This window comes from Schistocerca piceifrons, chromosome 2 (assembly GCF_021461385.2).
Source record: "Schistocerca piceifrons isolate TAMUIC-IGC-003096 chromosome 2, iqSchPice1.1, whole genome shotgun sequence".
Classification (NCBI taxonomy): domain Eukaryota; kingdom Metazoa; phylum Arthropoda; class Insecta; order Orthoptera; family Acrididae; genus Schistocerca; species Schistocerca piceifrons.
The window spans coordinates 1,015,751,868-1,016,040,225 of NC_060139.1; the positions used below are offsets into that span (position 1 = coordinate 1,015,751,868).

General features: G+C 44.0%; 1 protein-coding gene across 1 annotated transcript; it reads right to left on the bottom strand.

Moving 5' to 3' along the window:
- Positions 1–12,759: 12,759 nt before the first annotated feature.
- Positions 12,760–210,354, bottom strand: LOC124776081 (Down syndrome cell adhesion molecule-like protein Dscam2). The gene is made up of 16 exons (XM_047250924.1): positions 210,145–210,354; positions 200,575–200,680; positions 198,373–198,530; positions 195,319–195,469; positions 167,360–167,551; positions 159,888–160,046; positions 137,743–138,027; positions 133,854–134,025; positions 116,755–116,879; positions 91,223–91,651; positions 90,872–91,110; positions 80,110–80,347; positions 57,252–57,395; positions 40,249–40,404; positions 24,884–25,023; positions 12,760–13,110 (listed from the first exon to the last, which is right to left on the bottom strand). The coding sequence occupies exons 1-16, from the start codon at positions 210,352–210,354 to the stop codon at positions 12,760–12,762; spliced, it is 3,255 nt and encodes a 1,084-aa protein (XP_047106880.1).
- Positions 210,355–288,358: the final 78,004 nt, after the last annotated feature.

Here is a 288,358-nt window from a genome sequence, read left to right on the forward strand (position 1 = left end):
GGAGGAGGAAAAGACCTACAGTTACTTCCCATAAGATGGAGCAACTGCCCACACAGCCGACCGAACCTTGGAGCACATTTATACGATCTTCAAGCCTGACAGAACTGTTAGCAGAGGTCAGTCTGGTCGCGGCACTACCTGGCCACCCATGTTAGCTGATCTGTCAGTGTGCCATTACTCTGTGTGGGGAACCCTCAGGTCTAAGGCGTATTGCAACAACACTCGTAGTCTTCAAGAACTGCAGCAGAAAATTTCGGATGAGATTGCAGCAGTTCCAGCAGTCCACCTTAGATCCATCTCAAGCAGCTTGCTGGCCAGGGCCCAAAAGTGCTAGGAGATGAATAGTGGCCACTTTCACCATCTGCTATAGTGAGGTTACTACTGTATTTCCTTCTCTCTGCTGTGTTTCTTTATACCCTGGAACTCAGTTCTGGACCATTTTTCTTTGCACCCCCCGCCATCCTCCTCGTATGAGCTTCCAATGTACCTGGTGTTATACTGGAGCCAAGGTAGCCCCTGAGGGTCGGCAACACATATTACACCACAGAGGACAAGGTTGTCCATGCCCAAGGCATACCAAAGCACCAAGGTAAACCAGCTCCGAAATTCAGTTCATGCCAGATGCGAACCTCGTGTACTGCGACCGTGAAGATTACGTCTTCGTCTCTGAATTGGACTGTTACTAGTGTGTGTGTGTGTGTGTGTGTGTGTGTGTGTGTTACCATGAACTTTTGTGGAAAATTAGAAGTGAACTTTTGTTTTTCTAAATTAGGAGACTATTACTGGGATCGTTGTTGTTACTTTTCGTTTGTTGTTCAGCCATCAGCCTTGTGAACTTACATCAAAAAATTTGTGTTTGTGAAATATTGCGAATTGGCAGTCACAACACCTGGTCCATTAGCTGGGAGAGTATCTTCCAATACACACTCCTGGAAATGGAAAAAAGAACACATTGACACCGGTGTGTCAGACCCACCATACTTGCTCCGGACACTGCGAGAGGGCTGTACAAGCAATGATCACACGCACGGCACAGCGGACACACCAGGAACCGCGGTATTGGCCGTCGAATGGCGCTAGCTGCGCAGCATTTGTGCACCGCCGCCTTCAGTGTCAGCCAGTTTGCCGTGGCATACGGAGCTCCATCGCAGTCTTTAACACTGGTAGCATGCCGCGACAGCGTGGACGTGAACCGTATGTGCAGTTGACGGACTTTGAGCGAGGGCGTATAGTGGGCATGCGGGAGGCCGGGTGGACGTACCGCCGAATTGCTCAACACGTGGGGCGTGAGGTCTCCACAGTACATCGATGTTGTCGCCAGTGGTCGGCGGAAGGTGCACGTGCCCGTCGACCTGGGACCGGACCGCAGCGACGCACGGATGCACGCCAAGACCGTAGGATCCTACGCAGTGCCTTAGGGGACCGCACCGCCACTTCCCAGCAAATTAGGGACACTGTTGCTCCTGGGGTATCGGCGAGGACCATTCGCAACCGTCTCCATGAAGCTGGGCTACGGTCCCGCACACCGTTAGGCCGTCTTCCGCTCACGCCCCAACATCGTGCAGCCCGCCTCCAGTGGTGTCGCGACAGGCGTGAATGGAGGGACGAATGGAGACGTGTCGTCTTCAGCCTTGGTGCCAATGATGGTCGTATGCGTGTTTGGCGCCGTGCAGGTGAGCGCCACAATCAGGACTGCATACGACCGAGGCACACAGGGCCAACACCCGGCATCATGGTGTGGGGAGCGATCTCCTACACTCGCCGTATACCACTGGTGATCGTCGAGGGGACACTGAATAGTGCACGGTACATCCAAACCGTCATCGAACCCATCGTTCTACCATTCCTAGACCGGCAAGGGAACTTGCTGTTCCAACAGGACAATGCACGTCCGCATGTATCCCGTGCCACCCAACGTGCTCTAGAAGGTGTAAGGCAACTACCCTGGCCAGCAAGATCTCCGGATCTGTCCCCCATTGAGCATGTTTGGGACTGGATGAAGCGTCGTCTCACGTGGTCTGCACGTCCAGTACGAACGCTGGTCCAACTGAGGCGCCAGGTGGAAATGGCATGGCAAGCCGTTCCACAGGACTACATCCAGCATCTCTACGATCGTCTCCATGGGAGAATAGCAGCCTGCATTGCTGCGAAAGGTGGATATACACTGTACTAGTGCCGACATTGTGCATGCTCTGTTGCCTGTGTCTATGTGCCTGTGGTTCTGTCAGTGTGATCATGTGATGTATCTGACCCCAGGAATGTGTCAATAAAGTTTCCCCTTCCTGGGACAATGAATTCACGGTGTTCTTATTTCAATTTCCAGGAGTGTATTTTAATCAGTCAGACCTCACATCTACACGATCTAGAGGGTGCTCGATAATGTCCATGATCACTTCATATTCATGATCAGAAGAAGAAATAAAATTGTGATTATTTACAATATATTCACTTTTCTTTATAGAAAGTGCTTTATACTGAGTCGTTGTGCCTGGGGATTAAAGTAAAACGAAATGTTGTTTTGGGTAGAACCTGCCATGAGCCCCAAATGTGGATCAACGTTCAGAGAGCCCAAACGGGAAAATAAAATAAGCCCTGGCAATAAACAATCTATGGACATCTCCTAAAACCATTACAGAACATGCCACTACACAGGCGCTGACAGTTATTTACATAATAACATAACTTACACTGTTTCGAATATGTTCAACACTGGAAACGCTGAAAAAGTTTACTTCTTCACACAAATAATCCTCTACAGTTCACTCCCTTAACAACATCTAACAATCAATCAATGCACAAGCTTGAAGAGGTCTAAACAAAAATACAAAATAGTAATAACTGCTGCCAACATAATTAGAAATAAAAAATGTCCGCTACTAAGACAAATCCCCACATCAGGAACGTGGCAGTTAATGGGTTAAACATAAAAATATGACATTATCGTATCACTAATTTCAATACAAAACATTTTAACACAAGGAAACACAATGTATGTTCGTTTTTGGCCTTTTCTATGTCGACTTTTCTGCAGTTTTTGTATGTCCATCTTTTTGAATTGAGGTCTTAAGGACCAAGGCCGTTTATTACTGTAGGAAAATGAAACGCCACAGCCGTCCTTATGATCTTATTTACTGTCTAACTACCTGTTTCGGCGCTTCAATGCGGAATCTTCAGGCAGTAGTTGATGCTGAAGGGGTTATCATGATCCATACACACACTGCATCAGTGGCCAACATAACTTGTTTCTGCACTTTTCCGGTAAAGTCTGTATTCCTGCTTTATCTTCATTATAGACTCGATGGGGGGAAAGTTATGTTTATGCGTGTGAAATCTTATGGGACTTTACTGCTAAGGTGATCAGTCCCTGAGCTTACATACTACATAACCTAAATTATCCTAAGGACAAACACACGCACACCCATGCCCGATGGAGGACTCGAACCTCCGCCGGGATTAGCCGCACAGTCCATGACTGCAGCGCCCGAGACCGCTCGGCTAATCCCGCGCGGCAAAGTTATGTTCAGACTGCAATGTATCCAAGTTGCTGGAAAAAAAATCCATTTGTGCTTTATTTAACCCAATTATTCTTCCGGCCTGAGCCAACCTAGTCTTCCCCTGCCACTTGGGTTCCTTTATTAAACGGGTTATTTATGCAGTTATTTTCGGCAAACTGATACGCTAAACGTTGGAAGTGTTTAAACCTAAGGCCTTAGAACATGGGATCCAGACAGACAAAGTGCTCCGCCAATTCAGTTTCCTCTGTCTCAGAAATTACTCTCTTGAAACACCTCAATGATGTTACCTCTTAGCCTGCTGTAAGTCTTTTACGCAAAGTGGATTCATTACACTCAAGCCTTTTAGCTGCATTTATAGTGGAAGATCAATTTTCTATCAGCTCTTAGCCTTCTATAATGTTTTAGAAGTCAGCGGCGTGGAGGATTCTTTTCTCTTGTAGTTTCTGTAACATCTAGTAGAACTAGTCTGATTAATACTCAATCAGTCTAAGCGAAATAGTGAACTTTAAACTGAGGTCCATTAAATATGTTAAACAGACCTCGCATTCAATATAAAAATCGAAAAAAGAAAAGAGAAACGTCTTGGATCAAAGGTACGCATACGGACATTTGCCGCAGCTAGTTCGTAGGTTCGTGACGCTGATTCCTGAACTTCTGGTTTCAGTTGCATTATAAGGCAACTTGTTAGATATATATCTACATACGAGGTATTGGTAATTCTTTGGGATTTTGTTATAGCAGGCAGATCGCCATCACTTAAACTGTAAATACTTAGATCGAAAGCTCCAAAAAGTAACTCACCTCTTTTCTCAAAAGCTTCAAAGTGTAAACTACTACCACAACACACCTGACTCTTCCACCATAAAAGCTGCCAACTGAAGATACAGGGCTGCCACACTACACTTACAAGTAGGAAAAACACTGGGTTCGGATCTTTGTCCCATGCACACCTTTGGTCCCGCTACCCTAACCATTTAACACGGAAACATCGTGACGTGAAAGACAAGAAAAGCACCAGGGAAGGCGTCTGATGTCCAAGGAGAGATCCGACGGGAAGAAACGTGCATGACCTGGCGAACTGGAGACCACACCAGCAAAACTTTCGTCTGCGACACTTTTGTGCAGAGTGTAATTATCTCATATTCTGTTCAACATCATCAGGTAAAATTCAACGTGAGCAGTTGATAGAACAATTCGACGTAGACCGATTCATTTTCACTGTAGAAAGCGAATGTAAAGTGTAGGGAGTCTCCGCTCTATGGCCATAGAATGCTTACATCACTCTTTCGTTCCTTAGAGTATCTACAATGTTGCCTTATACACTCCTGGAAATTGAAATAAGAACACCGTGAATTCATTGTACCAGGAAGGGGAAACTTTATTGACACATTCCTGGGGTCAGATACATCACATGATCACACTAACAGAACCACAGGCACATAGACACAGGCAACAGAGCATGCACAATGTCGGCACTAGTACAGTGTATATCCACCTTTCGCAGCAATGCAGGCTGCTATTCTCCCATGGAGACGATCGTAGAGATGCTGGATGTAGTCCTGTGGAACGGCTTGCCATGCCATTTCCACCTGGCGCCTCAGTTGGACCAGCGTTCGTGCTGGACGTGCAGACCGCGTGAGACGACGCTTCATCCAGTCCCAAACATGCTCAATGGGGGACAGATCCGAAGATCTTGCTGGCCAGGGTAGTTGCCTTACACCTTCTAGAGCACGTTGGGTGGCACGGGATACATGCGGACGTGCATTGTCCTGTTGGAACAGCAAGTTCCCTTGCCGGTCTAGGAATGGTAGAACGATGGGTTCGATGACGGTTTGGATGTACCATGCACTATTCAGTGTCCCCTCGAAGATCACCAGTGGTGTACGGCGAGTGTAGGAGATCGCTCCCCACGCCATGATGCCGGGTGTTGGCCCTGTGTGCCTCGGTCGTATGCAGTCCTGATTGTGGCGCTCACCTGCACGGCGCCAAACACGCATACGACCATCATTGGCACCAAGGCAGAAGCGACTCTCATCGCTGAAGACGACACGTCTCCATTCGTCCCTCCATTCACGCCTGTCGCGACACCACTGGAGGCGGGCTGCACGATGTTGGGGCGTGAGCGGAAGACGGCCTAACGGTGTGCGGGACCGTAGCCCAGCTACATGGAGACGGTTGCGAATGGTCCTCGCCCATACCCCAGGAGCAACAGTGTCCCTAATTTGCTGGGAAGTGGCGGTGCGGTCCCCTACGGCACTGCGTAGGATCCTACGGTCTTGGCGTGCATCCGTGCGTCGCTGCGGTCCGGTCCCAGGTCGACGGGCACGTGCGCCTTCCGCCGAACACTGGCGACAACGTCGATGTACTGTGGAGACCTCACGCCCCACGTGTTGAGCAATTCGGCGGTACGTCCACCCGGCCTCCCGCATGCCCACTATACGCCCTCGCTCAAAGTCCGTCAACTGCACATACGGTTCACGTCCACGCTGTCGCGGCATGCTACCAGTGTTAAAGACTGCGATGGAGCTCCGTATGCCACGGCAAACTGGCTGACACTGACGGCGGCGGTGCACAAATGCTGCGCAGCTAGCGCCATTCGACGGCCAACACCGCGGTTCCTGGTGTGTCCGCTGTGCCGTGCGTGTGATCATTGCTTGTACAGCCCTCTCGCAGTGTCCGGAGCAAGTATGGTGGGTCTGACACACCGGTGTCAATGTGTTCTTTTTTCCATTTCCAGGAGTGTAGCATAGTTGAGATTGGGCCATGACTGAAATGACAACAGCATGGTTGCCACTGTTGTAGCCACACACATCAACTTCAATGAGAATGATGTCGGTACTTGCGCATCCCTTCACCCTTTTCTCAAATTAACAAACAAAAATGTTGTAACAGGTAATATTCACATGCATTCACTCGATGAAACTGCAAAGTGCTGAAGCTGTCCCTTATTTCTGTCATTCCATTCGCTGTACGGACTGTACAGTAGGGGCGAGAAACTACATAGCTGTATGATACCGACAGGCTTTTGTAAGAGGGGAGAGAGGGTAGGGACTGGCTGTGGTGATGGTTGTGGTGGTGGTGGTGGTGGTGGTGGTGGTGGTGGGGAGGCAAGGGATCACTCCCCCCCCCCCCCCCCCCTGTAGTTACAGGATTTTCATACACTTCAATGCTAGGAGCTAGGAGATGTAATTATCTTTCTGCAGGAAGGCAATGTGTCTACGCAGTAGACACAAAAACTGAATAAAATCGGTTTAATGCAATTTATCTGCTAACTAGTATAACTAGAGTTCTTCTTGTAGGTATACTTGCCTATTATATATACAGGGTGGTCCATCTGATGTTTCGGATGAGATTATCTCGAAAACAATACATCGGGTAAAAATAGTGGGTAAGACAAGCTCGTAAGCTCAAAGGGGGACATCAAATGATACTCTACGTGACCCCCAGCCCCCGCCCCATTGGGTGGGGCGGGGCCAAATTTTAAATCTTAAATCTAAGCCCCCATTTTTTATTGCAGATTCCGATTCTCCATAAAAAAAGCAATCAAATTTTGTTTCAAACTTTTTTTAAACCATTGAAAAATGGCGCTGAAATCGAGAAAAATTAAAATTGGGGAAGAACTCCGATTTATTTAGAATGATCCAAGAAGGACGCATCAAATCGATACAAAATGTGCACCAGTTCTTTCATTACGCCAAATTAAGCTATTTTTTTACACAATGTATCCTACCCATCACAGTTTTTGATGGAGGGAGGTGGTGGAATGGTATTAAAATCTCGCTAGGGAACTCTTCACAGTTGCATTACTCACCCGACTGTGGCCAAACTGCGAACTATGGCTCAGTATAAAGGTCAGAGCAATGCGACCAGACGTCACTTCACTTTCAGATTGTGAGCCGTAAAAATCAACCGGCGAAAGTAAATTATTCTTTAGCGAAACATGGCTCACTACCCTCCTACAGAGATTGTTGATATGATGTTAATTTTATGTGAATGCCATAACAATTACGCTGCAGCTGCACAATTGAATGCGGATCGTTTCCCAAACAGACGACATCCAAGCGAAAACATTATTCGGAATTGCACTCAACGAGCTCGAAATAGATACATGCACCGTCCACCTCGTCATCGCGAATACAATGAAAACGACGCTCTTGCCCTTACAGTTCTCGCCTGTGTTCAACTGGATCCCGAAATTAGTGGTCGTGCGATTCAGAGACAAACTGGAATACCGAACTCAACTGTTCTGTGGATTTTGAAGGCACATAAATATCATACGTACCATATCACATTGACACAGGCATTAACGCCGAAAGATACGCAGATACGCGTGCATTTCTGCCAGTGATAAGAGGTGACAATGATTTTTTTTAGATTCATCATGTTCACTGATGAAGCCACATTGAAAAACAATGGCGAATTAAGTCGTCATGCTTGTCATTATTGGTCCCCTGTCAATCCACACTGGCACAGACCCGTTGACACTCAACACAAATGGTCGTTAATGGCCTGGTGTGGAATTTTAGATGGTTACTTGATAGGACCGTATTTTTTTGACCGAAATGTTACTGGTGAATCTTATTCACAACTTCTCCGCGATGATTTGTTGGAGCTAATGGAAGATGTTGATATAGAAACTAGGCAACGAATGTGGTTCCAACAGGACGAAGCAGCTCCCCATTATGCTAAAAACGTGCGGAACGTTTTGAATTTAGGGTACCCTGGTCGGTGGATAGGACGCGATGGACCAATTCAGTGGCCTCCACGTTCACGAGACCTAACATCTCCTGATTTATTCTTGTCGGGTTATTTAAAAAATATTGTTTATGAAAGACAGCCCAAAATCAGAAACGATATGGAGCAACACATTCGAAGAGGGTGTGCAGCCCTACCACGAGATGTGCTGCTCAAAACTGTGGACAACTTTCGCAGACGATTGATTTTATGCATTGAAGCGAAAGAGGGAAAATTATGAACAATTTCTTCGTGGCTAATTCCATTAATTAAGCACCCCAAATTGTGAGAGGCAAGAGGACTCACACTAATGAAGCACCCCCAACATGTGAGCGGCTAGGGGACTGACACTAATGAAGCACCCAATGGGAACATCATTTTACTACGTCCATGTCGTTGTTCCTGGGTAACGCTAATAGCAGGATACAGTACATTTTGTACAAAAATAGCTTAATTTGGCGAAACGAGGAAATTGTTTCACATTTTTTAGGATTTGATACGTCCTTCTCGGATCATTCTAAATAAATCGGAGTTCTTCCCCATTTTAAATTTTTCGATTTCAGCGCCATCTGTCAATGTTTTAAAAATGTTTCAGACAAAATTTGATTACTTTTTTTATGCAGAATCCGAATCTGCAATAAAAACGGGTGTTTCCATCTAGGATTTAAAGGTTAACCCCCGCCCCACCCAAGGGGGCGGGGGCTGGGTGTCACGTGTAGTATCGTTTGATGTCCTCCTTTGAGCTTACGAACTTGTCTTACACACTATTTTTACCCGATGTATAGTTTTCGAGATAATCTCATCCGAAACTTCAGATTGACCACCCTGTATATGTAAAAGTCAAGTATGGCATAAGGGTAAAGAGGGGGACAATTTTCTTGGTGTTGGATATGTTCCCTGCATGCAGTACACTGGGTTTTTATATTAGTTTCACGATTAAGTTAGTTGTTCTAAAATAGAACTGTACATATAAACGTCTTTCATTGTAATAAAATTTGGCTGTTTTATATTACTGTATAACATTTGACGTTTTGCATGGTTGTCTGTCTAGGAGCAATTTTACCATACGAATCGTCCCTCAGGCAGAATCATTTACAGAAAAGTTTAGTTCTTATGGCATCAGACGTATCGACAAAAATAAACGCATTTATATAAAAAACCGGACGAGTAAGAGTGGGCACCGCGCACTGAGGGTTCCATACGAACTTAATTATGTGTATAGGTAGCTCATCTGTAGGTTTTGATGAAAGAGTTTGCGAGTATCAAAATATGAGACATAAATGGCCGTATGTTTTGATTGCATTGACTTAGAAACTTAAATTGTTTTTAAGTTGTAAAGAGGCCGTAGACCTTAGTATGTTACATAAATTTAAAATTGACACGTCTCTCCGTTCCTCAGGTCACAAAAGAAGATAGCCAGAGGGATAAAAAAACGACGCTGTAAAGCACGGAACCGTACAAATGGCAACTTTAGAGTGCTGCCCCTTCCTCGAAAATTTTCTGCTTACGGCTATGCTTACACCCATTTTATCAGAGCACTTCGTCCGGGGTCTTCGATTTTTAATTTCAGATGTGGTTCATGTACATACCAATATTGCCCCTCTTTTCCTAGAACTTGGACCTATTTTCCTGAGAATTTTGAGCCTATCACTCTATCTTATATCGTCGAAGATGTTTTATAGATGAGGGCTCTTCCAGAAAATACAGACATTCTTGTATGTAGGGGAATAGTCCTGAAGTCTGGGTGGCTTCTATGTCGGAATACAAACTCCTAGTGGCAATTTTTACATTACAATGAATAGCTGACGGTTCGGTGGCATGACGTCTCGGAAAACTTGAAAGCTGTGGCAATGTTTTCTTTTGAGAAGCTGTCAATATCGTTTGATTTTTTTCAACATAACACTGGAAAACAGTGGCAAAACAGTGAAATATGACAAAAATGGTGAACATACTTGGAAAATAGCCGTCAGAACATAACATGGAAATTGGCAAGAGACAATATCGAATTGAGAAAAAAAAAAGAAATTCGCCGCAAAATAAAAACAATTTGTCTTTTTGCTACCTATAGCTTACACCTAATGCCCCAAAAGTTTTCAACATCTTGCAGCATCTTACCCTGCCGAATGTTGACAAATCGTATGGCGGGATAAACACTTGGAAAGAGATGTTCAGCCTGGTCTATTTATCTTCACCATCCCAAATAACTTTTTGTCCAAAAGCAAAATACAAAATGTACGAAGTAAAAGTCGTTCAGCTACCCAGGGGAACATTAACCAGCATGACAGCTTTCATTGTAACTTTATTCGTTACGTATACAGGGTGATCCATTGATCGTGACCGGGCCAAATATCTCACGAAATAAGCGTCAAACAAAAAAGCTACAAAGAACGAAACTTGTCTAGCTTGAAGGGGAAAACCAGATGGTTCTATGGTTGTCCCACTATATGGCGCTGCCATAGGTCAAACGGATGTCAACAGTTTTTTTTTAAACAGGAACCCCCATTTTTTATTACATATTCGTGTAGTACGTAAAGAAATATGAATGTTTTAGCTGGACCAGTTTTATCGCTTTGTGATAGATAGCGCTGTAATAGTTACAAACGTGTAAGTACGTGGTATCACGTAACATTCCGCCGGTGCGGACGGTATTTGCTTCGTGATACATTACCCTTGTTAAAATGGACCGTTTGCCAATTGCGGAAAAGGTCGATATCGTGTTGATGTATGGCTATAGTGATTAAAATCCCCAACAGGCGGGTGCTATGTATGCTGCTCGGTATCCTGGACGACATGATCCAAGTGTCCGGACCGTTTTCCGGATAGTTACGTCATTTAAGGAAACAGGGAGTGTTCAGCCACATGTGGAACGTCAACCACGACCTGCAACAAATTATGATGCCCAAGTAGATGTTTTAGCTGCTGTCGCGGATAATCCGCACATAAGCAGGAGACAAATTGCGCGAGAATCGGGAATCTCAAAAACGTCGGTGTTGAGAACGCTACATCAACATCGATTGCAACCGTACCATATTTCTGTGCACCAGGAATTGCATGGCGACGACTTTGAACGTCATGTACAGTTGTGCCGCTGGGCACAAGAGAAATTACGGGACGATGACAGATTTTTATGAACGCGTTATATTGAGCGACGAAGCGTCATTCACCAAGAGTGGAAACGTAAACCGGCATAATACGCACTATTGGGCAAAGGAAAATCCACGATGGCTGCGACAAGTGGAACATCGGAGACCTTGGCGGGTTAATATATGGTAATTGGCCCCCATTTTATCGATGGCAATCTAAATGGTGCAATGTATGCTGATTTCATACGTAATGTTCTACCGATGTTCCTACAAGATGTTTCACTGCATGACAGAATGGCAATGTACTTCCAACATGATGGATGTTCGGCACATAGCTCGCGTGCGTTTGAAGCGGTTCTGAATAGCGAATTTCATGACAGGTGGATTGGTCGTCGAAGCACCATACCATGCCTCGCACGTTCACCAGATATAACGTCCCCGGCTTTCTTTCTGTGGGGAAAGTTGAACGATATTTGCTATCGTGATCCACCGACAACGCCTGACAACATGCGTCAGCACATTGTCAATGCATGTGCGAACTTTATGGAAGGCGAACTACTCGCTGTTGAGAGCAATGTCGTTACACGTATTGCCAAATGCATTGAGGTTGACGGACATCATTTTGAGCATTTATTGCATTAATGTGGTATTCACAGGTAATCACGCTGTAACAGCATGCGTTCTCAGAAATGATAAGTTCACAAAGGTACGTGTATTACATTGGAACAACCGAAATAAAATGTGCAAACGTACCTACGTTCTGTATTTTAATTGGAAAAAACCTACCTGTTACCTGTTACCAACTGTTCGTCTAAAATTGTGAGCCAGATGTCTGTGACTATTACAGCGCCATCTATCACAATGCGAAAAAAGTGGTCCAACTAAAACATTCATATTTCTTTACGTACTGCACGAATATGTAATAAAAATGGCGGTTCCTATAAAAAAAAACGCAGTTGATATCCGTTTGACCTATGGTAGCGCCATTTAGCGGGCCAACCATAGCGCCATCTGGTTTCCCCCTTCAAGCTAGACAAGTTTCGTTCTTGGTGGTTTTTTCGTTTGGCGCTTATTTCGTTAGATATTTGGCCCAGTCACGATCAATGGACCTCCCTGTATATGAACAGCAGTAAGTTTTTTTTTAATAGTACCCTGTCTTTATTTCTTGTCAAGAGCTGTTCGAGAACGTGTCACAGCGTACTATTAACGATTTCGAACAACTCTTGAGGGGAGGAAGTGGTTTACCGTACAAAAAAGGTAAGGTACCATTTAAAAAAAGACGTACTGCTGTTAGTATCTTCGTAATGAACAACGTTACAAGAAAATCTATCAAGCTGGTTAATGTTCCGCTGGCAGCTACACAACATTCACTTGACACATTTTATGCTTTTCGAAGGACATCATTTTCGACCTTGACTGTATGTTTGTTAGAAATTATTATTTAAATTTTGCTCCTGGACACCCAGAAGAACATGGAGAGTTGAGACAGTGTGGTTATGCGAGACGTACTCCTTGGTCCAGCGCCGCACGGGCGGCGGCTGCCCCACGGCGAGGCAGGGCAGTGAGAGCTGGGCGCGCGGCGGTGCTGCCATCTGTCGGCTGAAGGAGGCGATCCTGGCGGGCGCGCGACCAGACGGCGCCTGCTGCACGCGGCGCGAGGGGGCGCCCTCGCCGGCCGCCGTGGCCGCCGACACCCACAGCTCGTAGCGGCGTTGCTCCGCCAGGTGCGACACGCGGTACCACGTCTGGCCCGCCGGGATGTCGAACCGGTCCCGCGTCTGCAACACGCACCCCTCCCTCACTCTCGCGCAGGAGCGAGCAGTGGTTTCCGAGCTGGGGAAGGCGGCGACATTTATCGATCGGTAATATTGTACCAGGGCTGTCAAAAGCGTTTAAAATCTGTACCTCTTTTCAGTTTTACAGGCAGATACTAAAGGTGAATCAAAGACGTGACCTATAGGTAGCATGTTGAACCACCGACATCAGACCTCCCGACTCTTTGGGTACTTCCGTAATACTTGGGAGCGCGAGTCGCATCGCCTGCAATGTAGACTTCCCTCGAGGATTAGTGCCTGCACAGGACAGCCTAATCCCCAAGCGGAGCGATACCTGCATATTCTAGTGCCCTATTACAGACGTTAGAGCTCCAGTTCACCTCATAATGGGACTGCACCTACTTTTCATCACAGATTCAATCCACATTTATGGTATATGCAGGAATTCGTCTCACAAGGGGACCGTCCATAATGTAAATCACGGATTTCGATGCGCTTCAAATGTGTTGTAGAGGCACTTACCCTGAGTACGTGGCTATCCGGTTTTTTTAGCGATGGGTTTTTGAGAATATCGATTTTGAAGTTCATTGCGCACTTTGTATATCGGTAACATTACATACCGGGTGATCAAAAAGTCAGTATAAATTTGAAAACTGAATAAATCACGGAATAATGAAGATAGAGAGGTACAAATTGACACACATGCTTGGAATGACATGGGGTTTCATTAGAACAAAAAAAAAAAAGTGATACAAAAGTTCAAAAAATGTCCGACAGATGGCGCTTCATCTGATCAGAATAGCAATAATTAGCATAACAAAGTAAGGAAATTCTCAATATGTGCACCATCATTCCTCAACAATAGCTGTAGCCGAGGAATAATGTTGTGAACAGCACTGTAAAGCTTGTCCGGAGTTATGGTGTGGCATTGGCGTCGGATGTTGTCTTTCAGCATCTCTAGAGATGTCGGTCGATCACGATACACTTGCGACTTCAGGTAACCGCAAAGCCAATAATCGCCCGGACTGAGGTCTGGGAACCTGGGAGGCCAAGCATGACGAAAGTGGCGGCTGAGCACACGATCATCACCAAACGATGCGCGCAAGAAATATTTCACGTCTCTAGCAATATAGGGTGGAGCGCCATCCTGCATAAACATCGTACGTTCCAGCAGGTGTTTATCAGCCAGGCTGCACATAATGCGATTCTGTAACATATCGGCGTACCTCTCACCTGTCACGGTAGCTGTCCAGCGCCATCTGTCGGACATCCTGTGAACGTGGTTTGTTTTGGTTCTAATAAAACACCATGTCATTCCAAGCATGTGTGTCAATTTTTACCTTTCTATCCACGTTATTCCGTGGTTTATTAAGTTTTCTAATTTATCCTGACCTTTTGATCACACGGTGTATTCCGAGCACGTCAGCGTAGCGCAGCGGTAAACTTTCAAGGCTACCGTGCTGGAGGTACCGTGCTCGAATCCAGCTTGCGGAGTAGATTTTCGGCGTATTTAATGGCACTTGTGATTTCACCTTTTGATTCTTCGTTCAACTCCTCTACTTGTGGATCTTCTTCTGCCTGCACTACTGCAGAAACACTTGGTTCTTCCATTTCACAGAATTTTTCTAGCACACGGCACTAGAGACGCTTTGCGAGCAACTGACGCCATAATTAGATGCGAACGTAAAGGAATGCAACTCACATCCTCATTGGCCGCAACTAGGAGCTGGGTTTCCCGTTACGGCTAACGGTATTTACGGGAGAGGGGACGATAATGGGCGGAGATCGATTTCAGGTAACATAAGAAGCGGCTGTTTTACGAACATTTGGAACTCCAACTGCGAACAATAAACGGAATGAATGTCTGAAAAAATTAATAACTGAATATATCTTTATAATTTGGCACACCTTGTTGATATTCTTTGAAATAAAACTGAAAAATTCGGTCGACTTTGAAAAGAAAAAAAAAAAACTACACGAGCAGGATGCGAACATTGTATCTCCAGTGCGGTAGCCGTGAACCTATATCGCTGCGCTACGCTGACTTATTCAGAATACACGTAATGTTACAGGTGTACAAAGAAAGCAATGAACTTCAAAATAGATTTTCTCAAAAACCAAGGCCCGTCGCTAAAAAAACGGATATCCTGGTACTCAGGGTGAGTGCCTCTACAACATATTTGAAGCGCATCAAAATCCGTGATTTACCGTATGGAGGGCCCCCTTGTCAGAAGTGAGAACTCCAGAAGGCTTGGCGTTTAGGGAAAAAAAAAGAAAAAAGAAAATGCATCTTTGGCGTGGGTCGGTGAGCCATGAGCTATGTATATTAGCGTAGTTTCCAGGCAGTGAATGGTGCAGTGAAACGAGTACAAAACTGTAATCAGAAGGTCATGAGGTCGAGTCCCTTAGCGGTAACATTTCTCTCATTTTCAATTTTTACTATACTTATACTGCAAATTAACCGAACTAGTGCTCTCTGCATTTATGAATATCTTCGCAAAAGGAGCGATCACGAGGACTACGCAAGTAATGGTCCAAGAAGGGATCGTTATTGAAACATACGGGAATTCGTTAGTTTCATTTTGACGTTCGATCACCGTTAAGTGCGGTCGGTTGCCACACTGTGTGGCGAGAATCTTTTATGAATGTAATCAAAGATTGTGCCTCTACAGAAACGTTAAAACAAGAATGTAAGTATAAAAATCCTCCAACGGGCTTGCCATAGTGGTAACTGCGGTTACAATCAGAAGACCAAAATTACGCGCTGTCGGGCTGGGCTAGCACTTGGATGGGTGACCGTCAGGTCTTCCGAGCGCTGTTGACAAACGGGGTGCACTCAGTCCGTGTGAGACTAATTGAGGAGCTACTTGATGGGGAAGTAGCGGCTCCGGTCAAGAAAACTGACAACGGCCGCGAGAGCGGTGTGCTGACCACATGCGCTTCCATATCCGCATGAAGTGACGCTCTAGGGCCGAGGATGATATGGCGGTCGGTAGGTAGTGCTGGGCCTTCAACTCCTGTTTGAACGGAAAAGAGTGAAAAATTAAAACGTATGCAAGATGCTGAGAGAATTACTGCTTCCCTTACTTTTAAGATGAGTGTAACCCCAGGAAGTGTAAATCATCAAATATAATAAAACGATTTAATTTTGCATACGAAATTTTCGTGTATGCCTTACAATCCCTTTCTGGGAATTTTTTTACTGTGTCCTCGTGGATTCTGTAAGTACAACAATTTCTTGAAAATTTATTTGCTGTGCGACATTTCGTTTGCCTTTCCTTACACTCCTTACACGCACAGGTTCCGCCGTGCCAACCGCTTACTAAAACCTACGCTAGCATAAATGGCTCAAGGTACTCTTCTCGGGTATGCAGCCGGCCATTGTGGCCGAGCGGTTGTAGGAGCTTCAGTCTGGAACCGCGCAACCGCTACGGTCGCAGGTTCGAGTCCTGCCTTGGGCATGGGCGTGTGTGATGTCCTTAGGTTAGTTAGGTTTAAGTAGCTCTAAGTTCTAGGGGACTGACGAACTCAGATGTTAAGTCCCACAGCGCTCAGAGCCATTTGATCGGGTATGCAGCTGGGTAATGTAGTCATCTTGACTATAGTGTAGGTAGGCTGCACAAGGGAACCTGCTAATAATGCACTTTATTTCGCAAACCTCATCAGTTAGCAAGAATATTCTCAGCAACGGAAGGTCGCGGCCCATGTTCTGTACCCGAGAAGACTATCATCAGTCATTACGGCGACGAAGTCTACATAAGCACATAAATGGCTCATGCTTTGCCCTACCAGCGCCAAAGAGGCTACTTTTCTAAACGATTGACCATCTGGAGCTCCGACTTCTGTCACTTTCATTTCTGGCCAAGCCCTGCGTATACCATAAATTTGGACGAAATCGTCGATGACGAATAGGTGCGGCCGCTTGTCAGTTCGCCTGTCCGAAGAAGGATCTGTCGCTCTTCGACAACGCACGACACGCCCATGGCAGCATCTACGGCGGTAAGAAGACAGTACTGTCTTTACTGATTGGATTTAGTCTCAGAGAAGCACTGCTACAGGCTGTTGTAGAGCTATTACCTGAAGCTCATGTATTGCTGAACAAATGTTTTTTGAATGATATTTGTAGTTATTTCAGTAGTGCGATTTGTATGCATGTGTATCTGATATTGTTGGTTGGGAGTAGCACCACTGTTCGCAATGATTTATCAACGGCACCTCGTAATATGTCGCAACTTACAAGTGAGCTGCGTCGGGTAGCCGTGTGGTCTGTGGCGCCTTGCCACGGTTCGTGCGGCTGCCCCTGTTGGAGGTTCGAGTCCTCCCTCGGGCTTGGGTGTGTGTGTGTGTGTTGTCCTTCGTGTAAGTTAGTTTGAGTTAGATTAAGTAGTGTGTAAGCCTAGGGACCGATTATATCAGCAGTTTGGTCCCATAGGAACATACCAAAAATTTTTCCTTACAAGTGGAGTTACAACAACAGGGTGGAGCAGAGGAAACGCATGTTTTTCACTATTTAATGACTCGGACACGGTTTGATAAAAATAATAAAAACAAGCCTTAAGTTATAGATTTTTTAATCCAGTTTTGAAATACACATACTTTAATTAGGTTCCAAAAATAATGCTTTGGAGGTGACGCCCTTCTTGCTGGATACAAATTTGGATCCTCTCCCAAAAATTATGCATGGCTCTCTCCAACATTTCATTCGGCACGGGTTCAATTTTCAGACGAACGGAATTCTTCGGGTCATCGATTGTGCGAGGCTTGTTCATCTACATCTACATTTATACTCCGCAAGCCATCCAACCGTGTGTGGCGGAGGGCACTTTATGTGCCACGGCATTACTTCCCTTTCCTGTTCCAGTCGCGTATGGTTCGCGGGAAGAACGACTGCCGGAAAGCCTCCGTGCGCGCTCGAATCTCTCTAGTTTTACGTGATCTCCGCTAGAGGTATAAGTAGGGGGAAGCAATATATTCGATACCTCATCCAGAAACGCACCCTCTCGAAACCTGGACAGCAAGCTACACCGCGATGCAGAGCGTCCCTCTTCCAGAGTGTGCCACTTCAGTTTGCTAAACATCTCCGTAACGCTATCACGCTTACCAGATAAATCTACGACGAAACGCACCGCTCTTCCTTGGATCTTGCAGACTTCTGGTTTTAAATATCCCCACAAAACGAAATCGCATATCGACAAATCGGGTGAGTGAGGAGGCCAGTAAACATCATCATATCTCGAAATAACGTGACCTGGGATCATTTGTCGAACCACTTCCATGGATACTCTCGCTGTGTGAGCTATAGCACCGTCCTGCTGAAACCATATTTTTCTCATGTTTACTTGACGTCTTTCAAGTTCTGGACGAAGAAAGTTGTTTAACATTTTAACGTAGCGCGCCGGTGTCACAGTAACTACAGTTCCTTCCTCTTCAAAAAAATAGGGTCCAACAATCGCCATCTTTGAAATGCAGCACCACACTGTTACTTTTAAACTGTGGAGAGGTAATTCATGTGGATTCTCCAGCGCCCAGTACCGGCAATTTTGAACAATGACGTAACCGTCTACATGAAAATGTGCTTCATCACTCATGAAGACTGTAGCATTTGCATCTTCTGTAAAAATTTCGTCAATTGCGCGACAAAACTCTCTGCGCTGCACAAAATCCCCTTCACTAAGCTGCTTGACGATCATCATCTTGTGCGGGTGAAACTTCAGATCACCATGTAAGAAGCGGTGAAGCGAATGACGTGACATACCTAGCGCTACAGCCTGTCGTCCAGCCGATCGTTTCGGACTAGCAACAACTGCCGTTCTCACTCGGTCTACGTTTTCTGGAGTACGAACTGAACGGGGATGACCAGATGGTTTCTATTTCATCACAGATCCAGTACTTCTAAACGCTGAAAACCATCGAAGTCAGTATTTCGATCAGGCACTGCACCTCGACCCCAACTCAAATATTTTGACAGAAAAGACGTTGCACTGTGACTACGGAATCATTGTTTCTAAAGTACTGCACGATAACGAACACACGATACTCTACGCTCCAACGCTCCGTAGCGACTGAAACTGCATTGTATGGGCAGTCTGCCAACATTTATTTATTTATTTATCGTATCCAAGACATCACCATTTTACAAAAAAAAATTATATTACAATGCAAGAGAAGCAGTTATAATACAATAATACATGGTTATAAGGTAAATTAACTACAATAATATAGAAAAGTATGTAACATATAATGATAAGCGCTAAGGATGCGAAACAGAGCGATTTTCATATCCCACGTGAAGCCCAATACACTGCAGCTTGAATAGCCTTGTCATTTGCTTCAAAAAGGTCTTGAGTCGAACACGGGTTGTTTAGTTTCCTGCAGACCAGTAGGTGTTGTGGGTCTTGCTGTTCTCCACACTCGCAGGGCTCGTCTGCACTGATGTAGCCCCATTTTTCCAAGTTTGCTCTGCATCTTGATACGCCTGTTCGTAGTCTATTCAGGGCTTTCCAGGTCGTATATGGGAGTTCAGAGGCAGCTGTGGGTTCTTCCCTGGGGCTATTCCCTGGTCTTCCTGGGTCCACATTGTACCACAGCTCTTCTCGTCGTGCTCTAGGCGATAAAAGAGTTGCTTCAGTTGTTCGTAGGAAACTCTTCCTTGATTTAAGTCGGCGAGGTTGAAGATTGTATCCGAACATGTCTGGGATCTGTCTCCTGTTTATGTTTCTCGATTTCTGCGGCAGTCCTTCTTCTGATGTCTGGCGGGGCTATGCCCATGAGGTGGTACAGCTGCTTTGTGGGAGTTGGGCGGAGGCATCCTGTCACGATGCGTCCAGTCTCATTCAATGCTATATTTACTTGTTCAGCGTGGGTGGAATTTTTCCAAACGGGTGCCGAGTGCGGAGAACTGTAGGTTGCGCTCCCCATCTGCGATTTGCTAGCTTGCGGATGATGTTGTTCCTGGCACTCACTTTCATCTTTGTGGCCAAACAGTGTTCCTTGTAGGGGAGAGCACGGTCAAGTTTAATCCCAAGACATTTTGGTGTGTCGCAGTCAGATAGATGTTGTCTCTTCCAGCTTATGTTGAGTTTCCTCCTTGCTTCCTTATTACGTAGGTGAAAAGCACAGACCTGGGTTTTTGCTGGGTTTGGCTTGAGATGGTTATTATCATAATAGTCACCCAGCTTTTCAATCGCTAAAGTTAATTTACTTTCTACCTCTTCAAAGGTTTTTCCCTGGGTGGCAACGACTGTATCGTCTGCATAGATGAAGGAGCGAGCGTCCATGCTGATCGGTTGGTCATTGGTATAAATATTATACAGCAATGGGGCGAGGACGCTACCTTGAGGTAGGCCGTTTTTATGGGTCCGCCATAGGCTCTTCTTCGACTGCAGCGTGACAAAATACCGTCTATTCTGCAGCAGGCACTGGATGAATTGCGCCAGTCGGTAGTCTTTTGTAGTGTTATATATTTTTGATATTAACTTACTGTGGTTTATGGTGTCGTAAGCTGCTGTAAGGTCGATAAAGGCTGCACCTGTAATTTGTTTCCGCTCGTATCCATTTTCTATGTACTGTGTAAGGTTGAGGATTTGTCCGCAGCATGACCTTCCTGGGCGGAATCCTGCTTGCTCTTTAATTATATTCTTGTCTACATGTTCTGAGATGCGGTTAAGGATCATTCTTTCTAAGACTTTATAGAGCTGACAAAGCAGGGAGATAGGCCGAAAATTTTTAGGGTCTGTGGTTTTTTTTCCAGGTTTTGGTATAGCTACTATATTTGCCTTCGGCCAAGTCTTGGGGATTTTCATTTCAAGAACAAACACGAAAGGAGCCTCCCCGAAGATCATGACAACGATCGGTCGTACCCTGGGCAACGTTAGGCCTGTGCCTAACGGCCAATCCTTTCAACACCAAGACACCACAAAAAGTCTGCCAACATTCATTCAAGGCCAATACCCTCTCTCGTCCCCGCGTACTAGCGATTTAAAAAACATGCGTTTCCTCTGCTCCACCCTGTATATTTCTACATAGTCACCATCACGTTCTATAGCCTTACGCCAGCGTTGTGTACGAGTGTGTCTTCCCCGTTGGTAAAAGCTGTTGTCCTATACTCTTAGCCAGATCTTCACTATTTGAATGGCGGTTTCACATCAAAGTTGCCCGTACAGACGAAAGCCCAAGGGCGCCAGTTCTGTGCTATAGGGTGGATGAGGCAACAATGTCCAACCCAGTTTAGCGAAGCGTTTATAGGTGGACGTGTATTGGCGTGCATTGTCATGTTGGAGGAATATTTATTTTGAATTCTTGTCAGACCGAAGAAGTCGGTAATCGTTCCTGCGTTTGCTCAGAGTCTTCAGGTAAGAGTGCGCCACTGAATTAACATCAACACATCCGTGAGAATGGCACCATGATTATCCCAAATGACTCTAATCATGACCGTCAGCAGAGGAAGCTACCTTCAATTTCTTGCTTTTATTTTTTTCGTGGTTATAGATGGCGCCACTCAAGTGACTGCCTTTTGGTTCCTGGCTCAACGTGCCGCACCCAATTGTGATGTGTAGCTCTGCGTGACAGAAAATCTTCTCCACTGGCCTAAAACAGCCCCAACAGTTAAGACGGAATGGCTTTTCTTTGAATCTTATGGCATATTGTGAGCAGCCATAGAACCCACATGGATCACACCTTTGAATATCCAAGAGTCTGTCATAGCACACATAGTTCCGACGCTCACCAATAGCAGCAGAGCCAACCATCGAGTTGTGATGCGCCGGTCTGCACGAAGGACGGCGTCCGCGCGTTTCATAATGTCGGCAGCTGTGATTGTGACAGGACATCCTGGATGTGACCGATTATGGAGCTTAGTTTCTGCACTTCCTGAACCCTTAATTCTCTTTGCTCATCGCAAAACAGTAGTCCTATCAACTGAATTATTACCATACACTGCACGCAAACGTTTATGGATATTAACAGAGCGTCTTTTTCCGCCGGCCGCGGTGGTCTCGCGGTTCTAGGCGCGCAATCCGGAACCGCGCGACTGCTACGGTCGCAGGTTCGAATCCTGCCTCGGGCATGGATGTGAGTGATGTCCTTAGGTTAGTTAGGTTTAAGTAGTTCTAAGTTCTAGGGGACTGATGACCACAGCTGTTAAGTCCCATAGTGCTCAGAGCCATTTGAATTTTTCGTCTTTTTCCGCAGCCGTGAATTCAATTACAGCACACTGCTTTTAACGACTGTCTTGTGAACTCTCCAATTTGATTGTTCACAACGGCTCTACCATCTGATGAAACTGTTCGAAACATCGTACACGTGCAGAAGGAACATAAAATCTGAAGCACCTACTGTATCAGTAATAATAATAATAATAATAATAATAATAATAAGTAAAAGAATAAAAAGCTCGTGGTTCTAATTTACTAAACAACCAATATAATTACGAAAATGATCAAATACGGCACATCAGCTTCGCTGCATGCTTAATGTTTCTTGTGTTTGCCAGTCTGAACTTGACACGTTTAACGTTTTCGTCTGTGTCCAGTCTGTGGCGTTTATGAGCTCGCGCTGAAGAAACAGTGATGTTCCCACGACCTCACAGGTCCTATCCTACGACTGCCTGACAGAAGCAAACCGAGCGGCTGCCATGTTGCTTTAAGTGTTTAGAAGGAAAGATGCCGTATTTGGTGGTTTTCGTATTTATACCTGGGTATTACCCAAAGATACTGTTTGAATGATACACCACATTATAGATGTCTCCAAAATGAGCATTTTAATAGGCTTTGTTGCGCTAAAGTGTCAGGAAATGACATGGCTAGACATATTACCAGTTCAAATTGTGCTGTTTCAGAAATAACACAGAAGCAATACTCTCCACAATGGAACCTGCTATAATGCACTTTATTCTGCGAACCTCATCAGTTAGCAAGAATGTCCTTAGCAACTGAAGGTCGCGGTCCATGTTCTGTACCGTCATTTTCGTATAAACATTCGTGAAACTCTTGCCAGGTGGGGACACTTACATTTTAAATTTATCTCACATGAAGTTCAGAACTCAAATATCAGTTCGCCAAGGCAGTTCAATGCAATTATTATCAAAAATTCTCGAGAAAATCTACTTTGAAGTTATCCGAGAGTCTTTAGTATACGAAAATAAGGTCGTTCTTTGATAGTCACCGTGGTTCTCCTGTAGCCTGCTCGCTTGCTAACCTGGGGGCGTCGGTTCCATTCCCACTGGATCCAAATTTTTAAACATAGGTGCATCTTCTACGAGAATACCAGTGAAGCGTTAGATACATTAAGATTGAAAAAATCGATAGCGTTCGAGTCTGGTAATCGCTGAATCGCTGGTTTAAGCCTAATTTTGGTTCGCACGTCTTCGTGTTTTTAATTACATATCGCACAAAAAAATCCAGTTTTGAATGCAAATAATAATTCTTAATTACTCATCTTTTATAAAAGGTAGTTAATAAAGATTGCTTAATTATAAAGAAAGATTACAAATTAATTTCCTTTTCATCTTTACGTATTTTACGCTTCACAGAAATCCTTCTAAAACATGCGCTTTTGTTTAAAATTTCGCCAGAGCCGGCAGCTGAAACCTGGCCCTGCACAATACGTGAAAGCATTCTGCCACATCGCCGCGCAGACTGTTTAGAAAAACTACTTTGCTTTAGGGGATTAAAGATGCTAGGAAAACTTCAAAGTCGATTTTCTCGAGGATTTTTGGTTCAAATGGCTCTGAGCACTATGGGACTTAACATCTGAGGTCATCAGTCCCCTAGAACTTAGAACTACTTAAACCTAACTAACATAAGGACATCACACACATCCATGCCCGAGGCAGGATTCGAACCAGCGACCGTAGCAGACGCGCGGTTCCGGACTGAGCGCCTAGAACCGCTAGACCACCGCGGCTGGCGAGGATTTTTGAGACTTGCAAAAAAATACGATTGCCCTCTGGGCAACCATCCGTTCAAGCAGTTTGCAAAGCACGTTGGTGGGGTCAAGCAGTCGGTAACTGTCGACACACGTTGGGTTCTTACCTGACTTAAGGATTGTGAAGGGAATACTATCTCGCCATCTTCGAACCAAATATGATTGAAGGCCATGAGTAGATGTAGTCACTGAGTAACATTCAGGTGCTGGATCATCTGATTGTGAATTTCATCACGGCCTGGAGACCAATCGTGAGATGAGGCAATAACCTGAAGCAATTCCCAGTCAGTGAAAGATTCATTATATGATATGGCTTGGCGTAGGGTAAAACATTGGGTGACACCTCCAGCGTGTCTTTTCTGTAATAGAACAGTAGCTGGATAAGAAGAGGACGCTGATGCAGTCGTAAAATGCATCACTAGGTGTCCAACATGTTGATGACGGAATATTTCCTTACATCTAATATGGTATCAGAAAATTACATCCATCGTTTTTAGCTACAGGTATGTCTCCCTCTTGCCTGCCTCCAACGCCCCACCCCCACGCTCCACCGCGCCTCCCTCCCAACTCTCTCTCTCTCTCTCTCTCTCTCTCTCTCTCTCTCTCCCTCCCTCCCTCTCTCTCTCTCCCCCTCCCCCCCCCCTCTCTCTCTCTGTGTGTGTGTGTGTGTGTGTGTGTGTGTGTGTGTGTGTGTGTGTGTGTGAGAGCGAGAGAGAGAGAGAGAGAGAGAGAGGGAAAGAGAAAGAGAGAGAGAGAGAGAGAGAGAGAGAGAGAGAGAGAGAGAGAGTTCACGTAATTACTATTACTTATATAATTACTATAGCCAAGAACAAATATTTTTAACATGACATACCAAACCAAATCCATCGAGCGATCTAATGTAGACTTTGTACTTTGTCAGTCTTCCATTGGGATATTTTGGTGGCCTCCATGAAATCAGGATCGTTTGTGAATCCATAACAAGCGCTTTGATGTCAGCTGGTTCTCCTGGAACTGCAAAAAAGGATTTTGAGTCAGGTTTTATCATGAAGCTGAACGTGAAGACAAGACGAAAATTTATGTGTACCTTGGTACACAAAATAATTGAAAAAAGTATTACAAATTTTTCAATGTACGTTTTTCCGAAGAGTAAAAAATAAACATTGGTAACGAATGGAATGTTATCACAAATATCTGTCAGTGCAATATACAGGGTGGTTATTATTAAAGTGTAGGTGCTCAGAGAGGTCCAGTGTGGGCTTTAATTATCATATGTCAGCGAAAATTGTTAGACATGCTAATGCGTTAGTGTGGAACCGATTCACGCTGGGGAAAAAGGCTCCAATTTTGAACACCAGACTTGAGACTGGCGCTGTGAATGTATTAAAGACGTATAGAGACGTTTCCATATGTAATGAATTAGGACCGGAAAGGTCAAACACAAGAGAAAGGCATAATGTAGCTTTTATTATTAATCGACGCTTACACAATTTGTCAGTATGTCGACGAGCTGCTGCATCTGTAAAACGACAAACTCAGCAGCTGCTTGCAGAAACTCTGATGGAATCTCAGCAACGTATTCCTGTATATTGGTCTTCAGTTTAGGCGGGAACCGAACGTTTCCCTGGTGAACGCGTTCAATTAGATATCCCCAGAGGCAAAAGTCAGATGGTTACACATCAGGAGATCATGTAGGATATGCACCTACACTACCTCTGGAGATAACACGTTCGTGTAACATTACAGTAAGCAGATCTTTCACTGGGCGAGTGACCCCATCTTGCATGCAAAAAGTGGTTATCACACACTGCGCTCTTCCAAAGCAGGAGTCACATGCTGTACAAAGAAGTCTCGATAGTGTACAGACGTCACGGTACACGTGACAGGCCGTCCGTATGTATTCTCTTCAAAGAAGAACAGATCGAGAATAAAATTGCTGATGAATTCACACCACATAGTGACATACTGCGAGTACAACAGTACTTCGTGCACAACACGCGGCTTAACAGTACCCATACGTGCCAGTTCTGTGTGTTCACTGCACCCTGTAGTATGAAACGTGCCTCGTCACTCCGTAGAATATAGCCTGGCCACTTCGCGCCTTGCCAGAAACCGAATAGCAGTCCGCCTCCTTAGCTGAGTGCGTCTGACTGCCATGCAGCAGGCCCGGGTTCGATTCCCAGCTGGGTCGGACAGTTTCTTCACTAGGGAACTGGGTACTGTGTTGTTATCATCATTTCATCATTATCGGCCGGCCGGAGTGGTCGAGCGGTTCTAGTTGCTTCAGTCTGGAACCGCGCGACCGCTAAGGTCGCAGGTTCGAATCCTGGCTCGGGCATGGATGTGTGTGATGCCCTTACATTAGTTAGGTTTAAGTAGTTCTAAGTTCTAGGGGACTGATGACCTCAGATGTTAAGTCCCATAGTGCTCAGAGCCATTTGAACCATTTTGAACCTTCATTATCGACATGCAAGTCACCCAACGTGTTGTCAACTGATAAAACTTGCAACTCTACGGTCGATCATCTGTAAGTGGGAACCCCAAGCCATCAGAGGCATACAATCATTTCATTTCGCCGAATAGAAAATTCAGAACGTTGCTGCGGATCGTGTGGTATCAGTTGCTGCACCGTCTGGTTCTTGTGCGGGTAGGAGTGTAAACTTGACCGCAAAACTTTCCGTACTGTCGACCACTGGATGGACAATTCTCATGACACTTCACGAGCATTTGCGCTACCCAGGGCGCAGCATGGCTTCTTCTAGGATAGGACGCCATCCCCTTCCGGATGCCACACCAAGATCGTCCGAGTTTTCTAATCTCTTTGTCGTCTTATTTAAATCATTTAATGAGATCTGGCCTCTCCCAAGACCTTTAAGTCAGCGGTACTCTCTCAATGCAACACTGCAATTCCTGCCGTTCACATAAAACAGTTTCAAGATAGCCACACCGTTCAGTCATGTTATGGCTTGTCAGAATGACAGTGTAGATGTCATACAATGACAGAAACAGTGTACAGCGCCAGATTTGCGCCTCGTTGCAAAAACTGGAAGTAAACCTTTTCCAGCGTAAATCGGTTCTGCATTAGCGAATTAGCTTATCTACCAAGTTTCACTGTCATACAATAATTATTGCCCACGCTTGATCTCCGTGAGTAGTTGCATTTTATTTATAACCATTCAATAATTGTTTCGCTCTGTTTAGGAGATTTCACATACGTGTGTCGCTCTATCAATTGAACTCAATTTTTCGATAAAACAGATGTTGAACCAATGGTTACTTTTCCATATTTCTATTCAAATAGTCGTTAACTAAATGAACTACATTATTTTGAAATCTTAAGTTTTTAATTAGAGCATTTGGAATTACTGCACAAAACTTCGGAATGGCTATCTGACCAAAAAGTGAAGCACCCAAAGGAATTGGTCGTATGCCAAGGTGACTCTGTAGACGTGCACACCATCGGCGGTTATGTAAGTGATTAGAGTTAGTAATTCCCTATGACAGGTAGAGCAGATGCTAGAGTGCATTAGTGTCGTGCCTATATAGTCCTGCTAGGGTATATAAGGGGCATGAACTCCATCAGCTGTTGAGTGATTACTGTGAAGGTAACAGAGAAGCCGTATACTAGTATGAGAAAGCGTTATCAGCAACAGGCAGAGTTTGAATGAGACCTGTTTGTGTGTCTCCATTTCGCTGGAAGGATGAACCTTGCAACATCCAGATTTGTGGGACATTCAGATGTGGCAGTGGTCTGGTGTAGTCTGCATCGTATCTTGAGGGTAGACATACTTGTCGTCAAGGTTCCGGTTGACCACAGCTGACCACCACAACGGAGGATCGCCGTATTCTCTCCCAAGCACCTTGATATCTCTGTCTGCCATCAGAGAACAAGTAATTGAGCCCCTGCAAAATTTTGCGTCATCCCACACCATAGCTGGGTGACTAACAGCAACCCGACTATTCAGTTACCGTCCCATGAATAGACTGCTGTTAACACCACAGCACAAGTGGTTTCGTATTGTGGTGCCGTAATCGGAAAGCATGGACTATGATTCATGGCGTCGCATTGTGTTCAGCGCTACATCGCTGTTCTGCACTACACTAGAAGGCTGGATGACGTGAGGAGAAAAACCGTTCTTCCTATGTTTTGGAGAGGCACCACGGCTTTACTCCTGTTTTGTTTTGTTTTAGGGCGCAAAAACAATTAGGGGCTTTACTCCTGACGTTACGGTGTGGAAGCCATCGGGCATGACATCGGTTAATGGATGGTGGTGATTGAGGGACGACGCAGCGATACGTCACCGATGTCCTGCGTCCTTACGTGTCAACTCTGAAGCGAAAGTATCGTGGTGACATTTTTCAACAGGACAATGCTTGTCCACACACGATGCGTCTCACTAGGAACTGTGTGCATGATGCTGAGGTACTCCCGTGACAAGTGAAATCACCACATCTGTCCCAGACAGAACATTCGTGGGATCTGATAGGACGTCAACTCCACCCTAGTGACAGTATGATGGGTATCAAGGGCTAAGGATTGGGGTCATCTTGCCTTAGGAGAAGATACGACAGCTTTGTGACATCCTTCCCAACCGAATCAGAGCATGCTTCCAGGCCACAGGGGGTGCAACATACTGATAAGCTGAGTCATACAGCCAAGTTCTTTGTAAATTTAACTCGATTTTGTAATCAATAAAATAGCATCAAGTGGCTTCTCAACCCCTAAAGTTTCCTTTAGTTTCTTCCTGCCATTATGGGTGCTTCTTGGTTTTTTCATACAGAAAAACTACAAACATACCTTTTAGAGAGAAGCAATAAATATTGAAAATTACTTTAATAATTCAATCAATGTATTTTGTAAATCAGTTTTTCTCTTAAATATTCATTTACATTTATTATCTTTATCGTATTGACAAATTAGACAGATATGCTTTATAGAACAGTTTTGCCTGAGAGCCCATGGCGCGAAGGAGTTGCATGTGAGAGCTCATGGGAAGCATATATTAGGTAGGTGTATAAGTTCGTAGCGTCTTTCCAGAAGTTTCATCAACACAACAGATAACGTAACAGAGACTTTAATAATCAGTAATATATTTTCCTACACTATTTACTAGTCTTCCAACGCTGGGGTAACTTTTCGATCCCGCAACTGCAGAAATCACGTGGTTTTCAGGCGAAGAACTCGTCGATCCTTGGTCGGAATCCATATTCAGCCGGAAAGGAAGTTCTTAAAGGTCGTTTGACGGAGAGGGAGAAAGGTGGAAATCTGAGGGCGCAAGATCAAGTGAATGAGGTGGGTGCATAATTTCCCAATGCAGACAGTGTTTTTTATCTGTCTAGCAGAATGCAGGAGAGCGTTATTGCGGAGTAGCATCACTTCACGCAACCTTTCTAGTCGTTGTTCTCGGGTTGCATCTGCAAGACGTCTCTGTTGTTGTCAGTTAATGTCAGCAGTGATGGATTCACCTCGGGGAATCAATTCACAGCACACCACACCGCCACTGTTCCACCAGATACGTGACATTATCTTTTGTGGATGCGCAAAGGTCTTTGTGCGGGGAGTTTCTGCTTTGTTTGGATTCGAACATTCCCTCCTTTTGATTTTCATTGTGTTAGCATAAACACATTATTTATCATCACCAGTAACGACACAGGATAGAAATGGTCGGTGCTGTTCAGGAACCAACTGATAATGAGCAAGCAGAGATGAATAAATGGCCACCCACTGATTTCTGTGATTTTGCCTTAGCGCATTCAGTACCCATACACCAATTTTTTGAACCTTTGCCATTGCATGCGAATGTCGCACGATGGTGTAACAGCCACAGTTCATCACATTTAACAGTTCTCGAGTAAATCGTCGTGGAGCATTGTGGATTAATTCGTTTGAACGATCTTCATCAAACCTTGAAGGTCTTCACCAATGTGGACTCCGTGTGCATACCGGGGGGAGTCATTCCAGATGTGGAAAGGGTCCTTCCGGATGCCATGAAGCGTACAGGGTGCACCCATCTGCAGGTGGTCGCTCATGTCGGCACCAATGATGTGTGTCGCTATGGATCGGAGGAAATCCTCTCTGGCTTCCGGCGGCTATCTGATTTGGTGAAGACTGCCAGTCTCGCTAGCGGGATGAAAGCAGAGCTCACCATCCGCAGCATCGTCAACAGGACTGACTGCGGACCTTTGGTACAGAGCCGAGTGGAGGGTCTGAATCAGAGGCTGAGACGGTTCTGCGACCGTGTGGGCTGCAGATTCCTCGACTTGCGCCATAGGGTGGTGGGATTTCGGGTTCCGCTGGATAGGTCAGGAGTCCACTACACGCAACAAGCGGCTACACAGGTAGCAGGGGTTGTGTGGCGTGGACTGGGCGGTTTTTTAGGTTAGATGGCCTCGGGCAAGTACAGAAAGGGCAACAGCCTCAAAGGGTGCGGGACAAAGTCAGGACATGCGGGGGCCAAGCAGCAATCGGTATTGTAATTGTAAACTGTCGAAGCTGCATTGGTAAAGTACCGGAACTTCAAGCGCTGATAGAAAGCACCGAAGCTGAAATCGTTATAGGTACAGAAAGCTGGTTGAAGCCAGGGATAAATTCTGCCGAAATTTTTACAAAGGCACAGACGGTGTTTAGAAAGGATAGATTGCATGCAACCGGTGGTGGCGTGTTTGTCGCTGTTAGTAGTAGTTTATCCTGTGGTGAAGTAGAAGTGGGTAGTTCCTGTGAATTATTATGGGTGGAGGTTACACTCAACACCCGAGCTGGGTTAATAGTTGGCTCCTTTTACCGACCTCCCGACTCAGCAGCATCAGTGGCAGAACAACTGAGAGCAAATTTGGAATACATTTCACATAAATTTTCTCAGCATGTTATAGTCTTAGGTGGAGATTTCAATTTACCAGATATAGACTGGGACACTCGGATGTTTAGGACGGGTGGTAGGGACAGAGCATCGAGTGACATTATACTGAGTGCACTATCCGAAAATTACCTCGAGCAATTAAACAGAGAACCGACGCGTGGAGATAACATCTTGGACGTACTGATAACAAACAGATCCGAACTTTTCGACTCTGTAAGTGCAGAACAGGGAATCAGTGATCATAAAGCCGTTGCAGCATCCCTGAATATGGAAGTTAATAGGAATATAAAAAAAAGGGAGGAAGATTTATCTGTTTTGCAAGAGTAATAGAAGGCAGATATCAGACTACCTAACAGATCAAAACGAAAATTTCTGTTCCAACACTGACAATGTTGAGTGTTTATGGAAAAAGTTCAAGGCAATCGTAAAATGCGTTTTAGACAGGTACGTGCCGAGTAAAACTGTGAGGGACGGGAAAAACCCACCGTGGTTCAACAACAAAGTTAGGAAACTACTGCGAAAGCAAAGAGAGCTTCACTCCAAGTGTAAACGCAGCCAAAACCTCTCAGACAAACAGAAGCTAATTGATGTCAAAGTTGGCGTAAGGAGGGCTATGCGTGAAGCGTTCAGTGAATTCGAAAGTAAAATTCTATGTACCGACTTGACAGAAAATCCTAGGAGGTTCTGGTCTTACGTTAAATCAGTAAGTGGCTCGAAACAGCATATCCAGACACTCCGGGATGATGATGGCATTGAAACAGAAGATGACACGCGTAAAGCTGAAATACTAAACACCTTTTTCCAAAGCTGTTTCACAGAGGAAGACCGTACTGCAGTTCCTTCTCTAAATCCTCACACAAACGAAAAAATGGCTGACATCGAAATAAGTGTCCAAGGAATAGAAAAGCAACTGGAATCACTCAACAGAGGAAAGTCCACTGGACCTGACGGGATACCAATTCGATTCTACATAAAGTACGCGAAAGAACTTGCCCCCCTTCTAACAGCCGTGTACCGCAAGTCTCTAGAGGAGCGGAAGGTTCCAAATGATTGGAAATGAGCACAGGTAGTCCCACTCTTCAAGAAGGGTCGTCGAGCAGATGCGCAAAACTATAGACCTATATCTCTGACTTCGATCTGTTGTAGAATTTTAGAACATGTTTTTTGCTCGCGTATCATGTCGTTTTTGGAAACCCAGAATCTACTCTGTAGGAATCACCATGGATTCCGGAAACAGCGATCGTGTGAGACCCAACTCGCTTTATTTGTTCATGAGACCCAGAAAACATTAGATACAGGCTCCCAGGTAGATGCTATTTTCCTTGACTTCCGGAAGGCGTTCCATACAGTTCCGCACTGTCGCCTGATAAACAAAGTAAGAGCCTACGGAATATCAGACAAGCTGTGTGACTGGATTGAAGAGTTTTTAGCAGACAGAACACAGCATGTTGTTATCAATGGAGAGACGTCTACAGACGTTAAAGTAACCTCTGGCATGCCACAAGGGAGTGTTATGGGACCATTGCTTTTCACAATATATATAAATGACCTAGTAGATAGTGTCGGAAGTTCCATGCAGCTTTTCGCGGATGATGCTGTGGTATACAGAGAAGTTGCACCATTAGAAAATTGTAGCGAAATGCAGGAAGATCTGCAGCGGATAGGCACTTGGTGCAGGGAGTGGCAACTGACCCTTAACATAGACAAATGTAATGTATTGCGAATACATAGAAAGAAGGATCCTTTATTGTATGATTATGTGATAGCGGAACAAACACTGGTAGCAGTTACTTCTGTAAAATATCTGGGAGTATGCGTGCGGAAAGATTTGAAGTGGAATGATCATATAAAATTAATTGTTGGTAAGGCGGGTACGAGGTTGAGATTCATTGGTAGAGTCCTTAGAAAATGTAGTCCATCAACAAAGGAGGTGGCTTACAAAACATTCGTTCGACCTATACTTGAGTATTGCTCATCAGTGTGGGATCCGTACCAGATCGGGTTGACGGAGGAGATAGAGCAGATCCAAAAAAGAGCGGCGCGTTTCGTCACAGGGTTATTTGTTAACCGTGATAGCGTTACAGAGATGTTTAGCAAACTCAAGTGGCAGACTCTGCAAGAGAGGCGCTCTGCATCGCGGTGTAGCTTGCTGTCCGGGTTTCGAGAGGGTGCGTTTCTGGATGAGGTATCGAATATATTGCTTCCCCCTACTTATACCTTCCGAGGAGATCACGAATGTAAAATTAGAGAGGTTCGAGTGCACACGGAGGCATTCAGACAGTCGTTCTTCCCGCGAACCATACGCGACTGTAACAGAAAAGGGAGGTAATGACAGTAGCACGTAAAGTGCCCTCTGCCACGCACCGTTGGGTGGCTTGTGGAGTATAAATTTAGACGTAGATGTAGAACGTGAAGGGTCACTAGTGTCAAAATGACCCTCCTTAAAACGAGCAAATCATTTTATTGCCTTGCTCTATCCAATGACATTATTCCTATTAGCGGCGCACATGTCTCTGGCTGCCTGCGCTGCTGTTGACCCTCCGTTGAACTCAAACAGAAGAATATGTCGGAAATGTTCAGATTTCTCCACTTGGCACTCCATTTTCTAGCGTGTACAAAAAAAAAAAAAAAAATGGTTCAAATGGCTCTGAGCACTATGGGACTTAACTGCTGTAGTCATCAGTCCCCTAGAACTTAGAACTACTTAAACCTAACCTAACCTAACCTAAGGACATCACACACATCCATGCCCGGGGCAAGATTCGAACCTGCGACCGCAGCGGTCGCGCGGTTCCAGACTGTAGCGCCACGTCGGCCGGCTCTAGCGTGTACAGCACCACTCACAATCACCAAATGACAGTATGACAACATTCAACTCAAGTAGCAACAGTGAACTACAAATAAAAAATGACAATCGATAAATAAACCCGTAGCAACTGGACATTTTAAACAAAAACGCTACGAACTTATGCACCAACCTAACATAATGTCGAGAATGGTGCATATGATGTTTAACTTTGATATACAGATAGAAGTTTGCAGTGATCAGTTTCAAAATACGACCAGTGAATTATATAGAATATTTACTGACATGACTCCGGAAAAGGCATTAAATAATGAATGTAGTTCTGGATGACAACAAAAGATAAGAAGTTACACTATCAATCGGTCATTCATGTACTGTCCTTATCGTCAGTTTATTTCTTTTACATACCGGTTACAGTTTTCGGTGAGAGAAAGGAAGGAAGACTATTTAACTTCTCGTCGACGATGAGGTCATTAGAGACAGAGCAGTAGCTCGGATTGTCGAAGGATGCGGAAGAAAGATCGCAATGGCCTTTCGAAGGAAGCAGCCCTTTATTAGCCTTAAGAGATTTAGCCACGCCACGATAAACGTAAATCTGGCTGATCAGACGGGGATTTGGACCGCTGACATCCCGAGTAAGAAGGCTACTGCGCCACCTCGTCCGTTTTCAACAAAGCGTTAATTTCGTCTATTGATCTGTTAGTTTCAAAATTGGAACGGTACTCGGATATACAAAAGAGCTTCGGTGCGCATATAAAATTACGTTCTGCTCTGTTTTTCCTTCATAGCAGGGGTGTCCATCCCGCGGCTAGCGGGCCGCATGCAGTTCAAAGCAAGAATCAAAGGCGCGCGAGAAGTGGCCTCTATCACAAATCCATAAAAAAGAAAAATAATAATAAATTTACATAAAATTCCGAATGTTGAAGATTTTCAGTTTTAAACTCGCCCGTGCTATGCTTGAAGCACCGGAGGCTCTCTCGTATAACAGGCCAATCCGCGATAATTTGTTACCTCACGGCTGCTTCAGCTGCAACTGCGAAACTAGAGACAGAGACGTATAAAGAAATTCGTTTTTACTACATGGGAATTCCGTGTCATTTCTGTTCATATGTGATAAAGAACCTTTTTTCGCGGTAGTTCTTATCACTACAAATTGGTAGAAGTTAGAGATCCGGCTATGCCTCGGCTCTGGTACCTATGACAGAACGGCTTATAGGAATAATAGAATTTGGAAACTCTCATTTGATGCAACACCATTCTATAATACACTAAGAAAATTAGTGCGGAAAAGCTTTAAAATGGGTAACGTTGTGGAAATCGTTGTGAAGACTGTTGATTTTGTAGGAACCAGGGGACTGAATCATCGCAGCAGAAGTCTGAATATTGTGTATGGCGACATCGTACAGATTACAGAAGTAAGGTGGCACTGTCGAGGCCAGATATTAAATAGATTTTATTGCATAATTAATGCAATCAAATCGTTCATGATATCAAAAGCAAAAACTGTGCTGGAAGTTGACGATACCAATAGGATGGCACACTTAGCATTTGTGGTAGATTTGACTGGTTAGATGACAAACAGGCTTTGGGGGGGAGGGGGGGGGGAATTTTCAGCCATATGAGAGTAAAAATTTTAAAACATATTACAAAATTGGACACGGCGGTTGGTAAAATCAATGTTTACATAAGAAAAAGACATTTATTCAGTTGAATAATTTAAAATATAGAAGGTGATTTAGATGATTAATTGAACGAGTGACACAGATGGAGTGGTAAGTAAATGTTTCACAAAAGTTAAAAGACAGAGGGACAGCTGCAAAAGTTAAAAAAGTAACAAGCTTGTGTTTTGACTGATTAAGATAGAGACATAGATGAATGAAGTGAGGAAAGGGCCTGGACTGCCAGAAGAGGGAGTATCCGGGAACATAACAGTTGGGGTAGTGCGTAAAAGGGAGTTTGTGTTGGCGGATGTTGGGAGGAGGAATTCGGGAGAGGGAAAGGGCTGCTGTTCCGGACCAGTCCTTAGGATGTGGGTGTAGAGGAGTGAAGAGGAAGGGAGCCCTGATTGAGAGGAGGTGGGGAGGATTCTTTTGGATCTGGTATACATTTCATGGTCGGGTAAGGGAAAGCGATTAGAGTTTCGTTGGAAGAGGATGTGGAGAGTGTGGAGCTGTTGTGTTGGAGGAATGTGGTGGTAGAGTATCGGCAGGTTACCAGGAGCAGCGAGAAAACTAGGGGGTGGGTAGTGTCGAGTTTACGGGTAACGTAGGATAGTCGGAGGTGTTCAGGATAGAATAGGAAGAGGGGGGGGGGGATTTTATAAGTTAGTGGAGGTTGCGGGTGGGGGACGGTAAGAGGATTCGAAAAGCTAGGCAGAGTGCATGGTGTTCAAGGATCTGTAGGGTGAGATAAAAAGAGGGAAGAGAGAAGTCCATGCAACATTTGCAGAACAGTTCAGTTCCCATGTTCGGTCGGTTAGTAGTTTCAATAACTAGTCTATCGTGGGTTTTCTGTTCAATGGTTAGTGGACGTGGCTTCCATGTTAATCGGCGATAAAGTGTCATAGGTACTTTAATGTGTTGGTTAACCGGATAGGACGATCGAAAAAGGTAATTTAAAAGTTGTAGGGATTGGTTTTAGTGCGATAATTTACAATTATATGCTATTTAGAGAGTATTTCTTCATGAAGACATTTCAGCTTACGTCATTTCGTCCAGAAGTTTTGGCTCTGTTTACATTTATTTTACGATTATTCAGATCTCTTGATTTTTACTAATGCTTACGATTCAAAAACAGAATAATTATTTCGTAAATTAAGTAGAAAAGAAATTTTAAAAAACAATAACCTTATGGCACACAGAAGACGAATGGCTTTTTCGACGTTGGGAGCGCTAGCGTCGCTACAAATGTCAAGACGATGACAACTTTCACAGCAACGAGTGTCGTGACAGCACATGTAGACTTTGCTAGCACTGACACCGAAAGATTGTTATTATTGTTTAATTACGACAGCTCTTAAATGTATCAGTTACCAGTTTTTGGCAGTTAGTTAACCGTTGTTCATTTTTAAGGGCGTGTAAAGCACGCGATAAGTCCCACCTCTTGCTTTAATTCTTGTAGCCCAGATGAGTTTCATGACTATTTTATAAAATAGTGGAAAACACAGTAGATGAAATTCCTAACTTTGGAATAGATCCTGCAGCTGTTGTGAAATTTGAGAATAAATGCAGCATGGTAATGTGGAAAAGAGTGCATCAAAAAGAAATAATAAAAATTGTAAGAAGCTACATATCTACAGGGAGGACTGATGTTTATGGCATGTCCTGCACTATGTTAAAAACTATAATCAGTGAAATTGCACAGCCATTAACAGTAGTAATAAATAAAAGCCTCCATGCAGGGGAATTTCCAGACTTCCTGAAAGTAGCACGCACAGTGCCTGTTCACAAAAAAGGCAGTCCACATGAAGTCTCAAGCTACAGGCCCATATCTATAATACCAGGACTAGCGAAGGTGATGGAGTCGATAATGGAAGAACAACTATTAAGTTACTTTTATGATGCGCCACATGGCTTTCGGAAGGGCAGGTCAACAACAAGAGCTGTACTTAGTTACAAACATAAGTCAGGGTTTTGAAGACAAAGAGTCTATAGTACTAGTACTCTGTGACCTTAGTAAGGCATTTGACTGCATCCCACATAAGGCCCTGCTCAGAAAGCTAAAAACATATGGTATAGGGGGATCTGTCCTGCAAACTCTTGAATCCTACCTGAGAAACAGACGACCGATTGTCTCCGTGCAAGGAGCTGAATCAGATGAGAAGAAGCTACAGCATGGTGTGCCACAGGGATCGGTAATAGGGCCCCTCCTGTTCCTTATCTTCGTAAACGTCATAGGCTCCAATGGGCACATCTTGCAGTTTGTGGATGATACAGCCTTGTTCTCATAAGGAGAGAATGTTGTACAGGCAGTCCAACAAGCAGAAGTCTTGTTCAATGAGGCTAAGGCCTGGTTTATCACGAACGAAATGAAAATTAATGAAGATAAAAGTCAGAGGATGATACGCAGCCTCAGAAATACTGGAGCACTGGGTAACGCAGCAGATGTTAAACTTCTGGGCTTCCTCATTGATAACAGATTAACCTGGCAACAGCGCACCAAACATGTATGTCCCAGACTTTCACGGGTCCTGTACCTCTTGAGGAAACTGAAAAGTATAGTACCAGAACAGTACCTGCCAACTGTGCACTTTGCAATGTTCCACAGCCACATTAGTTATGGGCTGTTGCTTTGGGGCCATTCTGCAGGCTGCAAGAATGTGCTTTTACTGCAAAAGAAAGCAATGAGGATCATTACTTCAGGCAAAAAAACACACCACTGTAAACCAATTTTCACCAGGTTAGGAGTTCTGACTGTTTGCAGCCAGTATATATCGAACTGCCTCTTCCACATAAAGAGAAACTATGATATTTACAGAGAGAGAAATGAAGTTCACAAATACAGCACTCGCAACAAAGACAGTATCGAAATGCCAAGGTGTCGATTAGCTAAGACACAAAACCGCTTCCCAATGGTGGCCCTAAAGCTGTTTAATGCTCTACCTGATGACGTTCAGACTTGACCATGGGAGCAGTTTAAAAGTAATATTTTGTGTAAGCTAAAAGAGCAACCCTTCTACAATATTGAAGAATTCTTCTCCAGTAATAGCATAGTGTTTACTTGAGCTGCAGCTCAGTTCCATGACTCCAACAGCAACCGTTACATTTAATTTCATTATATACTTGTATCTATTTATTGTTGTGATATTATTGTAATCTAATATATAACTTAAATACGTGTTGCGGTATTAAATTACTATCACAGTAGAGTTGTATTCATGTACCGGGTGATCAAAAAGTCAGTACAAATCTGAAAACTGAATAAATCACGGAAAAATTGACACACATGCTTGGAATGACATGGGGTTTTATTAGAACAAAAAAAAAACAAAGTTCACAAAATGTCGGACAGATGGCGCTGGACAGCAAAACGTCAGTGACTCCGCATGACAATCGTGTATAAAAGGAGCTGTAATGAGAGAGAGAATCAGATGCGCCAGCAGTCGTAGCATGTTGACGTTACCTGAAAAGGCGATTTTAGTGAAGCTGTATTATCAAAATGGGGAATGTGCTAGTTCAGCGTTACGATCCTATCGCCATAGGAAGGGGATTCGAACGAGTAAAGGTCCGTTGACAAATGCAGCTGTGGCGAGAATGATTTCGAAGTTCGAAGCCACGGGTTGTTTAGACGATAGACCCCGTAGTGGCCGACCGAGTACAAGGCGTAATGCTGCTGAGACAATCGGCATTCCATACACTACTGTTTGGTTGGCACTGAGGCGTACCCTCTGATGCTATACGTACAAAATCCATTGGTATCATGAACTGTTACCTGGCGATTTAGTGAAGCGGAGGGAATTTGCGGTGTGGGCATTTCAAAAGATGGCGGAAGATGACGATTGGTTGAGTAACGTGTTGTGGACCGACGATGCTCATTTTACGCTCCGAGGGTCTGTCAACGCCCACAACTGCAGAATTTGGGCTACCAAAATCCTAGAACTGTCGTGGAAACTCCACTGCACGACTAGAAATTCACGGTATGGGTTGGATTTACCATATGTATCATTATCGAGCCTTTTTTTCTTCGAGAAAATGCGTGATTCTGGTTTTGTAACCGCTACCGTGACGGGTGAGAGGTATGCCGATATGTTACAGAATCGCACCATCCCCAGCCTGGCTGTAAACACCTGCTGGAACGTACGATGTTTATGCAGGATGGCGCTGCACCCCATATTGCTAGACGCGTGAAAGATCTCTTGCGGGCGTCGTTTGGTGATGATCGTGTGCTCAGCCGCCACTTTCGTCATGCTTGGCCTCCCAGGTCCCCAGAGCTCAGCCCGTACGATTATTGGCTTTGGGGTTACCTGAAGTCGCAAGTGTATCGTGATTGACCGACATCTCTAGGGACGCTGAAAGACAACATCCGACGCCAATGCCTCACCATAACTCCTGACATGCTTTACAGTGCTATTCACAACATAATTTCTCGATTACAGCTATTGTTGAGGAATGATGGTGGGCGTATTGTGCATTTCCTGTAAAGAACATCATCTTTGCTTTGTCTTACTTTGTTATGCTAATTATTGCTATTCTGATCAGATGAAGCGCCATTTGTCGGACATTTTTTGAACTTTTGTATTTTTTTTGGGTCTAATAAAATCCCATGTTATTCCAAGCATATGTGTCAATTTTTACCTCTCTATCTATATTATTCCGTGATTTATTCAGTTTTCAAATTTATACTGACTTTTTGATCACCTGGTATTTTGATAACGTTGTATCTTGACGCTGTCTGTCCAGCTGTGGCTGGTGAATGACACAGAATTGGTAATAAAGGTAATGATAATGAAGGTACTAAGCAGTCTGATCCTCAGGGAAAGCGGAGGCTCTGCTTTATTGTAAGGAAGACTTATTTTATTGGGTTATTGTGGGGAACACAACGATTGCATCTGCGGAATGTAAGGCTAGAGACGCCTACCGTCCTCCAGAGTGGTGCAGAAGACGGGCTGGCTGGGGACGCCGTCGCCCTTCCTGGTGAAGGCCCGCACCTCCAGGCTGTAGTTGCGGAAGCTCTGCAGCTCGCTCAGCTCCAGCCGCTCCTCTTGCGTCACGCGCTCTGCGGGGGCCGAAGGCTCTGGAACGACTGCCACCGTCCACCAGTTACATCAACTGTGAGGACGCTGCCATCCTCCACATACAGACTTTATGAGTATACGGTAAAGGCACCAACAATTGGTGGAAGGCGCAGGAGAAGACTTGTAATATACACACTTCAACAAACGTTTGGTATATCACAGAATTTAATTCAATGAATTCTTACAGTACACCCACTGAAGTTTGTACAATACTTTATTAACAAAATAATCATAATTTCGTCTGAGAATAAGATCAATTTTGGTTACTTACAAAAAAGCATTACAAAACAAAGCAGTCTCTTTTGTAAGTGTACATCCCGAAAACTAAAACAGTGACAATCTCTATCTCATGATGATGATTATCAGTCTTTAGCAGTGACTACGTCCTCTCTGCAGTCGCATGAGTTCTTCCACTCTGCGAGGATGAAACCAACAAGTTTATCTTGGGATATGATGTCCCACTCTTCAGTGGCAGCTTCATGGAGGTCCTGAAAATTGTCAGGTGGATTTGGACGCTGTACAATGGCCATCTTTAACAGGTTCCATGCTTGCTCAATTGCATTCGTGTCTAGGGACTGTGCTGGCCAATGCATTCGGTTGATGTTGCATCTATGGGGAGAGTATGGTGAGGTCTTGCATTGTCATCGATTAGCATGAATTTCTCATCGACTTCACGTCTCTAGGGGCATGCAATAGTTTGTAGGACCTCTTGGAAGTATTGGGGACCAGTCACATTGCTGCAGATGGGAATTAGAGGGGTCCGACATCATATCATTATTGCCGACCAGAACAGAACACTTCCACCTGCAAATGGATGAACTTCCTGAAAGTATCGACGTTCCTGGTGTCGTCTAGCTTTTCTTCAAATCCAAAATCGTCTAGTGGCCAGTCGCAAACCAACCCTGGTTTCGTCAGCAAACATGATATTACTCCATACTGCAACGGTCCAATGTCGATGTGCTAGAGCCCAGGTCCTTCGATTGCATCGGCTCCTTTGGTTCAGTTCAAAACTTCTCATTGGTCTTCTGGAATGAAGACGACACTGATGCACTCTTCTACGCACTTTTTGGTCTGAGATACGAATCCCTTTTTCCTAGGAGAAGTCGTTTCCAATATTTGTGGCTGTTGTTGTTGGACGCCTGCGAGCCGACAGTTGATGGGAAGGATGCTTCATTGGTGTTGTCATACGAAGACGACCACAGCGAGGTCTATCGTTCACATTTCCCATCTCTCTGTACTTTCTCCACGTCTTAGACATACCACTTTGAGTGACATGTAACCAATTGTCAACATCCTGCTGTGTATGATCTGCTGAAAGCAAAATCACTATCCTCGTCTGTCAAAGTGTCGTATGCCTCTATATGGCCTGTTATTGCGGCGCTTAGCACTAACTGAATGAAGCTGTTTTTGATACTGACCTGCTGGCAGTGTATCTATGTGTGTGTGTGTGTGTGCGCGCGCGCGCGCGCGCGCGCGTGTGTGTGTGTGTGTGTGTGTGTGTGTGTGTGTGTGTTTGTTTTGTTGGATCTTATAGGCGCGCAGTGGCGATGTCATCAGCGTCCTTACATTCATTAAAACAAGCTAATGTGGAGATAAACTCTAAATCTGTTGCCCACTCATGCACTCGAAATGACCACACACTCACTCTATCTCACAGGCCATAAAACAACTTAGAAAGAGGGGAAGTAGCTACAAATGAAATTAAAACACAGAGAAAACACAACACAGGAGAGCTAAAAGAAAAGCACAGGGAAATGTGACTGGCTGACCACTTACAAAAAACTTGGGTCAGCCAGTCACCCTGTTTACTCGTTAAACCATCTCCTTAAAATCTTTCGAGGAATGTTGGACATTTCACATAACTTGCTTAAAACAGGGGGCAGATCTGTCGGCAAATTCACCGCGGTCCGCTGGTCGGAAAATAAAACATAGTCCAACAAAATGTGGTGCACAGTGATCTGCACGATACAGGCACCACACATTGGAGGACCCTCTAGACAGAGTAAGAAGCCATGTGTCATAGGGCTGTGGCCTATGCGAAGACGAGTAAGAAGGACCTCTCGTCCCGTCGACGTGGCTGGAAGGAGGTGCGCAACAGTCGAATTGTTGATTTACTGCAGAGAGCTTAATGTCTATCTCTTCTAGTCACTCGTCTTCCTTTTAGCACATGGCTTTGTACCTTAACAGGGAGGTGGTAGCATGCAGGGGGACGTCACACTGAAGTAACTGAAGATCACGTCACGCCTCCTTGGCTACTAGATCCACCCTCTCCTTTCCCGCAATGCCATGTGCCCTGGTACCCAGCAGAAAGACGCCTCCTTCCCCAGTCGTTGTAATTGGAGGAGGGCATCCTGGATATTACGGACTGCTTTATCCGCTGGGTACAAACGTTTCTGAGAGTGAAGGGCACTCAGCGAATCGGAACAGACGAGAAACTTAGCACTGGAAGAACGTCTCATCTCCTCCAGTGCCTTCAAGATCGCATATAATTCTGCGTCGAAGAAAATAAATTCTGGAGGCAGTCAGGTCTTGAGGACACGATCTGGGAGAACGACAGAGCAACCAACAGAGTCCCCATGCTTGGACCCATCCGTAAAGAAGGCTACATAGTTGTGGCGTTCATATAAAATGTCAGAAAATATCGCACTGAAGACAGAAGCAGGAGTGCAATCTCTCTTGCACTGTCCTAAATCTAAAATGACGCTGAGCGTTTGCAGTAACCAGGGCAGCAGACGGTTAAAATCCTGGATTTGGGGTTGTACCTGCTCCACACCAAGTGACTCCAGCACACAGTGCAAGTGAATCCCAGATGGCATTATCGCTAGTGGACAGTTGGTTAAAAGGCGTTCCAGAGGCGGAAGAGCAACGTTATGGCATACAGGTGAAGTTGGAGCTATGAGGAACTTAGCATGCCTGCTGCACCATGACGAGCTGTTGCCGGATGGTGAATGGCTGTTTCTTGGCCTCAGCTGAGAGACTGGGTTTGGGACTGGTCCTATAAGCACCCACGGCCAGAAAAATCCTCTCATGTTGGACAACATCAATGATCATCAAAAAGGAAGGCCTCGCTAATCTATATGCCATGCACCCGTAGTTCAGCCGCGAACGCATGAAAGTCTGACAAAACTGGAGGAGACGAGCCCTGTCCGCTCCCAAAGACCCCTAGCTATCATGTCTCTCAGGTGTGACAATCACAACAACTTGGAGTCAACTCTCTGAGTCTCCAAAATGTAATACGGTGTCCCTCATATGCAAGTCAAGTAAATTGAAAATATGACGAGGACGATTAAAATGAACACACACACTTACCTAGAGGAAACTGAAACCCTGTCTTTGCATCACACTTCTCTAACCTATGGACAGGGAGATACGAGAAGAGTTCACTTAGACTACATTATATTATAGGTGGAAAGAGTACATTGTACGTCTCTATGAGGGGAAGACTTACCTGTTGACGTGACATAAGACTAAACAAGAGTCCATAAGGAGGAGACGGGGGATCCAGTATTAGAATCAGAATTGGAATCATCTTTGAATGACTTAAAATCACATAAGGGGAGGTGGCAACAAAACGTCCATTCATGTTGGTTTGTACAAGGGTTGAGACCGGCGATATATTATCAGTCTTTCGGAAAAGCATCATCCACACAATTTCGAAGACTGCAAGAGCTGGGAAGTGGGAGCATTATCGCACAATCAGCTTAACAGATCATGCATCTAAGTTATTGACTAGAATAATATACAGAAGAATGGAAAAGAAAATTGAGGATCTGTTAGATGACGATCAGTTTGGCTTTAAAAAAGGTTGAGGCGTGAGAGAGGTAATTCTGACGTCGCTGTTGATAACGGAAGCAAGAGTGAAGAAAATGGAGGCATGTTCATAGCATTTGTCGACATGGGAATAGCGTTCGACATTGTGAAATGGTGCAAGATTTTCGAAGTCCTGATAAAAATCGGGGCTAGCTGTAACAAATGACGGGTGATAAATGATGATCAGCCAGAGTCTTAAGGCCACCGATCTACTAACGACATGAATCCGTCCAGGCGATAGCAGCTTCATCTTGCGAGGAATGACAGGTAGTCAGACACACGCAAGGTCCATGTAGTACCTGTAAGCGTACTGTTCGTTGACCGAGGACGGATTGTGATGGCCCAGAGGCTCGGCACTAGCATTTCGGAAACCTCACGACTTGTCGAGTGATCGAGGAATGCTGTGCCGAAACGAATGTGAAATCACGTCCAGTGGTCGCGGGGTTGGGCGACCTCCCCACATTAGAGCTTTCGTACGTCGTAGGCTGGGCAGACTGCTAAAACAGGATGGGCGGCGATCTGTGGCGGAACAGACATTACACTTTAATGCTGGGCAGTGTACAGACCACTCGTAAGGATAGGCTTCCGCAGCTGATGACCCATGAATGTGCCAATGTTAACACCACGACATCGGCAACTACGACGGAATTGGGCACGTGACCATAGGCACTAGACGTTGGCTCAGTGAGCTCTGTATGGTCTGATGAATCCCAATACCTTCCTCAAGATGCAGGTGGGAGGACGCGAATAAGTCGTCTTCCAGGGGAACAGCTCTCTGACATCTGTACTGCAGGACACAGACAAGTCGATGGTGGCTCCATTATGGGAGACATTCATGTGGGCATCCACGAATCCAATGGAGCTCGTGCAAGGCACCCTGCTGGCCAAGAAGCGCCTAAACCTGCTTTCAGACCACGTACACCCTCTTGTTGGCGATCATGTTTGCCGGCAACAGTGGCACTTTTCAGCAACATAATGTGCCGTGACACAAGGCAGGTGGAGTGGTTCGAGAAACAAAGTGGCGAGTTCCAGTTGGTGTGCTGGCCCCCCCCCCCCCCACCCAACTCCCCAGATTTGAACCCGATCTAACAAAAAAATGGTTCAAATGGCTCTGAGCACTATGGGACTCAAGTGCTAAGGTCATCAGTCCCCTAGAACTTAGAACTAGTTAAACCTAACTAACCGAAGGACATCACAAACATCCATGCCCGAGGCGGGATTCGAACCTGCGACCGTAGCGGTCTCGCGGTCCCAGACTGCAGCGCCTTTAACCGCACGGCCACTTCGGCCGGCCCGATCTAACACATCTGGGATGTAACTAAACGTGGCACGAGAGCTCATCGCCCCCTCCACCTCCCAGGAATTTACGCGTGGGAATAAGAAGACCTGTGTGTTTGCAGATGTCGTGCCAATACCCTCCAGCGATCTTCCAAGGCCTTATCGCGTCCATTCCAAAGGTGGATGTACCGGTTATCTATTCGGTAGGTCGTCGTAATGTTCTGGCTGATCAGTACACAGTACGTACAAAAACCAAGAGGGAACAATAAGTGTGGAAGACCAAAAACCAAGTGCTGGTGTGAAAAAGGGTGTAAGATAAAGGTGCAGTCTCTCGCCACTACTGTTGAATCTATACGTCGAAAAAGCAATGACGAAAATAAAAGAAAGGCTCAAGTGTGGGATTAAAATTCAAGGTGAAAGAATGTCAGGGTTAACATTCACTTATGACATTGCTGTACTCAGTGAAAATGAAGATGAATTACAGCAACTGTTGAATGGAATGAACTCTCTAATGAGTATAGAGAATGGATTGAGTCCGCAGCTCGTGGTCGTGCGGTAGCGTTCTCGCTTCCCGCGCCCGGGTTCCCGGATTCGATTCCCGGCGGGGTCAGGGATTTTCTCTGCCGCGTGATGACTGGGTGTTGTGTGATGTCCTTAGGTTAGTTAGGTTTAAGTAGTTCTACGTTCTAGGGGACTGATGACCATAGATGTTAAGTCCCATAGTGCTCAGAGCCATTTGAACCATTTTTGAATGGATTGACAGTAAATCGAAGAAAGTCGAAAGTAACGAGCAGTAGCAGAAATGAGAACAGAGAGAACCTTAACATCAGAACTGGTGACCAAAAAGTAGATGAAGTTCCTCTGCTACGTAGGCAGCAAGTAACCATGATGGCTGGAGCAAGGAAGACATAAAAAGCAGACTGTCAGTGGCAAAAGGGCATTTCTGCACAAGAGAAGTCTACTAGTATCAAACATAAGTCTTAATTTGAGGAAGTAATACCTGAGAATGTACGTTTTTAGCACTGTACTGTAGGGCAGTAAGACATGTCCTGTGGGAAAACTGGAGTAGATGAAAACAGATTGAGATGTGGTGGTACAGAAGAATGTTGAAAATTAGGTGGAACGATAAGGTAAGGATTGAGGAGATTCTCTGCAGAATCGGCAAGGAAAGGAATTTGTGGGAAACAATGGTAAGAAGAAGGGACGGATCATAGTGCATCTGTTAAGACATCACGGAATAACTTCCATGGAAATAGAGGACGCTGCAGAGGGTAAAAACTGTAGAGGAAGACAGAGATTGGGATACATCCAGCAAATAATTGAGGGTGTAGGTTTCACATTTCGTACTTTCAGAGGAATAATTTGGCACAGGAGAGGAATTCGTGGTGCGCCACATCAAACTAATCAGAAAACTGATCACTAAAAAACAATGGCGCAATTTTACGACTTGGTCAAAGGAGCAGGAATCCCATGACCACATAACTAAATTTCGCTAAGCTCTCCTCGGCTATTGTGGACTCCAGTACCAGTTTACTGTGTCTACCGGAGAGGAGAAGCAGGAGGTTGGCTTCTTCCAGCTTGAAGATAATGGGTCAGGCGTTTTCCGTAATCCTAAATGAATTGTCGTCGGAGCCTACTTAGCCGGCTTAAGGACTAGCCAGTTGCGATATAACACTCTGCAGGGGTCGCATACAATCATCGCCACATCCGAATTAGCGTTTAAAAGGTCTTTGAAGCTAACAATGATATTAAATATAGGTATGTTGAATAGAGGTGCTTTGGCTGGTCTTAATTGCAACTGATTCAGAGACTGACAGTTTTTTCCAACGAGACGTATTTAGCTGTAACGGAGTTCTTTGTGTCAGGTCAAAACAGTCCTTCGCGCATGAACACACCAGAGAGATAGAGATATTCGAGAGTGAGGTTCTGTAAAGAACTACATATGAGGCACCATACACAACTGAGCAACCTGACCAAAACTGTAAACTGTACACACACACACACACACATATATATATATATATATATATATATATATATATATATATATATATATATATATATATATATGCCATGTCTTCGCAATAGTCATGGACATATTAGGAACAGGAGGGGATAGGACAGCTTTACTTACATACTTACATAAGGGGCAGCTACAGACCTAGTCAAATACACACACTCACACACACACACACACACACACATATATATATATATATATATATATATATATATATATATATATATATATATATATATGTATATATATATTGTTGTTGTTGTTGCTGTCTTCAGTCCTGAGACTGGTTTGATGCAGCTCTCCATGCTACTCTATCCTGTGCAAGCTTCTTCATCTCCCAGTACCAACTGCAACCTACATCCTTCTGAATCTGCTTAGTGTATTCATCTCTTGGTCTCCCCCTACGATTTTTACCCTCCACGCTGCCCTTCAATACTAAATTGGTGATCCCTTGATGCCTCAGAACACGTCCTACCAACCGATCTCTTCTTCTGGTCAAGTTGTGCCACAAACTTCTTTTCTCCCCAATCCTATTCAATACTTCCTCATTAGTTATGTGATCTACCCATCTAATCTTCAGCATTCTTCTGTAGCACCACATTTCGAAAGCTTCTATTCTCTTCTTGTCCAAACTATTTACCGTCCATGTTTCACTTCCATACATGGCTACGCTCCATACAAATACTTTCAGAAATGACTTCCTGACACTTAAATCTATACTCGATGCTAACAAATTTCTCTTCTCCAGAAACGCTTTCCTTGCCATTGCCAGTCTACATTTTATATCCTCTCTACTTCGACCATCATCAGTTATTTTGCTCCCCAAAGAGCAAAACTCCTTTACTACTTTAAGTGTCTCATTTCCTAATCTAATACCCTCAACATCACCCGACTTAAATCGACTACATTCCATTATCCTCGTTTTGCTTTTGTTGATGTTCATCTTATATCCTCCCTTCAAGACACCATCCATTCCGTTCAACTGCTCTTCCAAGTCCTTTGCTGTCTCTGACAGAATTACAATGTCTTCGGCGAACCTCAAAGTTTTTATTTCTTCTCCATGGATTTTAATACCTACTCCGAATTTTTCTTTTGTTTCCTTTACTGCTTGCTCAATATACAGATTGAATAACATCGGGGAGAGGCTACAACCCTGTCTTACTCCCTTCCCAACCACTGCTTCCCTTTCATGTCCCTCGACTCTTATAACTGCCATCTGGTTTCTGTACAAATTGTAAATAGCCTTTCGCTACCTGTATTTTACCCCTGCCACCTTTAGAATTTCAAAGAGAGTATTCCAGTCAACATTGTCAAAAGCTTTCTCTAAGTCTACAAACGCTAGAAACGTAGGTTTGCCTTTCCTTAATCTTTCTTCTAAGATAAGTCGTAAGGTCAGTATTGTCTCACGTGTTCCAGTATTTCTACGGAATCCAAACTGATATTCCCCGAGGTCGGCTTCTACTAATTTTTCCATTCGTCTGTAAGGAATTCGTGTTAGTATTTTGCAGCTGTGGCTTATTAAACATTGTTCGGTAATTTTCACATCTGTCAACACCTGCTTTCTTTGGGATTGGAATTATTATATTCTTCTTGAAGTCTGACAGTATTTCGCCTGTTTCATACATCATGCGAAAAACCTGTACAACAGTGTGGTTTAGGATATATTTCCATTAAGTATTCTCTCATCAGGTAAAGAAAAACACCTGTTCTTATCAGCTTATTATGTCTTATGTCCTGCATCACAGGACGAGCATATTCATTTTTGCCTCATGATCCGAGCATGCTCCACGTATGTCACAGGATGCCTTCTCACTTTCGAACCCTCTTTAAGTAGCCAGATGCCTCGTCAACTACGGCTTTTCTTAAGGTAGCAGCACGGAGGAGATTTAAATGTCAGGTTTACACTATGTATCACTTTATAAATTCGGTAATATAGCTCGTTTTATTACGATGAACATCTCACTGTGTGTATGTGGGAGATTTAAATTTCGTGAAAAGATTTCGCCGCAACGAGAAAAACGCCCGATTACCACTACAACTCGCGTATCATATCCGTCGTACTCTGGCTTTCGCATCCACCTGCCCGGCGGCTTCTCGTTGATTTCGTATGAAGAGTCCCATTGCGTGATGAGTAATTTCTTTCCTCCAGCCGGATTACACTCGCCAGGTGGTGTTCAAACAGGAATCTCTGTAAGGACGGCGATGCTCTTTTCGAGGAACGCCATCGGGAAAATTTGGAGAACCAACATTTTAAGCAGATTGTAGAAGGTTTATACTGCCGCCTACACACATTTCGGTTAAGGACCACGAAAATAAGACTCGAGAAATTACCGCTCAGAGAGTCTTATTCCCTCGTTCTATTTGCGAGTGGAGTAGAAAAGTAAATGGCTTGTAACGGTACAGGATACCCTCCGCTGCACGCCGCGTTCATCGAGAAAACAAAAGACGAAACTTTTGCTGCTGACTATCTCACGTTTTGTTGACATGAGAAGTCGTCGACAGCAGTGGTTTTGAACTCATATAATTTTGTGAAATGCGTTGAAATTCTGGAAAAATTTGGTAATATTCTGAAATTTATGGAAAATACGTAAAATTGAGGAAAAATACGACAGAAACGATAAAAATGATTTTATAGAGCTCAAAATGTTTCAAATGGCTCTTAGCCCTTCGGGACTTAACATCTGAGGTCATCAGTTCCCTAGACTGAGAACTATTTAAACCTAACTAACCAAGGACGTCACACAAATCCATACCCGAGGTATGATTCGAACCTGCGACCATAGCAGCAGCGCGGTTCCGGACTGAAGCGCCTAGAACCACTCGGTCACAGCGGCCGGCTATAGAGCTCCGACCTTGACAGTTTGCTCATTCGTTATCGATAACAGTAACGTAGACTAGTTCATAGTTTTACTCAGTTGTATGTTGCGAAATAACATAGAGGGGTAGATGTGAATTGTAGTTTGCTGTTGGTGGTTTTTTCACCACATGTGAGTAGATAGCGTGAAACCCGCTGTTCGGTATTGATATTTATGCACCTGAAACGTACCTAATATCCATGCGCATTGCAGTTTATTTGCATGACCTCCACAGACGCTAATTTTGTATGCTCGGGCTACGGAAGGCTAGTGCTTGAAGCAGAGGGATAGTCGGTGCCCCAGCGTATTGAACACCGACCGCCCCGTCACATCGCCCACTCCTCCGGCTGCTGCTGCCTTTTCCTACTATGAGGTGTAGCCAAGGGCCATAGCATGGTGTTGAACGTTCCGTGACGAGGACTCAAGTATTTCGCTATTGTTCCAGTGGTCGGTATTTCCTAGAAATACTGCTGATTTCTGCAGAACTGAAACGGCATATCATTTTCTGCCCAACAAAGCCCAAAACGGAGCATCTACAGTGGATGGATGTTTTTTTGTGTACCTCAGTGACAATATAGAACAGGTCTGGAGAACCAGTGTCCTTACCTACAGGTGGGTAAGGAAGGAGGAGCGGAGGTGGGAGGGGAGGTAAGACCGGCTTTGAGCTGCATTCATGGGGTAACAAAGTTGTTGCTATTGTGATTTTTTTTAGTTGCTTGTTTATTTGAGGATTTTGTCTTTCTTCTCCTAAGACGCTATGGTACTATTCGTAAGAAAAACAGCCTCTCCAACGCCGAATATTTGCTCAAAATTGATTGTAGTGTTGTTGTTTGGTTCTAATAGCATTACGTTATTGGTCAAGTCTTCTACTCACCATAGTGTGTGGAACTTGCTAGCCAATGTATGTTTAAGGACTGTTGGATACTGTTACGTGCTTATTGTGTATCATATTCAAGGCAAGATACAAAGTTCTCGGTTCAGTAACCATTCTAAAAAAAAAGCACTCCGTCTTCAGACGAAGAGTGGCCTACCGGGACCATCCGACCGCCGTGTCATCCTCGGTGGAGGATGCGGGTAGGAGGGGCGTGGGGTCAGCACACCGCTCTCCCGGTCGTTATGATGGTTTTCTTGACCGAAGCCGCTACTATTCGGTCGAATAGCTCCTCAATTGGGATCACGAGGCTGAGAGCACCCCGAAAAATGGCAACAGCGCATGGTGGCCTGGATGGTCACCCATCCAACAATAATCATTGTAGGAAGCATAAGTTCATACCACGATCGTCAGATTACACTTACTTAGCTGCAGATTTAAATAATTTTAGTACTATATCCGCTATTCGGACTGCCGTAGTATTCATTTTAAAAGCGTATGGCCACACCATTTACACGGTGTGAGGTCAGGTCCGTCGGTACGATATTTTGCTGTAGCAAGCACAAGAATCACACTATTTGCAGCGTCACAGTACTCGTTTCAAAAGTGTATGACTACACCCTTTACACTATATGAGAAGAAGTCTGTCGTTACAATACAAGAATCATAATCACACCAAGAAAATACATGATGGTAACACTTCTTACAGCAAATAGGCGTTCGTGTTTATTCAGCTATTTCTTTAAAATAAATGCGCTGACATTACAGCAGTTGAGCTGCTAAGAACGACAACACTTTACGCAGACTGAAATAATTAGGGGCTCATACGAAGATTTGTAATGAGAGACAGTCAGCAGCAGAAGTTCCATCTTTTGTTTTCTACATAAATAAAATAAATATTCTTCCGTGAGTTTCTCGTGCCTACAAATGGATGCAAATACATCGTAAGAGTAGACTAAATTTACATTTACTTCTATTTGCTTACTTTGCAAGCCATCGTTTGGTGTGTGGCGGAGGGTGTGTCCTGTATCATTAGTAGTTTACCAGGACAGTAGAAACATTTAACTATCAGCTTCAAATGTCGATTCTCTAAATTTCCTCAACAGTGTTATTTGAAAAGAACATCATCTTCGCTCCAGGGATTCCTGTTGGAGCTATCTGGTGGATATAATCCGATTACGGAAAAAATTATTCATCATGCAAACGGACACCCACGATCAGTTTTTACATGCCGCCAGCCGGGTGTGGAGGCGAGGGCGAGACTACATCAGATATGATTCGCGAGTTGGAGCGATAATCAGGCGTTTTTTCGTTGCGGCGAAATTTTTTTTCACGAAATTCAAATCTCCCCCTACACACAGCTTGATAATCATTGCAATAAAGTCAGCTTTATTACCGAATTTATGAAGTGATGCCAAGTATGAAACTGAAATATAAGTCTCCTCTGTGCTGCTAGCAAGAGAGACTTGGTAGGTTGACGAGGCATCTGGCTAGTTGAAGAGGGTTCGAAAGTGAGGAGGCAACATGTGACATACATGGAGCATGGTCATTTCATGAGGCAAAAATGAGATAAATATTCTTGATCTATGATGCAGGACGTAAGACATAATAGAACAAATCTTTTTTTGTACCTGTTGAGAGAATATTTCGAGGAAATATAGTCTATACCACACTATTGTACAGGATTTTCGCAACAAGTAACGATTATTTAGCAATGTGAAAACATGTGTGGGCCCCAGTTTGTTCTGTTTTCAAAAATAGCTCGTATAAAAGGAAGGAATCTACATTTCATGTGAGAGGGTTGGGTTGATTTGGGGGAAGAGACCAAACTGCGAGGTCATCGGTCTTGTCGGTTTAGGGAAGGATGGGGAAGGAAGTCGGCAATGCCCTTTCGTAGGAACTATCCCGATATTTGCCTGAAGCGATTTAGGGAAATCACGGAAAACCTAAGTCAGCATGGTCGGACGCGGGATTGAACTGTCGTCCTCCCTAATGCGAGTCCAGTGTGCTAACCACTGCGCCACCTCGCTCGGTTATGCGGGAAATTGATGTGTATGGACAGTCTCATTGCCGTTTCTGATTGGATAAAGTGGATTTTTTAAACTGGGAAGTCTACATCAGGCTGGAACTGCAGTTAGAACTATACGTCCAACCTACACTTGCTTGACTTCCAGTGTCCACGGCCAACGGCTGAATAGCAAAGTAATCAGTATGCTGGTTGAGTGGCGACAGGAGCGGATGTGCGTGTTCCGTGAGAAGATCTAATATGGCGACTCTCTGCACTGGACGATTACCTCCTCTGAGTATTCTGATCGGTTGACTGTTTGGCAATCACATTGACAGTCTCTCTGGCCTCTGGCCAGAGACGAGCTCGCAATTGCTGGTGTGGCCAGAGCGGGTGTGGGTCTCTAGATCTCCCCCAATCGGCGTCAGGGTGGCTCTCCAGGAGCTGGCGGATGGTGCAAGGTTCACGATGGTGAGTGTGTGTGATTGGGAGATATTTTTCGTCAGTATGTTTAGTGCAGGTGGTTTAGGAAGGTGTTTGTGTGTTCTCAAATGTCGGTGCATGCAAGATCTCGGATGTACGCTGATCAACCATAATATTATGACTACCGATATAAATTTGTGCAGGTGATAGTGTCATCTGTCGAGGAATGACGGATAGTCGGACACAGGCAAAGTGCATGTAGTATCTGGGAGCACGCTTTCCACGAGTAGTATAGGGAGGGTGCATGATTTGTCTGACTTTGACTGAATGCGGATTGTGATGGCCTAGGGGCCTGGCATGAGCATTTTGGAAACTGCATTACTTGTCGGGTGTTTAAGGGGTGCTGTGATAAGCATCTTCAACACTTCTAAAAACCAAGGTGAAACCACACCCAGACGATAGCGATTGTGCAGCCACCCCTCATTACAGATGTCGGACATGTAGGTTGGGCCGACTGATAAAACAGGACAGGCAGCGAAATGTGGTGGAAATACCGTCAGTCTTTCACGCTGGGCAGAGTGCAAGTACATCTGAACTCTCAGAGCACGAAAGATTCCTAACGATGGGCTCTGCAGCCAATGAGTCGCGAAAGTCCCAGTGTTAACATGACAGCATCAGCAACTTTGACTGGAATGTGTACATGACCATCAGCACTGGGAGTTGGCACAGTGGTAGGCCATTGCATGGTCTGATGAATCATGATACTTTGTTCATTATGCAGATGGGAGGGTAGAATCTGTCAACTTCCAGCTCAAACATTCACACATGCCTCCATGGGTCCATTGGCGCTCGTGTAAAGCACCGTGATGGCCAAGGAGTATCATACAGTAATTTCAGACCACGTTCACCCCTTCATGACCATGTTTCCCAATGGCAGTAGCATTTTTCAACAAGATAATGCGCCAAGTCAGAAGACCAGGACTGTGAAGGAGTGGTTCGAGAAAAACAGTGACTTGGCACAGATTGACTCTTTTTCCCGCCAGTTTTCAGATGGGAAATGGAGAGGGGTCGTGCAGGAAGGGAGGGGGAAGCGGGGGAGGTGAGGGGGGACTAGGGGATTATCCAGAAAGGGGTAAAGTAGGACTGAACTGAATTGGGGAGGGATGACAGAAAAATCTGTCCCTCTTTCCAGAGGGTTAGGAAGGAAGAGGAGAGGGAAGGGGAGAGATGGTGGGTTTCTGAGAAGGAGGGATTATCCCCAGCAGGTCATATATCAACACTTTTCTTAAATAAATTAGCATAACAATAGGTTAAGGTCATAAAGCAATCAGCTGTCACAATTTAATTTATTAGTATATAAATTGGATATTAAAAGAGGTTCATTCTCTTTTTGCTCCATTACTCACCCATCGAAAACCAACTTCCAATACGTCCTATCATTAAGTACGACTTATCTGCTTAATAACATGAGAGTGACTGATTTAAAACAACCATGAAAATGAACTGTTGTGATTTGTATGCATAGCGTGGTAGAAAACTGTTTATACAGGATGGTGGGGTATGGACACAGAGATTCTGATAGTTGCTACCTCAATATGTACACTTCAATGTGTCAATTGTTTTTCTCTGCATCTGTCTTCCTGCAAACGCATCACATAATTTACCACCCGATGTTTTCTGCACTACGAAGTGGAAGACACCTGTCAATATAGACTATCTGTGTTGCAACCACTTGTCGACTCTTCAGTACCTGGCCTGCCATCCAAGAGAAAATAAACATTAGTTACTTGGTTGTGTCACGCACACTAATCAACTTATACACATACTACTCATCATAGCAATAATTATTAGACAGCGAATGAAGTAAATAATAATGTAATGTCGTTAGGCACGCTGTCCTTGGTCTCAACAGAAATATCTGCACTTATATCCCTAACAACCTGCATAATTCTGTATGTTACATTTTTGGTACTTTTCTACTTTGAACATTGCAAATTTTTTGACAATTGTCAAATAATCTCAAAGCCAGTCGCCACTCAGATTTAAACGCGACTAAGAGAGAAAACTAAAGTAATAATAACTAAAGTGATTTAAGAAAAAAGAAAAAAATTATATATCTTTCACACAACTTGATTAAACGTAAAAAAAATACCGTTCCAGTTAGTTGGCAGGGTCATGGACCATTAATAAGAATTAATAAATGAGACAAAAATGTGGGCAATATTTGCTACAGACCATTTAGGTACTGGCACCGTTTGCCCTGGTTGAGGTTATATGTCAAGCAGCTACACTAGTTCATATAATTATCGGAAATACACCTCCTGGTACTTGCTTGTGCCATGCAGCATGAGAATCATATATCCGTAAGGTGTGTATCCAGCTCCTGCTACTGACGCATATTTCTTAATTTTATCTATCGAAAGACAACTAACTGCACTATATTTGGGTAAGGTCGAATTGTCTTTTCGAACATAATTGTTTCCACCGTCTTAGATTTCCCTCTGCCCGTTTTTGTCAGCTGCGTTATCAATGCAGACTACCAGTGCGTTTTTTACTGGCATACTGGGATACATTTCCCTTTTCTGTCGAGCACAACGTTGTCTTTGTTGCAGTATGTTACGAAAAAAAAAAGCATTTCGTAACGATGCAGTCACGCTAAATGTAAGATATAGTATAGCTATGACCATAAATTTAATACTAATTCTCTGATCGCCTCGTTTTACACTCGGCAAAGCCTAACGTCATTCACTCAGATGGAACTGAGCCTCCAGCATCAACTTCATGCCACCGCATAGGCTGTTTGCAAGTACAGATTATTGCTGCTCTAAGTGGGTAACATCCAGAACGATGCATCTCCTAAGAAGTACGAAAAGTGACGCTGATTATGTCAGACCTGATAGGTCTCATCATATAACCATCATCACTCATCCTAGGAATACGTGAACTTTCTGTTATACAGTATGCTGCGTACCCTTCTTTTTTATATAAAAAAAGGAAAATACTGACTCTCAAAGCTTGTCCTTGTCCACGAAATGTTTGAAGATAATCCATAAGGGCTGTAGTTACGAAAATTTATTGTAAGGATGAGTGTAAGATATAAGCTTTGTCTAACTATAACGAATGAATAATCGATTGTTCTAGTAAGCAAGAGAACATTCTTTAATTAATGAGAAATGCTGATCTGAACCAGTTTTGGTAGTACAAATATTTGAAAGACTACCAGCAACATCTTTGTTAGCTTGCGGTACTGGTGCTGGAAGGTGCAAAACACAAATGTAATTTACCTGAAACACAAATGTAATTTACCTGAAAATTGCAGCAAGGAACATTCTGAACCATGGCTTGCTAAACGGATGGTTGGGAAATAAGAAGATGATTGTAGTTGAATACTGATGTGTTCTATTTTATTTTTATTGTTAGAGATTCGAACGTTAAACAAAATGCTGTGTTTTGTCATATTGATGAGCTTGCATATGCGTTCATGTTAGTGACGATTATACATTAATGGTTGAGAAATTTGTCAGAGAAGTAGATTTTTGCGTAGCTACATAAGCTACCTACAGCATACAAAAGAAGAATTTTACCTTCCCAGTCGGACAGAGCTCGGTACGAGACCCTGTAACCCTGCAGCACTCCATTGATCTCAGCAGTGGGAGAGGACCACTGAACAAACAGGGCGCGAGAAGACAAAGGCTTACACTTAACGTCTTCTGGAGGCGCTCCAGGAACTGAAACAAGCAGACAAAAAGAAAGAGCAATAAAAAATCACTTTTAGTGTTAAATGAGACGCGAAAAACCACTGTCCTTTTTAGCGAGGGATTATTAACGTTTGAACTGTACATAAACGTTGTTTTCGTTAGTCTTTAGATTAAAAGTGAAATGTAAACAAGAGAAAACACAGAATGCTCTCCGCTGCGTCGTTTCAAAGCAGCGTGATGGCTGGTTTGAAACAAAAGCTTTCTTTAGTAAATGAATTTATCTTCGTTCTGCAACAGTTATTTGTACAATTCTGTAGAATTGTTAATAGCTACATATTCTCGAGCATGTAGCCACAATCTGCAAAATATTGTTTGGTGAGCCTGATGTAGCTTCAAAGAGACCACTGTTTTTATTAATTTATTTATACATCCTGGCCAGGATAGGGAAATCAGACCCTCTCTTACATCTAACAAGGCAGTCTCCATGTTTTGCAGGGTGTTCTAAAAGTAGGCGCAACCTTAAGACATAACATATTTTTAAACTTTTTGTTTGACGTAGTTATGCTCCTCGTTTAATTTATGAGACAGAGACTACATATCGTCATCCAGTTTGGCTTCTGTCTTCTTAGTACCCTTACAGCAGGAACGGTCAAGAATTCAGCACATGAGAAGTGCTGTTGCTCGTATGCCATACCTCCCTCAGCTGGCTGCGTACTTCCCCCACCACCACACCATTGTGTCTGACTGTGAGAAGGGCGAAGCAGTGGAAACTGGCAAAACGCTGCATTCAAATGGCAGTGCAGTTGCATTGCTTATGTCTTGATTTCATATTTCTCAACAACATAGACCACAAACAAAACAAATCTTCAGTATTATTTAATTATTTTTGTCACACTAAAGACATAATTTTACCTGATACAAACTGTTAGATGTAGACAATATCACACATGTTTCACACCCAGGTTGTCACGTAATCGTGACTTATTTAGTTTCAAAATCGGAAAAAGCGTTTCGCATACATACGTTGGTCCAAACGTTTTATCACGTTTGTTACCTCTTTATGGAGACGTGGAAACTCTTCCCAACGGAAGCAATGTAGACGTCCTACACAGTTCTAACTTAAAAGAATTTGTCTTTTAAACGGAAATCGCACAGCAGATCGATGAGTTCCATCTGTGTATGCAGAATGGCATTTTCAACTGAAATAAAAACATCTCGAAAACAGATATAAGACTGGCAGTGTCCTCAGAAGTTCAGAAAACTATCCTTGTATTCTTTCAATGTCACAGTGAATTACGAAATCTCGTTTTTTCCATAACGTCAATGAGCTTAGGGAAATGGCCTGCTTTTTTATCAGAATTTGTCCCTTCCACAACGCGATTTTCCGGTTAAATCCATCCCTATTAAATCGGAAATAAGTTGTTTCTTGCAATGTCTTACTGTGGGAATTGTGCTGTCAACTCCACTTAAAATGCGAAGTATGCAATTCATTCCAGATGTTTTAGTTTTCGTTCCCGCTCGCCATTTCTCTTCACACGTTGAAAATTCGCCGATTTCAAATAGAAACATTTTTCCAGTCATGCCCCTTGACTTAGCCAACGTGCATTTCGTAATACGTATAGTCTTCATACTCTTCGTTCAGTTACATCGAAAAATGATGCAACAAACCGTGGAGTAATTCACGCGACTTCAGAAAATTTAAAAGCATACCACCGGTTTCATCGCGTGCTATATGCATGCAAATTTTAGCACTAAGTGCTTCTTGATGTACAAAACGGTGAGTCCCATCCGTCGATCGTTATAATATTTTGCTCCTTCAACGTCGACTGAATTTTTAAATTCTTTCTTTGCAGCGTCGTTCCATAGCACACTTGCGGTACTTGTTGTTTGTGGGGCTGTGTACCGCGAACAGAGATTGAGAATTCTTATACTTCTCCTCTGTTATTCGCATTCATTTTTGTGACGGTAGACCTCTGCAATTGGTGTTGTATGGAGACACGCACTGGACCTATAAACGTCCTTCATACGACGAACGAATAGCGAAGGGTAAACCGCCCTGACACTACGCTTCTGACGAACTGAAAGAAGACTTGCCGACCGCAATGCTAAATGGAACGACGTGCTGTACCGAGTACTTACGAGAGAACTATCGAACAAAGCCAAGACAGGCCGAGTCCCAGCTCGCACGCGGTTCACACATCGTGCTCGCGTGTGGTTTCGCACTCCTTGGCCGACCATACTTTACAGCAATGCACGTGTTTTTAATGACGCGTGTGAGTAGAAGTCGAGTTGTGCTTCAGCAGTTACCAGAAGACGTATAACTGTTTATCAGCGGTTAATGTCATCTGGAACGCCAGACAGCGGACACTCGATAGTTGGTTTCCGTCTGACTGGTCGTATTGTTTACACCTTCACGGATGTGCGAGCGAACAGAATTGACGCATTTGGGATACGGGAAATCCACTCAAAAAAGGGGATAGCGAAGAAGGGTAAACCTCGCTGACTCTACGCTCCTGCCGAACAGGAGAAAGTCATGCCGACCGAAAAATGCCACGCCGCAGTGTTTAATGCAATGTCGTGCTGTACCGGCTACTTCCGAGAAGTACACGTCGAGACTTATCGACAGTGTTAGTGTAGGGACAGGGATTAGATATCAATGTCAACATAACGACGATGGTTACTAAAGTCACACATTTTCATCACAGTTTGTAAACACTGTACGTGAAGAACAGCTACAGTATGGAGGTTTGAGCAGGACATTGCTATGGGTCATACAGACAACACCGCCATGGTTTTTTGGGATATTGTTTTCATGGACAAGTGATTTCAAATGTGTTGTTTCCCCTTCCGTCTCCTGAATCATCCCCACCTGACATTTTATTGTGGGTGTAGCTTAAGGACGCTGCTTACATATTTCGCCTTGACACTATTCTCGAACTGCAGGAAAAGTTTAATGACGTGTTACTGCGCAATTCATATTCAGTCACGTGAATTCGAATAATGGAGGCAGCTTTCTACAATTTTTAGGAACTGTGTCATTTTTCTAACATGCCTCTGCTATCTTTCGAATATCCTCTACAGCACATTCAACATGACACACATATGGTAGCTTTTACAATACAGACTGCAATCCTCCGAAATTTGTCTCTACTGAGGTCGAATTTTCGTGTTACAGTGAAGTCGTCTGGGCACTTATAATACGCGTAGGTGAAATAATGTTAGTTACTGGATGTTTTTATTGGCCACCCGATTCCGCTGGGACAGTTTTATAACCATTCAAGGAAAGTGTACGCTAAGTAGCGCAGAAATATCCAGATCACGCCATGATAGTCGGAGGCGACTTTAAGCTTCCGGGTATAGACTGGGACGACTTGGCTTCACTGTAGGTCGTACGGACAGACAGTCTTGTGTAGTACTTCTGACCCGGATTTCCGAGAACTACCTTGAAGAACTAGTTAGACAATTCACACGCAATGAAGGTTTTATAAACCTTATAGCTATAGATCGAATCTCATCCACAGTGTCAGTATAGAGACATGAACTAGTGATCAGTGTCATCATAGCGACGATGGTTACTAAAGTTAATAAATCCGTCAAGAGTGTGAGCCTTGATGCGCCTTTTCTGGCATACCAGCTCCTTGGCGCGACACTATCGATTACCCGGCTGTACTAAGATCTTTGACCCTGTTGTGATCTCGCGGGGTTTCAGCATTCGGGGCAGTTGGCGGTGGACTCGCTACGAGGCGCAAGGACGTGCAGCGGCGAGACAGGGCTACCTCGTAAGGCCGTCGCGAGTTTGTGGTGGACCTGCCTGATGTCAACTCCGGGCGCTGTTTGTTGCATTGCTTTGGTGCCCGTTTTCTCGGAGAGACTCATCCCTGGAGACCATCTCGAACAACGCTCTCCATCGAAGGTGTAAGTGATTTCGGTGCCTTCGTTTCGTTGAGCGACCAGCAGTTAATATTTCTTTTTAAAAATCCGCTGGTCGGATTAATATTAGGAAGCTGATTAGCTTGTAGGTGTGTGTGTGTTATATTTCGTTTTCTTTGGGACAGTATCCAGAAGTTTATATATTGTGTGTATGAGATTTTCATTGTATTTTGACTGCCATCAAATCGACGTCCCTTGTATATTGCTGTAAAATTTGGGCCACTCTTATTGAAAGCACCTACTCAGTTAATTAGTAAAGACTCGTATTCTGTGAGGCTAGTCATTTGTACGTAGTTCCTTTATATAAGTGCAATTATTTGAAAGCACTCACTAGTTATTAGTAAAGCCTCGTATTCTGTAAAAAGCAATCATTTGTACGTAGAATTTTATATGCGTGCACTTATTTGAATGCACTCAGTCAGTATTAGTACTGTTTATTAGTATTTAGTTCTTGTTTATTGATCTCTTAACTTATATTAATTGATTGGTGTTTGATTGGTGTTTGCCGTGTCTTCTGCAATCTGTTTGTGTTCCAGTTTTCTGCGAGATGGGTTGTGTGGGAGCGGCGCCACGTCCCGCTTCGGTGCACAGAAGCTGTGACGTGACGTCTAATGGGAAGTGACTCCCGGCTGGTCCCCGGGGTTTAGATGTTGTTTTGGGTGCCTGATCTGCTGCTTCCGGCATTTTAAGTTAAGTCAGCTTTTGCCCAGGGCAGTCTGGCGTCACTGCCCGTTTGGTAAATACTTAACGTGTTTTGTGTATATTTTTTTTAAAAAGTATTGGCTTTTTATTTTCTTGGGAATAAATTGCATTAAATTGTAATTTCTTGTACTGCTTGTGTTATTTGGGTTCTTAACCAACTGGTGTGCGTTTCATAAATCACTTTCATATTGCCAATTATTGCGCCTTTAAATAAATTATCTGTGACACATTGCTTTAAAACGCTTTTGGATATTAATTTATTGTTCCTTTAAGTATTGAAATCTCTGTTGCTCATCTCTTTAAGTGAGAGTTCTTAATTGTAATTTGCTCCCTTGCTTTAGGAGCAGGTTATCTGTGATATTTTGGTATTGTCTTAAGATGGCCACGTGTTGATTGTCTCTTAGCTGTTTTATAAATATTGTCTTTGTGTAAATTGTTAATTTATTGATTTGCTAGTTGTGTTTAAGGAGTGACATTATAGGGGCCTTGACCTTCCATGCTAAGTGTACCCCCTCCTCCCGACTTCCTCAGTCACAGAGTGTTTATGCTAGAAAAAGTAGGCAAGTAATTATTAGCGTCCCACATAGATAACGCATGGACACCATTCAGCTCCAGTATGTAGGAGGATTATGGGCGAAGTTTAAACTGTTATTTAATCGCCCTCTCGAGAATAATGTGCCAAGTAAGTGTATTAAGAATTGAAACGAGCATTTGTGGTTCAGTAATCAAATTCGGAAAATGATGGAGAAACATTGTTGGACTCTCGGTTAAAAAAAAAAGCAAAAGTTAGTAGTGCGTTCGAAGAAGATCAATGCTTGAAGCATACAACATCCACCGTCACACCTTAGCGAAAGATCGTGACGAGAACCCAACAAAATTGTGGGCACACGTAAAATAACTAAGTGGTTGTAGGGCTTCTATTCAGTCACTCGTCGACCGGTCTGGGCATGACAGTAGTAGACAGCAAAAGAATTGCTGAAGTCTTAAATTTCACGTTTAAGAGATCATTCACGCAGGAGAATCGTACAAACATGCCGTCGTCTGACTGTTGTACAGACTCCCGCATGGAGCACATATAAATTGGCGTCCGTGGAGTAGAGAAGCAACTAAAAGAGTTGAAAACAAGTAAGTCGCCAAGTCCAGATGGAACCCCATTTCGGTTTTATGAAGAGTACTCTGCGCCATTGGCCCCTTACTTACTGCATTTATCGCGAATCTTTCGCCCAGCAAAAAGTCCCAGGCGACTGGAGAAAAGCGCAGGTGGCTCCTGTGTGTAAGAAAGGTAAAAGAACTGACCAGCATAATTAAAGACCAATATCCCTAACATCGGTCTGCTGCAGAATTCTGGGTTCAGATGCGATAAGTTTCCGTCTGTCCACAAATAAGCTCAGATTTTCAAAGCAACTTTCGTAAGAAATTCAGTTTCTGCTCTTGTCACATGATATCCTACGAACCATGGGTGAAGGGTAACAGGAAGATTCCATGTTCCCAGATTTCCGGTAAGTCTCTGACACGATGCCTCACTGCAGACTCTTGATGAAGGTGCGAGGGTACGAAATATGTTCCCAAATATGTGAGTGGCTCGAACACATTTTAAATAATAGATACCGGTACATTATACACGATGGCGACCGTTCATCAGAGGCAAGGGTATCGTCAGGAGTGCTCCAGGGAACTGTGATATGACCCCTTTTATTCTCTGTACGAGGTGTGGCAATAAAGAAACAGGACTGGTTATTGTGGGAATTTCCGGCTTCGTCGATCACAGGTAGAAGAGTGGGGGAATAAACTTTGGACTCTCCCTGACGCGAGTACAAAATTTTACGCCGCTGTGTTTAGTCTGCCTGTGAGCCTTCCTAAGAACGGGTCGTGCGTCTGAGCTCCGTTGCAATTATGCTACGCTCTAAAGTGGAACAACGTGTTAACATCAAATTCCTCACAAAACATGGAAAATCCACAATAGAAACTTACAATTTGGTGAAACAGTGTCTATCTAGTACGCAAGATTTCGAGATGGTTAAGACGTCTAAGGACGGTAGGGAAGACGTTGAAGACGATCCTAAATCAGGCCGGCCTTCCACTCCAAAAACTGAAGAGAGTGTGGAGAATGTCAGTAGAATCATTCGAGAAGACCGCCGCCCAAGCATTTGAGCAATTTCAGAACTTGATGCATCAATAAAGAAACCGTTAGGCAGATTTTGCACGATGACCTGGGCATGAAAAAGATCTGTGCTAAAGTACTGTCAAGAAACATTACAAACGAGCAAAAGCACCATCGAGTGGAATGCTGTGCTGATTCTTTTGAAAACATTAAAAATGACCCTGATTACTTCAGCGAAGTAACAACGTGTGATGAAACACGAATATTCCAATACTGTCCAGAGACTGGGGGACAGTCCATGCATTGGAAGAGCCCTCAACCCCAGAGGAAGGAGAAAGCGCGCTTGAGCAAATCAAAATTCGAAGCAATGATGACTGTTTTTTTCGATAACCGAGGGGTTATCTACATTGATTGGGTGCCTGAAAGTAAGAGTGGCAATAAAAATTACTGTTGTTGTTATCTTCAGTCCAGAGACTAGTTTGATGCAGCTTTCCATGCCAACTCTATCCTGTGCAAGCTTCTTCATCTCCCACTACCTACTGCAACTTGCATCCTTCTGAATCTGTTTAGTGTATTCATCTCTTGGTCTCCCTCTACGATTTTTACCCTCCACACTGCCCTCCGGTACGAAATTGGTGATCCTTTGATGCCTCAGAATATGTCCTACCAAACGATCCCCTCTTCTAGTCAAGTTGTGCCACAGATTACTCTTCTCCCCAATTCTATTCAATACCTCCTCATTAGTTATGTGATCTACCCATCTAATCTTCAGCTTTCTTCTATAGCACCACATTTCGAAAGCTTCTATTTTCTTCTTGTCTAAACTATTTATCGTCCACGTTGCACTTCCATACATGGCTACATTCCATACAAATACTTTCAGAAACGACTTCCTGACATTTAAACCTATACTCGATGTTAACAGATTTCTCTTTTTCAGAAACACTTTCCTTGACATTGCCAGCCTGCATTTATATCCTCTCTACTTCGACCATCATCAGTTATTTTGCTCCCCAAATGGCAAAACCCATTTACGGCTTTAAGTGTCTCATTTCCTAATCTAATTCCCTCAGCATCACCCGATTTAATTCGACTATGTTCCATTGTCCTTGTTTTGCTTTTGTTGATGTTCATCTCATATCCTTCTTTCAAGACACTGTCCATTCCGTTCAGCTGGTCTTCCAGGTCCTTTGCTGTCTCTGACAGAATTACAATGTCATCGGCGAACCTCAAAGTTTTTATTTCTTCTCCATGGGTTTTAATTCCTACTCGAAATTTTTCTTTTGTTTCTTTTACTGCTTGCTCAGTATACAGATTGAATAACATCGAGAATAGGGTACAACCCTGTCTCACTCCCTTCTCAACCACTGCTTCCCTTTCATGCCCCTCTACTCTTATAACCGCCATCTGGTTTCTATACAAATTGTAAATAGCCTGTCGCTCCCTGTATTTTACCCCTGCCATCTTCAGAATTTGATAGAGAGCATTCTAGTCAACATTGTCAAAAGGTTTTTCTAAGTCTACAAATGCTAGAAAAGTAGGTTTGTCTTTCCTTAATCTATTTTCTAAGATACGTCGTAGGGTCAGTATTGCCTCACATGTTCCAACATTTCTACGGAATCTTCCTTTAAGTCGGCTTGTACCAGTTTTTCCATTCGTCTGTAGAGAATTCGTGTTAGTATTTTGCAGCCATGGCGTATTAAACTGATAGTTCGGTAATTTTCACATCTGTCAACACCTTCTTTCTTTGGGATTGCAATTATATTCTTCTTGAAGTCTGAGGGTATTTTGACTGTCTCATACTTCTTGCTGACCAGTTGGTAGAGTTTTGGCAGGACTGGCTCTCCCAAGGCCGTCAGTAGTTGTAATGGAATGCTGTCTACTCCCGGGGCCTTGTTTCGACTGAGGTGTTTCAGCGCTCTGTCAGACTCTTCACGCAGTATCATATCTCTCATTTCATCTTCTTCTACCTTCTCTTCCATTTCCATAATATTGTTCTCAAGAACATTGGCCTTGTATAGAACCTCTTCATACTCCTTCCACCTTTCTGCTTTCCCTTCTTTGCTTAGAACTGGGTTTCCATTACCTGTTGATATTCATACAAGTGGTTCTCTTTTCTCCAAAGGTCTCTTTAATTTTCCTGTAGGCAGTATATATCTTACCCCTAGTGATATACGCCTCTACATCCTTACATTTGACCTCTAGCCATCCCTGCTTAGCCATTGTGCACTTTCTGTCGGTCTCATTTTTGAGATGTTTGTATTCCTTTCGCCACCTTCATTCGCTGAATTTCTGTATTTTCTCCTTTCGTCAATTAAATTCAGTATCTCTCCTGTTAACCAAGGATTTCTATTAGCCCTCGTCTTTTTACTTACTTGATCCTCTATTGCCTTCACTATTTCATCTCTCAAAGATACCCATTCTTCTTCTAGTGTATTTCTTTCCCCCAATGTTGTCAGTCGTTCCCTACTGCTCTTCCTGAAACTCTCTACAACCCCTGCTTCTGTCAGTTTATCCAGGTCCCATCTTAAACTCCCACCTTTTTGCAGTTTCTTCAGTTTTAATCTACAGTTCATAACCAATAGATTGTGGTCAGAGTCCACATCTGCCCCTGTAAATGCCTTACAATTTAAAACCTGGTTCCTAAATCTCTGTCTTACCATTATATAATCTATCTGAAACGTTCCAGTATCTCCAGGCTTCTTCGATGTATACAACCTTCTTTCATGATTCTTGAACCAAGTGTTAGCTATGATTAAGCTATTCTCTTGCAAAATGCTACCAGGCTGCTTCCTGTTTCATTCCTTACCATATTCCATATTCAGCTACTACGTTTCCGTGTCTTCCTTTACCTACTACTCAATTCCAGTCACCCATGACTATTAAATTTTCGTCGCCCTTCACTGTTGAATAATTTCTTTTATCTCATCATACATTTCATTAATCTTTTCGTCATCTGTGGAGCTAGTTGGCATGTAAAGTTTACTACTGTGGTAGGCGTGGAATTAGTATCTATCTTGACCACAATGATGCGTTCACTATGCTGTTTGTAGAAGCTTATCCGCATTCCTATTTTTTAATTCATTATTAAACCTACTCCTGCATTACCGCTATTTGATTTTGTGTTTATAACCCTGTATTCATCTAACGAAAAGTCTTGTTCCTCCTGCCACCGAACTTCACTAATTCCCACTATATCCAACTTTAACCCATCCATTTCCTTTTTAAATTTTCTAACCTATTTACCCAATCAAGGGGTCTGACATTCCACCTTCCGACCCGTAGAACGCCAGTTTTCTTTCTCCTAATAAAGACGTCCTCCTGAGTAATCCCTGCCCGGAGATCCGAATGGGGGACTATTTTACCTCCGGAATATATTACCCAAGAGAACGCAATCGTCATTTAACCATACAGTAAAGCTGCAAGCCCGCGGGAAAAATTACGGCTGTAGTTTCCCCTTGCTTTCAGCCTTTCGAAGTACCAGCACAGCAAGGCCGTTTTGGTTAGTGTTCCAAGGCCAGATCAGTCAATCATCCAGACTGTTGCTCCTGTAACTACTGAAAAGGCTGCTGCCCCTCTTCAGGAACCACACGTTTGTCTGGCCTCTCAACAGATACCCCTCCGTTGTGATTGCACCTAGGTACGGTTATCTGTATCGCTGAGGCACGCAAGCCTCCCCACCAACGGCAAGGTCCATGGTTCAAGGAAAGGGGGGGGGGAGGGGGAGGGGGATAAAACTTATTATGAAACCGTTATGAAGACCCCGTAAACGTGTGCGACGGAGACCAGAACTGTTGAAGAATCGCTCATTACGCGATGTCTGTGAAGAGATTTTTGGCGCAAAACATTCCATTGATGGAACATCTACCGCATTCTCCTTACATAGCACCATTAGACTTCTTTCGCTTCGCAAAACTGAAGTCTGGGCTCAAAGAAACCAGGTTCGTGAATGCAGTGAAGGACAAAGCAACGAGCCTTCTCAACAGCATAACAGAAACAGACTTACAACACTGTTTCCAACAGTGGAAAAGTAGCATGGAGCGGTGCATGGTTCGGGGAGGCATGGATCGAGGAGTGGACTACACCGAAGGGGACAACATTTCAACTGTGTAAGGTTTTTCAGTTAAGAATTAGACCATGAGTCCTGTTTCTTTATTGCCGTAGCTCGTATACATAAATGACCCGACGGACAGGTGAGCAGCAGTTTATGGCTGTTTGCTGTTGACTCCGTGGTGTCGTCATTGAGTGACTGTAGGAGTATGCGAGGTGAGTTAGACAAAATTTCTAGTTTGTTTGTTGCATGGAAGCTTGCTATAAATATGGAACATGTAAATGAAGGCGAATGAGTAGGAAAAACACTTTTGTGATATTCGAATACAGCTTTGGTAGGGCGCAGCTTGACACTCACAGCGGTTAAATAACAAGGAGTAACCTTACAAAGTGACATGCAATGGAATGAGCACGTCAGGTTGGCAGGAGGGAAGGCGAACTCTCGAATTCCAGTACTATTCGAGTGTTTGTGATCCACACCAGGTCGGATTATTGGAAAACACCGAAGCAGTTTAGAGGCGTGCCGCTATATTTGTCACCGGTTGGTTCGATCGGCACGCAAGTGTTACGGAAGTGCTTCGTGACTCAAATGGGAATCCCTGGAGGGAAGACGACAACTTTTTCGTAACGCACTATTTCAGAAATTTAGAGAACCGGTCTTTCCAGAACGATTCTACTGCAACCAACGTACATTACGAATAAGAACCATGAAGATAATAAGCGAGAAATTAGTGATCGCTAGGACGCTTGTAGACAGTGGTTTTTGCGAGTGCAAATGACTATTACTGTTACAAGATACCCTCCTCCATACCTGTACAGTCGTTTACGGAGTATGTATGCACTTTTAGATGTAAAAATAGTTATATCAACATCGTCAACAGAAACACTTACAGCAGAAAGAAAACACAGTTTGTATCTTTTGTGAAATGTAGAATAATGTAACCTACAGACAGGTACACTACTGGCCAATAAAATTGCTACACCACGAAGATGACGTGCTACAGACGCGAAATTTAATCGACAGGAAGAAGATGCTGTGATACGCAAATGATTAGCTTTTAATAGCATTCACACAAGGCTGGCGCCGGTGGCGACACCTGCAACGTGCTGACATGAGGAAAGTTTCCAACCGATTTCTCATGCACAAACAGCAATTGACCGGCGTTGCCTGGTGAAATGTTGTTGTGATGCCTCGTGTAAGGAGGAGAAATGCGTACCATCACGTTTCCGACTTTGATAAAGCTCGGATTGTAGCCTATCGCGATTGCGGTTTATCGATTGCGACATTGCTGCTCGCGTCGGTTGAGATCCAATGACGTGAGCAGAATATGGAATCGGTAGGTTCAGGAGGGTAATACGGAACGCCGTGCTGGTTCCCAATGGCCTCGTATCACTAGCAGTCGAGATGACAGGCATCTTATCCGCATGACTGTAACGGATCGTGCAGCCACGTCTCGATCCCTGAGTCAACAGATGGGGACGTTTGGAAGACAACAACCATCTGCACGAACAGTTCGACGACGTTTGCAGCAGCATGGGCTATCAGCTCGGATACCATGGCTGCGGTTACCCTTGACGCTGCATCACAGACAGGAGCGCCTGCGATGATGTACTCAACGACGAACCTGGGTGCACGAATGACAAAACGTCATTTTTTCGGATGAATCCAGGTTCTGTTTACAGCATCATGATGGTCGCATCCGTATTTGGCGACATCGCGGTGAACGCACATTGGAAGCGTGTATTCGTCATCGCCATACTGGCGTATCACCCGGCGTGATGGTATGGGGTGCCATTGTAACCAATGGCACACGTCTCGGTCACCTCGTGATCGCATTGACGGCACTTTGAACAGTGGACGTTACATTTCAGATGTGTTACGACCCTTGGCTCTACCCTGCATTCGATCCCTGCGAAACCCTATATTTCAGCAGATAATGCATGACCGCATGTTGCAGGTCCTGTACGGGCCTTTCTGGATACAGAAAATGTTCGACTGCTGCCCTGGCCAGCACATTCTGCAGATCTCTCACCAATTAAAAACGTCTGGTCAATGGTGGCCGAACAGCTGGCTCGTCACAATACGCTATTCACTACTCTTGATGAACTGTGGTATCGTGTTGAAGCTGCATGGGCAGCTGTAGCTGTACACGCCATCCAAGCTCTGTTTGGCTCAATACCAAGGCGTATCAAGGCCGTTATTACGGCCAGAGGTGGTTGTTCTGGGTACTGATTTCTCAGGATCTATGCACGCAAATTGCGTGAAAATGTAATCACATGTCAGTTCTAGTAAAATAAATTTGTCCAATGAATACCAGTTTATCATCTGCATTTCTTCTTGGTGTAGCAATTTTAATGGCCAGTAGTGTAGATTGTGACTGAATGCCGTGGTAGCAACGGACTTGAGATAAGTAGTGGGTAACGGAGCAAAGAGTAGTGAGTGAGGTGGGAAACACGTTCTTAGGGAAAATATGTCCTGACTTGATCGAGGAACGAGATTGAAACAAGAGTAGCTGGAAGACATCAGTATTTGCGTCACTACCTGAAAGAAAGGAATAGCCATACATGGCAGTTTGCGAGGGAAAAGTTGTGAGGTGGACCAACAGGAGTGTTTCAGATTTTTCTTAACTGTAATAAGATATTAATTAGTGGTCTAGTTGCAAGGTAGCTTGATCCAGACGCGAACTGCAGCTCCAGAGAAGGAGCGCCCAGATGTTTTTTTTTTTTTTTTTTTTTTTTTATGGATGACCTCAGCTAGGTTATTAGATAAATGAGACTTTGTATTACGACTAAGAGAATATGACGCTTACGTGTATTCCACGGGCGTCAACTAACGTCATGACAGAACCTTCGGCGTTGATGAAACTAGAGAGAGAGACGAAAACTTACGATTAGTATCCTTTAGGAGGACGTATTGAGCAGTGAATGTCTCCGTGATGAATTTTTTTCTTATTTGAGCCATCAGTCTTCTGACTGGTCTGATGCGGACCGTCACGAATTCCTCTCCTATGCCAACCTCTTCATCTCAGAGTAACACTTGCAACCCACCTTTCAATTATTTGCTGGATGTATTCCAATCTCTGTCTCCCTCTGCAGTTTTTGCCTTTTACAGCTCGCTCTAGTACCATGTCATTCCCTCATGTCTTAACAGATGACCCATCATCCTGTCCCTTCTCCTTGACAGTGTTTAGTGTTTTCCACATATTCCTTTGCACTCCAATTATGCGCAGAACCTCCTCATTCCTTACCTTATCAGTCCACCTAATTTTCAATTTCTGTAGCACCACATCTCAAATGGTTTCATTTTCCTCTGTTCCGGTTTCCCTACAGTCCACGTTCCAATACCATACAATGTGCTCCAAACGTACATTCTCAGAAATTTCTTCCTCAAATTAAGGCCTATGTTCGATACTAGTAGACTTATTTTGACCAGGAATACCCATTTTACCAGTACTAGTCTGCTTCTCCTTCCGTCGTGGGTTACTTTACTGCCTAGGTAGTAGAATTCCTGAACTTCCTCCACTTCGTGAACATCAACCCTGATGTTAAGTTTCTCGCTGTTCTCATTTCAGCTTCTTCTCATTACTTTCGTCTTTCTTCGATTTACTCTCAGTCCGTTTTTTGTACTCATTAGGCTTTTCATTCAATTCAGCAGATTAATTCTTCTTCACTTTCACTCAGGATAGCAATTTCATAAGCGAATCTTATCGTTGATATCCTTTCACACTGAATTTTAATTCCACTCCTGAGCCTTTCTTTTATTTCCATTATTGCTTCTTCGATGTGCAGATTTAATGGTAGACGCGAAATACGACATCCCTGTCTTAAACCATTTTTGATCAAAATGGTTTAAATGGCTCTAAGCACTATGGTATTATCTGAGGTCATCAGTCCCCTACAGTTAGAACTACTTAAACCTTACTAACCTAAGGACATCACACACATCCATGTCCGAGGCAGCATTCAAAACTACGACCGTAGCAGCAGCGCGGTTCCGGACTGAAGCACCTAGAACCGCTCGGTCACAGCAGCCGGCCATTTTTGATCCGAGCACTTCTTTGTGGTCGTACTCTTGTTTTACTTCTTTGCTCTTGCACATATATTGCTTATTACCCGTCTATCTCTAACATCTTGCACCATTTTTCATTGACGAACGCTTTTTGGAAGTCGACAAATCCTATGAACGTGTCTTGACTTTTCTTTAGCCTTGCATACATTATCAACCGCAACGTCAGAATTGCCTCTCTGGTGAATTGATCCTCACCCAATGCGTCCTCAATTTTCTTTCCCAGAGTATACCTGCAGAAATTCTTCATACCACTTGGGATGTGACCCAAACGGATACAGACCTTGTAGTGGTTGCTGTGGGAGTACCTGATAATTCTTCTCATTCTTTAGTTCCGTTGCAGGTGAAATCTCCTGATGTTTGTTGTTAGTCAGGATTTTCTCACATATCACGAACACAAAACCAGAATAGTCTCTGCATGATCATACGACTTCCTGGCGCTCCAGTTACCAAGTTAGTAGGAGCTACGACGCAGTCTAATTGTATCTCAAGAACTGTCAACGTGGTTTAAACAATAAATCAGAGTGCAAGGCTCAATGGTTCCACTTACTTGCTACAGTGGTTTGTGGCTTTAGTTAATTTTTTCTTGTTCCCTCGCCTCAAATATTCTATTACTGCCTTATTCCGCTTCATTATATGGCCCACGAATTGTCTCTTACCCGTTCGTAAGCGAAAATAAAATAAAAGAATCGTTCTCTTCTTACAAGCTGATTTGCGTGATACATAAAACGGTCCTGTATTGTGTTACTTACATACACGAACACTTCAGGCATCGTAGTAATTATGAAATCATGCCAAAAACATTTGCACGCATTCTCCCTTAACTATTTCACTTTATCAGACAATTTGGGATTACAAATGGCCACTACTCTGGCTGTTTCGAAGGGAGTAGCACTTATTAGATGGGTCGATTCTCCAGACAATTCTGAATTAAAACGACATGTGGTTATTTCTCATATTTTACGTAACAACCATATTATCTACATCTAAATCTACATTTATACTCCGCAAGCCACCCATCGGTGAGTTACGGAGGGCACTTTACGTGCCACTGTCAGCTCCCTTTTCTGTTCCAGACGCGTATGGTTCGCGGGAAGAGCAACTGCCGCAAAGCCTCCGTGCGCGCTCGAATCTCTCTAATATTACATTTGTGATTTCCTCGGGACGTATAAGTAGGGGGAAGCAATATATTCGATACCTCATCCAGAAACGCACCCTCTCGAAACCTGGACAGCAAGCTACACCGCGATGCAGAGCGTCTGTCTTGCAGAGTCTGCGAAACATCCCCATAACGCTATCACGGTTACCAAACAACCCTGTGACGAAACGCGCCGCTTTTCTTTGGATCTTCTCTATCTCCTCCGTCAACCCGATCTGGTACGGATCCCACACTGATGAGCAATACTCAAGTTTAGGTCGAACGAGTGTTTTGTAAGCCACCTCCTTTGTTGATGGACTACATTTTCTAAGGACTCTCCCAATGAATCTCAACCTGGTATCCGCCTTACCAACAATTAATTTTATATGATCATTCCACTTCAAATCGTTCCGCACGCATACTCCCAGATATTTTACAGATGTAACTGCTGCCAGTGTTTGTTCCGCTATCATATAATCATACAATAAAGGATCCTTCTTTCTATGTATTCACAATACATTACATTTGTCTATGTTAAGGGTCAGTTGCCACTCCCTGCACCAAGTGCCTATCCGCTGCAGATCTTCCTGCATTTCGCTGCAATTTTCTAATGCTGCAACTTATCTGTATACTACAGCATCATCCGCGAAAAGCCGCATGGAACTTCCGACACTATCTACTAGGTCATTTATATATATTGTGAAAAGCAATAGTCCCATAACATTCCCCTGTGGCACGCCAGAGGTTACTTTAACGTCTGTAGACGTCTCTCCATTGGGAAGAACATGCTGTGTTCTGTTTGCTAAAAACTCTTCAATCGAGCCACACAGCTGGTCTGATATTCCGTAGGCTCTTACTTTGTTTATCAGGCGACAGTGCGGAACTGTATCGAACGCCTTCCGGAATTCAAGGAAAATAGCATCTACCTGGGAGCATGTATCTAATATTTTCTGGGTCTCAAGAACAAATAAAGCGAGTTGCGTCTCACATGATCGCTGTTTCCGGAATCGATGTTGATTCCTACAGAGTAGATTCTGGGTTTCCAGAAACGACATGATACGCGAGCAAAAAACATGTTCTAAAATTCTACAACAGATCGACGTCAGAGATATAGGTCTATAGTTTTGCGCATCTGCTAGACGACCCTTCTTGAAGACTGGGACTACCTGTGCTCTTTTCCAGTCATTTGGAACCTTCCGTTCCTCTAGAGACTTGCGGTACACGGCTGTTAGAAGGGCGGCAAGTTCTTTCGCGTATGTCATGTAATCTGTCTGCTGTGACCTTCCTTGTGCTCAGTGTGCCAGATAAGGATACGCTTCCACAACACGCATGCCAAGATAGCATACTGACTATTTACATGCACAACGCACATGGTGTTCCTCTCTAATGTAAACTAACCTTTCTGGGCAACACACAAAACACACAACGTTTCGGAAGGAACTAAGCCTCAAAGGCACAGGCAGAAAAGTTCTTCGCACTACACAAGTCTCTCTTTTCCTTTCTTTTAAAAAAAACAAAACAAAACTTTAATAGTGTATGTAGTTAAGAATGTATATTGATAAGAATAATAATGGTTCAATGGCCTGGTGCAAGTATTTCTATTGGACACCACTTTGGCGACTTGTGTGTTTGTAACCTCCACAGTAATCCAACCGTGGACGGAGAACTACAATTTAAAGTGGATTTCTCATGTCGTTGAGAGATGAAAGCTACGACAGGAGAAAAACATGGTCAGTTCGAAGTTCGATCCCGCGACCTCTTGGTTGTCAGGAACGCCATTTACCGATGGATTATCAGCCCCAAAACGTATATAAATAATTGAACTGTAGTTTCTGGTCAATGAGTTTGTGAGTACACAAAATATGTCACATACATGGCCGTATTATTTGACAGGATTGACGTAGAACCTTAAATTATTTACACCGCCAAGAGACTGCAGATCTTGGTATTTGGCATAATTTTCATCTTGATACGTCTACCCGCTCCTGAGAAGAGGGAGTATTTATAATTGGACAGACAGACAGGCAGACAGATACACAGACGGCCACAGAAAAAGTTTTACACCGAAGCGCCAAAGAAACTGGTATAAACATGCGTATTCAAATACAGAGATATGTAAACAGCCAGAATACGGCGCTGCGGTCGGCAACGCCTATATAAGACAACAAGCGTCTGGCGCAGTTGTTAGATCGGTTACTGCTGCTACAATTGCGGTTATCGAGATTTAAGTGAGTTTGAACGTGGTGTTATAGTCGGCGCAAGAGCGATAGGACGCAGCATCTCTGAGGTAGCGATGAAGTGGGGATATTCCCGTACGACCATTTTACGAGTGTACCGCGAATATCAGGAATCCGTTAAAACATCAAATCTCCGACATCGCTCTGGCCGGAAAAAGATCCTGCAAGAAGGGGACCAACGTCTATCGAAGAGAATCGTTCAGTATTGCAGAAGTGCAACCCTTCCGCAGATTGCTACTGTGGTGTCACCGCCAGACACCACACTTGCTAGGTGGTAGCTTTAAATCGGCCGCGGTCCGGTAGTATACGTCGGACCCACGTGTCGCCACTGTCAGTGATTGCAGACCGAGCGCCGCCACACAGCAGGTCTAGAGACACTTCCTAGCACTCGCCCCAGTTGTACAGCCGACTTTGCTGGCGATGGTTCACTGACAAATTACGCTCTCATTTGCCGAGACGATAGTTAGCATAGCCTTCAGCTACGTCATTTGCTACGACCTTGCAAGGCGCCATTATCATTTGATATTTATCTTGTGATGCATGTACAGTCAGACCGATGTTCACCAATTATGGATTAAAGTTAAGTATTCCAGCACCTACGTACTTTTCTTGATAATATAATTACTTTACCTGTTCCAGACCTCACGCCAGCCGGCGTGAGCTTAAACGCGTGCCTTTCAGCTTCCTCCAAACCCCGTGAATTGGCTCCTGCCAATTCACAACAGCTACAGATTTGAATGCTGGACCATCAGAAAGTGCCAGCGTGCGAACCATTCAACGAATCATCATCGATATGGGCTTTCGGAGCCGAAAGCCCACTCGTGTAACCTTGTTGACAGAACGACACAAAGCTTTAGGCCTCGCCTGGGCCCGTCAACAGCGACATTCGACTTGAGCCGTGGTAAAATTTGCTGTTTTGAACAGTGCACCGCAGCGCGTTGTGTGAAGCAATCGCCCTTTGTTTCTGGCGGTGGCGCCGCTGTGGCAGTCGCAACTTTGGTGTCTCCCTCTGGTGGAAAAGGGGAAAGGTTGCCTGTTCACGTGCATTTAAGGGGCGCCATGAGCTCGGCAGGGTCCAGATCCTTGAGCGTCATGCACTCCGCCTCGCCTTCCGTATACGTCTCCCGTCCCCCACGCGGATCCTCTATGATCTCATTCCTTTCCCCCATCTGCTCCTATTCCTTGAACATTTCCGCATCCTCTATACCTCCAGCCATCTTGAACCTCCTCACCCCCTGGTGGCTCCTCTCCTCTCCGATCCCCGCCCCCTGCCCCGTCTTCACCATTGTGTCCCTCCTACCCTCCATCTCTACACCCTACATCTCCTTTCCCAAGGTGGCTTCCATCAACTCCCCCTCCCGGATGATGCCCTCTCTCCCTCCATTTATCCCTCCTATCAACTCTGATCCTCACTCCCCCTCCTTTCCTCTGTCCTTGTCCCGGGCTCCCTCTCCCCCCCTTCCATCCTCTTTCTTCCCCACCTCCCCTCTCTTTGCCCCGTTCTCTCCACCGTGTCCTTTTACATTTCCCTCCTCTGCCTCCTCTCATTCCCTCTCACGTCTGCCCTTCTCCTCTTTATTAGTCCTCTCCCTCCTTGGTTTCCCCCCCCTTTTCGTTTTTTCCTCTCCTCCCTCCTTGTTTTTCCCCCTACTCCAGGTTCCCCCCCCCCCCCATCTGCCTTGGGTCGCGAGTGCCATCTTTGTGCCGCCTTTTTCGTGCAGTGTTTTACAGTGTGTTTTTCCAGTGCATGCTCCGTGTTGTGTCTTTTGGGAAGTGTAGCGAACAGCCATCATACTGTCGCTGGGTATGCTTTTTATTACTTGCGAACAGAAACCAGACTGTCGCCATGTTTTTTAATTGTGTGTCTACTGTGTTACTTGTCTGATTCCTATGTCTTTTATCTACATTGCCAACCCCCTTTTGCTTTCTGTTTTAACTTTCCGCAATTTTACGCCATTTTTCACTTTAAATCGCCATTTTATCGCCTGTTTTTCCTTGTTTCTTTCTTCTTCCTTTATTTAAAAAAAGTCTGTAGGCTGTAGAGCAGCGTAGTAAGCTGCTGCCGGCCCGCCGTCTTCGGGGGGAATTGAAAATCAATAAAGAAAAAAAAAACTCGGCAGGGGGTCAGTCTGTCAGTCTCGGCGAGGCTGGTCAGTTGGTCAGCCACGTCAGTGTGGGGTAGTCAGTGTCTGTCTGTCGTCCGGAGTGCTAGTACGCGTTAGGCTGCCAGTCTGCTCGAGTTTGCTCAGGCAATGGGCATTGGCGGTTGGATTGATCGGTTGGTCGGTCGCGCACTGGGACACAAGATGACTTGTCCGTCTTGAGGATTGGTGCATGTGAAGTCTCCACGTCAGTCCAGTGGCCCGCGCCGTATAGCGAGGGGTAGTGCCTTCGTGGCCGACACGAGAGCAACGGGAGTCAACCGACGACATCGGTCTGGCTGGCGCGAGCTGCGACGCCGTGAGACGGGAGTTCGGCTACGCCACGTCTTCGCCAGACATCGCAGTTTATGAAAAGTTAAGTGATTCGTGCTATGTGTTTCATTTACTTGTTAAATTCTATTTGTGTTCTTGGCCAGTCTCTCGTCCCCAGTTTACGAGTACTCGTCTGTCTCTCGTCCGCATTTGTTAGGCAGTTAGTGTCTGTCTGTCGGTCTGCCCTACGTTAATAGCTGCCTCTGTCATGTTTGTCGGATTCGGTGTTAACGAATTTATTGCTTAAGGTGTAAAGGCCGAATTCCTGAAATATGCCGGCCGGAGTGGCCGAGCGGTTCTAGGCGCTACAGTCTGGAACTGCGCGACCGCTACGGTCGCAGGTTCGAACCCTGCCTCGGGCATGGATGTGTGTGTTGTCCTTAGGTTAGTTAGGTTTAAGTAGTTCTAAGTTCTAGGGGACTGCTGACCTCAGAAATTAGGTCCCATAGTGCTCAGAGCCATTTTTTTATCTTGCCTATCATCTTGCGAGGTGGTATATGTGTAATGTAGAGCGTGTTGGTACACTTTATGTAAAACTGCATTTCACGGATTTTATTTAAATGGTATTTTCGGTATATAAAGTTGCCACCCTTCCACCGTAAGAGTCTTTTAAAAAGAAGCTCCACTTTCGGTGGCAAATAATTTTTAATGTGAGTGTTTGGTACCATCTACATCCCACTTACGGGTTGCATAGTTTATGTGTTTGTGTGAATTGTTAAAATTTTTAGTTTAAAGTAATCTGGTGTGTTGCAGATTTGCACCAGTGTAGTCTTCCAGAGGTTGTTGTGAGCGGTCGTGACTACGGCCGTGTTAAAAATTTATTGAAATTTTTTTTTTAAAAATTTGTTTCATCAGTTACCAATTGGCAACTACTTCCACGCTCACATAATGTGATTAAATGTGTTAATGTTCTTGATGAATCGCTAGTAAATAAAGTAAATTCTTAATAAAAGGTTTTGAAAGTAAATTCACGGTTCAGGACTGCTGATGACTGGAAACATGCTGCCTGGTCGAACGAGTCACGTTTCAAATTGTACCGAGTGGATGGACGTACACGGGTATGCAGACAATCTTATGAATCCATGGCGCCTGCATATTTGCAGGGGACTGTTCAAGCTGGTGGAGGCTCTGTAATGATGTGGGGCGTGTGCAGTTACAGTGATATGGGAGCCCTGATGCGTCTAGATACGACTCTGACAGGTGACACACACGTTAGCATCCTGTCTGATCACCTGCATTAATTCATGTCCGTTGTGCATTGCGACTGACTTGGGCAATTCCAGCAGGACAATAAGACACTCTACACGCCCAGAATTGCTACAGAGTGCCTCCAGGAACACTCTTCTGAGTTTAAACATTTCCGATGGCAACCAGACTCCCAGACATGAACATTATTGACCATATCTGGGCTGCCTTGCAACGTGCTGTTCAGAAGAGATCTCCACCCCTTCGTACTTTTACAGATTTATGGACAGCCCTGCAGCATTCACAGTGTCAGTTCCTTCAATCACTACTTCAGACATTAGTCGAGTCCATGCCACGCCGTGTCGCGACACTCCTGCGTGCTCGCGGGGGCCCTACACGAAATTAAGCAGGTGTACCAGTTTCTTTGGCTCTTCAGTGCATAAGAGTGCCATTGTTACCGACTAAGGTACAGAACCCTAAAAATTATTGTAAAAGGAGCAGTTAGCTACCTGATGATGGTATCATGTAGTCCAAGCGCGCCGGATCAACAGATATTGGAAAATAAACATGACCGAAACTGAGAAAGTCTTATATTTATAACTGTAGGTACTATTCAAGTATTTCATTTTCTTATTGCAGGTGAAGGAGAACAGAAATGGTGAGATCAACCCTAAATGCATTCTCTATTGTCTTTAGCTACAACAATTTTTTTTCGCAAACGATTTTAATATTTTGAACATTGGAAAGCATTTTAGACGAATCACTAACGTAAAATGTAAAGTTATTGATAACAACGACATAGCAGAAATGCAAAGTAACACCACGCTTTACGATCCTCAGAGCTCACCAGAGCAGACTCACCGTCTTCATCTGTCATGGCGGTAACTTCTGGGCTCTTGGGACCTGCTCCAGCCTTATTGTACGCCTGTATCAGAACCGTGTACTCTGTGAACTTCTGCAGGTTGGTGAGGAGGCCTTGCAGCGGCATTCCTGGAATTACTTCGAACGTCTTGTAATGGAATGCATCAGAAGAGTTTGTTTTTCTGTAGCCAATGTAGTATCCCAGAATTTCTCCATTTTGAAATTTCTCTTCTGGTGGCTGTAAAGTTGAAAAAAAAGAACTTAGTTATATCATTGATGAGTAAGCTTGTGTAATCAGTGTATGCCACATTCGAAAACTCACTATTTATACAGTTGTTAAGGGCACTTATGCGAAAGGTGAATGCAGGTATGCTAGAGGAATCGCAATGCAAACAGGTTATTGCACTAAGCCTAACGCTAGTGTATTTTTATAAAAGTAGGTACAAATAGTTACTTAAGAAATGCAAAATTAACATTAATCAATGTGGCAGGCAAGCTCCGCTTAGGGCTGAAAAGTAACGGTGGGACCGTGTAAACGCTAAGAAATGGTATGCCGCCATTTTCTCTCTTTCTTGAGAGGGTACCTGTCACCGTACATACCACGCTATCACCCTACTTCACACGGCGAACAAAGAAAGTTGTTTTACCACTCTGGTAGGAATAAAACAACATTTTAAATTATATTGTACATATTGTATAAGGAACATCGGATTTGTTGGAAATTGAAATTCCACTCGACAGCAGTAGTGCCAGAAGTATTTTTCACCCAGTATTTCTATGAATTCGAAGACTTTTCGCGAAATCGGATACGTTTTAATTGATTCCTGGTGAAACGCTGTGTATCATATTAATCAAACGAAAATCGTATTTGCCTTGTTTCACGAACTTTATTATTATTGTATGACCTAGGTTTCGGATTATAAGACCATTGTCCAGTACACAACTGACCCAAAAAATGGAAAACAAGCAAAAATAAACACGCCTAATTCTTAAAGTATCGATTCATGTAGTTGTTGTTGTGGTCTTCAGTCCTGAGACTGGTTTGATGCAGCTCTCCATGCTACTCTATCCTGTGCAAGCTTCTTCATCTCCAAGTACGTACTGCAACCTACATCCTTCTGAATCTGATTAGTGTATAGATCTCTTGGTCTCCCTCTACGATTTTTACCCTCCACGCTGCCCTCCAATGCTAAATTTGTGATCCCTTGATGCCTCAAAACATGTTCTACCAACCGATCCCTTCTTCTAGTCAAGTTGTGCCACAAACTTCTCTTCTCCCCAATCCTATTCAATACCTCCTCATTAGTTACGTGATCTACCCACCTTATCTTCAGCATTCTTCTGTAGCACCACATTTCGAAAGCTTTCACTTCCATACATGGCTACACTTCATACAAATACTTTCAGAAACGACTTCCTGACCCTTAAATCTATACTCGATGGTAACAAATTTCTCTTCTTCAGAAACGATTTCCTTGCCATTGCCAGTCTACATTTTATATCCTCTCTACTTCGACCATCATCAGTTATTTTACTCCCTAAATATCAAAACCCCTTTACTACTTTAAATGTCTCATTTCCTAATCTAATCCCCTCAGCATCACCCGATTTAATGTGACTACATTCCATTATCCTCGTTTTGCTTTTGTTGATGTTCATCTTATATCCTTCTTTCAAGACACTGTCCATTCCGTTCAACTGCTCTTCCAAGTCCTTTGCTGTCTGACAGAATTACAATGTCATCGGCGAACTTCAAAGTTTTTACTTCTTCTCCATGAATATTAATACCTACTCCGAATTTTTCTTTTGTTTCCTTTACTGCTTGCTCAATATACAGATTGAATAACATTGGGGAGAGGCTACATCCTTGTCTCACTCCTTTCCCAACCACTGCTTCCCTTTCATGCCCCTCGACTCTTATAACTGCCATCTGGTTTCTGTACAAATTGTAAATAGCCTTTCGCTCCCTGTATTTTACCCCTGCCACCTTCAGAATTTGAAAGAGAGTATTCCAGTTAACGTTGTCAAAAGCTTTCTCTAAGTCTACAAATGCTAGAAACGTAGGTTTGCCTTTTCTTAATCTTTCTTCTAAGATAAGTCGTAAGGTTAGTATTGCCTCACCTGTTCCAACATTTCTATGGAATCCAAACTGATCTTCCCCGAGGTCCGCCTCTACCAGTTTTTCCATTCGTCTGTAAAGAATCCGCGTTAGTATTTTGCAGCTGTGACTTATTAAACTGATAGTTCGGTAATTTTCACATCTGTCAACACCTGCTTTGTTTGGGATTGGAATTATTATATTCTTCTTGAAGTCTGTGGGTATTTCGCCTGTCTCATACATCTTGCTCACCAGATGGTAGAGTTTTGTCATGACTGGCTCTCCCAAGGCCATCAGTAGTTCTAATGGAATGTTGTCTACTCCCGGGGCCTTGTTTCGACTCAGGTCTTTCAGTGCTCTGTCAAACTCTTCACGCAGTATCTTATCTCCCATTTCATCTTCATCTACATCGTCTTCCATTTCCATAATATTGTCCTCAAGTACATCGCTCTTGTATAAACCCTCTATATACTCCTTCCACCTTTCTGCCTTCCCTTCTTTGCTTAGAACTGGGTTGCCATCTGAGCTCTTGATATTCATACAAGTGGTTCTCTTCTCTCCAAAGGTCTCTTTAATTTTTCTGTAGGCAGTATCTATCTTACCCCTAGTGAGACAAGCCTCTACATCCTTACATTTGTCCTCTAGCAATCCCTGCTTAGCCATTTTGCACTTCCTGTCGATTCATGATAAATCATAAAAAGTTGTCTCTGTTGCCAAATTTAACACAGATACATTTACAGCCTACAGGTTTCATTGCGACATTATTTACAGTAACTATGAACAAATATATACTGCCTTGGTGCTCCGTGCACAGGAATGAGAATTTGTGTTATAATCTAATTATGGATGAAAGCAACAAGGTTGTTCTCCTATATAGAAGTCGTAAGGTGTCTAAAAGAGGTGAATAACTGAACTGAGTTTCCTCATTCAATAGTGAAGATGGGGATACACATCTGTTTTTTTCCTAGTATTCCTGATTGACTGAGCTTTGTACCGTTTCCCTCCGTATGTAAAACTTTTGCATCTCTTATTTATTTATGGTTTTGGTTTAAGCAATGTTCGGCGAAGGAAGAATCAGTCTTCTATAATTTGCAGCTTTACCGTACAATTAATTCACCATAGAAGTTGAAAACATTTCCATCTGGAAACAGACTGACAGCGGCTATTTTATTTATCTTTGGAATTCGTACGATCGCCTGCCACTCAGACGAAGTGATACATCCTGATTAATGTCATAGTTTTTCATACTGTACAGATGCCAATTTTCTGAGAATTTAGCTCGAACTAGGCAAACTATAAGCCACTGTAGAATAATGGTTACTTTGAGTAACTTGTGTGCGTTTAACAAGGGGACCACCCACCTCGTCATCACTGATGTTGTCCAAATGTATGGTAATATGCATGGCTTGACCAGAAATGAAGACGACAGAAGTGGAAGCTCTAGATGACAAAGAATTAAGAAAGAAATAGCATTTTTGATGTATGAGCCATTTGTGTTTTGGTAGCTTCCAGCTAGCGGGTGAAGCAGCGGAAATAGTGCAGAACAATAATCTGAGGGTCGTAGTTGAAGCTCCTTGCTGAAATTTACTTTTATCTTAATTTTTTTACGTTACATACACTGCAAATAAATCTAAATAATGCTCAATATATCGTAGCTATTAAAAGTTTCATAAAAGACATAAAAAAGACAAGGAAAATTTGGGATCGCAAATAAATTTACAGTATGGGATTATATGGCGTATACAAGAATTTCGTATGTAAAAGGACATAATTTTATTACTTTACAGCTGATGATATTCGAGTGCTGAGGTAATATTCATCGGAAAAGCAAGGGAAGCAATAATTTTTTCGGCGTCTTGCACCTGTTTCAAACTCCGCAGTTTTGCAGCTACGTGGTCGTTTGAAAGTTTCTACAGATAAATAACCTTGGTTTCATATTCATAAAAAATTCTCACTCAGCGCATAGTTTGGCAGCAAATCACTCGTAATGCATTATTTCGCTAAATACTGGCGATGATAGCTACTGTTCTACAATGAAATATGTTTTAAGTCTTCTCGGTATGTGCTTCTGTTTATTTCTCGATGAAGTAAGAGCAGCCTTTTTCACAAATTCTTTACCTGACGAAAGAAATACGCACCGCAGAGATGCATTAGATGCCGAGGGCTGCTCGAAGACGAAAGTAAACTAACGGAATACCTTACGCTGTACGCTTTTATTACCATTCCTTCTTGGAATGTTACTTGCAGAGTCCACGAGTCCAGATTCCTCGTGGACGCTGTAAGTACAATCCTCTCTTGGAAATTCATTTACAATCTCAACTCTCCTCTGCCTTTCCTTTTCTTGCCTTTTATGAAAATATTAAATGCAATATATTGAGCATTATTTCCGACTATTGGCAGTGTAAGTATCGTAAAAATTGAAAATAAAAGAAAGTTTGAACATAGGGGCTTGAAGCCACGACCCTCAGATTTCCGCAGCACCGATCGGTGTCTGAATCCTACGTTAACATAAATGGCTCGTGGCTCCCCCAACCAGCGCCAAAACGACTATTCTTTTTTCTAAACCCTTGGCCATCAGGGTCTCCCACTTCCACCACTTTCATTTCTGGCCAAGTTCTTTATATACCATAAATTTTGAGGAAATCGGTGACGACGAGTAGACGCGGTCCCTTGTAAGTGTTTCTGTGTGCAAGAATGTAAATACGAAATTACTTTAATCATTAAGCTAATTCCATCATTCCTGCAGTTTTGGTACACAAAACTATCCATTCCTTTAAGAAGAGATTCATTCATTCTCTTGTATCTATGAATACATAATGTTAATATTTGGGCACCATAAGATTTTTACTTTGTAGCGTCATAAATTCTCTCTGAACAAAACATACAAAAAAACATAGCCAAGTATAATATTAAGTTATATGTCTTGTAAACAACAGCATAAATTTTATCAATCTAACTTACGAAAGTTCTTTAATAATGCCATTTAAATAAAACTTGGACTTATTTTCACGTTACTTTGACATTCTGACACTTTTGAGAAATAATTATTTAGACACATTGTTGTGGAAAATATGTGTTTCAATATGTTGTCGGTTATCCATTCTTTTGCATCATTTCTTTAAAACGCTGCGGTGTACTGCTAATGATGTTTTTTAAATAGTCAGTACACAGACCGTGCCACTCTTCTTTTAATCGACGTTTCACAGTTTCTTTGGAAGGTAATGGTGTGTTTTAATACGTCCTCCCTCCACATTCTTAATACGTTGAGGTCAGGTGATTGAGGTGGTGGTTGTGAGACTTTCGGGAAATTGTACAACAAATATCTCTGCACAATTCGAGCCTTAGGTTTCCGGTCATTTTCCTAGTAAAATTTGAACGTATTTGATATTCCCATTTTTTCCAGCATATTTGCGTAAAATGCAGTTTAATGTGTTCAGATATATTTTTCCGTAACATTGACGATGAACACTAATTCACCTGGTCCAAATGTAGATATATTGCCCCAGAGAAGAACAGTGCCACCTCCACGCTTTACGGTCGAGTTAACAATTGTGACTTTAAATACTTCATTCTCCTTCCGGCGCCACCACCCTTCGTCCATCTGACGCAGAAATCGTCGGTGGAAATGACATTTCTCCACCATGTTTCTTCCTTCGTAATAAGCTCTTTAGCGAAGTCCCATCTCTTCCTTCGATTTTGTTGATTCACGTACGGATCTTTCTAGCCACTCTTCCATTGCAGCGACTTCCCTCAATGCTCTGCGAATCGTCTGAGGATGTACAATGCCTTCTTTCCAGTCTCGTTTAGAATCTCACTTGCTAATTTGGGCGCACTGAGTGCACTTTTCTTCTTTAATTTTCGCATTACGAGGGTTGCACAGAAAGTAATGCACCGCATTTTTTTCTTCAACAATTTTTTATTGCCCATGAGAATTACACACACGAAAGAACGGTTTTTTATCTACATATCTTATGTTTCCACGTAATCTCTATCCCGTTCTATGGCCTTCCTCTAGCGCGAAACAAAGGCGTGTATGCCCTGTCGGTACCAATCGTTGTCCGAGTGGCGCAATTGCATCTACACTTCCTTTTCTGATTGACAGATGCAGCGCCAACGGCCGAGTCGTAATGCGTCTGTCCTGGCGAATGACAACATCAGCTCAGTGCAACATGTCAGGTGTGACAGCCTGGATGGTAGCTGTTGATGTACTTTTCGGGATGTGAGGTCGTGGTCCAAGAACTTTTCTGCTCCTTATGTTTCGTCCAGGCTGCGCTGGACTTCCTCAGAGTCGGCAAGACTCAGCGGAGCAGCGCCTCTGAGGAAGTCCAGCGCAGCCTGGACGAAACGTAAGGAGCAGAAAAGTTCTTGGACCACGACCTCACATCCCGAAAAGTACATCAACAGCTATGTCATCCGGTCGTGAAAGCCTTCATTCTACAGCCTGGATGGTCTCCTCGACCGCTGCAAATCGTGCAGCTCCGACGAACAGCCTTTGTGATGACCTCATCCTCCGTGCCTAGCGACTAACTGAACTTCTGTCGACAGTAAATGCTCAACAGACTTTGCACTAGCGTTTGTGAATATTCCCCACAGTTTCTTTCTCTGCGGAGAGAAATTCAATGACACTGCAGCTACGCTATCTTTCAGAAGTGACGGAAACTAGGCGTACTCACTTAGGAGACTTCAACTACGAGGGCAGTTCAATAAGTAATGCAACACATTTTTTTTCTCGGCCAATTTTGCTTGAAAAAACCGGAAATTTCTTGTGAAATATTTTCAAACATTCCCGCTTCGTCTCGTATAGTTTCATTGACTTCCGACAGGTGGCAGCGCTGTACGGAGCTGTTAAAATGGCGTCTGTAACGGATGTGCGTTGCAAACAACGGGCAGTGATCGAGTTTCTTTTGGCGGAAAACCAGGGCATCTCAGATATTCATAGGCGCTTGCAGAATGTCTACGGTGATCTGGCATTGGACAAAAGCACGGTGAGTCGTTGGGCAAAGCGTGTGTCATCATCGCTGCAAGGTCAAGCAAGACTGTCTGATCTCCCGCGTGCGGGCCGGCCGTGCACAGCTGTGACTCCTGCAATGGCGGAGCGTGCGAACACACTCGTTCGAGATGATCGACGGATCACCATCAAACAACTCAGTGCTCAACTTGACATCTCTGTTGGTAGTGCTGTCACAATTGTTCACCAGTTGGGATATTCAAAGGTTTGTTCCCGCTGGGTCCCTCGTTGTCTAACCGAACATCATAAAGAGCAAAGGAGAACCATCTGTGCGGAATTGCTTGCTCGTCATGTGGCTGAGGGTGACAGTTTCTTGTCAAAGATTGTTACAGGCGATGAAACACGGGTTCATCACTTCGAACCTGAAACAAAACGGCAATCAATGGAGTGGCGCCACACCCACTCCCCTACCAAGAAAACGTTTAAAGCCATACCCTCAGCCGGTAAAGTCATGGTTACAGTCTTCTGGGACGCTGAAGGGGTTATTCTGTTCGATGTCCTTCCCCATGGTCAAACGATCAACTCTGAAGTGTATTGTGCTACTCTTCAGAAATTGAAGAAACGACTTCAGCGTGTTCATAGGCACAAAAATCTGAACGAACTTCTCCTTCTTCATGACAACGCAAGACCTCACACAAGTCTTTGCACCCGAGAGGAGCTCACAAAACTTCAGTGGACTGTTCTTCCTCATGCACCCTACAGCCCCGATCTCGCACCGTCGGATTTCCATATGTTTGGCCCAATGAAGGACGCAATCCGTGGGAGGCACTACGCGGATGATGAAGAAGATATTGATGCAGTACGACGTTGGCTCCGACATCGACCAGTGGAATGGTACCGTGCAGGCATACAGGCCCTCATTTCAAGGTGGCGTAAGGCCGTAGCATTGAATGTAGATTACGTTGAAAAATAGTGTTGTGTAGCTAAAAGACTGGGGAATAACCTGGTGTATTTCAATGCTGAATAAAACAACCCCTGTTTCAGAAAAAAAATGTGTTGCATTACTTATTGAACTGCCCTCGTAATATATACGTAGCGTTTCGATGCGTAGCATTGTTTTCGGTTGAGAAAAAAATGCGGTGCATTACTTTCTGGTCAACCCTCGTAGATTCCTCTTGTCACGAGCATCCAACTTAGTTGGTTGGTCCTTACGATGTTTAGAATCTATACGGTCCTCGTTTATGAACCTTATGATGATAGCTGGCACAGTACTGCTGCTCTTGTTGAGCATGGCAGAAGTTTGTCTATATGATTTCCCTTTGGCCTTACGAAAAATTAATAGTTCTCGTATATCAAAAGTGGTATTAGTTTTGCGTGACAATTTACCGTCTGGAAAGTCGAACGCGCTGTAGGTGAATACTGCGCTCTAACTCAGAGTATGTAACTTGGCGTGAACGATCAAACCAGGTGCTACACTGCCGGCTGTCCGAATATTATAGTAACTTGAAAATACGCTCATGCTCATAAATGAAGGGTAATGCAGAAAGTGGTGCCACACAACGTGGCATTACACAAAACTGGCGCTAATAACGTAGGCACATAGGGAACATACGCGACACAGATCTGTAAGTCCAGGTATTGGTGATAAGCTGAGAAAACCGTCCTGAAACACATGTGCTACAAAACGCCACTGTTTCCTGCCCATGTACCCCGACATCAATATGGGATATGTTCATGCGCATGTACACAGGCCGCACAACGTGTTGGCATACTCTGGATCAGGTGGTCGAGCAGGTGCTGGGGTATAGCCTCCCATTCTTGCACTAGTGCCTGTCGGAGCTCCTGAAGTGTCCTAGGGGTTTGAAGACGTGCAGCGATACGTCAACCGAGAGCATCCCGGACGTGCTCGATGGGGTTTAGGTCTGGAGAACAGGCAGGCCACTCCATTCGCCTGATATCTTCTGTTTCAAGGTACTCCTCCACGATGGCAGCTCGGTGGGGCCGAGCGTTATCATCCATCAGGAGGAAGGTGGGGCGCACTGCACCTCTGAAAAGGCGGATATACTGGTGCAAAATGACGTCCCGATACACCCGGCCTGTTCGTCCCTCTCTAAAGACATCCGGGGGTGTAAGTGCACCAATAATAATCCCACCCCACACCATCAAACCACGACCTCCATACAGGTCCCTTACAAGGACATTATGGGGTTGGTATCTGGTTCCTGGTTCACGGCAGATGAAAACACGGTGAGAATCACTGTTCAGACTATACCTGGATTCGTCCGTGAACATAAACTGAGACCACTGTTCCAATGACCATGTACTGTGTTCTTGACACCAGGCTTTACGGGCTCTCCTGTGACCAGGGGTCAGTGGAATACACCTTGCAGGTCTGTGGGCGAATAAACCACGTCTGTTCAGTCGTCTGTATTCTGTGTGTCTGGAGAAAACCGTTCCAGTGGCTGCGGTAAGGTTCCAAGTAATGCTACCTGCAGTACTCCGTGGCCGTCTGCGGGCACTGATGGTGAGATATGTCTTCTTGCGTTGTTGTACACTGTGGGCGTCCTGTACTGTAGTGCCTGGACACGTTTCATGTCTGCTGGAATCGTTGCCACAATCTTGAGATCACACTTTGTGGCACACGGAGGACCCGTGCTACGGCCTGCTGTGTTTGACCAGCCTCCAGTCGTCCTAGTATTCTAGCCCCCATAACGTCATCAATATGTGTTCTTTGAGCCATTTTCAATACACAATCACCATTAGCACGTTGCAAAACGTCTGCAAACTTACTCGCTGCACCGTACTCTCACATGGAGCAACACACCTATGCGTATGTGAACTGCTGCCAGCGGCACCGTGCGACGACCGCAGGTCAAATGCACCGCATGGTCATACCCCGAAGTGATTTATGTGGTGTCACCGCCAGACACCACACTTGCTAGGTGGTAGCCTTTTAAATCGGCCGCGGTCCGCTAGTATACGACGGACCCGCGTGTCGCCACTGTCAGTAATTGCAGACCGAGCGCCGCCACACGGCAGGTCTAGAGAGACGTACTGGCACTCGCCCCAGTTGTACAGCCGACGTTCATAGCTACAGCTCACTGACAACTACGCTCTCATTTGCCGAGACGATAGTTAGCATAGCCTTCAGCTACAATTGCTACGACCGAGGAAGGCGCCATAATCCTTTGCTATATATATTGTGGTTATAACATGTATCATCAAGAGCGATGTTCTACAAATGTGGATTAGAGTTAAGTATTCCAGAAGCTACGTACTTTTCTTTATAGCATTCATTACGTATCCTGTTTCAGACCTCACGCCAGCCTGCGTGAGTTTAAACGCGTGCCTTTCGGTTACCCGTCACTGTGGACTGGCTGTCTTGTCAGTCGACAACAATTTAAACCCGGAAACCGCCCAACAGAGCGTTGTTTCACCATGTATCAGCATTATTGTTAATTTATGAGCATGAGTGTGGAATGGTGTTTTATTTAAAGGGTATTATTCAACAAATGTTTTTTGTTGTGTAAAAAATGCTATTACTTATTGAATACTATTACTTACTGGACATTTACCTCTAATATTTTTATCTAGTTAATAATGAAGTTATGATGCTTCAAAGCAAAAATCTGATAGTGTGCAAATATTAACGCTACTCACTGTATCTCTTTGCTTTCAGTACATTGCTCCCTAGGCGTTTTAAACTTGGAACGTACCTTCCATGTAACAAAAAGACTCTCTGAACTTTTCGTCCTAGCTTTCACATCCCTGGGTGGGGATTCAGGGGGCTCCTCCATTGTGGTGACCGAGAGCGCTCTGGTCGCATTGGACGTTCCCACGGAGTTACTAGCGAGGGCCCTGAACTGGTAAACTCGGGCGGGCAGAAGGCCAGACACGGTCACATTTTGCTGGCCTCCTTGCACCAGCACCTGGGCAACATTCCAATGCCATGTAACTGCCAACAGACACACAAACTGGAAGAAATTACACAACAATGTCAGTCACGATGAGATTCCGCAAAAAATCTTCAAACGCTAGAGCACGCTAACAGTTCGGCGACCACATACCTGAAGCGTTCTTGTACTGGACCACGTAGTGCGTTATGCGGCTGTTCCCGTCGTACGGCTGTTCCCAGCTCAGACTCACACTGCGACTACTGTAGTTGGAAACGTGGAAGTTCAGCGGAGTGTCTGGCGGCTCTTGAACTACCAGCAGAATTTCTGATCTGTCTGTCCCGTACTTGTTCGACGCGACACAAACAAAATGTGTCGTATCCTTTCGCTCTACGCGTTTGAATTCCAGTTTGGATGTCATTCCATTACGTGTTGCTATCTCTTCTGCAGTAACTCTTTCGTGACGAGTAGCATCAAAAGGGTGGCCATTCTGAAACCAGTTTATGGTGACAGGTTTGTCCCCATCGGCGGTACAGTCAAGCGTTGCTGAACTTCCTTTGACCGCTGTGATATTTTGAAACGGTCTATGAAATCTTGCCGGCACTGAAAATAAAGTAAAATACCTAGTTACTTCAATGTATTTAGACCATTACGAAATGAATGTAATTGCTAGAGAATATATCTGAATATACCTGTTGCAGCAATGTGGTAGTTGCCAGAAAGGAGTTAATGTATTGTATGTTGTTCATAGCAGGTATGAAATATGGCTCGTTCAGACATTCAAGAACATACACTTATACACACACGGAACCACGTAAATATAAAATTTCATTGTTTTTAGAGCACATGAAATGTTCCTAAAGGCATGTAATTTGCTATCCAGTTTTAAGGTTGCTTGATATAAATAATGTAACATGTGCTACAGTTAAGCATTTATATATAGGGTGATCCAATTGTTCATACAGACAAACTGTGAAAGACAGAAACACATTGCGCATCTCACTTGAAGAGAAAGGACCAAAGCTTTATGTTCGCTCAGACACTCAACGTAAGCACGATGTCAATAGAGCGAAAAACCAGTCCAAGTTGAAAAGATTTCATTTTTCATTCTATGTCTGGTTTCGGGCCGAAACCCATTTTCAAATCAAACTACAGGGCAGAAAACAAAATTTACACTCATGCGTAATACATTTATTACCAAATTCTTAAGCATATGCCAAAGATATAGAACACCTCGTTTTAAACTTACATAAAATCGAAACTGCCATATCTGAAGATGTCAACAAAACGTGTTATGTACAGTCACAATGGATACACATAACTGGCAGTTCATTTCTTCCTCTGTCCTAAGAAAACCTCGGGAAGGGGGCGCCCTGTCAGGATATAGGATACATGTATTTATTTATTAAAATGTTCTCCAGCCATCAAGAATACACTAGCTCATACAATAACCACAGAATTCCACAATAAAAGTAATACTCTTTTAAAATCTTTACTAAAAAGAGTCCAATACTTAAAATCACTGACCAGTAGTACGCATCAGCGCCACATACGGCGCATATTACAAAATTGTATGCCTTACTGACAAATAAAAGCCATTAAACGTAAAACCGTGCAAGCCAACAATAAAATTACGACCTTTTTAAATCCTCTACCAAAAAACTATTTAAAACCACTGCACAGTAAAACACAAGAGCACCACATACGGCGCATATTACAAAGTTGCATGCCACGTAGGCACATAAAAATAATTAAATGTGTACAGCGTCAAAAGTATTAAAAAAGAACAGATCCTTCTAAATCTATACCAAAAAGAGTCAGTAACCAGTAATACACAGCGCTGCTGTGCGTCACTGGTTAGTGATTTTTAGTGTTTGGCTCCTTTTGGCAGAGATTTTCAATGAGTATTACTTTTATTATGGACTTTTATGGTTACTGTACGAACTGTTATACTCTTGATAATAAATAAATAAAAAAAGGTTTTTAGATTAAAAACAGCCGACCCGTTGCAAAGGATAAAGTAGTCTTTACCTAGGTTTCGATAAGTTTAAACCTATCTTCTTCAGAAGTCGGCAGTATTATATTAACATACTGCCGACTTCTGAAGAAGATAGGTTTAAACTTATCGAAACCTAGGTAAAGACTACTTTATCCTTTGCAACGGGTCGGCTGTTTTTAATCTAATTACGTGGAACCGTTGCTGTTACGCAGCTATGTTTAAAATAAAAAAAAAAGGTTTCCTATATCCTGATAGGGCGCCCCCTTCCGGAAGTTTCCTTACGACAGAGGAAGGAATAAACTGCCAGTTATCTGTATGCACTGTGAATGTATATTACACTTTTTGTTGACATCTTTAGAAATGCCAGTGTCGACTTTATGGAAGTTTAAAACGATATGTGCTGTATCTTTGGCATATGCTTAAGAATTTGGTGATAACTGCATTATGCATGAGTGTACATTTGGTTTTCTGCACTGTGGGTTAATTTGAAAATGGGTCTCGGCCCGAAACTAGTCATCGTATAAAAAATAAAATATTTGCAACTTGGACTGGTTTTAGTTCTATTGATTAACAGAAGTTTCTGACCCAAGTTACTCTAGCATGCTGAAAGTTCATAAGCTCAAAGAGTTGGTCGAGAAGCATCGGAAAGTTAGTCCATTTCATTCCTTACATGATTCAACAGGTCCCTATTTATTGAACCGACAGCTTCAACAGTACGATTTCTCAGATCTTGAGAAGTAGCTGCCATAGTTGGGACAAAGACTCATCTTTTATGCACCACCACAGAAAAAAAGTAAGGTCTGATGCTTGGTAACACGGGAGGCCTAAAGCAATGAACAAAATCTTGTTGCCTACCTGTTCGAATCCAATATTGTGGGAAGGTGTTGTTCAGATAACGCCGTACCTCAAGATGAAATTAAGGCGGGGCGCCATCATGCATAAAAATGAAAGCATTGGAACCCTTGTGAAGTTCAGGAAACAACTAGTTTTGCAGCATATCCAAGTATGACATTCCTGCTACAGTTTCCTCCGCAAAAAAGAAAAGTCCATAAATTTTGTGAACAGAAATGGCACAAAACATATTCAGTGTCGGAGAGTCTCTTTCATGTTTGACGAGGATGCCAGGATACTTCCCTTACTCTTGCACTGTGGAGTTTACTTTCCCCGATAGATGAAACGCCGATTCGCCTGAAAAGATGAGGCGTTGGGATAAAGTGTCCTCTGCCATATCCTGGAGAACTGAAATGCAAAATTTGTACCTTCTATCGTGGTCGCGGGGACGCAGTTGCTCCAGTAACTGCAACTTGTATGGCTTCACCTGCAGGCGTCGTTGCAGGACACGCCACACTGCTGTTTGAGAAAGTTGAAGTTCCTGGTGTGCCCGTCTTGTGGACTTCCGAGGGTGCCGTGTGAACGCATCTCGGATACGCTCGAGATTTTCGTCAGTCGTTCGTGTCCGACTAGCACCCTTCCCCTTTGCATATGCAACCAGTTTCCAAGAATTTGTTGTACCAGTCATAAATCTAGTAGCGCAGAGGCAGCTTCTTGCTAAATTGATCACGGAATCCACGTTGCACTTGAACAATGGGTTGACTTCGCCCAGATTCCAACACATATAATGATTTCTCTTGTGGTGTAGTCGACATCTTTGCTACACACAGACAACAGCGCAGATTTGTCAAAACTTCTTCTGTACGGTTACTTCAGCAGTGTGGTTCTATCTTTTGTTGCTTGTATGTAATAAACAACTGAAATCTGTTCTTCCTTTTTGAATCACGATGTAGTGAGGACGACAAGCCAGCTTAGATCAACGATAGGTGTTATTTATTGTGTCTGTCGGGTATGAACATCAAAAAGATTCAAATGGCTCTGAGCACTATGGGACTTAACATCTGAGGTCATCAGTCCCCTAGAACTTAGAACTACTTAAACCTAACTAACCTAAGGACATCACACACACCCATTCCCGAGGCAGGACTCGAACCTGCGACCGTAGCGGTCGCGCGTTTCCTGACTGAAACGCCTAGAACCGCATGACCACACTGGCCGGCTATGAACATCATTTTTAGACTTCAAGCTATATTTTTAAATGTAGCAAGCTGTATGAAACTGAAACTGTTCACGAAAATAACACACTGAATCCTTGTAACAAAAGAGAAAATTGGTTACTGTGAAAAAGACATTCACAAAATTTTAATAATCAACTCGAAAAAAATATAGAAACGTAATTAAATTTTTTTCCTGATGGTACAGGGTTGTAGCCTCTCCCCGATGTTATTCAATCTGTATATTGAGCAAACACTAACGGAAACAAAAGAAAAATTCGGAGTAGGGATTAAAATCCATGGAGAAGAAGTTAAAACTTTGAGGTTCGCCGATGACATTGTAATTCTGTCAGAGACAGCAAGGGACTTGGAAGGGCAGTTGAACGGAATGGACAGTGTCTTGAAAGGAGGATATAAGATGAACATCAACAAAAGCAAAACGAGGATAATGGAATCTAGTCGAATTAAGTCGGGTGTTGCTGAGGGAATTAGATCAGGAAATGAAACACTTAAAGCAGTAAAGAAGTTTTGCTATTTGGGGAACAAAATAACTGATGATGGTCGAAGCAGAGAGGATATAAAATGTAGACTGGAAATGGCAAGGAAAGCGTTTCTGAAGAAGAGAAATTTGTTAACATTGAGTATAGATTTAAGTGTCAGGAAGTCGTTTCTGAAAGTATTTGTATGGAGTGTAGCCATGTATGGAAGTGAAACATGGACGATAAATACACTCCTGGAAATTGAAATAAGAACACCGTGAATTCATTGTCCCAGGAAGGGGAAACTTTATTGACACATTCCTGGGGTCAGATACATCACATGATCACACTGACAGAACCACAGGCACATAGACACAGGCAACAGAGCATGCACAATGTCGGCACTAGTACAGTGTATATCCACCTTTCGCAGCAATGCAGGCTGCTATTCTCCCATGGAGACGATCGTAGAGATGCTGGATGTAGTCCTGTGGAACGGCTTGCCATGCCATTTCCACCTGGCGCCTCAGTTGGACCAGCGTTCGTGCTGGACGTGCAGACCGCGTGAGACGACGCTTCATCCAGTCCTAAACATGCTCAATGGGGGACAGATCCGGAGATCTTGCTGGCCAGGGTAGTTGACTTACACCTTCTAGAGCACGTTGGGTGGCACGGGATACATGCGGACGTGCATTGTCCTGTTGGAACAGCAAGTTCCCTTGCCGGTCTAGGAATGGTAGAACGATGGGTTCGATGACGGTTTGGATGTACCGTGCACTATTCAGTGTCCCCTCGACGATCACCAGTGGTGTACGGCCAGTGTAGGAGATCGCTCCCCACACCATGATGCCGGGTGTTGGCCCTGTGTGCCTCGGTCGTATGCAGTCCTGATTGTGGCGCTCACCTGCACGGCGCCAAACACGCATACGACCATCATTGGCACCAAGGCAGAAGCTACTCTCATCGCTGAAGACGACACGTCTCCATTCGTCCCTCCATTCACGCCTGTCGCGACACCACTGGAGGCGGGCTGCACGATGTTGGGGCGTGAGCGGAAGACGGCCTAACGGTGTGCGGGACCGTAGCCCAGCTTCATGGAGACGGTTGCGAATGGTCCTCGCCGATACCCCAGGAGCAACAGTGTCCCTAATTTGCTGGGAAGTGGCGGTGCGGTCCCCTACGGCACTGCGTAGGATCCTACGGTCTTGGCGTGCATCCGTGCGTCGCTGCGGTCCGGTCCCAGGTCGACGGGCACGTGCACCTTCCACCGACCACTGGCGACAACATCGATGCACTGTGGAGACCTCACGCCCCACGTGTTGAGCAATTCGGCGGTACGTCCACCCGGCCTCCCACATGCCCACTATACGCCCTCGCTCAAAGTCCGTCAACTGCACATACGGTTCACGTCCACGCTGTCGCGGCATGCTACCAGTGTTAAAGACTGCGATGGAGCTCCGTATGCCACGGCAAACTGGCTGACGGCTGCGGTGCACAAATGCTGCGCAGCTAGCGCCATTCGACGGCCAACACCGCGGTTCCTGGTGTGTCCGCTGTGCCGTGCGTGTGATCATTGCTTGTACAGCCCTCTCGCAGTGTCCGGAGCAAGTATGGTGGGTCTGACACACCGGTGTCAATGTGTTCTCTTTTCCATTTCCAGGAGTGTAGTTTGGACAAGAAGAGAAGAGAAGCTTTGGAAATGTGGTGCTACAGAAGAATGCTGAAGATTAGATGGGTAGATCACATAACTAATGAGTAGGTATTGAGTAGATTTGGGGAGGTGTTTGTGGCACAAATTGACAAGAAGAAGGGACCGTTTGGTAGGACATGTTCTAAGGCATCAAGGGATCACAAATTTAGCATTGGAGGGCAGCGTGGAGGGTTAAAATCGTAGAGGGAGACCAAGAGATGAATACACTACACAGATTCAGAAGGATGTAGGTTGCAGTAAGTACTGGGAGATGAAGAAGCTTGCACCGGATAGAGTAGCATGAGGAGCTGCATCAAACCAGTCTCAGGACTGAAGACGACAACAACAACAACATGTCCGCAGTCCTCGCAAACACTGATAAACTGCACATTGTCAGCGCCATTTTGTTTTCTCTCCTGTAGCAACATGCTACGTTACTTTAGGGTGGGGATTACACTGTGGATTAGGAAACCGACTCAAAAAAACTGAAATCAATGTGACGTCAGCTTTACAATTTATTCGCGACACATGAAAATTAGTGTCCGACTGGGACTCGAATCCGAATTTCCCACTTATCGCGAGCCGTCACCTTAATAACTTTTTCTTGTTATTGCTTTAATGAAGAAGAGCAGTCAGATTCACGCTGGTGTAGACAGAGTTCGCATGGATCAAAAGCCGAGGCCGGGCAACGATGCCTCCACCTTCCCTGTCACTGAACCGTCCCTGTGAATTTTGCTCCCTTCAGCTCAGTTTGGTATATAATTGTAATACACATTGGCTACATTCATGTGGCTTCTCGCTGCCAGTCCATATCCTTTGGTCCTTTCAAACACAGAGCACACTTCATCGCCTGATCAGGCCAACGGTAGGTCATTAGCATACACTTCGCAGAGGGAGGTGTGGCCCCTCAATGTAACCCCCAAGAGTCTGCGTTTCAGCGCTCCTATATGTGGTTCCAGTGCGATCGCGTGAAAAATTTTGGAGACTGCGGATCCTTGTCGAACCGAACGTCGGACTGGCAAGGGACCCGCCTCACGTCCATTTACCAGTGCAAGGGAAGATGCTCGGCGTAAGAGGCGCAAAACTACGTCGAGGAAGTCAGGTGGGAAGTCCACACCGGCTAGAACCGATGTAAGAAACTTGTAGCGTATTCTGTCGAAAGCGTGGTCGAAATCAATTGGTATCACAAGAGTTCGAGGCGACAGGATGGGCGAGAGCTATCAAACACTACAATCGCTTATAGCCTCTCCACCCTGTGTCGATTGCTCCATTGAAGGGGTTCGTGGCAGGACCTTCTTTATGTCTGCTGGCAGGAGCCAAGCGAATACCTTATAGCCTGAAATTAACATTGCATCAGTGGTATTCCATGATCGGCTGACCTGTTGAAGGCTTGTAACAAAATGAATGGTCCATCGATGAAGGCAGGTGGCACACAAAAACTAGGAGACGTCAGCTTTTGGTACAAGGTTATCCAATATTGAATCATCAGGGAGCGACTATGGTCGCAGGTTCGAATCCTGCCTCGGGCATGGATGTGTGTGTTGTCCTTAGGTTAGTTAGGTTTAATTAGTTCTAAGTTCTAGGCGACTGATGACCTCAGAAGTTAAGTCGCATAGTGCTCAGAGCCATTCATCAGGGAGCGAAACGTCCAATAGAATTTGAGCGGCAGTCCTTCTGGCTCAGGCGACTTGTTTAGCGCATACCTGTCTAGCGCGCACTCAACATTGTCCTACGCAATCTCCATTAAAAGCAACAATGCTGCAGTGTCGTGCTGTAGAACGTCGTTATCGTCCCATTCCTCTATTTTCTCCTCCTGGTAAAAATCGTCGATAATGGTCAGCAAAGGCTTGCACAGTGGCCACCGGAATCGTTAAGGATCGACCATCCCGCAAAGTGGGGTTAGTGACTAGCTTTCGTCGGCATCGACGGCTAACGAGCACGACGTGGCGCTTAGATGGGATTTCATCGCTCACTCGGTCTAGACGCCGCGACCGCTCTACAACCCTTTACAATTTTCCCCGCGTGAGAGGCAATACTTTGGCTTCAATTGGGCGGCTTGCGATTTGCTGCTCTGGTGAAGGCGGTTGGGATGCGGTTTCGCGAAGCATCATGTAAAAAAAATCCCAAGTATGATGCTATCATGCAGAGATTTCATCTGTATTGTATTAGCACCTACCAAAATGCTTGTTCTGCATATTCCATCCGCTATGTCAGCGTCGAAAGGTATCGTGGAAGACATCGCTCGTAGTCCGCCCACGCGGCAACGATAATCTGACGGCATTCGGAGGTCCTGGAGATGCACAACATTTATCTACTAGATCCCACATTTGCGCCATACGCGACATCCATATGAAGGCGTTATGGTGTGAGAAGGCAAGCGGCCATCTTCAGCGTCCAACACTTCCGTTGCAAGATCGTGTGAGATATAGATGTGATCAAGACGACTGGCCGAGTGATTGGTAAGATATGTGTGTCCAGGGTGGTCACCTTGCTCTTTCTCCAAGTATCGATGAGAAACAGATCTTGCACCAATATGTGAACTTAACAGTTCGAGAAATGTTGGACGTGGTCTTTGGGGTGGAACACACAGTTAAATTCGTCACCAAGGAGATATTGGCCGGAATGCCCACGAAACAAGGGACGATTTCCTCTGAGTAGAAAAGCAATCTCTCACAGCATTTGTAGGTTTCTGACGGAGCGAAAAAATTAATAATACGTGTAACCAACATTGTGATTGCCACCCCCTGGACGAGGGGAGGTAAGTCACACCTTCGATTTCAATACCGTCACGCACTAGTATCGCACCATACCGCTGCCATTCTGATCACCCACCATCATCAACCATTGCAGCTGGGGAGGGACACTAAGCGCACTTCCCGCAATAAAGCAAAGTCAATATCCGAAACATGAAGAATCTCTAGCAACAGGTGGATCCTCACCATTGTTCCATTGTTATTCAGGTTAATAGTGGCGACGTGATAAACCTGTCATCGAAATGCGGGTGCCGAGTTTTTCAATAGGTAGGAAATGTCTATTGTTTGTCAAATTGCGCCGTGACCTTTGGCTACCCACAACACCTTAGCTGGAACTGTTCCTAAAGTGTAGACGCTACCAACTCGAACTGTCAGTGTAGCTTGCATGGCGTCATCGATCTCGCCCCACTTCTTTGAACACACAGCAAGATCGTCTTCCATCGTCTCGTCAGGGCACGAGATTGGTTGGTGCACGCACTCCGGCACGTGCGGGGGGGGGGGGGGGGGACAGCACCCTTCTCGTGCATCGATGTCTGATCGCTTAGCCGTGGGCACGTATGAAAAGTGTCTCAGTCTCATTCTGTGTTCCTACACTGAAGAGCATTCGATGGCGGGTGAAGTCATTGTCCTCTGGCGGCTGTTCCTCAGCCTGTTCAGTAGTTGCCCAGCGCCTTCACTTATGGTGCTTTGGGTACCATTGTTTTCAGGTGTGACCTTCTGTATCAGACGAAGGCAGCGACTCACGACGCTCTGGGACAAACGCGGCGGGTAGCACGATCAGGGAGTCTATCCCCATTCTATCGTTATGAACCTCGTCATATGTCGACAGAGGCGGTGCTGTAGAAGTAAAAGCCTGCGACAGGTTTCGTCTTCACGCCGCACTGGAGGCTCCTACATTGGGTCATCATAAAGTGTCCGACACCATTTGAAGCGCAAGAGTCGTGAAGGTAGCAACCTAAGTCTTGGGAAATGCAGTGTCGGCTGTGATGGCGGCTCCACGTCCGCTCGCGGTAGTTGCGTGGTTCGGTGTTCAATGGATTCGTATCGGAGCTGCCCCTCCTTCCCACATTCGGAATTGGGTTTTTGTTGTACGTCGTAAATGACGATGGCATGGCAGCGACTGATTTAGAAATTTGAGGAAACATGTCTTGAGTTCAATTCGGTCCTGTCGGGTTCCATTCAGAACAGAATGTGTTAGAAATTGCGTCCGTCTTTCCTCGTTCTGACTATGCATCGTGCCGCAGAGGCGAAGTGCCGACTCGACATCTTCTGCTGGGAGTCCAGGTGTAAGTTAGAGTATCCTGATTGCGCGGTGTCCCAGACTAGCATGATCAACGTCCAAAGTACCGACACTACCATCAGTGTAGCGGAAGAGGCTACTCTGTGTCATCTACCGAAAAATCCGTTCACATATTGCGTCACTGATGATCTTTACATAGAGTGCATTACCCACGGTGGACAAATGTATATCGATGATGTTGGCGTTGGGGTTATGACATCTCCTCGTAAAAATCATTCTAATACTTGTGCTTTTGGTGGTGCAAACTCGTTTCGGAAAGTAAATTTATGCGTTGATTTCTGTATGGGTTCGCAATGCTGATCTCTATGCTTCAGGTTACGCTCACGGGACGGCCGATAACTGAGTAAACAACACGAGCTCTCATTCCTCGGTGAGGACACAAACAACACGTCCGCACCGTTGGACTGCGAAAAGCAAACTACCACTTCGGCTATCCCCGGACCAATACAAACCTCCATATGTCACACTGTTTATACCCTCTAGTGCTCGACGACGGTTACTGATCCTCCCAACAGGGACAGTCAGTGTTCTTATAGTCGTTTTTAACCTGTAGAGGCTATTTGCATACATGTCTGAAGGCCTTTGTACAATAACATACCGACATTGTGAAACACCGACATTGTAAATTAAAATCTGGATTTCAGTGTGAACCAGGACTGAGAGATGTACCTGCGAACAGACAAAACTTTAACTACCGTTTCATTTTTTGAGATGACTACCGCTCGTGCACACGTACGCTGGCGTTATAATACTTCATGTTCTCTCAACGGTTTCGAGTATTTTACTACCTGTTGCACTACGTAGACGGCATTGGGAGCAATAGTACGTCTTGTTCTCTAATATTCGTAATTATGTTTATACAGCAACAGTTAATGATTAAGTAAGTAAAGGTTCAAATGGACAAAACTGACAATTGTTGAAAAGATCTTTGCATTCATTGTCATGTCATACTTTAGAAAGATTACATAATATTGGAAGTATTTCAAGAGATTCAGAATTGTACTTGACACTGAAAGTTTGAGTTTTGTAGGCCTCCCGATACGGATGCTCACTTTAATTACCATCATAAAACAGGATACACTGTGGAGAAATGCAAGATGATGCATATAACTAAGAAAAGAACCTCATAGTATCGGATTACAAGATCAATGAACGTTTTGATCAAGTTATATCATCGAGAAGCTTACTGGGAGACAGATTTTTTGGAAGGGTGTAACACATTTACTCTATTTTTATCTTGATGAGTGATTGCAAGCGGCTCATAAAAGAAATAAAACGGTGTTCCATTTTTGTTTCGGAATACTAATTCTTGTTCAGACAATATATTTCGTAGCACTTAAGGAAAGCTCACTCTGACGACGTGCAAAATCCTGTCGACTATTCGTCAAGAGGAAAATGCACTGTCCGGTCTCCATAATATGACTACCTGTCAAAAACTTGAACAACCATCTTCTACAGCACCGGCCGCTGCGATGCTTGCAGGGAGAGAGAACTTGACGTCCTGGAAGCTACCAACAAGCATACGGAGCCATGCCAACTCAACTGCCGTGGCTAGCTGCGCTAAGTTTCACGGTTCAGTACGAACAGACCGATTGAGGTGGTCCCACAGATTCTCGATTGGGTTTAAATCCACGAGGGTTGGTGGCCAGCTGAGTACGACTAACTCATCCCGGTGCTCTTCGAATCACGTATGTACTCTGTAAACTGGCTGACACTTTGCATTTTCAAACTGGTATATGTCACAGTGCCGAGGAAAAACGACGCCAGATAAATCGATCCGTTTTCGCATTGCGACAATGGCTGCATTGTTTACCGCATCCCCCGACAAGGTTTATTACCCTCCACTGCTAATGGTGCCACCGGCCGTTTGAGTGGTTATTGCACGTTGACGTCGAAGACGGCCCAGACGGCCCAGCTTATGCCGAATCTGGCTCCTTCAGATCCAGTATTCACACTTGAAACGGACCACGAGGTTACACGACTTGTAGCCCAGCCCTCGCGCAACGAAATTAGACGCACTAGCACATGGTCTATCAAGCATACCAACGCTAGGAAAACCCCTGGGCCTGATGGTATTCAAAACCGTGTCCTCCAGGAGTTCATGGATAGAGCCGTAGAATAACTTGCACACATAACGAATGCCATCCCAGAACACCAACACTTCCCTGGCTTCTGGAAGGCGACCAAGGTTCTGATGTTCAGGAAGCCAGGGAAAGACCGCTCTCTCTCACCAAATTACCGACCCATCAGTCTGCTGTGCTCGCTCAGCAAGGTTGTTAAGAAGGTAATACTAAAACGCGTTACTAGGCACTGCGTCGCCAACGACATCCTAAGATCGGAGCAATTCGGCTTTAGGAACCACCACTTAACAACACAGCAACTCCTCCGCGTAATCGAACATATAACACACGGCTGCAACATGAACAAATCCACAGGCGCTGTGTTCCTGGACATCGAAAAAGCTTTAGAACGTCTTTGGCACAACGCCCTTACGCAGACTAAGCGAAGCTGTGTTCCCGGACGGTCTCGTACGTCTCATGCACTCATATCTCACTAACTGATGTTTTAACACTGACGTGCAGGGTAAACGATCAACACAACACGGTATCAAAGTTGGAGTACCTCAGGGAAGCATCCTAGGGCCCATCTTGTTCAATCTGTACATTAACGACTTCCCAGCAACACAAAACACGACGTTAGCCATCTACGCGTATGGCACAGCCATCCTTGCGCAAGATTGGAAACCGTCGAACATTAATTCACGAATACAGACGGCACTCAGAACTGCCGAGCCTTGGTTGGAAAGATGGCGTATTAAAGTAAACGTCGACAAGTGCGAAGCACTTCTGTTCACACGCAGACCGAAACTACTGCGCAAACATCAACTCTGTAGACAGGTAACACTAGATACCCGCCCAATACGTTTCCGAGAGAAAGTCAGATATCTCGGTGTCTGGCTGGACCGGAAACTTACATTGGGCGCCAACATCGAATACGTTGCCAACAGAGCGCACGCGAGGCTCAAAAAATTTTACTCAATGCTCAACAGGGAATGTATACTGAATAGGAGGGTGTCGAGATCCATATACATGACACTGATTAGAGCTCTCATGACGTACGCAGCTCCTGTCTGGGGATATGCAGCTCCTACACGCCTGCGCCGCCTGCAGATCATACAGAACGAAGTGTTACGCATAATTACGAACTCTCCACGCTACACACGCACCGGGGATCTTCACAATGAATACCGCCTTGAAAACCTCGAGGAAGTATTCAAAAAACTCGCCACACGACTATACAGGAACTCGAGACACTCGAACAACATCCTTACTCTGGGAAACTATGATCGCAACCATAGGTGGAAGCATATGCGGCAAAGACACTACTAGCTAGGGCATAACCACCAATGGTGAGCTAACACACACCAACAAGCGACAAACGATGTTAAGTCCCTGCATATCAGCAACGTTGACTGGATATGCCAGCTGCTATTAAAGCCGACCAACAGGCTACAGCAGGAAAACCGACGAGATCGCACACTGACGCACAAACAAATCGCCGACATCATCCTACACTGTGAATCTAATATATGACCTATCAGACACAAAACGACGATGAACCTGTTACAGGTATGCTGACGCTGACCGAGAGATCAACACCGACAACCAGTGGCAGTCGCCGAGTAACAGCACCGCACAACGTCAAAGGTACCGACTTGCATGACACCCACTACTAACAAAGCATAACCTTGCATGACCTGACGCAGGCAGCAAGACATCCGCTACTGCTCTTACTACCCGACCTAACTATCGCAGAGGTTTTCTCCCCTTGGCTCTTGCCTTGGCACTTTTTTCCCTCTGCCCTTCAAACCGCTACCCTTCGTTTGACTTTCGACTCAGTCTATCTCCAGATGAGTGCGTATTAATGGTTAACCTTAATTAGACGTACGCAAACATCGCAGTACTCACATCCTGCAACACCTCACTTGAGTGAAAACTAGCCCTTATGGAGAGATGGCAGTAGACCTTTTGAGTTGGCCATTATGTCGGTGCAGGGGTGGAGGGCCTTCACTTCTATTTAAAAAAATAACGTCGTATATAAGCGTTGGTGACATTAATGTGACGTGGCCGTAATCAATATCTGTGATGAAATAGACAATCCACTGGTGAATAAGAGAAGGCCATCGTCCACAGAGTCAAAAAGATGGTGTGCTATTTTGTGTGAATCTTTTTTTATTTCTCAGATCACTGAAGAGTAAAAAGATTAAACGTGGGTAAGTCTCAGTACCAGCTGTTCATTACTAAAAAACACCCTGGGTTCTAGGATTCCTCTGAAGCGCATCAGAAGGAGCAATTTATTTTCGTTTCACTTGTTAACCTTCTTATATTTTCAGGGAAGCGTCACCAGTCACGAAATTAAAGTAGAGCGCCCTCATGTCTCTTGTTAGCATTCAAATATTCTGTTCTTTTGTAAAAACACAGCTGAGTTTACACAACGACACCTCATCAATATGTTAATGTGGTTGCAATTACGACTGAATCCTGAAACACTGGTGTATTAAAAGAACAACTGGGAACAACTCAGGTCAATAGCTCATGAAAAAACACATTACCGTTCTGAAATTACTGTTCTGAAATTACTGTTCTGAAAATAAATGTGTAATTTATATATCATGTTGCTGCAAAGCCATGCTATTTCTCATTTCCCCGCTATTAATGAGCCTTAAAAATTATATTATACCGTCGTAGTTACTCATACACAGCAGTAGATAACAAAGTTGCACATGTTAATCATATGATAAAATACACTTCTCTCTGCGTGCTGTTATTTTCTATAAACTCATTTCGCTATCTCCAACAGTTTAGGAGATGGAGTAGATGTTACGAATATTTCATTCTCGCTGTATTGTTAACAACCACGAGTAGAAGTTAATGCGCTACATACAGTCCACTTCCTTGAGATTGGAGATGGATATAGCTCTCTTCCCAAGTATGAAGAAAAATTCAATATGTCAGCTGTATTTCATAAGCAGCAATGTACAACATAATATGCAACAAAATTAAACTCATAACGCCTCCTATTTTGCACTGCAATCTATTCAAATTTCTTACAGTTTGTTACTTCACTGTGAAGCATCGTAGTAACTATGACCGTTAACAAAATGATACGCAGTTCATCGTGAAACTGACAAACAACGCTATAAGATACGAAAAATCAATTCTTTTACCGAGCAGTTTGTTTAAAATGGCGTGAAAAAGTTTGCAGAGCAGTCTGAGTGCGCGCAACGTTCAGTTCGTCGTGGCAGTGCTGCACATTAAGCAGCGAGCGCTTTCTTTGTGCTTCCACACTGAAGCAGAACTGAATGCGGTATGTTGATAGAGTGTAATGCTGGTGCAGGTACAAGTGTTTCAGAGTACGCAGTTCACCGCACATTGTTGAACAAAAGGTCCCACCACATAAGAGGCTATCGTGCACCCATTCAGACCCAGCGACAACGACAGTAGCGATCACACTGAGCACAAAGTCATCGAGTTAGGACCACGAATCAACGAAAAGGTGTTACTTGATCTGATTAATCAGACACTAGGATATGCCGTCATCCAGATAAACAAGCGCTATTTCAAGACGCAGGCCGGTGGGGGCAGTATTTTGCTATGTGGAACATTCACCTGGTTTCACGTGGGAACTATGGTAGTAACTGAAGACACCGTGATAGCGGTGGATTACGCGAACATTATTGAGGACTATCTGCATCCCTTCAAGTTTGCTGTCCTTCCTCGTTGGCGATGACATTACCCGTCAGAATAACTGTCCTTGTTATAAGGCCAGAATCCTACTCCAGTGTTTTGAGCAGCACGACTACGAATTCACGTTGATGTATTGGCCACCAAATTCGCCTTATCTGAACCGATGGAACGCATCCGATACGATAACGGGCGCCAACTTGAAGCCCATAAACTACCGGCCCCAAATATATGAGGATTGCGTGACCTATGCATATGCGTCAGAGGTCACGTACCTAAGGACTGGGCAGAACCTCTGTTGTATTGCGTTGGGACAGGGGTTAAGAAGGTGATCATGATCTGTTGGCTCGTAAGTGTGTATACTATATAATAAGTCCTGCAAAATCTGTTTTGCACTTTTTGTCTGCATCTAAAATAATTCCCCTCTCTTCTTTCGTACAACGAGCAAACTGTTACTTGATGCTGCAGCAAATATTACTCCAGTAGGTCTCTGAAAGCGGAAAAGGAATGATGGCAGCTGGATTACATCATGGATTAGTTTTGGAATCAGGTATTAGATAGTGGGATACGGAAGTATTAAGGAATGATATGCATCTCAAGTTCTCTGAGGCTGCTGATACTGCGACAGGAAACAATATAGAAACATTTACCTAAACTGAGAAGATGGACAAATAAATACAAGGTCCAGTCACATTAATGTGACCATCGACTATGTTCAAGGCCAACGCGCAATACCGACTCACAGACACCAGGTTGCAGCACTAGCAATGAGGATGGGTGGGGGGGGGGGGGGGAGAGGCGGGGGGGGGGGGGGGGAGGGAACGCTAGAAACAGTGCAATCATTACCGTAATGCAGAAAAGAAGCTATTTATCAGACGTCCAAAATGCATGACCGTTGTCCCTTAGCCGCGCGGGATTAGCCGAGCGGTCTATGTGCTGCAGTCATGGACTGTGCGGCTGGTCCCGGTGGAGGTTCGAGTCTTCCCCCGGGCATGTGTGTGTGTGTGTGTGTGTGTGTGTGTGTGTGTGTGTGTGTGTGTGTGTGTGTTTGTCCTTAGGTTAATTTAGGTTAAGTAGTGTGTAAGCTTAGGGACTGATGACCTTAGCAGTTAAGTCCCATAAGATTTCACATTAGTTGTCCTTCAGGCCAAGGATGGAAGCATTCTCTTACAGGACCAGTTTGTAAACTGTTCGCATGCCACCGTGGTTAAAGAACACTGTGCATGGCAAAACGGTGTTATCCAAAACCGTCGGCAATGTGGTACACCAGGTCCCTTAGGTGACTGGGGCGAACGACGGCTGTGAGGACGTGTATGGGCCAATAGACGTGCAACTGTTGAGAAACTGATCGCCCAGATGAATCATGGGGCTACTAACAGTGTCTCCTCAATAACCGTTCAGCGAGCGTTGCTGCATGTGAGCCTCTACAGCAAGCGCCTGGTTCATGACCCACACTGCCTTCTGTTCATCGCCGGCCGGAGTGGCCGAGCGGTTCTAGGCGCTACAGTCGGGAACCGCGCGACTGCTACGGCCGCAGGTTCGAATTCTGCCTCGGGCATGGATGTGTGTGATGTCCTTCGGTCAGTTAGGTTTAAGTAGTTCTAAGTTCTATGGGACTGATGACCTCAGAAGTTAAGTCCCATAGTGCTCAGAGCCATTTGAACCATCGGCGAAAAACACTGGAATTTGCACCCACTGAGCGTCCACAGAGTGGCAACTGGTTGTCTTTTCAGATGAATCGCGTTTCATACTCCATCAGACAGATGGCCTTTGGCGTTTACAGCCCTGCAACAATCGAAGCCGGGGGGAGGGAGCGTAATGGTGTAGGGAGTGTTTTGTGGCATTCCCTGGACGATCTCCTCATTCTAAAAGGCACAATGGATCACCGGAAGTATGCATCTTTTCTTTGGGACCATTTCCACCCTTCCACGCAGTTTGTTTCTTCGGCAGGGCATTCGGGAGGACGACGGTTCAATCCCGGCTCTGGCCATCCTGATTTAGGTTTTCCGTGATTTCCCCAAATCGCTCCAGGAAATGCCGGGATGGTTCCTTTCAAAGGGCGCGACCGACTTTCTTCCCCGTCCCTCCCTAATCCGATGAGACCGGTGACCTCGCTGTCTGGTCTCGCCCCCCAAGCAACCCAACCCAACCCTCTTTGGTAGGATGCCATCTATCAGTAGGACACTGCAACGTGTCACACACCTCGCAGTTTGTGGGTTGAAGAGCACCAGGGTGAGTTTACCGTTCTTCCCTTGCCACAACAGACTCCTAGGACTTAAACCGAATCGAGAATCTGTGAGACCACCTTGGTGGATGTTCTCGCCATGGATCCTCAATCGAGAAGCCTAGGGCAGCTGACCACGATACTGAAATCGGCTTGGCTCCATATTCCTGTCGGTACCTTCTGGAACCTCATGGACTCTCTTGCTATACGTCTCGCAGAGGTACGCGCTGCAAAATGTTGTTATTCGGTTTTTTAGCAGGTGATAACGTTAATGTGACTGGACAGTGTTCAAGGAGGATAACTAAAAGCGAAAGTCCTTGGGTATCGATTTGGAAGACATAGGTGATCCAGTATTAGATTTAGAGCTTGAAATAACTTTGAAAGAGTTGTGAAGAAATGTAGAAGACACAGGTAACATTTGCTAGTGGTTTTTAAAATTATTGAAAGAAGTTGGAACCATTGTGTGTAGAATCTCTGGAGATACCATAGGAGATAATCATCCACACCGTCCCAAAGTTATCAAAGATGAGTGTGAGAACTACTGGAGAATCAACTATACAACCCATAAACCCAAGACAAGAATAACATAGTGAAGAACTCCTGCATGACAATGAGTTTGGTTCTGGGATAGGTAAGGTACCATGGAGATAGTTCTGACGTTGTGACTGATAAATGATGCAAGACATAAGAAAAATGAAGTTATCTTCATAGGACTTGGTGACCAAGCAAGAGCACTCCACAACACACAATGGAAGGTAAATTAGAAATTTTCAGAAAAATAGGCATAAGCTAAAGGAAGAGGAGGACAGTATACAATATGTACAACGAGAAGGAATAAAACGAATGGAAGACCAAGAAAGAAATGCTTCTGTTAAAAAAGGGCGTAAGGCAGGAGTGTAGCCTTCCACCTCCACTATTAAATCTGTATATCGGAGGAGGAATGATACAAATAAAAGGAAGTTTCGGAAGTGGAATTAAAATTCTGAGCGTAATGGCGTCAATGGTAAGATTAGCTGATAGACTGCTGTCCCGTGTCAAAGTAAGGAACTTACGAGACCTGTTGAAGGGTTCAAAATGGCTCTGAGCACTATGGGACTTATCTTCTGAGGTCATCAGTCCCCTAGAACTTAGAACTACTTAAACCTAACTACGTAATAACGACTGCTACGGTCGCAGGTTCGAATCCTGCCTCGGACATCGATGTGTGTGATGTCCTTAGGTTAGTTAGCTTTAAGTAATTCTAAGTCTAGAGGACTGATGACCTCAGATGTTAAGTCCCATAGTGCTTAGAGGCATTTGAACCACTTTTGTGCAGTTTTCAGAGACAGAATTGGTAGTCAGGGGCTCGTATAATTAGGCAATAAATAGATTGTAATAATACTTACAAAGCGTATTTTTTGTGAAGACATACACTTTTTTAAATGGAACATTGCCTATTGACATTAAGAAACTAAAAGCAGAGTAAATCAGAATGTCAGTGGCGTTTGTTGCAGGATTCTAGTGCACGTCCTTTACGAGATATCGTATTTTGAAAACTTTGCACACCGACAGAGGTTTGTGCTATTCAACCTGCGCATTCTATAGGTACGGCGTCGTTATGTTTGCTTACAGTGTGCTTGTACGTTCCTTGCCAGTCAGCTACTGTGCGACAGTCCGAGCACCGTAGGCCGTGAGTGGACAGTGGGATTTACAAATGCAGCAGACGTCGACATGCTCGCGATGTATGGAGAGTGTAGGAAGAATGCAGTTCGTTCTTGTATGGTGTATGCGGCAAGATATCCCAACTCAGGACTACTATCTCGGCAGCTATTTATCACCATTTTCAACTAGTTACTTGAAAGTTATAATGTAACACCTAGACAATATAACAGAAGGAAACAAATGACGATAGAGGAGGGGGACATGTCGACATAGGTTCCAAGCCTATCACATCTCTCTCCATCAAGCGCTGCATGGAAACGATTATGATAATCTTGTTATCTTCTATACATGGGCATTAAGACAGGATACGTCAGACGTATCATGTATCTTGTTTGGTGGTGAAGACACATTTACCGATCATGGCCATGTAAACCGCCGAAATGTGCACTGCTGGTACGTCGACAACCCCTGTTGGGTTCGTCACGTGGAACGTCAGCGCCCATGGAGTGTAAACGTATCTTGTGGGATAATGAACCATGAGCTCATAGCACCGTTTTTCATAGGCGGAACACTGAACGAGCACAAATAACGCAGCCTCCAAACGGACCATATTCCACGGGTGGCCGGCCGGAGTGGCCGTGCGGTTCTAAGCGCTACAGTCTGGAACCGAGCGACCGCTACGGTCGCAGGTTCGAATCCTGCCTTGGGCATGGATGTGTGTGATGTCATTAGGTTAGTTAGGTTTAATTAGTTCTAAGTTCTAGGCGACTGATGACCTCAGAAGTTAAGTCAAATAGTGCTCAGTCATTTTTTCCACGGATGCTAGAAGCCGTTTCTCTGCAGACTAGGAGGAATCTGTGGTATCAACAGGATATCTGCCCAGCCCATAGTGCTGAAATACTACGTCATGTCTTAACAAATTGCTTCCAAAGCATTCAACTGGACGCAGAGTACGTGTACTTTTGGCCGGCCCGTTTCCCAGATTTGAAGTCTGTAGACTGTTTTACGAGGTGCATTCAAGTTCTAAGGCCTCCGATTTTTTTTTCTAATTAACTACTCACCCGAAATCGATGAAACTGGCGTTACTTCTCGACGTAATCACCCTGCAGACGTACACATTTTTCATAACGCTGACGCCATGATTCCATGGCAGCGGCGAAGGCTTCTTTAGGAGTCTGTTTTGACCACTGGAAAATCGCTGAGGCAATAGCAGCACGGCTGGTGAATGTGCGGCCACGGAGAGTGTCTTTCATTGTTGGAAAAAGCCAAAAGTCACTAGGAGCCAGGTCAGGTGAGTAGGGAGCATGAGGAATCACTTCAAAGTTGTTATCACGAAGAAACTGTTGCGTAACGTTAGCTCGATGTGCAGGTGCGTTGGCTTGGTGAAACAGCACATGCGCAGCCCTTCCCGGACGTTTTTGTTGCAGTGCAGGGAGGAATTTGTTCTTCAAAACATTTTCGTAGGATGCACCTGTTACCGTAGTGCCCTTTGGAACGCAATGGGTAAGGATTACGCCCTCGCTGTCCTAGAACATGGACACCATCATTTTTTCAGCACTGGCGGTTACCCGAAATTATTTTGGTGGCGGTGAATCTGTGTGCTTCCATTGAGCTAACTGGCGCTTTGTTTCTGGATTGAAAAATGGCATCCACGTCTCATCCATTGTCAGAACCGTCGAAAAGAAAGTCCCATTCGTGCTGTCGTTGCGCGTCAACATTGCTCGGCAACATGCCACACGGGAAGCCGTGTGGTCGTCTGTCAGCATTCGTGGCACCCACCTGGATGACACTTTTCGCATTTTCAGGTCGTCATGCAGGATTGTGTGCACAGAACCCACAGAAATGCCAACTCTGGAGGCAATCTGTTCAACAGTCATTCGGCGATCCCCCAAAACAATTCTCTCCACTTTCTCGATCATGTCGTCAGACCGGCTTGTGCGAGCCAGAGGTTGTTTCAGTTTGTTGTCACACGATGTTCTGCCTTCATTAAACTGTCGCACCCACGAACGCACTTTAGACACATCCATAACTCCATCACCACGTGTCTCCTTCAACTGTCGATGAATTTCAATTGGTTTCCCACCACGCAAATTCAGAAAACGAATGATTGCACGCTGTTCAAGTAAGGAAAACATCGCCATTTTAAGTATTTAAAACAGTTCTCATTCTCGCCGCTGGCGGTAAAATTCCACTGCTGTACGGTGCTGCCATCTCTGGGATGTATTGACAATGAACGCGGCCTCATTTTAAAACAATGCGCATGTTTCTATCTCTTTCCAGTCCGGAGAAAAAAAAATCGGAGGCCTTAGAACTTGAATGCACCTCGTATGTGGGGAAAGCTAAAAGACGCTGTCTATAAGGACATACCAACTACATGCGATGATGTGCAACAACGTATTACTGCAGCCTGCTGGGAAATCTCAGCTGAAATGCTAGCACGTGTGCAGCAGCCGTTGCATATCAGAAAAACTGTATATTGCCGCTGCCGGTGGTCATTTTGAACACAGTATGTTATGGTCAGCTGTCTCGTCACTGGTCAGAAACCACACAACTAGTTTATGCACTTACATTGTTCTTTACTCTGTGCTTACACCGCTATTGCAGATGTGTAGATGTGGGAAATTTTCAAAATACGGTATGTCATAAGCCACTCGCTCTATAATCCTGCAACAAACAACACTAACATGTTAATTTACCACACTTTTAGTTTGTTGTTGTCAGCAGGAATTGTTTGCGTAAAAAATAATCTTTCAAAGTATTATTAGTTGATTGCCTGACAATATGGGCCCGTGAATACCAATACGTTTTGTGAAGACCACATATCAGTAGCACGTTCAATTTCCGCAATATTTGCAGTTCAAATTCTAAGTGATTCACCCTCTATATATCCGCCAATGTAGACTGGCAATGGCAAGGAAAGCGTTTCTGAAGAAGAGAAATTTGTTAACATCGAGTATAGATTTAAGTGTCAGGAAGTTATTTCTGAAAGTATTTGTATGGAGTGTAGCCATGTATGGAAGTGAAACATGAACGGTAAATAGTTTGGACAAGAAGAGAATAGAAGCTTTTGAAATGTGGTGCTACAGAAGAGTGCTGAAGATTAGATGGGTAGATCACATAACTAATGAGGAAGTATTGAATAGGATTGGGGAGAAGAGAAGTTTGTGGCACAACTTGACCAGAAGAAGGGATCGGTTGGTAGGACATGTTCTGAGGCATCAAGGGATCACCAGTTTAGTATTGGAGGGCAGCGTGGAGGGTAAAAATCATAGGGGGAGACCAAGAGATGAATACACTAAGCAGATTCAGAAAGATGTAGGTTGCAGTAGGTACTGGGAGATGAAGAAGCTTGCACAGGATAGAGTAGCATGGAGAGCTGCATCAAACCAGTCTCAGGACTGAAGACCACAACAACAACAACATATCCGTCAAATAAACGAAGCTGTTGGATCTAAGTGCTATTCTACAGAAGGCTGGAGAAATGGTGTATACCAGATCTCTTTCCTTGCCTATCCTTTTCTGGAGTGTCGTATCGTACAAAGACATTAACGGCCAGATTGCACCTCACACACAGATTGCACTTCACCAGTAAGTTCTGTGACCAGAGCGTAAGAAAGGGACAACTCATCAAGAAATAAAAACGCATGGACCATTAGCATCAGGCTCTTGAAATTACGGAGGCTAGGTTCTGTGTTTCTTGCCGTAGCACTCAGTAATATGATGCACGCGATGCGAACAGCGCCTACCGTAAGTTACGTTAATGAGGCTTCTTGTCATTACACGCAAAATCATTGGAAGAATATGAAATATTACAAAGTAACAATAAGTTGGAATCCGCCACGTGCAGGACTAGGGGGAGTAGGGAACAACCACCGATCGTGACACACACCGGATTTGACGTAGGATAAGTTAGTTTGTAGGACTTAGTTATAGGAAATTAAGATAGGGACTGCAGCGAATTAACATCGAGGCCTGCCAGTGGCAGGGGCATGCTCTTCGGGGTTAGCTTGAAGAGCAAGGCAAATGCAAGTAGGTTTATATCTTTACTGGCACACATGTGACGCTGCAGAATACACATACAAATTAAATTAGTCATAGGAATGGGAAATAAATAGTATATGTAGATATTAGATGCCCATTGTTATTAATATTAATATTAACTGTAGCTCACCAACTAATACTAAACTAGCTGCAACGTTTCAATACAAATGTATAAATGTTAGGACCCACTAATGTAGTAAGGTAGTGGGTTAATTTGTATAATTATAATGGCTTTGATAATAAAGATTTTTTTTTTTTAAAGAGTAACAATAACGTCGAAATACAAGTTATGTAGGTTAAAAACCGTCTTTTGCGACAGTAATAAGGTCTAATTAAGACCAAACGTGCTTCACTGTATTCTAAAGCATTTTCATTGGTTACTGTAACAGTATAGTTTTTCTTGCAAGTTTGGTTTGCTAGCATCATGAGCAGTTATCATGCTTTCAGTTACCAATACAGACAGGATTAATTATTATCGTTAAACGAAATTTTTTGCTTTTTACACCATCTGATCCGTTCTTTTACACATATGTGGCAGATTTCAGCGCGCAGCACTTTCACTGACACTAAATATATTCACATTTTTGGGTTGTGGAGAGTCACTGCCATCTCGCCATATTGACCACTTTGTTCCGATGTGCGAAATGCATTAGATTTTGGTGGTAACATCTGCTCTCTCTCTCTGTGTGTGTGTGTGTGTGTGTGTGTGTGCGTGCGTGTGTGTGTATTTTTATTTATTTATTGCCAAAACTAAATGAAAGCCGAACGCATTCCGCACGTCAAACAAAGGGCACAAAATAACAGGATGGGAGTGGTTCTACATAACGCAAAAGCATGAATTAGTGAAACTGCTGTGTGATGAAACGTACCACACCGCATACCTGTAAGAACTGAACGAAACAAAACCTCACAAGTGTAGACAATAATTAATACTGTTTACAGTAGTAAGTTGAAGCATGAGAAGTGTAGTTTATCTTAGGAAATCAAAATTGCAAGAAAAACTCTACTGTTACAGTAACCAATGAAAATGCTTCAGAATAAAGCGAGACGTGTTTGGTCTTTACAGGACTTTATTACAGAAGCCAAAGACGTAACTTATATAACTGCGAATGCGGAAAAGAGGCCACAAAACAAAACAGACAACATGAACCGTGTAAATTACAGCATTTTAGAATCCGAAGGAGATATCTCGCAAATGGCAAAGTCAGATTTAGGAAAAATTGACTGATGAACAAAACTGTCATTATCACCGAGGACCAAACTATTCACATCCCCATTCTGCTACATTCTTTTCGACTGGATACCTCTCTTCCTTCTTGTTTGGGTTTATATTTTGACAGTGTGTCTTCTGGCTAAATCCGTCCTTGTCATGTGTTCCCAAGTATGTTCCTAAATTTTGTTAACCTGTCATTATGTAGTATTTGCCGCATATCTTCATTTTTTTTCTTGTTGTTTAGTAACGGTGTCGCCACTCTTCTGACGTCATCAACGAGTGTAAAAAGCTCTTGTTCACTTATCATATAAAAAGACAACGGGAACTGTGTTTCGCCGTATCTTATAACAGTGAAACTGTCACAAAAATATAGAAGAAAAATCACTTAGTTTCGTGTCAGCCATGAAATTGTTGCTGGCGAAATGAACGTAGTTTCCGGGGAACAATTCTCGTTAGGAAAGAAAATACCTCTTCATACTGTAAGTTCAAAGTTTGCAATATCGCAATTTCAATGCTTACGTTATTGTGATTGTAAGCAGCATTTTGCTTCCGTAACACTGACATGCATCGTACTAACCTCTCACATCGACGTAAACGACTTTACTAAGCCCAATTCCAAATCCATTGGCAGCCTGGCATAGGTAATGTCCTTTGTCCATTGGGCGGGCGCTATGAATCCACAGACTGCCGTTATCCAGAATCCTGAAAAAACAACATATTTAAGAATTTTTACAATCCTCAAAATCAGGCAACATTTGCTATACAGTATAAGAATACACAGAGTGTGTCAATAAGAATTACATGATTTCAAAACCCCATATTTATTGATAAAAAATACTACAGTTCTGGATGAACCGTAAAACACTTACAAAATCTTGAACTTTAGCTATGCTACTGCAAATGGTTTATGGGTCCATCAACAGCAGCAGGAACAACATTTAGATAATAGCTAAATTCGTCATAAACTTTACACAGTGTATCTGCTTTTACAGACGTTATGGTGGTTGTTATTCTGTTCTTCACTTCTTCTTTGCTACGAGGTAAAGGAAAGATGAACACACTTTCCTTCACATATCTCCAGAAAAAATAACATGGGGTCATGTCTCACGTCATGGAGGCCAAAAATGCAGGGCTGTGTCACGGGCTCCAGTGGTCCCTATCCAGCGTTGAGGCAGAGTGCCATTGAGAAATTGATGTACGTTGTTGTGCCATTGTGGTGGAGCTACATCCTTTAAGATTTTGTCAGTATTGTGGAATTCGTTCCATGTTTCTAGTACGTTTTCATCAATAAATGGTTCAAATGGCTCTAAGCACTATGGGACTTCACATCTGAAGTCATCAGTCGTTAGAACTACGTAAACCTACCTAACCTAAGGACATCACACACACCCATGCCCGAGGCAGGATTCGAACCTGCGACCGTAACAGCCGCGTGGTTCCGGACTGAAGCGCCTAGAACTGCTCGGCCACAGTGGCCGGCTTTCATCAATAAATATGGGGTTTTGGAATCATGTTTTTTTACAAACACCCATTACATAACTCGCCCTTAAAAATGGCACATAAGGAAGGACAGCAAATAACGACATTTCACTTACTGTGCGTGTACACTGCAGAAGGAAGAATACATTATGAGATTTGCAGATGATTTGGGGGCATACAGTATGCGAGCTGTCACCTCTCGCAGCAATAGCTGCTTTAACCAGGCAGCTAAGTTTCATATCGAACTGAGCTTGGATGACTGGGGTACGTCATGACATGCTACTTAAGCTCTATATCAGAGTTCATCAACCGTGGTGGCTGACGAATGGTGGAACATCAGACATCAGCCCTCAGCAATCCCTGACCAGATGTTTTCAGTGGTTGAAGGATTTTAGAGAACGTACTGGTCAGAGCAACATACAAACACCGTCTGTATCGAGGTAGGTAAGGACAGTGAGGGCAACATGTGCTCTTGAATTATCTTCAGAATGAGGTTTTCACTCTGCAGCGGAGTGTGCGCTGATATGAAACTTCCTGGCAGATTAAAACTGTGTGCCGGACCGAGACTCGAACTCGGGACCTTTGCCATTCGCGGGCCAGTGCTCTACCGACTGAGCTACCCAAACACGACTCACGCCCCGTCCTCACAGCTGTACTTCCGCTAGTACCTCGCCTCCTACCTTCCAAACTTTACAGAAGCTCTCCTGCGCAGTGAGGAGGACGGGGTGTGAGTCGTGCTTGGGTAGCTCAGTCGGTAGAGCACTTGCCCGCGAAAGGCAAAGGTCCCGAGTTCGAGTCTCGGTCCGGCACACGGTTTTAATCTGCCAGGAAGTTTGAATTATCTTGTTAAAATAACATCAGGGAGACCTCGAAGGTAGGACACAGCCACCGACTTCAACACGTCAGATGTGTAACCACGAGGATCGTGTTATTTACAGAATGGCGCACATACCGTCACCTTACGTTATGGGCCCATATGACGATATTGAATGCAATTTAACAACGGAGCCTCCACGTATGGATATGATAGGTCCGTCATAATACACCACGAAGAATATGGACTCGTCAGTAACGGTGACGTAGCGCCAGTCAGTATCCAGTAATGTTGTGAAAAGACGCCACAACAATGGTTGCTGTGCACGCAATCCATGATGCTCCAACAAGGACGTAGCTAGAATTTTGACAAAAGAGGAGGGTGTCTTGTTTTGTTCAAATGGTTCAAATGGCTCTGAGCACTATGGGACTTAACTTCTGAGGTCATCAGTTCCCTAGAACTTCGAACTACTTAAACCTAACTAACATAAGGACAACACAAACATCCATGCCCGAGGCAGGATTCGAACCTACGACCGTAGCGGTCGCGCAGTTCCAGACTGTAGCGCGTAGAACCGCTCGGCCACCTCGGTCGGCGTCAAGAAGACCTTAAAAAGACTCGTGTTTTTTACATCCTGAAAATTTGCGTCATTTTATTCGAAATTTGGAGATTTCGCCAAGCAGAGATTCGATGTCATTAGTTATGAGTGCTGTCCTTCGGCAAACCGTTAGGAAGAAATCATGCTCCAGTCTCCAAGATCATTTTACACTCTTCTTTCAGTTTGGGTTTGAACTGAGGAAGTGAGTATCAATGCAGGAGCGCAATTTTTTTGGGGCACTTTGATTATTACCGACATGGCTTTTGGAATAAAGAGATCTCTGTTCGACAGAGTAGATAGAATAGTTGGTGGCGAAAATGCAGAAGATCTAGAATTATTGAATTTTACACCTTCCCAAATTTTCTCTCTTAAGTATGCCTCTGCCACTTCTTGCAACATAAGAAAGATCATTTCCTGCATCAACGAATGTCCCAGCAGAGGAATGCATGACCCTAAATGAGGAAAATTTTGATTAGTATTTATTTATCATACGGATTTTGGTGTCGGGAGCCACCTAAGAGGTGTTCGGCTCGACTTCGACGCAGCTCTTTTCATTAAAGCAGTGCGGCTGCATCTCTGAGGGAACTGGAATTTGTCAGGAAAGAAAGGTATTAGGAAGGAGATGACCGTGCCCTAAGATAAGGGACCAACCCTGATATTAGCCTCAATTAAAAAAGTGAAACCACACAAAACCATTTTCGGAGTTGTCAGAGGAGGTATTCAAACTGTCTCGTCTCCCGAATACAGGGAGGCCACCACACAGAACTGTACCAAGTCGATGAGGTATTTGGAAAACCTGATTGTTGTACACTGTTTTAAGATAAAACAAACTGCATCACAACAAAATGTGAAATTGACATTTCATATTTGTCCTTTAATTCTGCATGTTTAGTCATTTGATAGTGCATGAATGCCCGCCTTTTTTAGATTTAATCGTGCGTGGAATTGATGGCTTTCGTTATTGTAGTATTACAAGAGCGTAAATATATTTTGGACGAAAGGGGAATGGGGGGATGTAGGGCGCAGTCGGCCCGCGGAAAAAATCTTTTAGAAACGAACGAGCTATAGAATGTGTTGTCATCACATACTTCCTCCGCTCTCCACAAATCCCTCCCCATCGTTCCGTATCGGGAATGGTTTTCATAACTGAGTACCGCCAGTGTCACCAGAATGGGTGATATTTTGCCATTTGGCCTACTGATGACAGAATGCTGAGCAAATTTTTGTAAAGAAATGCAGCCATCACCTTTTTGGGAAATTTCTGTTGATCGACGCGATTTTTGGGTGACACAAACAAATTTAAGGGTAATTTTAAGTGCTGATTTTAATTTAATTTATAATGATATTTACCGCTCTGCTGCCTTGTGAATTACTGAAATACTGCAACCGCAGATAATGAACATAAAGAAGTGGAATATATATTCATAGAGATCAAAAAACACCTGATACGTCTCCTCTGCAAAGATCATAAAGTGGAAAACTTCGCCTGATTATAAATTTATCTTTCAAGTCTCGAATCGACATATGAGCACGTAATTTTAGGTAGTGACACTAACATAAATTTGCTATAAAATACTCCTTCCAGTGTCAGATTTGAGCGGATGCATTCTTCTTCAAACGTGTCGCTACTTCAGCTAGCCTCTAACCATCATATGAACAGTAGTCACACTCTCATCGATATATTTCCAATCAAATTACTAGACTAATTCGTGCCTCTCAAATATCTTCACTTAGCATGTCCACCCATGTCTATTTTCATGACGTACGCTCTAAAAAGTTTCAGAAAGAAGCCGCAACTGACTACATACCTACACTTCAAACTAATTAACTTACTTGAACTTGTAACTGAGGTGTAAGAAGTAATTTTCGGAACGTCTTCTATTCGCTTCTCTGACATAAAAAACTACATGGGTTTAGTAATAAACTAACTCAACTATATAAAAATACGCTCTTCTAAAGACCATATAAGTAAGAACGATAGCTTCACGTTGAAGAAATAAAACAGCTCATGAATCTCAAAGACGCTGCAGATGGGCGTGCAAACTATGCCCAAAGCTTCAAAATTATATTCTTTACGAGCAGAAGCGGAACAGAATCAGTCAAGCTGTGATAAATGTAAAACTCACTCATGGCCGTACTTTAACTGACAACAGAAATAAACGAGTTGTCCTATGGAAAAATCTGCATGGTCATGATATTTTCAAAGTGAAAGATGCACCTGATCTCATAGTCCGAGATGAAGGACTGGCCTGGTACTTAACATTACCTACAACCACAACTGAACCATAAGCGAGACTCATTGATTACTTCGTCGGTGTGAACTATACCCACGAAAAATTCTATCTGAAGCATATTACTTGCAATTCGACTAAAACAGGCATTATCCCTGTCAGATCAGCATCTGCTGGATGCGATGGTATCACGGTCCAAATGATGAAGCTTATATTGACTCACTACTGTCGACTATAACAGATACCTCCAAGTCGTTAACCACAAGTATTCCCACTGAGGCCTGCAAAAAGGGACTAGTCGAGCAAATCTAAGAAGTATGTTGGCACAGCACCCTCTAATTACCGACCTATTTTAATTCTTCCTGCACTGCCCAAGGCCTTGGAATATATAATCCTCAAGAAGTTAGCAAACTACATAACTAAAATCAACCTACTAGACGAATACCATTCAGGTTTCTGTAAAGATCGCAACACAGCACCTGCCTTTATAAAAGTAGCACATGACGTAAAGCTTCACATGAATACCCAAGAGGCAACTATCATGTGCTTCTTAGACTTTAACAAAACCTTTAACACTGTCGACTAGGACATTTTACTTGCCAGACTTAGCAGCCTAAAAATCTCGCCAAGTGCAGTGCAATGGTTTCGCTCAACCTCACATACTGCATCATGTCCGGCACCATAAAGTCACAGTGGAAGAATATAGTATCAGGCTTCCCCCAGGGACCGGTGTTAGGTCCTATACTCTTTTCATTCTACGTAAATGTCTCATCAGTTCTGCCCTTCTGCAAATACCACACCTGCGCTGAAGACCTTCATGTCATCTAAGAGCAAAACCAATGAACTGGAAGACAGTTGTCGAGAATCTCAATACCACCCAATGTGCACAATCGAAAAGGGCGCAGGATGTAGGGTTCAAGTTCGATCCGTACAAATTCCAAGTGGTACTGGCTGGTCGTTACACGCAAATTAGCCCGAAATATCGGGAATCGCTGCCATCTTTAACCCCCAACTTCTCTCCATCAGCAAACAGTCCAGAAGTAATAAGAGATGAAAATCTAAATAGGACTGAGCACGTAACTGCAACTTGCAGGAATGCATTAGGATCTTCCTATGCCCTAAAAAGATATGAAATGCTATTTCCTGCCAGCCGGGGTGGCCGAGCGGGTTCTAGGCGCTACAGTCTGGACGAATCCTGCCTGGGGCATGGATGTGTGTGATATCCTTAGGTTAGTTAGGTTTAAGTAGTTCTAAGTTATAGGGGACTGATGACCTTAGAAGTTAAGTCCCATAGTGCTCAGAGCCATTTTTTTTTTTTTTTTTTTTTTTTTGCTATTCCCTCTTGACATGAAAAAGAAACTTGAACAAATAGTTATACGCCCAATTATTGATTATAGCGATGTTACCCAGCAGAGCCTCTCTTAGGAAACTCGCTTCACCTGGAACTGGTCATGAGCGCCTGTGTTCCTTATTTCTTTGATAATATTTCACCATCATATATATGCACAGATATTCTGGCTGCGTGCAGGCAAGCACAGAGATTTCCATACCCTCTGTCTTCTCTACAGTCTTATCAACGAACGTTGTCCCTCATATTTCTCCTTGAGCTTAACACTCTTATCTGAACATCGTGGAAGAAACACCCGTTCTCATCACAGGAAAATCTTTTCTGTCCCATTCCATCCGTAAGTCACTTTCTCGAAGTCCTTCTCAGTAGACGGAACCCGACACTGGAATAACTTCCCGCATTATGTTAGAGAAGTGAATAACATCTGCAACTTCAGAAGATACTTAATGACACATGTACTGAAACAACAATAAAGATAATTATCGTCCCCGTACGCACTCGTTACTTTTGTATATCCTTCTTTCCAACCAGAACTTTCTGTTTTCTCCGTATTCCAAACTCTTACAGTCTCCTTACATTTCCGACCCCCAGAACTCACTACATCAGAAAACGTCTATCTTGTACACCTATGAATTCTTTTTATATCTGACACTATTGTTATTGTCCTTATATTCATTTTCATTATTATTACTGTTATCACTCTTAGTAGCAGCAGCCGCAATAGTACAAGTACTGTCACTACTAACTTTATTAATTTGTAGTCCATATTATTTACTCACAATGCCACATCAGATACACAAGTAATTTCATTATATTTTGTCATATTAAAATTGTCGTTTACTACGCAACTATAATGTACAAACATGCTATATGCGTGAAACGCTGATCCGACGTAAGAGAGGACCTGCTGGTCCTAACAGATCAGTTAAACAAATAAAAATAAAAATAAAATGTCGTAAAACGATAAACGACAGTCATGACAAACCATAATCCTGTTGCTGTCGAATTTAGGAATATTGTAGTAGCTTACGTTTTTTCTTCTAACGTGATTCACAACAGCATCTTCCGACAAATAACCAGTATTCAGTTGTAAGTAGTAAATGAGAAATTTGCTGCATAATCATTCCTTACATACAGAATGTTGATGGTGTTACTCCCAACTACTTAGCGCATTTGCAGTGCTAATCTCTGGCATATCTAGGTATGCCGCTTTGACTTCTCTTGTTTCCAGCTTCATGCTGTTGGAATTGTGATGTCCAACAGCGTTGGTATTGTGTATTAATTGTCAACATGCCATCAATACTATCAATTGATAATGGTATCGAGTGTATCAAGCTCTCTTTGTCAGACTTGTCCGTGCAATTGTTAACTGTGAATGTAACGTATTTTACGTAGTTTATCAATTGGATGGTGTATTTGAAGGGTGAAGATCAGGTACATAGACTGTTTAAAGTTTCTATCCTTTCTGACTGGTAGGTCGCTTGCAGTACAAGATGTAGACTAGAAATTTAGAATGTGGGAGTGATCTTACGACAAAACGACTCCTTCGGTGACAAATTTGGAACTGTGAATTATTCTACAAATTACTGTATGTATCGTGTTTAATTACTTCGGCAAACTCAGTACATTACAGAATAAGCGACAAAAAATAATGTGATTCAGAGGTGATAAGGCAACAGCAAATTCATACTGATATGTCGCGACTCCGTGATAATAGCGGCAATTCTGTAGAGTGCATACCTTGAAAAGAGCATAAAATATTATTTTTATTGGTTTCCAGCCACATCAATAGCACTTCAAGTAAATTTTTTGACACTATTATTCGACCAACAGTTATACTCTCCGCTCACCTCCAGTCTCATGAATATTCTACATGGATACGATATTTTACGGTTTTGCCCTCACAGCTGATAGCTGCCCAAATACTTAGTAGGACCATCCAGTGCGAATGCAAAACACCGACTGATGTACGTTCGCAAGAACGGTGTGGAAATAGGTCAGCGCTCGCAATTGGGCGGGCAACTGGGAAGTTATTTAAAGGGACCCACAAAGAGCGATGGATGGCAGCGATGCGTCACATGCGATATCGCTTGCAATCGGCCGCTGGCACGGCATTCCACACACGAGCGGTTTGCCAAGCTATTGCAATCAGTATTATAGAATGATACTGTGTCGACAAGTTCTGCTGTTGAAAATGAACAGCTTCGTTTAGCAGCAGTTGTAGCTGATTCCTGTATCCCCACGAATAACGGCAAAACAAATTTAAAATAGAGAGGATTATAAGTTATTACACTAGTTTTGAATTGTTTTTCCTGGGAACTGTAGTTTGCTTTAGTGAATATACTACATTTTCCATTGAAGCTAAATGGGTAATGTGAATCTTTCCAGTGTGCCAGTATAATTTGTTTCAATAGCCTTCAATTCCTTTTCTATTCATTAGTCTTAATGTTTAATTGAAAATCTTTAGGCGCACACAATTTACTCGATGTTTCTGTGTGGTCATGTGACTTCTGATACAGCATTTCAGCAGGATCTTTAGATCACATCAAAGGAGTCCTATGGTTGTGTAACATGATTGTTACATGTCGCTTTATGATTATGTGCAATTTCAGTTACATTTATTTCTTAAGTAAAAGCAGGCAGTACGAACGTTGGGATATGGTAAAATGTTCATCTACATCTATATGTACACCCTGCAAGCCACCTGCAGTGTCTGACGGAGAGTACCCTTTACCACAGCTAGTCTCTTCCTTTACTGTTCCACTCGCAGACAGAGCAAGGGAAAAACTACTATCTGTATTTCTCGTATCTTATCTTCGTGGTCCCTACACGAAATGTACGTTAGCGGCAGTAGGATCTTTCTGCAGTCAGCTTCAAATACCGATTCTCTGAACTTCCTCAGTAGTGTTCTTTGAAATGAACGTCTTCTTCCTTCCAGGGATGCCAATTGATCTCCCGAAGCCTATTAGTCGCACTTGCATGCTGATCGAACCTACCCACAACAAATCTAGCATCTCACTTTTGAACTGCTTCGGTGTCTCTTTCATCCGACCTCCGCAGCTGTTAAGTCCCATAGTGCTCAGAGCCATTTGAACAATTTGAAGCATTTGAACCATTCATCCGACCTGGCGCGGATTCCAAACACTCAAGCAGTATTCAAGAACAAGGCGTACTAACGTCTTATATGTGGTTTCCTTTACAGATGAACCAAAATTTCCTAAATTTCTCTCAATAATCCGAAGTCGACCATTCACCTCCCTTACCACAATCCTCACACGTTCGTTCCATTTCATATCGCTCCACAACTTTATGCCCAGATATTTAAACGGCTTGACTATGCCAAGAAAGACACTACTAATGCTGTATCCGAACATTACGGGTTTGTTTTTCCTACTCATTACATTTTTCTACATTAATAGCGGGCTGCTATTTATCACATCAGCTAGAAATTTTGTCTGTCTCATCTTGTCATCAGTCTACAGTCACTTATCTTCGACAACTTCCTATACTGCACAGCATCATTAGCGAACAACCGCAGATTCCTTCCCAACCTGTCTGCCAGATCGTTTATATATACAGGAAAAAGCTACGGTCCTATCACAGGGTCTCACGTAAGGAAGCGAATTTCGGTACAATCCGTATTTACTGCTCAGCTGCGGCAATAAAACTCTCTTCGAGACACGGGTGGAAAACTTGGGAGGCTGCCAAGGACAAGGCGGGGTAACACAGCTTCTGAATCGGTAAGTAGTGGTTTTCTGGCACATCCTTATATGTGACCATAGGAGCACCGAAGCTGTAAACTGCCCATGTGAGCAAGTACAAGTAACAGTTCAGCGTGGATGTCAACACGTACACCGACTTTTCGTTTCCGTTGCAGTATGAGAAAACTCATGCCATCTCCCCAATATTTCTGTCCGTCCCTTCCAGTGAATTGTCCTTCCTGCTAGGAACTATGTGTGCTATCTCCATCAGTATTTGAAGACAGTTCAGACAAGATACCAGTTTGGTAATACCAACCTGATAACAGTAAAGTTCTTACTTTTATGCCAGTCTTAGTTGCATTCCTCTTAATTCTAAGCTTCAAGGCACATTAATGTCATCACATTGGCAATAAGCGAGCTGTCGTCCCTCCAGAGTGTTGGGCTTTCTGTTCTACTCAGAACGGACTACAGAGAATTTTGTAAGCATTCACTTCCTGGCTTTCGTCACGTGCTGACTGTGGAGTTTGCAGAATCGCAGATAGCGTGTGGTGTTAAGTTATATTTCAGAGCCTGTATTCAACGAAGCTTACATTTAACTATTTCATTTGTGCGTTTATAACGAGAACTTCTTATCGTTATTTCTCTTGATAATTTGAAAATGTGATCTGTCCAGAGGGTAGGTCCTTATTTTTTTCTTCTTAACGATTTCAGTCAGAATCCCACACGTCGCATTCAGTATTTCACGCTAGTTTCCTGTACTTTTGTTTTTAAGAGTAACATTGCAGCGCGATTTCATTTTTTAGCTGAATGAAAGTTTTTCCATATCGTCTAATGGCCAAATAATGAATACAAAACGATACATAATATGGAAATGTCCTAAACCAGTTGACGAGTGGACAGCTCTCGCACGTTTGTAGCAGATTTAAAATCAGTTGTAAATGATGAATTAGGTTCAGTTGCTACAGTGTTCTACCAATGCCCTCTCTCTGTACGTCGGAACCAACCACATGTCTTCGTTAACCCAAGTGCTTCAGTATGACAATCACATTTGCCATGTGGGAACACAATAACGTAAGTAAGGAAAATGAAAGAATAGGGTGTGTCACTTATGACACTGTGTTTCACTTATGACGCTGGTAAACAGTACCGGCGAGGCAGGCTCCAGTGGTCACATATGCTGCGACTCATTCTTCGTACTTCGGCAGGTGGTGAATCAGGTTATTCAAACTCCACTGCCTGACAATAGAATGGTGCATGCGGATGGATATGTGGAAACGAAATGAATCTTCAGTGGTTGAGAGATTGTGTAATAATATTTCAGCTATAACAATAGCGAATCAAATTTGCAAGAAACTTGGCAGTATATACCCCTCTTCTTGGATACATGCACTGATTTGGGTTGGGAACGACATTATAAAGGAATGGAATCTTCTGTATCAAAGTAGTTGCGTCCTCTCCTGAGGCAAGCTCTACCACAACTGTAGTAAATGGTCTTTGATATCCAGGATACCGGCAATGGGACAGAACTGACATCCAAGCTGGTAACACACATGTTGTGTCGGGGAAGGATCTGGGGAGTACCTCAACATCAAGCAGACAGTAAACAGAGACACGTGCCATATGTGGACGAAGATTGTCCTGTTGAAAAAAAGGCTTCACGATACCATCTCACGAGAGATAAACATGAGGATGTGGGATGTCCGTGATGAACTGTTGTGCCATCAAACTCCCCTGAATCACTACCAGCCTTGACAGGAAGTCATAACCGATGGCTCCCCATACCGTGACTCCAGGAGTAACATCAATGTGCCTCTCGAAAATATTGACGGAATGGGATCTCTCTCTGGGTTGGCACCATACTCACTGACGATTGGCATCCGCAGAAGTCCAGAACTCTGATTCATTGCCGATAACAATGCGACACCATACATTAGCAGTCCATGGTTCTCAGACATGCTGCCACTCCAACAACGCAGTGTGTGGTGGTGGTAGAGTGACCAGCACTGTGGGATGACAGAGAATGTTATAAGGAGTCCATTACTTGCTCTCGGGTGGTGAGCGCAGATGCGAAGGGGCTATGGCCTGCTTGGTGCATCATATGGCGACCCTCCCTTGTTGTAGTCAAACGTGGTTGACCAGCACCTTGCGACAATTATACTTGCTCTCATGTTCCCATTCACTCCAGCGTCGGGCGACTTTTATGTCTGAATGCCCCATGCGGTACCATACATTAGCAGTCCATGGTTCCCAGACGTGCTGCCACTCCAACAAAGCCGTTTGTGCTGCTGGTAGACTGACCAGCACTGTGGGATAACACGGAATGTTATAAGGAGTCTATTACTTGTTCTCGGGTGGTGAGTGCAGAACCAAGGGCCTACAGTCTGCTTGGTGCATCATATGGCGAACCTCCCTTGTTGTAGTCAAACGTGGTTGACCGGCACCTTGATGACGATTACGCCTGCCCTCATGTTCCCATGCACTCCAGCGGCAGGCCACTGTCAAATCTGAATGCCCCAAAAGTCCGGGAATTGCACTATTCGACCAATCATTGTATCGGAATCTCCGATGAGGCCCCTCTCGGGCTCTATCAGTCGCTTATAAAGCTCTCATACATATACGTGACATCTCCCTGTCTTTGACAGTGATCACCCAACATATGACGCTGTTCACGCTGCTTATATGTCTTGGTAATAACGCTAATGCACTCTGGTGGCCGTTCCACTAGTCACAGAGAATGGCAACTATGCCTTTACATTCCCACTGATGGTGCAAATGTGTGTGAAGTTACATTGACATTTGACCATGGTTTTCCCCCGGTAGCCGAGTGGTCAGCGCGACAGGATGCTAATCCTAAGGGCCCGGGTTCGATTCCCGGTTGGGTTGGAGATTTTCTCCGTTCAGGGACTGTGTGTTGTGTTGTCCTAATCATTATCATTTCATCCCCATCGACGTGCAAGTCGTCGAAGTGGCGTCAAATCGAAAGACTTGCGCCAGGCGACGGTCTACCCGACGGGAGGCCCTAGTCACAGGACATTTATTTATTTGACCATATCTTCTGGGTTCTTCACTCTCTCTGTCATGTAGTAGAGACGACTTAGGAAGGGCCTTGGAGAGAAGCCCGAGAGAGGCGTTGCAGCATTTAGCCCTTCAGACTATTGAAACAGCAGCATCTACTACAGAGCTGTGCACAAATTGAGACTGAGACCTTACAAAGTAACGGTTGTGCATAGTGCGTCAACTGACCAGCTCAAACACTGCTGCTCGACGATTGTGTTGCAGCTATCTATTGCAATCTGTATATTATGGAGCTACAGAGACGCTGATCCCGAAATTTTCTTTTTCTTAATGAAGCATAGCTTTTTTTTTTTCAGGAATCCAGTATTCCATTAGTGCAACATGAATTATGGGAAACATCTTCTCCAACAAATCATAACTTCTTATAGGTATGTGACCAATATAATGAAACTTTTATGCAGAGAATCACCAGCTACCAAAAATACCTACACCCATCGTGTGAATGACAATACAAGACCACACACCGCCATTGGGTCTATGGATTTATGACAAAGTGTTTTTGATAACTTGAAGATCCAACCATCAACTATCGTCTCTTCATATGAGGGTATGTCCAGCATTGTCGATCATGATCGTTGTGGTGGTTCAGATGTCATGGTGTGGAGAGGCATACTGTTGGATGGGGGTGCTGAGATCCAAATCTTTGAACACAGTACACTGAGCAGTCAACGTTTATTGCGATACTTTACTATTTCCACAAGTGCGTCTTTCCAGGGGTGAATTCAGCTCTAATTTCATTTTTGTGGATGGCAATACGAGACTGCATTGAATAGCAGAAGTGTAGGACCTCTTGGAACGAGAGGATATTTAGTGAATGGACTGTAGTGCCTATTCCCTGTCTTAAATCCCATCGAGGACGCGCGAGATACGTTGGAGAGACATATTGCAGCACGTCCAGATGCACGAATGACCATCCGGTAGTTCCAACCGCAGTGTAGAGGAGTGAAATGCACCACCACAAGAACTCCTTACCAATTAGTTGCAGCGCACAATTTGCCGTCCGCGTGTCCAGGTGAGCACCATGAATAGCGGTAACTTCAGTGTAAATATTGTCTTTGAATACAAGTGTCATTTCTATTCGTCACATTGCGTACTTCTTTCAGTTAACTTCTGTACTGTACTGTGGCGTTTTTTTTTTTTATATGATCCAAGTTCCATCGAGTTATGTTACTTGTCAGTGACACATCATCCGACAGTTACTTTCGTTCTTAAGTTTTGCACGTCTCTGCACTATTCAATCTTGTGATTTTTCCTCATCACATGATATACTTTGACTAACATCCAAGTTTACCACTGCCTTTGTTTATTACTTCGACTTACTGCTGCACACATCAAAAAAAGTTTTGCATCATCCCAGTTCCTAGAACTCCTAAAGATAGACGTGTGGTGCCACCCCCAGACACCATACTTGCTAGGTGGTAGCCTTTACATCGGCCGCGGTCCGTTAGTATACGTCTGACCCGTGTGTCGCCACTATCAGTGATTTCAGACCGAGCGCCGCCACACGGCAGGTCTAATCTAGAGAGACTCCCTAGCACTCGCCCCAGTTGTACAGCCGACTTTGCTAGCGATGGTTCACTGCCTACATACGCTCTCATTTGCAGAGACGACAGTTTAGCATAGCCTTCAGCTACGTCGTTTTCTACGACCTAGCAAGGCGCCGTATTCCGTAATTAGAATGAATTCTGAACAGATAATATTGTGAATCGTGTACCGTCAAGAGCGACGTTCATCATTAATGGATTAAAGTTAAGTATCAAACTAATTGCGTCCGCTTTCTGAATTCTCATTCCTTGTCATGTTCCAGACCTCACGTCAGTATAGTTCTTCCCTCTTCACGCCAGCCTGCGTGAGCTAAAACGCGTGCATTTCGGCCTCCACTAGTAACACTGTGTTGGTTCTTCTGCTAACACAACAAGACGTTCACTGTGGATATTGCATCGCAGACACAGATCCTTTGACAGTTAAACCTGTCCAAAGATGTAAACAATCATGCATGAGCAGCCACTATTAGACGGCGGGGGTCCGACAGCCGATCAATTCCAGCCATTCAATCAGGAAGGAGGTACAGGGCTCGTGTTGTCTGTAGTTCAACCATGCCTAGACAGTCATCACCGCGGTTCGATCGCGTCCGCATAGTTACATTGTGCCAGGAAGATCTCTCCTCAGGGGAAGTGTCCAGGCGTCTCAGAGTGAACCAAAGCGATGTTGTTTGGACATGGAGGAGATACAGAGAGTCAGGCCGCCCTACCTACGGATTATGGCTCTGAGGGACCCTGACAGCAATGCCATCATGTTGAATAATGCTTTTCGTGCAGCCACAGGACGTCGTGTTGCACCTCAAACTGTGTGCAATAGGCTGTATGATGCGCAACTTCACTCCCAACGTCCATGGCAAGGTCCATCTTTGCAACCATGACACCATTTAGCGCGGTACAGATGGGCCCAACAACATGCCAAATGGACTGCTCAGGATTGGCATCACATTCTCTTCACCGATGAGTGTCGCACATGCCTTCAACCAGACAATCGTCGCAGACGTGTTTGGAGGCAACCCAGTCAGGCTGAACGCCTGAGACACACAGTCCAGCGAGTGCAGCAAGGTGCAGGCTCCCTGCCGTTTTTGGGATGGCATTATGTGGAGCCGACGTACGCCGCTGGTGGTCATGGAAGGCGACGTAACGGCTGTAAGATACGTGAATACCATCACCGGACCGATAGTGCAACGATATCGGCAGCATATAGGTATTCGTCTTCATGGATGGCAATTCACGCCCCCATCGTGCCCAGCTTGTGAATGATTTCCTTCAGGATAATGACATCGCTTGACTAGAGTGTCCAGCATTTTCTCCAGACATAAATCCTATCGAACATGCCTGGGATAGATTGAACAGGGCTGCTTATGAACGACGTGACCCACAACCACTCTGAGATATCCACGCCTAATCGGCGTTCAGGAGTGGGACAATCTGGACCAACAGTGCCTTGATCAACTTGTGGATAGTATGCCACGATGAATACAGGGATGCATCAATGAATTAGGACGTGCTAATAGGTATTAGAGGTACAGAAGTGTACATCAATCTCGACCAACACCCATGGAGGTCTCGCTGTATGGTGATACAACATGCAATGTGTGGTTTTCATGACCAATAAAAAGGGCGGAAATGATGTTTATGTTGATCTCTATTCAAATTTTCTGCACAAGTTCTGAAACTCTGGTAACCGAGGCGATGCAAAATATTTTTTTTTAATGTGTTTAGTAGCTGTTATAGTTATCAACCTATGTTGCCTTTCACCACTCAAATTTCTTTCTTTTCGTCGGAATCGCTTAATAGGGATGTACTTTTTAAAAGCATCTGTTTGCTAAACTTGAATCACAATTTACGTGAAAACTTCTATTATGTAGTCTTCGAAGGTAGATTGCCATAAACCTATCACACTCTACAGTCTACTATGTGGCACTATTATTATCCGAATTTTTAACACTGAAACTTCATATTTAAGAACAGTAAACAAAAGGATTTTTTTCCATTCTATCTGTATCATTAAGATTGTACTCATTTTTGGCAACATGAGGCTCAAAAACCGCTAATTGGCACTAATCAGGAATATTTTACATCGTATGTCCATGGTATACGAACGCCCACCGACGACTGCCACCGACTCAAAACTGCTCACAGCTCGAACGCTGCAACAATGTATCTATAGTCGCCTGCCAAAGTGGTTTACCTTCTTTTCCCCTGATTTTGAGGACGCATTTATTTCCCATAATATGAAAGAATAAGTAAACAAATGTATAGAAAGTTGATATTTATAAATGATGTCACATGTGAGGTGAGGATACAATCTCCAGACACGTTTTCAGTTGTGACATTGAGCAACATTATTTGTACCGGACAGTCGGTACATTGGTGTTACTTTGTTCTACAGATACAACCATGCTACCGATGTTACTGACACACTACTCTGAAGGGCTAAATGGCGCATCGGTTTTCTCGGACTTTAATTGAATGCTATCACCCCTCGTTCTGTTATGCTGAAATGAATTCGACATGTAGCAAAGTGCAAGTCACGGGCCCGCATCTCGTGGTCGTGCGGTAGCGTTCTCGCTTCCCACGCCCGGGTTCCCGGGTTCGATTCCCGGCGGGGTCAGGGATTTTCTCTGCCTCGTGATGGCTGGGTGTTGTGTGCTGTCCTTAGGTTAGTTAGGTTTAAGTAGTTCTAAGTTCTAGGGGACTTACGACCACAGCAGTTGAGTCCCATAGTGCTCAGAGCCATTTGAACCATTTTTTTGCAAGTCATGGGCTACAGCCCATGCGATATTTGTAGCCTGCCTTCCTGTTATCATTTCCTGCCCAATGCCAGAAACAGCGCTTGTGCAATACGCAAAGCAACCCCTATTATCCCAGTAGGTGTGTTGGCCTTACTTGTAGTTGGACATGAGCATGCTGACATCCTGGAAGTTGGGTGGCGAGGACCCGGAATCCTTCTTCCAGAGGATTCTCGGCACAGGAGAACCGTCCGCAGAGCAGGGCAGCGTCACGGATCTGCCGGCCTCCACTTGCGTGTCCTTCGGCTGACGCTTCCAAGATGGTGGCTCTAGTGGCAGGAGAAGAGCCATGCTTATTAACTCTAGTCACATACTGCTCTAGCAAGTACAGTGTTATTCATAAGTACTTCCAAGGATTTCAGAAGTTAGTGTGAAACTACAAGTGATACAGTAAAATGACAAGTATCAGTGGACAGAGAATCACCCCAAATTTCGATTCATAATACACGCTGCGGCGTAGTTGTACAGCTTATCACTAGGTGGCAGGCGCATCAGGACATGTAAACAAATCATCCTCTTCGTATAGTTGGACAGCATTTTTTCGTGCCAGCAGATAGGCAACCCAGTTAACAGATTTCAAAAGCAGGCTTCTGTCGTCGCACCTTTCTGGGCATAGGAGCAGCAACTTTGATGAACTGCATGCGTATATTGACGTTTACCACATCACAATCGGTACACCAGTTGAAAACTATGTAATCTGAGTCGAGAGGAGAGCTGCTTTCTCCACAGATTCTGTATGTCTTGCAGTATTCACAGAGTCATCCTCTCAAACCATAGGGCACATACGAATAATACTGAAATAAACAATTATACATGGTGAATGTAAAGTAAGGGGCATAGTTCAGAATGTGATTCCTGATAAGAATGGGGAGGTCAGGGGTATACAAATACATTTCAGGATGTGATACCTGTCAGGAAAAGGAAGTTCATAGCAAAATATGGATTGTGATCCTGCGTTACAGGGATAAGTTATGGGGATAAAGTACAGGAAGGGAAAGGTTATTTGCAACTTATACCGAAATCAGACTGCCCTTGTAAGGATGAAAGGCATGAAAAGGGAACAGTAGTTGACAATGGAGTGAGGCACAGTTGTAACCTACCCCCATCTAATTCAGTTTTGACATTCAGCATGGCAGTAATAGGAACAAAGGAGAAATTAGGAAAAGAGATTAAACTTCAAAGAGAAAAAATAAATTCTATGATGTTAGCGGATTACGTAGTGATGATGATCAATTTAGAGAAACATTCTTAAATAATAACAAATAAAATCGAGGATCTGTTACATGACGATCAGTATGGCTTTACGAAAGGTGCCAGAAAACTAGTTTTGACGTTGCGCTTGATAATAGAGCCAAACGTAGAAAACTCAAGAGACGTTAATGTGATGTGTCGACTAAGAAAAAGCATTCGACAATGTAAAATGGTGTAAGAAGTCAGACATTCTCAATAAAATGGTTGTAACCTACAGTGAAAGTTAATATACAACATGTACAAGAACTGACAGGGAAAAATGAGAATGGAAGACCAAGAACGAAGTCCTCGGATTAAAAAGGGTTTAAGTCAGAAATGCAGTCTTTCACCGCTACTGTTCAATCTGTACATCGAACGAGCAACGACGGGTAGAGAAGAAAGGTTCACGAGTGGAATCAAAATTCACACAATCGTGGCTTAAGTACACAACCCATACTGTCGCTAACCGTACCTGGTTCCTATATGCAGTAAAGGCACAACGCACACAGTACCTTCACACAAAGCCAACTGCCTTTATACTGAGTTCCACCCTCTATCACCTAAGTCATTGATATCTGGTTATATACTGTACTACAAACGCGATACTACACTACTGGCCCTTAAAATTGCTACACCAAGAAGAAATGCAGATGATAAACGGGTATTCATTGGACAAATATATTACACTGGAACTGACGTGTGATTACATTTTCACGTGATATGGGTGCATAGATCCTGAGAAAACAGTACCCAGAACAACCACCTCTGGCCATAATAACGGCCTTGATACGCTTCGGCATTGAGTCAAACAGAGCTTGGATGGCGTGTACAGCTGCCTATGCAGCTTCAACACGATACCACACTTCATCAAGAGTAGTGACTGGCGTATTGTGATGAGCCAGTTGCTCAACCGCCATTGAGCAGACATTTTCAATTGGTGAGAGATCTGGAGAATGTGCTGGCCAGGGCAGCAGTCGAACATTTTCTGTATCCAGAAAGGCCCGTACAGGACCTGCAACAAGCGGTCGTACATTATCCTGCTGAAATGTAGGGTTTCGCACGGATCGAATGAAGGCTAGAGCCACGGGTCGTAACACATCTGAAATGTAACGTCCACTGTTCAAAGTGCCGTCAATACGAACAAGAAGTGACCGAGACGTGTAACCAATGGCACCCCATGCCATCACGCCGGGTGATACGCCAGTAGGGTGATGACGAATACACGCTTCCAATGTGTGTTCACCGCGATGTCGCAAAACACGGATGCGACCATCATGATGTTGTAAACAGAACCTGGATTCATCCGAAAAAATGATGTTTTGCCATTCGTGCACCCAAGTTCGTCGTTGAGTACAGCATCCAAAAAAAAAAAAAAAAAAAAATGGTTCAAATGGGCTCTGAGCACTATGCGACTTAACTTCTGAGGTCATCAGTCGCCTAGAACTTAGAACTAATTAAACCTAACTAACCTAAGGACATCACACACATCCATGCCCGAGGCAGGATTCGAACCTGCGACCGTAGCGGTCACGCAGTTCCACACTGAAGCGCCTTTAACCGCACGGCCACACCGGCCGGCGAGTACAGCATCGCAGGCGCTCCTGTCTGTGACGTAGCGTCAAGGGTAACCGCAGCCATGGTCTCCGAGCTGATAGTCCATGCTCCTGCAAACGTCGTCCAACTGTTCGTGCGGATGGTTGTTGTCTTGCAAACGTCCACATCTGTTGACTCAGGGATCGAGACGTGGCTGCACGATCCGTTACAGCCATGCGGATAAGATACCTGTCATCTCGACTGCTAGTGATACGAGGCCGTTGGGATCCAGCACGGTGTTGCGTATTACCCTCCTGAATCCACCGTTTCCATATTTTGCTAACAGTCATTGGATCTCGACCAACGCGAACAACAATGTCGCGATACGATAAACGGTAATCGCGATAGGCTAGAATCCGACTTTTATCAAAGTTGGAAACGTGATGGTACGCATTTCTCCTCTTTACACGAGGCATTACAACAACGTTTCACCAGGCATCGCCGGTCAACTTCTGTTTGTGTAAGAGAAATCGGTTGGAAACTTTCCTCATGTCAGCACGTTGTAAGTGTCGCCACCGGCGCCAACCTTGTGTGGATGCTCTGAAAAGCTAATCATTTGCATATCACAGCATCTTCTTCCTGTCGGTTAAATTTAGCGTCTGTAGCACGTCATCTTCCTGGTGTAGAAATTTTAATGGCCAGTAGTGTATTCGACTGCATTTCTCTGTACACTGCATCTCGTAGCACTGTGTGTACACTGTGCACAACTATTCTAACCAAGAGTGTTAATTTTCCTACACATCTCTACGCCTTTATACTGTTTTCCACTACTGTATAAAATAAATAATTGAGGACGATGGTTGGAGATGCTACTCTGAGATAAAGACTAGGGCACAAGAGAGGAATTTGTGGAGGAATGCATCAAACAGGATATACGATTGATGAGGCAGAAAAATAGCAGACTACCTACGAGAGTTGAAGGGTATGAATAGGAAACAGTAGTTGAGAGGGAGTGAGATAGGATGTAGCATTTCGTCGATGGTACACTGAGTAAGGCAGTAAGGGAAACGAATGACAAATTTGAAAAGGAAATTAAGCTTCAGAGACAAAAAAAAAAAAAAGAAGCCGTGTAAGATTTGCTGATGATTTTATGATTGTGACATTTTTAGGTAAATATCTGCATAACTTTGTAACGGCATATAAATAGTGAAGCCTGTGTTTACCGTTCACAGTAACCTGCACAGTGTAGTGGGCGGAGGCTGCTGCGTTGGCCGCGTGGCAGGAGTAGTTTCCGGCGTGCCTGGGAGCGAGTCTGCGGAAGCTGAGCGTGCTCGAGTAGTCGTCGATGGTCTTCTCGGAGACCTCCTCGTCCTGGGGAACCGGCGCGCCGTCTTTCAGCCAGCTGATCTCGATCGGGAGGTCGCCTTTACTGACGATACAAGACAGGTGCGTCCGCATTCCTCTCTGTAGGTCCGGCTTTGTCGATATTGGGTCTATCTGAGGGGGTTCTGAAAAAGAAAAAAAAAAGGCTATGTTACGGATGTCTTTGAAATGATGATCCGTAAAGAGACTCATTTTTTTTCATTTGCACATAACAGGTTACGTCCACAAGGTGATTTTACTAAAAAGGGGCAAATTGCAGGAAACGATTCCTGGGAGAATAAGCAGCAATAGAGACGGAAATGCCTTGCAAGGAAGGTACACACGCAGGTGGAGAAAAGACCTTTGACAGAGTACACAGTAGCAACACAAGAGAGGTGGTCCGCCACCATGGGGTAAACGAGACGCCCTTGTGGAACATACTGCACAACGGTGCGTGCAGAACTTCTCCCCAGTTAGTAAGACTTGACGTCATCAAGTGATGCAGACAAGCGACCTGACGTATTCCTAAAACTACTATAAAATTTCTATAACAACTGCTAACTAATTTTGTTTGTAAGACGACCAGCTTCAGATCACTCTTGCTAGAGGTTCTGTGTCTAGGTACAGTGGAAGCGTATTTCGGTAGGTGATCATTAATGAGCCAAGCATTCAATACACTGTTGGCTATACCAAGAGTTTGCAAAATGCAGTTCTGTACCACGCTTAAGTGCACCAGAATAGAACGTCGACATATTCTCGGTACTAAGTGTAACCCGTCACTGATAAAGATATAAAAGTTATATATTTCATTATTATATTTTATATATTTTTCATGGACGTGCTTCGTAACGAGGACATGTCAACATTGTAATTTTCATAATGAGAAAGGTTCACAATTGCGCTTGCAACCGCGTTGGTGTAACCAACAGTGTACTGAAAACTTCACTCTATAGTGAGCAAGTTCCGAGGTACACTTTCAGACGACGGTATTGTAGCGTACAGTGAATGTAGATACAGAACCTCTAGCATGAGTGATCTGCAGCAGTAACTATTAATCAGTTGCAAAGTAATGTACACTCCTGGAAATTGAAATAAGAACACCGTGAATTCATTGTCCCAGGAAGGGGAAACTTTATTGACACATTCCTGGGGTCAGATACATCACATGATCACACTGACAGAACCACAGGCACATTGACACAGGCAACAGAGCATGCACAATGTCGGCACTAGTACAGTGTATATCCACCTTTCGCAGCAATGCAGGCTGCTATTCTCCCATGGAGACGATCGTAGAGATGCTGGATGTAGTCCTGTGGAACGGCTTGCCATGCCATTTCCACCTGGCGCCTCAGTTGGACCAGCGTTCGTGCTGGACGTGCAGACCGCGTGAGACGACGCTTCATCCAGTCCCAAACATGCTAATGGGGGACAGATCCGGAGATCTTGCTGGCCAGGGTAGTTGACTTACACCTTCTAGAGCACGTTGGGTGGCACGGGATACATGCGGACGTGCATTGTCCTGTTGGAACAGCAAGTTCCCTTGCCGGTCTAGGAATGATAGAACGATGGGTTCGATGACGGTTTGGATGCACCGTGCACTATTCAGTGTCCCCTCGACGATCACCAGTGGTGTACGGCCAGTGTAGGAGATCGCTCCCCACACCATGATGCCGGGTGTTGGCCCTGTGTGCCCCGGTCGTATGCAGTCCTGATTGTGGCGCTCACCTGCACGGCGCCAAACACGCATACGACCATCATTGGCACCAAGGCAGAAGCGACTCTCATCGCTGAAGACGACACGTCTCCATTCGTCCCTCCATTCACGCCTGTCGCGACACCACTGGAGGCGGGCTGCACGATGTTGGGGCGTGAGCGGAAGACGGCCTAACGGTGTGCCTGACCGTAGCCCAGCTTCATGGAGACGGTTGCGAATGGTCCTCGCCGATACCCCAGGAGCAACAGTGTCCCTAATTTGCTGGGAAGTGGCGGTGCGGTCCCCTACGGCACTGCGTAGGATCCTACGGTCTTGGCGTGCATCCGTGCGTCGCTGCGGTCCGGTCCCAGGTCGACGGGCACGTGCACCTTCCGCCGAGCACTGGCGACAACATCGATGTACTGTGGAGACCTCACGCCCCACGTGTCGAGCAATTCGGCGGTACGTCCACCCGGCCTCCCGCATGCCCACTATACGCCCTCGCTCAAAGTCCGTCAACTGCACATACGGTTCACGTCCACGCTGTCGCGGCATGCTACCAGTGTTAAAGACTGCGATGGAGCTCCGTATGCCACGGCAAACTGGCTGACACTGACGGCGGCGGTGCACAAATGCTGCGCAGCTAGCGCCATTCGACGGCCAACACCGCGGTTCCTGGTGTGTCCGCTGTGCCGTGCGTGTGATCATTGCTTGTACAGCCCTCTCGCAGTGTCCGGAGCAAGTATGGTGGGTCTGACACACCGGTGTCAATGTGTTCTTTTTTCCATTTCCAGGAGTGTATTATTGCGATTTAGACAGGCAAAGAATGTTTAAAAAATTATAAGAATTTTAGACTATATTAGCAATGGACGTGTCTCTGCGGCAAAGATTCTGTCACAGGCTCATCGCGCATGGCACCATCGTCCTGGATTTTTGTCATCCGTTCTATTCACAGATGAGGCCATCAGCAGCTTGTTGTCTTGTGGGTAACGTCGCTAACACCAGATCAAGAAGCCCCAGGTTCGGTTCAAGGCCGGGTCGTGAATTTTATGCGGTCAGGGGTGTGTGTATGTGTTGTCTCAATAACCATTACATCATCGTCGACGCGCAAGTGTTCCAAGTGGTGTCTAATAGCACCAGGGGACCGAACTCACGAATATTCCGTTTCACCAATGAGACTGCCTTTACGAGAGGCAATATTGTCAACCTTTACGACACCGACTTATGGACGAAGCTCCCCGTGGTGTAGTCGCAGCGATCCATCAACACCGGTCCAGCCTCAATGCGCATAATTGTCGACCGCCTCGTGGGACCAATCATCCTTCCCCATTGCTTCACAAGCGAAGCATACCCGTACTAACTACATGATGGTGCTCCAAAGCTGAAACACTTTTACAGACATTCCCACTTGCCTGGCGTGTTCCCGTGTGTCTTTCAATCACTGAAACCCCTACATTACTTTCAGGTAGCCGCATCTCCCTTGTAAAGTATTTTCGGCTATATGTCCACCGATACTGCTCCTTTCCTCTCAGAGGTAGTTTATTATTGTTTGTGCCCATTTAGGAAAATCACTCTATACGTACACAGACTGAAACGGGAAGTGTCACACCGTCAACACTCTGACCGGATGAGACGAAACTTATACTCCAGTATTTCCAATCTGTGAGTCGTATTGATTAAAATTTCATCATTATACATGATAAGTTTCAGTATTTATAGTACAGAAAAATGCTATTCCTTCAGAACAAGAATAGTGTGTGTTGTTGCTATGATATATCAACTCATTTGCGATTTCTGGTGAAGAACGAATTCCCTCCATGCACTCCTAGACGTTCTTACGTTCCTCTGTTATTCCAGGGTCCTTTAAGGGCTTGCTTTGTTGTCCTCTATCCAATTTCCCCTTGGTTTTCCTCCATGTCTTTGACGTTCCATTCGTATGGACATTACAGTATTGTCTAACGAGTCTTTTTCTCTGATGAAAGGCCCAAAGTACCCTATTTCATGTGTAGTGCATTGGCCTACAAAAACAGCATATATTTTATACGCACATTAAAAAAAGTTGTGCATCACGTCGGTTTCGAGAGTTCCGGAACCTGTACAGAAAATCTGAATAGAGAGCAACATAAACATCATTTCCGCCCTTTTTATTGCTCATGAAAACCACACACTGCATGTTGTACCACCATACAGCGAGACCTTCAGAGGTGGTGGTCCAGATAGATGTACACACCGGTACCTCTAATACCCCGTAGCACATCCTCTTGCGTTGATGCATGCCTCTATTTGTCGTCGCGTGCTACCGACAAGGTGGCCCAGATTATCCCACTCCCCAGCGGCTATTCGGCGTAGATACCTCAGAGTAGTTGGTGGGTCACGTCGTCCATAAACAGCCCTTTTCCATTTATCCCACGCATGTTCGATGGGGCTCATGTCTGGAAAACATGCTGGCCACTCTAGTCGAGCGATGTCATTATTCTGAAAGAAGTCATCCCCAAGACGTGCACGATGTGGGCGCGCATTGTCGTCCATGAAGACGAATGCCTCGGCAATATGCTCCCGATATCGTTGCACTGTCGGTGGGAGAACGGCATTCACGTATCGTACAGCCGTTACAGGGCCTTCAATAACCACCAGCGGCGTACATTGGCCCCATATAATGCCACCCGAAAACAGCAGGGAACCTCCACCTTGCTGCAGTCGCTTGACAGTGTGTCTAAGGCGTTCAGCTTGACCAGGTTGCTTCCAAACACTTCTCCGACTATTGCCTGGTTGAAGGTATGTACGACACTCATCGGTGAAGAGTACGTGATGCCAATCCTGAGTGGTCCATTTGACATGTTGTTGGCCCCTTCTGTACTGCACTGCATGGTGTCGTGGTTGCAAAGATGGACCTCGTCATGGACGTCAAGAGTGAAGTTGCGCACTATGCAGCCTCTTGCTCACAGTTTGAGTCGTAACACGACATGCTGTGGTTGCACGAAAAGCATTCTTCAACATTGTGGCGTTGCTGTCAGGGTTCCTCAGAGTCATAATCCGTAGGTAGCGGTCATCCACTGCAGTAGTAGCCCTTGGGCGGCCTGAGCGAGGCGTGTCATCGACAGTTCCTGTCTCTCTGTATCTCCTCCATGTCAGAACATCATCACTCCGAGATGCCTGGACACTTCCCTTGTTGAGAGCCCTTCCTGGCATACAATAACACTGCGGACATGATCGAAATGCGGTATTGATCGTCTAAGCGTCGTTGAACTACAGACAACACGAGCCCTGTACCTCCTTCCTGGTGGAGTAACAGGAGCTGATCAGCTGTCGGACGCCCTCCGTCTCATAGGCGCTGCTCGTGCATGGTTGTTTACATCTTTAGGCAGATTTATTGACATCTTTGAACAGTCAACGGGACTGTGTCTGTGATACAATATCCACAGTGAACGTCTATCTTCAGGAGTTCTATGAACCGGGGTGATGCAAAACTTTTTTTGATGTGTGTATTTTCCAGGGTTGTTTTATTTTTTACTTGCTTGGACCATGACATCCTCACTTTACTTCTCCACACCCATATTTAAAATGAATAGATTTTATTGTGAAGCACTTAGTTCACTGTCCACAAATCATATCCGTACTGAACTGTGCGGAAGATCAGAAGGGCAGTCGAATGAAAACCAAACACTCATCACCGCGTACCATGGAATGGTTCCATTCAAAAATAATCACCACACACGTTGAGACATTTACCCCATTGGAAACACAATCAATTCCTGTTTCTCAGAAGGCGGTTGACCGCAGACGGATCCGTAACCGCATCCTGTCTTGCACATCCTCGACCGACCACCTTCACGCATGTCTTTCTTCAGGTCGTCAAAGATGTTCAAATCACACGGTGAAAGATCCAGGCTGGAAGGAGGATGTTGCATTGTTTCCCAAAGAAATCGTTCAAGCGTACCTTTCATGTGTTTGGCAGTGTGTGGACGGGCGCTATCGTGCAGCGGGAGGATTTTGTCTGACAGCATCCCTGGGCGTTTTCACATATGTTGTGACGCAGTTTCTGCAAAGGCTCTCCGTAGCGCTGCTCATTGATTGTGGTTCCACGCCCGAGAAACTCTACGAGCAGAGAGTCGGTACACTCGAAGAAGAAAGTCATCGTGACCTTACCGGAACTTGTGTGAATTATCTTTAGATTTCTTTGGCGGGGAATATGTGGGATGTTTCCACTGATAGATTTGCCGTTTGCCCTAGTGATGTTGGAATGCTGTCGGACGGAATCATACCATTGCAGGATAACTCCTGCCCCCCCATCCCCCTCCCCCAGATTGCAGTCGAACGAAGGCTACGCTTCTGCCATTATGCTGGGAAACACTGCAGCATTCTCGTTAGGGCCCGGATCTTTTGCCGTGTAATTTTCAAATGTTTGGCAATCTGAAGAAAGACCTACGTGGACATCGGTTTTAGTCTGACGAGGAAGTGCAAGAGTGGGTGCGGTTGTAGTTCCGTCAGCGTCTGAGCACGTTGTACGAAACAGGAATTGATTGTCCCGCTTGCCAGTGGGATAAATGTGTTAACGTGTGTGGTGATTACTTTTGAACAGAGTAATACCATGGTCTCGTTGTGGCGAGTGTTCGATTTTCGTCTGGCTGCTCCTTATACACTCCTGGAAATTGAAATAAGAACACCGTGAATTCATTGTCCCAGGAAGGGGAAACTTTATTGACACATTCCTGGGGTCAGATACATCACATGATCACACTGACAGAACCACAGGCACATAGACACAGGCAACAGAGCATGCACAATGTCGGCACTAGTACAGTGTATATTCACCTTTCGCAGCAATGCAGGCTGCTATTCTCCCATGGAGACGATCGTAGAGATGCTGGATGTAGTCCTGTGGAACGGCTTGCCATGCCATTTCCACCTGGCGCCTCAGTTGGACCAGCGTTCGTGCTGAACGTGCAGACCGCGTGAGACGACGCTTCATCCAGTCCCAAACATGCCCAATGGGGGACAGATCCGGAGATCTTGCTGGCCAGGGTAGTTGACTTACACCTTCTAGAGCACGTTGGGTGGCACGGGATACATGCGGACGTGCATTGTCCTGTTGGAACAGCAAGTTCCCTTGCCGGTCTAGGAATGGTAGAACGATGGGTTCGATGACGGTTTGGATGTACCGTGCACTATTCAGTGTCCCCTCGACGATCACCAGTGGTGTACGGCCAGTGTAGGAGATCGCTCCCCACACCATGATGCCGGGTGTTGGCCCTGTGTGCCTCGGTCGTATGCAGTCCTGATTGTGGCGCTCACCTGCACGGCGCCAAACACGCATACGACCATCATTGGCACCAAGGCAGAAGCGACTCTCATCGCAGAAGACGACACGTCTCCGTTCGTCCCTCCATTCACGCCTGTCATGGCACCACTGGAGGCGGGCTGCACGATGTTGGGGCGTGAGCGGAAGACGGCCTAACGGTATGCGGGACCGTAGCCCAGCTTCATGGAGACGGTTGCGAATGGTCCTCGCCGATACCCCAGGAGCAACAGTGTCCCTAATTTGCTGGGAAGTGGCGGTGCGGTCCCCTACGGCACTGCGTAGGATCCTACGGTCTTGGCGTGCATCCGTGCGTCGCTGCGGTCCGGTCCCAGGTCGACGGGCACGTGCACCTTCCGCCGACCACTGGCGACAACATCGATGTACTGTGGAGACCTCACGCCCCACGTGTTGAGCAATTCGGCGGTACGTCCACCCGGCCTCCCGCATCCCCACTATACGCCCTCGCTCAAAGTCCGTCATCTGCACATACGGTTCACGTCCACGCTGTCGCGGCATGCTACCAGTGTTAAAGACTGCGATGGAGCTCCGTATGCCACGGCAAACTGGCTGACACTGACGGCGGCGGTGCACAAATGCTGCGCAGCTAGCGCCATTCGACGGCCAACACCGCGGTTCCTGGTGTGTCCGCTGTGCCGTGCGTGTGATCATTGCTTGTACAACCCTCTCGCAGTGTCCGGAGCAAGTATGGTGGGTCTGACACAACGGTGTCAATGTGTTCTTTTTTCCATTTCCAGGAGTGTATTTCGGTCGGTAGTTACAGTTTCGATACGATATTACAGTGACTGTATTGTTCGGAAGTACGATGCAGTGTTCCTTGAGACATTGCAAGCCGTTGCTTGCTTTAATCATAAACTTATCTCTGAGTGATGCTAAATGTTATTGTCTTTACATAAAGAACAGTATTGTCTTCTCAATAATCTTCAAATCGTGAGTTACATTCTTTGTTTATTATTTACGAAGTTAGTGAATTTACTCATGGCACTTTTGTTGCCTATGTTTGTGGTCATTTTCCGCACTAAAATTAATAATCAGATTAACTAATTTAATAAGATTCAACCTTGAATTACTGGTGTATCCATGTACTACCACAAAAAAGACAACGTTGAGTAGCTCAGGGAGTATGAATGAGAACAGTGGCACACTGAAGTTTACAAAGATAATGACAAGTTTTTATTCAAATTTTTATAACTACAACGAGCTGATAAATCTTACAAAAATAAATGACAAACAAAAGCCAGAAAAGAGATGTTGCTTGATTGGCAAAGCATTCACTGCGTGAGAACTATACAAATTCTGCCGTAAATTAATTCCTTTTACAACGCCTCTGACTTTGTTTACATGGATCCACAGTGAGACCGTTTTATTCAAATGAAATCATCTACGACCAAGCACATCAAAAACTATGCTTCACTAGAGAACAGAGAGTTGAGAATATCATTTAATAACCCTACGGTGTCCGCCTCCGGTAGCTGAGTGGTACGCGCGACAGAATGTCAATCCTATGGGCCCGGGCTCGTTTCCCGGCTGGGTCGGAGAGTTTGTTGTGTTGCGGGACTCACTCAAAGTGATACCTGCACATGTGGCGTAAATGGATCACCAGAACACTTAGTTTTTCGCTGCCCATTACAGATCGCAGGCATAACACCTACACAACTACAAATATAAACGCAGGATGACATAAGTACAGCCATCAGGAATAAAAACACATGGGAGGAGATCAACCAGGTGACAAACGAAGTATCCCAGGTACTGTACAAATCTTTTAAGTAATCAAGGCCGTACCAAAGATTGCGACCAGAGACACAAAACACACGGGAAACGGAAACATGGGAGACTACCAGCTATGATGAAGAGAATGATACAGATGTTGCGGAAAACACAGATTCGGAAAACAGTAACAATATGTCACTCACTCAAACTCAATGACGGCTCTCAACACCAAGAATCGTGCCTAGCTAAGCACCAACCCTACACAGTCAATTACGAATAACCCTTCAAACGTGCGATGCGGATAGGGATGGATGGCTCGAAGTACATTCCGAGCCCCCCATCCCCTGTTGGCTAGACGGGGAGAGTCGGACCCCTTTTCCCGAACACCTCCCAAACCTCTCCACTACCCTCACAAATCCACAAATCAAACTCATATTTCAAAGTCTCATTAGGTTAAGTATAGCAGATAAGTTATATTAAGAATTCCCAGCATGATTTTCTTTAATTTGTTTCCTTTCTTTGTTTTAAAGCATTTTTCGTAAAACATATCGAGATTGAATTCCAAATTGTATCTAAACTGTTAAAGCTTGTACATAGATATGCGATATCACTCAACAATAAAAGATAAAGGTGAACAACGCATAAACTGTTCCGCCTCCACGTGGCAGGGACGGGCAACATCGAGGGTGGCCGGAAGCTAACAAACTTGCGGCCACTCACGATGGCTAAGAGACCAGAAAACCTTGTTGGGTATAGCACAAAAGGATTTTTGTGGTAAAAAAAGGACCAGCCATATACCCACAGGTGGCTGGTCACCCACCTGGTTTGATGAAAAAAGTCCTAATCATCATCATTTCATCCCCATCGACGGGCAAGGTTCAAATGGCTCTGAGCACTATGGGACTTAACATCTGAGGTCATCACTCCCCTAGAACTTAGAACTACGTAAACCTAACTAACCTAAAGATATCACACGCATCCATGCCCGAGGTAGGATTCGAACCTTCGACCGTACCGGTCGCGCGGTTCCAGACTGAAGTGCCTAGAACCACTCGGCCACACCGGCCGGCTCGACGGGCACGTCGCCGAAGTGGCGTCAAATAAAAAGACCCGGCGAACGGTCTACCCGACGGGAGGCCCTAGTCACACGACATTTACATTGGACATTTACGATGGTGCAGCAAGACAGCCACGCCACGGAAGTAGCCGAAAGGCACGCGTTTAGTTCACGCAGGCAAGAGATGGGTCTGTAACAGGATACGTAATGAATGCTATAAAGAAAAGTACGTAGCTTCTGGAATACTTAACTTTAATCCATCCTTGTTGTATACATCGCTCTTGACGATACAAGTGAGACTCTTTAGATACAAGCTATGTAAGGCTAATGGCGCCTTGCTAGGTCGTAGCCATGGACTTAGCTGAAGGCTATTCTAACTATCTGCTCGGCAAAGGAGCGAGGCTTCGTCAGTGTAGTCGCTAGCTACGTCGTCCGTAAAACTGGGGCGAGTGCTAGTCCGTATCTCGAGACCTGCCTTGTGGTGGCGCTCGGTCTGCGATCCCTGACAGTGGCGACACGCGGGTCCGACATGTACTAATGGACCGCGGCCGATTTAAAGCTACCACCTAGCAAGTGTGGTGTCTGTCGGTGACACCACACTTTCACCTTGATTGAGGCAGCAGCAGCAGCAGCAGCAGCAGGAAACGGCACACTGTGTGCGAGGAGCGGCGCTCTGCGGCAGCTGTAATGTTCTGGCTTCCACGAGTATTTGCAACCTGCGCCGACTAGCGTTCTGATTATTAGAACACGGGAAACTTCCCTATCAGAGCCCTAAAATCCTGACAGATTTCGGTGTGAGGTGCACCCGTTTGCTGGTCTGGCCAGACCAATGTCACTCACAGGCACGACAGTGTGCTCTAGAATTGTCGAACGTCAGACGGCCTACTCAGAATGAATAAGTTTACCCTCGTGACCCACGATACGTCCGAGATGGTACGCAATCCCACTGTCGGTACAGTTGGAAACTGCCACTGCCTCTTAGTCTACCGTAAGCTGCAGGCCACAAGTCTCACCCGCTAAGGAAAGATTTGAAGTTCTCTACCAGGGAAGCACCAAAAGACTAAGGAGACAAAGAATCACAATACCTTTCCACCAAGCCTCGGTACAAGAGCAGAATTCGAATAAAAAAGAAACATCTCTATCTTCTACAAACCAATCCAACTATCCTCTACTCACTCAATCTCCCCTCTTAACTGTTCTGTTGGCCTGGTAGCCAATCCAGACACAGCATTGACTTTCCCACGCTGGAGCAATCCTCTGCTTTGCATATCCTGAATATCTTGAGGGGAGCCAGTCACCAACCCCAAATCTCTCTTCTGTGAAAAAATATTTTAGATCAGGGAGGTTTTATTCTCATGGTAGGAATGGCCATGTTTCGGCAAAAAACCTCTACCTAGACAGGATTACATTCCCTCATTTGATGAGAGATCTAATCTGTCCAGTTCACAATTTCCAATTTCTGAAAGAAGACTGTTAAGCTTCCCAGAAAGTTGTGCCCATGAAATATTTGGTTTTGCACCTCGTTTAAAGTACCTGGCGACTTACTGGCGTCAGAGGAGTTACAGTCTTGCCTCCACTAACGTGCACCACTCACTCAAAATGGTTCAAATGGCTCTGAGCACTATGGGACTTAACTTCTGGGGTCATCAGTCCCCTAGAACTTAGAACTACTTAAACCTAACTAGCCTAAGGACATCACACACATCCATACCCGAGGCAGGATTCGAACCTACGACCGTAGCGGTCGCGCGGTTCCAGACTGTAGTGCCTAGAACCGCTCGGCCACTCCACCAGTCACTCACTCCTTATCGTACCAGCTTCTAACATGAGATTGCTTAGAGTTTTATGACCGTCCCACTGTTTGCAAGATAAAGATTGTAGCAGTCTCTCTTATATGCCTCCCTCCATCAAGTTTTCACCAGTCGGTCACCTTCTCGATGGTCAATCGCTTGGCCCAGGTATAATGTTTTGCGAACCGGCGCCCTCCCACTCTAATCCTATGTGGGAAGACGGACGTGCCATTCCCTCTGCAGGTGCTGTCCACAGAGCGCTGCTCCCCAGAATCATTCGCACAGCCAGGTCGCTGGATACAGTCTTTATGACCCGCGACCCATCTTCCTCCCTCTTCGCCGTCGCCTCCGCTACTGCACTATGGGTAGAAGTTCTCTATAGGCTACACATACAGTTATATGAAGATTCTGCCAGCAATTTCCTCATGAAAAAAGCTATAAACCTTCCATGCTAAACGTAGCACTAGAGAACTCCATGATCATGGCCTACAATATGAATATTAATCTGACTGACAGAGTTGTTAAAGTGAGAGAGTGCCGTGGCACCTCTCAACATGCATGCATGTCCGAAGGAACTGGCTCGGTGGCAACTACAGCCGTTCTGAAATACATGAAATGTATTCACACCTGCAAACATGGACGACCATGAGATGTGATATGGAATGACGACAATGAAAATTTGTGTCAGACTCGGACTCGAAGCGGCATTTACCGCTATCACACTATCGCTATAAGCAGAAAATCCGGGTTCGAGTGCCAGCCCGACACAGGTTTTCATTGTCGTCATTCCCTTACACAGCAGATCCTTGTCCGTATTCGCAGCTGCGAATACGTTTCAAGTTACGGTTTCCTTTCCTTGAGGAATTGGCTTAATTGTAGCATCTATTCCAAGCTGTACACTTTTTCTTATTCCTCAGTGCAGGAGCTACTTATTGGCATCGCGTATCCCAAAATTATATTACCATAGACTTCCTCAATGTTTTCTCCTTATCACCACATTAGTCTTCATTCCTGTCGTCACAATTTTAACTTTTTGGCTTTCTTTTCGTATTTTTTCCAACATACTTTTAATGTCTTCTCTACTACAGATTATAAGTGTATCGTCGGAATATATTAATTGATGCCCCCTCCCTCCCTTCCCCCTCCCCCCCAACTCCAAACTTTAACTCCAGTTTCCATATCTGACACACCTACACTTCTCATTATATATCATCGTACATATTGAAAAGAAGCATCTATGGTACAGATAATTTTTTTCCATGTCTCCAAAGCTTCTATAAATTCTTGCTATATTTTTACTAATCTTCTTGTTTTTTGTATAGATTTATGATTTGTAGTGTAAAGGGCTCTGGTATTCCCACAAAATCTATTATTTCCCACATTTTTTAGTGACTTACATAGCCAAATGCTTTGCTGTAGTCTGAGAAGAGCGTAAATAAGTCTTCTTGATATTCTTCCAATTTTTCCATTACCCAACTGACATTTCCTGTTTGGTCCTTGGTGCTTTTACCTTTTCTGTATTATGTTCCTTCGGCAACTACCTGTCCATTTATATTTTGAGTCAATTCAGGATGATTTTTAAAAGAATATTGCTAGACTGTGGCATCAAAGCTATTGTCCTGTAATTTTCACACATTTTTGAGTTTAGTTTCCTTAGGGCTGTTATGCAACTGGTATTTTTCAACCATGTGGGCCAGGTACGTATAGAGTATATTGTGGATCACGAGTAAGGAAATATTATTATTATTATTATTATTATTATTATTATTATTATTAAACATCAGATTGAGAAGGGGAAGCAGCATGTACTTGCGTGGCTCCCTTTCCCGTTTAGGAAGTGCCGCGTCGAAATATGGAACGGTGAGGCTTTGTGCGAGCGACGTGCGGTTGGAGAAGTAAAGTTTCCTAAGAAATTCCCGGGCGTCGCTCGCACTGAAAATGTACCTAAGGGCCAGTTTAAAACTGAGTTTGAAGAATATTACGAGGGGGGAATATAAGCAGTATGTTAATGTCGGCCTCGACTGTTGTGACCACACAATGTCACGTCGGACACGGTTCGCTCTGTGAAAACACTTGGCACATTAAAAGTAAATGATTAAGGTTGCCCAACTACCAAAACAAACACAAAATTATGAGTTTGGATTTAACATACAGATAGCATGTTAACTCTTACGTTAATAACAATGGCAGAGCCTGAGTGTTTTGAAAAGTTCAGAAATCACGTAGGCGCGTCAGTGGCGCTGGATTCATTTCTCGTTGTAAATTATCAAAATACATCATTACAACGCGTAGTTAAATATTATACATGGACAAATAAATGGCTCTTGGCCTCTTTAACCACACTGCGTTAGTCACATATACTAGTCCCACATGCGTATCTCTGTAGGTTTTAACAAATTACAAATCTTATAATGACGCCCATGTAATGGTGCGTCCGTATTATACAGGAGATAAAAAGAGAGTGATATCGTCCGGCAGTGGACGATGGGTTGTGCGCTTGCTTTTTTTGTCTTCAGAGTTTTTCTTTAATATCGATGTTTTTACATGCGCGTTGAATTAGTCTATAGTTTCTTAGGCACGTCAGTGGCGCTGGATTCATTTCTCGTTGTTAATTGTGAAAATACATCATTACAAAGCCTAGTTAAATATTACAAATTGACAAATAAGTGGCTCTTGGCCTCTTTCGTTACTCAAATCAGTGTTTTATGTGACGAGATGTGGTGGTGTGAAAATAAAACATCTCAATATGATGGTTATTTCGCGCGCGTAACATTACTGGAACTTTCCAGGTCGAGATCGCAGCGCAGCATGACCAGAGGGCGTGCGCATGCAGCTTATATCCGTCACCTGGACTCTGCGAAAGGCCGAATGTTTGGCATGGCGGACAAGGGAGCATCATACCGACAGAGAGCTCATATACTTTACCTGGCTGCAGTGTAATGTCAACAGAACGAGTGGTGGCGACATGGACTCAGGACAGCAGAGTGGCAAGAAGAATATGCACCGAACCTTCCAGACGCATTATACTACGAGATTACGGTTCCACTGGCTCTGCTAAATAGACGGATGACAACACCTGAAATTCGGGCAGAACATATCGGCAGAGCAGCACCACAAAGCGTCAGGAACTGATTACGGGTCAGTTCAGTCAGTGAAAGAAAATTTGGGGAAAAAGTCATGTGGTTTTGCAGAGCACGTTTTGAACCATTAGCTACGGAGTGTGAAGAGATGTTTAGTTCCCAGAAAGTGCGTTAACACTATACGGAAACTGTTCTACTCTGCTAGAGGGGAAACTGGTTCTTAATCATCCTATACGACAATTCTAGCTTTCTTCCGGGAAATGTAACTTCTTACGTTACGAGTGCTGACCCTTTCAGACTACACCTTCCCTGCATTTCCTGTCCAGTGAGCAGACAAAATAACTTCTTGTTTATGTTCAATTGGAGTTATTTTCAGTCTATTAATTGCTTATTTGCAGTTGTTAAGTGAGCTGTCAGTGATGCTGAGGGAATTAGATTGGGAAATGAGACACTTAAAGTACTAAAGGAGTTTTGCTATTTGGGGAGCAAAATAACTGATGATGGTCGAAGTAGAGAGGGTATAAAATGTAGACTGGCAATGGCAAGGAAAACGTTTCTGAAGAAGAGAAATTTGTTAACATCGAGTATTGATTTAAGTGTCAGGAAGTCGTTTCTGAAAGTATTTGTACTGAATGTAGCCATGTATCGAAGTGAAACATGGACGATAAATAGTTTAGACGAGAATAGAAGCTTTCGAAATGTGGTGCTACAGAAGAATGCTGAAGATTAGATGGGTAGATCATATAACTAATGAGGAGGTATTGAAAAGAATTGGGGAGAAGAGAAGTTTGTGGCACAACTTGACTAGAAGAACGGATCGGCTGGTAGGACATGTTCTGAGGCATCAAGCTATCACCAATTTAGTACTGGAGGGCAGCGTGGAGGGTAAAAATCGTAGAGGGAAACCAAGAGATGAATACACTAAGCAGATTCAGAAGGATGTAGGTCGCAGTAGGTACTGGGAGATGGAAAAAGCTTACGCCGGATAGAGTAACATGGAGAGCTGCATCAAACCAGTCTCAGGACTGAAGACCACAACAACAACAACAAGTGAGCTGTTGTGGAAAAAGGTTAACGACTGGACTGTAAACAGTAGAGCTTGTTGTAACTGTAACACGTTGTCTATATGTATTCGAAAATGCAGATTTCATTGCGTCTGTTGTCAATGGCTGAAATAGTTTTCGCAGCGTGAGGTGCATCAAATGCACCATCGCTGCCTCAGCTCTCCCAACCCCTAAAGGGTTCATTAATTGACTGCAAAGTGACCCAACACAGTTACACAGCTTTACAAAATGATGTCAGTAATACACAGCGTCAAGATGACATTTTTAGCAATCCAGTCCCTTTTCTACCAACACTATGCAGGTCGCTGACAACATAACACAGTTTAAACAATACTTGGCCATTACTTACAGCAACGTATTTGAAACAAAAGCTCATTTTATAAATGCAAATAAGCATCACTTAATAAACTAAAAATATCTACACTGCTTAAAGACGAGCTCCGTGAAGCTATTTTGTGCATTAACATAAGAGAAATGGAGAGGAACTGCTGTTGAAATGTAGTCTATCTGTAAACTGAAAACTGGGTAGCACTCACCGTGGGTGAGGTCGCTTTCTCAGAAGGACTCTACAGCTGCCTTACAGGATGGCTAAGTCTCAGTTTCCACTCTAGAAGAGCAGAAAGGTGTGCACAATTTATTATCATTGGTAACTCACATCATTATTCCATGTTGTGTGTTAACGCACAAACCCCGACAGCCACCGGGTGCATGACCACAATTCAGCGACCTGCCTTCCTCCAACCTGCTTCCACACTCTTATACCTCCAGAATGCTATTTCTTCCTTAATAGGGTTCTACTGCACTTTGATATGGTACATACTTCATATTTGTTATTAATTCACGTAATTTAAAAATAAACATTAATTTTTCTACCCCTAAAACGCTATGTTTTATAAGTTGCCATTTTTCCATCCCCTGCAATGCTGAAACTATTAATCCTAGAGAAAACATTAATAGAGGCTTTCTTGCAGAAAATTTTATGTGCATTAATTGTGTACCGAGAAATATTTTCTCTAAATGCCCGGATTATCAAGTTATTCAAGAAAAAAGTGACGTTAATGGCCCTTTCAACCCCAAGCTCACAGCTGACTGATCGGGATTTTTAGTATGTTGTTCATGGATACCGCTATGTGTTTCTTTTTTTCTTTTTTTAGTAGGCATCTGACTGGCTTGATGCGAACCGCCACGAGTTCCTCACCTGTAACAATCTCTTCAAGTCAGAGTAGCACCTGCAACCAACGTCCTCAATTATTTGCTGGATCTATTCCAATCTCCGTCTTCCTCTACAGTTTTTGCCCTCTACAGTTCCCTCTAGCACCACAGAAGTTATTCCGTGGTCAGTGTTTTCCATATATTCTTTTCCTCTCCAATTCACTGGAGAACCTCTTCATTCCTTATCTTGTCAGTCCACCAGATTTTCAACATTATTCTTCAGCACCACATCTCAAATGCTTCTGTTCTCTTCTTTTCCGGTTTACCGACAGTACATGTTTCACTGCGATACAATACTGTGCTCAAAACATACGTTCTCAGAAATTTCTTCCTCAAATCAAGGTTCAAAATGCTCTGAGCACTATGCGACCTAACTTCTGAGGTCATCAGTCGCCTATAACTTAGAACTAATTAAACCTAACTAAACTAAGGACATCACACACATCCATGCTCGAGGCAGGATTCGAACCTGCGCCCGTAGCGGTCGCTCGGCTCCAGACTGTAGCGCCTAGAACTCCGGCCGGCTCAAATCAAGGCATATGTTCGACACCAGTAGACTTTTCTTGGCCAGGAATGCCCTTTCCGCCAGCGAGAGTCTGCTTTTCATGTCGTCCTTACTCCTTCCGTCTTTGGTCGTTTTGCTGCCTAGGTAGCACCAATCCTCACGTTAAGTTTCTAGCTGTTCTCATTTCTACAACTATTCATTACTTTCATTGTTCTTTGATTTACTCTCAATCTATATTCTGCACTCATTACACTGTTCATTCCATTCAGCAGAATCTGTAATTCTTCCTCAGTTGCACTGAAGATAGAAATGTCATCAATTCCACTCTTGAATCTTTCTTTTATTTCTGTCATTGCTTCTTCAATGTGTAGATTGCACTGTAGAGACACCCTTTCTTATCCGAGCACTCCATTCTTGATATTCCACTCTTACCGTTCCCTCCTGCCTCTTGTACATATTGCATGTTACCCACCTTTTCCTACAGCTTATATCTATTTTTGTCATAATTTGGAGCATCTTGCGACATTTGACATTGTAGAACGCTCCAAGTCGACAAATGCTAAGAGTGTGTCTTGATTTTTCTTAAGTCTTGCTTTCATTGTAAACCACAACGTCAGAATTGCCTCTCTAGTGCCTTCAGCTTTCCTAATGCCAAACTGATCATCATCTAAAGCATCCTCAATTTTCTTTTCCGTTCTTCTATATATTGTACTTGTCATCAACTCGGATACACGAGCTATTAAGCTGACTGTGCGATAGTCATAGCACTTGTCGGCTCTTGCAATCTTCGGGATTGTGTGGACGATGTTTTTCCGGGTGTCAGACTTTCTATACACTAACGTGAACAGTCGTTTTCTACATCTACATCTACATTGATACTCCGCAAGCCACCCAACGGTGTGTGGCGGAGGGCACTTTACGTGCCACTGTCATTACCTCCCTTTCCTGTTCCAGTCGCGTATGGTTCGCGGGAAGAACGACTGTCTGAAAGCCTCCGTGCGCGCTCTAATCTCTCTAATTTTACATTCGTGATCTCCTCGGGAAGTATAAGTAGGGGAAGCAATATATTCGATACCTCATCCAGAAACGCACCCTCTCGAAACCTGGCGAGCAAGCTACACCGCGATGCAGAGCGCCTCTCTTGCAGAGTCTGCCACTTGAGTTTATTAAACATCTCCGTAACGCTATCACGGTTACCAAATAACCCAGTGACGAAACGCGCCGCTCTTCTTTGGATCTTCTCTATCTCCTCCGTCAACCCGACCTGGTACGGATCCCACACTGATGAGCAATACTCAAGTATAGGTCGAACGAGTGTTTTGTAAGCCACCTCCTTTGTTGATGGACTACATTTTCTAAGCACTCTCCCAATGAATCTCAACCTGGTACCCGCCTTACCAACAATTAGTTTTATATGATCATTCCACTTCAAATCGTTCCGTACGCATACTCCCAGATATTTTACAGAAGTAACTGCTACCAGTGTTTGTTCCGCTATCATATAATCATACAATAAAGGATCCTTCTTTCTATGTATTCGCAATACATTACATTTGTCTATGTTAAGGGTCAGTTGCCACTCCCTGCACCAAGTGCCTATCCGCTGCAGATCTTCCTGTATTTCGCTACAATTTTCTAATGCAGCAACTTCTCTGTATACTACAGCATCATCCGCGAAAAGCCGCATGGAACTTCCGACACTATCTACTAAGTCATTTATATATATTGTGAAAAGCAATGGTCCCATAACACTCCCCTGTGGCACGCCAGAGGTTACTTTAACGTCTGTAGACGTCTCTCCATGGATAACAACATGCTGTGTTCTGTTTGCTAAAAACTCTTCAATCCAGCCACACAGCTGGTCTGATATTCCGTAGGCTCTTACTTTGTTTATCAGGCGACAGTGCGGAACTGTATCGAACGCCTTCCGGAAGTCAAGAAAAATAGCATCTACCTGGGAGCCTGTATCTAATATTTTCTGGGTCTCATGAACAAATAAGGCGAGTTGGGTCTCACACGATCGCTGTTTCCGGAATCCATGTTGATTCCTACATAGTAGATTCTGGGTTTCCAGAAATGACATGATACGCGAGCAAAAAACATGTTCTAAAATTCTACAAGAGATCGACGTAAGAGATATAGGTCTATAGTTTTGCGCATCTGCTCGACGACCCTTCTTGAAGACTGGGACTATCTGTGCTCTTTTCCAATCATTTGGAACCCTCCGTTCCTCTAGAGACTTGCGGTACACGGCTGTTAGAAGGGGGGCTAGTTCTTTCGCGTACTCTGTGTAGAATCGAATTGGTATCCCGTCAGGTCCAGTGGACTTTCCTCTATTGAGTGATTCCAGTTGCTTTTCTATTCCTTGGACACTTATTTCGATGTCAGCCATTTTTTCGTTTGTGCGAGGATTTAGAGAAGGAACTGCAGTGCGGTCTTCCTCTGTGAAACAGCTTTGGAAAAAGGTGTTTAGTATTTCAGCTTTACGCGAGTCATCCTCTGTTTCAATGCCATCATCATCCCGTAGTGTCTGGATATGCTGTTTCGAGCCACTTACTGATTTAACGTAAGACCAGAACTTCCTAGGATTTTCTGTCAAGTCGGTACATAGAATTTTACTTTCGAATTCAATGAACGCTTCACGCATAGCCCACCTTACACTAACTTTGACATCGTTTAGCTTCTGTTTGTCTGAGAGGTTTTGGCTGCGTTTAAACTTGGAGTGGAGCTCTCTTTGCTTTCGCAGTAGTTTCCTAACTTTGTTGTTGTACCACGGTGGGTTTTTCCCGTCCCTCACAGTTTTACTCGGCACGTACCTGTCTAAAACGCATTTTACGATTGCCTTGAACTTTTTCCATAAACACTCAACATTGTCAGTGTCGGAACAGAAATTTTCGTTTTGATCTGTTAGGTAGTCTGAAATCTGCCTTCTATTACTCTTGCTAAACAGATAAACCTTCCTCCCTTTTTTTATATTCCTATTAACTTCCATATTCAGGGATGCTGCAACGGCCTTATGATCACTGATTCCCTGCTCTGTACATACAGATTCGAAAAGTTGCCACTTCTCCCAGCGATTTTAGAAATTCTGATGAAATGTTAACTATTCCTACTGCCGTATTCTATTTTAAGTATTCAAAAGTTCTCTTAAATTCTGGTTCTAATACGGATCTTCTACATATTTTATAACGACTCCTGTTTCTTCTTCTATAACTTCATCAGACAAAGTCTTGACACACATAGAGGCCTTCAATGTACTCATTCTACCTGTCTGCTCTCTTCTCTGCATTTAATAGTGGAATTCCCATTGCACTCTGAATATTACAGCTCTTTGTTTTAATTTCACCAGAGGCTGTTTTCACTTTTCTACATGCTATATCAGTCCGTCCGAAAATCACTTCTTTTTCGATTTGTTCACATATTTCTTGCAGCCATATCGTTTTAACTTCCGTGCATTTCCTCTATATTTCATTCCTAAGTAACTTGTATTTCTGTATTCATGAATTTCTCTGAACATTTTTGGACTTTTTTCTTTCATCGATCAACTGAAGTATTTCTCCTGTTACTCATGGTTTCTTTGCAGTTACCTTTTTTGTACTTATGTTTTTCTTTCCAACTTCTGTGACTGGCCTTCTTAGAGATAACCATCCTCTTCAACTGAATCGCCCGCTGTGCTATTCCTCATTGCAGTACCTGTAGCCTCGGAGAACTTCAAGCGTATCCCTCTTCTTTGAGCACTGATTCTTCCTAACTCACTCCTATGATTATAAAAAACTCACGACAACTCGTTTTCGCCTATTCGAGCGTTCTTGGTCCTTGTTGACTGGACCAGGAATCTGGGTGTCAATTACCACTGACACTCTGCCACAAACAGTATACAAACTTGTACGGTGTGGAATCAGAGTCAACTTGATCATGGACTGACATTGTGTGGTATTCAGATAAGAGTCTAGTTTCTGTTTGTGGTCTCAGATCGACGACAAAGTGTTCTCAGATGACCTGGTGAAAGGTCACAGGTAGCAGCGATTCTCGAAACCCATACATCTGCAACTCTTAGGATCACTGTGTGGCGAGCTATTGGATAGGACAACAGGACTGGTTTGGCCATGTTTAACCCGAGGCTGAGTGCTCACTAGTGTGCGGCAAGCCTGGCAGAATCTATCGTCATAAACTAGATGTGCGGGGTACTAAACGGCATGTTACGTCAACATAGTGCAAAACCCCACACTGCATCTCATACCACAAACGGATCAAATGTCCGGGATGCGATACGAAGACGTACATTTTCACATCAGTCTCCAGCCCACAACCTTCCTGAAGTGACATAGCATGTCCATCCTACAACGGATTCAAGAGTGTGTTTATATACGTGAGGATTACTCGAACTGATGTTGATAATGGACACATGTCTAAAAAACAATAATCATTTGATATACGTTATGTGATGTAAGTCTCTCAAGAAAGTGACAAAAGTCGGACGGGTATTTCATGTGCAACACATTTACGTCAGTGTTTATACAGTGCAGACTAGTTGGTGAACGAATGCCGTTCCCGTTCTTCAAACTCTCTTACCCAGGACCTGAATATTCAGCTTGCTCCTTGAAGTGAGTCCGTCCGGATTTGTCGCTACGCACACGTAACCTCCCTCATCGGAATGTTTCTGCATGTTCTGTATTATGAGTGTCCCATTCTGGAACACTTGCTGTCTGTCGTTGTCCGGTAGTGTGGTTCCTGAAAAGAATAATTGTTGTAATGAGATTGTGGATTCTATTGTTCAGAATCAAAAGATAGTTGTCAGCTAAATGTAGTAATTGCAATTAGTTTACTTATGTTTCTCCCTTTTCTCAACAGATGCAATTTACTATGAGGAAACTGGTACTGTTCATAATAACAAAGATTTCATTTACCACAGCTACTGCTTTGTTTTCTATCGACACTAATTTCTTATTGAATGATTTTTGCATAGAATTTTTGGTACTTGATATTTTGCTACTTAGAAGAATGCACGAAAACTTACATGCCGTAAAAATACAATAGAGTGGAAAAGAAAATGAGGTTCTCTTAAGTGACGATCAGTTTCGTTTTAGGAAAGGTAAAGGCACCTAGAATTCAGTTCTGACGGTATGACTGATAACTGAGAAAAGACGTACAAAAAATCACAATTTCATAGGATTTGTTGACCCCCAAAAATCAATCGACAACGTAAAATAAACAAATATATCAGAAAGTTTCAGAAATATAAGTGCAGCTAAGGACGTGTAATGTATAACATGTAGACGAACCAAGAGGGAACAATAAAGATGAAAGACTAAGAGAGAAGTGCTCGTAGTAGATATTATGTTCGACAAGTGTACAGTCTTCCTCCACTGATGTTCAACGTGTACATCGAAGAAACAATGGCAGAAATGAAAGAAACGTCCAAGACTCTGATTAAAATACAAGGTGAAATGATATCAATGACGGCATTTGCTGGTGACATTGTTATTCTCACTAGTATAACTCCCATCGCATCCTCCTCAGATTTAGTGATAAAACGGTCCAGTTGATAGTCCGTCAAAAACTCAACACAGATCATGCAAGAAAAGAGGAAAAACGTGTCCTGAAGTGTGCAAAAAGAACCAAAATAGAAAAAGTGAAGGGTTCACGCTTAAGATATGCAACGTCGAGGGAAGCTGCCGAGCCACTGCATAATGGTTGTCTTCACGGTGCTGGACTGCGAAGAGGGAGATCGATGTTCGAATCTCCCTCGTGCTCCTTTTTTTCTCTCAAAATTATAAACTGTCCGTTCGGTCATTGGCGTGCCTGTTCGCTGTATTCATTTTGTGTCTGTGTCGTGTTGTAAAGTCTGTTTGCAGCAGCGTGGTGTAAGGTGATGGTAAGTTCTGTGGTACCAAACTGCTGAGGTCATCGGTCCCCAGGCTTACACACTCCTCAGTCTAACTTAAACTAACTTACACTAAGGACAACACACACCCCCATGACCGAGGGAGGAATCGAAGTTTTTACTCTTGAATTCCTTTGTTGTAACATAGACCACACTCAAAATTTGTTGTTTTTGTTTCCGTGAGAGATCGATGCAGCATATCGCGTGCTCTCTGTATTCATCACATTTAATCGCGACGATAATATTTTCTTATCACATGACTTATATTCTATTACCAATTATAGTATGACAACTACCAAGACCACAGAAGGGCAACAGGCACGTCAATGACCAGATGAACAGTCCATAATTTTGTGAGGGGATAAAGAAGACAATGGGGTACGAGGGAGATCCGAGCGCGGATCTCGCCCTTCGCTGTTCAACACCATGACCACACAACAATGTGGCCGCGCTTCTTTCAGTACGCTCCATGTTGCACGTGTTATTTTGGGCCGTTCACTATTTCTATTTTGTTTGTCTTTTCGCAGTTCATCACACCTTCTTCCTGTTTTCGTACTTGATCTGTGTTCAGTTTTTGACGGGGTATACTCCAGGCCATCTTACCATTAAATTTGAGGGGAGTGCATGGGGAATTTGCCTTGTCATTAAAGGTGAGTAAATTTACAGGACCCGCTGAATGGAATGAACAGCCTGCTGAACACCGAATATGGATTGAGAGAGAACGAAACGAGACGAAAGTAATGAGTAGTGACATGAATGACAAAGTTTGCTGTCGACTCTGTTATCCTCAGTGAAGATGTGGAAGAGTTACATGGACTGATAGTAAACAAAAAGGAAGACGAAAGTAACGGGAATGAGACTAGCGATAAATTTAACATCAACATTGAGACTCGTACACTACCTAATCAAAAGTGTGCGGACAGCTATTACTGAATATTAATACGGGTTGTACCAGTCCTTCGCCATTATAACGGCTTGAACTCTTCTGGGTACACTTTCAATGATGTGTCTGAATGCATATGGAGAAATGACAGCCCAATCTCCGTCAGAGAAGGTAATAGTGTTAGACGATGGGGTTTAACTCATCCCAACGGTGCTCCATTATGTGCAGGTCGGGACACTGGGCAGGCTATTCTATTTCAGGCATTTTGCTGTCCACAAAGCTTCTTTTTTGCCTCAGAGATGCCGATTTATGACAGGATGCATTGTCATGCTGACACAATAAGCCATAGTCTCCGAACGTTTCCTCTACTGTGTGTGCGCATTTCACAAGACTGTAAAGTCTGTTCACAAGATTCCGCATTTAGCGTTTTCTTAAGCGCAATAAGCGGACCAAACACTAACACTCCACACCGTAGCACCACCTCCTCCGTACTTCGCTGTTGACACTATACGTGATGGTAGGTGAAGTTCTCCAGGCATTCGCGAAACCCAAAATTTCCCATCTGATTACCACAGGGTATGGAGTGAGTCATCAGTGCAAATCAGTTTCTAGTCACCCACTGTCCAGTGTTGTCGCCTCTTAGGGCACCTCAAACGTCGCATACTGAAATGTATGGCTTATGAGGAGATGCTGGCCGTTTGTACCCCGTTCTTTTTAACTTCCTATGCACAGTCACTGTGCTGTCTGGTTTGCAGACAGCACTTTGAACTCACGAGTACTTCGTCTTGCTCATTTCATGCCACTTTTTACAGCCACCCCCCGTAACTGAAGCTGCGACATAGGGTCGCACTGGAGGCCGGCGGTGATACTGTAAACCTGTGGAGACATGCCACTGCTGAACAGGTCGCTAGAATAACTAATAACTGCACACTGGACACGCATTGGGAGGACGACGGTTCGATCCCGCGTCCGGTCATCCTGATTTAGGTTTTCCGTGATTTCCCTAAATCACTCCAGGCAAATGCCGGGATGGTTCCTTTGAAAGGGCACGGCCAACTTCCTTCCCCGTCCTTCCCTAATCCGATGAGACCGATGGCCTCGCAGTCTGGTCTCCCCCTCCACAACAACCTCAACATCAACTTATTCTTACTTTTTGATGTGTCAGAACTTCAGCAAGAGAAGTCTTCGTACAAAATACGTTTCCAGATACGTCAGCTGTTAGCATAAGTACTAATGACCAACACATGTGACTCCATACTTTATGTGAAGACCTTTCTTTTGTTGACGCCAACCAACAAAGGGAGAAACGATCATCATAATAAAATGAGGGAGATCTGAGCTCGCACGGAAAGATATAGGTGTTCATCTTTTCCGGGCGCTGTTCGGGAGTGGATAAGCAGAGAATTATTGTGAAGGTGGGTCAGTGAATTCTCGGCCAGGCACATAAATGTGATTTGCCGAGTAGGCATGAAGATGTAAATCTTCTGATGACGGACAGGGCCCGAAACGAGTCAGTAAATAAGAATCTTTAAATAAGAATCTTAAACGGCAAGTGACCAGTTATTTTACCGACTTATTCAGTGGTGGCGTAAGTCTCCTCAAATATTCTCCGTAATGGTCGACAGCCTGTGACCGTCAATACATGAGATCTACCTGGTCTTGGTTCAGCTGTGGTCGTTTTCTTCGCATTTCCATTTCACAGTGAAATCACCAGCTGCCTAGGTGTTAGAAAATCCATGATGGATCTTTTACTCGGGTAACATCTAATGACTAGTCTACGTTCGAACACCCTGAGCTTCCCTAACGTACTAGCTCTGTTGTTAATGTTTTTCCTCAGGACACCGAAGTATCAGAAGTGTAAAGACCGCGTTACGATACGGAGACCGGCAGTAGCGTTCCTAGAGGCCTGCCAATGAACTTCGAATTCACGAAAATACGGCACAATGATCTGTGTCCTTGCCTGGCGAAATATTTTCCATTTGCACCTCACGGTAGTTTGGTGGTGAAGTGTATTTATTTTTAAAATCCAATATTGTAATTTTGACTGTGCGGCTGTTATCAACTGGAAATTATGTCTCTTATTACAACCTTCTTGTTTGAATTGCATTGTAAATATTTCATGTGTATTGTATTTAATTTTTGCTCTTATCCGTAACACTGATTGGGGTAAATGATAACACAGTTGTTTTTCTTTCATATGAAACAGATGCTAGTTTTGTCACATGCTATTCTGTGGACTCATGTCTATTTGTTACTGCTTGCGAATCCGTGCGTGAGCCGCTCCATTTAAATGCGTTCCAAGTACGAGGGGCGTTTCAAACGTCTGTGTGAAGTCCGAGAGATGGCACCACCGGCGCGTATCGACGTCATGTTTAGTTAGTAGCATCTTTGGAAAGAACGAACACCAAGTTTCAGCCATATTGGTCTATTTCTTTGTGTTTGGCATTCGTGTGAATCAAGGTAGTCGAGTGATTGTCAAAAAATGGACGAAAAGGAGTTTCGTGTGGTGATTAATCATTACTTTAAGAAAGGCAAAACGCCTCAGGAGACTAAAGAGAAGCTTGATAAACATTAAGGTGACTCTGCACCTTCGATTAGAACAGTTTATAAGTGGTTTCAAAATTTTCGTAGTGGCCATATGGGCACAAGTGATGCTGAACATTCTGGACGCCCTGTGGAGGTTACGACTCCAGAAATCATTGATAAAATGATGGATGACAGAAGAGCTAAGGTGCGTGCGATTGTTAATGCTGATCGGCATCTCGAATGAACGGGTACATAATATTTTGCATGAACATTTGGACATGAGAAAGCTATCCGCAAGATGGGTTCCGCGATTGCTCACGCTAGACCAAACACGGAATCGTGTGAAGGATGGTTTGCAGCTGTTCAGGAAGAATCTGCAGAATTTTAAGCGTCGTTTCGTCTGTGGATGAAACATGGATACATCACTATACTCCTGAGACCAAACAACGATCTAAACAATGGCTTACCAAGGGAGAATCTGCACTAAGAAAGGCGAAGAACATTCCTTCGGCCGGAAAGGTTATGGCGACTGTCTTTTGGGATTCGCAAGGGATAATTCTCATCGACTATCTGGAAAAGGGTAAAACTATTACAGCTGCATATTATTCATAGTTATTGGACCGTCTTAAAACCGAGCTTCAAGAATAGCGCCGGCGCCGGCGATTGGACCGCAAAAAAATCCTTTTCCATCACGACAATGCACCAGCACACACCTCAGCAGTTGTGGTCGCAAAATTAATCGTAATAGGATTCCAACTCGTTTCGTATCCCCCCTACTCACCAGACTTGGCTCCCCCGGATTACTATTTGTTCCATAATTGGAAGAAATGGCTGGTGGGGCAAAGATTTTATTCAAACGAGGAGGTGATTGCAGCAACTCATAGCTATTTTGCAGACTTGGACAATACCTATTATTCGGAAGGGATCAACCAATTAGAACAGCGTTGGACGAAGTGTATAAATCTAAAAGGAGACTATGTCGAAAAATAAAAAAGGTTTACCCCAAATACTTAAGTAGTTTTTATATTTACATGGACTTTTCAAACGCCCCTCGTATATTGCTTGTGTCCTACTGTATTTATGTTCCCATCCGTTCTTCGTACTCTCGCATTTACTGGAGGCGCCGAAATTTTCATTGACTCCTGCTAAAATGTAATGTTTGTAGTACCGGTATCTGTAAATAATGTGTGTAGACACTTGCGTAACTACTGTCACATTTTTAGCATTTTCAAGGAAGAATCCTCTAGTCATTAAGACTTCAAAGCACAGGCCTAGTCACCTAAGTATACATCTATGCTCTGCAAGCCACTGAGGAACGCATCGCACTCAAGGCCAGATGCAACAACATTCAAAGCAGAATACATACACATTCCGTCACAAGATATAATAAAGCTGAGTACCAACACTGTAAAAAATTGCTAACGTGGAGTTCTCCATTAAATGCGAGAAAGTACGGAAAATGGAGGCTACAAATAGATTATTAAGCAATAACAAATACACGTAGGTCCATAGAACACCATGAAACGAAAGCAGATTCTGTTTGATACGGGACAATAGCAAATATGGAATTTCGTAAAATGAAGAACAAACCGCCTTCAGTCACAAGTTGCAGTTTATTTACTGCACTATGCATTTCGAGCCCTGCAGGCTCATCTTCAGGTGATTTTTTAGTGATTTAGATCAGGTTTCTTAGTTGTTCGCCTGTAGATATAAGTTCAACAGCGTTAATAATATGAAACTAACTTACAGTTTAACATTGCATGATATCTGCTTCTGTTCTGCAGTTTGTATAAACAATACACATCTTTAATTTTGCAGTACATACTGGGATATATATATAGTCTCACACTTTTTCGTACATTGTAGTAGCAGAACGTAAACATGCCAAAGATTCTCGTTCATACAGATGTTCTACTTCTAAATATAATCGATTTTCTTGTTGCACAGAAGATAATATGGTATAGTATTACTAGTACACAGGTATTATTAAAATAATTATTTGGCACCATGTTGTAGGTTGTCAGCTGTTTGTGCTATTATAGATTTGATTCCTCAGGAAAAAATAAACTTTTAACGGTGTAGAAAAAAATTGAGGCTGTTAAACTCTGTTTGTTCATTCTTCATTTTACGAAAGTAAAACAGTCGCAGACGAAACACTGGAAAACAATGGATAAAACATGGAATTATTTACCCCACCAAATCTTCGAATACGAGCACAAAGCCGTCAGAATACGAGAAACATATTTGCAATGCAATTCAAAGAGTTCAATACACATGAAAAGTCGTAATCAGAATCACAATGTGATGAAACCAAAACAAACACGAGAGACAGAAAATCAGCGAATAAGAAAGCGAGATGGAGGGTCTGATAAACTTGCAGCGCTCCTAGTGGCCTGGCAGAGAACACAGGTCGTGTTTCCGGACTTTTCTGTCGGAGTTTAGCCCCCCTCTCTAATGAGAACGAGAACTTCTCCGCCCCCTTCTACGCTGGTGGGTCCACCTCTAGTGAAATCTAATTGTCAGTTCCGCCTTGCAAGTGGCTGTCCATATACTTTTGATCAGACAGTGTACAGTAGGCGAAATGCAAATAGCAAATGATCGAGGACTTTGGTTGTGCTTCTTTGATATGAAGACATAAGAACAGGAGAAGAAGTTGTAGAGGGTCACCCCAAACCAGTCATATCGCTGATGCAAAATAGAATCGTCCTGTACGATGTGACGTGTGAGATTTGTGCAGAGAGACGTACGAACCCTCCTTCTCCCAGCGTATCTGGCTGATCGGGTAGCCGGTGACGCGGCAGTGGAAGGCGGCGTCGGTGTGGGCGACGACCCTCTGGTCTGGCATGGGCCGGACGTGGGGCGGGCCCACGACGTGTAGGGGGGCGGCGTGGGAGGCGGCGCCGGCCGCGCTGCTGGCCACGCACTCGTACACGCCGCCGTCCTCTGGCCGCACAGCAGACAGCGACAGCCGCCCCCGCACCGACGCGCTGCCCGCCTGCACGCTCACCTGCAACACGCACACGGCAACTAAGTGCTCTGTGCGTAGGTGTGGCAGAAGGCTTTCAAGTATCGATGTATCGAAACTGCGATACACCTCTCAGGCTGATATCGGTACACGTGATGCGACCATCTCCTCAGTGACCTCAGATGTCACCATATATTTTCATTAAGGGGGGTAGGACGTCAAACTGGCCGACTTGGGGCAGGAGAGGCACCACAGGACATTTTAATTTCCACTGTCTATACTTTCACAAATAAATTCTTATAACTTTGTTAGCATGACCAGGAAGGATTTAGGATTCACACTCATCGTAGTGGAAGTTCAAAAACATAACAAAATAATTTATTTTACATGTGAAATTTCATCGTTTTTTCACTTACTGTTGGCTCCATTTGTTGGTATAGGTACACTTTTCTTCACAAGTTAGAGAGATTCTTTGATGAGTTTCGCACAGCATACAAACCATGCTTATAGGTGTATGAAACTCTAGAATTTATTTAATTTATAAAAAAAATGAGTGAGCTGTACAATTTTACACTTCATGTTTAGAAAAAACTCAAATTGTGTAGTTAATTATCTCAATTTTTACCATGGTTTTTAATAGATTTGGAAAATTCTAGAGTTTAGCATTAAGGGCTTTGTGTTTAATAAGCAGACTAAGTTTGAAAGTATTAGGATATTTATTTTGGATGTTACATGTACCTAAAAGAGAAATTTGTGTTTTGCGGAAAATTGCCGTTACAGTTTCTGCTTGTATTGGCATTCTTTTAGAACTGTCCTGCACCATAAGCAAGTTCTTTTTCATTTTCTTAATCAGTTTTCTTCCTTTTCACATTCCTATGATGCGCTCTTCTTGATTTCATCGCCTCCACAAATGATTTGTCTGCTTTCACTACACGCTCTCTGCCTATCGCATAGAAAACCTTTGATGCAGTTCAGTCCGGGCTTAATTCCCATTTTTCTCTAAAACATATTTCCTGCTTTGCACACCATCATTAAAACATGAAACGGTATCATAAACACCAATTGCAAGAGCATTTCTTCCCAAAAAAAAAATGGTTTTTGGCAATCTTTCCCATACACATTGATTAAAACTTTCATTTGGGTTTGGGGTACCCCCGTGAAGACATTTCTTCAATAAGTTTTCATTTGCAAGGTCCCTGAATATAGGTTTGATGGCTTCCATGACAGCAGTTGGTAGAGAATTCCTGTGATGGTATTCTTTACTTATATATGACAGAAGAATGCTGTGAAAAGGGGAGTGACGCTGCTTCTTGGTACAATGAAGACCAAAGAACGTGCCTTATAATCTCTCAAATATATGTTTTATACATCAAACTATTCAGAAAGATTTGCACTATAAAATAGGCGTACTTTGAAAAATAGTTTTCTTTTTTTAATTTTGACGTCCTACTCCCCTTAACGTAGATATAATTTAAATTCCTTATATGCACCAGGGGCGTTCAGTAAATAATGCAAAACATTCTTGTTTCTCTGATGGCAGGTTGGTTTTATTCAGAATTCCAAAACACCGTATTATTCCAACTCTTTTGGCTACGAAACCGCATTTTTCAACGTAATCTCCGTTCGATGCGACGGCTTTACGTCCGATTACTGAAAGTGCCTGTATGCTCGCATAGTACCACTCTATTGGTCAAGTTCAACGTATTGCTCCATCAATAACCTCCCTATCATCCACGTACTGCTTCCCGCGCAGTGCATCCTTCACTTGGTCAAACAGATGGACGTCGGAAGGTGCGAGGTCCGGACTGTAGGGCGGATAAGGAAGGACATTACAGTAAAGTTTCGTGAGCTCCTTTTGGGTACGCATACTTGTGTGAAGCCTCGCGTTGTCGTAGAGAAGTAGAAGTTCGTCTGCATTTCTGCAGTGGTAAACGTACTGAAGTACTTTCTTCAATCTCGTGGGGGTAGCACAATACGCTTCCTCCCAGGAGGGAGGACTTAAACAGAATAATTCCGTCAGCGACCCAGAAGACCACCGTTACGACTTTACCGGATGAACGTGCGGCTTTGAACTTTTTCTTCGGAGGAGAGGTGGTGTCGTGCCACTCCATATCTTGCCGTTTTGTTTACGGTTCGAAGTGATGAACCAAAGTTTCATCGCCTGTGACGATAATGGACAAAAATTGTATATATATGAGCGTCGTAACGCGCAAGCATTTCTGCGCAGATGGTCCTTCGTTGCTTTTTTTATGGTTTTCTGGTACGCGGCGAGGAACCCAGGACACACACACACACACACACACACACACACACACACACACACACACACATACACACCTCTGAATATCACAACTGGTGGCCAAGGGTGTCAACACTACCAACAGAGACGTCCAGTTGTAATTGACGATCATTTCTAATGAGACTGTCCGCACGTTCCAGCATTGCAGGAGTCACAGCTGTGTGCGGCCGGCCCTAGCGGGTGATAGGTTTGCGCGTCCTTGTCGCGATGGTGACAGGATCCTCGTTCAACTATTCACCGTGCTCTTGTTCACTGCCAGATCTCTGTAGCCATTCTGCGAGAGCCTATAAAAATCTGCGATGCTCTGGTTTTTTGCCTGAAGAAACTCAATGACAGCTCTCTTCTTAGAACGCAGCTCCGTTACAGTCTTCAGTTTGAGAGCTACATTTAGCGCCGCCATCTATGGGTACTTCATGAAACTGTAGTGACATTCCACGATCTCCCACAACAAATTCCGCATTTTTTCAATTGAAATTGTGTGGGAAAAGGAGTGTTGCTTGCTTATTCAATGCCCCTCGTAAACGAATATTTAAATTCGTCTCTAACAAAGTGTCTCTCAGATACATCTGTTTGACTGCTAAAGTACCTAAAAGCAAAGGAATTCCAGAAGAGTACTGCTCTCTTGTGACGATCACGTCAAAGTCGCTTGTCTTACTGCTCCGATGCCGTCAGCACCTGCTGGCTGTTCATTTAATTACAGCGTGCGACAGAGGTTGATAGACCAGGGTATAGCGACGCTGACTCGGTGTGAGATCTACAGGGGCAGTGAATGGATCGCCGACATTTGATGTGAGTGTGTCCTCAAAGACACCGATAAAATTGAAATATGAGATAGAATATCCCGGGTGCAAGAAGGATGCCAGTATTACAAGTAAAACAATGGAGCATATTTTGTTCAACAAAGTAATGAACATGATTGAACAGTGTTGAACAGTTGCTAGTAGTTTTGTATATAACAGAAGGTGCCGACAAAGAAAGGAAAATTTCTACTAACAGGTGTTTGTGGTGCTCATTTTCTCAGAAGCCGCGTATAAACTGCAGTAGTGCAAAAAAGTTGTTTTTGCTTAACTTATGGATCCAAGTGCGTTTCGTCTCAGTTCCAAGACAACTTCAGTGAGTGTCCTGAAATATTACACAATTTTTTGTTTGGACATATGGTTTATCGCTTCCACATATAGGATGTAGATTTAAAATTCTTCGAAATTTTTAAAATAAAACGGAAAGGTACTTACAGATCAGAGTCTAATTCATTATTTGTAATCCAAACAGCTTTCTTATATGAGGCAAACTGGTTGAAAATTTGCAGTTTCCCTTGCAGTCTCTGTTTCCGAAATATAACTCTGTAAAACAATGAAAAGTGTAACCACAAGGGAAACTGTCAACTTTCAACTAGTTTGACAGATGAGAAAAAGCTGTTTGGTTTACAAATAATGAATTAGATGCTGACCTCTAAGTATTTTTCCGTTTTATTGCAAAAACTGTTTCAAATTTGGAACCTCTATGTACAAACGATAACTTACATATGCAAACGAAAAAATCCTGTAATATTTCAGGAAGCCCATGAAGATGCCCTGCAAATAAGGCGAAACATGTCTAGGTGCATAAATTAAATAAAAAGCAACTTAATATGCAACTTGCAAAAGTCGTTTTTATACAATTTAATAATCTACAACTTAAAACGAATTTCATTATTTTGTCACAAATAATCAACAAGAAAGGAGGGGCGCACTCAACTAGGACTAACGTCACATTGCAGTTAAGATACAGCACCTTATTTTTACCTTCTATGGAGGGCGTTTCTGCACATGTAGAACGCGGATCATGACACTCTTTGAATATAAAAAGTATGGAATGCAGTGCTCAAGAACAAATGTGCATGTTGCAGACTCTTTCATTGACATTTCCATTGCAGTTGCGTAAATTAACAGTAAAATTGACATGTAACACACGGAAGCTTTAATAGTGTAGTCGTGTTATGAACTGACGATACGTGATTGTAGCTGTTCTGCTGACAGTCTGCAGCTAGTTGTCTCGCGGTCACGTTCTGGCTTCTCGAACATGGGGTCCCGGGTTCGATCCCCGGCGGGGTCAGGAATTTTCACCTCCCTCGAGATGACTGGGTGTTTGTGTCGTCCCATCATAATTCATGAAGGTGGCGAGACTGGACTGTGTACAGATTGGAAATGTGTACGCGCGCTGTAAACCGCACAGTTGAGCGCCCCACAAACCCATCATATACAAGGTGAAAAGTATTTAAACCTACGAACTGTGGGAGGTTGTAGGGGACATCAAAACAAATATTTTTCCATAATGTCATTTTTTCCTATGAGGAGTATTTAAACCGGTAGAGGAAGATTTCTCTGGCGGCAAATTAATTAAATCAACAAACATTTTTCCATTTTTTATGACCAAGAGACAACACATTAACATAACCCAATTTCAATGACAGTAGATTTTCAAAAATTCTTACATTGACACGAAAACAAAGGTTACACCGTCGGATCATGTTCTGTCTGACACGAGCAAAAACCCCAGGAGTATCCTGAATTGTTCCTGCTGCTGCTACTATCCGGGCAATCAGATCGTCTTCTGATGTAACAGGAGTTGCGTAAACAAGGTGCGCATCTCTCCCCACACAAAAAAGTCCAGAGGGGACATATTTGGGGATCGAGCAGGCCATGGTACAGGACCACCTCTGTCAATCCACATTTCTGGGACCGTCGGTCCAGGAATCGACGCACACGACGACTGAAATGTGCCGGCGCCCCGTCATGTCGGGTCCACGTGCGTTGTCTTGTAGGAAGCGGGACGTCTTCCAGCAATTCTGGCAATGCTCTGGCGAGATAATTGTAATAGTTCCTGCCATTTAATGGCCTAGGTAGCAGATAACGGCCCAATTAAACAGTCGCCAACAACACCGACCCACACATTAACGAAGAACGGCACTTTATGAGCGCTAGTAACCGTGGCATGTGGGTTATCCTCACTCCAAACATGCGAATTGTGCATGTTGAAGACTCCATCACACCCGAACGTTGCTTCGTCGGTAAACAACACAGAGGATGAAAATGTAGGATGCATTTCACACAGTTCCAGGTGCCACTGCGAAAACTGTGCTCTGGGTGAATAATCAACTGGTTCCAGGTTGTGGACACGCTGAAATGGAAGTAACAATTGCTCTCGAAGGACTGTTCTTACATTCGTACCATGTTACGTGCAATTGCACGAGTGCTGATTGAAGGATCCCGCTCCACATGCTGCAAGACAGCTTCCTCAAATTGCAACGTTCTTACCGTGCGACGGCGTCCCTGTCCAGGTAATCTGCAAAATGACCCGGTATCACGCAGAAGTTGGTGCACAGCAGCAAAGGCCATATGATGCGGGATACGGCGACTAGGATATTGTTGTTGATAAGCCTGCTGTGCAGCTCGTCCGTTGTGGTGCGCTACATAGTACGCACCAACCATATCAGTATACTCACTCCAGGTGTATCGATCCATTAGTAAACAGAGACAATGCACAACTACACTGGTGGACAGCAGTTGCCTATGCAAGTGAAGAGCGTAATACGCCTTGTAGCAACTGAAGATCGTAATACGGCCCCTAACAACTGGAGAGCGTAATACGGCCTCCACCGGTTTAAATCATCCTCATAGGAAAAAATGAGATTAGGGAAAAATATTTGCTTTGATGTCCCTTAGAACCTCCCAGAGTTTGTCGGTTTAAGTACTTTTCCCCCTGTATATATGACTATTCAGTTTCAAATACCGTATACATCTCAGGACACCATGTATATATACAGGGTGTTTCAAAAATGACCGGTATATTTGAAACGGCAATAAAAACTAAACGAGCAGCGATAGAAATACACCGTTTGTTGCAATATGCTTGGGACAACAGTACATTTTCAGGCGGACAAACTTTCGAAATTACAGTAGTTACAATTTTCAACAACAGATGGCGCCGCAAGTGATGTGAAAGATATAGAAGACAACGCAGTCTGTGGGTGCGCCATTCTGTACGTCGTCTTTCTGCTGTAAGCGTGTGCTGTTCACAACGTGTAAGTGTGCTGTGGACAACATGGTTTATTCCTTAGAACAGAGGATTTTTCTGGTGTTGGAATTCCACCGCCTAGAACACAGTGTTGTTGCAACAAGACGAAGTTTTCAACGGAGGTTTAATGTAACCAAAGGACCGAAAAGCGATACAATAAAGGATCTGTTTGAAAAATTTCAACGGACTGGGAACGTGACGGATGAACGTGCTGGAAAGGTAGGGCGACCGTGTACGGCAACCACAGAGGGCAACGCGCAGCTAGTGCAGCAGGTGATCCAACAGCGGTCTCGGGTTTCCGTTCGCCGTGTTGCAGCTGCGGTCCAAATGACGCCAACGTCCACGTATCGTCTCATGCGCCAGAGATTACACCTCTATCCATACAAAATTCAAATGCGGCAGCCCCTCAGCGCCACTACCATTGCTGCACGAGAGACATTCGCTAACGATATAGTGCACAGGATTGATGACGGCGATATGCATGTGGGCAGCATTTGGTTTACTGACGAAGCTTATTTTTACCTGGACGACTTTGTCAATAAACAGAACTGGCGCATATGGGGAACCGAAAAGCCCCATGTTGCAGTCCCATCGTCCCTGCATCCTCAAAAAGTACTGGTCTGGGCCGCCATTTCTTCCAAAGGAATCATTGGCCCATTTTTCAGATCCGAAACGATTACTGCATCACGCTATCTGGACATTCTTCGTGAATTTTATGGCGGTACAAACTGCCTTAGACGACACTGCGAACACCTCGTGGGTTATGCAAGAAGGTGCCCGGCCACATCGCACGGCCGACGTCTTTAATTTCCTGAATGAATATTTCGATGATCGTGTGATTGCTTTGGGCTATCCGAAACATACAGGAGGCGGCGTGGATTGGCCTCCCTATTCGCCAGACAAGAACCCCTGTGACTTCTTTCTGTGGGGACACTTGAAAGACCAGGTGTACCGCCAGAATCCAGAAACAATTGAACAGCTGAAGCAGTACATCTCATCTGCATGTGAAGCCATTCCGCCAGACACGTTATCAAAGGTTTCGGGTAATTTCATTCAGAGACTACGCCATATTATTGCTACGCATGGTGGATATGTGGAAAACATCGTACTATAGAGGTTCCCAGACCGCAGCGCCATCTGTTGTTGACAATTGTAACTACTGTAATTTCGAAAGTTTGTCTGCCTGAAAATGTACTGTTGTCCCAAGCATATTGCAACAAACGGTGAATTTCTATCGCTGCTCGTTTAGTTTTTATTACCGTTTCAAATATACCAGTCATTTTTGAGACACCCTGTATATGGAACTGAATAGCTGCTTAATTAAAATAGAAATGAAAAGTTTTTTGTGTCCTATACATTATGGTGCAACTTAAAGGCTCTAAATGACCTACCACCACCGCATTGAACCGTCGACAAGAGCTTAGAACAGACCTATATACCAACTGAATGGTTTGTAATGAAGTAGCATCGCAAGCTCACTCTATTTACTCTTTTAAACTCCCTTTACGCCGAAGCGAACACAAACATTGAACACGGAGCGAGAATTCTCTCTGGTGTAAACGCTAGGAGTGGGTGAAAAAAGCATTCGGTCGTGTTCGGTACGCATCCGCTTTTATCCGCTCGTGTTGCCCACTGGTTATCGGTATTTTAGCGAACCATCAAAGGAACTTCATGTTCTGTTCGCTTTGACGCTAGCGCCACAGAAAACGCTCGTGGGGTATTTTGCCTACATTTGCTGTTGTTGACGTGACGTGCGTCTGCGATGCCTTTGTCATAAGAGAATGTAATATTACTGATAGAAGAGAATAGGTATCGTACGTGCTTCTGAGATCCACGGTGTAAATGTCAAAGGAAAAGAAGTATGATTGGCAGACAATTTCCGAAGCATTCAAGGTCCTACAGGGGACGTGAGAAAGACGACAAATTTATTAATTGCTTGCATCAGGCGGGAACAGAGTTAATAAACATAAGCGTTGCAATATTATTTTTTATTAGGATGGAAAACCACGACAAATTTCCTTGAAAGTAAACTACTACCAATATGTACCTATTGTTGTTTGTTGTTGTGGTCTTCAGTCCAGTGACTGGTTTGATGCAACTCTCCATGCTACTCTACCCTGTGCAAACTTCTTCATCTCCCAATACCTATTACAACCTACATCCTTCTGAATCTGCTTAGTGTATTCATCTCTTGGTCTCCCTCTGCGATTTTTACCCTCTACGCTGCCCTCCAATACTAAATTTGTGATCCCTTGATGCCTCAGAACATGTCCTACCAACCGATCCCTTCTTCTAGTCAAGTTGTGCCACAAACTCCTCGTCTCCCCAACTCTATTTAGTACCTCCTCATTAATTACATGATCTATCCATCTAATCTTCAGCATTCTTCTGCAGCACCACATTTCGAAAGCTTCTATTCTCTTCTTGTCCAAACTATTTATCGTCCATGTTACACGTCCATACATGGCTACACTCCATGCAAATACTTTCAGAAATGACTTCCTGACACTTAAATCTACACTCGATGTTAACAGATTTCTCTTATTCAAAAACGCTTTCCTTGCCATTGCCAGTCTATTTAATAGCCTCTCTACTTCGACCATCATCAGTTACTTTGCTCCCCAAATAGCAAAACTCCTTTACTACTTTAAGTGTCTCATCTCCTAATCTAATTCCCTCAGCATCACCAGCGGCTGGTCCCGGCGGAGATTTGAGTCCTCTCTCGGGCATGGGTGTGTGCGTGTTTGAAAGACAATATTCCAGTCAACATCGTCAAAAACATAATTTAGGTTAAGTAGTGTGCAAGCTTAGGGACTGATGACCGTAGCAGTTAAGTCCCATAAGATTTCACACACATTTGAACATTTTTTGACCATCACCCGCCTTAATTTGACAACGTTCCATTATCCTCGTATTGCTTTTGTTGGTGTTCACCTTATATCCTCCTTTCAAGACACTGTCCATTCAGTTTAACTGCTCTTCCAGGTCCTTTGCTGTCTCTGAGAGACTTACAATGTCATCGGCGAACCTCAGAGTTTTTATTTCTTCTCCATGGATTTTAATTCCTACTCTGAATTTTTCTTTTGTTTCCTTTACTTCTTGCTCAATATACATATTGAACAACATCGGGAATAGGCTGCAACCCTGTCTCACTCCGTTCGGTACCACTGTTTCCCTTTCATGCCCATCGACTCTTATAGCTGCTATCTGGTTTATGTAAAAATTGTAAATAGCCTTTCGCTGCCTGTATTTGACCCCTTCCACCTTCAGAATTTGAAAGACAGTATTCCAGTCAACATCGTCAAAAGCTTTCTCTAAGTCTAAAAATGCTAGAAAGGTAAGTTTGACTTTCCTTAATGTGTCTTCTAAGATACCTCGTAGGGTCAGTATTGCCTCACGTCTTCCAACATTCTACGGAATCCAAACTGATCTTCCCCGAGGCCGGCTTCAAGCAGTTTTTCCATTCGTCTGTAAAGAATTCGCGTTAGTATTTTGCAGCCGTGACTTCTGATAGTCCGGTAATTTTCACATCTGTGAACACCTCTTTCTTTGGGATTGGAATTATTATATTCTTCTTGAAATCTGAGGGTATTTCGTCTGCCTCATACATCTTGTTCAGCAGATGATAGAGTTTTGTCAGGGCGGCTCTCCGAACGCTATCAGTAGTTCTAATGGAATGTTGTCTGCTCCCGGGGCCTTGTTTCGACTTAGGTCTTTCAGTGCTCTGTCAAACTCTTCACGCAGTATCATATCTCCCATTTCATCTTCATCTAAATCCTCTTCCATTTCCATAATATTGTCCTCAAGTATATCGTCCTTGTATAGACCCTCTATATAGTCCTTCCACCCTTCTGCTTTCCCTTCTTTGCTTAGAACTGGGTTTCCATTAGCTGTTGATATTCATGCAAGTGGTTCTCTTTTCTCCGAAGGTCTCTTTAATTTTCCTGTAGGCAGTATCTATCTTACCCCTAGTGAGATAAGCCTCTACATCCTTACATTTGTCCTCTAGCCATACCTGATTATCCATTTTGCACTTACTGTCGATCTCATTTTTGAGACGTTTGTATTCCTTTTTGCCAGCTTCATTAACTTCATTTTCATTTTTCCCCATTCATCAATTGAATTCAATATACTTCTGTCACCCAAGGATTTCTACTAGCTCTCATCTTTTTACCTACATGATCCCCGTATTTCTTCTACTGTATTTCTTTCCCACATTTCCGTCAACCGATCCCTAATGTTCTCCCTGAAACTCGCTACAACCTCTGGTTCTGTCAGTTTATTCAGGTCCCATCTCCTGAAATTCCCACCTTTTTGCAGTTTCTCCAGTTTTAATCTACCTACTACACGGATTAAAATTAAAAATATATGAAATACCTGATCATTCTAGTTGGTTTCGTTGTTGATATGTGTTAATACATACCTGATATCTCACAATTATATTACAGATTTTTGACGATCTATAAAAATGATCTACTCGGGATCGCACTACCTGTCCTTTGATGAACAGATTTTATCAAGTACTCTAACAGGTCCTATGTATATTCCTCATTTCATTAATCACATTTTATTGAAATTATCTTTCTTATAAGTGCTTTAATAAAATCTCACTGCAGACAGAAACTATTCGACGTATAGCAGCTACTGAAATGCGAAACTATCACTAACGTAAATGTCTTCAGTTAGTAATAACCAGACTCTAAATTCTAGCCTTTCTACAGATCATGTTGGAGATCCGTAATTAGTCTTCCGCTTTTTCGTTTCCTCCTCAGTTGAAATAAGAAGCAAACGGTATTCGTCAACCGACAGACGTATGAAGTTTGGGGTTAATGCTAAGAGAAGATGGTTCTGAAATTTAGTGTTAAAAGCGTTACCTCCAAGTATTTCATGTTGACGTACAAACTGTGACATCTAAATTCACTCTTCCATCCACCATTTTGCTTACTTCGCCAAAGACAGCGTATTCGCCATGCAAGATAATCCTCTGAATATTAAAATAATTTTGCGTCGTGGCTCAAGTATATAGTGTCGTATCCTGTGTGCCAATTATTAACGTTAAAGAGAAATAGCGCAGCGTTCGTAGGCTATGTTCGTTATTTCGTATTGTCTCCCGTTTCCTCTAGTGGAAACGCTTGTTCATAGTCCACATAGGAATCGCAGTGAAAACTGAAGAACTGCTTGTGAATGCGCATTCGTTTACACTCGCTTCGGTGTAAAGGGGAATTTTAGAACGTCCAGTGTTTATATTTTCATGGCGTACACTGCATTTTTGGCAGTACCCCAAATATAGAAATTTAAAGAGGTTAATCCGGTGATCACTGTATAATCCACAGCATTTCTTCTTCGTCCCATCCTGCTGCATGCAGTATTCTTCACTGTCAAAAAATGTTGTTAAGACGTGGAATTATCACGTCCAGCATTTCCAGATAAGAGTCACCTGTGAATGTCTTCGAAGAAGTAGCGCCCATTAACATTCCAGACTGGTACCTTTCTTCAGTTACGTACGACTTTTGACATTTTCATGAACCACTCACAGAACTCAGTATTCCTATTGGGATCATCCTCGTTCAGAACAAGGATTCCATCTTCGCAACATTCTGTGACACTGGTTTTGCTGATCCCAGTTCCACGAGAGCATTGGGTCACAGACTGTTTAGGAGATTGTGCGTGCACCTGAATCACTTCAACACTTTCGCTGTTTATTGAACATATCTTCCTTTTGCTACGTTGCTTCCTCACACGCTTTTCCATCTATTCCAGACTTGCCTCTGATTCTTGTACTTGCTAACCTTCTACGTGGTAATGTTTCAAATTCAACTCACCCACATACCCTATTTTCCAGTTACTCTTTAGCACACACTTCCGTCCTTCAAACGATAATATGTTTGTTATTTCCACTGCTGCAGCAAATGGAACCATTGTTGAATTTTTCGCTGCCTTCTGAATAATTATACACAAAAATTATTTCCATCTACTTTACTTGCAAGGGAAATTTCTCTCGGATTTAGTAGTAAGATGGCGCAGTGGATAGCCTGTCAAAAACTGAACACTGATAAACCATGAAAACAGGAAGAAGCGAAATCGAAATAGTGAAAGGTCCATGCTCAAGACAAGCAACGTGGAGCAAACGTTAACGGTGACGGCGTCTTTCTTGTATGTTCACGGTGTTGGACTGTGAACAGGGAGATCCGTGCTTAACTCTGTCTCCTGCCTCATTTTATTTCCGCAAAATTACGAATTGTCCGTCCGGTCATGGACGTGTCTCTTCCGTGTTTTCAAATTTGTGTCTAAGTCGTGGTGTAACTTTCGTTCGCAACAGCGAGGTATAAGGAAGGGACCTCCGGGCATACGTACCTCCTAGTTGTTCCACACAAGTACCAATGTTATGACTCTCGCGTTCCGTATTGGATGTTTTGACTCTCGAAATCGTTTGTTGTAACATAGTTCACAACCGTTTACTTGTGCTTTTCATTTCTGTGAGAAGTCTACGCTTTATCTCGCCTGCTCTTACTATTCATCACATTTACTTGCGACGGTACTATATTCTTACCACATAACTCATATCTTGTAACCAGTGTATGGTAAGACAGTTGTCAAGAATACACAAGGAACACAGACACGTCAATGAGCGGACGGAAAGTTCATAACTTTGCGAAAAAAATAGGTCGCGAGGGGCAATTAAACACAGATCTCCCGCTTTTTAGTCTAACACTGTGACCACACAATGACGACGCCGTGATTCTTGCAACTTGCAATTCGCTTGATGCTGCCCATTTTGAACTTGGATCGTTCACTGTTTTATTTTGCTTTTCTTTTCACAGTTCAGTACCCCTTCTTCTTGTTTTCCATTTTACCACTAAATCTGAAGGGGGTGCGTTGGGGAGTTTCCTTACTTAGATTAAATTTCGAATTTATTGATTATTTTGGGGTGTCTTGTAAAAGGAGAGTGATTGTAGCGATGACAGGAACCAGAAATGGGGAAATCCACTGTCATAAGCGACGCTGAAAAAGGGCAGACTGTTACGAGCCCGCTCCTGGGAACGAGAATCTCGAAAACGGTGAAACCGGTTTCCATTTTCGCGTGCTACTGGCGTCAGCATCTGTGGAAAGTGGTTGAAGTAAACTGAAACCACGAGTAGGAGATGAGGTGTCCCTCGCAGAGCGTGGAGGTCGGAGACTTACCCGTCGTGTAAATGATAATAGGCGGCGTTCTGTGGCATATCTGACGACAGAGTGCGGTGCTGATGTAGGCTAAAGTTTTTCAAAGCACACCGTACGCAGCAGTTTATTAACACGGGGCTGCTCTGGAGACAATCCATACATACGTTTTCCCACGTCGACCCTACGACATCGTTAATTAGATTTGTAGTGGGCACGGAATCCTCGATACTGGAGGGCGGATCAGTGGAAACGTGTCGCCTGGACGTATGACTCACCTTTTTTTATTACAACAGTGCGATGATCGTGCACAATATGGTGTCGTCCAGAGGAAAGGTTGCTAAAAACGTGCACCGTGGGGAGGACGCGGATCGATGCAACATTATTATTCTATTGGGAACATTCAACTGGGCTTTCATTGGATGAGTGGGTGTAATTGAAGGCACCATGACGGCTGTGGATTGGGTGAACATTACTGCGGGCCAACTGTATTCCTCCACGCTTGGCGTCATCCCCCATAGCGATGTCTTCTTCCAGCTGGTCAACTACCCGTGTCACGAGGCCAGTGTTGTGCTACATCGCTTTAAAGGACATGAAAGTGAATTCACGTTTATGTGTTTCCCACCAGGTTCACCTGATCAGAAAGATATCAGCAAAACGTTAGCTCCTAATTTACACTATTCGTTTGATCTGTGTGTAGACATGGACCTCAGGAAATCAACTAAAGTCTTGCGCAATCCATGTCACGCAGAACTGCTGTAGTATTGCAAAAATGGACCAACAGGTTATTAAGCATACGGTCATAATGTTTGTGTATGTCCTCTGAACTGTTCTGGGCACGTCTGTGTGTGTACTGATTTACGCTGTGGCGACAAAAACTATGGGAAAGTGATATGCACTTATATAGACGGCGGTAGTAGGGCATAAACAGGATACATATTGGGAGTGCATTGATAGTGCTGTCATTTGTACTCACATGATTCATGTGAAAAGATTTCCGACGTGATTATGGACGCACGACGGCAATTAACAGACTTTGAATGCGGAGTGGTAGCTGGAGCCCATTTCGGGATTCGTCAGGGAATCAATATCCCGTGATCCACATTGTCAGGAGTGTGCCGAGAGTATTAGCTCTCATCACAGACAACGTAGTCGCCGACGGCCTTCTCTTAACGACCGAGAACAGCGGCGTTTGCGTAGAGATTGTGCTAACAGACAAGCAATACTGCTTGAAATAACCGCAGAAATCATGTAGGACGCAAGACGAACGTATCCGTTAGGACAGTCCGGCGAAATCTGGCGTTAATGAGCTGTGGCAACAGACGACCGACGCGAGTGCCTTTGTTGACAGCACGACATCGCCGACAGCGCCTCTCGCGGGCTCGTGACCATATAGGTCGGAACCTAGACGTCTGGAAAACCGTGGCCTTGTCAGATGAGTGCCTGTTTCAGTTGGTAAGAGCTGATGGCATGATTGGCGCGCGGCGCAGCAATAAGTCAGGGACCTAAGTTGTCAACAAGGCTCCATGCCTCCACGTGGAGTAGATTGGATCCTGTGGTCTAACTGACGCGATCATTGATTGCAGATGGTTATGTTCGGTTACTTGGTAAGGCCACTGGCAGAATAAGGGTACTTCTTACACGTAGACGACTGGAAAACGGTGTCCTGGTCGGATGAGCCCCGATTTCAGTTGGCCATCCAGATCGTTTGACATAAATCCCATAGAAAATTTTTGGGACATAATCGTGCCACCAGTTCGCGGACAAAATCCTGTGCGGGCAGTGCTTTCACAATTAGGGACAGCTATAGAGGTGGCATGGCTCAGTATTTCTGCAGGGAACTTTGAACGACATCTTGAGTCCATGCTACACCCAGTCTCTGCACTCTGCTGGGGAAAAAGGAGATTTGACACAATATTAGGAGATATTCCATGATTTTGTCACCTTAGTGTATGAAAGGTTTGGTTCTTGAGTAATAATGTTCGTATGCGTCTAAGCTACATTTCTCGGTTTGAGAAACATCAAAGAGTTCTAGTTTTGCTAGACCCTAATATTGTGTTGTGTAGGAGGTTGTTGTTGTGGTCTTCAGTCCTGAGACTGGTTTGATGCAGCTCTCTATGCTACTCTATCCTGTGCAAGCTGCTTCATCTCCCAGTACTTACTGCAACCTACATCCTTCTGAATCTGCTTAACGTATTCATGTCTTGGTCTCCCTATACGATTTTTACCCTCCATGCTGCCCTCCAATGCTAAATTTGTGATCCCTTGATGCCTCAGAACATGCCCTACCAACCGGTCCCTTCTTCTTGTCAAGTTGTGCCACAAACTCGTCTTCTCCCCTATTCTATTCAGTACCTCCTCATTAGTTATGTGATCTACCCATCTAATCTTCAGCATTCTTCTGTAGCACCACATTTCGAAAGCTTCTATTCTCTTCTTGTCCAAACTATTTATTGTTATTCTTTGGGATTGGAATTATTATATTCTTCTTGATGTCTGAGGGTACTTCGCCTGTCTCATACATCTTGCTCACCAGATGGTCATGAGTGGCTCTCCCAAGGCCTTCAGTAGTTCTAATGGAATGTTGTCTACTCCTGGGGCCTTGTTTCGACTCAGGTCTTTCAGCGCTTTGTCAAACTCTTCACGCAGTATCGTATCTCCCATTTCACCTTCATCTACATCCTCATCCATTTCCATAATATTGTCCTCAAGTACATCGCCCTTGTATAGACCCTCTATATACTCCTTACACCTTTCTGCTTTCCCTTCATTGCTTAGAACCGGGTTTCCATCTGAGGTCTTGATATTCATATAAGTGGTTCTCTTTTCTCCAAAGGTCTCTTTAATTTTCCTGTAGGCAGTATCTATTTTACCCCTAGTGAGATAAGCCTCTACGTCCTTACATTTGTTCAAATGGTTCAAATGGCTCTGAGTACTATGGGACTTAGCTTCTGAGGTCATCAGTCCCCTAGAACTTAGAACTACTTAAATCTAAGTAACCTAAGGACATCACACACATCCATGCCCGAGGCAGGATTCGAACCTGCGACCGTAGCGGTCGCTCGGCTCCAGACTGTAGTGCCTCGAACCGCACGGCTACTCCGGCCGGCTTTACATTTGTCTTCTAGCCATTCCTGCTTAGCAGTTTTGCACTTCCTGTCGATCTCATTGTTGAGACGTTTGTATTCCTTTTTGCCTGCTTCATTTACTGCATTTTTATATGTTCTCCTTGCATCAATTAAATTCAATATTTCTTCTGTTACCCAAGGATTTCTACCAGCCCTCGTCTATTTACCTACTTGATTGTCTGCTGTCTTCAATACTTCATCCCTCAGAGCTATCCATTCTTTTTCTATTGTATTTCTCTCCCCCATTACTGTCAATTGTTCCCTTATGCTCTCCCTGAAACTCTGTACAACCTCTGGTTTAGTCAGTTTATCAAGGTCCCATCTCATTAAATTCCCACCTTTTTGCAGTTTCTTCGGTTTTAATCTACAGTTCATAACCAATAGATTGTGATCAGAGTCCACATCTGCCCCTGGAAATGTCTCACAATTTAAATCCTGGTTCCTAAATTTCTGTCTTACCATTATATAATCAATCTGATACCTTTCAGTATCTCCATGGTTCTTCCGCGTATACAACCCTCTTTCATGATTCTTGAACCAAATGTTAGCTATGATTAAGTTGTGCTCTGTGCAAAATTCTACCAGACGGCTTCCTTTTTCATTTCTTACCCCCAATCCATATTCACCTACTATGTTTCCTTCTCCTCCTTTTCCTACTCTCGAATTCCAGTCACCCATGACTATTAAATTTTCGTCTCCCTTCACTACCTGAATAATTTCTTTTATCTTATCATACATTTCATCAATTTCTTCATCATCTGCAGAGCTAGTTAGCATATAAACTTGTACTACGGTAATAGGCGTGGGCTTCGTTTCTATCTTGGCCACAATAATACGTTCACTATGCTGTTTGTAGTAGCTTACCCGCACTCCTATTTTTTTTATTCATTATTAAACCTACTCCTGCATTACCCCTATTTGATTTTGTATTTATAACCCTGTATTCACCTGACCAAAAGTCTTGTTCCTCCTGCCACCGAACTTCACTAATTCCCACTATATCTAACTTTAACCTATCCATTTTCCTTTTTAAATTTTCTAACCTACCTGCCCGATTAAGGGATCTGACATTCCACGCTCCGATCCGTAGAACGCCAGTTTTCTTTCTTCTGATAACGAGGTCCTCCTGAGTAGTCCCCGCCCGGAGATCCGAATGGGGGACTATTTTACCTCCGGAATATTTTACCCAAGAGGACGCCATCATCATTTAACCATACAGTAAAGCTCCATGACCTCGGGAAAAATTACTTCTGTAGTTCCCCCCTTCCTTTCAGCCGTCCGCAGTACCAGCACAGCAAGGCCGTTTTTCTTAGTGTTACAAGGCCAGATCAGTCAATCATTCCCCGACTGTTGCCCCTGCAACTACTGAAAAGGCTGCTGCTCCTCTTCAGGAACCACACGTTTGTCTGGCCTCTCAACAGATACCCCTCCGTTGTGGTTGCACCTACGGTACGGCCATCTGTATCGCTGAGGCACGCAAGCCTCCCCACCAACGGCAAGGTCCGTGGTTCATGGGGGGGGGGGGGGGGGGGTGTAGGAGGTTAGCAGTGTTAAAAGATAAAACTGTGAGTGCGCTAGTACAGAGGAGCTGTGTTTGGCGAGTAATCGAAGGAATGATGAGTGTGCACCAGCCTCTATGTAGGCTCTTTTCGATGTATAGTGCGGAGTGGGAACTAAAAGTATTGAAGAGCTTCTCGAAATAAAATATCACAGCAGTATATTATTAATGCTACAAAGTTGAATCAGTTATGAGAAACGTTTATTATGCGCAACAAAGGTGGAGAAAAGTACTTTTTCTATGTGAATTATATTGGTTCGGCACTGCCGAGTACGGTTACTTTAACTAATAGGAAGAGTGTACGAGTAAAAAATGCTTAATCTATGGTGTTTTGACGTAAGAGATCATTTTAGGAGGACAGTTACGGTTTCAGGTCTTAACACAGCTATCACTGTTGGAATACGGTTTAGTGGCTACCACCGACGGATGACAGGGCCCCGTTTCCGACAGGTAAGTGTTCTCTGATTGTTAGAAAATTTTGCTCTCGTAAATGCGTTTGAGAAAAAGATGTGCGTAATAAGTATAATGAATATGTAGATATGTTACTAAATTTACGTCTACGGCTTTCCGTTATTGTTACTTATATAATTTTGATCCAGACGTTTATAGACACTTTTAGTAACTTCAGAAGAGCAACCTAAAATCAAATTGGCAGTTAAATGTTTCCATTTGTGTGCTATTTACATGTGTTACGCTTTCATCTGCAGTTATACAAAGCTTTTGCTTTTCCTCACGTTTTTCTAAGTGTAAATGTGTATTTATAACTTTTGTGTGTTTGTTAGCGCTGGTTCGTTTATGCAAATTTCAAGCCAAGTTATGTGGTATTTTGTTCAAGGTGTCGTCAAAATATGCGCGTCGAATAGAAGCTGCAATTAAACGAGTTAGTTTCGCAGACTTGGATTTGATCGGTGAAATGTTTAGACGTCGAGAGTTGTAACAGGATCTGTGTACATCTTAGAACTCATCACACTGCAGTATTCTTATGCCCAGGAGCAACATCGTTTGGCTACTTTTTTGGTGAATACATCTACATCTACATGACTACTCTGCAATTCACATTTAAGTGCTTGGCAGAGGGTTCGTCGAACCACAATCATACTATCTCTCTACCATTCCACTCGCGAACAGCGCGCGGGAAAAACGAACACCTAAACCTTTCTGTTCGAGCTCTGATTTCTCTTGTTTTATTTTGATGATTATTCCTACCTATGTAGGTTGGGCTCAACAAAATATTTTCGCATTCGGAAGAGAAAGTTGGTGACTGAAATGTCGTAAATAGATCTCGCCGCGACGAAAAACGTCTTTGCTGTAATGACTTCCATCCCAATTCGCGTATCATATCTGCCACACTCTCTCCCCTATTACGTGATAATACAAAACGAGCTGCCCTTTTTTGCACCCTTTCGATGTCCTCCGCCAATTCCACCTGGTAAGGATCCCACACCGCGCAGCAGTATTCTAACAGAGGACGAACGAGTGTAGTGTAAATACCAGTAATGATTTCAGTCCGAGTGTGTATAGTATGCAGTGAATACTGAGGACAGTCATTGTTTTATTTATCCAGTGATTCTGTACAACGGACTTTACGAATATTTCGGTGGTAATGCATCAAGTTTCCTCCCCCTTTCAACGTTTATCGTCAGATACCGCTTTAATTTAAAGGATAGCTTTTATTATAAAACAGTTTACATGCACAGAGTAATTTCTGGTCGAAGAGGGACGATGCGACCTCGGTGAGTTATATTAATCTTCAACATACTTAAAATGTAAGGAAATTACTACGAGTAAACAGACAGCGTATGAATTGGGCCTCCCTTATGTCCGCTAGCAGCAGATATATTCATGGAGGCTTTTGAAGCAACCGCAATTTGTTTCGCTCCTTTACGCCCACCATATCGGTTCAGATACGTGGACGATACGTTGGCTGTATGGCGTCATCGTGAAACGAACCTACACAGGTTTGACGAATATTTAAATAAAATGTACTGGAAGAGACAATTAACACTCGAGGTAGAAAAGAATGGCGTAATTTCATTCCTGGACGTGGAATTGTACAGGAAACCGCACAGCACACTACAATACAGAGTATATCGGAAGCCTACACACACAGACAGGTATTTGCATAGCTAATATATCCATCACCCAGCGCAGAACAACTCACTTATCCGTTCTTCGGCCATTCGTGTACAGCGCCTAAGCGACGCTAAGAACATAACAAATGAGGTCAAAAGGCTGCGTACAGTGTTCTTGACCAGTGGCTACAACCATAAATCGATCCAAACAGCCATGAAAACAAACAAAAGAAAGCAGAATAGGCAAAAAATCGGTAGCCTGAATCCAACAACGTAGTTACCTTACGTGAAAAATGTAGCTGACCAGATCAGTAAAATCCTTCGCTGTGTTGGTGTCCAGCCTGTCTACCACAGAAGCTGCAAGATCCGGTAAGTGCTAACATCACGAATGGGAAGAAAGATGCTTTACATACTGGAGGTGAGTACAAGGTGGAATGTCAGCGTGGAGAAATATACAGAGTTCCGAGAGTTCCGGAACCTGTACAGAAAATTGGAACAGAGATCAACATAAACATCATTTCCGCCCTTGTGATTGCTCATGAAAACCACACAGTGCATGTTGTACCATCATACAGCGAGACCTTCAGAGGTGGTGGTCCAGATTGCTGTACACACAGGTACCTCTAATACCCAGTATCACGTCCCCTTGCATGCCTGTATTAGTCGTGGCATGCTATCCACAAATCCATCAAGGCACTGTTGGTCCAGATTATCCCACTCCTCAACGGCGATTCGGCATAGATCCCTCAGAGTGGTTGGTGGGTCACGTCGTCCATAAAGAGCCATTTTAAATCTATCCCAGGCATATTCGATAGGGTTCATGTATGGAGAACACGCTGGCCACTCTAGTCGAGCGATATCGTTGTGCTGAAGAAAGTCATGCACAAGATGTGCACGATGGAGACGCGAATTGGCGTCAATGAAGACTAATGCCTCGCCAGTATGCTGCCGATATGGTTACATTATCGGTCGGAGGATGGCATTCACGTATCCTACAGCCGTTACGGCGCCCAAGACCACCAGCGGCGAACGTCGACTCCACATTATTGCCACTCCGAAACATCAGGAAACCTCGCTGGATAGTGTGTCCAAGGTGTTCAGCCTGACCGGGTTGCCTCCAAACACGTCTCCGACGATTGTCTGGTTGCAGGCATATACGACATTAATCGGTGAAGAGAACGTGATGCCAGTCCTGAGCGGTCCATTCGGCTTGTTTTTGGGCTGCATGGTGTCGTGGCTGCAAAGATGGACCTCGCCATGGAAGTCGGGAGTAATGTTGCGCATCATGCAGCCTATTGCGCACACCTTGAGTAGTAACACGACGTTCTGTGGCTGCACGAAAAGAATTATTAGAATTATTTAACATGGTGGCGTTCCTGTCAGGGTTTCACCGAGCCATAATCCCTGTGTAGCGATCATCCACTGCAGTAGTAACCCTTGGGCTGCCTGAGCGAGTTCCTGTCTCTCTGTATCTCCTCCATGTCCGAACAACAGCGCTTTGGTTCCCGCCGAGACGCATGGACACTTTCCTTGTTAAGAGCCCATCCTGGCACAAAGTTACAATGTGGAACTGATCGAACCGCAGTATTGACAGTGTAGGCATGGTTGAACTACAGGCAACACGAGTCGTGTACCTCCCTCCTGGTGGAATGACTGGAAGTGATCGGCTGTCGGACCCCCTCAGTGTAATAGGTGCGGCTCATTCATGGTTGTTTACATTTTTGGGCGGGTTTAGTGACATCTCTGAACAGTCAAAGGGACTGTGCCTGTGATACAATATCCACAGTTGGGGAGTTCTGGGAACCGGTGTGATGCCAAACTTTTTTGGTGTGTGTACATCGGTGAGATAGCAAGACGCATTCGAGAACATGAGCACTACATTCGTCTGGGGCAGCACGGTAACTCTCCTGTCCCCGAACGCCGACACGGCTGTGGCAAGGAAATAAAATGTAACGAAACCCGCCTAAGGCCAAGCACGCGGATCTGACGAAACGCAAGGTCTGAGAAGCTATACAAATAATAAAACATCCTGACAACATCAACACAGGGGATGGGTACTTGCCCTATCCTGGCTGCCAACTCTTCGAGTTCAAATCCTGCACCTATAACTCTTGGCGCGAGCGCTGCCGGCGAGTAACTTTCGTCGCGCGGCTTGCGTCCAGCAGGAGGAAAACTGGGTCCCACGCTTCATTCACCGATGAGCACTAATCATAGCGAACTGTGCAAGAAACGATAGATATCAGTTGGTCACGACCCACCCCCCTCCCGTATCAACTTTCTTTCTATCTTTCCTTCTTTTGCTTGTGCTTTTTCCCGCAATGACGCAGGGTCGGCATGGTTAATCGGATGTGGCAAGGTGAATTTAAGGGGTGGCCAGATGCCCCTCCTGCCGCCACCCCGTACTCCCTGGGGACGGAACTGTCTGTGTCTAGTGTAATCCATGGAATAGTGCGAATGTGGTCAGATGTCTGCGAGCCGAGTAACTGAGGCGGGACGTGGGGACCAGCCAAGTATTCACCTAGTGGGATGCGGAAAACCGCCTAAAAACCACATCCAGACTGGCCGGCACACCGGTCTCCGTCGTTAAGTCCTCGGGCGGATTCGAACCGGGGCCGGTGCGCCTACCCGAGTCCAGGAAGCAGCGCATTAGCGCTCTCGGCTAACCTGCCACCTCTCCCGTATTAACTTATTACAATAATTTTCCCGCTCCTTTCGCCGCAAGATACCAAACATAACAACGATATTTTAAAATTATGACGTCCTGTTCAGTGAACAGCATGACGAATATACAAAATATAAGTGACTCCACACAGCTAAAACCTATCAGTAGACCCAGAAGAAAGCCACTGTATATTTTTTACGTTATGTACTTGTACGATACTTTAAAAACCTTTATGTCAGTAGTTGGTTGGCTCTGAGCACTATGGGACTTAACATCTATGGTCATCAGTCCCCTAGAACTTAGAACTACTTAAACCTAACTAATCTAAGGACAGCACACAACACCCAGCCATCACGAGGCAGAGAAAATCCCTGACCCCGCCGGGAATCGGACCCGGGAACCCGAGCGTGGGAAGCGAGAACGCTACCGCACGACCACGAGATGCGGGCATATGTCAGTAGTGATCGTGATTTGCTACACCCTCAGTCCGAAGATGATTCGATGCAGCTCTCCATGATAGACTGTCCTGCATCTTCATCTTAGAATAACTACTACAGCCTACACCCAATTCAACCTACTTACTGTAGTCGATGCTTGGCCTTTACAACTTTTACTTTCCTCACGAGTTATTTCCAGTACCAAATTAGCTGTTTCTTGATGGTACTGTTGACCTAGGTTTCGATACCTACTAATCGTGTCTTTATCAGAATGAAATTTTAAGAAACCGTAAAATTACATTGCGAGAAAGCAATGGTCAGAATTTAGTGCAGCTATGCTCAAGTCGAAAATAAAATAAAATACGTTCATGCCTTGTCATGTATGCCTAGCTTAACGTCTGACTCGCATCGCATGTTATTTCGAGCTTACTAGAGCCATATGTTATTCCTAGCTAGGCTTACGTGACAAAGCTGCAAAGTATTTTATTTCAGATTTGAGCATAGCTGCTCTAAATTCTCACCATTGCTTTCTCGCAATGTAATTTTACGGCTTCTCAAAACTTCATTGCGATGATGACACCCTTAGTAGGTGTCGAAAAGTAGGACAGTTGTACCAAACAGTTATTTCTAACCGGATGGTTGTATAATTGCTATGTTTGAAAATTCTACACGGTTGCTGAGAAACAGCGATGTTTAAAACTGTATTCTTCAATGCATTACGATATGTCCTATTACCCTATTCCATATGCCATGAAGACCTTACATTCCCGACTCGATCCAGTACATCCTCGTCTGGTACAGTATCTAGTTCTACCCCTTGTGTCTTCTGCCGTAGTCTGTAACACCACATTTCGAAAGCTGCTAATTTCTTCTTGCCTGCATTGTTTATCGTCCATATTTCACGTCTTTACAAGGTTACACTTTAATCAAACACTAACATAAAAGACTTTCTATCATATAAATTCATATTCGATATATCCCTCTATCCAGAAACGCTTTTCTTGCTATTGGTTTACATATTTATCTGTAACGGCACAGCATGAGACATCGATGTAAATTAGCAAATAGTGTTAAAGGGCCTACTCGATGTGTTAGAAATTCTAAGGACACAGCTGTTCGTTGGAATGAGGCGAGCTATGGAATTAACAAGGGCTTGCACCCCGTTTTGCGCCTCTGAAAGTGCATGTGGTATGGATTAATTTCTGGTGCGCTGCAGGCTCAAATAATCTGGCACACCACAACGCTATAGTTCAATACTGCGAAGCCTTCTAGGCCCATGGAGCGAAACGTTAATATAGTGTGCCCCATTCTTATTTACGACTTATTATTTTTATTACCTTGTTCTGATATTTCTTCCAGTTTGTAACCGCTTCTTAAACTTTATTCCTCTTTTCTTTCGCCATCAAGGGATCCACACATTGTCCGATAAGAATGCAGTATTTCAATTCAACAATATTGTTGTTCTTCCAACCTGGTGTTTCCATTGAGTATTTCAGTTCGGTTTTATCACAGATGTGCTCTGCAGTAGTGCGAATAGTTATCTCGGTGTAAAGTGTTAATTTGAATGTTTTAACTTAGAGATGAGGTACTTCACTTTTCGACTACTGATGGGCATCAGTAAGCGGATATATTTGCAGATGATGAATGACTTTCTAAATTGTCATATCTTTCCGATATTTTCGTACACTTGAATTCTTATACGTATAATATTCAATGATTTATTAGTAAGTTAAATTTGTGGATACAAACAATTGAATATGGATCGTGTAAGTTGTTAAGTTGTTCTCAACCGCATGGTCCCTTACTGCCGATAATAAGATGTTGATGGACTTAATTAAGGAACGTTTAGTAGTCTTGCACTAGAATTTCGGAACATATTTTGGGAAGAATGATGAAGATTTTGACTGGGTTCGTAGTCCATTCGTAGATTCTAAATATCTTCGGAATAATTTAGGTTTACGCATACAAGAGAAACTGGCAGATTTAAAAGCAGACAGAACATTGAAAGAAAATTTTTTTGTAGTGCCTTTGGATAAATTTTAGTTGTCAACAAGCACTGAATACTCAACTATCTCGTAGATGGAAATAATCATTAATGTGTCATTACCATTTTCAGCTACATATTGGTGTGAACTGGGCTTCTCATGGTTGACTCAAATAGAAACATCAGAAAGAGAGAGAGAGAGAGAAAGAGGAGACACAAATTCACCTTTGCACCACGAATCAGCCGTCTCTGTGTAGGTAAGAAGGTTCCAGTATCACACTGAAGATATGAGTAGTCACTTAGTTTAAAATTCGTATTGGAAATGTCTCTTTTTTACAGTGAATTAAAGTTCAGTTATTAATATGAGCATGAGTTTCTTCCTGTTTCATAATAATAATAGTAATAAATGATCATTTAACAGCGTAGTAAGTCGTACTTATATTAAGATTCACACAGTTTTGAAGGGACAGACATTGTGGTGTGTCATGTTGAGCCTAGGCCCACATGGGTTGTAAACTTCCCATATAAATAAAAAATAAAAAATAATTAAATTTGGATGATTACATTCTGACGTATGAAAACTGATAAATCTTAACTTTTGAAAAACTGATAAATTTTGACGTAAGCAGCGCTCGTCATGGCCCTGTGAAATCAATCTGAAAAATTCTTACCTCGTGATGGTTTCGCCGGATATCGCTGTCTATATATCTGCTCGTAAATGGCACAGCTTAGTGCAATGCTGGCCTATCTACTAATATTGGATAACATTTGTCTGAGATATGAATTACTAGCAAAACTGACTTTACTTACAAGGAAACCTCCCCATCGCACCCCCACTCCCCCCTCTCAGATTTAGTTTTAAATTGGCACAGTGGATAGGCCTTGAAAAACTGAACACAGATCAATCGAGAAAACAGGAAGAAGTTGTGTGGAACTATGAAAAAAGTAAGTAAAGTATACTTACTGAGTAGTCCATGCGAAGATAAGCAACATCAAGGACAATGGGAGTTAAGGAGCGCCGTGGTCTCGTGGTTAGCAAGAGCAGCTACGGAAGGAGAGCTCCTAGGTTCAGGTCTTCCCTCGAGTAAAAAGTTTAATTTTTTATTTTCAGTTTATGTGACAAACTCTTATGTTTTCATCACTTTTTTGGGAGTGATTATCACATCCACAAGAAAACCTAAATCTGGCAAGGTAGAATAATCTTTTTACCCATTCTCTAAGTGTACAAGTTAGGTGGGTCGACAACATATTCTTGTCATGTGACGCACATGCCGTCACCAGTGTCGTATAGAATATACCAGACGTGTTTTCTTGTGGAAGACTCGGTTGACCTATGACCTTGCGATCAAATGTTTTTCGTTCCCATTAGATAGGCATGTCCTTTCGTCTACTAATCGCACGGTTTTGCGGTGCGGTCACAAAACACAGACACTAAACTTATTACAGTGAACAGAGACGTCAATGAACGAACGGACAGATCATAACTTTGCGATAATAAAGAAAGTAAAATTTTCAGTCGAGGGAAGACTTGAACCAAGGACCTCTCGTACCGCAGCTGCTCTCGCTAACCACGGGACCACGGCGCTCTTGAGCTTTCATTCTCCATGATGTTGCTTATCCATGGACTACTCAGTTTGTATATTTTACTTATTTTTTTCGTAGTTCCACACAACTTCTTCCTGTTTTCTCGATTGCTCTGTGTTCAGTTTTTCAAAGGCCTATCCACTGTGCCAACTTATAACTAAATCTGAGGGGGGTGCGATGGGGAGGTTCCCTTGTTAGTGACACAGCTGCACAGCTGCTCGTCTGATTACTAAAGAACACATGACTATGACCTGACAAAAATTCTCGAATATTTTAATTTAGATAAATGACTGGATCGGGACTGGCAATGACTTGAGGGGAAATTACAGTTTTATAGTTGACTGGTTAAAAACAATTATATGCTGAAAAAGTTTTTACGTAATTGATAAATATCTACAATTCGTTACACGGGAAAATTGAATATATTACAAATCTGGGTCAACTGGTGTAGATGAATCACAAAAGAAAAGATTGAAACAAATTCATACAAACATGTCAGACAAGTGGCTTAACTACACGCATGCCAGTAAAAATGATAAAATTTACCTTACAATAGATGGTTGAGTTAATTACACTTGATTTTTCATTATATTAACAATTATTTATTTGTTCAACATCATCTCGTTCCATGGTATCATTTAGCTCTGCGGCTGATCACAATTATTATTCTGTTCCATATAATAAAATTTTGCAATTAGTTCTGCACTGTGACTTTAACATCTACTAAGTGTAAACTGCGTTATACCAGCGACAGACTACAACTACACTGTAGCAGTGAGCGACTGCAATTGCGGCAGAGACTGCGCTGACCTGCGACTCTATTGCAGTTCTCTTTTACCGGGGGCAATGATATTTTATGTCTCAGGTAGCTCCTGTCAATTGTCGTTCGAGCAAGTGAGCAGTCCATTGAGATTACATTTGCTCCAGCAGGGTGGTGAACAGCTTGGAGGGTGTACAGCGACTAATAAAAGATTGCGGAACACTGCTCTGAGCAACTGGTACAGGATTAAATTTGGTGACACCCTCTCTCGTGACTCACCCCAAAAGCTTCTTGGGCAATGTAATTACAGATGCCATTGAAATAAAAAAAAAAAAATACTGCCAACACTCTCAGCAGAGGCAGCGGTCTGCAGGTAAGAGAGATGTGGGAACCTGCGATCACGAGGTTGAAGAGAGACGTCGAATGCGAAGTCAACGTATGCTCATATATAATTTTCGTACATCCATCCCTGTGGCTGGAGGCCTGCAGGACTACGGTCGTTCACTTTTGTAAGACATTGAAACACAGTCGTCCTTAAGATGTCATTTATTGTGTAGCTACACAATAGATGACATCGTAAGGACGACTGTAAGTGTTTCATTTTCTTACAATATGCTCATATATGCTGATACTGCGGGCACCAGTGACTTGACAGCATATAGCAGCCCATCTGCAGTTATTCCATTTGACAAATGCTTTGATGTACTAGGTCGAATGTTTGTGTTATTTTTCAACATAACACGGTGTATTGAGCCAAAATATTGTATTCTACAAGCAAAGTCTCAGTTTCATCGTTGCGAATGGTTCAAATGGCTCTGAGCACTATGGGACTTAACATCTATGGTCAACAGTCCCCTAGAACTTAGAACTACTTAAACCTAACTAACCTAAGGACAGCACACAACACCCATTCATCACGAGGCAGAGAAAATCCCTGACCCCGCCGGGAATCGAACCCGGAAACCCGGGCGTGGGAAGCGAGAACGCTACCACACGACCACGAGCTGCGGACTCGTTGCGAATACTGAGTCGCATTGAAGGATGAATATGACGAGGACAAATAACAAGTTTCATGGTCACAGCTTGAATGTGATGAAAAGCTTATGACAAACATTCATATTTACCTGCATGTCTATATGAACAGACATTAACGATGATTGACAGCCGTACGAAATTAATTCGAAATAAATTCGCTGACTGCTAATATCTTGGCGTAAGCTGTTTTAGGTATAGATATTCTATCTGACAAGCGTCATTAGCGTCTGTTCACCGAGACATGCAAATAAATACAAGGGGCCATCAAAAACATTCCGTTTGAAGGCGTTGCTGCAACGTAGCGCGTCTGCTATGCGGGTGTATAAGCACCGACGTGTAAGCAAGGGACTGGTGCGGCTTTCGTGTCTTTCCGACCTGCGCGAGATAAATACTAAAACGAAAACTATGGCGACGTAATAACGAAAAGCACCCCAACAGGACCAACGTGCTGTTTCCTTGGTTCCAGAAGCACAAACACCGGTACACATTCATCGGAGAATGAAAAATGTGTACGGGCAGCATGTCTGTCGGAAACCACCATCGTGAAACTGTGCGATAAGAGGTGCTGCTGCTTTATGATAATTCACGTCCCAGTATGACAGATGTAATGCAGAAGTTACACCAACTCAAGTGGTAGACATTGGAGCACCCGCCCTAAACTACTCATCTCACTCCAAGCGATTATCACGCCTTCAGTTCCTTAAGAAAAAAAAGGGTTTGAAGGGTCGACGATTCCTATCGGACGAGGATGTGTAGCAGGCAGTTGCGGACTTCTTCAAGCAGGAGGCCACGATATTTCACCAGACTGGTACCTTCAACCTGGTCTGTCGCTAGAACGATTACCACAGTGGTCATTGCGATTTTGTGTGATTGGCATGCCTATTATGCACTGTACGGTCCTCTAATGGAAACTTTGTGATCACCACTACGTTACATGCCGAGACGCGGACAAGATGACAATATCAAGGGCCTCGATTACTCACAGTATGCTTTTCACCGGTGTGGGAATACAGAATAAAGCTGCGAGCATGAAGTGATGAATGTTTTGTGTTAGGAAAAGAGCCAACATCGTGTTACGAGTGGAGGCCGAAATGCACGCGTTTTATCTCACGCAGGCGGGCGTGAGGAGGAAAGAACTATACTGACGTGAGGTCTGGAACATGACAAGGTTCAAATGGCTCTAAGCACTATGGGACTTAATTTCTGAGGTCATCAGTCCCATAGAACTTAGAACTACTTAAACCTAACTAACCTAAGGACATCACACACATCCATACGCGAGGCAGGATTCGAACCTGCGACCGTAGCGGTCGAACGGTTCCAGACTGTAGTGCCTAGAACCGCTCGGCCACTTCGGCCGGCGAACATTACAAGGAATGAGAATTCAGAAAGAGGACGTAATTAGTTTGATACTTAACTTTAACCCATTAATGACGAACGTCGCTCTTGATGGTACATGATTCACAATATTATCTGTTCAGAATACATTCTTGAAGTAATTATAGTAGCTGAATATGGCGCCTTGCTAGGTCATAGCAAATGACGTATGTGAAGGCTGTGCTAAACTGTCGTCTCTGCAAATGAGACCGTATGTAGACAGTGAACCAACGCTAGGAAAGTCGGATGTACCACTGGGGCGGGTGCTAGGGAGTCTCTCTAGACTAGACCTGCCGTGTGGCGGCGCTCGGTCTGCAATCACTGATAGTGGCGACACGCGGGTCCGACGAATACTAACGGACCGCGGCCGATTTAAAGGCTACCACCTAGCAAGTGTGGTGTCTGGCGGTGACGCCACAGAATGTATGGGACCGTGGTATAGAGAAGTAGACAGTGTGACACATGGAAGTTTAGGGCGGCCTAGAGGCTAGAAGGAAGACAGTCGAAGTGGTTAAAGCGACCACTCGCGATAAGGGGGATATCCAGATTTTAGTTCCCGTGCGGCACAAGTTTTCATATTTCACTAATAGGTGACCTAACACAGCTGATGCCAAAATATTCGCTTCCAGTGAATTTATATCAAATTCCCCGCGTTGCCGGGTGTTGCACTTAACAGGCCATGTGGGACTGACCTGCAGTGTGTGCTGCTGTGAGGTGGTGAGGGCGTGGCCGTCGCGCCGCCAGGACACGGAGGGCAGCGGGGAGCCAGCGGCCTCGCACTCTGCAGACCACGCGGAACCTGGCGTCAGCGTCGCCGCGCCGAACGTCTTCACCAGCACTGGCGCCGCATCTGCACAGGCAGAATGCAGCTCAGGGTCACAGGCTGGAACGACTGCCTAGAATAACTAAGCACCCACTACCGCACAATATAGTGGCGTCTATGCCCATAACTAAATCCCTAAAATGTTTCAGTGTTCCTCTCATAATTTCTTTCTTCGTCCCAATGTTTTGTGTGTCAGATGACTACCAGGATATCCTCTCCTGTGCCAGCCCCTTGTCATAGGTCAAATTTAGTAAAATCTTCTACGTTTTCAAGCCGCGTCACTTCGAATAAAACTCTCGAACTTTTGACAGCTGTCGCGGCCATCGTCAACAGGTGTCAAAATCACTGAGTGCCGTGGCTGGCACGATGTTTCGCTTGCAGTATTTCTACATCTACGTCTACATACATACTCCGCAATCCACCATACGGTGCGTGGCGGAGGGTCCCTCGTAACACAACTATCATCTTCTCTCCCTCTTCCAAACAGAACGAGGGGAATATGCTTATATGCCTCTGTATGAGCCCTAATCTCTCTTACCTTATCTTTGCTGTCTTTCCGCCAAATGTAAGCTGGCGGCAGTAAAATTATACTGCAGCCAGCCTCAAATGCTGGTTCTCTAAATTTCCACAGTAGCGATTCACGAAAAGAACGCCTCCTTTCCTCTAGAGACTCCAACCGAGTTCCTGAAGCATTTCAGTAACACTCGCGTGATGATCAAACCTACCAGTAACAAATCTAGCAGCCCGCCTCTGAATTGCTTCTATGTCCTCCCTCAATCCGACCTGGTAGGGATGCCAAACGCTCGAGCAGCACTCAAGAATAGGTCGCACCAGCGTTCTATAAGCGGTCTCCTTTACAGATGAACCACATCTTTCCAAAATTCTACCAATGAACCGAAGACGACCATCCGCCTTCCCCACAACTGCCATTACATGCTTGTCCCACTTCGTATCGCTCTGCAATGTTACGCCCAAATATTTAATCGATGTGACTGTGTCAAGCGCTACACTACTAATGGAGTATTCAAACGTTACAGGATTCTTTTTCCTATTCATGTGCATTAATTTACATTTATCTATATTTAGAGTTAGCTGCCATTCTTTACACCAATCATAAATCCTGTCCAAGTCATCTTGTATCCTCCTACAGTCACTCAACGACGACACCTTCCCGTACACCACAGCATCATCAGCAAACAGCCTCAAGTTGCTATCCACCCTATCCAAAACATCATTTATTTAGATAGAAGACAACAGCGGACCTACCACACAACAGCGGACTTATCACACAACAACAGCGGACCTATTCCTTCGCTTAACAACGCGTTCCAAACCACGATGAGCATTATTAGTAGATTTTTATGTCCCTTTACATATTAAATTACCCGTTCATCATCCTTACATACTATCTCTACCTCTTCATCTTCTTATTGAGACATTGGCATATGCACCTGAATGAATGTTGTTGGATTTGGTCTGCCATCGTTTCTGAGAACAATCCTATCACTGGTCTCTTCACAGTAACTAATTTCTGCCCTACTTTCCCATTCGCAACGAATCCAATTCCTCTTATACCATTTTCTACTACTGTCTTTTTACTTAATGTTGATTTAACCAGAAATCCCTGTCTTCTTTCTGTTTCATTTCACTGACCCCCAACTATAGAATGACCATTTGCATTTCCCGTTTCATATTTTCTAGCTTGCCTACCACATTAAAACTTCTGACATTCCACGCTCTGACTTGCAGAATGTTACAGTTTCTTTGGTTATTCCACCTTTGTTCTATGGGTGCCTCCGCTTTGATAGTTTCCACCTTCAAGGGCATGAGTGTGGCCTGCAAGTCTGTCGGTCGTTCGTAGCACGATGCTGATTCTTTATAGCGGAAGACCACGTCCACCAGTGATAACCTCTTTTAATTAAAATTTTTGCAGAGGTTGGGATCAAATTCAGGACCCAGGACGTTTTGAATATGGGTAAAAATGCTAACACGAGACCGCGGTTAATAGTAAGACTAACACTGACAAGGAAACCACTATGACACATATAGCAATGGTTTGCAGTAGACTTACCTCCCAATGAGATCTGTGCTGTTCCTTGAGCAGTCTCGTCATTGTTGGAGACCACACACTGGTACATCCCTGCATCATGCTGCTCCACGTGTTCGATGCGCAGTGTCTGAAAAGTGAAGCAGAGAACAATGAATTTAAAGAAAAATGCCATTTTAGAGTGAGATCGCAAACTCAGGTTAAGCAGCGTGTTTGACCAGTGTACCACATCACAGTATATGTTTCTGTCACAGACGTCGAAAGTCTGGCAAGAACTACGTATTTAAGCTGCCTGTTTGCTATTTTTTTTATCGATTATGAAAACAGACAAATTATGTATAGTGGAACAATGTCAAAGAAGATTTTTTGTAGGTATTTGTTCCAAGTACCTAAATGGGGTGACGATATTCACGACTCCAGAGAGCACCGCACCACAGTCGATAAGATCGACTACATTTCCCTGGAAGTCTCCCAATAAACAAAGGAATTTACCTTCCCTATTGTCGCTGTGTTCCTCAGTCCGAAGACTGGTTTGATGCAGCTCTCCATGCTACTAAGCCCTACCTGCTACTGTCTTGTGCAAGCCTCTTCACCTCTGAATGAATGCTGTAGCCTATAGCGATTTGTACCACCTTACTTCGACAACAATCCACTGCCTCTGTTTTGTGTTTGTTGATGTCCATTTCGTTGAACTGTTCTCCCAAGTCCTTTGCTGACTCTGACAGAATTACAATGTCGCTGGCAAACCTATAAGTTTTTGTTGTTTCTCTATGAACTTTAATTCCTACTCCAATTTTTTTTGTTTTGGTTTTCTTTACTGCTTGCTCAATATACAGATCGAATACCATTGGGCTAGGGCACAGCGCTGTATCACTCTCATCTCACCCATGCCTCCCTTTCATGCCTCTAGATTCTTATAACTGCTGTCTGGTGACTGTACAAGCTGTCACTATATTTAGCTCCCTTTTTACCCCTACTATCTTCAGAACGTCAAAAAGTATATTCGAGTCAAAAAGTGTCGAATCAACACTGTCAAAAACTTACTCAAGTCTGCAAAAACTGTAAACTAAGTTCGTCTTTCGAGAAGCTGTCTTCTAAGAAAGGACATAGGGTCAGTATTGCCCCGCAGGCTCCTACGTTTGTCCTTCTCGACAACGGACACTACAAGCTCGTTTCGTATCACGTCGCTTTGCAACGTTATGACTACATATTTAATCGAAGTGACCGTGCAGCACACAGCTAACACTGAACTCGAACATAGCATAGCAACCACTTTCCATTGCGGTAGCAAACTACCCCTAAAAGGCGGAATAATTAGCAGTTGTCGACATGAGGATGCAGAAGGCAATGGAAAACACTACATTAAAGACACATAACGTGTACCTATACGATATATAGGCTGTAAGTATCTTGATGATGTTTTCATTAGAAAAGGATTCTGGACTAGCACCCACATGAAGTTTTTCGGGTGGGACAGCCAAGTGGGAGATGATCATGAGAAAATGATGCAATAACCAACGACGGGATGACATTCTAGGAGTTGGAGCATGGAATGGTTGGTTGGTTACTTTGGAGGAGGGGACCAAACAGCGAGATCATCGGTCCCGTAGAATTAGGTAAGGATGAGGAAGGAAGTGGGCCGTACCTTTTCAAAGGAATGATCCTGGCATTTGTCTGAAGCGATTTAGGGAAATCACGGAAAACCTAAATCAGGATGGCTGGACGTGGGTTGTGAACCGACGTCCTCCCCAGTGCGAGTCCAGTGTGCGAACCACGGCGCTACCTCGTTCGATAGCGTGGAATGTCAGAAGTCTGAGTGTTACAGGGAAGCTACAAAATCTGGAAAGAGAAATGCAAATCATCAATCTAGAAATAGTGGATGTCACTAAAGTGTATTGTAAAAAAGGTAAGATTTTGTAGTCACGCTAATATCGGTTTATTTCAACAGCAGCAGCGCCGGACGTGATGGACGTGGAATTCGTTGTGAGTAGGAAAGTACTGAGTTACTGTGAACGTTTAAATGATAGAAGTATTCTCATCAGAATCGACAGCAAACCGGTGTCAACAGTAATTGTTCAGTTATCCATGCCGAGATGAAGAAGTACGAAGAGTGTGTGAGGAAATTGAACGGGTAATTAGAGTGTGTAAAGAGAGATGAATATCTAATAATCATGGGGGATTGAAACATAGTAGTAGGGAAGGGAACAGAAGACGAGTTATAGGAGGATATAGGTTAGCTAGTAGCAAAGAGAGAGCATTTTGTAAGAATGAAGAGTAGACTGGAGTTTAAGAGAAACGCACAGAAGAATCAGTGTGGAAGGAAGGGGGATGCTAGAGTACTGAGGAAAGATGAGGTGCGTTTGAAATTGTCTGAGGCTAAAGCTAGTGCGATAATGTGTATCATAGTAGGTAGTTCAATTGGAGAGGAATAGGCTACTCCAAAAAGGACAATCACAGAAGTTGGATAGACAAACATAGAGCACTGAAAGGACAAAAAAAAAAGTGTTCAAATGTGTGTAAAATCTTATGGGACTTAACTACTACGGTCATCACTCCCTCAGCTTACACACTACTTAACCTAAATTATCCTAAGGACAAACACACACACCCATGCCCAAGGGAGGACTCGAACCTCCTCCGGGACCAGCCGCACAGTCCATGACTGAAGCGTCCGAGACCGCTCGGCTAAACCCGCGCGGCAGAAAGGACATTCGTGGCCAAAGGCTTGTATTAGCATTAACCGCAGGACTTAATGTGAGGAGGAAATTTCTGAGAATGTGCCTTTGGATCACAGCATTGGAAAGTAGTGGATCAAGGGCGATGAGAAAAACGGAAAAGAAGGTAGCAAAGTGATTCAAGCGTTTAAATATTGTGTTGTAGAAGGATGCTGCAAATTAGGTGGACTGATTAGGAATGAATTCTCAACAGAATCGGCAAAGGTATGAATATATGGGAAATAAGGACGATGGAACGAGTGTTAAGACATCAGGGAATAATTTTTATGGTACCAGATGAAACTGTGGAGGGTAAAACTCAGAGAGATTAGAATACATTGAACAAATAACTGAAGACGAAGCGACCAAGTGTTACTGTGAGACGAAGAGATTGGCATAGGAAAGGACTTCATGGAGTGGTGACTAGTGATTAAAGAAAAATATTAATATGGTAACTTATTTTTTGTACAGAATATGTCAGGGATGTCTATCAATCAATGGCTATAATAATGTCATTATTACTATGCAGTAGTCTTCGAGTTTTGACCGACCTAGGTGGCGCAGTGGTTAGCGGATTGGACTCGCGTTCGGGAGGATGACGGTTCAAACTCGTGTCCGGCCATGCCGATTCAGGTCTTCCGTTATTTCCCCAAATCGCTTCAGGAAAATGCCGGGATGATTCCTTTGAGAGGGCAAGGCCGATTTCCTTTCCCGCCTTTTCCCAATTCGAGCTTCGCTTCAGTCTGTAACGACCTCGTTGTTGACGGAACGTTAAACACTAATCTTCTCCTCCTTCTCTTCGAGTTTTGCTACGTGAATCTTAGGGTCGGAGTCATCCGAGAGTATACTAAGAATAGGCTGTTTCCCTATGTTAAAAATATTGTTCGGATTGTTGTTATTCTTATTGATTATAACATTTAAATAGCATTTATGGACAATATTCTCACATAATATTTGTTGTTATTATGTAATTAAAGCTTAAAAATCGAGAAATGTCAAGATCTGGTCACGTGATCTATAACTCTGTTATTGACTATGCTCTCGTGACGTCACAGACGTATACGTCTGTACAGGAGCGTTAGCAGAAGTTAAGAGGTTTTTACGTAATTCTTCTGCAAACAGTGATGGAAAACGCAATTACAACTTATAAGTAATGATAGAAGGGAATTTTGCGAACGCTGATAGTGGAAGCCTTGCGAAAGTTGATGCGCTTATGCTCCATCCATGTAGAGCGGTGATATGTGCAACTACGGACATACTTTTCCCTGCTCCCCGCAACATCATTAAACTCTCTCAAGACTAAGGAATTGTAGAGCTTCTGCAAATGAGTCCCTATATTATAACTAGATTGTTGACGGTCAGTCATGAGCTACGATTCAAAGTACAATGTAATTATTCTTGGCAAAAATGGTTCTGAGCACTGGGACTTAACATCTGTGGTCATCAGTCCCCTAGAACTTAGAACTACTTAAACCTAACTAACCTAAGGACATCACACACATCCATGCCCGAGGCAAGATTCGAACCTGCGACCGTAGCAGTCGCGCGGTTCTGGACTGACCGCCTAGAACCGCTAGACCACCGCGGCCGGCATTCTTGGCAACACACAACGCCGATTCGCTAAGTTCCGCGGCGTGGCACAACGGATAGCTCATATGGTTGCAGATAAAGAGGTTCCATGATCGAATCCTGGAGGGGGCACATGTTTTTTACTAATTTTACAAGGAATACGAAAACAGCGTTAGCAGGAAGTGCTTGTAACAGTCGTTTCAACTGTGGGCGTATTGTGTATAGGTTCACATTACTGGACAACGGAGGACAAATGCATTTACTTTGTGAGCCTACAGTTAACTTTTTTAGAAAGCAGTGCTGGTAGTGAACATATCACATATGCTCACAGTACAACGAGGTGTAGGACACTGAGGTTATTCGCACAGATACAAAGTGTGTTCAGCATGTAGGTGACACAAACCTAAGGACTGTGATGTTTGGTGTGTTAACTAACGTTAGCGTCCAAAGCAGAATTACTTCATCTTTACGTAAGAAAATGAAGGATACTAGCTGGGCAGTGCGAAGATAAAGTAAAAAGTGTGTGATCACATTAACTAGTAAATATCTTTTTGAACGTGACGTGTGTGAACACCGATTGCAAATAGAGGCGCATGTCAACAGCAAGGCAAACACAATAATCTTCTGTTTATGATCGGAGTGGTGGAGTCATGTAAGTGTAATTTGGTTTTCATATGATAGGACTATCAAGTCGTTTTACCAATAAGTTAGAATTTTCTATCGTCTTAGATTAGAACCGGTGATCTGTGGACATCGTCTGATAAAATTCGAGGTTCTAGTGCTCTAAAAACATTTTCGGTTTGTTTCTAAATCTCATGTTGTTCGTTACTGTTCGTTACATTAGTTCGGGGTGGATGTCCAGTGACACTTGTTCAAGTTCATGCATTCACTTAGTTTTTATTACAGAGGGCAAATAACCCTCTGACCAAACACGCTAAGCTACCGTGTCAGCGCACAACTCAGCTTCCGAATAATTGAGGTGTACATGGGTAGAATGACAATTTTCACTGCGATTTTAATTTTGTTGAATGACGCTACCCTTCGTTGTAACAGTGGGACAGCATACCACGGAGGTAAGTTAATGTTAACTTCACAGTGCAACACTTTTTAATTAATTTAGTGAACTTACGCGTCGACGTAGTGGCAAATTTTCCGGTAGAATGCAACTACATTTTAGGCAGCTTCTCATTCTCTAAAATACTCAAAAACATTTTTTCAGGAGATTTTATAGATATTTTTGCACATATGGTACTGCGCACGATTTGTGACCCATTTTCCGAAACGTAAATTCCAAAAGAAGACATCACTGTGAATTAGCATTATGACAGCAGGAAAAGCGAGCTAGCTAGTGACGTCACAGGCATCACATGACTCGAATGGAGCGTTTTAGTGGGCTTTCAAATGATATGAATTTCATTTCGGTCTTCATGAAAATATACTGAAATCCAAGAGGAAAAAAGTGTATTAGGAGCATGGAATGACACAATTAATCATTTAAGACAATTTCCGTAAAAACATCAAATACCCTACTACGAAGCAGCATGACGTTGTACAGAAGATTTTATGGCGCAACAAGACAGGCAGTCGGCGCTTAGACAAGATACAACAGAGATCTCTGTGTGCGTTATGATCTGAATGTTTTACATTTTGAATTCATTGTGTTAGTTAAGATGAGATGTGTTACTCGTAATATTCACGGTGCTTATTTGCAAGAGACTCACCATGATCGCATTATTTTCTCCTTGATTAACGGTAGATTCCCTCAAATTTCTGAGAAACAACACATTATTGGTTTACAGCACGACAGTGCTAACTATTGTGGTGGAACCAGCACGAGACTGGCGTGCTTCAAGGGTGGACTAAGCTCACCTTAGCTCTCTCAATGAAATGGATTTGCCCAGTACGTCGATAAGTCACCGACGTCATTGTTCACGAGCAGTGTCTCTGCTTGTTATTAGCAATGTTATGGGCTAAGAGTGAGAAGGATGGTGCAAACATCCTTGCCGAACTTGTGAACTCCTATCCAAGTCTGATCTTCTTCTTGTGTGCCCACCAATAATTACCATCTCGATTTTCAAATATGTTTCGTATTACATGTTGGTATTTGTAACCCGTTGCTACTTTTTACACACACACACACACACACACACACACACACACACACACACACACACACACACACACACACACATATATATATATATATATATATATATATATATATATATAGGGTGATTCAAAAAGAATACCACAACTTTAAAAATGTGTATTTAATGAAAGAAACATAATATGACCTTCTGTTGTACATCATTACAAAGAGTATTTAAAAAGGTTTTTTTTCACTCAAAAACAAGTTCAGAGATGTTCAATATGGCCCCCTCCAGACACTCGAGCAATATCAACCCGATACTCCAACTCGTTCCACACTCTCTGTAGCATATCAGGCGTAACAGTTTGGATAGCTGCTGTTATTTCTCGTTTCAAATCATCAATGGTGGCTGGGAGAGGTGGCCGAAACACCATATCCTTAACATACCCCTATAAGAAAAAATCGCGGGGGGTAAGATCAGGGCTTCTTGGAGGCCAGTGATGAAGTGCTCTGTCACGGGCTGCCTGGCGGCCGATCCATCGCCCCGGGTAGTTGACGTTCAGGTAGTTACGGACAGATAAGTGCCAATGTGGTGGCGCTCCATCCTGCTGAAATATGAATTGTTGTGCTTCTTGTTCGAGCTGAGGGAACAGCCAATTCTCTAACATCTCCAGAGAGTGTGGAACGAGTTGGAGTATCGGGTTGATATTGCTCGAGTGTCTGGAGGGGGCCATATTGAACATCTCTGAACTTGTTTTTGAGTGAAAAAAAAACCTTTTTAAATACTCTTTGTAATGATGTATAACAGAAGGTTATATTATGTTTCTTTCATTAAATACACATTTTTAAAGTTGTGGTATTCTTTTTGAATCACCCTGTATATATATATATGGTGACACAGCTAAGTCATAACACACCTTCTATCTCCCCAAACGTAATAGACGCAAAGACGCCTTTTGGACAGGGGCTACTCGAATACATCACATTTCATGTTTGTACTAATTTTTATTACGGAGATATGAGTCTATCTTTGGTTTTTTAAACGGAATCCTATTTTAAATTTTAGCGTAACATGATGGGCTTAAAAAGATGGTTTCAAATATGTGTGTATCATAATATTTAGGCGAATAGTTTTTGTATCACAGATAGGGTCCCGTATCGTATTCATCCTTCGAAGCGTCCTTGCCCAATGTGACCACTTTCCGGTTGCCCATTGAGGAACTTAACAGGGAAGGCGTTGTTTTCCTACTTCTCGATAACGCCGCAAGGTGACGCACGAGGTAGCTGGAGATAAGGGTACAAATGTGCTGCTGGGGTAAAGAGAAATCTCATTTCCGTCGCAGTTTCTTGGAGCAGACATGTGCACAAACGAAGAAAAGTTAAATATGATTCTAGCTTATGGTGAAAGCAGAAGAAATGCTGTTAGAGCAATAAAGCGATATGGAGAGCTGTATCCTGATCGTGAGTGTCCTACGCGCCAGTTTCTTGCGCGTATTTGCAAGAAACTACTTGAGTCTGGATCATGGAACGCCGTACAGAGGACAAGGCGGAAAACTGCAACTGGCGAGGTACATGAAGAGGGTGTTCTAGCGTTGACGCGTAACGACCCTACTGTTTCGTCGCGACGTATCGTCTCCGAATGTGGTATAAGTAACAGAAGTGTTCTACGCATGTTGCACCGGCATATGTTTCACCCGTTTCACCTCTCATTACATCAAGCATTCTCCGGTGTGGATTTCGAACGGCGCCAGGAATTTTGCCGGTTCACTCTGCAGCGCCTAAAAGATGATCCAACGTTTTTTTAACGGGTGCTGTTTATTGATTAAGCGACTTTCACCAACCACGGTAATGTGAATTTGCATAACATGCATTACATGGTCAATAGAGAACCCTCACTGGCTTCGACAGATGCAACATCAGGAACCGTGGAGTGTTAACGTGGTTAAATGTCATTGTGGGACCGTACGTCTTTCCGGATATACCAAATGGCAATAACTATGCACAGTTCCTGCCAAACGTTCTGCCCATTTTGCTGGAATAGGTACCACTAATTACTCGTCAGTGCATGTGGTTCCAACGTGACGGCTGTCCTGCTCGCTCTTCCCGTGTGGCTACACAGCTGTTAAATGAAAAGTTCCCGGATTGTTGGATAGGATGACGTGCTTGAGTGAAGTGGCCAGCTCGGTCTCCTGATTTGTCCCCTGTTGACTTTTTTTTTTCTGTGGGGAGCAATCACACATAAAGTGTATGCTCAAATACCAACTACGCCAGACGATATGTAGCAACGTATCACCGAAGAGTGCGCTGATACCTCACGTGACACCCTTGCAGCCGTTCACGTATCATTCGAACGGCGACTACAAATGCGCGTTGCAGCAGAAGGAACGCATTTTGAGCACATGGTTCAGTAAAGTTTTGTATCGTGTACAGTATGTATTTTGTGTCTTTGTGTGTATTTGATTCGTATTCTGATCAACAGTAAATATTTTCAAATAAAAAACAAATACGTACGAAATAATTATGACCAGTAAGGGCCTCCTCATTTATATTTGTATTCCTGTTACTTAAACTGTATTAACATCGTGTAGTATTTTAATCCTGTATGTTGTCTACTATTTTGGTATCACAGTTGTCAAAAAACTGAATAATATTTGCGCGACATCATTAGTTAATTTTTGAGCAAAATATCGCAGTATGTATTACTATTGTCGGGTAAATGGGCGTGTTTGCGTAAGGATGGACTCGCGACGTTTACCATGTACTCTACACAACAGGAAAGGTCGCACTGGACAACGTCACTTCGAAGGAGGAGTACGATATATATATATATGAATGTAGGAATGGGCTATATATATATATATATATATATATATATATATATATATATATATATATATATATATATATATATATAATGAAGAAGAGCTTCGAATGTCGTTAAGTTCGTTTCCATGTGTCTGAGTACAACCAATTTTAATGCCAATTCTCTTTCTATGAGCGCTCAGTTTTTCCATACCTGAATTGATGCTACAAGAGTGCAGCTTCAACTTTTTTGTTACAGACTGTTGAGAACAACACTGATGTCTTCTGGAATGTCCATGGATGTTTAATCGCTCTTCCATCGCCAGTATTTGGTCGAGTGTTACAAAAAGATTGATACCGGTAACCTGGAGACGTGCTGGAGGAGGTAGCTAGCAGTAGGTTGTAGGGAGGGCCGTTTACCTGCGGTGTTAGCAGCCTGACCCTGCTGGAGGTGTGGAGCGGCCGGCCGTCCTTGAGCCAGGAGACGGCCAGCTGGGGGTGGCCCTCGGTGGAGCAGTTGAGTTGCGCGGGCCGCCCCACGTCCACCGTCTGCTGCTGCGGCGCCACGTAGGCCGACAGCGGCGCTGCAACAAGTCGTGGGGTCACCGAGATTACGGAAGCGCTTCCCATTATTTCACTAAGTCACTGTATGCCACTAATGTTAGCGCTAATCACGTATACGTATCCTGCAGACTTAGTCTTTCTGCATCGTTTCTATAAAACGCTCGTTCAGATCATCTATCGAACACGTAACTAACTAACTACCTGACTAACTCATTTCACGTATGCGGAAGTAGACTTTCTCCAAACACAAATATTACACACCAAGCACGTTTTGACATAGTCGTTTAATCTCCGACAGTTCATATTTATTTAATGATCTGAAATGTTATTTTGAAAATGTGTTGTTAGAATATATTTATCATCATCAAAATCATCATCATCATTTAAGACTGATTATGCCTTTCAGCGTTCAGTCTGGAGCATAGTCCACCTTATAAAATTCCTTCATAATCCCCTATTCAGTGCTACCATTGGTGCCTCTTCTGATGTTAAGCCTATTACTTCAAAATCATTCTTAACCGAGTCCAGGTACCTTCTCCTTGGTCTACCCCGACTCCTTCTATCCTCTACTGCTGCACCCATGAGTCTCTTGGGTCTTGGGTAACCTTGCTTCTCCCATGCGTGTAACATGACCCCACCGTCGAAGCCTGTTCGCCCTGACTGCTACATCTGTAGTGTTCATTCCCAGTTTTTCTTTGATGTCCTCATTGTGAACACCCTCCTGCTGTTGTTCCCATCTACTAGTACCTGCAATCATCCTAGCTACTTTCATATCCGTAACCTCAACCTTATTGATAAGGTAACCTGAATCCACCCAGCTCAAAGTTGGTCGAAAGATATATACACTCCTGGAAATTGAAATAAGAACACCGTGAATTCATTGTCCCAGGAAGGGGAAACTTTATTGACGCATTCCTGGGGTCAGATACATCACATGATCACACTGACAGAACCACAGGCACATAGACACAGGCAACAGAGCATGCACAATGTCGGCACTAGTACAGTGTATATCCACCTTTCGCAGCAATGCAGGCTGCTATTCTCCCATGGAGACGATCGTAGAGATGCTGGATGTAGTCCTGTGGAACGGCTTACCATGCCATTTCCACCTGGCGCCTCAGTTGGACCAGCGTTCGTGCTGGACGTGCAGACCGCGTGAGACGACGCTTCATCCAGTCCCAAACATGCTCAATGGGGGACAGATCCGGAGATCTTGCTGGCCAGGGTAGTTGACTTACACCTTCTAGAGCACGTTGGGTGGCACGGGATGCATGCGGACGTGCATTGTCCTGTTGGAACAGCAAGTTCCCTTGCCGGTCTAGGAATGGTAGAACGATGGGTTCGATGACGGTTTGGATGTACTGTGCACTATTCAGTGTCCCCTCGACGATCTCCAGTGGTGTACGGCCAGTGTAGGAGATCGCTCCCCACACCATGATGCCGGGTGTTGGCCCTGTGTGCCTCGGTCGTATGCAGTCCTGATTGTGGCGCTCACCCGCACGGCGCCAAACACGCATACGACCATCATTGGCACCAAGGCAGAAGCGACTCTCATCGCTGAAGACGACACGTCTCCGTTCGTCCCTCCATTCACGCCTGTCGCGACACCACTGGAGGCGGGCTGCACGATGTTGGGGCGTGAGCGGAAGACGGCCTAACGGTGTGCGGGACCGTAGCCCAGCTTCATGGAGACGGTTGCGAATGGTCCTCGCCGATACCCCAGGAGCAACAGTGTCCCTAATTTGCTGGGAAGTGGCGGTGCGGTCCCCTACGGCATTGCGTAGGATCCTACGGTCTTGGCGTGCATCCGTGCGTCGCTGCGGTCCGGTCCCAGGTCGACGGGCACGTGCACCTTCCGCCGACCACTGGCGACAACATCGATGTACTGTGGAGACCTCACGCCCCACGTGTTGAGCAATTCGGCGGTACGTCCACCCGGCCTCCCGCATGCCCACTATACGCCCTCGCTCAAAGTCCGTCAACTGCACATACGGTTCACGTCCACGCTGTCGCGGCGTGCTACCAGTGTTAAAGACTGCGATGGAGCTCCGTATGCCACGGCAAACTGGCTGACACTGACGGCGGCGGTGCACAAATGCTGCGCAGCTAGCGCCATTCGACGGCCAACACCGCGGTTCCTGGTGCGTCCGCTGTGCCGTGCGTGTGATCATTGCTTGTACAGCCCTCTCGCAGTGTCCGGAGCAAGTATGGTGGGTCTGACACACCGGTGTCAATGTGTTCTTTTTTCCATTTCCAGGAGTATATATATATATATATATATATATATATAGCTATGTCCTTGTGGCAAGACACAGATTAAAAGTGTGGTCAAGAAGCACCGCACGTGTCTTGGTTGGCTGCCGGCAGACACACGCGGCTCTTCTTGATGAGCTACACTTGTCTGACTCTATCTTGCCGTGAGGAGACAGGTAATCTTTGTAAAGTTCTACTCTCTTTTTATTGTGAGTCCGTTACGATTACACGAAAAAAAAAACGGATGCTTTATCGCAGAGAATGATCGTAAGCCGTACACTATGGATCTGAAGAGCGCACCCTTGATCCTGTCAAAACTAGTAATCCAGTGTACCTACACACGCTCAAGGAAATAAAAAACTTCATGTTACGGCGTAAAGTTAAGCGCCGGCACGCCAGTCGGGAACGATACAACAGAGATGGCTGGGAGAAGACGTCAGCCAATCGCACGCTGACCCACCTCTCTCCAAGATGAGAACGCGACAGCAGCGCCCCTATGTGAAGAGCACATAAGCGTCGCCCGACTGGTTTCAATCCAGTTGAATAGCTGCTTCAAGATTGGCGACTTGGATATAAGCGTAACGCTCGTTACTTCACTTGTACACTTTATGTAACACAGACTTGTGAATTCTTATACTGAAGAGATCGCTTATTTTGTATATCGCCCTTTGCTTGCGACAATACTGTGCAATTGTTAAAGTTAAGTATTGTCATTTACTTTTTTGTAATAAAACTCATTAATACTATTTGTTTGATGTGATTGTCTAGCGAACCGAGCAGGAAGGATTTCTAGACACCTCATATTTGACGACGAGCATGGAGACATAATACTTAATATTTGAAGATTTATTTACAATGAATTCGTTGAATTCATTGATTGCTCCTCAGCTCAGCAGACAATGTCAGCTAATTAAAATGGGATATGTTAGTGAAACTTGTTGACCCTGTCTATAACTGCAAGAGGTGCCTGTAGTTTTTTCCAAAACGGTAACTGTCACATATGTAATGTTTGGATCAGTATCACCCAAAATAAATAAGAGGGCTGTCCATAAAGTAAGTTCCGATTGATTGCGAAATGGAAACCACTTTGAAAATCAGAAACATTTTATCTGCAACAGTTAGCTAGAGCTTCCAGCCACTGCTCAACATAGTCACCACTCCGACTTAAACATTTGTCGTAGCGTTGTAGCAACTTTCCAACACCCTCTTCATAGAAGGCAGCCGCCTGTTCTTCCCGCCAATTCTCTACGCTCATGTATAGCTCGTTGTCTGTCGGAAAATGTTGTATTCATAGCTATTAGTTAATGAGAGCAGAGATGAAACACAGAGGGAGCCAATTACGGGCAGTAGTGCGGTTGATCAAACACTTCCCATCGTAAACGCTGCAGGAGCATTTTCATGGCCCCTGCAAATTGTCATGCAGTAGGAACCGTATGACAGTTCTGTAATGCGGGCTGCATGACATCAGGCGAAATCTCTCACCAGGACCTCATACTTGGCGGGAGACACTATTTTCTACGCATCTGTATGTGCTCACCATGCGTTCAGAACTGAAAAGAGCGAAGTGATGGAACCGACAGGTATACTAGAGACACTGTCAAACACATCTGTGCAAAGCTTCATCGGATTTTCACAGTCGTTTCCATAGCGCAAGCGATCGGAACTTACTTTCTGGACACCCCTCGTGTTACTACCTGTTCATCTGAGATTAGTGTCTTTTGTAGAATTGCTACGTGTGGATGATTCCGTGCTCACAGCAATAGTAATGGACAGTCATTTGATTAACGTGAGAAAATGTAGGGCTCATCTGCTGCTGGTCACCAACTTTAACAATGTGCTCTAAATGGTGTATGGTCGGAAGCACTTGTGTCTGTACCAGCGCTGTAATCTGTCATCACATATTCCATAGGTCACCGCATCTCCTTGTTTCCAGAGCGGGCAGCCCTCCGTCTTCCACATTCTGTTAATAACCACCAGCTTCTCAGTTCCCGAGATGATCATTCCAGACCGTAACAACCTGCCCTTTATCATAGTCGCTTATGCCAGTAGATTTTTCCCATTTGTGGCCCGTCCGCAACGCCATCAGGGGTGTTAAATAAGCGTTGACTGTGGTCATTAAGGTAAGGGAGACTGTAAACGCATCTGCCCGTGAATACTCAGTGGCTGAATGTGAAAATCATATGAGCAGTGTATCCACAAGCGAGGATTCTGACGATAACTTAAGTTAACGTTCAGTCTGCAGTGGACACGGTACTCGTTCAAGAAGTCATGCTTCAGAATGACGGTCTAGTCCGCTTCTGCAAAGCAACCGTCTTTCTGCAGCCAGCATAAGCAAGAACACGCCACTCGAATAACTGACACAGGAAGTTTATTTGAAACAATTTTTTATGCATTACAATTTTTCACTTTCTGAAAATTACTGAGCATAGGGAGAACAATGAATAAACGTTGAGAGTGTCTTCTTGCGAGGATATGTCGTGCTGTTGTTTCTTGCTGATGGATGTCGATCGTACAAGAAGTCTAAGAAAAAGTTGTGGGAAAAAGAAATAGGCCAGAATATATTTCGGGTAACAATATCACTAGCTTTATCTAGTAAAATACAGGTATTATGATGTCTGATAAGAAACAAGTTTGAGAAGAAAGGCGACATAGTGACAAATTTGCTGCAGTTCTTAGTATTTGGGAAAAATTGGTAGGAATTACTCATAGATTATGTATCTCTGCAGTATACGACATTATCGCTTGACATTTGGCAGAGTTTCAAGGGTGACATCACTTCAGAAAGTGTATTCGATGTAAAAGAGCAAAGTATTTGCCAGAAATGTGGACCACTTGTATGGCAGTTCTCGTTATTGTCTGAAGGCTTCAACGTTCGTAGTTGATAGCAGGGTGATTAATCTTGCGTGCGTTTTACGTTTTTCAATTTCGATCACTCCCTGGGCTGCTTTCGAATGGACGACTTTCACTATTCTCTCATGTGTTTGTTCCACAGCTGCTTGAGTTGGCAGAAAACTATCAAGGTGTGAGTATTGCACTTGAACCCACCAGCGAACTAAGAAGTCAGAATGTAACTCATGATAAGGTTTTAATTTTTTACGAACTGAAGCATCTGCTGCTAAAAAGAAAAGTGGAATTAAACTGGCTCTTATAGATGAAATTCTTGCTGTGTAATGTTCTGTAGCGTGCATATTGAAGGTGTCATTTCTTGTTCCATTTAATTTCTCTCTCTCTCTCTCCCTTTCTCTTTCTCTCTATCTCTCTTTCTCTCTATCTCTCTTTCTCTCTATCTCTCTCCGACACAAGTGTATATAATCGATCGTTATCATACACTAGCACTGTTTTAGACAAGGTGACGAGAATCTGTTTTGTCATAGTAATCTCAACAAAAGTTCGAGACGGAAAGTTACCTTTAAGGGATATATAAATGTTATCGCAGATTTTGACTCGTTTTTTAGATTAACAAGTTTCTTAGGTGTTGTTAACTGTTGAGGTAAACGCAATACTGGTCAGAATGCACCTTCACTGTGAATGTAACTTGTTCCTTTCAGATGCACCTACCTTTGGGTTTTGTGAAACCTGCAACGCCTTAAAAAAGCACGTGTGAGATTTTCGTACTCTCTTGCCTGCTACCAGGAAACTTTTAGTCATACAGAAAAAATGAACAGGACATTTTTGTAGGAAATGATTTTGGAGTAATTAAAGACAAACATGTCTGAAGGCCAATTTCATAGGTTTTTCTTGAATAATTCGAAAACTACGCCCTTTACCGAAAACTTACCCCAGTACAAAATTTAACTACATTAAATATCCTACATAAAGGCCCTAATTTCGTAGGTTTTTCTTGAATAATTCGAAAACTACGGCCTTTACCGAAAACGTATCCCAGTACAAAATTTAACTACATTAAATATCCTACAAAAAGGCCCTGTTTATTAGTGCTATAGGAGTACTAATTTAGGCGTATCGTGCGAGAGAAAATGAAATTGGCACGTGGTGTCTGAAGACGTCGCAAGTTGCATAAAACCCGTAGGTAGGGGTAGCTGAATATCGAGATACTTCAGGTCGTTATGTAAGTCTCGAATATTTTTGGCTTACCATAAGGGACTGTTTTAAGCACCTGACGATGACCTAAGTACCAAAATTTCAATCGTGTATTGAAAAATAAAACACTGCTGTCAACAGTGGAAAGATAACATTCTTTAAAAAAGCAAAGTTGACTGTGAACTCAAGCACCAGAAGTTACTATAGCAACAACAGGAAACGCTATCAAAAGCACGCGTTTTATATTCTGTCCATCAAAGAAAAGGTGAACTTGTGTGGAAACTGTGAGAGAAAAGCTCACGTCGCATACTTTTGGCGAAACTGTAAGGAACGACAACGGTATTCTGTTAAAAATTTATATACTGTCCTCCTTGTCTTCACTAATTTACTACGCTTCAGTGCAAATGTAAGATGTAAACATTGCACTGTAATAATAATATAAGTGTGAAAACATTTTTATGCTTCTACACTCCTGGAAATTGAAATAAGAACACCGTGAATTCATTGTCCCAGGAAGGGGAAACTTTATTGACACATTCCTGGGGTCAGATACATCACATGATCACACTGACAGAACCACAGGCACATAGACACAGGCAACAGAGCATGCACAATGTCGGCACTAGTACAGTGTATATCTACCTTTCGCAGCAATGCAGGCTGCTATTTTCCCATGGAGACGATCGTAGAGATGCTGGATGTAGTCCTGTGGAACGGCTTGCCATGCCATTTCCACCTGGCGCCTCAGTTGGACCAGCGTTCGTGCTGGACGTGCAGACCGCGTGAGACGACGCTTCATCCAGTCCCATACATGCTCAATGGGGGACAGTGTATATCCACCTTTCGCAGCAATGCAGGCTGCTATTCTCCCATGGAGACGATCGTAGAGATGCTGGATGTAGTTCTGTGGAACGGCTTGCCATGCCATTTCCACCTGGCGCCTCAGTTGGACCAGCGTTCGTGCTCGACGTGCAGACCGCGTGAGACGACGCTTCATCCAGTCCCAAACATGCTCAATGGGGGACAGATCCGGAGATCTTGCTGGCCAGGGTTGTTGACTTACACCTTCTAGAGCACGTTTGGTGGCACGGGATACATGCGGACGTGCATTGTCCTGTTGGAACAGCAAGTTCCCTTGCCGGTCTAGGAATGGTAGAACGATGGGTTCGATGACGGTTTGGATGTACCGTGCACTATTCAGTGTCCCCTCGACGATCACCAGTGGTGTACGGCCAGTGTAGGAGATCGCTCCCCACACCATGATGCCGGGTGTTGGCCCTGTGTGCCTCGGTCGTATGCAGTCCTGATTGTGGCGCTCACCTGCACGGCGCCAAACACGCATACGACCATCATTGGCACCAAGGCAGAAGCGACTCTCATCGCTGAAGACGACACGTCTCCATTCGTCCCTCCATTCACGCCTGTCGCGACACCACTGGAGGCGGGCTGCACGATGTTGGGGCGTGAGCGGAAGATGGCCTAACGGTGTGCGGGACCGTAGCCCAGCTTCATGGAGACGGTTGCGAACGGTCCTCGCCGATACCCCAGGAGCAACAGCGTCCCTAATTTGCTGGGAAGTGGCGGTGCGGTCCCCTACGGCACTGCATAGGATCCTACGGTCTTGGCGTGCATCCGTGCGTCGCTGCGGTCCGGTCCCAGGTCGACGGGCACGTGCACCTTCCACCGACCACTGGCGACAACATCGATGTACTGTGGAGACCTCACGCCCCACGTGTTGAGCAATTCGGCGGTACGTCCACCCGGCCTCCCGCATGCCCACTATACGCCCTCGCTCAAAGTCCGTCAACTGCACATACGGTTCACGTCCACGCTGTCGCGGCGTGCTACCAGTGTTAAAGACTGCGATGGAGCTCCGTATGCCACGGCAAACTGGCTGACACTGACGGCGGCGGTGCACAAATGCTGCGCAGCTAGCGCCATTCGACGGCCAACACCGCGGTTCCTGGTGTGTCCGCTGTGCCGTGCGTGTGATCATTGCTTGTACAGCCCTCTCGCAGTGTCCGGAGCAAGTATGGTGGGTCTGACACACCGGTGTCAATGTGTTCTTTTTTCCATTTCCAGGAGTGTATATACAGGGAGTACTAAGACTCATATTTTTACAATTTTTGAATATTTTGAATTTAGTTTCCAGTTTGCACCCAGTTTTAACTCATCGATGATAATGACGCCAACAGTTGATTCAGAGAGAATGTTTAAAAAAATTGAACTTTAAACCACGAAAGTTAACAATGTTGAGTCCATGAATCAAGTATTGATGCGGCCGTCGCTGCCAGTAGCACTGAGAGTCGCGTGAGTCACTGTGAGACGACGCCCGACGTGTGGGGTACTCACTGGTGACGAGCAGCGAGGTGGAGGCGCGCTCGGCGCCCACCGAGTTGTTGACGACGCAGACGTAGCGGCCCGAGTCCCTGAGCAGCGCGGCCGCCAGGAAGAGGCTGCCGCCCACCTGCCGCACGCGGTCCTCCAGGGCGACGCGCTGGCTGGAGGCGCCCTGGCTGCGGAACCACCTGCACACGCCAACACATCCAGCATGGCTCACCTGGCCCCTGTCCGCTGCTAGTCTGATAAGGGTAACGCGCCATACGTCGCTGGCTGACGTAGTCGAAAAAAATGGTTCAAAAGGCTCTGAGCACTATGGGACTTAACATCTGTGGTCATCAGTACCCTAGAACTTAGAACTACTTAAACCTAACTAACCCAAGGACATCACACACATCCATGCCAGAGGCAGGATTCGAACCTGCGACCGCAGCAGTCGCGCGGCTCCGGACTGAGCGCGTAGAACCGCGAGACCACCGCGGCCGGCTGACGTAGTCGAAAATTCACATGGTGAAATAAGGGAGAAAATAGTGGGGGTCCATTTTGATTTTGTTATCAACACTCAGTCACGAATGACGAAATCACAGTCAAAGCTTTGGCGTCACTTAAGATCGTGAGCGCGGCGTTAAACCAAGTGAGCTCGGAGAATAGTGGCTACGAACGTACACTACTGGCCATTAAAATTGCTACACCAAGAAGAAATACAGATGATAAACGGGTATTCATTGGACAAATATATTATACTAGAACTGACATATGATTACATTTACACGCAATTTGTGTGCATAGATTCTGAGAAATCAGTACCCAGAACAACCATCTCCGGCCGTAATAACGGCCTTGGTACGCCTGGGCATTGAGTCAAACAGGGCTTGGATGGCGTGTACAGGTACAGCTGCCCATGCAGCTTCAACACGATACCACAGTTCATCAAGAGTAGTGACTGGCGTATTGTGACGAGCCAGTTGCTCGGCCACCATTGACCAGACGTTTTAAATTGGTGAGAGATCTGGAGAATGTGCTGGCCAGGGCAGCAGTGGAACATTTTCTGTATCCAGAAAGGCCAGTACAGGACCTGCAACACGCGGCCGTGAGTTATCCTGCTGAAATGTAGGGTTTCGGAGGGATCGAATGAAGGCTAGAGCCACGGGTCGTAACACATCTGAAATGTGACGTCCACTGTTCAAAGTGCCGTCAATGCGAAGGGGAGGTGACCGAGACGTGTAACCAATAGCACCCCAAACCATCACGCCGGGTGATACGCCAGTATGGCGATGACGAATGCACGCATCCAATGTGCGTTCAACGCGATGTCACCAAACACGGATGCGACCATCATGATGCTGTATACAGAACCTGGATTCATCCGAAAAAATGACGTTTTGCCATTCGTGCACCCCTGTGATGCACCGGCAAGGGTAAACGCAGCCATAGTCGCCGAGCTGACGGTCATGCTGCTGCAAACGTCGTCGAACTGTTCGTGCAGATGGTTGTTGTCTTGCAAACGTCCCCATCTGTTGACTCAGGGATCGAGACGTGGCTGCGCGATCCGTTACAGCCATGCGGATAAGATGCCTGTCATCTCGACTACTAGTGATACGAGGCCGTTGGATTCCAGCACGGCGTTCCTTATTACCCTCCTGAACCTACCGATGCCATATTTTGCTAACAGTCATTGGATCTCGACCAACGCGAGCAGCAATGTCGCGATAGGCTACAATCCGACCTTTATCAAAGTGGAAACGTGATGGTACGCAATTCTCCTCCTTACACGACTTATCACAACAACGTTTCACCAGGCAACGCCGGTCAACTGTTGTTTCTGTGTGAGAATTCGTTTGGAAACTTTCCTCATGTCAGCGCGTTGTATGTGTCGCCACCGTCGCCAGCCTTGTGTGAATACTCTGGAAAGCTAATCATTTGCATATCGCAGCATCTTTCTTGCTGCCGGTTAAATTTCGCGTCTATAGCACGTCATCTTAGTGGTGTAGCAATTTTAATGGCCAGTAGTGTATGTGACATCAAAACTGACAAAAAAAAAAAAAAGATTTTATCTTTCAAATCTCATGTCATCTTACACAATTATCAGTAACTGAAACATAGAGGGGTGTTAATAAATTAGGTATACGAAACGGAACTTTAACTGTGATATACTTACAAAAATTTGTGATTTTGTACTTTCTGAAAACGAATCCATTTTCCAGGGTGACATCTATCATAAGAACATTTAAAAATTCAGAGCACCATGAGCAACGTCGGAAGGCACATATGCCATAGCCATATTTTTTAGTGTGAATATAATCACGAAAAGCAACCTCGTTAACGTTGCCAAATACCACGTGAACTGGCGATAATTTTCCGATTAACCACATACATCGAGACATTTTCTCGAAAACTGGAACCTTCGAATCGTTATGGATCAAGGCGTGTAGCTTAGCTGCGTCTCTTCTACTTGTGATTTTCCTTTGCTGTGCGATGACAATAGAGCACTTCTGTAATCGCCTAATAGGGCACTTCTGTAAGCGCCTAATGTAATGCTTCATCTGTCCGCAAAAGTATACGTTGCTGGGTTGAAAGGACGGCATACACTTTGGCTAAATGACTTTCGCGTCGATTCCGATTTCATCGACAAACAGCTATTGTATAAGAAGAAATGGCTTTGCTCACCCCACGAATCAATAAAGTACAGAAACGGGTCCATTTTTACGTCCTGTCAATCCTGTGACGTATACTATAACAGACAAATGAAGAATTACTTTCACTGATTACAGGTACACCCTATTCTCATCGCACTGCAAGGGAAAATCACAAGTAGAAGCGATGCAATTGAAATGCACGCCATGATTCATAACCAATTGCAGACTCCAGTTTTCGAAGAAATGCTTCGATATGTTTTATTTTTTTATTATTTACGCGTCATGTTTCGTAGGACTAAATTGAGAAGCAAATCTCCAAGGTCATGGAACGTGTCAGTACATGAAATTACAACATAAAAGTAATAACAGATAAAATGTTTATGAACCCGAAAAAAATATCTCCATAGATTATATAAATCAACAATAAAACAAGAATTAGCTTAATGTTTCAAGGAACTCCTCGACAGAATAGAAGGAGTGACTCATGAGGAAACTCTTCAGTTTCGATTTGAAAGCGCGTGGATTACTGCTAAGATTTTTGAATTCGAGTGGCAGCTTATTGAAAATGGATGCAGTAGTATAATGCATACCTTTCTGCACAAGAGTTAAATAAGTCGGATCCAAACGCAGGTTTGATTTCTGCCGAGTACTAACTGAGTGAAAGCTGCTTATTCTTGGGAATAAGCTATTATTGTTAACAAGAAGTGACAGTATGGAATATACACATTGAGAGACCAATGTCAAAATACCCAGACTCGTGAACAGGGGTCGACAAGAGGTTCGTGAACTTGCACCACTTACTGCCCGAAAAGCCTGTTTCTGAGCCAAAAATATCCTTTTAGAATGGGAAGAGTTACCCCAAAATATAACACCATACGACATAAGCGAAAGAAAACAAGCAAAGTAGACTAATTTTCAGATACCGTTCGGATAGTAAAAATGGCACCATTAAGTCTTTGAACAACATCCTGAACATGGGCTTTACACGACAGTTTACTATCTATCTGAACACCTAGAAATTTGAACTGTTCAATTTCACTAATCATATGCCCGTTCTGTGAAGTTAAAATGTCAGGTTTTGTTGAATTGTATGTTAGAAACTGTAAAATCTGAGTCTTACTGTGATTTAGCGTTAGTTGATTTTCTACAAGCCATGAACTTAGGTCACGAACTGCGCTATGTGAACAGAGCCAATGTTGCGCACAACATCTTTTACTACCAATCAAATGACATCAGCAAACAGAAACATTTTCGTGTTACCTGTAATACTAGAGGGCATATGACTTATACAAATAAGGAACAGGAGTGGCCCCAACACTGATCCCTGGGGCAACCCTCCCTCCCTCCCCCCCCCCCCCCCCCCACACACACACACTTGACTGTACCACACTCAGACCCCACGTCACAGCCATCCTCAACATTGCGAGTGACCTTTTGTTGTCTGTTGCTAAAGTAAGAGGTGAACCAATTGTGAGCTACTCCCTGTGTTTCATATTGATCCAACTTCTGGACCAATATTTTGTGATCAACACAATCAAATGCCTTAGTTAAATAATAAAATATGCCTAGCGTTCGAAACCTAAAGGCGAACTGTACATTTGATAGCAAATCGTGTGATACAAAATGATCACTTATCCTTACAAACATAGCCTTTTCAATAAATTTAGCAAACAATGACGGCATAGAAATAGGTCTGCATTATCCCTTTCTCCATTTTTATGAAGCGGCTTTACCACTGAGTACTTTAATCGTTCAGGAAACTGACCATTCCTAAAGGAAAAAAATACAAATATGGCTAAATACAGGGCTAACATGTGCAGCACAGTACTTTAATATTCTGTTAGGCACTCCACCATATCCATGAGAGTCCTTAGTCTTCAGAGATTTAATTATTGACTCAATCTCCCCCTTGTCTATCAGAGAGGAGTATTTCAGACATCAATCTAGGAAAGGCATTTGCCAAGAAAGTTATATGATTCCCTGCGGAAACTAAATTTTTATTTAATTCACCAGCAATGCCCAGAAAATGATTATCAAATACTGTACATATATCTGATTTATCAGCAACAGAAATATTTTTACTGCGAACTGACTTTATATCGTCGACTTTGTGCTGCTGACCAGACACTTCCTTCACAATTGACTATATGGTTTTAATTTTATCCTGTCAAGTACCTATTCTGTTTGATTACCACATACTATTTGCCTTCCCAATAACGTTTTTAAGCACCCTACAATACTGTTTGTAATGGGCTACTGTAGCTGGATTGTGACTACTTCTAACATATTGATATAATTACCGCTTTGTTACACATGATTTATCCCACTAGTCATCCACCCAGGCTGCCTTTTACTGCTAGTTTCCCGTTTAGGACATTCTAATGGAAAGCAACTCTCAAAGGGCATCAGAAATGTGTTAAGGAAAGCATTATATTTATCATCTATGTTATCGGCACTATAAACATGCTGCGACTCTTTTTCCTTGACAAGGTTTAAAAAACTCTCTATTGCTGTCGGTTCAAATGGCTCTGAGCACTATGCAACTTAACTTATGAGGTCATCAGTTGCCTATAACTAGAACTAATTAAACCTAACTAACCTAAGGACATCACACACATCCACGCCCGAAGCAGGATTCGAACCTGCGACCGTAGCGATCGCTCGGTTCCAGATTGTAGCGCCTAGAACTGCACGGCCACTCCGGCCGGCTATTGCTGTTGGGTTAACTTTCCTACATAGTTTGTAATTATAAGTGACATTTGTTTGTGTACAAAAGCCTTTTAGTGTTAGAATTTGTAGTAATGAGGAATGAGTAAAAATATTGTCTATGGCTGTGCTACTGTTCCCCTCCACCCTAGTTGGAGAAAGCACAGTCTGCATCAGATCATATGAATTTAAGAGAGCTACCAACATCCTTTTTCCTGCACCATCATATACAAAATTTATACTGAAGTCACCATATATAACCAATTTCTGGTACTTCCTACAAAGTGTATCAAGAACCCTCTCTAGTTAGAGCAGAAATGCTCTGAAGTCACAGTAGGGGACCTACAAACAACGGCAATTAGAAGTTTAGTTCCACTAAAATCAATTGCCCCTGCACAACATTCAAATATTTGTTCAGTGCAGTGCCGTGGTACGTGTATGGACTCAAATTGAATACGTAGATAGCCACTCCCCCACCCCGCACGGAACTCCTTGAAAAACAGCCAGCTAATCTGTATCCTGGTAAAGGAAGCCTCTGAATTGTCAAATTATTTAAGTGGTGCTCCGACATATCAATAATTTCAGAGTCAACATCTATAAGCAGTTCACTAACTTTATCTCTAATACCTCTTATATTTTGATGAAATATGCTAATTCCTTCTCTGCTTGGAAACATGACATTCTCTGAAAATGAGCCCTTAGTTAGAGGGACTTCCTTTAAGAAGGTATAACTATCAGCTGACTTCAATCTAAAAAAAGGTGCGCACTAACACCAGCTACTACAGGAATTTTTCCATGAGTGGTCCCACCACCAACAACTACACCTATAAGCTTTGCCAGCGCCCCTTCCCATACCTATTGAGGTGCAGGCCATGCCTAGTTAAACCCGATCTGCTGAGAGACCCGACTGGCATCACTGAAATGGGACCCATGCCCTCCACCATCAGCGCCCTCCCCAGCCCCATGTTAACGCGCCTAACAGCCGCATTAAGATGAGGCAGATCAGGACGCTGAAACAGTTGCACGAAATGCACATTAGTGCCACCAATATACCTGTCTTTGCCGCATCTCCCCCACATAATATTCACCGTCCCTAACAAGATTGTTCCCTGCTACACCCACTATCACTACCTGATCCTCTTTCGTAAAATTCCTACATAACTTCCCTATGCTGTCAGTCACCTGAGCCAACCCTGCACTAGTTTTCACAATGCTGGTGATCGGGTATTCACTCCCCAACACTTCCTGCAACTGCTAACCCACACCTCTACCATGTGCATTACCTAGCAGCAGAACCTTCTTCTTTCTGTTAGACTTTGCAACTGACGAAGGCCTCCTACCTGCTAAGGACTGCTGCATGTTCCCTACATCTACAGCTACAAGAGGGTCCTCTCTATTCAACTCTGACAGTTGGTCAAATCTATTGCATATACGCAAAGTAAACTGTCTGAATACCTCCTCCTCCTAGCTATCTTCTTGCCAACTGCCAGTTCCCATTCCCCACCACCCTTCACCCCCCTCAACCAATCTAGTTACTTCTTTGCGCGCTGTACCTGCACCTGAAGGGCACAGAACTTACGCTCCTGCTCCTCTATCAACTTTTTTCTACTACAGATTCTGAATTTCCAGGAGGGGATTTCGCTAGAACGCCCACTGATATCGAAATTATCGTCACTTACGGCAACGTTAACGAGGTTTCCTCACCTAACGCTATTCACTTTAAAAAATGCTATTGGCGCATATGTGCCTTCGCACGTTTCTCTCTGTTCCAAATTCTTATTCTCTGAATGTTCTAATGACATGTATCACCCTGGGGACTGCATCGGTTCTCCGGAAATATAGAAGTAAAAATCGAAGCAAAAACTGAAATACTTGTATTTATAAGTGTCCAAAATTCAATTACGGTTAACTACACTGCTGGCCACCGTAAATGCAACACCAAGAAAGACAAGAGGTAGCACAACAAAATTTATTTTGTAGATAACATGTTGACCAAGTATCAAATGATTACGTTTACAGACGTCTGTGACATGTGGTTCCTGCCAGAATCAGTAGCCAGACTAGCCGCCATTGATGGAGATCACCACTGCCACACGTCTCGGCATTGAGTCAAAGAGACGTTGGATGTGTTCCTGGGGTACAGCAGCCGAAGCAGCTTCCACACGTTGCCAAATATCATCTGGTGTGGCAGCTGGGGATGTAATCTGGGTCACTCGTTGAGCAACCATGGACCACATGTTTTCTATCGGCGAAAGATCCGGAGAGCGAGCTGGCCAGGGAAGCAATTCAATCAGGTTATTGACGAAGAACCTTTGGACAATGCGTGCCACGTGTGGTCGCGCATTATCTTGTTGAAATATGGCTGTGGCTGAGCCCTGAAGGTAAGGAAGGACAACTGGCTCCAGCATCTCGGATATGTAGCGCCGGCTGTTTAAAGTACCGGCAATGCGTACTAGAGGCGTGCGAGAGTAATATCCAATACCGCCCCATACCATAAGGCCTGGTGCAAGACCAGTATGGCGGTGCATAATGCAGCTGTCCAGCATCCTCTCACCACGGTGTCTCCACACTCGAATCCGACCATCGTGGTGCTGCAGACAGAAGCGCGCCTCGTCAGTAAAGACAACGTCATTCCATTCTGCCGTCCACATCCGTCGGTCATCACACCATTGGCGCCGGAGACGTCTGTGGTTCTGTGTCAATGGTAGACGAAGCAATGGACGTCTTGCGGACAGACCACTCTACTGTAAACGGCGTCGAATGGTACGCGCAGACACTAGATGATGCGTTACAGACGCAATGTGCTGTGGTATGGTTCGGGATGTCACTGAGCGATCCGTCACTGCCATGCGCACAATTTGCCTATCAGCACGTGCAGTGGTGCATAGAGGTGAATGCGATCGACCACGTCGGTCCATCGTATCCTCCTGCATCCAACGGTCACATATCCGCATTACAGTTGTTTGGTTTCGTCCAACACGACTAGCGATTTCTCTGTATGATAATCCACAATCTCGGTAAGCCACTATCCTTCCTCTGTCGAACTCGGATACTTGATCAAAAGCTGTTCGCTGTTGTCTACGAGGCATAACTGATCGTCTTGTGAAACAACCACAAGGTAAACACACGTGCCGAACGTACACTCGTCGAAATCGCCAAGCCTTAAATGGCGCTATGAGGTGGCGCCACAGGCGCGCGTGATGTGCGTCTGCGCTGAAATTCTGATCAGTTACATATCTCATCGCTGCAAACTCATGGTGTAAATTTCACTTGATTCGGATGCTTCCTTCAGGGTGTTGCATTTACGGTGGCCAGCAGTGTATGTAAGATTACATACGATTTGTAATGATAAAATTTCTTTCAACAAAAGAAAAACCGTCCCATGAGAACTGATCTGAATATCGGGCACAAAAATTCCAAACTATGCTCCTAGCCGCTTCCCTGTCAGCTCACTTAGCTTAAAGCGGCGCGCAGTTTGATCGAGTGGTGTCAAAATTTTGACTATTATTTTCGCAGACACTACTGAGTATTGACACCTTAGACACAGTAGACGTCCCATTATTTTCTTCCTTCTTTCATCCACCGAACTTTCAACTGCGTCAGCGACCTGTGGCGGGTTATCCTTTTGAGTGCCTCATCCCTGCGCCGCCAAGCCCAGACATGTGCACACAAAGAATGCTGGTTGACCGCCAGACAGGCGAGGCAGTAAACGTAGGAGTAGAATGTTAAGCGCACACCAGCTGCTCTGCAATACCTGTAAAACGATTTTAAAGAAACTTTTCGATAGAAATGATTGATTTTGTCGTTTCTTAGCGCCTAATTCGTAGTGAACTACCTGTCGTTTCGTTTATGGCACGCAAAATTTCAATACTTTTCAAAGAAAAATAGGCGTCGTTAAGAGATTACATTTTGTGCAAAATGGTTCAAATGGCTCTGAGCACTATGAGACTTAACATCTGTGGTCATCAGTCCCCTAGAACTTATAACTACTTAAACCTAAGTAACCTAAGGACATCATACACATCCATGCCCGAGGCAGAATTAGAACCTGCGACCGTAGCGGTCACTCGGTTCCAGACTGTAGCGCCTAGAACCGCGCGACCACACCGGCCGGCTCATTTTGTGCATGTTTGGTCATTTTGCAGTGTATAAAATGTAGCTAACATACTATACTTAGGAGACCGTACCTGTCTCCAGCCTCGAGAAAATAGTCTGTATGTAGCGCAATGACTTCCTCCCATGTGCACAAACAATACATCGAGAGTGAAATATCTATAACACGCCTCGTATCTTTAAGTATCTTGAGATACCGAAACAGGTTTTTGACAAATGATAGTATGCAGAAAAGAGAGTGTTTTGCCAAATGCTTCATATGCAAAACTTTCTTATCTAGATGAATACATGATAGTTCTTGCATTTTTATACTCTCACTTTCTTCATAATTACGTGGATGATATTTTGGCGATAGTCTAAAGGTATGTGTCAGGTCACATACGTTCTACACATCAGCTTGAATATTCGTTTGGTTGTCCAAACGATTTTAGAAACTACGAAGGAATGTCATCTACCCCTGCTGCCTTATTTGGTCCCAAATCCACATCTGCATCTACATATACATCAATACTCCTCAAGCCACCTGACTGTGTGTGGCGGAGGGAACGTCTATTATCACTAACTGATCCCCCGTTCAGTGTTCCATTTCTGAATGGCGCTTGAGAAGAATAATTGTCAGTAAGCCTGTTCTGGAATTTTCTCGTTATTTCTGCAACGCTCTCGCGTCGACTAAAAGGTCTCAGGACGAAACGCGCTGCTCGTCGTTGGACCTCTATCTCTTCTAGCAGTCCCAACTGGTAAGTGTCCCTTATTGATCAACAATACACAAGAATTGTCGAACAAGCGCACTGTAATCTACATATTTAGTGGATGAATTTATTTCGTTGAAATTTTTTCATGAATCTGTGTGGTATATGCTTTTCCTACTATGTTTTTGTTTACTGTTTCCAGCAATTTTCGATCAACAGCATAGTCAGTAGTGTAGTCTCCCACAGATCGGTTAAATTCTAATGCTGGAGCCCATATGTCTTCCAGTGGAAGGATGTGAAGGAATTACGCGTTTATCTTTCAACCCATAATGAAGTTTGTCATAAGTTATTGACCTATCTTGCCCTCAGTTGGTTGATAACACGCTGTTTCATGATACCGTCGCAACCAGAACTTCATTATTAAGTTCGTTTCTTTAAAATCGTGCACGCTGCCATTCCCACAACGGAGGAATCGGCCATGAGTCACGCCGAAGCGGGTAAAGAATATTTTGTTTATTCCGGCTGGCGTCTGTCAGCTGCTGTTGCTACTGCTGCTGCTGCTGCTTCAGGCTGTCTCACGATGGTCTCTGGTGTGCAGGTAGCCCACTTTTCTCTGTGCGCACCCTTAAAGAAGGGCGCACGATTATAGAAAGGATTCTGGATTGAACAACCATATAAGAAGTTTTTAAAAACAAAGAAATAAAAAACAATTTCTATGGTGCACTTCGTTTCATTGCTTGTTTAAATAATCGTATTTAAAATTTACTTCCTTTTTCATTGTTTCAAATTTACACTACATTTTTTTTCTGCTTCGATACTGGAACCTGAAACATTCACGCAGTGTTCACCCATTCCCGTAAGATGTCTGAACATTCGATTCGCCAAGAGAATTTGGAGTTTAAGAATGAAACCTTAATCCCATATTCTTTCCAACAAATAATCAGTTTGAGGTTATCAAAACATTTCGGACTATTATGTCGTCGTCGAATGAAATTTTTGGAGAAATATGTTTCTTCCCCGTCTTCTGAGCACACCTTTAACGTGAATTGTAGTTATGAAGTTCTACTATATATCCTGACTCATAACTCACGAGCTAGGTTGGAATTCGGGTCTTCGTAGAAGCAACAACAAGCCTTGAAGATGTCCTCCACAGGTAGCGAGGAAATATTTAATTTCTCCAAGAAATTTATTCGGCCAGTGCACAACAACGTCTAATTATTTCTAGGCTATGAAAGTTTAATTTTGAAATTAATGCATTCTTTTAAGTGTTTTACGGTCACGATGAAGAATGGTACAACGTTTTCAGCTGTTTATTTTAATTTCATCAGTGACTTACGGCAATCATACAGTCTTAACTGTACTTAGACTGAGCGAGGGGGCGCAATGGTTAGCAAATTGGACTCTCGTTGGGGAGGATGACGATTCAAATCCACATCCGGCCATCTGTGGTTTCCATAAATCGCTCCAGGCATTGACGGGATAGCTCCTTTGAAAGGGAACGGCCGATTTCTTTCCTCAATCCGAGCTTGTACTCCCTCTCTAATGATCTCCATGTCGACAAGTCGTTAAAGTCAATATTCCTTCCCTTCCTTCCCTTTAACTGTTTTAGCTCATCTAACGCGAATAGTAGCGAGATGTGTAGTGTACGAATGTGTAGGATACGAATGTGTATTTCCTTGGAAATACACTGTGAACAAAGCACTTTTATTGGTTTTGCCTCATCTTGGAAAACCCAAACAGTTGATTCCCGCTTAGTTGAGGCTCGTACGAAAATGTCAATTGTTCGTCTTCTGTTATGGTGTTGTACACCGATTTTGCATTTCCCCGATCAAAATTTATGAGTATTTATTTATAGAAAATGACGCAAAGCTGCTTATGGTCATCGGTGAATTTGTGGAGAATCCATAGCGAACGGCGATATGTGCATACATAATCGGACGGACCAAAGTCCTCGATATACAAGGTGTGACGGGTATTGGTGCAGATATGTTTACGTGTAGTAACTTAAAGCGTACAAACATCAGTGTGATCATTGTGTTTTCTTCCAATAAATACGTCACAAATTTTACGACCTGATGTTTTCTGCATGGTCGTAGCTGCAGCACTAAGAGGACTACGCCTGTTAGTATAGACTAACCTTTGGCATCCACGCGTCCACATTTTAACATATGACCTCTTGCCCAGGGAAAAATAAGCAATCCACATTTTAACATATGACCTCTTGCCCAGGGAAAGATAAGCAATAACGACTTGCTCTTTCCACATGTACTTGGAAGTACTAACCGACATAATAATGTACGACTTGTAATAGTTATAATTATTAGTCTGCAAATGACATAAGTACTGATGTACAGTGAATTCTACAAGGAAGTGTACGCCGTTATATGTACAAGAAAAAACACAGTTATAAATGAAAATACGTGTTATTACTATTTTCACAATTATGTAATAGTTAATCCAATCTCCGTCGTTATCGATTACAGCATGGCATCTATTTTCACGAGATTTTCTGCATACTCTCTCGGTGACGGTCTCCATGTAGTCCTGATTTTACACTCCTGGAAATGGAAAAAAGAACACATTGACACCGGTGTGTCAGACCCGCCATACTTGCTCCGGACACTGCGAGAGGGCTGTACAAGCAATGATCACACGCACGGCACAGCGGACACACCAGGAACCGCGGTGTTGGCCGTCGAATGGCGCTAGCTGCGCAGCATTTGTGCACCGCCGCCGTCAGTGTCAGCCAGTTTGCCGTGGCATACGGAGCTCCATCGCAGTCTTTAACACTGGTAGCATGCCGCGACAGCGTGGACGTGAACCGTACGTGCAGTTGACGGACTTTGAGCGAGGGCGTATAGTGGGCATGCGGGAGGCCGGGTGGACGTACCGCCGAATTGCTCAACACGTGGGGCGTGAGGTCTCCACAGCACATCGATGTTGTCGCCAGTGGTCGGCGGAAGGTGCACGTGCCCGTCGACCTGGGACCGGACCGCAGCGACGCACGGATGCACACGAAGACCGTAGGATCCTACGCAGTGCCGTAGGGGACCGCACCGCCACTTCCCAGCAAATTAGGGACACTGTTGGTCCTGGGGTATCGGCGAGGACCATTCGCAACCGTCTCCAAGAAGCTGGGCTACGGTCCCGCACACCGTTAGGCCGTCTTCCGCTCACGCCCCAACATCGTGCAGCCCGCCTCCAGTGGTGTCGCGACAGGCGTGAATGGAGGGACGAATGCAGACGTGTCGTCTTCAGCGATGAGAGTCGCTTCTGCCTTGGTGCCAATGATGGTCGTATGCGTGTTTGGCGCCGTGCAGGTGAGCGCCACAATCAGGACTGCATATGACCGAGGCCCACAGGGCCAACACCCGGCATCATGGTGTGGGGAGCGATCTCCTACACTGGCCGTACACCACTGGTGATCGTCGAGGGGACACTGAATAGTGCACGGTACATCCAAACCGTCATCGAACCCATCGTTCTACCATTCCTAGACCGGTAAGGGAACTTGCTGTTCCAACAGGACAATGCACGTCCGCATGTATCCCGTGTCACCCAACGTGCTCTAGAAGGTGTAAGTCAACTACCCTGGCCAGCAAGATCTCCGGATCTGTCCCCCATTGAGCATGTTTGGGACTGGATGAAGCGTCGTCTCACGCGGTCTGCACGTCCAGCACGAACGCTGGTCCAACTGAGGCGCCAGGTGGAAATGGCATGGCAAGCCGTTCCACAGGACTACATCCAGCATCTCTACGATCGTCTCCATGGGAGAACAGCAGCCTGCATTGCTGCGAAAGGTGGATATACACTGTACTAGTGTCGACATTGTGCATGCTCTGTTGCCTGTGTCTATTGCCTGTGGTTCTGTCAGTGTGATCATGTGATGTATCTGACCCCAGGAATGTGTCAATAAAGTTTCCCCTTCCTGGGACAATGAATTCACGGTGTTCTTATTTCAATTTCCAGGAGTGTATATATGACAGCTGCTTCTACCTATGTATTGGATTTCCTTTAAACTTCATACAACGAAACATTTGCGATCGGATTTGCATCCGGAGACACTGCAGAACACTCCATTGTGGACACCCCATTGTCTCATTTCCGCGCTGTACAGAGACGGCTGCGATATTTCTGATCATTATTCTCTTGAAGCACCCAGTTTGCCTCGTTCGAACCAAATAGCTTCTTAACGGACCTCAGAAGGCATGTTTGATAAATATTCCACATTTTTCAGCGTTTAAATTGGCTGTAAATAGTTCAAATAGCCGAAACTGCAACCAGCAGAACAAAACATTCAGCTCTCAGAATGTTTATCTACACATTGTGCCAAAGGTCACTGACTACAGATTCGAGACCACTACCAGAGATGTCACTGCTTACGTTACATTTAAAATTATGGTGTACACATTCTTGTGGAACTGACTGAGCAGTTGCTCTGTAAACATGTTCATTGTGAACAGACTCTCTGGAGGTCATCGAACACTCCAAGAGTGTGCTGCCGGATCATAGTGTCGAGCGGGAACAATATTGAAGTAACCATATATATCGCCATCGTCAAGTGCTCAGACTAGCTGAGCCTTCGGGGGACGCGCAGCCGACTCTTGCTCCGATCACGGACTGCTCCGCACGCGTTTCACGCCATATGGTGCGCCTCGGTAGGCGAAAGAGACGTCTGCATCGGCGACTGTGGCCGACGACGACCCGCGGGGAGTCCCAAATGCGCCAAAGAGGTTATAGGCAGTTGGGTTCTTTATATTAAACGGTTAGGAAACGGCTGCCTGCATAAGAACGTGCCCATACGCCTCCTGAAGCGATTGTACATCGTACATCTACACTCCGCTAGTCACCGTACGGCGCGTGGTGGTGGGTAGCCTGTACCATTGTTAGAAATTTCCACTCCTATTACACTCGTAAATAGGGCGATGGGTAAACGACTTTCTGTTTGTCTCCGTACGGGCCCTAATTTCTCTCCTGTTACCTTCGTGGTCCTTACGCGAAATCTACATTGGCGGAAGAGGAATCGTTTTGTAGTCACTTTCAAATGCTAGTTTTTTAAATTTTCTCAATAATGTTCTTTGGAAAGAACTTAGACTTCTCTCCAGAGTGTCCTATTTGAGTCGCCGAAGTACCTCCCCAATAACTGCGTGTTGATCGAACCTACTGGTAACAAATCTGGCAGCCAGTTGTAATGTGTATGTGCATTCCCGTCAGGTCTTTAAGCGAAGTATTATGCATATTTATGCTATCGGGAATGCTCAGTATCAGCCAGGCAATATGTAAATGTGGTGTCACCGCCAGACACCACACTTGCTAGGTGGTAGCCTCTAAATCGGCCGCGGTCCGTTAGTATACGTCGGACCCGCGTGTCGCCACTATCAGTGATTGCAGACCGAGCGCCGCCACACCGCAGGTCTAGAGAGACTTCCTAGCACTCGCCCCAGTTGTACAACCGATTTTGCTAGCGATGGTTCACTGACAAAATACGCTCTCATTTGCCGAGACGATAGTTTAGCATAGCCTTCAGCTACGTCATTTGCTACGACCTAGCAAGGCGCCATTATCAGTTACTATTGATATTGATTGATGTACCGTCAAGACCGACGTTCTTCATTAACGGATTAAAGTTAAGTATTCCACCAGCTACGTCCGTTTTTCTAAATTCTAATTTCCTTGTCCTGTTCCAGACCTCACGCCAGCCTGCGTGAGCTAAAACGTGTGCCTTTCGGCCTCCTTATAGTAACACGGTGTTGGCTCTCCTGCCAACCAAAACAGTAAATTTAACAATTACGTGACAGCAAGGAGATAAGAGATGAAATCGTAGGAGGCAATATTGTGTAACCTTAGTAGGGACAAGATCCGACTATTCGGGAGTAGGATCTTACAATCTGAGATAGTGTTCCGAGACAAACTTCCGTGACAATGCTGGCAAAAGGGTCGTCACATCCGCCTAGCAACAGCGACCTGAACGCCCATTGGCTGAAAGTTTGGATATATATATATGTAGGAAACGAGAGAAGTGTCCTTATTGGCTGAGGGAGAAAAGGGGGGGAGGGCTCTCTTGTCCTTTGGGAAGACAGGGCGAGTCAGTCGCGAGGAGCCACTCAAAACGCACGGTCAAGTAACCGGGGCGGCTCTAAGAGAACGGCTGCGAGTACATATTTTAGCTGTTAAACAAGATATAAAGTGAAGTTATTAGTTATCAGAGCGCCACGTGTCATCGTGGGCAGGGTCTATCATTATGTAAAGTCAGAAAACGGTGTTAATGTGTGTATAGAGTCGAATATAACGGCGTAGTCCAGAGCTGCCATATTGCAAATGCTGTTTCTGTGACGTGTGTGACAAAGCAATTTCTGTATTAAAACAAGTATAGTACAAACGTTGTTGACGATTGACAACTGGCATCCCTAAACACTCCAATTGAGCAGGATCACCAGCTACATGCAACCTGGCGACTGAGCGCTACTACTGTGCGACGAGGGACTTACCGAAGCAGCAAGACACCAGGTTAGTGATACCGCCCAGAGAAGTAATTCCTTCTCCCTACAGTGCCACTGAGGGTGTTGTACGGTCCCTGAATTTCTTCGATGTCTTCCTTTAATCCAACGCTGGGCACTCCTGAGGATACCCTTTGAACACTTGCCGTCTAGGAGAAAGTATTGGTTTCTGTTTCTTAAGAAATCTTCGAGCCGCTCTTATCTCTGGATCCCAAACAGTCAAGTAGTACTCAAGAATGGATCGCACTAGTGTCATATACACTGTCTCCTTTACAGATGAAACACACTTTCCTAAAATTGTCCCAGTAAACCTAAGTTGAAAGTTCGCCTGCCCAACACCAATCCTTACGTGCTCAATCCGTTTCATACCACTTTAAAATGTTCTGTCCAGATATTTAAATGACATGGTTGGGCCAAGCAGGCCACTAATTATGCTGTTTCCGAATATTACGGGCTTGTTTTCCATACTGACCAGCACTAATTACATTTTTCTACATTTAGATCTAGCCACCTTCCATCACACCAACTAGAAATTTTTTTAAGTCATCTTGTATCCTCCTACAGCTACTCAACAGCGACAGCTTCCCGTACAACACAGCTCCACCAGTATATTTATGCATGTAGAGAAGAAGAACTGCCCTATCACACATTCTTCGTCGCTCCTGACGATACCCTTGCTTCTGACAACACTTGCCGTCTCGGAGAACGTACTTGGTTCTGTTTCTTATCTGGGAAACTATTCTGTACGCTCAGATTTTCGTTAACAGTCTGCAGTGGGACATTGTGTCAAATTCTTTCCGCAAATCTAGGAATATCGGCAACACTTTACTCTTCACAGTTACAAGTTTTTCCTCTATGAGCTTTAGCGAACTTAGTTAACTACTGTTTCCCAAGGTATTCAATAGCGGTTTCAATAAACTCCTTAATCCACGAACCTCAGGACATCTGAATACAGTTGCAACTGACTCATCCAGCATAAATTCTTGCTGCGACGGACAAAAGCGGCTGGGGTGGCCGAGCGGTTCTAGGCGCTACAGTCTGGAACCGCGTGACCGCTACGGTCGCAGGCTCGAATCTCGCCTCGAGCATGGATGTGTGTGATGTCCTTAGGTTAGTCAGGTTTAAGTTGTTCTAAGTTCTAGGGGACTGATGACCTTAGAAGTTAAATCCCATAGTGCTCAGAGCCATTTGAACCATTTGAACGGACAAAAATTAGGTGGATTACCAACTGAGGGTATACACCCATAATCAACCGTGTCTGCTGTGCAGTCCTAAAGCTTCGACTGCACACCTAACAGGGCAGCGCCGCGAAACATCAAGAAGTCGCTGATCTGTGCGCCAACGGAAAGTGCGGGCAGTGCTATTCCTCCAAGAAGCATGCGGATCGACTTATGTTTCTTCCCTTAACAGAAAAAAAAGGTTTACATTAATCTGAAAGTGCTTTGCACAGATGATTGTGGATCCCTGCCACCGGCCATCGCAATTTCCCTCGTTCCTTGTTTGTGTCCGTGCTGGCTTCCACAGTAGCCGACACAACATCTGGTGACGAGGATTTCATGACCAACGCTCCCTTCGCCCTACGCCTCTCCGTCACAGCGCGTCACTAACATTTCTCTCTTTTGTTTCAGAGGCGCACGGCTACTAATTGTGTTCTTTATTGCAGACTCGCCGCAACGCTTTCGCTAATTGTGTACAATTACTTTGTAGCGACGCTCCTCTCATTAAAATGGCCTCTAACGCGCGTCCTAAACCACCTGCGCTGACGCCTCCGGCTGCAGCAGGCTTTGATCTAATGCAGTTCATTCAGTTTCAGAACGGACAAATGCCGCTGTTGGTGACGCCAGTCCAGCAGGCCATTAATGCCCAAGCCGCTGCCGCATCAACTCCGGCACAACAGCTAACCACTTCCACAGCGCCTCCTCTCTGCATTCCACCGTTCCGAGCTTTCAGTGAATCCAAAGAGTAATGTATCTACATCTACATCTACATCCATACTCCGCAAGCAACCTGACGGTGTGTGGCGGAGGGTACCTTGAGTACCTCTATCGGTTCTCCCTTCTATTCCAGTCTCGTATTGTTCGTGGAAAGAAGGATGGTCGGTATGCCTCTGTGTGGGCTCTAATCTCTCTGATTTTATCCTCATGGTCTCTTCGTGAGATATACGTAGGAGGGAGCAATATACTGCTTGACTCCTCGGTAAAGGTATGTCCTCGAAACTTCAACAAAAGCCCGTACCGAGCTACTGAGCGTCTCTCCTGCAGAGTCTTACACTGGAGTTTATCTATCATCTCCGTAACGGTTTCGCGATTGCTAAACGATCCTGTAATGAAGCGCGCTGCTCTCCGTTGGACCTTCTCTATCTCTTCTATCAACCCTATCTGGTACGGATCCCACACTGCTGAGCAGTATTCAAGCAGTGGGCGCACAAGCATACTGTAACCTACTTCCTTTGTTTTCGGATTACATTTCCTTAGGATTCTTCCAATGAATCTCAGTCTGGCATCTACTTTACCGACGATCAACTTTATATGATCATTACATTTTAAATCACTCCTAATGCGTACTCCCAGATAATTTATGGAATTAACTGCTTCCAGTTGCTGACCTGCTATATTGTAGCTAAATGATAAGGGGTCTTTCTTTCTATGTATTCGCAGCACATTACACTTGTCTACATTGAGATTCAATTGCCATTCCCTGCACCATGCGTCAGTTCGCTGCAGATCCTCCTGCATTTCAGTACAATTTTCCATTGTCACAACCTCGCGATATACCACAGCATCATCCGCAAAAAGCCTCAGTGAACTTCCGATGTCATCCACAAGGTCATTTATGTATATTGTGAATAGCAACGGTCCTACGACACTCCCCAGCGGCACACCTGAAATCACTCTTACATCGGAAGACTTCTCTCCATTGAGAATGACACGCTGCGTTCTGTTATCTAGGAACTCTTCAATCCAATCACACAATTGGTCAGATAGTCCATATGCTCTAACTTTGTTCATTAAACGACTGTGGGGAACTGTATCGAACGCCTTGCGGGTGTCAAGAAACACGGCATCTACCTGGGAACCCGTGTCTATGGCCCTCTGAGTCTCGTGGACGAATAGCGCAAGCTGCGTTTCACACGACCGTCTTTTTCGAAACCCATGCTGATTCCTAGAGAGTAGATTTCTAGTCCCCAGAAAAGTCATTATACTCGAACATAGTACGTGTTCCAAGATTCTACAACTGATCGACCTTAGACACATAGGTCTATAGTTCTGCACATCTGTTCGACGTCCCTTCTTGAAAACGGGGATGACATGTGGCCTTTCCCAATCCTTTGGAACGCTACGCTCTTCTAGAGACCTACGGTACACCGCTGCAAGAAGGGGGGCAAGTTCCTTTGCGTACTCTGTGTAAAACCGAACTGGTATCCCATCAGGTAGAGCGTCCTTTCCTCTTTTGAGCGATTTTAATTGTCTCTCTATCCCTCTGTCGTCTATTTCGATATCTACCATCTTGTCATCTGTGCGACAATCTAGAGAAGGAACTACAGTGCAGTCTTCCTCTGCGAAACAGCTTTGGAAAAAGACATTTAGTATTTCGGCCTTTAGTCTGTCATCCTCTGTTTCAGTACCATTTTGGTCACAGAGTGTCTGGACATTTTGTTTTGATCCACCTATCGCTTTGACATAATACCAAAATTTCTTAGGATTTTCTGCCAAGTCAGAACATAGAACTTTACTTTCGAATTCATTGAACGCCTCTCGCATAGCCCTCCTCACACTACACGTAACGAGTACTACGCCCAATTCAACGCTCATTGTGTTACCCATCAAGTGCAAAGTACTGTGAATAGTTTCATATGTGTTGACATATGAAACGATTAACAGTACTTTGCACTTGATGGGTAAAACAATGAGCGTTTACCACCTCGCTCAGAAATTATTCCCGACTAGTAGGTCCGAATTGCTAGTCCACACTAAGTATTACGATGATCATGTACAGCTTGCTGCAGCCAGTTCTTTCGATTGTGGAAAAAGCCCGGACAGGCATACCGTCAGTGTATCACTGAACATCAGGGTTTGGCACGTAAGTTTTGTTTTCAATAGTTGGTTATTTGGTTGATTTTGGGGAGGGGACCAAACGGCGAGGTCATCGGCACCCATCGGATTAAGGAAGGAAGTCGGTCATGCCATGGCAACGGAACTATCCCGGCATTTGCCAGAAGTGGGTTAGGGAAATCACGGAAAACCTAAATCACTATGGCCGGACGCCGGTTTCGCAGGTTTTGGAGCGAAAAGAGTGGGGAATGACGAAATGTATTGGAATCCTGAATGAAATCAGACTGCTTTCAGAAGAAAAAGACGCCTTTTAATACTTCCTGAACGGCCCTCGTACTTAAGAGCTGTATGTAAACAGTAACAACTGTACAATAACTGAAGGTAGCTATCCAGAGCGACCTAAAGGACATTGACCACACTGAACTAACTGTAGAAAAAACTGATTCCAGGCTGCTGTTCGCTGGGAGAATCTCAAGAAAGTATAATCCATCGATGAAATATGTGTCTTACACCTGTAAGGGATATTCTTGAATATTGCCCATCAGTCTGGAAATTTTACCAGCCTGGATTAATAGAAGAATTAGATACGATTCAATGGAGAGTAGCGAGACGATACTGAAATGCTCAACTTACTCCACTGGCAGACACTACAAGAGGGGAGTTGTGTATCATGGAGAGGCGAGAATTACGAGAGTGTATGTTCTGAGAACATCTGGGTAACATATCCTATCAGCCCACGTATGTCTCACGAAATGACCATGACGAGGAAATCAGAGAAATTAGAGCCCACACGGAGGTCTGTCGACAGTCGTTTCTCCCACACAGCATTCCCACGTAAGCTACTCTACTGGAACCAGTGACCCCCCACCATCGATTCTGTAAAGAATTGAACCTGTGTTCAAAATGTCATTTCTCCCGAACTACGTCTTGCACATTGATATAATTTTTCAGTCAGATTCGCTGATATAGGTGGATACTGTCTACAAAATGTGTTGCAAAGACAGTTAGTATAAGTAAAGAAATAATAAAGTGAAACGTCGTGCTTGATGGTGTAGGTTTACTACACGAATAGTGTATATATAGTAAGCGGTAAGCTTTTTTCCTTCAATTAATTTGTGGGAGAGCAGGGTTTTCAGCGAGAAAATGTTTCGAAAGAGTTTGAAGTTATATGTTAAGTTGGCGGAAGTCGCTCAGTTCCCTCATTCCAAAATAGTGGATCAATATGATCTGGGTAATTTGCACGCCGTGAGATCGATTGCTCAATTCACATACACAGTTTCTAATTTCAATATTTTACCTGTCGTTTTCAATCTCTAATGTACGACTATACGTCGTAATGAGTAGATTATGACAGGATTTTAAATTTTTAAGTTCGGTCAGTAATTATAGGTACAACTGAAAATCAAATTTTTCGTGCCATTTGGAGCCAGTAGACAGGTAATCTGCAATCGGATGTCCGCTACAGCCGTTTAGTAACCTGGATCATACGTAAGGAGCCGCTGAGTTTAAGGTGTCGTTCGATAGATGGATGACTATCAACAGTGTCACATGCCCTCGCTCCATTAGACAGACATTCCACAGAAATTTGGAATTTAATCCGGAACATTGTCGCAAATACTGATGTTCGCTAAAATCTGCTGGCCTTGCCGGCCAAATACTGGGGGCAAAACTTTCTTCCACCACAAGGATTCAAACCGGCTAACTCCAGGTCAAGCGCAATCGTAGGCACATGCTCTAACCCTCAGCTTCCCAGGTAATTTTTTTGTCATACTCTGTCCCAGGTGCGGTCTGACAGACCAATATAGTTAAGCATCCATAAAAATTGCACGCATCAGTTTCAGTGAAATAGTTCAGTTTTTATGTAAAATATTGCATTAACATCACAAAAAAAATCCGAATAAATTTTAAAGTTTATTTTTACGAAATAAAAGCATTTAAACAAAAAACTGCACAAAATGAACATAATGTTACATGGTAATGTTAATACTATGAAAACTCAAATACACTCCTGGAAATTGAAATAAGAACACCGTGAATTCATTGTCCCAGGAAGGGGAAACTTTATTGGCACATTCCTGGGGTCAGATACATCACATGATCACACTGACAGAACCACAGGCAATAGACACAGGCAACAGAGCATGCACAATGTCGACACTAGTACAGTGTATATCCACCTTTCGCAGCAATGCAGGCTGCTATTCTCCCATGGAGACGATCGTAGAGATGCTGGATGTAGTCCTGTGGAACGGCTTGCCATGCCATTTCCACCTGGCGCCTCAGTTGGACCAGCGTTCGTGCTGGACGTGCAGACCGCGTGAGACGACGCTTCATCCAGTCTCAAACATGCTCAATGGGGGACAGATCCGGAGATCTTGCTGGCCAGGGTAGTTGACTTACACCTTCTAGAGCACGTTGGGTGGCACGGGATACATGCGGACGTGCATTGTCCTGTTGGAACAGCAAGTTCCCTTGCCGGTCTAGGAATGGTAGAACGATGGGTTCGATGACGGTTTGGATGTACCGTGCACTATTCAGTGTCCCCTCGACGATCACCAGTGGTGTACGGCCAGTGTAGGAGATCGCTCCCCACACCATGATGCCGGGTGTTGGCCCTGTGTGCCTTGGTCATATGCAGTCCTGATTGTGGCGCTCACCTGCACGGCGCCAAACACGCATACGACCATCATTGGCACCAAGGCAGAAGCGACTCTCATCGCTGAAGACGACACGTCTGCATTCGTCCCTCCATTCACGCCTGTCGCGACACCACTGGAGGCGGGCTGCACGATGTTGGGGCGTGAGCGGAAGACGGCCTAACGGTGTGCGGGACCGTAGCCCAGCTTCATGGAGACGGTTGCGAATGGTCCTCGCCGATACCCCAGGAGCAACAGTGTCCCTAATTTGCTGGGAAGTGGCGGTGCGGTCCCCTACGGCACTGCGTAGGATCCTACGGTCTTCGTGTGCATCCGTGCGTCGCTGCGGTCCGGTCCCAGGTCGACGGGCACGTGCACCTTCCGCCGACCACTGGCGACAACATCGATTTACTGTGGAGACCTCACGCCCCACGTGTTGAGCAATTCGGCGGTACGTCCACCCGGCCTCCCGCATGCCCACTATACGCCCTCGCTCAAAGTCCGTCAACTGCACATACGGTTCACGTCCACGCTGTCGCGGCATACTACCAGTGTTAAAGACTGCGATGGAGGTCCGTATGCCACGGCAAACTGGCTGACACTGACGGCGGCGGTGCACAAATGCTGCGCAGCTAGCGCCATTCGACGGCCAACACCGCGGTTCCTGGTGTGTCCGCTGTGCCGTGCGTGTGATCATTGCTTGTACAGCCCTCTCGCAGTGTCCGGAGCAAGTATGGTGGGTCTGACACACCGGTGTCAATGTGTTCTTTTTTCCATTTCCAGGAGTGTAACTTGAACGATAAATTTTACTCTTTTCTATATTTAATTGTTTACTGTACATGTAATAATAAAAACATAAAAAAGTATCAAAAAACATTAAAAAATGTAGTTTTTGGGTTTTTAGTTTTCTTTTCAGAGGTTTTCTTTGCATTCGCTGAAAATTTAATCAAGCTCTGGTTTTTTTTTTTTTTTTTTTTTTTTTTTTTTTTTTTTTTTTTTTTTTTTTTTTTTTTGCAACGACTTCTACCCTTGGTTCTGCTACACCCAAAACACAGTGAATGGATATACGAAGTTTATGATCTATGTGAAGGCTGTTGACTCGCTTTTTTTCTGTGTTGTCACCAACGAGTTCCCAAGCTTCTTCATGAAATTAAAGCAGCTCGCCGGAGTATCGTTTTTGTAGGAATTGTGAAGGTCAAGCGCATACACCCCAATTGCGTCCGACATGCGAAAAAATAATGCCATTGGCCATCATTGGGAAGGCTTCAACAACCAGCAATATTTCTTTTAAGTAAATAAATTTTTAGCACTACCTTCAGCTAAAGATTCAGTCTCTACAATTCTGTCTTCATCACTTTGATCACTTATTTCATTGCCGGCCGCTACGGCGGAGCGGTCCTAGGAGCTTCAGTCCGGAACCGCGCTACTGCTAAGGTCGCAGGTTCGAATCCTGGCTCGGGCATGGATGTGTGGGACGTCCTTAGGTTAGTTACGTTTAAGTAGTTCTAAGTCTAGGGGACTGATGAGCTCAGATGTTAAGACGCATAGTGGTTAGAGACATCTGAACCATTTTTGAACTTGTTTCATTCAAGGATTTCACAGGCGGCAAAACAAATTCGTCTTCACTTTCGACTGTTCCTAATTTGAATTATGTTTTCTTTCAATTTCGTTGTCATTATCTAATCCAACGACACTTCTTAAACTGTCCTTAGACGATTTTAAAACAGTGTCCTCAAAGTCAGGATCCGTAACATGTACAACAGGTAAAGAATCGGCTACTGAATACAGAACGCAGAGTCTCAGGTGCGGTCTCAGAGACCACTGGCACGACAGAGACCACTGGCAATGACAGTAGAGGTCCACGTCACATTAAAGCTACTGACAATTGAAAAGACGCGAGATTCGGGGAAGAACAACTAAATGAAACTATAATCTCCTATCCCACCCTGTAACATTATGTGATTGGCTTATCATTTTAAATCATTCACTAATCGAGCAGTCACTCGGCAACAGCTACAGTTAGCAAATAATGTTGCGAGAATGTAAAAGGTGAACGACCTGTGACGTAACTTGTTTATTGTCGAAGCGCCGTCAGAGATGCAGTGAGTTATTGACTTTGAAAACCGCGGTGCGAAAAACGGACAGAAGAGGAACACTTTTACACAATTTTCTTTTTATGTACGAGATATTCTCGATGAACAGTTACTCATTTTTCTCTTGTCTCTTGTAACTTGTGTCGGACGCGTATGTCTTGCCGCCGTATTATTATCGTTAAAAATAATACTATTTTAGTGTAAAGTAAAAGTGCAATACTAAAAGTGCAATACTGCATAGCAGTAGATTTATTGTGCGACGTGTATGTGAAAACGTCAAAGGAATTATTTTCATTACGAGAAGAGAAGTGCCAGTCAAAACGGCATCTATGTTAAATCCTTCATTGCAGTGTAAGTTCATCTATTAAATGCCATAAATTCAGAGTTGAATGGAACTGGTGTATGAACTATTTATTTCTTACAGAATCTGTGTCTCACTCCTTTATGAACTTATTTAATTTTCTTTATGTTTCTGCCAAATAGAGAGTTCACAGTCACGAATTCTTTCGTCGATATCGGACGGAAGTTGCATGCGGCGACATATTTTCTCCGCGCCATATTCTACTGGTAAATGCATGATCAACTACGGTCCCTTAGGAAATTCATGTTGAGCTATCCAAAAATAATTATATTTTGAATAGGCATTTACTCTCCTCTGCAATGCATCTTCCGACTGATCAGACGATCCACCAAGAAACAGCCGCACACGGTCGGCGTTCGCAAATATATTTCCACCGTTGATTATAGCTATATGTTACAGCACAAAAGTAAACATATTGTTATAATTAGCGACTACGAACGGGGACATTTATAACTGTATGTTTATGTATACACATTACGTAAACATATCGTTGTCACCCCTACGCATTAGCAACAGAATAACAATAAATGCAAGCGGCCCTTGAGATCGCACGTGGGATGTTAAGGGTTAACGACTTGGAGGACAAGGAAGGATTGCGTACTACATTTCGCCTCCTTCTCGAAGTGGTGAATTGCACGACAATCTGTGTGCACAAACATGAGCTCAGGAGCAGATGGCAGTCAGGCTCAGGAGTGCTTCAGAATTGTAAGCTCTTCAGACCTGTCTGCGGATGAAAGCACGTCTTTGCTAACGCTTTCTCGTCAGTGTAAGCCTCGCAGCCGCACACCCGCTCAGACTCACTTGATATTTAGCGACCAATTAGCGACAAAGGAAGTGAGTGGGCAGGACAGCGTCATTATGGGAGGGAGGGGGTATACTGTCAAAGGAACGACACGGGAAGCAACGGTTTCATGAGAGCAGTAGCTGCTTGTACGTGTACCAGAGAGGGTTGTTACGGGACTCCGAAATCTTTCATCTTGCAGTAAGCTGTCAAGTCGCATCCAATTTACATTTCCTACCCCAGACGGTAATTGCAGGGCGGAGCGAGGGAACATTTGAAAAGTTGCGAGGGGGATTGGAGAGAGAGGGGGGGGGGGGGGCGTGCCTGACGTACGTGAGGCGGGTAGTGTGGGCAATAGGAGGAGCTTAGAGCTGCTTAGTTCACTCAGGCGGATCCACCCAAGCCCGGTACTGGAACAGCTCTTACGGCAGACTGGACGGAACCGAAACGCGAAAATTTGGCGCATTTTCCGACGTTTGAGCGTAATTTTTAACGTTTTGTACCATTACTTCCTTTCTGCGTAATTGTTGTACTGTAGCATTAATTTTGTTATACCGTATAAGTCAGTGCAGATTGCTAAGAGCGGTTTGAAATACAGCGATAATAATGGAACGTAGCGGTTTAAATTCTGAATTTTGTTTTTGGTACGCCACGTATATTTTGAGCGCTAGTAAATATGCCTTAAATATAGGCAGCGTGACTTCATAACGCAGGAACCTGCAACTAACCCAGCGATAATATAGACCATGAAATTACTTCCTTTCCCAGAAAATTAATCTAATGTTACACAGAAAGAAAGAATGGCACAAACACTTGCTTATTATTGAAATAATTGCAAAGAAATTCTTTAACTTTATCTCTTTAAGAACTGAGTTAACTTTTAATCCGTTGAATTAACTGAATATACAGGGTGAAAAGTATTTAAACCGACAAACTCTGGTAGGTTGTAGGGGACATCAAAACAAATATTTTTCCCTAATGTCATTTTTTCCTATGAGGAGTATTTAAACCGGTAGAGGAAGATTCCTCTGGCGGCAAATTAATTAAACCAACAAACACTTTTCCATTTTTTTATGACCAAGAGACAATACATTAACACAACCCAGTTTCAATTACAGTAGATTTTCAAAAATGCCTCCATTGACACGTAAACAAAGATTACACCGTCGAAACATGTACTGTCTGACACGAGCAAAAACCCCAGCAGTATCCTGAATTGTTCCTGCTGCTGCTACTATCCGGGCAACCAGATCCTCTTCTGACGCAACAGGAGTTGCGTAAACAAGGTTGCGCATCTCTCTCCATTCAAAAAATTCCAGAGGGGACAAATCAGGGGATGGAGCAGGCCATGGTACAGGACCACCCCTGCCAATCCACGTTTCTGGGAACCGTCGGTCCAGGAATCGACGCACACGACGACTGAAATGTGCCGGCGCCCCGTCATGTTGGAACCACATGCGTCGCCTTGTAGGGAGCTGGACGTCTTCCAGCAATTCTGGAAATGTTCTGGCGAGCAAAATTGTAATAGTGCCTGCCATTTAATGGCCTAGGTGGCAGATACTTCCCAATTAAATAGTCCCCAAGAACACCGACCCACATATTAACGAAGAGCCGCACTTGATGCATGTTGAAGACTCCATCACGCCCGAACGTTGCTTCATCTTTAAACAACATAGAGGATGGAAATGTAGGGTGCATTTCACATTGTTCCAGGTACCACTGCGAAAACTGTGCTCTGGGTGAATAATCAACTGGTTCCAGGTTGTGGACACGCTGTAATTGAAATGGAAGTAACAACTGCTCTCGAAGGACTGTTCTTACATTCGTCTGATTCATCCCCATGTTACTGAAGGATTCCGCTTCACATGCTACAAGACACCTTCATCAAATTGCAGCGTTCTTACCGTGCGACGGCGTCCCTGTCCAGGTAATCTGCTAAATGATCCGGTCTCACGCAGACGTTGGTACACAGCAGCAAAGGTCGTACAGTATGATGCGGGATACGACGATTAGGATATTGTTGTTGATAAACCCGCTGTGCCGGCCGCGGTGGTCTAGCGGTTCTGGCGCTGCAGTCCGGAACCGCGGGACTGCTACGGTCGCAGGTTCGAATCCTGCCTCGGGCATGGGTGTGTGTGATGTCCGTAGGTTGGTTGGGTTTAAGTAGTTCTAAGTTCTAGGGGACTTATGACCTAAGATGTTGAGTCCCATAGTGCTCAGAGCCATTTGAACCAAACCCGCTGTGCAGCTCGTCCATTGTGGTGCGCTACGTAGTACGCACCAACCGTATCAGTGTACTTACACCAGGTGTATCGCTCCATTAGATAACAGAGACAATGCACTACTACACTGGTGGATAGCAGTTGCCTACAACTGAAGAGCGTAATATTCCCTCTAGCAACTGAAGATCGTAATACGGCCTCTAACGACTGAAGAGTGTAATACGGCCTCCACCGGTTTAAATAATCCTCATAGAAAAAATGACATTAGGGAAAGTATTTGTTTTGATGTCCCCTACAACCTCCCAGAGTTTGTCGGTTTAAATACTTTTTACCCTGTATTTTAAAACAGAGGTTAAGCCTCACCTAAGCCTCGTGGTGTTAAATCTCTGAGAAAGTTTCGTAATAAAAAATATTAACTAATTTTAAAATTGAAAACTGAAGGTAAAAATTCATAAAAGCACTCAGAATTATTTTCCTTTGCGGGTGAAGTTCGCAAACATTGAAAGATTCTTAAGTACGCGTAGCGCAAGTCACACCAATATTCAAGAAAGGAAACAGGAGTAACTCATTGAATTACAGATCCATATCACTGACCTCAATTTGTAGTAGGATTTTGGAACAAATCTGTACACGAACGTTATGAATCATCTTGAAGAATTATTGATACATAACCAACACGGAATCAGAAAATATCGTTCTTGTGCAACACCATTCCCACGAAGTAATGAATGCTGTCGACAAGGGATCTCAGATCGATTCCATATTTCCAGAAGGCTTTTTATACCACACTTCACAAGCGACTATTAATCAAATTGCGTGCATATAGAGTATCATCTCAATTGATGACTGGATTCGTGATTTCCTCTTAGAGAGGTAACAGTCCGTAGTAATAGACGGTAAATCATCGAGTAGAACAGAAGTGATATCTGGCGTTCCGCAAGGTAGTGTCATAGACCCTCTGCTGTTCCAGATTTATATAAATAATCTAAGTGATAAGTTTGTTTGCAGATGACGCTGTAATTTAACATCTAGTAAAACGTCAGACGATAAATTCCAATTTCAAAATGATCTAGAGAGAATTTGCATATGGTGCGAAAAGTGGCATCAGCAGTAAACAAAGAAAAGTGCGAGTTCATCCACATGGGTACTAAAAAAAATCCGATAAATTTTGGGTATAAGATAAATCGCACAAATCTAAGGGCTGTCAATTCGACTAAATACCTAGGAATTACAATTACAAGCAACTTAAACTGGAAAGACCACATAGATAATATTGTGGGGAAGGCGAAACAAAGACTGCGCTTTGTTGGCAGAACACTTAGAAGATGTGACTCACCCACTAAAGAGACAGCCTACATAACACTTGTCCGTCCTCTGCTGGTATACTGCTACGTGGTATTGGATCCTTACCAGCTGGGATTGATGGAGGACATCGAGAACGTGCAAAGAAGGGCAGCTCGTTTCGTGTTATCGCGCATTAGAGGTGAGAGTGCCACTGATATGATACGCGAGTTGGGTTGGCAGTCACTGAAACAAAGCCGGCTTTCTTTGGGGCAAGCTCTATTTACGAAAGTTCAATCACCAACTTTCTCTTCCAAATGCGAAAACATTTTTTTGTCACCCACCCGCGTAGGGAGAAATGATCATCGTAATAAACTAAGAGGAATCAGAGCTCGAACGGAAAGATTTAGGTGTTCCTTTTTCCCATGCGCCATTTGCGAGTGTAATGATAGCGAAGTAGTATGAAAATGGTTCGATGAACCCTCTGCCAGGCACTTAAGTGTGAATTGCAGAGTAACCATCTAGATGTAGATGTAGATGTAATGGCGGACTCGGTGCCACCGAAACAGCCGAAGTCAGAAGGGCAATCGACAGTAATATTATTATTATCTTTAAATAAATTTCACATGGAGAGAGAGTTATTTTTAAAAGGAAATTTAAGATACTTTCAATTAACAATATATTGCAACCTTAAATTTTACAGCCAGCGCGTTATACATACATGGACCCACAGGCGAGGAAGAACAAACAGGCGAAAAACAGGGAACAAATATGGGGAGCAACATGGCTCTTGTGTATATGTATTGCACTTGAAGTTCCATGCTTTTATGGAACGTATTGAACTGTCGTATTCTTTATCTTTGCGATTAATTTAAAATATTTAGAATATTTGTCATAAAACATTATTAGATTCGAGTAAATGACTCATAATATTACGAACATTGCTTTCTTGTTCTGGATTACGTTCATATCTGTTGAATAAATCGCGTTTTATGTTAGATAGGCTTCCAGGTGACGCCACAGTTTATAGCTACCGAAACATGACGCTTGTAACTTACCGACCTGTTTCGTATGCTTCTGTCTCCTTGAATTTCTTCTTCACTCTTCCTTCTATAGTTACTGGATGTGATTAACATTTATTAAATAACGTACAAAGCACTGCAGAATTTACTTTTCTTTCTCTTCGTGTTTATTGTCACTGACTTCAGTTGCAAACGATTAGTTTTTTTTAGTATGCATGTGCATTAATATCGTAACACAGGAGCACTAAGCTACATCTGTTAGATGAAGTTCAAAAAGTTTACAAGTGCAGTGATAACAAAATAACTATAGACCTTCAGAGCGGTTAAAAGCTAATGAACTGGACACTGTCTATCCACTTGTTAATTACTATATAGATACTCATTATGGATTTATACGTTTTGATTACTGGTCGCTGGCTGAATGACACGTCGTAACAAAACTTCTGAAGTGTTCAGTCACGACTAACTCAGGTTGGTGCGAGACGACTATTTATAGATGCGCTTATTACAAATATTACAAAATGGCAAGTTATAGGACAAAAAGACTGAAATAACAGATGTTATAATATAGAAAAAAAATACAAATATACACAGTCAGTGAAGCAAAATTGTTCAACCAAAAGCTGTATAATTATAAAAGGACAATAGATACGTGTTATTTTATTAGAGGCAAATTTTATCGTGCAAGGCAACCCCTAAAGTTCGGCTAGAATTATCGAGAAACTGAGACTTTCTAATTGAAATAATTAACAAACTAAAAGATAAATTCAGTAAAAATATACAATTTTGGAAACAGAAAAATCGGGGATAAAAATTATAACAATGGATCTTGGAAAGAATTACATTTTAAAACTTATATAGTATAGAATACTAAAATTCTGAATATAAATAACTTTGGAAATAATTTCTAATATTTTATGTGACTCTAGAAACAAAAAATGTGTAGTGGGTCGGCTTTTGACGAGCACATCGCCTACAGGAGTAGCAAATTATGAATAAGATTTTAAGTAAAATATTTCCATATGAACTATTTATACTGTTACCATCAGCAAAGTGTAAATTACACAGTAAATAAGAAAATTATGTGAAATACTGCATGAATTATAATTTGGCAATTTAGTGCGCACATAGTACATGGGTTACTAATGAAAAGATGTCATAAAATAGAAGAAAATTAATATTAACATTGGGAGTAATCCCATCTTGCCCTTTTACACACCGACTTATTTTGATGGTACTACATACCAAACTTTCACAAGTAATTCCACGATTTGTAGCTTTCATCCCTAGAAACGGATTATACATTTTCAATGATTCTCATTTTTACATTATTCCAGTGGCAAAACTGGCTATAACTTCGACTTTCAGTAAACAAGATTATTAAGATTCGTGTGGTTGTTCATTTGAAACTGTGTTTACTTCGAAAAAGTGCTCACACAATAGCTTTTGGGCTTTAATTTAATTTCTCTTCTAGCACTCATGAACGATATTGCCAAATTGCTACTATTGTTGTATTTATACCACATGTAAACCAGTCTACGTGGTCTACATACACTGCCCGAAAAACAAGTGAAGCAACACATCACCGTTGCGTATATAAATGATTAGTGTAGCAGTTATACGTAAGAGGAAGGAGGCCACCAGAGCAAATGAAAGGTATTCGCGTTTAATGTTGTTACGAGGCCTGGTTGTTGTTGTTGTGGTCTTCAGTCCTGAGATTGGTTTGATGCAGCTCTCCATGCTAATCTATCCTGCGCAAGCTCCTTCATCTCCCAGTACCTACTGCAACCTACATCCTTCTGAATCTGCTCAGTGTATTCATCTCTTGGTCTCCCTCTACGATTTTTACCCTCCACGCTGCCCTCCAATGCTAAATTTGTGATCCCTTGATGCCTCAGGACATGTCCGATCCCTTCTTCTAGTCAAGTTGTGCCACAAACTTCTCTTCTCCCCAATCCTATTCAATACCTCCTCATTAGTTACGTGATCTACCCACCTAATCTTCAACGTTCTTCTGTAGCACCACATTTCGAAAGCTTCTATTCTCTTCTTGTCCAAACTATTTATTGTCCATGTTTCACTTCCATACATGGCTACACTCCATACAAATACTTTCAGAAACGACTTCCTGACACTTAAATCTATACTCGATGTTAACAAATTTCTCTTCTTCAGAAACGCTTTCCTTGCCATTGCCAGTCTACATTTTGTATCTTCTCTACTTCGACCATCATCAGTTATTTTGCTCCCCAAATAGCAAAACTCCTTTACTACTTTAAGTGTCTCATTTCCTAATCTAATTCCCTCAGCATCACCCGACTTAATTCGACTGCATTCCATTATCCTCGTTTTACTTTTGTTGATGTTCATCTTATATCCTCCTTTCAAGACACTGTCCATTCCGTTCAACTGCTCTTCCAAGTCCTTTGCGGTCTCTGGCAGAATTACAATGTCATCGGCGAACCTCAAAGCTTTTATTTCTTCTCCCTGGATTTTAATACCTACTCCAAATTTTACTTTTGTTTCCTTTACTGTTTGCTCAATATACAGATTGAATAACATCGGGGAGAGGCTACAACCCTGTCTCACTCCCTTCCCAACCACTGCTTCCCTTTTATGTCCCTCGACTCTTATAACTGCCATCAGGTTTCTGTACAAATTGTAAATAGCCTTTCGCTCCCTGTATTTTACCCCTGCCACCTTTAGAATTTGAAAGAGAGTATTCCAGTCAACATTGTCAAAAGCTTTCTCTAAGTCTACAAATGCTAGAAACGTAGGTTTGCCTGGTAGGGAATGTAAAAAGCGTGAGCAGCATCGTACGATGAGTGATCACTGACACGGACATTCCGCGCACGCGTGTGTGACTGCGTGATCAGCACCTGACACAGTTTGAAAGGGGCTCTTTTATTTGTGCGCCAACTGCGACCTGCAGTTCGAAACATGCAATGTGCAGATCTGTGGGACAGTGGCGCCACGTTGAACTGCATGGGAGCGTGAGTCATGGCATAATTATGTTTCCCGTCGTCCACGTCGGACCACCGCAAGAGAGCATCGCCGTATTTTGTACACCAAGCACATCGTTACCTCTTGAGACGTGCGACTGCCATCCGGGAACAACATATAGACTCCCTGCATCATTCTGTGTCTCCTCACACCATTGTAGCAATAGGGAATTACCGTCCCATGCGTAGGCCGTCGCCTAGCACCACAGCACAAACGGCTGCGTTTAGTCGTGCCGTGACAGGGAAAAATGTGCTGCCAATGAACGGCGTCGCAGTGTGTTCAGCGATCAATCGCAGTTCTGTACCACCCCGGATGACCATCGCCGGCGAATATGCCGGTCACCTCAGGAGAAGTCCCATTCGTCCATTGATTTGGAGGCCACAACAGTGTTACTCCTCGTACCATGATATTGATTGCCATCGGGTATGACTAAAGCTCACAGCTGGTAATGAAAGAGGAAGTTCTCATGGTACACGGTGATGTATAGTATTTAGGTGTCCAATTTGTTTTTAAGTTATGGTGCTCTGAAACAGGAAAGTATTTCTCTTGTTCACATGTATTTCGACAAAGCGTTAAATAAATTTAGTGCAGATGGCATTTCATGAAAAATTCCTGGAACCAGCTGTACAACGTAATGCGGTTATTGACATCCTAAGTCCTGATCTGTTACCTCTATTGTGACAGCCTCATGGTGCCATTTTTCAACAGGACAATGCTCGTCCATACATGGCAGGTGCCTGTATGAACTGTCTGCGTGGTGTTGAGGTACTCACGTTGCCAGCGATATCGCCAGATCTGTCCCCGGCAGAACACATGTGAGATTAGCTCAGACATCATCTTTCCGGTGCCATTACCTAGGATATCAAGGACCAATTACAACATGTGTGGTCCGGTTTATCTCAGGAGAAGATACAACACCTTTATGAGACCTTTCTCGTCGAGCCAGTGCGTTTGTTAACGTCAGAGGGGGTGCAACGCCATGGTGATACGTGGGCTCACACTGAGAAGTCCTTTGTAAATTTGACTAGCACTTGTAGTCACTGAAATAACATCAAGTACACAAATTTCATTTCGATTTCTCCCCCGTTCTGGTTGGTTCACTTTTCGGGTCAGGTGGTGTGCAACTGCTGTTCAGCTGAAGAACACGGGGTGAGCGTAGTTTGACAAACGTATTACGCTCAAGTAGTCTGCAGTCTTTTATTACGGGGCCTACAGCGGCACGTCCGAAGACAGCCACTTGCCTGGTTTTCTGGATGCAACTTTCTGTCGGAGCAGCCATGTCAAATAGTATGTAAGAATTAATTACTATTCAGTCAAATATTCTAACTGTGCAGGACTAATTTTCTTGGCATGACTTGTACAGAGGCACAACTGTTATAACCGTAGCATGATATTACTCGATCAACACGTTTTACTTGAGCTGTCTGTGGATTCATGTGGTGTGCTGTACCGGACGGCCTATTGGTAACGCACTGCGTAACAAAAGCAGGTGTAAGGATTCAAGTTCTGTTTCGACACACACTATTAATATGTAATGGATTTTACTCACGGCTAATATTCTGTTACAGGAAAATAGTACCATTTCAGAGTGTACAAATTAATATTACTGTTGCCCTCATCAATTTGAAGACTGATTTGGTGTAAGTCTTTACCTTCGTCTATATTGAGACAGAGATTTAGGAACCAGGTTTTAACTTGTAAGACATTTCCAGGGGCAGATGTGGACTCTGGCCACAATATATTGGTTATGAACTGTAGATTAAAACTGAAGAAATTGCAAAAAGGTGGGAATTTAAGGAGATGGGACCTGGATAAACTGACTAAACCAGAGGTTGTACAGAGTTTCTGGGAGAGCATAAGGGAACAATTGACAGGAATGGGGGAAAGAAATACAGCAGAAGAAGAGTGGGTAGCTTTGCGGGATGAAATAGTGAAGGCAGCAGAGGATCAAATTGGTAAAAAGACGAGGGCTAGTAGAAACCCTTGGGTAACAGAAGAAATATTGAATTTAATTGATGAAAGGAGAAAATATAAAAATGCAGTAAATGAAGCAGGCAAAACGGAATACAAACGCCTCAAAAAGGATATCGACAGGAAGTGAGAAATGGCTAAGCAGGGATGGCTAGAGGATAAATGTAAGGATGTAGAGGCTTATCTCACTAGGGGTAAGATAGATACCGCCTACAGGAAAATTAAAGAGACCTTTGGAGAAAGGAGAACCACTTGCATGAATATCAAGAACTTTGATGGAAACCCAGTTCTAACCAAGAAGGGAAAGCAGAAAGGTGGAAGGAGTATATAGAGGGTCTATACAAGGGCGATGTACTTGAGGACAATATTATGGAAATGGAAGAGGATGTACATGAAGATGAAATGGGAGATATGATATTGTGTGAAGAGTTTGACAGAGCACTGAAAGACCTAACTCGAAACAAGGCCCCCGGAGTAGACAACATTTCATTAGAACTACTGACAGCCTTGGGAGAGCCAGTCCTGACAAAACTCTACCATCTGGTGAGCAAGATGTGTGAGACAGGCGAAATACCCTCAGACTTCAAGAAGAATACAATAATCCCAATCCCAAAGAAAGCAAGTGTTGACAGATGTGAAAATTACCGAACTATCAGCTTAATAGTCACGGCTGCAAAATACTAACACGAATTCTTTACAGACGAATGGAAAAACTGGTAGAAGCCGACCTCGGGGAAGATCAGTTTGGATTCCGTAGAAACGTTGGAACACGTGAGGCAATACTGACCCTACGACGTATCTTATAAGGAAGATTAAGGAAAGGCAAGCCTACGTTTCTAGCATTTGTAGACTTAGAGAAAGCTTTTGACAATGTTGACTGGAATACTCTCTTTCAAATTCTAAAGGTGGCAGGGGTAAAATACAGGGAGCGAAAGGCTATTTACAATTTGTACAGATAGCAGATGGCAGTTATAAGAGCCGAGGGGCATGAAAGGGAAGCAGTGGTTGGGAAGGGAGTGAGACAGGGTTGTAGCCTCTCCCCAATGTTATTCAATCTGTATATTGAGCAAGCGGTATAGTAAACGAAAGAAAAATTCGGAGTAGGTATTAAAACCCATGGAGAAGAAATAAAGACTTCGAGGTCCGCCGATGACATTGCAATTCTGTCAGAGACAGCAAAGGACTTGGAAGAGCAGTTGAACGGAATGGACAGTGTCTTAAAAGGAGGCTATAAGATGAACATCAACAAAAGCAAAACGAGGATAATCGAATGTAGTCGAATTAAGTCGGATGATGCTGAGGGAATTAGATTAGGAAATGAGACACTTAAATTAGTAAATGAGTTTTGCTATTTGGGGAGCAAAATAACTGATGATGGTCGAAGTAGAGAAGATATAAAATGTAGACTGGCAATGGCAAGGAAAGCGTTTCTGAAGAAGAGAAATTTGTTAACATCGAGTATAGATTTAAGTGTCAGGAAGTCGATTCTGAGAGTAATTGTATGGAGTGTAGCCATGTATGGAAGTGAAACATGGACGATAAATAGTTTGGACAGGAAGAGAATAGGAGCTTTCGAAATGTGGTGATACAGAAGAATGCTGAAGATTAGATGAGTAGATCACGTAACTAATGAGGACGTATTAAATAGAATTGGAGAGAAGAGGAGTTTGTGGCACAACTTGACGAGAAGAAGGGACCGGTTGGTAGGACATGTACTGAGGCATCAAGGGATCACAAATTTAGCATTGGAGGGCAGCGTGGAGGGTAAAAATCGTAGAGGGAGGCCAAGAGATGAATATACTACGCAGATTCTGAAGGATGTAGGTTGCAGTAGGTACTGGGAGAGGAAGAAACTTGCACAGGATAGGGTGGCATGGAGAGCTGCATCAAACCAGTCTCAGGACTGAAGACCACAACAACAACAACAACAGATGTCGTACTGCTCAAATAGTAAAACATGTCTATTACATGGCATGTCTCGTTTTCCCTAATCTAATTATTATATGTGTTTAATGAACTGCGCGTTTTGTTAGCAGTGGAGACCAGTAAACGGCAGCAGTTTTAAAAGCAGGTGCACGTGGTACTTACGTGTAGGAGGGCAGCGGGAAGCCCTGTGCTGCGCAGGGCAGCTCCACGGGCTGCCTGTGGCGCGTCTGCACGTGGCTGCGCGAGTCCGTGATGCGGGGAGGCACAGAGCTCTGCGGTGACGTCACCAGCAGTCTGCAACAGCGTCGCCACTTGTAGTAGCCAGCTGGCTCAAGAACTGCCTCCAAAAAGTAATTACAACGTAAGAAATGATTACGATCGAATCGTGATCACTCTTTGCCCCTGGGTATGGGCGCCCATGTTTGGAATCACTGAACTAAAGAGATCATTTCTTCGAGTGCGGCTACTTAAGTTTCTGTGCATTTACACGCCGGCTCTCTCTCTTGACGATATTGGTAGATGCAGCCGGTCAAGTCTTTTCGTAGAATATTATCGTTATCTTGACGGCATTATCTCATTTTATTTCAGAACGCTCCGTATATTACGTTTCACAGTGGTAGCTGTGCTAGAATTGTGTTTGCATGACGATACCATACTGCCGTCTTGGTGTCTAACAAGAACGTATTTGTTGTGATAGCACGTGACCTTTCCTGTTTTAAAGGTATGAATTGTTTTCGTATTTACATGAAATTTTTTACACGAGCCAATATTGCTTGTTTTGAAGTTGCTTTTTAAAATAATTCTCTTCTTGTATCCCTCTCCTTGCTACGGTGGTTTGTGGGAAACCTGCATCACAGCCAATTTCCCTTTCATGCACACATCACTTAGTATTCCAAACATAATCGATGGTCCAGTTTTAGGCATATGTATATAATGTAAGGTGGACAGCAAATTTTTTCACCTCCTGGAGACTTCAAGCGAATGCTATGTGTCACCATCCTGAGCCTTGACTATGGCCTTAGTTCGACCTTCAGCTATGCCACATGCAGCAAAAACCACCCATCGATGATTACATCCTGAAGAATCAACTCAACAGTTTGTAAGAGACTGGGCACCTTCGTCCAGAAAGCAGTCATGCACATGTTCAAACACTTTAGATTCTTCCCGCCACTCTGTGACGTCTCCATGTCGATTCATCTTGGTGCTCAGTTTATACAGACAGATTCAGCTGCCCCAGCAACCTATAACACCTTCAGATACCACATGCAAGGTTTTTATATTCTCTCGCTCCCTGTACACAACAAATGAGCAGGGTATTTCAATAGGAAATTTAGTGTAAGTAAATTTAGTACTAGAATACGTTTTCACTAGAGACTTCTGTTCTGGAATTATTCAAGAAAAACATTCAGAAGCGACCTTCGAACACATTTTTCTTGAAGAACACGAGAACTGTGGCCTTCAACGAAGACGTATCATCGCACAAAATTTAACTGCATTAAGTTTCCAACAAAAGTGTATTGTTTATTTTTTTCTGTAGTACTAATAGTTTGCGAGAAGAGGGAATATGAAAATTTCGCCTATGGTTTTAGATGGTGTTGTGGACTGCATAAAATCGACAGTTAGGGACAGCTGAATCAGGTTGTATACAACCGCTGGGCCTACACACACTGCTTCACTGACGTGAGTTTGGTCAGCTGTGGGGCCTTGCATGACCGCCTGGTTCCTGTTTTACACCACTTACAGTGGTTCAGAGCGCCCAGACTGCTCTTTTTAAGAGGTTGGCAAATATTTTGTCAGCTGAGTTTACAATTAATTTGTTCGCAGCTGTGCAAGGTGATCTCATGCGCAGCACTCAGTCATCAGTAGTAAACAGCGCTTCCAGCATAGAAATACAACAAACCTCGACCTAAACTATTAGTACATAATAGGTTGTCGAAAGAAAAAGCATTATATCTGGAAAGACGACGTCGATTTGGATCTGATAAAGGCATATGTCACATGGGGGTAGTAGATGTGCTCATAATGGTTTCAGTGTCGTCTACCAACAGATAGCCTAGTGCCATTGCTGACATAGCGCCATCTATCTTCTAATATGAAATGCTTACATACAGAAGGCTCAATGCGGTGCAAACGCGTGAAACAAGCAGGCGTCCATGGCCTGGAGATGCACTCATGCTTTCTACAGCCAACTGAGTCAGTTTGAAAGGGTTTAAATTGCGATCTTCAGAGTGGCGGGACGGTTTTTAGGGAATTGTCACCCAAGCTGGACGTGCTACGTCTGTTGTGCAGCGATGCTGGAATCTGCGGTCACGTGAACATTCTCACACCAGTAGACGAGGTATTGGACGTCCAGGCAGCACAGACGCCCACCAGGATCGTCGTACTGTGAGGGCAGCAGTGGCAGATCATACAGCTATTACAGCACGGATAAGATGGCTTGTGAGCCCAGATGTGTCAAGACCAACTGTTGCAAACCGATTATTAGCAGTGGACCTATGGTCATACATACCTCTAGCTCGTCTTCCACTCGGCATCGACATGCACGATTCATCCGGTGCCGTCAGAGGATCACTTGGAAGACCGTGGTCTTCAGCAATGAAAGCAGATTCTGCCTGCACTCAAGCGACGGTCGTTTGCACATTCGACGTAGCCCTGGTGACTTCTGCCTCGTAGGACACATTAGCCCCATCCCCTGTCTTATAGTCTGAGGTATCATGAGCTACAACTCTCATTTACTGTTGGTGTTGCTGGAGGGGACGCCAACCAGCGCTCGGTATGTACAGAACGATGTTAGACCCGTTCCTTTGCCCTTCTTGCAGTAGGAAGGTAATGAGTTAATGCTCGCCCACACATTGAACATTAAAGTTAACGTGCTCTACAAGACGTGCGGCAACTTCCCTGGCCAGCACGATCTCGAGGAGTGACTCGTGCGACTCGCCAACCAACAACTCTTACAGAAATACGTGAATAGGTCGAGTAGCGTGGAATAACGTATCCCAGTACAGTATTCGCCAACTTTACGAGCGACTGGATGCCAGCCTCACCACCTGCATTACCGCCCGTGGAGGCTATACCATGTACTACACTACTGGCCATTGAAACTGCTGCACCAAGAAGAAATGCAGATGATAAACGGGTATTTATTGGACAAATATATGATACTAGAACTGACATGTGATTACATTTTCACGCATTTTGGGTGCATAGATCGTGAGAAGTCAGTACCCAAAGCAACCACCTCTGGCCGTAATAACGGCCTTGATACGCCTGAGCATTGAGTCAAACAGATCTTGGATGGCGTGTACAGGTACAGCTGCCCATGTACCTTCAACACGACACCACAGTTCATCAACAGCAATAACTGGCGTATTGTGACGAGCCAGTTGCTCGGCCACCATTGGCCAGACGTTTTCAGTTGGTGAGAGATCTGGAGAATGTGCTGGCCAGGGCAGCAGCCGAACATTTTCTGTATCCACAAAGGCCCGTACAGGACCTGCAACATGCGCTCGTGCGTTATCCTGCTGAAATGTAGGGTTTCCCAGGGATCGAAGAAGGGTAGAGCCACGGGTTATAACACATCTGAAATGTAACGTCGACTGTTCATAGTACCGTCAATGCGAACAAGAGGTGACCGAGACGTGTAACCAATGTCACCCCATACCATCACGCCGGGTGATACGCCAGTATGGCGATGACGAATACACGCTTCCAATGTGCGTTCAACGCGATGTCGCCAAACACAGATGCGAGCGTCATGATACTGTAAACAGAACCTGGATTGATCTGAAAAAACGACGTTTTGCCATACGTGCACCCAGGTTCGTCGTTGAGTACACCGTCGCTGGTGCTCCTGTCTGTGATGCAGCGTCAAGGGTAACCGCAGCCATGGTCTCCGAGCTGATAGTCCATGCTGCTGCAAACGTCGTCAAACTGTTCGTGCAGATGGTTGTTGTCTTGCAAACGTCCCCATCTGTTGACTCAGGGATCGACACGTGGCTGCACGATCCGTTACAGCCATGAGGACAGGATGCCTGTCAACTTGACTGCTAGTGATACGAGGCCGTTGGGATCGAGCACGGCGTTCCGTATTACCCTCCTGAACCCACCGATTCCATATTCTGCTAACAGTCATTGAATATCGACCAACGCGAGTAGCAATGCCGCGATACGATAAACCGCAATCGCGATAGGCTACAATGCGACCTTTATCAAAGTCGGAAACGTGATGGTACGCATTTCTCCTCCTTACACGACGCATCACAACAACGTTTCACCAGGCAACGCCGGTCAACTGCTGTTTGTGTAAGAGAAATCGGTTGGAAATGTCAGCACGTTGTTGGTGTCGCCACCGGCGCCAACCTTGTATGAATGATCTGAAAAGCTTATCATGTGCATCTCATAGCATCTTCTTCCTGTCGGTTAAATTTCGCGTCTGTAGCACGTCATCTTCGTAGTGTAGCAATTTTAATGCCAGTAGTGTAAAATCACTGTTCCAGCGTTGGTCGATACCTTGTACCTCAGAATCGCTTGTGCTATTGATCTGTAAACGTAATCATATCATGTATTACATGTACACAGGCGCAACAATAAATCTTGAGTGAATTGGAACTTTTTTCTGGCAATGTTTTAGGTTGCAGGTAAATCTACGAGAACAGTGGGATCTAGATGCAGTGAACATCCTTGTAGTCTACGAGAAAGTGCATTTTATTAGTTAGGGGATAGGTTCTAGTCACTTTCTATGCAGTTTGGCATCTCTAAACTCAGCCCATTCTCAAGCTGCTTTATTTAATCAAACTTACGCCTTCATTTGATATCACAGTAGATTACACGTTGTAGGTGCATACTATCAAGTGCTTCACACATAGTCTGCAAGTAGAATCACCCTGAACGGTACGGAGCAAGATTGTTATTTAGCTCCGCACCCTGGTGCCCGCTATACTCTCATAAAGCTATAACTCGAGGCTCATATGCTTTCACTGCATCAGCGATAAGGTTGCACATTGTCTATGCTTGAAGAGGATTTCAGATCAGAAGTACGAATGCAAATTCAGCTGATCACTTTCAGTTTTATGGAATTATATTCAGCTAAATGTGTAAAAGATGATAAGGGGATGGGAGAGAGACTTCGTGAGTTGTCCATTAGGGACGCAGTAGTGCAACCAATATTAACACAACTGAATGAATGCATCGACAGCTAACCTAAATCAGAAACGGAGAACAAACACATTCGCGTTTGTATGAAATCTTAAACAATATAGAATTGGTTTTAATCCAAATTGAGTACACTTACGTTTATGAATAGTATCAATAGAGTATATCGAGTACAGTTTTAAGTTAGTAGATAGTGCTTTCACGCTATCTCCGTGATTCAACTCAATTTTTTGAAAGTTTGTCAATGAGTTGTTAAGTCATACTTCTTACAATGGAAGAGCGTTCGTTCTTCAGCTTCATATTCCGTTCTTCTTTTGTTCTCAAATACTACAGCTGTTTGCACATTTTATTACGTAAACTACTTTATTCTCGCATATTGCAGCTGCCTGCATACTTTATCATACGAATTTCCCAATGTAACGTCGTGTCTACAGTAATGAGGAACCTGCCAAGGGTGAAACCGTAATATTTACGGATGTTAGTGGATTTCTCTTTCCTATTCAGACGAGCCATAGGAAAAATTACCGAGACCGCGCACTCACAACAGACGGGAAGAGTATTCATCACCAAGCTGGCACAGTGGAATAATAACTTGCCATATCTAGCCAAAATTACATTTCCTTTTCAAATTTTGTGACTGAAAGTTGATGCGAAGGCCAACAGAGCAAAATTTCAGGTGATATCTTTGGTACGGAAGTAAAATATCTCCACACTTAGAACGGTATGGTTTTTTTTAGTCTTAAGGATTTACAGGTTTCAACGAGAAAATGTGTATTGCCTTCATCTGTACACCATGAGTAATTCCTACATTTTTTTCAATTGACATTTTTGTTAGTGTTCTTAACTCCGAACTAAGAATTTTTTTTGTCCATCTGCTTCTAACATTTGCTACCAATTTTTTTGTAGCGTACCTAAGAATTTCAGTTTGGAAAGTAATATAATTACGTTGCTGTTGCGGTCTTCAGTCTGATGACTGGTTTCAACGAGAAAATGTGTATTGTCTTCATCTGTACACCATGAGCAATTCCTACATTTTTTTCAATTGACATTTTTGTTAGTGTTCTTAACTCCGAACTAAGAATTTTTTTTGTCCATCTGCTTCTAACATTTGCTACCAAATTTTTTGTAGCGTACCTTAGAATATCAGTTTGGAAAGTAATATAATTACGTTGCTGTTGCGGTCTTCAGTCTGATGACTGGTTTGACGTAACTCTCCACACTAGTGTATAGTACGCAAGCCTTTTCGTGTCTGTGTAGTTACGGCAACTTGCATCTGCTTGAATCTGCTTATTGTAGTGAACTCTTGGTCGCCCTCTAGAATTTTTACCCTCGACACTTCTTTCCATAATCAAACGGACTATTTCTTGTTGTCTCAGGCTGTATTATACCAACCGATCCATCTTTTACTCAAGTTGTACCTAAAATTTCTTAGCTCCCCGATTCGATTCAGTATTTTTTCTTTAACTTTCCGATGTACTCGTTTAACGTCAAGCCCTCTCCAGGAGCACGAAATTACAAAACCTTCTATTTTCGTCTTTTATGTAGAGTCTATGGTCTACGTTTCACTTCCGTACGTGGCTACAGTAGAAATACTTTCAGAAAACACTTTCGAACACTTAAATGTATATTAGACCTTGATAAGTCTCTAGTAGTCAGAAAAGCTTTTCTTGCTATTGCCAAGATAGCTTTTTATTTTCTTTACTTCTCCCAGCGCACATTATTTTGCTACCGTAATAGCAGTGAAAGTTTCCATTTAATTTCCACAAATTTTCAATGTCCCATCCACCGGTGGTCAGACAAACATGTAGACGATATTCAGACACGTTCCATACTTTATGAGCATGCGAAATACACAGAATCTTTCACATTCAGGCAGTCATATATTTAAAAAGCTGGCAAACTGCGAGCGGGACCTGCGCACTGAGGATTCTGTTCAAACTTAATTACGCATACAGACAGCTCATCGACCCCAGGGTCCGGCCCCGGTAGCTGAGTGGTCAGCGCGACAGACTGTCATTCCTAAGGGCCGCCGGCACGGTAGCTCAGCGTGTTCGGTCAGAGGGTTAACTGCCGTCTGTAATAAAAAACTGAGTCAGTGGCTCACCACTGAACTTGAACGAGTGTCATGGTACATCTGCACCGAACAAATTCCCGGGTTCGATTCCCGGCTGGGTCGGAGATTTTCTCCGCTCAGGGACCGGGTGTTTTGTTGTTCTAATCATCATCATTTCATCCCCATCGACGCGCAAGTCGCCGAAGAGGCGTCGAATCGAAAGACTTGCACCCGGCGAACGGTCTACCCGACGGGAGGCCCTAGTCACACGACATTTCCGTTTATCGCCCCAGGAGTAGAGGATCTCGTCGGTTTTTGCCTGATTCCGATATCGATACTGGCAAGATATCGATCCTGGGAGTTGCAAGACAGTATCAAAAGTCCTGACAGTAGCCCTGACATACAAAAAGAAGCGAGGAGAGGACTTCATTTTATATGTATAGAGAAAGGAGTTACTATTTTTTTTATTTACTTAGCAGAACACCACTACAGCTTGTATTTTATGTTTGCACGCAGTAATGTTTTTCTTTTATGCTTTTGATGGATGATTAATAAGTCCTAATGGTAAAAAGGTATTTTTATGTGATATAATTACAATTCTACAATTTTCGTGATTTTTCTCCTTACTTCTACTGTGGAACCTATCTTCTTTGCCAAATTCCATGACTGTAGGTCCACGGAAAGTACCCTATAAGTGTTGATGAGTGAGGTTTGCAAGTATCAGCGTATGTGGTATAAATGGCCTTATCCTTTAATTGGATTGACTCAGAAGGTAAAATTTTTTATAGCGCCAAGGGACCATAGACCTTAGTGTGTGACATAACTTTTTACTTGAGAGTACTCGCTCATGAGAAAAATGGGTCTTAAAAAATTGTTTTTTTTGTGATATGATTACAAATTAACAGTTTTCGGATTTTTCCCTTTACTTTTGCTGTAAAATCTTGCATCTTTACGAAATTTCATGACTGTTGGTCAACGAAAAGTACCCCGTAGTTTTTTATCATTGAGTTTGCAAGGTTGAAAATATGTGACGTAAACAGCCGAATCTTTTGAGTGCATCAACTTAGAAGCTTAAATTTCTGATATCGTCAAGGGACCGTAGGCCTTAGTATGGGACATAAATTTCAAATGGTTCAAATGGCTCTAAGCACTATGGGACTTAACATCTGGGGTCATCAGTCCTCTAGAACTTAGAACTACTTAAACCTAACTAACCTAAAGACATGACACACATCCCTGCCCGAGGAAGGGTTCGAACCTGCGAACGTAGCAGCAACGCGGTTCCATACTGAAGCTCCTAGAACCGCTCGGCCACTGCGGCCTCCACATAAATTTAAACTTGATACGCCTACCTGTACTGAGAAGAAAGGATGTTAACAGTCGGAGAGACTGACAGACGGACGGACAGAAGGACAACAAAGTGATCATATAAGGGTTCCGTTGTTACCGATTGTTGTTGAGAACCCTAAAGAGCTTTTACAATGCGAGTACTAATGGGTGGTGCACAGTCCTGTTGAAAAATGAATTCTCACAATTGTGGAAAAAGAACATTTTCCACAAGGTATCATCTGAAACTTCCAGCTGTAGGAGGTTCAGTACCGTACTTTCGACGGTCACGCTGGACAGTTGCAGCTTAATTGCACCTGTTTGAACGAAGAACGTAAGTTAGTTGTTTCTGAAGCGTTGTCGTCAAGGCGACTTAAAGCACACTGTTTAATGAACGTCGGGTGAGCGGGCGAGAGAGCTGTCTGCCGCACTGATAATCTAATGAATCAGCAACTTTTCACCTGCTACAAAGATAAACTTCTAGTCTCGTTGTGTAAGTTAAAATTCACCAGAAGTTTATATCACAATTCACGTAAAAGCTACGAGAGGCAGTCATAAAGTTTTAAATATCATACCAAAACTAATTATATAACTAATTACTTGTTTCGAAATTGGTTCCATACTGCAAATTCCTTGACATGAGCTGCATTAGACATACTGCGCGCTTCAGCACAGCAGCTAGAGATTTTCAGGAGAGACAGACTACATCTAGCCAACGTAAAGCATTGTCGGAAACTCTGTTCTGCGTGGTAGTGACGATAGAAAACACAAGAAAGGAAGGAGACGAACAGAATGAGAAAACATATTTATTGAGCTTAGTACAGCAGAAATCGTGAAATAAGAACAAAAAGCAGACAAGAATTGTCATCAAAGAAGGTAATCAAAATTATTACCCCAGACTGTGATGCAGGCGTCGCATTTTTGTCGCGTGGAAGGTCTGATGTTCTCCATGCGTTGGAGATATGAGGCCTGCATCGCAGTCTGGTATGAATAATTTTGAACACCTTCCTGAAGGACGATCGTTGTCTGTTTTTATCCTTATTTCTTGATTTCTGCGGTACTAAGCATAATAAACATGACTGCTCACCCTTTTCGTGTCCTTCCTATCCTGTGTTTTCTGTCGTCACTACCGTGCCAGGAAATCATTTCCGACCACGCATTGCTATAGAACTTCTCGTCGTCTAGGTGTAGTCTGTTTCTCCAGGAGGTTTGTACCGCTGTGCTGAAACACCTTCTAGATCTACTACCCAATAGTGAAACATGAGGCCGCGTGGGATTAGCCGAGCGGTCTAGGGCGCTGCAGTCATGGACTGTGCGGCTGGACCCGGCGGAGGTTCGAGTCCTACCTCGGGCATATGTGTGTGTATTTGTCCTTAGGATAATTTTGGATAAGTAGTGTGTAAGCTTAGGGACTGATGACCTTAGCAGTTGAGCCCCATAAGATTTCACATACATATGAACACATTTTGAAACATGAAAATTTGTGTCGGATCAAGACTCGAACCCGAATTTCCCCTCTTATCACGAGCGCCACTTTACCACTTCGGCTATCCGCGTGCGCTTCACGGACCGACCCAATGTCAAGGATTTGCAAGTCGGCGAACAAATTTCGAAGTAATTCGTACTGCTGTAGACTGACAGAGGTGTGTTTTATCAGAAATACATGGAAGTAAATTTTTTGTTTGCTTACAGGTGAATGTTACAGGTCTGGTAGGCACTGAAAGCTTCGCCCAACGTTTCCGTAGCACGGAGATAGAGAATACAAAACAGGATGGATCAGACTGTTGATGAAATAGATATGGTGCGGTAATCCGTTTTCTGCTTTTGAAGAGACACAACGCTGCAACAGTCCGTGCTGGGTTGTGAGTTGGTGCAAGTATGGGGTAAAAGTTGAGCGTTACACGACACAGTGCTCAGGTGCCACAGACGCTTTCAGGGTGGTCTAACAATGGCTGCAGGGCGATAACCAACTGCCAGGCCATCTCTCGATGAAGAACTGGGAATCGCTAGAGACGTGGCAGCAAATTGTAATAGTGGGAAAAGTGGAAATTAGTCATGAGTCAGTTTTCAACATCTGGCGCGACATGCTGAGAATTAATCCAGATAAGCAGCAAACTGTTTGCAACTTACCTGGAACAATTAGGTACAAAATGTCATATTATGACGTATTCTATGCTGCGGCTATTATTGTAGTATTAAATATAGTATTAATTAACCAGTGACTACAGCACTTATTAAATAACCATGCATGGCAATCAGTATATTTAGGAGAAGCAGTTTCGGTTTTTAAGGTTCCGTACTTAAATCAGTAGAAACGGAACCCCTATGGGTGCGCTTTGTGTCCGCCCGTCTGTCAGTCCGAATACACTACTGGCCATTAAAATTGCTACACCAAGAAGAAATGCAGATGATAAACGGGTATTCATTGGACAAATATATTATACTAGAACTGACATGTGATTACATTTTCACGCAATTTGAGTGCATAGATCCTGAGAAATCAGTACCCAGAACAACCACCTCTGGCCGTAATAACGGCCTTGATACGCCCGGGCATTGAGTCAAACAGATCTTGGATGACGTGTACAGGTACAGCTGCCCATGCACCTTCAACACGATACCACTGTTCATCAAGAGTAGTGACTGGCGTATTGTGACGAGCCAGTTGCTCGGCCACCATTGACCAGACGTTTTCAATTGGTGAGAGATCTGGAGAATGTGCTGGCCAGGGCAGAAGCTGAACATTTTCTGTATCCAGAAAGGCCCGTACAGGACCTGTAAAATGCGGTCGTGAATTATCCTGCTGAAATTTAGGGTTTCGCAGGGATCGAACGAAGGGTAGAGCCACGGGTCGTGACACATCTGAAATGTAACGCCCACTGTTCAAAGTGCCGTCAATGCGAACAAGAGGTGACCGAGACCTGTAGCCAATGGCACCCCGTGCCATCACGCCAGGAGATACGCCAGTATAGCGATGACGAATACACGCTTCCAATGTGCGTTCACCGCGATGTCGCCAAACACGGATGCCACCATCATGATGCTGTAAACAGAACCTGGATTCATCCGAAAGAATGACGTTTTGCCATTCGTGCACCCAGGTTCGTCGTTGAGTACACCATCGCAGGCGCTCCTGTCTGTGATGCAGCGTCAAGGGTAACCGCAGCCATGGTCTCCGAGCTGATAGTCCATGCTGCCGCAAACGTCGTCGAACTGTTCGTGCAGATGGTTGTTGTCTTGCAAACGTCCCCGTCTGTTGACTCAGGGATCGAGACGTGGCTGCACGGTCCGTTACAGCCATGCGGATAAGATGCCTGTCAACTCGACTGCTACTGATACGAGGCCGTTGGGATCCAGCACGGTGTTCCATATTACCCTCTTGGACCCATCGATTCCATATTCTGCTAACAGTCATTGGATCTCGACCAACGCGAGCAGCAGCGTCGCGATACGATAAACCGCAATCGCCATAGGCTACAATCCGACCTTTATCAAAGTCGGAAACGTGATGGTACGCATTTCTCCTCCTTACACGAGGCATCACAACAACGTTTCACCAAGCAACGCCGGTCAACTGCTGTTTGTGTATGAGAAATCGGTTGGAAACTTTCCTCATGTCAGCACGTTGTAGGTGTCGCCACCGGCGCGAACCTTGTGTGAATGCTCTGAAAAGCTAATCATTTGCATATCACAGCATCTTCTTCCTGTCGGTTAAATTTCGCGTCTGTAGCAAATCAGCTTCGTGGTGTAGCAATTCTAATGGCCAGTAGTGTATCAAATCCTTTTTCCTGAGGATCGTGTGTATGTATGAAGTTTGAATTTATGTCACATACTAAGCACTACGGTTCCTTGCCGGCTGGAAAAATTGAAACTTCTAAGTCAATGCAATCAGAAGATGAGGCCATTCATGTCACATATTTTGATATTCCCATACTCACTCATCAAAATCTATAGGATACTTCCCGTTGACCTAGAAACATGAAATTTGACTAGAAGCAAGGTTTCCCTGTACAAGTAAATGAAAAAACCCAGAAAATAATTAATTAGTAACTATATCACACTATAAACATATTTCTATGTGTCATCTGCTATCAGACTTCAAACTTAAAATTAAAGAATGTGGGATGTTCTGGAACTCCCGGGATCGATATCGTGCCATTATTAACGTCGATGTCAGATAAAATCGTCGACATGATCGTCTCCCAGAATGGATGAACTGCCTATATACATTACTAAATTTGTGAGGAAGACTCAGTGTGTGAGTTCTATTCTCATCTGGCCACTTTTGTAACGATGCAGAAGCTTAAACTGGAAATAGTACTTTCAGAACCTGTAAGTAAAATGTAACTGTAACCGTAGACATAATTTTCCAATGTAAACAAAGATGTCAGTTGGCAGCATGGCGGATTCTGCGCTGTTTTAGTGCAAAATTCAAATAAAAAGAGATTGTTCAACGATTACTCATATGTTCAGCAACATGATACTAATCGGGTTTCAGCATAAACTAAAGTATTACACCATAAACAATAATAAATCAGTTTCGGTACAAAAAACCGGTTTTGTCCAGTGCGTAGGATAAAATAAGGTAGTCATTTAAATGAAGAGAAAAAACTTGAAAAGAAGTAAAAATATTTATTCTACTGCAAAAACTGTATGAAAACTTACAGACATCGTTCAGCATACTACCCAGGAATGTGATGAATCTTTTTCTGGTACGAACACTGGTTTTTAATAAAGAACTTAAAAAATTAAAAATATTTCATTAATATAGGCCAAATTCTCAATAAAAGGGTCTGATAAAAAGCTGAAAACACTCGTTATTAACAACAGAAATCAGACGCGAAGTAGTTGTCTTCTTCTAGGCTGGAACATTGTTCATAGCCCACCCACGACATGATAGACACTGCATCAATCCCTTCTTTGATGATGAGCCTAAACATAGCACATTAAAAAATACTCATGCTTCGTTTGGGTCTTCTTCACCTGATGAAGAAAAATCTTGTTTTAAAAATTTTAGGCTATTTTGATCTTTCCAACTGTTGTTTTCTGTTTCTTCACCTTCGCTACAGCTTGGCGCTTTAGTTCTTCCACATAAGAAGTTTTCGTTTTGACTTTTTGTTTTCCTCTTTGTCTTTTCTGGCTTTTTCTTCAGCTTCCATATCAGTTTTATATAGAGAGTATTACTGTTCCGCCCTTTTTCCTACTGGTGATTTTATTTGCACTTTCTACGAAGTCAACCTTAGGGGAGGCATTAGAAGCTTTTTTACTACCCGGTTTTGCCCTATGTGGTATATTCTATTTAGCCCCACAGTAAATACCATTTCGCCCCATAGTCCAAGTTAGCATTCATATTAATTACAAACACTGAAATATACTGGATAACATGGTTAATCTAAATACTTACCTATTATCATCAGTTAATTTTTCTCACCAAGACACTGCACCATGAAGCGCCAACGTCGAGAAAATTTCAGCAAACTTTAAAAATGACTAGAAGCAAAACCAAAAGGCGACCTCTATTTATGGTTATTTGCGACTTGCAAAATGACGTTTGTTTGCAGTTCTAGTAGTATCAGACTGATGACAGCGCATGCCATGGAAATCTGAAGCAGTCCGGTTTGAGCCACATACCCGGTTTTATCCTCCTTTCCCCTGCATCTTGCTAGTAAGATATAGCGAATTATAGTAACAGATCAAAACAATTTTGGCTAGGCCAGCTGCAAGAACGAAACTGCAGTCGATGGTTTAGCGATATACTAACGATGCACTAACTGAAGACTGAAGGCCGCATTACGCCTGTTGAAAGTGGGTGATGCTGTTTCTCGGGACTGCCGTGGTGTGGTGCTAATAATTCATGAACGCAAGGGCAAACTGCCACGTGATAATACTACGGATATCTCCTGACGATATCACGGGAGGCTGTCGAAGGAGTCGCGGAAAGCTGGACAGAGGGCTGTTTTCGCTCCAATTCTGCAGAAGACACAGTCACATATGTTGCTTACTGTTATGTCCTAGCCAGTAATGCCAACCGAGCCCGCTACCAAAAGGTTGGCAGCATCAAAGTCCGGACGCCGTCCGCATAAGCAGCGCCAGCGAGACAGCAAATCGGCAAGTCTGCGCGCGCCACCGCTGGCTTCTGGCTTCTTAAGCGCTGGAGTCGCGAGCGCTAGGACAGTTCTGTATTCGCCGCTCAGTTGTATACTCGCCACCGAATTGTGTACTTACTAGTCAGTTGTGTGTTCATCGCAGCAGAGTTGTTGTTTGTCGTCAGCCGACGCTGACCTAGCCGCTCCGACTCGAACTAGACAGATCTCTGTAGACACGGAGTTCACTATTGTGTTACTGTATCTTCATTAATAAAAGATAAGTACCGACTTTTATTTAATATGAGTGTTTGGGGCTTTCATCTTTCTGTTCACTGTTCCAGCGGACCGGTCGGCCCGCTATTAAAAGTGTGGCGGTGACTTCGTAAGCCATTTCTACAGCCAAGTGTTTGTCGCTACGAACACCGCCACAAAACTTACGACTCTCACATTTTTCTTCACTGACCGTATTATGTTGGCCACGACACTCAGAGACGTCTTCATATTTCCGCAGATGAAAAATAAGTCCCATAATGATGACTAGATGATTTTAGGGAAGGAAGTTTTCTTGAACAGCCAAAATGCAGACTTCTACAACCAACGTCTCTGGCTAGTTATCCATCATTGGTAGAACTGCGTCGACTTAATAGTAGAGAAGAACTAACACCATCACCAAGCTTTTTAGTCGCAGCTTGATTGTTCCGAGGTAATAATTAAAACTGCAAGACTACCCGCTGTATTGTATTGTGAAACTGGATGAACATCGTCGAAGAACCCCGACTTTTAGAAAAGACGGTGGCTCACCTGGCGGCTGAGATGCTGAGCCGGGACTTCTCCGTCAGCAGGTGCCTGGTCTCGCAGCGGTAGGGCAGCGCGCCATCCGCCTGCGTCACGTGACGTATATGCAGCTCCCCAGACGGGAACACAGAGTAACGGCCGCCTGCAACACACACTCAAAGTGTAATCAATTTTGGAAAAAAAAAGTTTATGCTTCAGAACACTATCATCTGCTGATAAATAAATCTTTACCTATCTGTTTCGATCATCTGATGATCTTCAGGTATGATAAAATTATTTACACACAAACTGTACCGCAACGTTCTACTGAAGCATCAAATAAAACAAATATTTTTGGAACGGGGGCAGTTTTTTTATTGTTTTGATGTGGCCTGCGAAAATTCCTCTCCTATTCTGATCTATGCATCTCACCGTGACCCCCTCAACCGTCTTCCTCTATAGTTTTTACCCTCCTTATCTTCCTCACCTACCATGAAAACTATTCCTCGATGCCTTAATGTAGGTCCTAATATCCAGTCCCATTTACTTGCCAATGTCTTCACCGAATCTGCAGAGAACTTCCTCATTTGTTATATTTTCTCACCACCTAATTTTTAACATATTTCTATAGCAGCACATCTCATATGTGCCGCTGAGTACGTCTTACAGCTCACTGCGAGATTTCAGAATTTCTGTCTCACCGTGGTATAACGTAGTTTGAATATTCCCGTGTCCCAGGCATTTTCCAGGCGTACCTCTCTTTATGATTTTTTTTAACAGTGTTATTCGGTGTTACTAGATGAAATTAACTGCAGAACTCGATTGAAGAGCTATCATGCTAAGGGAGCTAAACGTCAGTTTTGTATAAATTATGTTTTCTACTTATTTGATATGTGAACAGGGCTTTTACATGCTACAAGGGTTGTTTCAAATGATCGTCGATGTAGGTGCTACGGGCAGTATATGGCGCGGGAGGTAACTCCTATGACTTATTCCTGCTAAACGGGGAAAGTGCAGAATACATTACAAGAGTTGGCTAGACTTCCCCTTGTTCCTGCTGTTTTGTACTTGTCTCTTGCGTGTATCTTCGTTGGCGGTACAATGGATACTGAAGTGTCCAGCCATCCTGATTGAGGTTTTTCGTGATTTCCCTAAATCGCTTCAGACAAATTGCCGGGATGGTTTCTTTGAAAGGGCACGGCTAATTTTCTTCCTCGTCCTTCCCTTGTGCTCCGTCTCTAATAACCTCGTTGTCGACGGGACGTTGAACACTAATCTCCTACCCCTCTTCCTCTCAAATTAATTGAGATCATTGGTGCAAAAGGATTGTATCCTGAGAAGAAAAGAGACCTCGGAAGTATGATGGAATACAGTTTTTCAGTGAATTGTGCCAAGACTGAACAGTAAAATGGTTACTAGCGGTAGATATGTTCCAGAACTTGTCTAGTGGACTTAGCTCGTTTAGCATTTCAGTGCAGATTAGTGAAGAAAAGTCAGTGTTTTATTATTATTATTATTATTATTATTATTATTGGATCATGCCAAGTGCTATCTTGCTTTCTTAAAGTCAATGAACAAATCTTCATGTGGAGCTAGTGCATATTTATGTTATTGTTTTTTGAATAAATTTTATCCCGAAAAACCTGAACAGTACATTTTGTTGCTTAATCTCGCCATCGTGATAAATCTTCAATTAGCCATTCTACACTTTCATTTCTACTACCGGCGAATTCGTATGCCGTGGAGTTTAATAATTACTCTCACCAGGGCGGTTTCAGGAGGCGCGAGCAGTAGTGGATATGATGCAATCATATGATGTAAGGGCATGACAACGTGTAAGCTAAATGATAATGTTTCAGGAGTGGCTGAATATTTGCTTCGATCTCATTTCTCTGAGACTACATTCATCTGTGCCGTGAAGGTTGCACGCGCCCTCATGAAGATGAACAGAGTGCTACTTATGAAACGCAAAAGTGTATCTGTCAGACATGACGCTGACGAATTGTCGATGTTAATTGTCCGTAGAATACGCAGAAATTATTGTTCACATAAGAGTGACTATAAACTGTGACCAATGCAGCCCACATTTACATATGTTGTTTCTGCTCTAACAGACTTAACAAGAGCTTCATGTGAGTGATTTCAAACTTCAGTTTTTCCTCTAACCTTGTAGACGTTAATTAATTACAGTAATGAATGCGTGTAGTGGAACAGGAGCACGTAGTTGAGTTTCTTGTGGCGGAACATGTACATGGATTTTGGAGGCACCGGACAACAGCGTTCCCTAAACTGTGTGTACGTGCGTATAGTCGTATTTCTGTTGGACCAGACAAATCCAACATAATGTGTCTAAAGGAATACCGCGAATACAGAAAACACAATTATAACGAGCAGTAACGAAAAATTTACAACTTCTAATCTTTATTTCACTAAAAGTGTGTTTTGAAAAAGGGTGTTTACTACATTGATAATATTAAAGTGTACTTCAAGTGCACTTATCCCTTTTTCGCCCAAATGCCTATAATAGGCCAATGGACTGCCTCACACGGCTGGAACACTAGTATCTCCTCAGGATCAATTAAATTTTCACAGTTACCTGACTGGATGTCAGTGACGATGCGCTCGGCGTTCCCCCGCAGCCAGGACGTGACGACCACGTGGTCCCTCACCAGGGACGGCACGTGGCAGCGTAGTACAGCAGTGTTGCCAACCATCACAAACTCGTCATACACCTGCACCTCATAGTGCTGCTTCTCCACAGCTGGAACAGTCAATAATGGACACTATTATTGACGAGGAAGACATATGTTACATTGCATTACATTTTTATTTATTGATAGCTGTTGCATTGGACTCAACCATTTTGTGAGTCATAGGTAAGCATTATATTCCATTCCTACTATATTTTTTCCGTGCCACACTGAATATACGATGGTTGAATGAAAAGTAATGCCTCCACCTTCGTTAATTGGGTTTGGATGGGAATGTTTTCATAAACCAAAAGCAGAAATAATACTTAGAATGTGATCTTTAATTACCAATGTTCACTTTTCCACATAATCACCAGACAATTGGATACATTTCTGCCAACGATGAACAAGTTTTCTGAAGCCGTCACGGAAGAAGTCGACACTCTGTTTCCGCAACCACAGTCTCGCAGTTCTCTCGACGTCTTCATCAGAAGCATAATGATGTAACCGCAGATCGCCTTTCACGATCTAAAACAGATGTAAGTCAGACGGTGCTAAATCTGGACTGTGTGGAGGATGCCCCACAGTGGTGAGATTCAGTCTCTGAAGTTCTGCTGTGATGGCGTGTGAAGTGTGTGGTTTGGCATCGCCATGCTGCAGGAAAACATTTCCCTTTTCCTTTCGGTCCCTTGTTAGCCGTCGTTTCAGCGTTCGTAGCGTTGTGATGTAACGCTCTGATTTTATTTTTGTTCCACGATCAAGGAAATCAACATGGGCGAACCCATCTGTGTGCCAGAACACTGAGCCATGGTTTTTCCAGGTGAGGGCTGCGTCTTGAATTTCTTTTTCTGGGGCGAGTCTTTGTGTCGGTATTCCATAGACTGACGTTTCGTCTCCGGGTCGTTATGGTGCACCCACTTTTCGTCTCCCGCCATAATTTAATGGAGAAATGCGTCACCTTCATTCTCGTAACCCGAGAGGAGTTCCTGGCAAATTTCAAGTCTGTGTGCTTTTATTTCAGGAGTCAGAATCTGGGGTACCCATCGTGCACAGATCTTCCGATAGCCAAGCAAAGCAATCTTGTGAAATGCCGATTGTGCTTGCAATTTCTCTCTGAGTGATACGATGATCGTCCTGAATCAATCTGTCAACATTTGCTTGTGAAACTCGGTGGCTACTGTCACAGGACGTCCAATTCTTTGTGTGTCACGCAGGTCAGATCTTCCTGCCTCCACATCTTTAAACTTACTCGCCCAACGACGCACAGTACTCATATCAACACAATCACCATCAACTGCTTTCATTCTCTGATGCATCTTCAGCTATCAATAATTCAATGACTGCACGTTGCTTAAATCTCATTGACTGACCGTCTGCTAAGGCTCCCCGCCAACTGGAGCTGTAGAGAAGAGGTATACGTGGAAAAAGCCGGGATATACAGGAAGATTTAAATACGTTACGTCATTGTCATGCAGACATTCCGAAATCGGATATTGGATTGTAAGGCATATCCAGGGCCAGATATACACTCAGTTCACAATTTAGTAATGATGAAGAGTAGGTTGAATTTTGAGGGAATAGTTAGAAAAAAATCAGTGCGTAAAGAAGTGGGATACGTAAGTACTAAAGAATGAAGAAATACGCTTGAAGTTTTCTGAGGCTGTAGAGACAGCAGAAAGAATAGCTCAGTCGGCTGTACAGTTGAAGTGGAATGGACGTCTCTAAAAACAGCAGTCACAGAAGTTGGAAAGAAAAACATCGATACAAAGACGGTAACTGCGAAGAAACCGTGGGTATCAGATGAAATACTTCAGTTGTCGACAAAAGATGGAAGTGCAAAAATGTTCAGGAAATTCAGGATCACAGACATAAAGGTGACTTAGGTATGAAATAAATAGAAAGCGAATGGAAGCTAAGGTGAAATGACTATATGAATAATGCGAAGAAATCGAAAAAGAAATGATAGTTGGAAGATCTGACTCATCATATAGAAAAGTCAAAGCAACCTTCGATGAAATTAAAAACAAGGGCGGCGACATTAAAAGTGCATTGCGAATTGCACTGCTAAATGCAGAGGAGAAAGCGGATAGGTGGAAAGAGTACATTGAACACCTCCATGAGGGGGAGGACTTATCTGACGACGTGACAGAAGAAGGAACAGGCGCAATATAGAAGATGGTAGATCTAGTATTAGAACCAGAATTTAGATCTTTGGAAGACTTGAACTCAAATAAGACAGAAGGGATCGATAACATTATGTCGGAATTTCTATAAACATGAGAAGAAGTAACAACAAAACGGTTATTCGCGTTGGTGTGTAGTATGTATGAGACCGGCGATTCTCAGTGAAAAAACAAAGCAGTAGGCTTTACCAGAAATATCGACCCTTAGACAATGTGTCTAATAGTGTATTTTAAATACGACAGTATGCCATCTTAGGCACTGGTTCAAATGGCTCTGAGCACTATGGGACTTAACATCTATGGTCATCAGTCCCCTAGAACTTAGAACTACTTAAACCTAACTAACCTAAGGACAGCACACAACACCCAGTCATCACGAGGCAGAGAAAATCCCTGACCCCGCCGGGAATCGAACTCGGGAACCTGGGCGCGGGAAGCGAGAACGCTACCGCACGACCACGAGCTTCGGACCTTAGGCACTGTATAGCACTTAAAACACTTGATAATGGCACTCTGAAGCCGAAATCATGATCGTGTAAATGTAACACTGCAAATAAAACACAGTCTGATTGCGGTAGTGACTTTAAAGAGACATTTTAGATGTAGTGCTACAGACGAATGCTGAAAATTTGCTGGACTGATAGCGTAAGGAATGAGGAGGTCTACCCGCAGAATCGGCGAGAAAAGGAATATATGGAAAACACTGACAAGAAGAAGGGACAAAATGATAGAATATACCGTAAGACATCAGGGACTTCTAGAGGGTAAAAACTCTACACGAAAGTCGAGATTGGAATAAATCCGGGTGCGTTGAATCACTCAGACGACCTATGATTTGGACAAAAAGAGAGAGAGAGAGAGAGAGAGAGAGAGAGAGAGAGAGAGAGAGAGAGAGAGAAAAGAAAGGAAAAGTGTCGTTGTTTGGGAGCATAAAGTCCATCAATGGCTGAAAATGACCTCCAAGAAGGAAAACGAGGCCATTTCGAGTCAATGATCGGTTCAGTTAGACCAGAGAACCCAGTCTATACCTTGTAAACACAGCCCACACAATTGTGGAGCCACCACCAACTTGCACAGTGCCTTATTGACAACCTGGGACCATCGCTTTGTGCAGCGCCACACTCCAATCGTATCATCATCTGTTAACAATTAAATCGCGACTCATGTGACCATACCACGGTTTTCCAGTCGTCTAGGGTCCGACCGATACGGTCATGAGCCCAGGAGAGGCATCGTAGGCGATGTCGTGCTTTTAGCAAAGGCACCCGTCTGCTGCCAAAGCCCATTAAGGCCAAATTTCGCCACACAATCTTAACGGATACGTTCGTCGTACGTCCCACATTGATTTCTGCGGCTATTTCGCGCAATGTTGCTTGTCTGTTACCACTGACTACTCTACGAAACCTCCGTGCTCTCGGTCATTAAGTGAAGGCCGTCGATCACTGCGTTGTCTGTGGTGAGAGCTAATGCCTGAAATTTGGTATTGTCGGCACACTGGGATCTCGTAATCCCGAATTCCCTACCGATTTCCGAAATGGACTGTCCCATGCGTTTAGCTCCAACTACACGTCCTCATTCAGAGTCCGTTAATTCCCATCGTGTTGTGAGTGACAATTCGCAATTTTTCACAAACACAACTTTGTTTGATGCAAGTTCACAAGGTAACAATAACGATGCCAGTAAAAGTCTCCTGATTGAGGCAAACAAAAGGTCACTTCTAATCTTTCCCCAAAGGTTCGTGGTGACACACACACACACACACACACACACACACACACACACACACACACACACCAGTAAGAGTCCAATTCAGAGACGAAGACGTAATCTTCAGTAGTTGAAGTACACGAGGTCGGCACCCAGAGTGAACTGAACTTCAGGGCTGGTTCTAGCCCCTAAATAGCTGTCTCCAGCCAATCAGGTTTGGCGTAGTGATACTTCCCGCACGTCGTGGCTCTAACTCCCCCTGCAGGAAGTAGTGCTCGGAATATCTGTTTCCATTACCTTCTATGTAAATAGCCGATGTTTGCTGTGGTAATTTTGGTACGCCTTGGACATAGACAACCTCGTCCTCTGTGGTGTAGTATGGGTTGCCGGCCCTCAGGGGCTACCTTGGCTCCGGCATAACACATCGTGTGGTCATAAACAAGTCACAAACATTTTCACATGAATAACCTGAGTAACAATGACAGCTTCACCAATGCACTGCCATTTTATACCTTGTTTGTGCACTAGTACCTCTGTATATGAATATATCCCTATTGCATTACTTTTGTTATCTGAATGTATACTGTACAGTGTCAGCAAAAGTGGAAGGATGACTCACCAGCCCGGACCTGGACGCGCCGGCTGACGATGGTGCCGGCGGAGTTGTGGGCTGCGCAGCGGTAGGCGGCGCTGTGCACCTCTGGGCGGTAGCGCTCCGCCGGGAAGGGCGCCAGCAGCAGCGTGCCGTTGTCCAGCACCTGCCGCAGCCCGGACACCGCGGACGCCTCGCTGCCGTCCGACAGCAGCCACGAGATCCTCTGCAAGACACCGCGCTGCCAGGTTAAGAGGGAGGCTGGCTGGGCAGTAAGGGTCCTGCCAGAGGGTGCCACGAAGAGGGGCGCCCTTAGACTCCTTGCTGCTGCGATCCAGCAACCGTGAAGGAGAGAAAGGAAGAGGCACTGGGGTTTAGCGAAGACGGATCACTCATTTAGATTGACAATATCAGAAGTAAACCCTGTCGTGAATTTGCACTGATGAGTCAAAACCACCTGCTTAATAGGTTGTTGCGTAGCTCGTGTTCCCACCATCATGTATTTTACATATTAACAGAGTCTTCCTTCGGTTCTTGGTAGAACCACATAATAATAAATGAAAAGCACCAGTTTGCTTTTGTTCTACAATATTATTTTTATTGTTAACGTACTAGTAGTGCGCTCCGTTGGTGCGCCGGCCTTAGCACTTGGCACCGAGCTGAGTCGGGCGGGTTGCGTCACCGACTTGCTGGGCGCTCAACGGGCAGTGCGGCACTATGCTTTGGAATTTTTTCAAATTGTTCCATCTTTGAGCCCCCGGTTCGCGATGTACGCTCCCCGGTTACAGAGGTCAGGGATCACACTTTATTAATAATTATAGTACAAAGTGATATCTCCAGTTACAGTTACATTTTCAGCAAGTACACCAAGTCCTTTCATCCATACATGTATTTTTCCATCATTACTAACTTTTCTACAGGAGCGGGTATACAATGTAAAAGGCATATTACCATGAACATAACTACGTCTACTTTGAGTCTTAGGGTCGATTCCACAATGCAACGTCTTGTAGGCAATAGCATCTCGATCGGCGAAGGATTCCAGTCCAGGGAGCGAGGCGTTTTCAAAAATGGTTCAAATGGCTCTGAGCACTATGCGACTTAACTTCTGAGGTCATCAGTCGCCTAGAACTTAGAAATAATTAAACCTAACTAACCTAAGGACATCACACACATACATTCCCGAGGCAGGATTCGAACTTGCGACCGTAGCGGTCGCTCGGATCCAGACTGTAGCGCCTAGAACCTCACGGCCACTCCGGCCGGCGGAGGCGTTTTCGCAACGAACAATAGCTAGGGTAAACCACCCACTACCAGAATTTCCAGTAGCGACGTCCAGGGTGGAATTATCTCTGCAGCCACGGAAAAATGTCTGAAGATGGCCTTGTAAGCCGAAAACCGGTCAACAATAAAAGTAATATTGTAGAATAAAAGCAAACTGGTGCTTTTCATTTATTATGTGTTTTACACCCTGTTTTTAACGTACTTCCACCTCCCTACGTTAATTTAAATTACTCCTGTCACTGAGTTGCTGCTTTGCCTGACCGTGAGCGGCGTTAGCAGCGCGTATCGGTATTTCCCCTCTCGTAGTATCTTTGCTCGACTGCTAATTACTTCCGGTCATTGTCTGTCGTAAGGGAGTTCGCATCGCGAGTTCGGGCCAGCCAGTCAGTTGGAATGCGTCTGGAGCGTACTTCGGACCTGCCAATCGGGGCGTTGCAATGGGCACTAGTGCAGTCGGGTTGGAGCAGTATTGAGGTCTGCGTCAACATGGCTCACCCGATCATTGCTGCCACGCACCACTTGAGCCGGGCCATGGTCTTGGTGGATCGTCGGTCGGTCGTCCCACCGGTCGACGCGTTTTGGCTCGCCGATCGTTCATGAGTCAGCTGTGTGTGTGTGTGTGTGTGTGTGTGTGTGTGTGTGTGTGTGTGTGTGTGTGTGTGTGTGTGCGTGCGCATCGACTCCCGATTTGTCTTCGTGCGTGCTTAGTTACTGTTGGGTATCGTTCAGGTCCTCGTGTATGTATTCGTCAGGTTGTGTGTGTAGTCGGTGCTGTTTCCACTGACGACTATTTTACATGTTGTCGGCATTCTGCAGCGAGTCGGTCGGCAGTTGTGGACAAGGGAAGTTATCTCCACGCGGTGCAGTCGGCTGGGTCCGCTGGTGGTCCCTGCGTAGTGTCGGAGCGTGTGTTCGATCGCTACGAGTTTCATGGTTCAGCGACCCAGGACGTCAAAGTTGAGTAGTGGTTTCAACTACCCAAGCCACGTCCATTCATGTTGTGGTTGTTCGTTTCGGTAGCTTGCTGTTGGGAAGGTTTTCGTGTGAGCAACACCGAGTGTTTCTACTGCTCAAATTTAGCCAGCATGTGGTGCAATTAACTATTTTGGTTGACTACAATTCGAGTGCACCAGTAGAATTTTCTGCCTTATGGCCGTTAGTGTTCTGGTTACCTGCCCTGGCCACTAACATTGTCAGGCAGCGTCCTTTCCACACCTGTTATCTCTGTCCAACATGGTGTGTAATTTTGACAGCTAATACGTACTCCATTGTGGATTAGCACGTTTGTAACCTTTTCTGTTTGAGTTTTCATGTACTGGTTGACGGTCGGTCCGTGGCTGTTCCCTGGTTGGGTTCCGACGGATCAAGTGTAGTTGGCTCACCACCTGTCTCGCCTAAGTGAACGAGGGCAGACCGACCTCCCTGGAGGCTTATGAGTGCCACCTGTGTTTAATTGTCTGTTTTCAGCTACTTAAAATTTAAGGGTTATGGTTATTTTTTTCTTTTCTTAAAATTTTTGCAAAATTAATTCTTAAATTTATCTTTCAAGTTTAAAGATTGCGGACTTCTGGCTTTAAAAGATTATGGTAACATACTTTAAGATGTTGATACTTAATTGTGGCCTTCAGCTATTGGTATTGCACCTTGCATATGTTTGGTCTATCTGCTTTGCCTTGAGGCTTTCCACTTAGCCGTGTGATGTTTTTTTATTTATTTTATTTGCCTCTTTAATTGCATTTTTATCTTGTTGATTTTTAAGATTTCTTGTTTATAAACGTAGTTGCCTTCTGCCTTTAAAAGTCTGTGGTAATATATTCTAAAATTTTGATATTTAATCGTGGCCTTCAGCCATTTGTATTGCACCTTGCATATGTTTGTTCTATCTACTTGGCTGTGATGTTTTTTAATTATTTTATTGCTGTCTTAATTCGATTTTTATCTTGTTGATTTGTTAAGATTTCTTGTTTGGAGGCCTTCAACCGTGAAAGAGTTGCATTCGGTAAAGGTCCGGCTACGTGCAGCTTTGGTTGTAAAAGATATTAAATTACAATGAATTACAATTAGAAGGTGGAACTGACCCCTTTCCACAATCCTAATTCTAATTACCTGTTCTGCTCAGCGGACTTAGCGGGCTTGTCAGTCCGTCTTTGGGACGAAAACATCACTGACTCCGCGTGTTAGGTATCCGACAGTCTGTTGGTAGGTTTGTGGCGGTATGTGGCATTAGATGTCTACGCAAATGTCATGTAATTCGAGTAAATAACGGACTGCTGATTAGTACACGCGATGATGGCGCCCGATAGCGATCCAGACGGGATCCACAGGATTTACATCAGGCGAATTTGGTCGCCGAGACGTCAACGTGAGTTCTCTATAATGCTCTTCAAACCAGTGTAGCGGAGTTCTGGCTCCGAGACACAGACAATTATACTGCCCAAAGATGACATCACCGTCGGGGAAGACATCAAGAGTGAAGGAATGCTGGTGCTTAGCAGATGTCAGCGTGGCTTCCGTTACTACCACAGATCACATGCAAGCGCAGTAGAATGTTTCCAATAATTCAATACTGCTCCCACTAGTCAGCGTCTGTGGCGCGCCGCTCATTTCGAGCTGCCGTTCACCTAGATGACAGTGTTTTTGGAGGCGACCATCGACCTAGTGTAGCATAAATGTGATTCACCCGACGAACCGACACGTTTCCATTGATTGACTGTCGAATCCCGGTGGTCCTGAGCCCTCTGTAAACGTAATTGACGATGTCGTTGGGTCAACATGTGAACACGTAGGGATGGTCTGCTGCGGGGTTCCATGTCCAACAGCGTACGATGTATGCTCCGAAAGACTTGTCCGTGCACCAGCAGTGTGCTCTTTCGGCACTGATTCCATAGATCTCCATCTATCCTACTTTACACAGTATACAAGCCTCTGAACCCCATGTTCTGTGAAGAGTCCAACCATTTAACGGCTAGTAATAGTTTAATGTCGTCCTACCACTTTCCACAGATGGTGACGAGAGCAGTACGTGAACATTCGACTAGATTCTCCGTTTTCGAGAATACTCTGAACTTCGTCAAAGTGGCTTATCTCAATAGATTTCCTCATTTTCTGCCAATATCTTCGCTAGGGTGATCCCTCGACCGTGTCTGCTCCGCTTACATACTTTCGTTACCGCGTCACGTGACCGCCACGGCATCCAACTTCACGGTGGCCAGAAATAATAATTTTTTTTAGCTCCTCAGTGTATCGAAACTGTCAATATGTTTTCCCAGTGAAGTTATTTGTACCAGTCACTGCATCAGGATCAGATTCTGGTTCCTGAAAACCCACTGTGTTAGGCATTTTTCCACTTTCAAGATTTTAAACATGGCTGCAACAGCAACTGCTGAAATTCTTCACGATAAAGGATGACAGCCAAAACAGTTGCAGGATAAATTTTTTTATTAAAATTCTTGACCAAGGTTTCGGTATATATAAGTATACCTTCATCAGAAGTAAAAAATCCTGAAAACATCTGTGCACGGTCTACTTATTTCCATCATGCTGGATGTCAAGGTAACAACCTGAAATGATTCGACAAATTTGTAAGAAACCTTCAATGTTGCATAGAAGTTGATCGTTATTAACTGATTACTGGTTTCGGTCCTATTCAGTCCATGTGGAATAGAATACAAGGTCTAACAGTTTGTACAAGAATTTTTACTTCTGATGGAGGTATATATATATATATATATACCGAAACCTTGGTCAAGAATTTTAATAAAAAATTTTATCCTGCAACTGTTTTGGCTGTCATCCTTTATCGTGAAAATTTTTTCCACTTTGCCCATCGGAATATGCGACACACACAACTGCTATACCAAACACTATGAACACGTATCTGATTTAATGCAGTGCGCATCCACGACATGCGAAATGTCCTGAAATCTTCTACTGATCCTATGGTTGCATGTTGTTTAAGTTCATTGATAATTACTCGATGAAGTTTACGAGTGTTAGTTTTCTTCGTGCTTCTGCATTTTTTTGCACATTTCTCCTTCAATTCGATAGGCTGTTAGGTTACAATGTCTGAACCTTAAAAAAAAGAACAAAAACAAGTATTTATGTTTTGATCAGCTGGTAGTCCACAACAATAGTTAGAGCACTATGGACTGTTAGCACGGCGAATATCGTTGAAGTTTCCCTCGATGTTGTAGCAGAGAGGGGTACGGCAACAGTGGTGCGCGCGCAGCGAAAACACTGGACACAGTAACAACAACGACACTTGTCTGAAAAAGAAGCCGCACCACGAAGGAATTGTCAGAAAGGGACGGAAATAGGTACATACGATGGACATCTACAGACAAACATGAATACTATTTCAGAAAAATTGGATGGTTTGCTTCAGAGAGCTTCACAAATTGAGCAAGTCTGGCCCTTATGCAAGCAGTTATTCGACTTGACATTAATGGAGTTGTTGGATGTCCCTGTGACGGACATCTAGCTAAATTCTGTCCAATTAGCACGTTAGATCGTGAAAATCCCAGGCTTTTGGAGGGCGCTATCCATACCGTTCCAAAAATTCTCAAATGTGGACGGCTGCGGTGTTGTTGCTGGCCAACGTAGGATTTGGTAAGCACGAAGACAGGGAGTCGAAACTCTTTCTGAGTGGGGCGGGAGTTATCTCGCTGAAATGGAAAGTCTATGATGGCTTATAACGGAGGGCAACGGAACAGGGTGATGAATATTGCCGACATACCATTGTGCTGTAAGGGTACCGCGGGTGACAACCAAGTAGCTCCTGGTATGAAATGAAATGACACCCCAGACCATCAGTCATTGTTGTTAGCCGTATGGCGGATGATAGTCGGGTTGGTATTCCACCGCTTCCGGGGCCTCTCCATACACGTTTTCGCTGGTCGTCGGGGCTCAATTGGAAGCGGGGCTCATCACCGAAGACAAATTTACTCCGTTCAATGGGATTCTTGGCCGAAGCTGCCAGATACGACTGGAAACGGGCTTGTTGGTGTACAGGGTCAATGGAAGTCGATGCAAGGGGAGCCTTGAATTCAACGCCCTTTCTGTGAGCCACCTATTAATGGTCATTGTGGAAACTGAAGAACCAAATGCACATCGGCCGTTGATAAAGATGAATCCTGGGCTCTCTGACAATTGCTCGGTTGTCACGTTCTGTCTTCTCTCTAGGTTACTGTGTTCGGCCATGGTTCACCCATTCCTGCCAACACCGTCGAATAGTAGCATTCGCTCCTTTCTAAATGTCAGGCGATTCACCGATTACTGCACTCGGCTTCTTTGAGCCCACTTCAGTCCTCTCTCAAATGCCGACATCTGCCTGTATTGTTCACACGCCTTTTGCGAGGCATACTTACTGTCCAGTTCAGTACACGAAGTGAAATTCGCGAAGAGTTTATGCTCTGGTATTGACATGTCCTCTTTTTACTGTTCTTGCCAGCTGTGCTGTGAAATTGCGCTGCAGCGTCGCACATTCATTCATTGGCCCTAAAATTTACAGTTTTTCATTTCTCGTCGATATTTGTGTGCTCCTTCGTGGTGTGTCTTTATTATGTGTATATCCATGCTTGGAGTCTCCGAGAACAACGAACAATGGCACATTGCATTCATATCCATACGCTCCTGGCGTCTGGCGTGATTGTGTAGGTTGCCATTCGGGACGCTACACGGTGTCCTCTGGAACGCATAGTAGGTGATTTGGTCAACAACCGTTACATTTCTGACGCATTAAGGCTGATGGCTGTGGACTATCCGTGCTGCCTTGACCTACTGCAGTACAGAGGGTGTTCGACTGTTGTCCTCGAAAGAACATTCTCTGAATCTCTCACGCACTGAAAACATCTGTGCACGGTCTACTTATTTCCATCATGCTGGATGTCAACAAGGCAACAACCTGAAATGATTCGACAAATTTGTAAGAAACCTTCAGTGTTGCATAGAAGTTGATCGTTATTAACTGATTACTAGTTTCGGTCCTGTTCAGTCCATGTGGAATAGAATACAAGGTCTTACAGTTTGTACAATACGTAAGGCCATGCCAAAATACAGAGAAGTTTTAATTGGCGATGGGATGGGGCAATACAGCTGTCAAAAAAAAAAAAAAGGTTCAAATGGCTCTGAGCACTATGGGAATCAACTGCTGTGGTCATAACTCCCCTAGAACTTAGAACTACTTAAACCTAACTAACCTAAGGACATGACACACATCTATGCCCGATGCAGGATTCGAAACTGCGTCCGTAGCGGTCGCGCGGTTCCAGACTGTAGCGCCTAGAACCGCTCGGCCACCCCGGCCGCCACACCACGTAAGTCATACAATAACGTCCATTACGTATGAATGCTGGACACATAGCAAACGTGTGTGGCTGAGTGCAGCATTTTATTTACAAAATGACCGTAAAGTGCTGTATGCTGCGAATTTATGCTACGTGAGCCTTAACCTTAGTTAGGCAAACTAGGAAAGAGGACATTGAGTATGATTAAGGTTCACATTTAATTATTTCGTTGCAGGCAGCACGGTACGGTCGTTTTTTAAATAAAATGTTGCACTCAGCCACACATACTCGCTATGTGGCCAGCATTCGCACGTAATAGATGTTTTTGCGTGTCTTTGTGGTATACAACTTTTTGTCAAATTTTCCTGTACTTTGGTATCGCTTTAAACATCGCACAAACTGTAAGACCTTATATTCTGCTCCACAGAATGATTTTACAATGATCTGAAGAAGTCCTAAACTAGTCATTAGTTTAAAAAAAAAACTTCATTACAACATTAACGGCCATTTTTCCAATTTTGTTGAATCTGGTCATGAGTTACAGGCACATCACCAATCACAGCCACTGGGGTGGATGAACTGTGCCATAGAGCTAAAGCAGCGTATAGTTACGTATCTATGTGATCAAAAGTATCCTGACACCTGGCTGGAAATGACTTACAAGTTCGTGGCGCCCTCCATCGGTAATTCTGGAATTCAATATGGTGTTGGGCCACCCTTAGCCTTCATGACGGCTTCCTCTCTCACAGACATATGTTCAGTCAGGTGCTGGAATGTTTCTTGGGAGCCGGCCAGTGTGGCCACGCGGTTAAAGGCGCTTCAGTCTGGAACCGCGCGACCGCTACGGTCGCAGGTTCGAATCCTGCATCGGGCATGGATGTGTGTGATGTCCTTAGGTTAGTTAGGTTTAAGTAGTTCCAAGTTCTAGGGGACTGATGACCTCAGATGTTAAGTCCCATAGCGCTCAGAGCCATTTGAACCATTTTTTTGTTTCTTGGGGAATGGCAGCCCATTCTTCACGGAGTGCTGCACTGAGGAGAGGTATCGATGTCGGTCGGGGAGGCCTGGCACGATGTCGGCGTTCCAAAACATCCCAAAAGTGTTCTGCAGGTTTCAGGTCAGGACTCTGTGCAGGCTAGTCCATCACAGGGATGTTGGTGCTCGGTTCTTCAAGAAAGAAGCAATCGCCATCCCCGAATCGCTCTTAAACAGTGGGAAGCAAGAAGGTGCTTAAAACTTCAGTGTAGGCCTGTGCTGTGATAGTGCCACGCAAAACTACAAGAGGTGCAAGCCATCTGCATGAAAAACACGACC

What these genes read in the sequence shown, in the direction of transcription:
- LOC124776081 (XM_047250924.1), bottom strand. Translation starts at nt 210,354, where the DNA reads ATGGGAAGCGCTTCCGTAATCTCGGTGACCCCACGACTTGTTGCAGCG. An exon ending in AGCTCTGTCCGACTGGGAAG is followed by an intron (nt 40,405 to 57,251) that starts GTAAAATTCTTC and finishes CAGTCGTTCCAG; the next exon opens with AGCCTTCGGCCCCCGCAGAG. An exon ending in CGCTCGATGGATTTGGTTTG is followed by an intron (nt 13,111 to 24,883) that starts GTATGTCATGTT and finishes TGCGTGTTGCAG; the next exon opens with ACGCGGGACCGGTTCGACAT.